Raw genomic sequence first — 288,358 nt, forward strand, 5'->3', positions numbered from 1 at the left:
GTGCCCCCCCCCCCCTTCCCTACGCCCCTATTCAGATAGCCTGGTGTGCCCCCCTTTAGATACCCAGAATATGCCCCCCCTCCCCCCAATAGATAGCCAGATGTGCTTCACTTTAGATACCCAGACATGCCCCCCTATAGATAGCCAGATGTCCTCTCCTTTAGATAGGCAGATTTGCCCCCTTTAGATAGCTAGATGTGCTTCCCTTTAGATAGCCAGATGTGCCCCCCCCCCCCTATAGATAGCCAAATGTCTTCCCCTTTAGATAGCCAGATGTGCCCACTTTAGATAGCCAGGTGTCCCCCACTTTTTCTGCTGCTGTTAACGCTTCTGCACTCCTCTGCAGAGGGAGGGAGAGAAGCAGATGTACTATGGGCAGCCAGCGAGGCCGCCTCTCACGCACATGGGGTGCAGCGACTGTGCTGAGCGAAATCACAGTGCTGCGTCTGGGGTCATACGTCACATCTTGCCCCCCACCATAGCTACTGCTCTGTCAGAAATGTCCAGTTGCCTGTAGAAGACCAACATTTTGAAAGCTTGCAATAAACCATGTACAGTTTGTCATAATAGGTATTACCTGAATCCCCATTTGTTGGTTTGATTTCTGAATATCTGCTCCATGATTGACCCCAGACCATACTTCACTTGCTTTACACGTGCTTCTTTCTGTCTCAAGCAATGCATTGATGGATCAATAAATAAGACTTTATGTTACCATGAGTACAGTGCAGCAGGTTGTAGCAGCTACAATACATTTTCATAGACTTTCAAGTCTATGCTTAGGAACTATCAAAGAAACTGTCCTTCTGTAAACCCCATATACATATAGAGATTTTAGCCAGCAAAAGTAGAAAGCTTTCAGAGGTCTCTGATGAGTGCCTGTCTGAAAAAAAATGCTTTATTTATAAGCTTTTGTAACAATTGATGTCGGTGTCGGGGATAGAGCTGTACCATGTACATAGGTTCCACTTCTCTGTCACTATTCACAGAGGAATGATTTACCTATTGTTTCTGCCCTGCATACAAACACACTGCATTTTCACAGATCATATGAGAACAGCTGAGGGATTTTTTTTAGATACAGAGAAGGATCTGAAGAGAATAACCTGAACTTTTTCTTTACTGGGATGCTTCCCGACCCCCATTGTAACGATTGGGTGCTGCAACTCATACGTCTGATTATTGGATGATCTGCAGTATCACCAATAATGCAGACACTATACCTGATTATGTGGTGATCTGCAGAATCACCAATAATGCAAGTATAGCTCACAAGGTACTGTGTGATAGTGATTAGTGCCACAGTAAACAAATAGGAGATAGAGCCTCCCAGAGGAGCTGGGAGGCCTAGCAGCACTGTACTTAATAGTTTGACGGAACCTTACCAGAGGAGCTGGCTAGGTATTGTCAGAAGATGTGCCTGTATAATTAACCAGACCTTTCCAGTGGGGCTGGTCATGGACTACAGTGCACGTAGCTATGAAGAAGTACAAGGACTTTACCAAAGGAGCTGGTAAAGTACTATTAGTGATAAGTGACTGTATAGTTTGACAAGACCTTACCAGAGGAGCTGGCAAGGTACTATCAGACACGGTAACTGTATAGTTTGACAAGACCTTACCAGAGGAGCTGGCAAGGTACTATCAGATACGGTAACTGTATAGTTTGGCAAGACCTTACCAGAGGAGCTGGCAAGGTACTATCAGTAACAAGTGTCACCTCACCAGTGGAGCTGGTGGGTAATACTACAAACACCTCACCAGTGGCAAGGGCCCACTGGTGAGAGGAGTGGTCGGACAGGCAAGGTTCGGCAACAGAGAGGCAGTATCAGTACAGAAACGACAGGCAGGAGAATAGTAGGTAATCAGGCAGAGGTTCAGCAACAAAGGTCAGATAGGCAGAAGTACAGAATCAGTAAGCAAATGCGAGGTCAGAGAATAGCCAGAATCATACACAGGTAATCAAATAATAACAATATACAATAGTCCTAGTCTTGTGTGAAATCCCTGGTTTCCTCCCAGATCAAAGCACACCGGATACTAGTCTAAGGTCTGAGTGCTAACACGAAGTATTCACGACAGCAGACAGTTAGCTAATGGAGAGCGGAGGCTTAAGAAGCAGAGGAAGGCTCTCAGCCGCGCCCAACTCGGAAACAGCCAATCTGAGTCACCTCTGACGTCAGCCGACCGGCAGGTCAGCTGACGCGTCCTCTCCCAGCATAAAAGTCCTGTCTCCGCGCGCGCACGCGCGAGACAGCGACCCCATGAGCAGATGACAGTACCGTTCCCGGCGTGCTAAACGCCGACGGAACAGATAACACCAGGGAACAGGGAACACAGGCGGCTGCAGCCATACTCCGCACCTCCGCAGCCGCCATATTATTGATTGTTACACCCATTCAGAATGAGCTCTTCCTGGCTGTAATCTCTGTTTACACTGCATGAGGCAGAGAGAGTGAGAGAGAGACTGAGGAACTCACAGAGCTGATGATTATTTACACACATTTAAAGCTATATTTCTGCTTTATATCATTCTGAACAGATTCAGTCACAGTATTACAGCCAGTAAAAATTGTTTCTGTGTGCTGGATGTGTTGGACACAGTCCTCCAACTGTTCTCTGTAAATGTCATATTTTCTTCACATAAAAAATGAAAAGATGAGAAAAAAAAGGCCTTTGTATTGCTATTTGCTAATAATTACTGGAAAAATATGTGGCATTTAGAATTTTAGTTAACTTTGATAGTTGTCCTTTAGCAGAAACTCCACTGTATAACTGTAATGCTGGGTCTAATGTACACACAGAAAATACAATAAATCAAGGTCAGGTCGAAGCTCGTGCCATACGCGAAAAGTCAGAAATGAGTGATACAGAAGGACTAATGTAGAGCTAGGTCAAAAACGGGCTAAGATCATTAAACAGGTAATCAGATGACAACAGTACAAGGGCTAGAGACAGGTACTAGGTCAATATTCAAGCAGACGTCATACACATAGGATCAGATATACGAGGCACAGACAAGGATGAGACAGTGACAAAGTCGTTAAGCTAGCCGAGGTCTATAACGGGTATCAGATGACTGAGGCACAAAGGGATGAGACTTTAATCAGAGTGGTGGACTTGCCAGATCATACACAGAAATAAAATAATTACTATAATTACAATATATATATATATATATATATATATATATATATATATATATATATATATATATATATATTTTACACAGTTCTAAACTGACTGGAGTACATATATATCGGGCTGATGCGCAATATATGAAATGTAGCTCTCAAACAACTTTCTCACTAGGATGAGGACCTAGAAACAGCATACTGATTGGTATCAAGGCCAACAAGCAAGTGAATACTCTGGAGGCAGAGCAAAAGCCCAGCCCCCAGAATTGACAGCACCTACTGCAATAAGGTGTCTGATGAAATCACAGCTGACACCCCATCAGACACGCCTCCTCAGTCTATAAAGGCAGCTCTGAGCTGCGCGCGTCCTGCCAGAAACAACATGCCGACCCACATCTACAGCCGGGGATGTGAACATGCTGATTCACATCTACAGGGGAGCCAGGGATGCCATTGACCTCGGAGGAAGAGGAAGCTTCCTCCAGTTTGTTACAATAACATTGGCATACAATAACCTTCAAACTAACTTGTTCTTTGAGGGTCTTGTCACATATGAGTTAACTCATAGTTAACTCATTTGTGCTTTTTTTTATCTAGAAAAGTGATCAAACGTCCATTTTTTTATATGTTTCAATTGAAAATGTTTATTAATTTTTCTGGTATATGATTGTAAATTTCTTGATTTATAGGCCCAAGTAATTTTTTTTATCAGAGTTTTCATTTTTTTCATTAGTGAAAACATTGTGTGACACAGTTGTCATATTTTTTTTAAATTACAATTAATCAGAAAAATCAATTCTGAGTCACAAATTGAAAAAAAAGGTGTCACCACCTTTAGTCTTGTCAGGTCTTTTTGCCACATTATATTTCGGATCTTTCAAGATACTCTAGTCAGCGCTGATAAAACAATAATGGGCTCATTCAATTCACTTTTCTCCTACGTTTCTCCTAGGAGATAATTTTTCATCTTCTGTTTAAAATAACTTTTCATAACTCTGCAAGTGAAAAAGTACCAAAAAATAGGTGGAAAAGTACTAGGAGTATGTAGATGTAATATAAGCGCAGTGTATTGATATAATCAATCAGTAGCCAGAGGTTTTCCAATCCACCATGGAACAGTATGTCAAAAATAAACAATAATCCTCAGCGCTCTCTGTTGCACTCCCGCACACTGTGACGCCTGCAGAAACCTCGTGCTCAATATTAGAGAGAGTGACCATCGCGTACGTACAAAAAGGGCGTCGGGAAAAAAGCCAGCGGGGTGTAAATGATAATATTGTTTTGTATTTCGTGTACAAATAATGTTTTACAAATCATTAAATAATGTGTATGAAATCGGCAATAGTGAAAACTTAAAGGGACTCCGAGCTCACCCAAAAAAAGAAAGTTGTACTCACCAGGGGGTTTCTCCAGCCCAGTGCTGGTCGGGAGGTCCCACGCCGGCGTCCTGGCTCCTCTCCTTCTCCCCGCTCCGGAATGGCTGACAGGCCGCAGCCCGGGCGACACTCGGTAGAGTGTCGGGCTGTAGCTTCCGCGTATGACGCGGCTGACGTCACACGCCGGCCGCCTCGCGGCATCACGGCGGCCGGCGTGAAGGTACTGCGCATGCGCGATTAAAGCGCGCATGCGCAGTACTTCCACGCCGGCCGCCGTGATGACGCGAGGCGGCCGGCGTGTGACGTAATCCGCGTCATACGCGGAAGGAGCAGCCCGACACTCGGGCGAGTGTCGCCCGGGCTGCGGCCTGTCAGCCATTCCGGAGCGGGGAGAAGGAGAGGAGCCAGGACGCCGGCGTGGGACCTCCCGACCAGCACTGGGCTGGAGAAAGCCCCTGGTGAGTACAACTTTCTTTTTTTGGGTGAGCTCGGAGTCACTTTAATCTTCTCTGTTTCAAAAGTGAAACTTATAATTACGTTTGTTAAAAATACGATAATATATGTTTAATCGTTATAATTGTATATTATTGTGATTAACCTTCATTTATCGTTTCTTCTTATAATAAAATATGAAAATATTGTTTATAACGATGATATAAAAATAACTACGTTCGTAATAAGTGCTGTAAAACATTAGTAAGTATTACTAAAATTTTACTAAAACTATACCTAACCCTACTCTCACACAGAACCCTCCCTGTACCTATCCCTAACCCCTAGACCCCCTGGTGGTGCCTAAACCTAAGACTCCGCTGGTGGTGCCTAAACCTATGACTCACCTGGTGGTGCCTAAACCTAAGACCCCCCTGGTGGTGCCTAAACCTAAGACCCCCCTGGTGGTGCCTAAACCTAAGACCCCCTTGGTGGTGCCTAACCCTAAGACCCCCCTGGTGGTGCCTAACCCTAACCACCCCCCTTAGTGATCTCTTTATTATGTGGATAATAATGTTTTACAAATAGTGACTGTAAAAAATATATTGCACTTTAAAGTTACGTACTGAGCACTTTATTTTGTGAATAATAATGTTTTACAAACAGTAAGGGATAAAATGTTAAATAATGGTTTAGTTAAATATGTTTAGTATTTTTATAAACGTTATTCGTTACGGGTGCATTTTCTAAATGTAAATCATCACAAGCACAGTTATAAAACATTAAAAATCTCCAGGCGCCGTTTGTAAAACGTTATTTATCTCCGGTGCCCTTTTTTCCTGTTCGGCGCCTATTAAACAATATTTATTATGGGAGTGAATGGCGGCGCCCTTTTTGTCCACTAGCTGCCTGCGCCCTTTTTCCCAGTCCTGTGACCATCAATCAAAAAAAAACCCATATACATATATACAAAAATATATAAAACCAAAACTATAACAATAATATTTTTATAGCCCTTTTCTCCCTGGGGACTCATAACGCTGTGACCCTGCATTATACAGTCTCAAAGGCTCGTGAAAAGAGGTGAGTTTTTAGCCTTTTTTTTAAAGCTGTCCAGAGAAGGAGCCTCCCGTACTGATTGTGGAAGTGAGTTCCACAGAGTAGGGGCTGCATAGGAAAAGGCCCGAGCATACATCTATAAATGATGCAGGAGTACACTTTATTGCAACAACTCAGAATCAATAAAATAAAACGCAAACTTCACATGGGGGGTCCATGCACACTGAATCCTTTTGCTTTAAAACGCATCAATGCACTATTGCACAATAACCAGTAAAGTGGCAAGTGCTGAGAAAGTCATCAGACTGTAGTTCAGAGAATGCCCGTTCTCCTTCCCGATGCCGGAAGGCCAAAACCTGGTCAGGGAGGAGGAGAACGGGCATTCTCTGAATTACAGTCTGGTGACTTTCTCAGCACTGGCCACTTTACTGGTTATTGTGCAAAGGATTCAGTGTGCATGGACCCACCATGTGAAGTTTGCGTTTTATTTTATTGATTCTGAGTTGTTGCAATAAAGTGTACTCCTGCACATATGTTTTTTTGTATGACGGTCACTGTCTCCAATATTGAGCACAAGGTGCAGGGCAGAGGCGAGAGAGGCTCAAGCCTCAGGGCGCAGTGTAGGAGGGGGCGCACAACTCACTCAGCTATCATTCCCCGGTTGTGTTTGCAGCAGAGAGAAATAAGAAAAAGGGATACATGGCAGCCAGATAACTAGAGATTAAGGTGTTGGGGGCCCTGTGAGCCTCCAAGTCTAATAGCAATCAGTGCGTGATGACTGGGGTGGGAGGGATGGAGGGGTGCCCTTTGGTTACTCAGCCTTGGGTGCTGGAGGACCTTGTCCTGGCTCTCGAAAGGTGTGTGCAGGCTTCACAGTGGGCGGGAGTGCAATAGAGAGCGCTGAGGTGGAAAAGCACTGTCAAAATTATTCTGAGTATTTTCTTGCTTGCTGGTGGCTTAAAGGAGTACTGTAGGGGGTAGGGGGAAAAAGAGTTGAGCTTACCCGGGGCTTCTACTGGTCCCCGCAGACATCCTGTGCCCTTGCAGCCACTCACCAGTGCTTCGGTCCCCGCCTCTAGTTCACTTCTGGAATTTCCGACTTTAAAGTCTGAAAACCACTGCGCCTGCGCGGCCGTGTCCTTGCTCCCGCTGACGTCACCAGGAGTGTATTGCGCAGGCCCGGTACAGTCTGCGCCTGCGCAGTACACTGCTGGTGATGTCAGCGGGCGCAAAAGTCGAAAATTCCAGAAGTGAACCGGAGGCGGGCCCTGGAGCACCGGTGAGAGGCTGCATGGGCACAGGATGTCTGCGGGGGACCATTAGAAGCCCCTGGTAAGTTCAACTTTGTTTCCCCCTACCCCCCTGCAGTAGTCCTTTAACCACTTGCCGACCGCCCACAGCCGATGGGCGGCGGCAAAGTGGACGCTGAAAGGACCGCAATACGCCCATCGGCGTTGCGTCCTTTCGGCATGCCCGGGGAGCGATCGCGTCACTGGTGACGCACGCTTCCCCCGGCAACTGGCTCCGCCCACTCGATACGACAAGCCGCCGGCCGTTCGGAAGCGCTGGCGGGTTGTTAACCCCACGATCGCCGCATACAAAGTGTATAATGCACTTTGTAATGTGTACAAAGTGTATTATACAGGCTGCCTCCTGCCCTGGTGGTCCCAGTGTCCGAGGGACCACCAGGGCAGGCTGCAGCCACCCTAGTCTGCACCTGATCCTGCCCCCCCTTCCCTCTGATCTCCCACAGCACCCCTCAGACCCCTGTTTAGACCCAATCACTCACCTAATCACCCATCAATCACTCCCTGTCACTATCTGTCAACGCTATTTCTTTAGTCTAGGTCCTAACTGCCCCCTGGGGGCTCCTGATCACCCCCCCACCCCTCAGATTCTCCCCAGACCCCCCCCCCCCGTGTACTGTATGTATCTATCCCCCCTGTAATAACCCACTGATTACCTGTCAATCACCCATCAATCACCCCCTGTCACTGCCACCCATCAATCAGCCCCTAACCTGCCCCTTGCGGGCAATCTGATCACCCACCCACACCATCAGATTGCCCGCAGACCCGACGTCAGATCACCTCCCAAGTGCATTGTTTACATCTGTTCTCTCCTCTAAACACCCACTAATTACCCATCAATCACCCCCTATCACCACCTGTCACTGTTACCCATAAGATTAGACCCTAATCTGCCCCTTGCAGGCACCCAATCAACCGCCCACACGCTCAGATTGCCCTCAGACCCCCCCTTATCAATTCGCCAGTGCATTATTTAAATCTGTTCTTCCCTGTAATAACCCACTGATCACCTGTCAATCACCCATCAATCACCCCCTGTCACCCCCTGTCACTGCTACCCATCAATCAGCCCCTAACCTGCCCCTTGCGGGCAATCTGATCACCCACACCATCAGATCGCCCGCAGACCCGACGTCAGATCACCTCCCAAGTGCATTGTTTACATCTGTTCTCTCCTCTAAACACCCACTAATTACCCATCAGTCACCCATCAATCACCCCCTATCACCACCTGTCACTGTTACCCATAAGATTAGACACTAATCTGCCCCTTGCGGGCACCCAATCAACCGCCCACACGCTCAGATTGCCCTCAGACCCCCCCTTATCAATTCGCCAGTGCATTATTTACATCTGTTCTTCCCTGTAATAACCCACTGATCACCTGTCAATCACCTGTCAATCACCTATCAATCACACATCAATTACCCCCTGTCACTGCCACCCATCAATCAGCCCCTAACCTGCCCCTTGCGGGCAATCTGATCACCCACCCACACCCTCAGAACACCCTCAGACCCCAGCCCTGATCACCTCGCCAGTGCATTTCTTGCATCTATTCCCCCCTCTAATCACACCTTGAGACACCCATCAATCACCTCCTGTCACCCCTAGCACACCTACCCATCAGATCAGGCCCTAATTTGCCCCGAGTGGGATCCTGATCACTTGGCCAAACCCTCAGATCCCCCTCAGACCCCCTTCCGAACACCTCCCCAGTGCATTGATTGCATCTATTTTCCCCTCTAATCTCCTCCTGAGACACCCATCAATCACCTCCTGTCACCCCCCTAGCACTCCTATCCATCAGATCAGGCCCAATACAACCTGTCATCTAAGAGGCCACCCTGCTTATGACCGGTTCCACAAAATGCGCCCCCTCATAGACCACCTGTCATCAAAATTTGCAGATGCTTATACCCTTGAACAGTCATTTTGAGGCATTTGGTTTCCAGACTACTCACGGTTTTGGGCCCTTAAAGCGGTATCGTCACCATAAAAATCAAATTTCAACAGCAACTGGTCTGAGTGTATTAAGTGATAAAGATGCTAATCCTGCATTCAAAACTTTCAAAACTTTTTCTGCTGTTATGATTTGGAGTTATCACATACTTAAGGAGCACTGGCCCTTTAGTAGTCGTGCCAAAGAATTGCATGCTGGGGCTTCTTTTTATCTATAATCTATTCCTCCTCTTCCCTTTATTTCCCTGTCAGATGCTTATCTGAAACCTAATCCCCTACTCACTTGTGTTTACAAGCAAGGCTGAGGTGACTCAGCGATTGGAGGAGACAAGAAAAAAAGTAAAGGGCAGAAATTACATCACGAGTTAGCCTTAACTGTGGGCAAAAGACATAGCCGCCACCAGGAACAGAATTCTCATAATTTACTATATAACATTCACTGAAATCAAAACGTGGACAGTATAATAGATGTGTTATATAAGTAGATCATGTATTTATCTACTTATATATGTGTTTTTTTCCCTGGCATAGTATGGCTGATCCTACTGCTTTAAAATGCCAGGGCAGTATAGGAACCCCACAAGTGACCCCATTTTAGAAAAAAAGACACCCCAAGGTTTTCCGTTAGGTGTATGACGAGTTCATAGAAGATTTTATTTTTTGTCAAAAGTTAGCGGAAATTGATTTTTTTTTTCACAAAGTGTCATTTTCCACTAACTTGTGACAAAAAATAAAACCTTCTGTGAACTCACCATACACCTAACGGAATACCTTGGGGTGTCTTCTTTCTAAAATGGGGTCACTTGCGGGGTTCCTATACTGCCCTGGCATTTTAGGGGCCCTAAACCGTGAGTAGTCTAGAAACCAAATGCCTCAAAATGACCCGTGAATAGAATGTTACATAGTTATTTTGGTTGAAAAAAGACATACGTCCATCGAGTTCAACCAGTATAAAGTACGTTGGGCCCCTTAGCGCCAGAGGCGTAGCTAGGGTTTTCAGCGCCCGGGGACAAAGACTATTAATGCGCCCCCCAAAGTCAAGGTTGCGGCGCGCGTAGCGCGCCGCGCCAAAATAGGGCGTGGTCACATAATAAATGTGGGCGTGGTTATGGGTGGAGCCAAATGTATATGGAGGTTAGCAGGCTCACGCTCACCCACCCTCCCTCAGTATGTACCTTCCAGCATGTTCCAAGACAAATTCAGCAATCATGAGCCCCCCCCATCAAGACAAATTCAGCAATCATGAGACCCCCAACATAACCAACTCAGCAATCATGAGGCCCCCAACAAGACAAATTTAGCAATCATGAGGCCCCCAACAAGACAAATTCAGCAATCATGAGGCCCCCAACAAGACAAATTCAGCGATCTTGAGGCCCCCAACAAATCATGAGGCCCCCAACAAGACAAATTCAGTAACCATGAGGCCCCCAACAAGACAAATTCAGCAGTCATGAGTCACATAAATAGACAGCATTTCACATAAATAGGTAGAATGCCCCCTTAATATGGTAGACACCTCTCACCTGGCAGCAGTTCTCCAAAATACACTCAATCTGACGTGGTTCCCCAAAAATAGGTAGCCCCAGGTCTATAGTTGTCTACAGAATAGGTGGCCAGCAGTATAGATGTCCCCAGAATAGGTGGCCAGCGGTATAGATGTCCCCAGAATAGGTGGCCAGCGGTATAGATGTCCCCAGAACAGGTAGCCAGGGGTAGAGATGTCCACAGAACAGGTAGCCAGGGGTATATGTGCCCAGTATATGTAGGCAGGGATATGTGTGCCCAGTATATGTAGCCAGAGGTATATGTGCCCAGTATATGTAGCCAGGGGTATATATGCCCAGTATATGTAGCCAGGAGAATAATATGTGCCCAGTATATATAGTCAGGCGTATATGTGCCCAGTATATGTAGCCAGGGGTATATATGCCCAGTCCATGTAGCCAGGGGGTATATATGCCCAGTATATGTAGCCAGGGGGTATATATGCCCAGTATATGTAGCCAGGGGGTATATATGCCCAGTATATGTAGCCAGGGGGTATATATGCCCAGTCCATGTAGCCAGGGGGTATATATGCCCAGTATATGTAGCCAGGGGTATATATGCCCAGTATATGTAGCCAGGGGGTATATATGCCCAGTATATGTAGCCAGGGGGTATATATGCCCAGTATATGTAGCCAGGGGTATATATGCCCAGTATATGTAGCCAGGGGGTATATATGCCCAGTATATGTAGCCAGGGGTATATATGCCCAGTATATGTAGCCAGGGGGTATATATGCCCAGTCCATGTAGCCAGGGGGTATATATGCCCAGTATATGTAGCCAGGGGTATATATGCCCAGTATATGTAGCCAGGGGTATATATGCCCAGAGTAGGTAGCCAGGGGTATATATGCCCAGTATATGTAGCCAGGGGGTATATATGCCCAGTCCATGTAGCCAGGGGGTATATATGCCCAGTCCATGTAGCCAGGGGGTATATATGCCCAGTATATGTAGCCAGGGGTATATATGCCCAGTATATGTAGCCAGGGGGTATATATGCCCAGTCCATGTAGCCAGGGGGTATATATGCCCAGTATATGTAGCCAGGGGGTATATATGCCCAGTATATGTAGCCAGGGGGTATATATGCCCAGTATATGTAGCCAGGGGGTATATATGCCCAGTATATGTAGCCAGGGGGTATATATGCCCAGTAGATGTAGCCAGGGGGTATGTATGCCCAGTAGATGTAGCCAGGGGTATATATGCCCAGTAGATGTAGCCAGGGGTATATATGCCCAGTAGATGTAGCCAGGGGGTATATATGCCCAGTATATGTAGCCAGGGGGTATATATGCCCAGTATATGTAGCCAGGGGTATATATGCCCAGTATATGTAGCCAGGGGGTATATATGCCCAGTATATGTAGCCAGGGGGTATATATGCCCAGTAGATGTAGCCAGGGGTATATATGCCCAGTAGATGTAGCCAGGGGGTATATATGCCCAGTAGATGTAGCCAGGGGTATATATGCCCAGTAGATGTAGCCAGGGGTATATATGCCCAGTATATGTAGCCAGGGGTATATATGCCCAGTAGATGTAGCCAGGGGTATATATGCCCAGTAGATGTAGCCAGGGGTATATATGCCCAGTAGATGTAGCCAGGGGTATATATGCCCAGTAGATGTAGCCAGGGGTATATATGCCCAGTAGATGTAGCCAGGGGTATATATGCCCAGTAGATGTAGCCAGGGGTATATATGCCCAGTATATGTAGCCAGGGGTATATATGCCCAGTAGATGTAGCCAGGGGTATATATGCCCAGTAGATGTAGCCAGGGGTATATATGCCCAGTAGATGTAGCCAGGGGTATATATGCCCAGTAGATGTAGCCAGGGGTATATGTGCCCAGTAGATGTAGCCAGGGGTATATGTGCCCAGTAGATGTAGCCAGGGGTATATATGCCCAGTAGATGTAGCCAGGGGTATATATGCCCAGTAGATGTAGCCAGGGGGTATATATGCCCAGTAGATGTAGCCAGGGGTATATATGCCCAGAGTAGGTAGCCAGGTGTCCCCCTCCCTGCCTCCCCAGCAGGAGGGGAGCAGCGCAGAGAAGAGGGAGAGCTGCTCTCTCTCCCTCGCTGTCCCCTCCATTAATGTCCGGGTGCTGGCAGCGGCGGGCGGAACTTACCTCCGTCTCGTCGCAGCGCGGATGGATCTGCCGCTACTCTGGTCTAGTCCAGACCAGAGCAGCTGCTGCGGGATCCGAACTTCCGGCCGGCGCTGGAGCGAGACGGAGGTGAGTCCCGCCCGCTGCGCCAGCACCCGGACAATAACGGAGGGGACAGCGATGGAGGGAGAGCCCTAAGGTGAGAGAAGGGGGGGAGATGGCCCCCTTCTCCACCGTCCGCATAGCTCTCCCTCTTCTCTTCTCTGCGCTGCTCCCCTCCGCAGAAAAAAAAAAATCAGCTCAGCTGGGCGCCCTTAGGGACCCGGCGCCCGGGGGCACTTGACCTACCCCGACCCCCCCTAGCTCCGCGCCTGCTTAGCGCACCTAGGCTGCAAAAAAGTGTCACACATGTGGTATCGCCGTACTCAGGAGAAGTAGTATAATGTGTTTTGGGGTGTATTTTTACACATACCCATGCTGGGTTGGAGAAATATCTCTGTAAATAGACAATTGTGTGTACAAAAATCAAAAAAATGTCATTTACAGAGATATTTCTCCCACCCAGCATGGGTATATGTAAAAATACACCACAAAACACATTATACTACTTCTCCTAAGTACGGCGGTACCAAATGTGTGGCACTTATTTGCACTCTAACTGCGCTAAGGGGCCCAAAGTCCAATGAGTACCTTTAGGCTTTCACAGGTCATTTTGAGAAATTTGGTTTCAAGACTACTCCTCATGGTTTAGGGCCCCTAAAATGCCAGGGCAGTATAGGAACCCGACAAGTGACCCCATTTTAGAAAGAAGACACCCCAAGGTATTCCGTTAGGGGTATGGTGAATTCATAGAAGATTTTATTTTTTGTCACAAGTTAGCGGACATTGATTTTTATTGGTTTTTTTTTTTCACAAAGTGTCAATTTCCGCTAACTTGTGACAAAAAAAAAAATCTTCTATGAACGCACCGTGCTCCTAACAGAATACCTTGTGGTGTTGTCTGTATAAAATGGGGTCACTTGTGGGGTTACTAAACTGCCCTGGCATTTTAGGGGCCCTACACCGTGAGGCGTAGTCTTGAAACCAAATGTCTCAAAACGACCTGTGAAATCCTAAAGGTACTCATTGGACTTTGGGCCCCTTAGCGCAGTTAGGGTGCAAAAAAGTGCCACACGTGGTATCGCTGTACTCAGGAGAAGTAGTATAATGTGTTTTGGGGTGTATTTTTACACATACCCATGCTGGGTCTAAGAAATCTCTCTGTAAATGGACAATTGGGTGTAAAAAAAATCAAAACATTGTCATTTACAGAGATATTTCTCCCACCCAGCATGGGTATGTGTAAAAATACACCCCAAAACACATTATGCTACTTCTCCTGAGTACAGCAATACCACATGTGTGGCACTTTTTTTGCAGCCTAACTGCGCTAAGGGGCCCAAAGTCCAATGAGCACCTTTAGGCTTTACTGGGGTGCTTACAAATTAGCACCCCCAAAATGCCAGGATAGTAAACACACCCCACAAATGACCCCATTTTGGAAAGTAGACACTTCAAAGTATTCAGAGAGGAGCATAGTGAGTCCGTGGCAGATTTCATGTTTTTTTTGTCACAAGTTAGCAGAAATGGAAATTTATTTTTTGTCTCAAAGTGTCATTTTCCGCTAACTTGTGACAGAAAATAAAATCTTCTATGAACTCACCATGCCTCTCAGTGAATACTTTGGGATGTCTTCTTTTTAAAATGGGGTCATTTGGGGGGTATTTATACTATTATGGAATGTTAGCACCGCATGAAACATGACAGGTGCTCAGAAAAGTCGGAGATGCTTCAAAATGGGAAAATTCACTTTTTGCACCATAGTTTGTAAACGCTATAACTTTTACCCAATCCAATAAATATACGCTGAATGTTTTTTTTTTTTTAATCAAAGACATGTAGCACAATAAATTTGGACAAAAATGTATATAGAAATTTTACTTTATTTGACAAATTTTATCACAGAAAGTTAAAAAAATCATTTTTTTGACAAAATTCATGTCTTTTTTGATGAATATAATAAAAACTAAAAATCGCAGCAGCAATCAAATAGCACCAAAAGGAAGCTGTATTAGTGACAAGAAAAGGAGGGAAAATTCATTCAGATAGTAGGTTGTATAACCGAGCAATAAACCGTTAAATCTGCAGTGGTCTGAATGGAAAAAAAGGCTCTGGTCCTTAAAGGGAAGGTTCAGGGAGGGTGGCTAAAAAATAAAAATCAATTTCCACTTACCTGGGGCTTCCTCCAGCCCGTGGCAGGCAGGAGGTGCCCTCGCCGCCGCTCCGGTACAGCCTGGAGGACGTCCGATGATGTCAGCGCGCCGGCGTGGGACGCAGAAGTGCCGGGCCTTGGAGCGCAGAAGAGCCCGACCTGGCAGCCGGCCTGGCCAGGTCGGGTCGGCCACCGGAGACCACCGGGAGCCTGCGGAGCGGCGGCGAGGGCACCTCCTGCCTGCCACGGGCTGGAGGAAGCCCCAGGTAAGTGGAAATTGATTTTTATTTTTTAACCACCCTCCCTGAACCTTCCCTTTAAGGGGTAGAAAGACTGTGGCCCTCAAGTGGTTAAAAGGCATTTTATTGATAAGGTGTGAAAATCTCAACTAAGAGAAAACTTAGGAGAAAAAGTGAATTGGATCAGGACCAATGTGTTTTCTAATTATAGTGCGTATGTTGTTTGTATATGATTGCTGAACTGTTTTTTGATCATTAGCTCTCCGTATTTTGCAAGTGGGTTTGTGACATTGTCAATTTTTTCACAGCCAGTCTTGTTTGACAATTTAAAGTGACACTGAAGCAAAAAAAAAAAAAAAACAACTTATGATATATTGAATTGTATGTGTAGTACGGATAATTAATAGAACATTAGTGACAAAGAAAAGAGTCACATATTTTTATTTTCAGTTATATAGATTTTCGTATAACATTGCATTATTCTATTATATTTGCAATTACAAACCACACACTGTATTTTAAAGTATGAAACAGAGCTGAGCTAATGCCCCTTTTAACCTCCCTGTAGTAAAACTTTATCTGAAGCTGCCTCTCTCTGTTTCTTTGATGTTTAATTGCTTCAGAAAACAGCACTGTCTCCAACCCAAGTTGGGTTGGAGAGCTCAGGGAAGCTCTTTTGCATAGACAACAACTGAAGTTTCAAAACTCTTCCTGTACTGAAAAACCATATGAGACTTATTTTCTTTGCTACTGATGTTCTATTTCTTAGCTGTACTATACATACAATTCATGCTATCATAAGTTTATTTTCACTTCAGATTCTCTTTAACTCTTGTTCTAAAAACTTTCAATAAAAATGATTGATTCCAAAAGCTGAAATAATAAATTGTAGGTAGGCTGACCCTCAGTGTGAGTCATTAGTGATTGGCCTTTAGAAATCTGAATTTTACAGGGAGCTGGGCCTGCGGGAGCCACGCTGAACTGAATATATTTAGTTAATATGTTTTTGCGGTAATGCTGTAATGCAGATTTTCGATGACACATTTTCATATACAAAGCAGCGACATGCGGAGAAGAAATGGTACCCAGGAAGCGCGAAACGCATTAGGCCGTGTTTGTTGGCAGGCCTGTAGTGCAGAAAAGAACTATTATTGCTTCTGTGACTCAGGAGATTATGGTTATTTGAACAGTTTTCTGCGGAACTGCCTGAAATATGCAGTTTGTTCACTCGTCATAAGAACAAATGGTTCCTGGCACTTTTTCTCCCTAAATCAGCTCCATACCCCGGGGACTCCTAAGGTAAAACCATGGCTGCTGAGGTAACACGGCTACTGGTTTTACTAAATAAGCGCACCAACAGAAGCTTCTCCTGAAACTTCCTGTCTGCCATGTGGTCCTCGTGTGAGGCTGCAGAGTGGAAGCACTCTACAGGAACTAGTGGTAAGTAAAAGTGGGCAGTTTAACTTACTTGAGGCTTTTTTCAGCCCCCTGAAGTCCTCCTGGTCCCTCGCCATCATTCTGTGCTGCTTCATTAATCTATAGTCCCCCTCTGACTGCTACATGTGTGGCCCGCGATGCGCGCCTCCTCCATCGCACTCCTTTGGCCGGAAGTGTTAAGCGCTTGCACAGTAAGTAAAAATTGCTATAGTGCATGCACAGAATGCTCCAAGTCAGGGGGGCATGATCGAGGAGGCACGCATGGGAAGGTGAGTACTAATGGGGCAAAAAAGGAAAGGGGAGGGACCCTGCACGCAAAAAGTAAAGAAAAATTATTTAATATTTTCATTTTTATTTACTTCAGCTGTCATTTAAATAGAAATAGAGATGGCCCGAATGGTTCGATCGCGAACCGATTCACACGAACTTCGGTGGTTCGCGTTCGCGGTGAACTGCGAACTATATGCGAGTTCGACCCACCCCCTATACTACATCATTAGGCTCAACTTTGACCCTCTACATCACAGTCAACAGACCCATAGTAGCCAATCAGGCTACACTCCCTCCTGGAGCCCCCCCCCCCCTTATATAAGGCAGGTAGCGTCGGCCATTTCCCTAACTCGTGTGGCTGCAGTAATTAGAGAAGGTAGAGGCACCTGCTGTAGACATAGGGAAAGCTTAGTTAGGCTCTTGTTAGGCTTGTTAGCTTGCTCCTTGTTGATACTTATTGCTAAAAAGCACCCCTCAACAGCTCTTTTGAGAGGTAATGTTTTTTTGTGTGTCCCACTGACACTTGCACATACAGCCCTGTCAGTCAGTCGCAGCTGGCCCTTGGCCCCTTGCTAATTCCTACTGTGCCACTGCCAGGCCCAGCACATTCAGTGCCTACGTTTTCACTGCACGTGTGTGACAGGCTGCTGCACATTTGTAATACCAATCACTGCATACCTGTTCAAGTTTATTGCACCTGCGTGACAGAAGCACGCAGTGTTATATACCAGTCACTGCACCTGTTCACAGTACCTGTGTGTGTGACAGCTGCACATTGTATTGATACCAGTCACTGCATACCTGTTCAGTGCACCTACGTGACCGCAAGCAGTGTTATATTATATACCAGTCACAGCATACCTGTTCACGGTATCTATGTGTATGACAGCTGCACATTTGTAATACTAGTCACTGCATACCTGTTCAGGGTACCTGTGTTTGTGACAGCTGCACATTTGTAATACCAGTCAGGGCATACCTGTTTACTGCACCTGTGTGACCGCACACTGTTTTATATACCAGTCCATGCATACCTGTTACCTGCACCTGTGTAACCACACATTGTTGTACTAGCAGTCACTGCAACCTGTTCACTGCACCTGTGTAACCGCACATTGTTGTACCAACAGTCACTGCAACCTTTTCACTGCACCTGTGTAACCGCACATTGTATTAGTCAAGTCAGTGCATACCTTTCACTTCATCCCCCCCCAATATGGACAAAACAAGAGGCAAAGCCAGAGGCAGGCCACCTGGCAGGTCTGTTCGAGGTTGTGCTGTCATGATTTTGTGCGGCCCTCGACCAAAGTACAGTGTTTAGAAGAAGGCACGTGCCATCAACCCCCAATATTGTCAGGACATAGTTGACTATTGAACACAGAACACCTCAACTTCCTCAGCTTCCGCACGGAAGCATGACATATCTTCTTCCTCCTGCTGTGATTCTGGCACCCCACTTAACACTCCGTCGGCAGCCATAACCAAAGTGCCATCATCCCAGGGCTCAGCGGTTTGGAATTTTTTTGTGTGTGTCTGCCTCAGATGAGAGCAATGCCATCTGTACTCTCTGCCACTGAAAATTGAGCCGTGGAAAGACCAAGACCCATGTAAGGACAACTACCTTAAGAAGGTACATCATTACAAAGCACAAACTGCAATGGGATGACCACCTGAGGAAAAGCAGCACACAAAAGCAAAGCCAGTGTTAGATTCCATCATGCAATTATTTCTCAAAAAAGGCGATACCCAAACTGTACCATGATGTTGAAAGGCAAGTGGTCATCTCTGGCACACAGCGTTGGGTCAAGGGTCCATCTGACCACGGATGCCTGGTCTGCAAAGCACGGTCAGGCCTGCCCAAAGACTAAGTCAGTCCCCACACACGGTCATTGCTTCATTGTGATACGCAAGCTCCTTCACCGCGGCAAAGTAACGATTACGAAGGGGAATTGACACATGTACATGCCTTTTGTTTTGTTGTTGCAGCTGCAGTGCAGCCAGAAAAATTAGGCAGGCATGTACACGCACCAGAAAAATTATTATAGCGGCCTTAAAAATGCAGGAATAGCAGCAGCCTTAAAAATTCAGGAGTCCTGGACCCTGTTGGTGGTGGCGGAGAAGGCAGTGAAGTGGCCTGCAGGCAGAGATGGTGTGTGGGAACCGACTTCATCTTGGGGCACGCAGTCACACGGTGTGCAGACAGAGGTCTATCGCATATCAAGCGTCTCACCGGCAAGTTATTTCTCCGCTGAATGTCCGCAAACCGTGCCATGGCCGTGTAAGACCGCCTGAAATGCCCACACAACTTCCTGGCCTGCTTCAGGATGTCCTCTAAGCCTGGGTACTGACACAAATCTTTGAATGACTAGATTCAGCACGTGCAATGCAGGGTACATGTGTCAGCTTTCCCAAATTCAAAGCGGAAAGGAGATTGCTGCCATTGTCACACACCACGTTGCCGTGCTCCAGCTGGTGTGACTCTCCGCTTTGAGGTAAGACATGTCTAAGATGGCGTGACACTGTCGTACATGGCAGGCAGCATAGGCCCTGGGGAGCTGGGTCTGTGTAGCTGGAGAGGAGATCGCAGCACCAGTAGAGTTAAATTGCCACTCAGCCAAGGAGGAGGAGGAGGAAGACAGCGAAGAGGATGTAGCAGGAGGAGAGTAGGTGGCAGGAGGCCTGCCTGCAAGCCGTGGAGATGTCACAAGTTGGTCCGCTGCACAGCCACGTACTCCCTGCTTGCCAATGGTCGCCAGGTTGACCCAATGGGCTGTGTAAGTAATGTAGCGGCCCTGACCGTGCTTGGCAGACCAGGCATCCATGGTCAGGTGGACCCTTGACCCAACGCTGTGTGCCAGAGATGACACCACTTGCCTCTCAACTTCATGGTACAGTTTGGGTATCACCTTTTTAGAGAAATAATTGCGGCCTGGTATTTTCCACTGCGGTGTCCAAATGGCCACAAATTTACGGAAGGCTTCAGAGTCCACCAGCTTGTATGGTAACAGCTGGCGAGCTAACAGTTCTGCCATGCCAGCTGTCAGATGCTGGGCAAGGGGGAGACTGGCAGAAATTTGCTTCTTCCACTCAAAGATTTCCTTCACGGACACCTGGCTGCTGTGGGCAGAGGAGCAGGAACCGCTCAAGGTCAGAGCGGAGTGGAGGAGGGTGGCTGTGAAGGTGCAAGGGAGAAAGCGGCTGAAGATGCTGCACCTAAAGGAGGAGAAGGAGGGTGGCTTTTCTTTTGTGTGCTGCTTTTGCTCAGGTGCTCTTCCCATTGCAGTTTGCGCCTTTTCTCCATGTGCCTTCGTAAGGCACTTGTCCCTAAGTGAGTGTTGGCCTTTCCACGGCTCAATTTTTGGAGGCAGAGACAACAGATGGCATTGCTCTGATCTGAGGCAGACACATTAAAAATTTTCCAAACCGCTGAGCCCCCCTGGGGTGATGGCACTATGGTGGCATCAGCAGCTGACGTTGAAGGGCATGTTGGCTGGCTGTACATAGGTGGCGATACATGGCGCTGGACACTGCCACCAGCTGTTTCTGATGACGAGCTCCCCCTGCTTCTTTCAGCAACTCGTCTCCTCCTACTCTTCTCTGACTCCCCCTCTGAACTGTCCCCCTGTTCATCTCCTCTATTGGGAACATACGCGGGATCCATATCATCGTCATCATCATAATCATCCTGCCCAGCTTCGCTTGCCTCAGACACCTCCAAAACTGCACCAACAGCAGGCACTTCATCATCTTCACACGTTATGTCCATAGTGTTGCCGCCTAACTCAGACATATGGGGTGGTGTAACTTGCTTAGCGCCTTCATCTGGTTGTAACAATAATGGCTGTGAATCAGTTAATTCTCCACCAATTAACTTCTGCGAAGTGCCAAATGCAACGGATGTGGTGCTTGTAGTAGCACTGGTGGCTGCGGAAGATGAGGTGTTCTGTGTTAAATAGTCAACCACGTCCTGACAATCTTGGGAGTTGATGGGACGTGCCTTCTTCTCAGCACTGTACTTTGGTCGAGGGCCACACAAAATCACATTACCACGACCTTGCACAGACCTGCCGGGTGGCCTTCCTCTGGGTCTGCCTCTACCTTCGCCTGTTTTGTCCGTTGTGTCCATATCGGGGAGGATGAAGTGAAAGGTATGCACTGACTTGACTAATACAATGTGCAGGTGCAGTTAACAGGTATGCACGGAGTGGTATATCACACTGTGTGCACTCACGTAGGTAGGTGGGTGCACTGAACACAACAGGTAGGTATATGCAGTGATGGGTATTACAATGTGCACCTGTCACACACAGACAGGTAGTGGACAGGCAAAGTGACACTGCGTGCACTCAACTCACGTAGGTAAGTGGGTTCACTGTGAACAGGTAGGTAGGTATATGCAGTGATGGATATTACACTGTGCACCTATCACACACAGACAGGTAGCGGACAGGCACAGTGACACTGCGTGCGCTCAACTCACGTAGGTAGGTGGGTGCACTGTGAACAACAGGTAGGTAGGTATATGCAGTGATGGGTATTACTATGTGCACCTGTCACACACACACACACAAGTAGCGGACAGGCACAGTGACACTGCATGCGCTCAACTCACGTAGGTAGGTGGGTGCACTGTGAACAACAGGTAGGTAGGTATATGCAGTAATGGGTATTACAATGTTCACCTGTCACACACACAGGTAGTCACTTAATGTGCTCGGCCTGGCAGTGGCACACACAGTATGAGTTATCAAGGCTGTCTATGCAACACAAGTGTCAGTGGGACACAGAAAAAAAATAGATCACAAGAACAGGATTAGCTCTCAAAAGAGCTGTTGAGGGGTGCTATTTTAGCAATAAGAATCAGCAAGGAGCAAGCTAAGAAGCCTACAAGAGACTAACTAATCTTTCCCTATGAGAGAGTCTGCAGCAGCTGTCCCTTCTCTATTCACTGCAGGCACATGGGTGAGTATAATGGCCGGCGGTGCCTGCCTTTTATAAGGGGGGAGTGGCTCCAGGAGGGAGTGTAGCCTGATTGGCTACAATGTGCCTGCTGACTGTGATGTAGAGGGTCAAAGTTAACCCTAATGGTGCATTATGGGGGCAAACCGAACTTTCGGAAAAGTTTGCGCTTCTCCGCGATGTAGAGGGTCAAAGTTGACCCTAATGGTGCATTATGGGGGCAAACCGAACTTTTGGAAAAGTTTGCGCTTCTCCGCGATCGCGAACCACCGGAAGTTTGCCGGCGAACCATTGGGGCCATCTCTACTCCCCATTGAAGTCTATTGCGGTTCACAAAGTTTGTGCGAATCCGAACTGCGGAAGTTTGCGTTTGAGGTACGCGGACCTAAAATCGGAGGTTCGAGCCATCTCTAAATAGGAATTCCAGGCTCCTATCAAATCCTAAATATCCATTTTAAACCTACCCTTACTAGGTTTGCATCTGTAATAAGAAAAAAAAACAGCCCTTATGGGGAACTTACCTCGGGAGGGGGAAACCTCAGGATCCTAATGATGCTTCCCCCATCCTCTGTAGCCTCGGGGATCCAGCACTGGCTCCCCCCGTAAATCCCCCCTACAAGCACTGCTCAGTCGCTGCAATATTTACCTTTAGGGAGCCAGCACAGACGCAGTACCGACTTGCTGATGGGAAAGCCAAGCCCAATCAGGTCTGCTCTACTGCACAGGTGCAAGTCACCCGTGCCTGAACAGTACAGAGGACCCAATCGTGCTCGGCTATTTACGCCTGAGACCGAACGGAAAGCCACTACTGCATCTGTGCTGGATCACGGTAGGTAAATATTTACCTCCCCGCTGTTCAGGGGCTTCAAGGTCTGTAACGGAGGGACGGAGGAGGATGGGGGAAGCCTTGTTAGGATCCAGAGGCTTCCCTCTCCCGAGGTAAGTACCCCCCAGGGACTGTTTATGTCATTACAGGTTTACTTTAAAACTTTCAATAAAGAAGTAAGCAGATACCTTAAAACACTTCTAAATACAGTATCCAGATGAAATCATCACTCTAGTCTTACTGCACTATGCAGGCAGTGGGGCTCAGCTCTTGCAATGTGTACCCAACCATCGGATACAAGCTTCACAGGTACCCTCTTAGGTTGGGTTATTATTTTGCATCATTGTTGGTTTATCAAATCAAATATTATATCCTAACTTTATTCATAACTGCTAATTACAACAGAGAGAAAATGTGTGCATCAACCAAGTGAACCTGACAAATCTGGCTTTGCAAATTTGGCCTATTGGCTAATCACGAGACATTGCTCATGCAAATATGCATTTGCTTTCGCATGCCTAAATATGCAGGGTCAAAAACCAAAAACCGCAAAACAATCGCCCTGCGGGAATTAGTTCATGCTACATAGCACTATCCAGGGGTGCCACGAGGAGGCTTCCCATTGCCCCCATACAACCGGGGGGCCGTGGGGGTCCCAGGCTCTCTCACCGCCTGGAACCCACACAGCGGCACCTCGGAGGTGGAGGCTGGGGGGTGCAGGCGATCTCCCCAGCGTGGCCAGCGCCGGGAAGAGCCGCCCGCACAAACCTCCCAAGATTAAAAACAGGCACTTACCTTAACGTCCATTGCGTTCTGCTACATGCGCATGACCTGGGCGCGACACATAAGGGGAGGACAGGCGCAAATAGCCTGCTCCAGGGCTCTCACCTCCTAAAACAAGCCATTCACCACTTGCCTCCAAAGAAAAGAAAATGCAATGCTAATTACAACAGAGAGAAAATGTGTGCATCAACCAAGTGAACCTGACAAATCTGGCTTTGCAAATTTGGCCTATTGGCTAATCACGAGACATTGCTCATGCAAATATGCATTTGCTTTCGCATGCCTAAATATGCAGGGTCAAAAACCAAAAACCGCAAAACAATTGCCCTGTGGGAATTAGTTCATGCTACATAGCACTATCCAGGGGCGCCACGAGGAGGCTTCCCATTGCCCCCATACAACCGGGGGGCCGTGGGGGTCCCAGGCATAACTGCAATAACATCTGTGCAAAAGAGAAACAATGAGACAAAAATAAAGAAAGGCAAGAAAAAAAAAGAAGAGAGAAAAAAAAAGAAGAAACGCAAAGAAGAGGATACAACAAACTAGACAATACAGTGCATACAATTAATTACCACCTTCATGGTACTTCTTATTTTAAAATCATTCTTGCCCTTAATCATGTGTTTGCTGTGCTTAATTCGTTAAATGCAAGAACCTGAGTTAAAATCAGAAATAAACATAATACTCCCATACCTACATTCATACGTCCATTCTTCCCAATTTCCCCTACTCATACCACACCGTATGCAACCGTTCGCGACCCCACTATAGACTCACCAACTCCCATTTCATGCCACCCATTAAGATCCTCCAGATCACTCTCCTGTATTTAAGTCATATCTCTGTTTTATTGACAGGTCCTCCCAGGAAGCTCTTAAGTTTATTTTCATCCTTGAGGGTTCATCTTCTCCTTTTCCACCCCATTCCTCAATGGTGTATGACATAGCTGTCATCCATTCCTCTATAGATGGAATGGTAGACTCACGCCATTTTAGTAAGTTCATTTTCTTGGTGACTAGAACCCCGATATCTGTCAAAGAGCATGTAGCACCCTCCGACTTTAGACCCAGAATTACGAATTTTGCATCCAGATCCTTAAATGGCATACAATTACCACTACCAAAGGATTGTATTTTTTAAACAAAACTTTTATATCTCAGGGCAATCCCATAATGCATGCGACAAATTGGCATCAACCTCCCCACATTTCCAACATTTACCCCCTTGTCGATTTTCTATTTTTTGCTAACCGTTCAGGGGAGAGGTACCATCTACTCAGCAACTTATATTGGATCAATTGTAATTGATTCTTGGGAATTCTCCAAATGTTTTCAAAAGTTTTTTTCACTTCTAAATACAGTATCCAGGTGAAATCATCACTCCTGTCTCACTGCACTATGCAGGCAGTGGGGCTACTGGAAGGGGAGACACTGCCTCCTGCAGTGATTGCTTGTTGGATTTAGAACTACAATTCCATAGCTCCCAATTGTCCCTTTTTGGAGGGATAGCCCTTCTTTGGGAACCAAATCCCTGTTCCTCATTTGTCCCTCTTTCGGGACTGATGTACAGATCTATGTAAATATCTGTGTTTGTTTCCTGAAACATGTTTTAAATTGACTCTAAACTTTATTCTCATGCTTTAAATTCATATATTTCTTACTTTTAAATGTTATTATGAAATAGAACCATGGGGCGTAGCAATCACCCCTGCGACTTTGGGGGCCCCTCCTCCTCAGTGGCCTAACTACCAGGGGAGCAACCCATGCAACTGCAGGGGGGGCCCAGAGGTGTGGAGGGGCCCCAACTACTAACCTTCACACCCTCTGATACTTCAGATCAGGTGTTTCTGTGGCTACACTTGTAATGGGTGTGAAGAGCTTGATGGCCACACTTGTTTTAAGACGCTTATAAGATGGGCCTCCAGGCTGTGTGGGTCACCAAAGGGAGGAAAGGGAGGGTTAGTTAACATTAAAGGCAGGGCCGGCGCTACCATAGGAAAAAATGGGCAATTGCCCCAGGGCCCCAGAGCCTTTGGGGGCCCCCAAGGTGTCCCTCCCCCATCTTAACTGTTGCTCCCCAGGGACTCTGCAGAGTCTTTGGCAGAGTAGCATCTCATTTGTGCTGGCGGGCAGGTGAGACACTATACTGACATAGACACTGCAGAGGCCCCGGGAAGCACAGTTAAGCTGGGAGGTGATTGGGGGTGGGTCAGCAGCCAGCTCAGGGGGCCCAGGAGGGAAATTTGGCAGCAACAAAGGGCCACTAATGACTCTTTTTTTGTCGGGGGGGGGGGGGGTGTCTGTTGGGGGGCCTCCAGGCTAATTTTGCAGGGGGGGGGGGGCCCATGATTTGTAGTTACACCCCTGCTCCTCCTCCCTCTCCCCAACTGCAAGTGCAGCCAATTAGCAAGAAATCCTCCCGTTTGCTCACAAAAACCGTCCCTGCCTCCTCTTCCCGCCATACAGAGTAGCGAGTAGCGGGGGGTCTGTAATTTTCTCCTGCTTCTAGATGTGGCTTCACAGCAGAACACTCTCTGCTGCTATTTGCCAGCCCTCAATCACATGACCCTCATGAGGTTCGGGGACCAAGGCAGCCCGAAGCTATCATTTCTGCATGGGGGCCCTATTAAGTCTAGTTACGCCCCTGAATAGAACTAATGATGAAAGGGCATGTGGCAAAGGCGTATCTTAAAGTGTCCCTCTTTCTTAAAGAGTACCTGAGCCGAAGCTCTTGTACACAGCATCAGATACCTACCTAAAGAGAAGGAAGCCTCAGCATCCTATTGAGGCTTCCCTCCCTGCTGTGTTGTCCCCCATAGCTGTGCATGGCACCCCAGACGAATAGCGACAATGCACTGTAGCTAATCCTTACGAGGCTGCACACCACTTCTTCCTGATGTGAGGTTGATGTGAGGCTGCACAATAGCAGACCCAGCCTCAGGCTGTCCTTTTTTTTACATTTTCCCAGAGTTTCCCTTTAACGTTCTATTAAAGGAAAACTTTACAATTAACACATACTAGGATTTTGATAATAGGATGAGTATTACAGGATTTTAGGATTTCCATGACAGGATGTGTACAATGGAAGGTACTGTAATAGGATGTGTAGCATCTTTAAAACTACCAGCTGGACTGAGTTCCATTTGTGAAGAAATCCTAGGGCTGTAGTGAGTGTAGCTTGCGGCAGTCTTGTGATCAAACCAGAGACCTTATGAGAGAAGGAAATGCGTGTGTGTAGCAGAGATGCATGAGTTTAGCAGAACTCTCAGGGAAGCAAATGATCTGTAGATTTGTATGGTTCTGCTTTACTGTGATTACCGTATATACTCGCATATAGGCCGAATTTTTCAGCACAAAAAATGTGCTGAAAAGTCACCCTCTCGGCCTATATGCGGGTGATATGCCTGTGCCTGTGGTGGGGGTGTGTAGACTGACCTGATGCGGAGTCAGGAGGACCGTAGACAGTGCCTACAGCAATGTTTGGTCGGAGTGGAAAGGGAGCGCACGGAGAACAGCTAATGAGCAGACGCGATCGTATACCCAGGGAGATCCTAGCAGCAACGGCTGGATACCCGGGAGGAGATCCACGTAGCAGCGGCTGGATGCCCGGAAGGAGATCCACGTAGCAGCGGCTGGTAATAGCCAATGGGCTCACAAGCTGCAGAGACAACAGGAAGCGCAATATTATGAACACGGAAGAGCGCTCCTGCTTTGTTTCTGGGTGGCTGTTTATCGCTTCTGCACTGATCTCCGGGGCATCCAGCCGCTGCTATGTGGATCTCCTCCGGGGCATCCAGCCGCTGCTACGTGGATCTCCTCCCGGGCATCCAGCTGCTGCTGCTGGGATCTCCCTGGGGATGCAATCACTTCTTCTCATTAGCTATTCTCCGTGGGCTCCCCTTCCGCCCCGATCAGCTGGAAAACATCGCTGCAGGCTCTGTAAGCCTGCTCAGCATCAACGCTGCACTCTCCAGTCCTCTTCACTCCGTTTTTTTCGGTCAGTTTACACACCCCCACCATGGCACTTGAAGAATCTTTAAAAGTGATAAGTAGTAGTACACTACAAAACTCCCTCACATTCTTCTACTTATACTGGTGTGCACGTACATAAATACATTGTTTCTTACATTGTTCCAAAAGTTTTAGTTCTTCTAGTTCTCATTTCATGGCTGATCTCTCATAAAGGTATCTGCAATGTTTTCATAAACATGAAGAATTCTATCCTAGAGAACATCTCTAGGTTTCTTCTAATGCATACAAACCTCAGGAGCTGCTGCATTTCCTACCCTCGGCCTATATGCGAGTCAGTCATTTTTTCCTGGTTTCTGGGGTAAATGTTGGGGGGTCGGCTTATATGCGAGTCAGCTTATATGTGAGTATATACGTTTCTTACTTTAACTTTCAACCTACACAGAAAACAAAAGCATCACATGATTGTCACCTGCACTTAAAGAATTGCAAACCTAGTTTAAGTTATTAGCTAGAATGAGTGAACTACTAATATCCTGTTTCATGTGACTAGGTAAGTATAAATGTTCTGTGCCTTGTCTTGCATCAGTACAGGGGGATTGTGCTTGTGACATCCTCCTGATGCTTGGTCTATCTCTGGCTTGTGCTTCTCGGGGCCCCTGTCAGCATATCAACTCACCATGGGCAGCACGGTGGCATAGTGGTTAGCACTCTTGTTTTGCAGCGCTGGGCCCCTGGTCCAAATCACAGCCAGGTCAACATCTGCAAGGAGTTTGTATGTTCTCCTTGTGTCTGTGTGGGTTTCCTTTGGGCACTCCGGGTTCCTCCAACAATCCAAAAACATACAGTACATAAGATAATTGGCTTCCCCCTAAATTGGCCCTAGACTACGACACATACACTACACAATACATACATAGACTATGGTAGGGACTAGATTGTGAGCCCCTCGGAGGGACAATTAGTGACAAGAGAATAGACTTTGTACAGCGCTGCGTAATACGGCAGCCCTATGTAAATACTTAAATAAATAAATAGGTGGTGGTGGTGGTGGTGGTGGGAGGATGTGAAGCCCTGGGGTGTTTGCTGGCTAGTTTTGTATCTGCCTAAATATGCACCCTAGTGTGAATACACTTATTGTTTGTGTAAGATATATTCATATGCAGTGTGGGGATTTCGGAATGTGATTGGCCTTGCCGTGGCTTCTGGTATATGAGGAGCCAACAATCCTGTTTCTGGAGGTGTTGTCGGTATTCACTGGCTGCATGTGAGATAGAGATACGGTCCTTTAAATTATGCTGTATATTTTTCATGCCCTGCCTCCAGTGCTCCTCCTCACATGCTAGATATATTTCATTTATCTGCTTCCTTGCAGCCACCATTTCCCCCCATAACATGTGTGGCCACCATTCCCTCCAGAACATGTGTGGCATAATTTACCCTCTTTAACATGCAGCCACCATTCCCTCTAGAACATGAGTGGCCACCATCTCTCCCCCCCCCCCCCCATAACATTCAGCTTCCATTCACCCCATAATGTGCAGCCACCAGTCCCTCCATGTATATGCATACTAGGGAGTCTGACTTCTTTCATAAAACAGGAATGGTGGTTCTAGCTGCATTCACTAAGTGGGCCAGGATAGATTTCTTGTAGGACTTACAGAGGAACTTCAGTGAAAATAATGTAATAAAAAAGTGCTTAATTTTTACAATAATTATGTATAAATGATTTAGTCAGTGTTTACCCATTGTAAAATCTTTCCTCTCCCGGATTTACATTCTGACATTTATCACATGGTGACATTTTTACTGCTGGCAGGTGATGACACTGGAAGGAGATGCTGCTTGCTTTTTTGGCAGTTGGAAACGGCTGTTATTTCCCACAATGCAACAAGGCTCCAACAGTGTGATGTCAGTACCTTAGTGCTGTGAGGCGCTGACATCACACGGTGGGAGGGGTTTCACCACAAAATCAGCCATAGAGAACCCCTTGATGATCCGTTTGAGAACAGGAATAGAGTTCTCATAGGAAAGGGAGTATCAGCTACTGATTGGGATGAAGTTCAATTCTTGGTTACGGTTTCTCTTTAAGGGAGATCAGACAGCAATGAAGGAGAAAAAACTGATGGGTGAAGGGGTCCCTGGATGGGGAGATTACTTCCACCCAACTATGCACAGTCCTCCAAAAATGTTGTATCTTCTAGCATGCCAAAAAATTTGTAGTAGATCTGCTCCCGAAGAGCCACATCGCCAACAGACATCTGTCATCCCCACAACAATGTACTTTTGGTACATTTGTACCAAAAGGTAAGCTCTTACATGGATACGTTAAAGTGAATGTGTACCACTTTAAAAATAAAAAAGTCAGATACTCACCTAAGGAGAGGGAAGGCTCGGTCTTAATGAGCCTTCCCTCTCCTCTCCCGGTGCCCGGTCCTGCGCAGGATCCCCCGTAGCAGTATTCGACCAGTTCGGTCAAATACTGCCACTTCCGCCACCGAAGGGAGGTTTCGGGAGCATTCAGGCTCCCAAAGACGGGCCGCTCCATACTACGCATGCGCGAGCACCCTCTATGACGCACTCGCGCGTGCGTAGTATGGAGCGGCCCGTCTTCGGAAGCCCAAGTGCCCCCGAAGACCTCCGAAGTCCCTGCGGCGGCGGACGCAAACGGGGGAGTCAGCGCAGCACCGAGGGCACCGGGAGAGGAGAGGGAAGGCTCATTAGGACCGAGCCTTCCCTCTCCTTAGGTGAGTATCTGACTTTTTTTATTTTTAAAGTGGTACCCATTGGCTTTAAGGGAACCTTTGTGGGTGAGAGTCTAGATGGCCTGCCATTTCTCCTTAGAAAGGGATTTACCCAAAGCTTGTTCCCATGTAGTTTGGGGGCCCCCAATGTGATAAGGAGGACGTACAGTAGATAAACTGTGTGCCTGTGTGGTCCTTGTGCCAGGAAACCAGAGACGCTGGAAAGTAAAGATTTGATACTTACCCGGGGCTTCCTCCCGCCCCATAAACATAAGTGAGTCCCACGCTGTCCTCCCGGTAATATGCTCAGTTGTGTTAGTCCGGGTCTACTGCGCATGTGCAGGAGGTCCGCGCATGGGCAGAAGACCCAGACTGAACGTGACTAAGCATATTACCGGGGCTGATCGTGGCTGAACGAATCCAAAGGTATCAAGTACTTGGAGAATCATGCTTTGTGTGGGGAGTTGTGAAAGGAAACTATTGAAGCCTAACATAAGCCCAATATGGGATTTTTTCAGATAATACACATTGCTGCAATGTAGTCGGGGGTAGGGGGGGGTGTAGCAATAGGGGGTGCAGAGGTTGCGACCACATCGGGGCCCTTGGGCTAGAGGGGCCCCGAGGGGCCCTCCCTCAACCACAGTATTAACTGCCTATTGGTCCTGTGCTCATAGTAATCACTTCTATAGATACTTTGAATAGTGGTAATCATTAACAACCTGTTCCCCATCCCCTTCTTACACCTCTGACACTGTAGTTGCCATTGGAATGTTTTTGTGCGCCGTGTTAATCGTTATGTATAGAGTGCTAGGGGGGCCCCAATTTAAAACTTGCATCGGGGCCCTCAGCTCCTTAGCTACGCCACTGAATGTAGTTCTACTCTTGACCAGGTCTCCTGAAACAAAATTTCTTGTTCTCGGGAGAGAGGGCGTTTTCCACTCATAAGCAAATGAGGAAAAGTGCCCAGGAGGAATTGGGGGTTTCCTTGCACTTGAGCTAAGGGTCCTAACAGAGTTAGTAAGAAACAATCTGAATGAGTAGTCAAGTTTACTTTAGTAGGTTCAGTTGTGTGAAAGCTGGATCTACTACATGGACTTTCGTACCTTCTCCCAGCCCATTTTCATCCCAAGAAGAGAATTTGCTGGCACCTACTACTATCAGATGGCCCGAACGGTTCGACCGCGAACAGATTTGCGTGAACTTTGTTGGTTCGCATTCACGGAGCACCTCAAACGATATGCGAGTTCAACCCGCCCCCTATACTACATCACAGTCAGCAGACAAAGGGTAGCCAATCAGGCTACACTCCCTCCTGAAGCCCCCCCCCCTTATAAAACGCAGGCAGCGTCAGCCATTTCACTCACTCGTGTGGCTGCATAAATTAGAGAAGGGAGAGAACCTGCTGACATAGGGAAAGCTTAGTTTGGCTCTTGTGTTAGGCTTGTTAGCTTGCTTCTTTTTGCTGATACTTATTGCTAAAAAGCACTCCTCATCCTCAACAGCTCTTTTGAGAGCTAATGTGTGTGTGTGTGTGTGTGTGTGTGTGTGTGTGTGTGTGTGTGTGTGTGTGTGTGTGTGTGTGTCCCACAGACACTTAAGTTTCGCTTATACAGCCTTGTCAGTCAGTCGCAGCTGCTGGACCTTGGCCCCTTAGTCATTCCTACTGTGCCACTGCTAGGCCCAGCACATTCAGTGACTACCTGTGTGTGACAGCTGCACATTTGTAATACCAATCCCTGCATACCTGTTCAGTAGTACACCTACCTACGTGAGCGCACGCAGTGTTATATACCACCAGTCACTGCACCTGTTCACGGTACCTGTGTGTGTGTGTGTGACAGCTGCACATTTGTAATACCAATCACTGCATACCTACCTGTTCAGTGCACCTACCCACGTGAGCGCACGCAGTGTTATATACCAGTCACTGCACCTGTTCACGTTACCTGTGTCTGTGACGGCTGCACATTTGTAATACCAATCACTGCATACCTACCTGTTCAGTGCACCTACCTACAAGAGCGCACGCAGTATTATAATATATACCAGTCACTGCACCTGTTCACGGTACCTGTGTGTTTGACAGCTGCACATTGTATTGATACCAGTCACTGCATACCTGTTCACTGCACCTATGTGACTGCACATTGTATTAGTCAAGTCAGTGCATACCTTTCACTTCATCCCCCCCAATATTGGCAAAACAGGCAGAGGCAGGCCACCCGGCAGGTCTGTTTGAGGTCGTGCTGTCGTGATTTCGTGCGGCCCTGGACAAAAGTACAGTGTTCAGAAGGCACGTGCCATCAACCCCCAATATTGTCAGGACATAGCTGACTAACACAGAACATCTCATCTTCCTCAGCTTCCGCACGGAAGCGTGAGATATCTTCCTCCTCCTGCTCTGATTCTGGCACCCCACTTAACACTCATTCGGCCGCCACCACCAAAGTGCCATCACCCCAGGACTCAGCGGTGTGGAAATTTTTTGTGTGTGTCTGCCTCAGGTGAGAGCAATGCCATCTGTAGTCTCTGCCACCAAAATTAGCCTTACGAAGGCACATGATGACAAAGCACAAACTGCAATGGGATGATCACGCTTGTCATGGTGCGCACCAGTCCAGCACGGCCGTCACTACACAAACAGCTGTTTGCGGTGCGTTACACAGTGAGTTTGGTCTGTCAGTGTGAACCAGTACACTAATTACACTCCCTGATTGATGTATACACATGCAAGATGTTTTAAAGCACTTTAGGCCTCCAATTTAGCATGCAATGTGATTTCTGCCCTTAAAACGCTGCTGTTTTCCATCACTTTTGTGGCCAGCATAAATGTTTCTAGTTTTCAAAGTTTGCCTCCCTATTGAAGTCTATTGCGGTTCGAAAAGTTTGCACGAATCAAACTTTTTGCGGAGGTTCGCGTTCGAGGTTCCCGAACCGAAAATCGGAGGTTCGAGCCATCTCTACCTACTACTTGTTTCATTTGAAATAATAAGGTTCATAATGTTAAAGTGAATTATATTGCTAGGTTTACAGGACAACTTAAGTGAGAGGATTATGGAGGCTGCCATATTTATTTCCTTTTAAACAATACCAGTTGTATGGCTGTCCTGCTGATCTTCTGCCTCTAAAGCCTCATCTACACGCGTGGATGAGGCTCCGATCCGGCGGCTCGATTAGCCGTCGGATGGCCTCTTCCGCGTACCCGCGTGTACCCGCTCGCCGCGCGTGCGCCGGATTCGATACCCCGCTCGTCACCGCCGGCGCCGCTTATCTTCCGCTCGATTTCCTGCCATTGTCCCCTCACAGGGAACAAGCAGGGAATCGGCGGTGGGGAGATCCGTCCTGTCGGATCTTATCAATCGAGCCGCATTAGCGGCTCGATTGATAAGCCACATCGCCGCCTCATCTACCCGTGTAGATGAGGCTTAATTCCTGGTACACACCATGCAATTTCCCATCAGATAGATGGGTCAAATAGATAATTTCCGACAGGTCCAATCTGATTTCCCCAATTTTTTTTCGATCTACAGAGTTTGACTTCTTAACCTGAGTGGGGTCAGGTCTAATCTCCCCACTTGCCACTACAGTGGTTACAGTCAGTATAATTATTGATATTACTCTTATCTTGATATTACGACTTACTACACTATATTGGGCTCTCTGTGTCCCTATTTTTCTTTTGTCTGCAAGTTACTGAGTTTCTCGGCCAGCTCAGGTGGGGAGGGGGGTGGGGTGGGGGGCATTGTGTGTGTTTTATAGTTGGTGGCGGCCTTGAGCCCCTTCCAGACATCCTGTGGATCATTCGAGCAGAGGTTGTGTCTCATCCTTTCAGCATAGCGTTCTCCATTTTTGCGGATTTTTGAACTCCACTGATATTACTTGAAGGCACGCTCTACAGGAAGGAGGTACATAGAGAAGATAAAGGGATATTGTACATGGAATGGAGGTATACTTGGAAGATGGAGGGACCCTGTACATGGGAGGTGGGTACATATGGAGAGTACAGTAGAAGGATTGAGGGATGCTGTACATGAAGTGTGGGATACACATGGAAGATGGTTGGGAGGTTGTGTGCTGTACATGAAAGGGGGGATGCTGTATATATAAGGGGTAGTACACATGGAGGATGCTGTACATGATGGCAGGTAGATAAAATGTTTGTGGATGGGGTGTTTACTCATAAAAGATTGAGGGATGCTGTGCATTCAGAGAGGTAGGGTGCACACTGAAAGTGGGTGGATGCTGCTGTACTTTGGAGAGGGTACCTCATGGAAGATAGGAGATGCTGCCCAAGATAGGAAAAGCTAAACATAAAAGGTGGAGAGGGGTACACACTGGTGACAGAGGATGTCACACACAGAAGATGGTAGGTGCTGTACATGGAGGGTGAGGGTTATACACGGCAGATGGGGAGATGATGTACAATAATGGGAGGCTTGCACATGGCAGGGATTGTGAGAAGCCAGACATGAAAATGGGGAGGTGCTGCATATGGAAGATTGGGGGATCCTGTGTATGAATGTAACGATTGTGGAATTATTCCCATGGTCAGCGCACAGGATGCGCGCTGACACTGCGGAAATCCTCCACAGGCGTATAATCTGAGAGAACCCAGCAATGGTGCAACGCACCTGTAGAGGGGAATTCCTGCCGGCAGATGGAGCTGTGGAGTGCAGAGGAACAGATCCTCTGCACAGCCACAGATGCCAGATAGGAATTGTACGAGGGGAAGCAATGCAAGGCAAGATAGCCCTTAAAGAGAGAGAGCACAGAGACAGGGTGTATGTGTGTCCACCAATCTAGTCGCCATCCAGCGACGATGAACACACAACCGTGAAGACCAGGTGGGAAAGCAATCGCAAGAGATGGCGATTGCTAACAGCGACAGAAGACTTAATAAGCACAGAGAAGGAATGTATGTATGTCCACCAATCTCGTCGCCAACCAGCGACGGTGAACATACAACAGTGGAAACCAAGTGAGAACGCAATCGCAAGAGATGTGATTGCCAAGGAGAATGAGCACAGGGACAGAATGTATGTGTGTGCACCAATCTAGTCGCCAACCAGCGACGGAGAACACACCACAGCAGAAACAAAGTAGGAACGCAATCGCAAGAGGGGCGATTGCCAATTGTGACACAAGACAGAGTACAGGATTAAACACAGGAGCAGAGAGAAAGGCACAGCATACAATGAGAATGTCAATGAAAATAACAAACGCTAGCTAAACGCGAACACCGCACTCATTCGCAACAGCGAACGCGTTTCATCACGATCACCGCGCGTTAAGCAACCAGTGATAAGCATGCCACCCTAACTAACCACAAGTAATATAAATGAACACAAATAAAAAAATTACAGGAACGCTTGCTAAACGGTTGTCTTACCGCAGACAACCGCAAGCATTTGCTCCAGACAGACAGACGAACGGACAACAAGAATAGGTCAGATAAGATCCACCGCTCTTCCGCCAGAGCGAGTGCGATCCGGGTTCAGGGATAGGACAGGAAGGATCCACTGCTCTTTCCGCCAGAGCGAGTGTGATCCAAGTACAGAAACAGAGCTAGCAGGATCCACTGCTCTTTTCCACCAGAGCAAGTGTGATCCAAGTACAGAAACAGAGCTAGCAGGATCTACTGCTCTTTTCCACCAGAGCAAGTGTGATCCAAGTACAGAAACAAAGCTAGCAGGATCCACTGCTCTTTTCCACCAGAGCAAGTGTGATCCACACGGCAAGACAGACAGAAGGAGTAACCAGTAGCAACCACAGCTACAGTAAAACTCCAAGACATCGACTAGAGAGATCCACTGCCACTACCGCTAGAGCAAGTGCGATCCAGGTACTGGACCAAATGATTCACCATCGCCAACCGCTGGCGACAGTGCAATCGCAAGGACAAGACAAGACAGGCAATACAGATAATACAACCTGACTGCACTAGAAGGATTGCCTAGTGCAGTCCCCAGGAATTACTCTAAGATAATCTTTAGCAAACAATAGCAAGGCTGACACTCAAGGAGTGTTTTAGTAGTAACAAACCACCATGACCAGCAAAGGACTCTGGGAGAGCAAGGTATTTATACTGCAAGCCTTCAAAGGAGGCAGGTAGGCAATTTGCATGACAAGTGTATGCAAATTCCTCAGCAGAGCAACTCTGGAACTTGCAAAGCGAAGACAGGTCTCTTATCCAGAGACCTGCAGCCCACAGACTTAAGGAATGGTCAAACAGCTGTCTGTCTGTGCAGACAGCTGAGCGGATCCTTACAATGAAGTATGGAGTTGGGCATGCTAAGGTGCCCATTAACTACAGTATGCAATTTTAGCATATAATTGACCTTCTGAATTATGATCAGAAAAAAAACAATCGATTGGGCCCATAAATGGGACTACAAACATAACCAATATGATCATTTCAAATAGAACCGATCCCCAAAGTGAGTCAATGAAACTATCGATAAATCAATTGTTTCATGTCGATTGGCACTTTCAACACTATCCAATCTGATTGATTGTTCGCTGAATTGTATCATTAATGGGCACCTTATACAATATCAATCGTACAATCTTACCACTAGTGTTGCTCATCACGACCTCATGATCACGGAATAGCCGTGATTCACAAGCATTTTTTTACTATCCGCCGCCGTGATCGATCACGGAATTCAATCACAGATTTGGCCGTGGTTACTAGTATTCGGAACGTGATCATGGCCGTAAAAATATCCGTGATTAAACCCAGCCAACTTTAGCGGTCAATAGCAAAGCCCCCTTACATGATATAAACACCAAATTTGCAGGATATGTTAAATAGAACAGTGGGAACGAGGGAACATTTTTTTTCCCCAAAAAGACCTTATACTTTTTGAGAAAATCGATTTTAAAGATTCAAAGGAAATTTCAAAGGAAAAAGGATACATGTAAATGTGGTAAATACAGTACATTAACTGTCATTACCGCATTTAAATGTATACTATTTTCCTTTGAACCTTTAAATTCGATTATCTCAAAAACTATAATGTCTTTTTTCCCTTGTTCCCATTGTTCTACTTAACATATCCTGCAAATTTGGTATTTCTAGCATTTAAGGGGGCTTTGCTATTAACCGCTAAAGTCGCCGGGTTTTGGCGGGATTTAATCACCAATACTTTTTCATTGGAAACTTTAAATTCGATTTTCTCAAAAACGATTAAGTCTTTTTGAAAATTCTTTTTAAGTTGTAGCTACTGATCACCTTTATAATCCGAGTCAAATCCGGAAGTCCGTTATAAATCCAGATCAAAAGCACGACTTATTCGGATTTTGATTCAGCCACGGCTGAATTCGGCCGAATCAGTGATCGGGGGTATCCGAGCATCACTGCTTACCACTTCTGTGTAACCAGTAATCCCCTGAGTCTCTAAAGAATCTGTCACCACGCGCCTGCCCACCTCAGAGCTCCCGCTGCTCGTGTGCATGCGGACCTCCTTTCTTCTCCTCCGCAAAGCTAGCGCAGTTTTTGGCAGTTGTAATATGTGCGCAGCTCTGCGTCCTTGCCGTGCACACTACAACCAGCTTTTAGTTATATAAATATAAAAGACTACCTAAACCAACTCAAATGTCCCTTTTTCAGAGGGAGAGTCCCTCTTTGGAAACCAAATCCCTCTGCCCCTCTTTCTCCCTCATTTGTCCCTCTTTCAGGACTGATGTTCAGATATGTGAAAATATATCTATTTTTCTACTAAAAAATGCCATTGATTGACACTAAACTTTATTTTCATCCTTCAGGCTACATTCACAGTGGGACGTTGCGGAGCTGCGTTATAAACTCTTATAATGCAGCTTACCGCACTGCAATGCTAATACTATGTGTCATTCACTCTGAGACGTTAGCGTTGCATTGTAACGTGTATCGTTATGGGAATGCACTGCTGCAATGCGTTACCTCTAAACACACACATTACCAGGTACAGGAAAGCATACTTTTCATTGCCTGTATGCTTTACTGTGCCTACTGTATGCGACGGTAACACAACGTTAATGTGCGTTACCACCTTTTTTTTGTGTTGCGTTGTAATGCTGCATTGTGACTTTAAAGTCATATTACAAGGCAATGTCCCATTGTAAATATGTCCTTAAAGGAAACATCCAAGGAAATGTAAAAAAAAAAAACCCGACCTGTGCAGTACCGTCCTGATGATGTCGACCGGACCACGTGACCCGCAAAGTGGAACGCAGAAGAGGCCGACCTGGTGAGGTTGGGTTCTGCAGCGGAGAAGACCGGGAGCCTCCGGAGCTGTGGCGAGGGCACAGGACAGCTGCCACGGGCTGGAGGAAGCCCCAGGTAAGTGGATCTTATTTTTTTTTTATTTCCTTGGACACTTACTTTAACTGATATAATTCTTATTTGTAAATGTTATAATCAAGGAAAATAATGATGATAGAAGGGACCAGTGTGGTTTTAATGATAAAACTTGGTCCTTGGTTTCTAAATTCTTTGTGATATGCATGGCAAGGGGTGTGGTGAGAGGTGTGGCAGGGGCTTATCTTAAATTGTTCCTCTTTCTTAACTCAAAAGTTGGGAGGTATGCCTAAACTAGTCTAAGGCTGCTTACACACTAAGACGTTACAGGCGCACGTTAGTGCAGCCTGTAACGCTCCCCCAACGCACAGCAATGTAACACAAGTGGGCTGTTCACACAGCCCACGTTGCGTTACATGTAACGCTGCACGTTCTCCCGAAAGTGCAGCATGCTACGGCGTTACAGCGGCTTAAGCCGCGTTAGACTGTTTGCACATGCTCAGTCAGGTTGGGGAGGAGCGGAGAGCGGCCAGGCACATGGCTAATTAATATTCACTGCACGTTGTGACGTACAGTGTTTACTTCCTGGTGCGGCCACTCTGTGCGGCGATTGGCCGGCGGGACCACGTGATGCCGCATACGTCCAAGAGTACGCATCACGGACGCCAGAGTGAGCTGCACAACGTGGCTCACTCTGACGTCCACATCGAAGTGCACCAGGCCCAGGGACGGATCTAGGGGGGGGGGGGGGGGCAAGCGGGTATCTTGCCCCAGGCGCAGTTTGTTGAATTCTTAAAAAGGCGGCAAAATGAATGGCAGTTTAGGCGCCAAAACCTGACCTTGCCCCAGGCGCAACTTGGTCTTGATCCGTCCCTGACCAGGCCTTGCGTTAGGTGCACGTTATGCGACCCAGTGGCGGACATACGGCCGTGCAGGCCGTACCGCCGCACGAGGGCCCCTGAAGTTCCGTTTTCTTCAGGGGCCCATTAAGTATTTTTTTTTTTTTAATTTTTTTTTATTATTTTATTCCCCGGGGGGGCCCCCGAATCCTATCCTCCCTCCCTCCCTCACCTCGGGGGGCCCCCCTCCCGATATGCGCGGCGGGAGAGCGAGCGAGCGAGCGGCAAATGCAGGAAGTCTTCAGGGCTCTCCAGGCATCCGCTAGAGGCCCAGCCGCTTAGTCTCCAATATGTCTCCAGTTGGAGACATATTGGAGACTCAGCGGCTGGGCCTCTAGCGGATGCCTGGAGAGCCCTGAAGACTTCCTGCATTTGCCGCTCGCTCTCCCGCCGCGCATATCGGGAGGGGGCCCCCCGAGGTGAGGAAGGAAGGGAGGGAGGGAGGATAGGAGTCGGGCCCCCCACCCGGATAGCTACCCACCCGGCTACCTACCTACCCACCCACCAGGCTTCCTACCTACCCACCCGACTACCTAACCACCCACCAGGCTTCCTACCTACCTACCCACCCGGCTACCTACCCACCCACCAGGCTTCCTACCTAACCACCCACCCAACTACCTAACCACCCACCCGGCTACCTACCCACCCGGCTACCTACCCACCCACCAGGCTTCCTACCTAACCACCCACCCAACTACCTAACCACCCACCCGGCTACCTACCCACCCGGCTACCTACCCACCCGGCTACCTACCTACCTACCCACCCGGCTACCTACCTACCTAACCACCCACCCGGCTACCTACCTAACCACCCACCCGGCTACCTACCGGGCTAGTTACCAACCCACCCACCAGGCTACCTACCCACCCACCCGGCTACCCACCCACCCACCAGGCTACCTACCTACCTACCCACCCGGCTACCTACCTAACCACCCACCCGGCTACCTACCTAACCACCCACCCGGCTACCTACCGGGCTAGTTACCAACCCACCCACCAGGCTACCTACCCACCCACCAGGCTACCTAAACCAGGCTACCTACCTACCCACCCGGCTACCTACCTACCCACCCGGCTACCTACCCACCCACCCGGCTTCCTACCTACCCACCCGGCTACCTACCTAACCACCCACCCGGCTACCTACCTACCCACCCACCCGGCTACCCACCCACCAGGCTTCCTACCTACCTACCCACCCGGCTACCTACCTAACCACCCACCCGGCTACCTACCTAACCACCCACCCGGCTACCTACCGGGCTAGTTACCAACCCACCCACCAGGCTACCTACCCACCCACCAGGCTACCCACCCACCCACCCACCAGGCTACCTACCGGGCTAGTTACCAACCCACCCACCAGGCTACCTACCCACCCACCAGGCTACCCACCCACCCACCCACCCACCAGGCTACCTACCTAACCACCCACCCGGCTACCTACCTAACCACCCACCCGGCTACCTACCTAACCACCCACCCGGCTACCTACCAGGCTAGTTACCAACCCACCCACCAGGCTACCTACCTACCCACCCACCAGGCTACCTACCTAACCACCCACCCGGCTACCTACCAGGCTAGTTACCAACCCACCCACCAGGCTACCTACCTACCCACCCACCGGGCTACCTACCTACCTACCGGGCTAGTTACCCACCCACCCACCAGGCTACCTACCCACCCACCCACTCACCCACCCACTAGGCTACCTATCCACCCAACCACCCATGGGAGCTGCGCGCCGGATGGAGGCTGGGACAGGAGGTCTGCTGCTGCAGGTGAGTAAATGTTTTTGTTTTATTTATATTAGCAGGTGTATGTTCTGGGCAGGTCTGCCACATGATTGCATGTATTTTCTGGGCATATCTGCCGACATGATTGCACGTATTTTCTGGGCATATCTGCCGACTTGTTTGCACGTATTTTCTGGGCATATCTGCCGACTTGATTGCATGTATTTTCTGGGCATATCTGCCGACTTGTTTGCACGTATTTTCTGGGCATATCTGCCGACTTGATTGCATGTATTTTCTGGGCATATCTGCCGACTTGATTGCACGTATTTTCTGGGCATATCTGCCGACATGATTGCACGTATTTTCTGGGCATATCTGCCGACATGATTGCACGTATTTTCTGGGCATATATGTGTATTTTCTTGAGAAAACCTGCACAATTATGTGAATTTTCTGGGGAAAGGGTCACCAAAACTTGGGCCCACTGTCTTTGCGTTGCACTTTTCAAGGGAACCTGAGGTGAGAATAATATTGAGGCTGACATATTTCTCTCCTTTTAAGCAATACCAGTTGCCTGGCTGCCGTGCTGGTCCTCTGCCTCTTATTATTTCAACCATAGACCCTGAACAATCATGCAGCAGGTCAGGGGTTTCTGACAATATTGTCAGAACTGAGAAGATTAGCTGCATGCTTGTTGCTGGTGTAATTCAGTTTATTACTGCAGCCAAATAGATCAGCAGGGCCGCCAGGCAACTAGTATTGTTTAAAAGGAAATAAACCCTCACCCCGGGTTCGCTTTAAGTTACAGTTAGCTCCGCCCTCATCCGGTCATTGCCACACCCATTTTTTGCCGCCGCGCTACGCGCCGCAGGCTCTATCCACTATTTTTTGCCGCGGCGCGCTTAGCGCGCCGCAGGTTGTAGCCACGCCCATGTTTTGCCACGGCGCGCTACGCGCGCCGCAGGTCATAGGGGGCCCACAATTACAATTTTGCACAGGGGCCCACTGCTGGCTGTGTCCGCCACTGATGCGACCTTAACGTAGCACCTAACGCAACGTCTTGGTGTGTAACTAGCCTTAAAGTAATATTCCCCTCTTCAGTGGAATCAATGTTCCATTGCCCGCTCGCTGGAATGAGGGCTCAGTCCTTGCTAGGGATGCTCACTCGGATTCCGCAGAATTGACATTTCCGTATTTCTGATTGGAAATCCGCAATTCCGATCGGAATTCAGAAAACAGAATTCCGCAGTTTACCGCAACTCGTTAATTTTAGCCCAAGCACAGAACTCGGAACCATTGGACCAATCAGAGGATGCACAATTTTAATTTTGAAACCAATCACAAGACTGATTTTATGTTTTTCCAATTCCCATTTTTCTGATTTTCTGTTTTTTTTTTCCTGATTTTTTGCATTTGCTGATACAAAAAAATTACTAATATAATACAGTACTCCTTGAAAATCAGTAAAAGGAAAATCAGAAAAACAGAAATCGGAATTTACGCGGAATCGGAAATGGGCATTTCGCACCATCCCTAGTTCTTGCTTTGCTCAGACACATTTTTATTCTAACACTATGTATACACCTGCTGGCATTGCACACCAGGAGCTAGAAAAACTCAGGTTGCCAGATTAGTGCTGTTGGTGGGTATCACAGGGTTAAGTTATGGCTGCATGAATTTGCACATGCTCAGTAGCATTTATTTTGTATGCTATTTCGATGGGTGTGCTGAAATGTTGGAACACCGGAATGGGCGTGGCTAGCAGCAGCTAGGTGAGGGGGGCGGAGACCGAGATGCATTAGCTAAGGCTGGTCGGAGCTACAGTGTGGCTCACTGGCTCACTGGGAGTAGGGCGGGCTATTGGATGCTCCCTGATGAAGTAATTGTGGGCGGAGTAAGGGGAGAGGCTTTGGGGAAGGCTGTTACTTTGCACGAGGCGAACCTGAAGCAGGTTTATGGGCGGTGCAGCAGCATATGGGCGGGTTGAGGCTGGCCTAGTTCCTTCAGCATTCCGTCACTGTGGTGGGCGTGAGGAGGCGGTCCGAGTGCTCCTTACAACCGCAGGAGGGGAGTTGGGGGTGTGTGTGGGTGGTGTGAAGCCGGGGTTATCTCCCCTCACACTGAGCAGGATGAGAAAAGGTGGGCGGGTGTAGGCGGTGTGGAGGCGGGGCGAGGTCGCCTCACACAGCCGCAGGAGGGGAGTAGGTGGGCGGGTCTAGGCGGTGTGGAGGCGGGACTAGCTCCCCTCACACAGCCGCAGGAGGGGTGTACGGACTAGAGCAGAACGAGTCTCAGGGAACAAAGAGCCGGTGGTGCTGGGGAGCCTCTGCAGCGAGAAGCTTGGACTGGTCTGCAGAGGAATCCCCCGGGCACACGGACGATGAGCAGGGGACATGCGGGGAGCCGTAGCTGCCTCAGGGCTCCATAAAATGGATCAGCGCGGCACAGCCTGAGCAAGCCGTGTCCCCCGCACATCTCCCCGGACCCCAATGAGAGAGCAGCCGGCAAACATGGCTGCTGTCATCACTTACAGCCCACCATGGTGGGTGACCCTTCTCCACCGACTCCCCCATCTCAACCTGCAATGGGAGACCCTCAATGGGGACTTCAAACCTGAGGATCCTGATTATCAGCAGGTGAGACACCTGTGACACTGACAAATATCATGAGACATACATACATATGAGCATGTAAACACACATATTATATATATATATATATATATATATTTCTGCAATGTGAAATGTGCAGCAGCAGGGTGTTCTGGTGCCCATTAACGCTACCACCTTCAGCGAAGAATCGCCCGGGCGATCAGGTAATGCAATCTGCAATAAAATGTCGCAATATATCGGTTATGTTACTGTCAAGAAACCTGTGCTTCCTATCCTTCACATCTGATTATAAGAACGTTTTTTCCGATTTGACTAAATTGTCGTTGAACAATTACAATCAGAATTCTAAAACAGTCGATTTCGGATATCAAAGAAGACTTATTTTCTGCAAAACCGATCTCCTGTATCTGATCGCTTATATGCTGAAAAATGTACCGTCAGTGGGCACCTTTAGAGGCACTGGTATGATGCTGACACCTCTGTTATGCTGACATGATCTCATTCTTTTGTTCTGCTAGTATATCTTTTCATGCTGTGATTTGTTTTTGTTTTTTTTCCCCTTATCCTGGAAAAGTCTGGGTTTGGTCATATTCAGCCAGGGAAGATCATGCAGGGATTTCTGGCTTCATATTCCAAATAATCACAACCCTGGCAGGCTGGCTGCTGTGTCTGATGGGTAGATAGTGTTAAATTAGGATACAATCACAGTAAGTGCCTCCTAGTGTGACAGCATTTGTAAAGGTTGTCCCTTCAAGCAGGGGGGGAGTGTACCCTCTCTACCTGGCTGGGAATCTGCTTAGTGAATAAAAGCCTCCAAATTAAACTGTGGTCTGGAATGTATTTAATATTAAATGTAATTGATTTGATGAGAATTCAGCTCCGTAGACTTATCAGAAGAATTTTGTAATTTAGCACCCTTTTGATATTATTGCGGTTTATTATTTACGCAATAGGTTGCTGTAATATCGTAACGCTTTTATTCGATCTATGATCCAGTTCATAGTTTGCATTTGTAAGAAAATGACTGTCAGTTCAATATTTGTGAATTCTTGTAAAAATGGCCGACATAGCTGTGAGTGTGTGTGTGTGTGTGAGCTGCATTCGAGAGACCTACATAAGATCATAGAAATTCTTCCATATGAGTCTATGCATGGTTTTATGTATGTTTACATGTGCATTATTATTAATTATTCTCTGACTTGCTTAGATGTATTGATAATAGACTGATGGTTTCTGTACTGGTTTGATATATTTTTGTTTTATTTGTCATGTTTGTGTACCGTGCATCTTTGACTAGTGCCATCAGGATTGTACATTTAAACAGACTGATTTGTGACAGTTGGGACTGGCAGTAATGCAAAAATTCATACATTCTGCTTTCTCTATTAGCTTTGGTTCAGTAACAGGTAATGGGAAGCTGTGACCGCTCAGGGAGGAACATTGTCACTTACTTACTTTTTCTCAGGTTGGCATAGATCAGACCAACCATTCATACATTTTAGGCTGGACATTGACATTGACTGATTATTTGGAGTATTTTCACCAGACCAGTGCACAGGCATATATGTTTGGTTTTGCACGTGTGTCATTTTTCTGTACTAGTTAGGTTTTGGCGCCTCAAAATTTCCACACTGCGTTATTTAAAGGGTACCCGAGGTGACATGATGAGATAGACATGTTTATGTACAGTTCCTAGCACACAAATAACTAAGCTGTGTTCCTTTTTTTTCTTTCTCTGCCTGAAAGAGTTAAATATCAGGTGTGTAAGTGGCTGACTCAGTCCTGACTCAGACAGGAAGAGACTACAGTGTGACCCTCAATGATAAGAAATTCAGACTATAAAACACTTTCCTAGCAGAAAATGGCTTCTGAGAGCTGGACAGAGATAAAAAAAGGATCAATAGTTCATAAATTTTAGCTCTGGCATACTTCAATGAATGTGTCATTGAGCAAAAACAATAAAACAGTCACAACTTAAAAAGTAGATGTAAACATAAAATAAAACTGTGGAATATCTTAAAAAGTAATTTTTAGGAGAAGGAAGATAGATACAATTGTTTATTTCATTAGTTTATTTTCGCCTCGGGTGTCCTTTTAATATCCAGTTCGGTGTGAGTGGATTAAGCTTTGTAAATAAACTAGTTAGTAGTATTTTCTTTCCACTCTCAGCAAATAACCAGTGGCTCAGATGTCTTCTCTGGGGAAACAGTTTCTTGCTGAGAAGTCCATAAAGTCTTCATGAGTGGATGACCGTTATCTGATGCCTCTGGGAACCTCTGGCTCTTTATTCTGCAGACATACAGTAGTGAGCCAGTGGCAGGATGACAGTTCTTTTGGCTGTCCTTCCATTGAACAAGCTTGGCCACAAACTTTGCTGACTGTTGTCTGCTGAAGCGGTGCCTAGTTGCAGTTTTTCAGCACACTTTTGCAGGGTTGGGATTTGAGTGAATGGGTATCCATAGATACATAAAGTATACCAGTGTTTATATGATTAAGTGCATCCTAGTGGTCCAGTTATTTGCAGATGGTGTTCTTTTGACCGAGGTAAAGCTTATTTCTTTGGTTGTTTGCTTGGTTAGTTGATTTGGCTGACCCAAGTTTCATGCCTGCTGCTGGGCTGTTGAACTTAAAACACACACACACACACACACACACACACACACACACACACACACACACACACACACACACACACACACACACACACACACACACACACACACACACACACACACACACACACACACACACACACACACACACACACACACACACACACACACACACACACACACACACCCCCCCCCCCCCCCCCCTGACTATCGTCTAAACTTAGTCTGTTGGATGATAGTTGGCAAACGACTAGATAAGTGACTGATAACAAGCGATTTGCCCGATACAACAGGTGGCTCTACTCACATGACTGTTGGTTGGGCTGTTATCGGGCAGTTGGCCACGTGAGTACAAGTCGCTTGTACTTGTTTTAAATATGGCCATATCATGCAGTCCATCGTTTCGCTTACATGCGCAGTTTGAAAATTAGTTGGTCGTTTAGTTTGTATGGCCGTATGGAAAAACAGGTTGTGTCAATGGGTTGTCATTCAGTTGGTTGTGCACTTTGTTGTGTGTATATGAGCTTTAAAGTGGATCTGAGATGAACTTTTACTCATTGCATAATTGTGTTCCTTTCCAATTGTTTATAGGGCATTCTTCAAGCCAAATACTTTTTTGTTTTTGTTTTAATGCTCTAATTCCCTATAAATGAAAGAAGCCACGCCCACAGGTTTTCAGAGAGCCAAGGCACTTTCAGACAGTAGCAAGGGCTCATGGGAGCTCAGTCTGGGCAGGATGAGGGGGAGGTATTACTAGCCAGAAATTTCAGAGGCAGAGGGGAGGAGGGATTAGGTTTTTTTGCTCAAGATGCAGATGAGCCTGCTTCTGTGTAATGTTTACAAACAACATGGCTGCTGTCATTGTATCACAGGAATAATCAATCATATTCTATTAAAGCTGTTTGCAGCTAGATTTGCTGTGTAAATTATCTAAAGGTGGCCATACACTGGGTCGATTTGCCATCAGATCCGACCAACAGATAGATCCCTCTCTGATCGAATCTGATCAGACAGGGATCGTATGGCCACCTTTACTGCAAACAGATTGTGAATCGATTTCAGCCTGAAACCGATCACAATCTGTGGAGCTGCTGCCGCCCGCCTGCATACATTACCTGCTCCAGCCGGCGCGAGTCTCCTGTCACCGCTGTCTTCTTCCCTGCTCCGGCTACTGAACTTCCTGTCCAGGGGAAGTTTAAACAGTAGAGGGCGCTCTACTTCCTGCCAGGACAGGAAGTTCTGTGTAGCTCTGGATCCCGTAGCGGAGAAGAAGACCAGGGGACTCGCGCCGGCTGGAGCAGGTAATGTATTACCCGCTGTATTGCGTCGGTCGTCGGGCATTTCGAACGCCGCTAACGACGCACTCCCGACCCGCCGGCAACCGAGAAAAATCTTCCGCGCGGATGGGTCGACTGGAATCGACGGGAACGATTTCGGACGGAAATCGATCGTTCTGACAGCGGGGTGTGCGCGGTGATTTCATAGCCGTTTCGATCACTGTGATCGAAACGGCTGTATATCGGCGGAAAAATCGTTAGGTGAATGGGCCCCTTAAGCTTTAGATAAGATATATAAAGTTACTTGTTAGTTTTTCATCTCGGATCCGCTTTAAATTGGGCTATGAGGTTGGGTAGATCCCGGCACAGATCTAATTTGATAAGAGATTCTTATAGAGTTTTTGGATTGTAGCCACATATTAAATTGCAAGACAGGTCAACCATTTAAAGGACACCTGACGTGAAAGGGACATGAAGGCTGTCATAATTTATTTACTTTTAAGGCGCGTACACATGCCTGTTTTATTCAAACAACGGGTCGCCAGACCAGCCCGCGGGGCCGTCGTCCTAGCGACAGTTTCCATGTGTGTACAGTCTGTCGGTAGGCTGATAAGGCTGGTTTTGACGGGTCCGCTCGCCAACAGACTGTACACACACGGAAACTGTCGCTAGTATGGCCGCCCCGTGGGTGGGTCTGACGTCCTGTCCTTTGATTGCATGTGTACGCGCCTTTAAACACCAGTGGCCTGGCAGACTGAGAACTATTTGGCTGCAGTAATGTCTGAATTACACACCTGAAAAAAGGCATGCAGGTAATTCAGTCAGAAACATCTGATCTGCTGCATGCTTGGTCAGTGTCTATGGCTAAACGTATTCGAGGCAGAGGATCAGTAGGGTAGCTAGGCACTGTGCATTGTTTGAAGTGTAATACTGTCTTTGTAGTAACAAGTCCCCTAGTTAAAGGTGGCCATACACTGGTCGATTTACCATCAGATTCGACCAACAGACAGATCCCTATCTGATCGAATCTGATCAGAGAGGGATCGTATGGCTACCTTTACTGCAAACAGATTGTGAACCGATTTCAGCCTGAAACCGTTCACAATCTGTGGTGGTGGTGCTGCTGCTGCCGCCGCTCCCCCCCCCCGCCGCATACATTACCTGTTCTGCCGGCGCGAGTCCCGGGTCTCTCTCCGCTCCTCTCCGTCTCCGCTCTGGTCTCCGGCTCCAGCATGCTTCACTTCTTCCTGCCCGGCAGGAAGTTTAAACAGTAGAGCGCCCTCTACTGTTTAAACTTCCTGCCGGGCAGGAATAAGTGAAGGCATGCCGGAGACCAGAGCGGAGACGAGCGGGGGCAGTCGCGCCGGCGGAGCAGGTAATGTATGCAGGCTCTATTGCGTCGGTCGTCGGGCACTCGAACGCCGCTAGCGATGCGCTCTTCACCCGCGGGCGATCGACGGTAATTTTCCGCATGGCGCGATCGACGGGATCGGACGAAATGAATCGAAATTCGGCATGTAACGCGAACGATTGGCAGCAGATTCGATCCCAGTGATCGAATCTGCTGTTGAAACGGCGGTAAATCGGGCCAGTGTATGGCCAGCTTAATATCGGCAAGACGTATGTACAGTACTGTTCAACTGTCTATTACCGCCTCAAGCTGTTAAAATGTTGGAAAATGTTGTAAAGTGTTGTAAAACTTCTGCACAATCGTCTCAATAAAAAGTTTATTGTTAAAAAAAAAAAAAAAGTGTAACTGTCGGGCATAAAATCAAAAATCAATTCTTTATTTTTATCTGGTAAACAAGTAATAAGGATGCTAACCAGGCAATTCCAAAAGTTAAAATCTCTATTACTTTTCTTGTTTATAAATGATCATTCCCCCAGTTTACCTGACTCTTATTAAAATTTGGTCTGACATGTCCAGACGCAACTTGATTACTATAACAAGGTCAGGTAGGTCCTATGTAGTAATGTTTGAATAGAGGCTACCTTTCATGAGAGACAGCAGTGGCTTCATCTCTTTGTGAAAATCGTTAAAGTCATTGGGAATCGTTTATATATAAAAAAAAAAAAAAAAAAAAAAACCTATGGAGAGGGAAGGCTCTGGGTCCTATATAGCCTTCTCCTCTCCCGGTGCCCTTGTTGCAGCTGCTGCTTATCTGTTTGAATCCCCCGTCATGGGGGACTTCGGGAGCCGAGTCCTGAAGATGGGCCACTCCATACTGCAAGTACAGGAGAAAGGGCGCTCGCACGTGCGCAGTATGGAGCGGCTCATCTTTGGGAGGACTCTGCTCCCCAAGACTTCTAATGCCTCCCTTCACAGTGGAAACAGCAGTATTTGACCAAATTGGTTGAATACTGCTACGGGGCAGCCAGTGCTGCAACGGGGACTGGGAGAGGAGCCGGAAGGCTCTATAGGACCCAAAGCCTTCCTTCCCCTTAGGTAATTATCTGGCTTTTTTTTTTTTTTAAACTATTCCTATTCACTTTAAGCCCCTATTCCTCTCCCAGGCAGCCAGCGTAGAAGACCTATTATGTTTACAGATCTTAAATTATCTTTCCGCTAAAATCTATTTAACTTCCTCCTGCATCCACCTTCGTTGGTAATAGTTTACAGTGGCTTGATAGTGTACTTCCTCTGACCAGGGCTGTGGAGTCGGAGTCAAGGAGTCAGAGCAATTTTGGGTACCTGGAGTTGGAGTCGTCGTGATTTTATAAACTGAGGAGTTGGATGATTTTTGTACAAAATCCCCAGTCCTGGTAAATATTAGACTAAGGAGTCGGAACCATTTTGGGTATCCGGAGTTGGAGTGGGTGGTTTCATAAACTGAGGAGTCTGAATTGGAGCCAGAACATTTTTGTACTGACTCCACAGCCCTGCCTCTGATACAGGAGAACAGGGTTAAAATCTCTGCTCTTCCTGTTAAGTAAGCCTGCACCTATTGAGTAGGGATACCTTGGGCAAGACTCCCTAACACTGCTACTGCCTATATAGCGCGTCCTAGTTGCTCCAGCTCTGATGCTTTGATTGCCAAGAGAAAGGTGTGATAAAAATGTTCTGTGTCTCTTGCTCCACATCCTACCGGTAAAGATATTTAGTGTAAAAACAAAAAAAAAAGTGGTAACTTCGTTCATGGGCAGTGTCCAGGCAACTGATTTTGCTTAAAAGGAAATAAATATGGCAGCCTCTATATCCCTCTGGTTACAGTTGTGTCCTTTAAGGGCTTGTTCACAGTACAGTACAGGGAGATTCTGGCATTTGATTTAGTAACATTTCACAGCGCTATGACACTGTAAGGCATGGGACCCACTACCAGTGCTTTTCTAAGTGCTTGTGATTTGTAAATCTCTTGCTAATGTAATGCTGTGGGGGATTTCTTTTTTTTAAATTGCATCCCTCAAGTGGGATCACAAACAGAGCATTATATTAGCAAGAGCTTTTTAATTCACAAGAGCTTAGGAAAGCATTGCTAGTGGGGTTCAGGCCTAAATGGCATTGTTCTCAAATAGGCCAGGTCACACCACAACCATGGTTCTGATAGTGATTTGACCTCTGTAGAAGTCAATACAAAATGCCTGCCAGTGAGATTAGTACCAAGAACTGGTCACACTTGTCAATTAAAGGGGCCCATACACTCAGCCGATTTTCTGGCCGATCGATCCCTATCAATCGATTGCAAATCGGTTGGCCAATCAACCGATCGATGGTCGATTTCGATCGATTTCCATCGAACTGGCAGGGTGGAAAATTTAGGTCGATCTGATGAGATTGCTTATCATTTTGCATTGGCCTTAGTGGAAATCTGATGGCAATAAAATGCCATCAGATCGAATTTCAATAGATTTCAAACTGAAATCTTTCGGAATTCTATCCTGGTAAAAAAAAATGTTCTAAAAACGCATCAGATAGATCATCAGATGCATTTCAGAATCAGAATCAGAAACTTTATTTCGCCAAGCACGACTGGGTCGTGCCCGGAATTGGGCTTGGCACGTACAGGGTACTGATACACGGTATACAGTAGTTACAGATAGAGGGCATGCAGTAGTAACAGAACATTTACAGAAAAAAACAGAACATTATAGAACATGTATGCAGAGGGAGACAATGGCATAAGTTACAGTACAATAAAAGAAACAACCAAGAAGTACGCTTGAGCTATGTGCAAAGTGCCCCAGTGCGTCTAGGTATTGTGGGGTGGGGATAGGCATTTCCATGGTGAGAGTTCAGAAGGTTGACAGCAGAGGGGAAGAAACTGTTCTTATGTCTTGAGGTCCTGGTGTAGATGGATCGGAACCGGAGTTTCCGGCTCGAGGGGAGCTGGTTAAAGAAACGGTAGCCTGGATGTGAGGGGTCGTTGGCGATCTTTAATGCTCTGGTGTTCAGCCTGGAGTGGTAGAGGAGGTCCAGAGTGGGAAGGGATCTCCCGATGATCCTCTCTGCAGATTTGATGACCCTCTGCAGTTTGAGCTTGTCGCTGGCGGAGGAGCTGGAGTACCAGACCAGGATGGAAGAGCATAGGACGGATTCGATCGTGGCTGAGTAGAAATTTGTCAGCAGTTTTTGGGCCATACCAAACTTTTTCAGTTGGCGGAGAAAGAAAAGTCTCTGTTGGGCTTTCCTCTGTGTTGAGGCGGTGTTGGTGTTCCACCTCAGGTCATTGGAGATAGTTGTGCCCAGAAGGCGGACACTGGGGACTCTTTCCACTTCCATACCATCCATGTGGATTGGAGGCGGGGTAGAGGCGCGCCTCCTGAAATCAACAATCATCTCCACCGTTTTTGCTGTGTTTAGGACCAAACCGTTCTCTCTGCACCAGCTGCATATGCTTTCGACCTGGAGGCGGTACGCCTTCTCATCGTTTTTGGTGATGAGACCCACAATGGTCGTGTCATCGGCAAATTTGATTACTTTTACCGAGTCCGAAGTGGATTTGCAATTGTTCGTATACAGAGAGAACAGGAACGGCGACAAGACGCAGCCTTGTGGGGCCCCTGTGTTGGTGATCCTAGGTTGTGAGGAGATGGTGCCTAGCCTAACGACCTGGGACCTGTTGGTGAGGAAGTCCGTGATCCACAGGCGTAGGGTGGGGTGGACTCCTAGCGCAGCGAGATTGTCCTGAAGTATTTTAGGGCTGATAGTATTGAATGCTGAGCTGAAGTCCAGTAGGAGGATCCTGGCGTAGGAGTCCGGTCTATCCAGGTGATCATATACGTGCTCCAAGCAGATGTTGATGGCGTCGTCTGTGGACCTGTTCGCCCGGTACGCGAACTGGTGTGGGTCCAGCAGTCCCTCAGTAGAGTGCTTAAGGAGAGGTAGCACCATGCTTTCAAAAGCTTTCATGATCACGGATGTAAGCGCCACGGGCCTGAAATTGTTGAGGTCGAGGATGCCCTGCTTTTTGGGGACAGGGATAATGGCAGACCTCTTGAAGCACGCGGGAACTTTGCCTTCCTGGAGGGACCTCGTGAAGATGGAAGAGAGGGTGGGAGCGAGCTGACGAGCACAGGTTTTCAGGCAGGCTGGCGACACACCGTCCGGACCTGAGGCTTTCCTAGCATTTAGCCTTAGCAAGTGTTTCAGTACATCCGCCTCCCTCACTGATGGTGGGTGTGAGTAAGGGCCTAGGGCTACAGTGGCAGATTGTGCAGGTGGCTGTGGGAGACCTGCAGGTGCTGGCTGACTCTCGAATCTGCAGTAGAATTCACTGAGACTCTCGGCAAGCTCAGAGCTCGGTGTGGCATGCTGAGGGGGGGGCTTGTAGTTGGTGGCAGCCTTCAACCCTTTCCACACGGCTCGTGAGTCGTTTGAGGAGAGGTTTTGTTCCAGCTTTTCCGCGTAGACCCTCTTAGCGGACCTCAGTTCTCTGTTTAGGTTGTTTCTTGCCTTCTTGTATTCCACCTGGTTGCCGGACTTATGTGCGGCTTCTTTGCTGTGACGTAGTTGTCGTAGTCTTTTTGAGAACCACGGTTTATCATTTGGATACAGTTTGAAGGTTTTTGTTGGGATACAGGAGTCCTCACAGAAGCTGATGTACGAGGATACATTGTCTGCCCACTCGTCCAGGTTAGGCGATTCCAGAGCCTTCCAGTCTGTGCAGTCAGGGCAGGCCTGAAGTTGAAGTTTAGCCTCACTTGACCACACTTTGGATGACTTAATGACAGGTTTTGAGGTTTCCAGGCGCCTTTTATAAGTAGGTACCAGGTGGATGATGCAGTGGTCAGATGAGCCTAGGGCTGCCCACGGTGTCGCTTTGTATGCATCCTTCAGGGCCGTGTAGCAATGGTCGAGGGTGTTGGCACTCCTGGTGGGGCAGGTGATGTGCTGATGGAGGCGGGGCAGCTCTTTGCGGAGGTTTGCCTTGTTAAAATCCCCCAAGATAATGAACAGCGAGTCCGGGAGGGCCGTCTCCCACTGCATGATGGTATCACTGAGATCCCGCAGGGCAGCGTTTACCTCTGCATCAGGAGGGATATACACGCCCGCGAGGACGTAGGAGGAGAACTCCCTGGGCGAGTAGGTTGGCCTGCAATTGATGAGGAAGAGTTCAAGTTCTGGTGTGCATTTCTTGGCCAGTACAGAGGTGGTTGAGCACCAGGCGGAGCTAATGTAGAAGCAGATGCCGCCACCTTTCTTTTTCCCAGAGAGGGTGCTGTCCCGGTCTGCACGGATGAGGCTGAAGCCTGGGAGCTGGAGGGCGCTCTCAGGGATGTCGTCATGGAGCCACGTTTCAGTAAAGCAAAAGACTGGGGTGTTGTTACCGAGTTCCCTTTTGTCGCTGAGGAGTCTCAGCTCATCTAGCTTGTTGGGGAGGGAGCGGACGTTCGCTAGGAGGACCGCAGGGATGGCTGACCGCAGGCCTCTCCTCTTCAGCCTTGCCCGGACGCCTGACCGACATCCCCTGCGGCGCTGGCTACACGGAGGCCAGGGCGCAGAAGCAGTGATTTCCTGGACGTGGCTCCAAACAGAGTTGTACAGGAGCCCATCCTCCGGGTGTGCGGCTGTGATATGTTCCCATTTGAGGAGCTGTGCTCTGGAGCGGGTGGTACGAGGGGGGAGGGGTGGCATTTGGGGCATGGATGGTAAGCAAACTTGTGCAGGCGAGTGCAATAACAGTCTATCAGCCGTGTTGCAATAACAGTCTATCAGCAGTGTGACACAGATGTAAGAGGCATGTGCAATAACAGTCCATCAGCAGTGTAACACAGATGTAAGAGGCATGTGCAAATAACAGTCCATCAGAAGCGGTGTGACACAGATGTAAGAGGCATGTGCAATAACAGTCCATCAGCAGTGTGACACAGATGTAAGAGGCATGTGCAATAACAGTCCATCCGCAGTGTGACACAGATGTAAGGGGCATGTGCAATAACAGTCCATCAGCAGTGTGACACAGATGTAAGTGGCATGTGCAATAACAGACCATCCGCAGTGCGACACAGATGTAAGAGGCATGTGCAATAACAGACCATCAGCAGTGTGACGGAGATGTAAGAGGCATGTGCAAATAACAGTCCATCAGAAGCGGTGTGACACAGATGTAAGGGCATGCGCAATAACAGACCATCAGCAGTGTGACACAGATGTAAGAGGCATACGCAAATAACAGTCCATCAGAGGCGGTGTGACACAGATGTAAGGGGCGAGTGCAATAACAGACCATCCGCAGTGTTACACATATGTAAGAGGCAAGTGCACTAACAAGTCCAACCGCCGTGCGACGCAGATGTGGAGGCGAGTGCAATAACATAACAGTCTATTTAGCAGCGGCGTGACCCAGATGTAGGAGGCATGTGCAACAGCAGCCCAACCGCAGAGTGCCCCGGGTGCAAGGAATACACACTAGATACATGTGCAAAACAAAACAACAGCCCATTCAGCAATGCAGCACAATCCATAAAACTGGCAGCAGTGTACCTTAGATGCCCACAGCACCCAACAGAGGCCCCCGGATATGCCCGGGCCAGTCCGGGAGGGTGGAGGGTGGAACACGGATTCCGGCAGCAAGGGGGGGAGCGGGTCAGCTGATTCCTTCGGCGTGCTCCGCAACAGGCTGTGGCGTGAGGCAGGCTGACATTTACCACGTGGGAGGCCGCAGGGAGCTCCGACGTTTGCCAAGTGGGAGGCTGCAGGGAGCCACGATCTCCTCCCTGAGTGGCGCTGTTGGTGGTCTGCTGGTGCGCTGACAGGGTCAGCTCATCTGCGGTGGCCCCATCTTGCTGCAGGTCGCGGGGGGCTCCGATCCCTTCGCCGAGCGCTGTTGGTTTGCCAGCTGGAGCGGCTCCTCTGTGGTGCAGCAGTGCTGGCAGGGCCAGCGAACACTCCCGGCTGTAGGCGCCCCTCGCTGGGGTCGCATGCAGCAGCTACCCGGGACTCCGCTGTGCGGACTCTTTGGGACCCTGAGCCGCGGTAGAGGCTGGCCACGCGGTTTGCTGTGTCGGCCTCCCACGTGGTCCGCTCCGCGTCTCTCGTGCAGGACTTGGGTGGAGGCAGGCAGCCGCGTCCCAGCTAGTTTCCTGGTGGGGAGGAGAGGGATGCAGCAGGCGAGAGTTGCGGGCAGCGGAAGGTGAGCTCGCCTGCAGGTAAGCACAGCCCCACGTGTGCTGGATGCAGCCGCTGTCTGGGCAGAGAGGCCGTAGTTGCAGAAGCTTCCGAGCTGCTGTAAAACTTATATCTGGCTGGCCTAAGCTAAACTGCTGTACTAACCTAAAAACTAACCTAACTAGACTGGAAAACGAAATAAAAAAGAGATAAAAGAGAAAAAACAGGAGAGCCCTGTGTGCCGAGGCAGCCTTCCAGCGCCATCTTAGAGTTCACTTTCTTATCTATCTGCTGCCAATCTGACGAGTGTATGGGCATCTCAAGGGTAGAACAGTTTAAAAGATCAAAATCTTCCAGATATTGCTCTTTTTTCTGATATACCACTTTGTATCACTTGGTATTTCACAGATTGCCCAGGTAGCTCATGGTGAACCAGAACTCCTAGCAGTGTGTAAGGGGCTAAATGAGACCAAAAAGCCTCTGCAGAGAGTGATGCAAAGAAAGTTGCAACCAAAAATGGAGTTGTTGCTCACACAAAACTGGAAGAATAGTGATGTGAAAAACTATTTGCCCCCTTCCTGATTTCTTATTCTTTTGCATGTTTTTCACACTTAAATGTTTCTGCTTATCAAAAACGTTAACTATTAGTCAAAGATAACATAATTAAACACAAAATGTAGTTTTTAATGATGGTTTTTATTATTTAGTGAGAAAAAAAACTCAAAACCTACATGACCCTGTGTGAAAAAGAAATTGCCCCCTGAACCTAATAACTGGTTGGGCCACCCTTAGCAGCAATAACTGCAATCAAGCGTTAGCGATAACTTGCAACAAGTCTTTTACAGCGCTCTGGAGGAATTTTGGCCCACTCATCTTTGCAGAATTGTTGTAATTCAGCTTTATTTGAGGGTTTTCTAGCATGAACCGCATTTTTAAGGTCATGCCACAACATCTCAATAGGATTCAGGTTAGGACTTTGACTAGGCCACTCCAAAGTCTTCATTTTGTTTTTCTTCAGCCATTCAGAGGCGGATTTGCTGGTGTGTTTTGGGTCGTTGTCCTGCTGCAGCACCCAAGATCGCTTTAGCTTGAGTTGACGAACAAATGGCCGGACATTCTCCTTCAGGATTTTTTGGTAGACAGTAGAATTCATGGTTCCATCTATCACAGCAAGCCTTCCAGGTCCTGAAGCAGCAAAACGACCCCAGACCATCACACTACCACCACCATTTTTTTACTGTTAGTATGATGTTCTTTTGCTGAAATGCTGTGTTACTTCTACGCCAGATGTAACGGGACACGCACCTTCCAAAAAGTTCAACTTTTGTCTCGTCGGTCCACAAGGTATTTTCCCCAAAGTTTTGGCAATCATTGAGATGTTTTTTTAGCAAAATTGAGACGAGCCTTATTGTTCTTTTTGCTTAAAAGTGGTTTGCGCCTTGGATATCTGCCATGCAGGCCGTTTTTGCCCAGTCTCTTTCTTATGGTGGAGTCGTGAACACTGACCTTAATTGAGGCAAGTGAGGCCTGCAGTTCTTTTTAGATGTTGTCCTGGGGTCTTTTGTGGCCTCTCGGATGAGTTTTCTCTGCGCTCTTGGGGTAATTTTGGTCGGCCGGCCACTCCTGGGAAGGTTCATCACTGTTCCATGTCTTTGCCATTTGTGGATAATGGCTCTCACTGTGGTTCGCTGGAGTCCCAAAGCGTTAGAAAAAGCTTTATAACCTTTACCAGACTGATAGATCTCCATTACTTTTGTTCTCATTTGTTCCTGAATTTCTTTGGATCGTGGCATGATGTCCAGCTTTTGAGGTGCCTTTGGTCTACTTATCTGTGTCAGATAGCTCCTATTTAAGTGATTTCTTGATTGAAACAGATGTGGCAGTAATCAGGCCCGGTGTTGACTACAGAAATTGAACTCCGGTGTGATAAACCAGTTAAGTTCTTTTTTTTAACAAGGGGAAATCACTTTTTCACACAGGGCCATGTAGATTTGGAGTTTTTTTTTCTTACTAAATAATAAAAACCATCAGTTAAAACTGCATTTCGTGTTCAATTATGTTATCTTTGACTAATAGTTAACTGTTTTTGATGAGCAGAACATTTAAGTGTGACAAACATGCAAAAGAATAAGAAATCGGAAAGGGGGCAAATAGTTTTTCTCATCACTGTATATATTTAATGTAAAAGATGACATTGCATTCAAATCCTTAACAACTGTCTTTCTGTTGCTACAGTTTTCTATGCACTTGATCTACCCTAGTTGGTGGGATCAATCACTTTATCAGCGATAGAAGAAACTCGTGATCAGATGTAGGATCTTCTCATTTTATAGACATTTCACATCATCATAAGTGGCAGTGAGTTGACTGAGGTAGAGCGACTGCTATGCTGAAGTCTGGATGCTCGGTGATGTGACCTGGAATAGGTAGGCTTTCTTACAGCTACTCTCACAACATGAACCCTCTGCTGTGTGCCCAAACCTAGACTCTGTTCCATTATGCAGTGGTGCTGAAGCTAATGGTCCACAGCTGTTCTCTGTGACACATCTGCGTGTCTATGGCCAGCCTTCCAGAGGAGTCGCATTCTCTTGTCTGTATGCTGCACATCTGTTTTCTGGGTTAGATTTGTCTGAAACACAGAGAGATGAACTGCAGGCAGTGTGACGACAGGGAGTGGGGGATGAGGATGTGATGCTGCTCGGCAGCCAGAGGCACCCATAGAGAAAGCTTCCTTCTGCAAGCTTCATATACAGGCCAAATAACTGGACCCAAACCTCTGCTAGCCTCGTCCTCTATGAAATGGCATGCTGCAGCTCTTGTATTTCTATAGTGTATCTGAACATGAAAACCATTACTGCTGCAAAGGAACACTTCAGCTTTGTGTGATTGCTGTGAAGCTGAATCACGTAAACATTTTTTCATTCATGGTTAGTGGTTGACTGAAGCCATTTATTGCCAATCAAATGTGTTTATACATGAGCAGATGTCATTGGCAGATTTTGTTTTCGAGCAAGAGATCTGATTGATATTCAGACTGGACATTGTTTGGATGTAGAAGTAAGCTAGCGTACACATTTAATTTTTTTTATTTTTCTGATTTGGTTGTCAATCAGGAATTTAGAAAATAAATGCTACCTGAAAAGTCAAGGCGATTGGACATGCACATGGAATGATGGCCGGTAATTTTTATCCTTTTAGAGATCATTGCACAGATATTTTGCTCAGCTTTCTGCTAGGAAACCTGTATCATTCTATGGAAAGTAAAGGGAGAGGATGAACAGCTGTTTGGCAACTGCAGTAGCGGTCCGCAAACTAAAACCTAAGATTGAACTTCATTCCACTCAGTAGCCGATGCCCCCTTTCCCATGATAAATATTTACCTTTTTCCAACTACCAAGCAAGCCATATCTCCCTCTCTGCATAGAACTTTCATTAACAAACATTCCACAGAGATCACCTGGCAGAACTAAAGATGGTGCCACCTGTCATAAATTTGAGAATGTAAATCAATGTCACGTTTGTATCTAGGATAGCGTTTGGGTATTCTGTGGTGCATGATTTGTTCAAATCTGTGCCTGACCTGCATGGAGAAGTGGCCTTGGAACAGTTGGACTTATTAAGGGGCCGATTAGCGGCCGATTTGAAATCGATCGGCTGCAAATCGATTGACCAATTTGCAGCCGATTTCAATCGATCTGACATGCTGGAAAATCTAGGTCGATATGTTGAGATTGCTTATCATTTTGCATTGGACCTAATGGAGATCTGATGGCAAAAAAAATGCCATCAGATCGATTTTTCAATAGATTTCATACTGAAATCTATTGGAAATCTGTTCCTAGTAAAAAATGTTCCTAAACACATCAGATCAGAAATCTATCTGATGATCTATCTGCTGCTAATGTAACGAGTGTATGGCCACCTTTAGTGTGTGGTTGTATGTTGTGGCAATGACCCCCCCCCTTCTAGATTGTAAGCCTTTGGCAGGGCCAACTCTCCCTGTGTATCATACTTGATTGTGCACTCTACCCATAATAATATGAACTTGTTTTATTAGGACTACCACTCCAGTGTATGATCTGGCATTGCATTACTGTGCTGCCAGCATTGTATTGTGTTATGTATCTTATTGCTTATTATCTGTACTGTGTTGTCGGCCACCCCTATTATAATTGTCTGTAATCTTATATATTGTATAGCGCTGCGTAATGTGTTGGCGGTATATACATCCAGTTATTATTTTTATTAATGATAATGGTTATTTATGATTCTAGGGAGAGATGGTGTGGCCTAGTGGTGTCTGCACTGTCAGGCTAGCCTGGGGAATGCTGTTGCGCTTGTAGGTCCTTGAAATGTCTTTTCAGACTCCTTTCCTGCCTTGGAGTGGTCCAGATGTCTCAGAATCCTAGTCAGAATGCTTCTTCTTTTCTTTTTTTTTTTTTTTTTTTTTTTTTTTTTTTTTTTTAATGAAGGTTTACATGGGAACCTCTAATATTTCTGTTCTAACATAGATCCTTATCTCGTGGATGGAATTCCACTGATGAGCGATGTGGGGGCATCAGACAAGCCAGGGCATTTACTCTTTTTGTTTGCAGACCAGAAAATTGTTATGTTGACAAAATGTGGTGAATAGAGGAGGTTGTGACAGGCCAGGCCTGCAATTTGCACAGCCACTAACAAGGTAAACCTTGTCCTCTTAGGGGCTGAGCATGTGGTTTCATGCTTCAAAAACAATCCACACGCTCTGATCTGCTGTCAGGAGGCCGGACTGAGATTCGCTTGAAGTTTTGTCATCATTTAGAAATTGCAAGTGATCAGCGTGTGCTGAACTGTGAAGTCAGGCCAGGGTCCTGTAGTACAAAGTGTAGAGGCTGACTCTGATTACTAACCAGCTGTTCTTTCTTGATAAGCGTCCGTGGATGCAAACAAGCTACATCTTCTTGCTTGGAGCGTTCTATTTAATTTAAAGAAAAAAAATTTGGCAGTTATTCTGGGGAGCCTTCAGTAAAAAGGAAAAGATTGAAAATAAAAAAATATACATATGTATTCTGACTTATTGTTCTATGAGAGCTTCTGTTACTGCTATTGAGAGGGTGTATATGTTGCTGACATGTATAGGATGGATTTATTACTATTAATAATTTTAAAAATTAAGCCAATAAATGTCACAGTATTAATGTTTTATTTGTCATTGGTACTACACATGAAATTAATTGGCTCATAAGTTTGTCACTTCAGGTTCACTTTAAGGAATTACCAGTTGTAAACTGGGAGATTAAAGTGGCAGAACTAAAATAAATAATAATAATAATAATAAAAAAAAAAAAGACTGTTGCAAATGTCTTGGTGCCAGATACCGCACCTTCAGAAATCCATGCTTCCACCTATCAGAACTGTGTTGGCTGTATAAGGTAGACTTGCCTATCAGGCGGATGATTTTCAATGTGTTCTTGTCTTGATCAGTGAATGTATGTGTTTTTCATAGAGGAGGCCTCCCATACATTCCTTGCAGGCTTTGCTATGTGACTGCTTTTGTCTGGCAAGTAATTAGGATGGGAGTCTTCTGTGGGAAAGTAGAGACTTGTCTTGTCAGTTCACATTATTTATTTATCCTTGTGGGACTAGCATGCAGCCTTTGTGTTTGGATGCTTCTGTTCTGCTGTAGATAAGGCACTTCAGCTGCATGGCTAATGTATACTTATGTTTGCAGCCAATGTTTTGGTTGCTACCCGTTAACTTGTACACAAGGCAAATCAATATTGCCCTATTTGATAGTTAGGGTGACAGTTTGCATATTATGTGCGATACAGACCTATGTATCGTATGTATATACATTCATAGCTACAGGGCTGTGGAGTCTGAGTCGGAGCAATATTTGGGTACCTGGAATCGGAGTCACTGGTTTCATAAACTAAGGCGTCGGAGTTGGATGATTTTTGTACCGGGTTCACAGCCCTGCATATAGAGGTAACTGCCCCCATCCTATATGGTGGCGTAGTGGTTAGCACAGTTGCCCTTCTGTGTTGGGTTCCCAGTTTGAATCCCAGGCAGAGTACCATCTGCATACTGTTTGTATGTTCTCCCCATGTCTGTGCAGGTTTTCTCCCAGCACTCCGGTTTCCTCCCACCTCCTAAAAACATACAGATAAGTTAGTTGCCTCCCCCCTAAAATTTACCCTAGAGTATGATACATACAGTACACTACACGATACATACCGGTACATGGACATATGACTATGGTAGGGACTAGATTGTGAGCTCTTAGTGGCAAGACAATATACTCTGCACAGCACTGTGGAAGATGTCAGCGCTATATAAATACTAAATTATAATAATGTGTTGCTTATGGATAGTGCACATCGTGATTAAAAATGGGGCAAATCCCAAATTTTCTTGCATCCAAAAAAAAAAGATCTTGAATATCCCAAACCTTTTGAATCTAAAGCCCAATTTACATGATACGATCCTTTGTGCGATTCGATTACGATTCTATTTACGTTCCGATTAAATCCGACATGTCTGATCAGGGTTCGATTCAATTCGATTTGCCATTGCAAATCGAATTGAATCGAATCCCGATCGGACATGTCGGATTTAATCGGATCGTAAATGGAATCGTAATCGAATCGCACAAAGAATCTTATAGTGTAGATTGGGCTTTACGAATCCTATAACTTTATTTGTAGCTGGCATTTCTGAGGATGATCCTTTGTGCTACATGCAACCTTTGCTGTGCTGCTATAAATCTCTTCCCCTCTGTATGGGAGTGGGAAGTGCAGCTGAGGTTGTCTGCAGATTTATGATGGTGATATATAACAGAGTTGGCTGCAGTGATGCTGGCAGAAGGCTTGCAGGGATGGAGGCAGGCTGCAGAGGGAATGTTCTGCATGAAGGGATACTGAATGAAGAGAGTGAATGAGGTCATACAGTCAGGATGTGCTCAGCCAAGGCTGAGAATTCCAAGGGGCGTGCGGCTGATAATAGAATACACTATAACTGAATAGACGTTCTACTTCTATTCCTGCCATTGAACACTCATCATTTTACTGCTATTTATATGTGATACATTTAAGTAGAATGGTATCTGGGTGAATAGCTAGCTTTCTGTGGAATAAAGACAGCATCTGCTAATAAGAGCTTTACAGTGTGAGTAGAATGTAAAGCACACACCGACATCAGTTATGTCATTACAAAGAAGTCTGCCAGGATTCATTATGACTCTACTTTATTTCTATCTGGCAGGACTGTGGGAGGGGCCATGTAGGGCCATGGCGTTTTCCGTGGGGTTCCATATGCCCACCAGAGGCATGGCCAAGTGTCTAGTAGGCATACATATTAATTTGCCGCCGAGAGACTTGGGCGCAGTATACAGCCGGTATATGGCTTATCCTGCTGCTGCACAAGTTCCTGGTGGTGTTGAATGCTATTCCCCCTCTAGGTCCACATGGGTGGGGCATAATGTAATTTGGCTTCTAGCTATTGCTGGATGCTGTATTACAGTGTTTTAAGAGCAACTTTAGCTCTGTCTTCTGACCGCGCGGAAGTTACTGACTGTGTGCTGTTATAGCCGTAATTCCTATTCCGGCCTGTGGTGGCGCCAGCTGCTAGTAGTCCTAATAAAAGAACAGTGTCCTGCTTGCATACCTCTAATGCTACACTGTCTCTGCTGCATTTCCATGGGGGAGTCGGACAGCGCACAATTGAGTGTTTTCTGGTGGGCAAGGAGAGTGGAAGAACAATGCGCCTGGGGGTCTCTCGGGCGTCAGCCATTGCTAAAGACCTTGGATGTGGCTGAATCAGTGTGAACTCTCTTGCATGGAACTAGCGCCATAAGGAATGAGTCCTGATCCCTATGGTGTCTGTCATTGCTTATGTGTTCCATGCACGCATCTAGATTTACTGGCAGGTTCGATCGCCAGGATGGAATCTGCATGATATCTGCGATGCAATGAGACGCATTGATTGCAATTTCAATCCTGGCATAAAGAAAAAAGAAAAAAAATGGAGATCGCACCAGATGGTAAGCTTCGGTCAATCAGATGCGGCGGTAGAACAATGACCCAAAGCGTTGCGCTGAATTAAATGTATTGCACTGTATCAGACAGTGCAACGCTGCAGTTCAAATTTTTTTTCAATCGTTTTCATGGTAAGCATGTCATCTGTGTGCGATGAATGGGGGTAATCCTTCCCTCTCTGATTTATTAAGATCAGAGTGGAATCAACCTGTTTGCCACATTGGGTAAAAAACTGTATGTGTGGTCACATACGATACAATAAAATGATCCAATTTTATGGAAATTTGATAAATGTGATCGGATCTCCCGAAATTTTTTTTTTTTTTTTTTTTTTTTTTCATTCGACTGAAAAATCCAACTGGATTTCCTGTGTTATTTTTTTTTTTTCCAGCTTTATCGATCTATCAAAGTGTTTCTGATGCAGAAACCAGGATAATTAGTGTAATTATTGCATTCTAGTATGTTACTACAGTGCCTCCTAATATCTTGTGGCTTGAATTTGTTTTATAATTATTTTTAACACAAACTAAAGAAACAAATCTGCTGTTTGCAGCTTCACTCGGTTTCCTCCCCTTTCCTGTTCCTCTTGAGTAGAACGCGAGTGGGTTTGCTGTGATTACCACGCCTGAGTTTTATTAAAGTTTATATCATTTCCTACAGACTCTTAAAGATCTCTCCCCTTTGCTCCGGACTTGATTGCGTTTTCAATTGAATTTTCAATCAAATCCCTTTAGGGCTCACTGCAGATGAAAACCTCTCTTAATCCATTCGTGTTTGCAATCCTTAATATTTTACAATGCAGTGGGGCTCATTTTATCAAGGCAGTTGCAAAGAAAGCTGGAGCAAGAGCTAGTGCACACCAAGAGTACTTCTGAACGTTTTTGAAAAGCACTAGTGATTCAAAAAGTGTTTTACTAATGTGGTTGTATGGGCTAGTGCACACCAGACCAATGGGATTTTTATTTTTTTTCCCAATTGCAAACTCAGGTCTTGCAGCATTTTGGGGGTTGATTGTGCTGCAATATGTATAGGAAAACTGAAAAATTGCTGCACATTTTTTTTTTTTTAATTTTTTTTTTTTGCCAAAACCTTTCAGGTCAAAGTGTGCTTCCTGCTAAATGCAATAATTCCAGACATTGCTTGACACTAAATTGCAAGGCAAACGCTAGCGACAATTGCTACTGAAAGTTCTAAGGGCTCTTTCACACTAGAGCCAGTTTCCTGCTTTTTGAAACAAAGTCAAAACTTTGCGTTAACCAAGGTAAAATGAAAGGCCATAGACTTTCATTGTACGTTTTCACACCCGACGCTGCGTTTTGGTACGTTGCGGTACGACGCACCCGGGAGCTTTTAATCGTCTGGAGCCAGTGTTTTCCCGTTGGGTGCATTAATAGCTACCGCCGCTGATTGTGCCCTGAACACCTGCAGGGAACGGCTCCTGCACGTGTTGTTAGATGTGAAAGAGCCCTAAGTGATTGCGCTGACGTTAGCATTTTTTTTTTCTTTTGGTGTGCACTAGGCCTAAGGGCCCGTCACACTTGAGGGTTTTGCCAGCGAGTTCGGCAAAAAGCTCAAATAGTGTAATAAAAGTCTATGGGCCCATTCTTACTTAGGCGCTAATAGACGCAAATCTCCCAAAAAACGCAAAACGCAAACGTGTCACCTGCACCATTTTCAGGTGATTTTCCCGGCACATTTCAGTGCTAAACGCGATCGCGCAAAAATCGCTGCAGGGCTCCGTAATCCCCCCCCCCCCCCCCCGCTGAAAAATCACTCCTGCAAAACGCCAGCAGTAATTGCCGGCGTTTTGCAAACGCAAGTGTGAATTGGCCATTAGGGTGGAGTCGTTTCTTAGTAACCAGCTGGATTTAAGTAGTTTTAATAAACAAAGAATTTCATTGGTTGATTCAAGGTTCTGCTACTCTACCACCTCCAGCTTTCTTAAAGTAGTAAGAAACTTCATATTGACTGAAAAAAAATCATCCAATAAAAAAAAAAAAAATGAAAAGTGTGTGTGTGTGTGTGTGTGTGTGTGTGTATATATGTATATATTATTTTGGGGCACTAATTTATTTTTAGACAATTTATTTGATTTCTGGATGTTACTACCCCCTACCTCCTGAACAAATGACTGAAGCCCATGGTGGTCTACGTGACCTTTTTAGAAGTGCCCTGGCACTGCTTGTTGTCCACGGGGATCCCCCGTTCCAGCTCCCTGGTCGTCTTCATATTCAATAGAATCCTCAAGTAAACTATGAAAATGAGAAATGTCTCCCACAATTCCACCAAGTCCCCCCCCCCCCCCCCCCCCCCGCCCGCCCCAAGTGGCATTGTGTGGCTCAGAACTGCAAGTTGTACCAGCGCAAGTTCCAAACCACACAAGCATCGAGAAAGCAAGGAGCTTCTTCATGAGCGCCTTATTTCACTGCACAGGCCCATTTCGAAACTTGCACCTGTTCACCGCAGAATATCTCAGCACCGCTTGGAGGAAAGTCAGGCAGGCACGAGGGAAAGGAAACATGGGGGGGGGAAGGGGGACACAGCGGACAACGAACAGTGCAAGAACACTTCTAAAATGGTAATCAAGACTTCCATGGGCTTCATTTTAATGATTAGTTTACTAGGACACCTGAAGTGAGAGGGATATGAAAGCTGCCATATTTATTTCCTTTTAAGCAATACCAGTTGCCCGGCTATCCTGCTGGTCCTCTGCTTCTAATAATTTTAGCTGTAGACCCTGGATAAGCATGCAAATCGGGCATTTCTGACATGCTTGTTTCAGGTGTGTGATTCAGATACTACTGCAGCCAAATAGATCAGCAGGGCTGCCAGGCAACCGGTATTGTTTAAAAGGAAATACATATGTTAGCCTCCATATTCTTTTCACTTCAGTTGTCCTTTAACTAAACTGGTGTTCCACGCCCATTTCCCCTCCTAAAAACGCTTCCTTTTTTTATACAGTAGTCATTGCTGATGAGCTGCAATGGTCCAAACTCTGGGGTCTGTCAACCTGGATTCTCAGATTATAAACATCTTGTTGACCATATCTAGTTTAGAGCCATTTGACAGGTAATGCAATAATGCCCTGTCCTACCGAAATCTTTCAAATGTAGCTCTTAGGAGTACCCTTTGTGCCCATCAGACTGTATAATTAGGTTCTGGCCTAGAATTGGGCTTTACAATTCAAGATCAAAAGCTGCTGTGCCACAAAATATGAGGCAAAATGGATACATATATTAACTAATTTAGCAACTATTCAGTTTCAAATGTTGATTACATTAGAGTTCTTGTTGACCCAGCAAAATGTTCATTTTTCAAGAGGTTGCTCAGTTTTTTTCCCCTCTTAATTTAGAGGAAACAAAACTGCTGAATTAAGTTTTTTTCACTTCTTAAAATTGTCAGACACTGTATTTTTATTGGAATTTCCTAGCAAAGTGGAATTCTTTTTAAAACCTGCTGACTTGTTTTGCAACAAAAGAATCACGTCTATGCTGCATGAACTATTATAGAGGTCCTGTAGGACCATCACCCCTTGTACCACCGCTGTCATGATGCTTTAGTTAAAGCAGACCGATGATCTTAAACTGGATCCGAGATAAACTTTTACTCAATGCATAATTGTTTTCCTTACATATAGTTTATAGGGAATTTCTCAAGCCAAATACTTTTTTTTTTTTTTTATGGGTTTTAATACCCTAATTCCCTATAAACTAAACAAGCCTCACCCACAGCTTCTCCAGTGCCTTGGCACTCTGGGACCCATGTAGCAAGGGCTTATGGGAGCTTAATCTGGGCAGGAGGAGGAAGAGTTTACTAGCCGGAGAGGGGAGTGAAATTTTCACAGGCTGAGGGCTGGAGATGCAGAGCAGCTTGCCTGTCTAATGATCGCAAGCAGAACATGGCTGCTGTCATTGTATCACAGGTTTGAAGCTATCTAAACTTTACACACACACACACACACACACACACACACACACACACACACACACACACACACACACACACACACACACACACACACACACACACACACACACACACACACACACACACACACACACACACACACACACACACACACACACACACACACACACACACACACACACACGTTACTTGTTTTAGTTAGTTTTTCATCTCGGAACTGCTTTAAATAGCAATGTTTAGGCTCCCTGCACACTGCAAATCCGTATTCCGATTCCGTTTCCGATTTTCCCTGAATACATTCAACAGAAAAACGGATCAAAAAACGCAGCATGCAGTTAAGATTAAAAATCTGAATCGGAATCGGATGTAAAAACAGATTAAAAAGCGGAATCGGAATCTGAAATGCATGCAGTGTGCAAGAGGCCTTATAGAGGTAGAGTAGAAAGATAACAAAATCACACTTCACTTTAGTCATTGGGATACAATCATTTAGATTGTAATCTCACGAGGGCAGGGGTCTCACGCTTTTGTGTCTAGAAATGTGTTATTCTTTTTGTAGTTTGCAATCTGTTGTGCATTTTAGTCATCACTAGTGCAAAGGACTGCCCATTGAAAAGTGGGCGCTAGGCCTTGGCTGCGATCACCCTGTCCCCCGTTGCCCAAAAAGGGGTGTGTTCTGAACATCTACAGAAATTCTCTTTTGCATGGAAATCTGGTCCTGAAGGAAGTGGACTCTTCAGATAATCTGACTATTTTTTTTAGTCCCAATTGACAAAAAAAATGTTTTGCAGTCACAAAAATGTTGAACGGTTTGCAATTCTGCTTTGACATTTTGTGTTTATTGAATTATAATAATATTAAAATACCTTTTTAGTAGCTGCATGTTGCTGTCTCCTGTGTCATGTGACTTCCCCTGTTTCCCAGGAACTGTGCAGTAAGACCCTCGTTGCTTGGTCTGCACAGCCTCATGTGGTCTTCCTGTTTCCCCTTTTGGTTTGAAGAGATTGTGGGGAATGTTTTGGTGCATCACAGACACAGATGATTGCATTTTTTTCTTCATTTCGCCCAGCTGGAAAGCGAAGAATGTAAATCTGTTTTCATTCAAAATGGCAGAGGGGGAGTAAAAGAGGTGGGGGTTCAATGTGGCGCATAGAGGGTCTGGAAACAATATACAGAACTGTACCCAGGGGAGAATTCCACAGCTCTGTCCGCAGTACAGTATCTACGTTACACTTACATCTGCAGAGTGGCTTGGGAAGTAGACATAGCAGGAGCTGCAGCTGTGCATTAGCTTAAAAACTCTGGTCTCATTAATATGCTATATTTTTCCACAGTTATGGTCTTCAGGAATGTTAAGTATCAAATAGTCAACCTAACCCCCCCGCCCCCCCCCCCCCCCCCAACGTACAGTTTGTATAGTTTGTATAACACTGTATATTTTCTGTCCTATCAAAATAATTCACCACAAAGCCATTAATGAAGAATGCCAATTGTGCCCAAAGTGGCCGTATTTTGTGTGCTCACCATTATTTCCCAGCACTGCCTGAACTCTCTTGGGCATGGAGTTCACTAGAGCTGCATAAGTTGCCACTGGAATCCTCTTCCACTCCTCCATGACAAAGCAGGTGGATTTTAGAGACTCCACCTTTTCTTTGAGGATGCCCAACAGATTCTCACAGGGTTTAGGTCTGTAGCCATGCCTGGCTAATTCTGGGAATACACGGTTCGTTTTTGAGCCATTCAGATGGCTCGATAGATAATTTTCGACTTGTCCGATATCCCGCTCGATTTGTGATAGCAGTGAATGGAAAAAGATAAGGAAAACGAGCGGAAGATCAGAGAATCGACTGCAGAATCGAGCAGCGAAATGATCGAACGGGAGAATCGAGCGGCAAAAACGAGCCGTGTATGCCCAGCATTAGCTAGCACCATAACCCTTTAGTTTTTTTTTTTTTTTTTCTTTTTGCAAGGCAGTGGTTATCTTGGAGGTGTGTCTGGGGTTGTTATCATGTTGGAATACTACCCTGCTGCCCTGTTTCCAAAGAGAGGAGTTCATGCACTGCTTTAGTATGTCAGTCGAGCTGTGGAGTTGGACAAAAGTCGCAACAATTCGAACAGACGACAATAGATTATCGTCCATGTAGACCGATTCATTCTGGCAGATACGTTTTGGACGATTTACACTGGTCGATTTGCCATCCGATCGACCAACAACAGATAGATCCCTCTCTGATCGAATCTGATCAGAGAGGGATCGTATAGCTGCCTTTACTGCAAACAGATTGTGATCGGTTTCATGCTGAAATCGATTTACAATCTGTGGAGCTGCCGCCGCTGCCCGCCCGCATACATTACCTGATCCGGCTGTCACGAGTCCCCCGCTCTCCGATGTCGTCTTCTCTGCGCTCGGCTCCAGCTTCACTGTACTTCCTGCTGGGGAAGTTTAAACAGTAGTGTGAAGCCTGCTGGAGCCCAGCAGAGAAGGAGCAGCGGTGACAGCGGGGATACGCGCCGGCGGAGCAGGTAATGTATTGCCGCTAGCGTCGGTCGTTGGGCATTCGAACGCCGCTATCGACACACTCCCGACCCGCCGGCGATTTAAGGAAATCTTCAGCGCGGACGGATCGACGGACGCAAATCGATCGTTCTGTCAGCGTTTGCGCAATGATTTCACAGCAGATTCGATCACTGATCGAATCTGCTGTATATCGGCGGGAAAATCGTTAGGTGTATGGGCCTCTTTAGTCGGTTTAAAACATATCAGACTATGATAAAAGGACCTCTCGTGTGGTGAGCTGCATACTTCCGGATCCTCAGTTTTGAGCTTACACCAAACGATCAGATTGGTAGACTGTCTGTCGTTGTTTATAACTATATACTGTCCTCCATCTCTTCCTGAGAGACCGACCAGCAAGTTGCCAGAGCTTTAATTTTGTAAAGGGGTGTCACGCACCCCCGGCCACCGCAATGCATGCCTGGAGAGAAGTCCTTATAGTAAGCATAGCAAATTGCCCTTCCAACTAAGTTTTTTGGAGCAGTAAAGTGTTGTACCGTGTTAGCCATGAGTAAAAGCAAGAAGTTTTGAATCAGGATGATACCATTTATTGGCTAACTTTAGAGATGGATAAACAGTGAGCTTTCGACTTATAAAAAGCCTTCGTCGGACTGCTTTTTATAAGTCGAAAGCTCGCTGTTTATCCATCTCTAAGTTAGCCAATAAATGGTATCATCCTGATTCAAAACTAAGTTTTGGAGGAGACGGTAACAGCCTCTTAGGAAATGTTAGGCATTTAAAGGATACAAATACATGAACAACGCCAGTGTGTTTAAAATGTCATGTTACCTTCCTCCTCTGAACTTGAAAATATCAGCAGAAGAATCCCAGGTGCAGCTTGCCAGGAGAGTTCAGCCCAGTCAGCCATGAGGTGAGCGTACACACTGCTCATCTATCATTATGTGGGCTTCTTCCTCTGTGCAGTAGGTCTTTACACTCATCTGTGTTTTTGTATTTCTCTGCAGTCAGTATCTTTCAAAGGCTCCCTCTATGGTCTGTGAAACCAGCACCATTAGCTTAGACCAGTGTTTGAATATTCCTCACTTCAGTGGTTTGGTTGCCCCTCGATCCCTTATTGATCTTGCCACTAAGTTGTTTTGAAGTAGACTGAGATTTTTCCATGTCTTTTCAGTCGATGTAGACAAATGTGGCGACTGATGCAAACAAATGTTAGCTAGGCAGACCTTGGCGTGACAATCTGCATGCTTTTATCATGGCAGTGGGGTTGCACTTCAGTCCCATTGGGAGTAAGGTGACTGCCCTGGAACTGGGATATAGCTTTTGAGTTAGGTTGTTCCAGGCGGTTTACCTTGAGGATGGATTACCTTTCAAACAATATTAACATTTTCATAGACTGTTTGTTTTTTGTATGCAATTTTTGTGTGCGTGCCAGGCACATGAACGTTAGAGAGACTGCTAAGAATGGGTATTTATAAGAACCTTCCCCATCAATCCCCAGATTATCCTAGGATAGCTTTATCGGTGAGGCATGACAGTTTTCCCTGTTAATGTCCTCTTTCCTTTCAGAGGAGCTTATTTTGTGGGAACTTTAACCAAGTGGACCCAATAGAAAGCATGAATTGCTACTGCTAAGCACTTTTTATAGCATTTTTCTGAGGGATTTACAGCATCTTTTTGAATTCTATGCAAGCAATTTGTACAGTGATTGTGATTTCTGTAGCTATTTTGAAAAGCGATTTTTTTTTTTTTTTTTTTTTTTTTTTTTTTTTTTTTTTTTTTTTTTTTTTAAGAGATCCCATACTTTGCATTAGGGTGGGGGTGATTAAGAATTGACATGGCTGCCTTCTGTGCTGTTGCTAAATCTCCTACCACATCCCACATGCTTGTGGGAGGGATGCCAAGTGGCAGCTGTAGAACCACCCACCTCCCTCCCATAGGAGACAGCAAGGTGGGTTTGTGGCAGTTGTAGCCACACCCCTGTTGGCAAACAGCAAAAGGTAGAGTGGTTGGTAGTATGAACATATGTTCTCTCTGACATTTTTCCTTAGTTTGACCTTTGAATTGAAGTACGTTAGAAATTGAGTAATCGCACACTGTTTGGCCCCCACGATTGGTGGGCCACTGAATGCTGAACTTGTCTAGATGAGGTCTATGCTGTTTATTGCCTGTAACTGTGAATCTTTCCTGTATATTTAGGCCCCCTGTATAGCCACACAGGACTCCTGGACTGACAGATTTCCTGGCAGCACCGTAGCAAGTTGCTAAACATTGGCTGGCTTGCGGTCTGAGCAGCCTCCTTGTCGCTTCATCACATATTGGAATTCAGCTGCTGTCCTCATGCTCTTACTACTTAATTTATTGCCTTCTTCCATGTGGTCAGATCTGAAGGTTTTTCACCAAGATCAATATGGAATTAACTGGGTGATATGATTCTTTAGCGGCCAGTTTGATTTAGGAGCAGGCCAGTAAGGATGATGAAGGCTGCTGCGTGTCAGCATTTGTCTGTGTGTGACTGTTCAGTCGTGTCGTCTGCCTGACTCCTCAATTATCTTGTGCCTGCTGGACTCGTATGAATGGGAACAGAGCGTGTCCGTGTACAGAGCTCCAGCTAGAAGCTATGGGGCAACTGGTACTATGCATAAGGCCTGCTGTAATCTGTACCTAATGGTATGTTATGGTGTGGCGAACTCACACTAACCTGCAGGAGAGCAATCAGAATCAGCAACCTATGTGTATGGAGTCTTCAGTGATTATGGTGCAGCTCTGTAGTTCACCACAGGTGACAGGGTGGCTCTAGAGCGGCGCACACAAGGGGGAGGTTGTGTTAAATGGCCAATGGCCGCTGGAATGGTGTTGCCTGATATAGTGGCCGGTAACCTGTACAGGGTTACCAGCCACCATATCAGGTGAGTCCTTTCCAGCGCAGGACTGTGGAGTTGGAGTCTGAGTAATTAAGTGTTCCTGATGCTGAAACCAGGATAATGAATGTAAAAGTGGCTATCCTGAATAACTTACAGAGTTGGGCAAAAACAGCCCTGGAAATTTGGCATGCACCGCCATAGGATATAGCAGCGCTCTGTCTGTAATTTGGGAGCCGTCAAAAAGACGGTGCCCAAATTACAGTAAAAACTGCTAATTTGGCAGCCAGCAATAACTGGAAGCTGAATTGTGTCTTACCCCCACTCTCTATGGAGACCTGGAAAGGGAAGAGTAATTGACGCCGCCTGGACTTTTGCAGGAGCAGGGTGAGATGTTTTTTGGCTTTACCCTGCGCCCAAATTTCCCAGTGCCTTAATTAAATGAACACTAACTTACTGCTTTCTACTATGTTACTACAGTGCCACTTTAAAGGACAACTGAAGCGAAAAGAATATGGAGGCTGCCTTATTTTTTTTTTCCTTTTAAACAATACCAGTTGGCTTGCAGACCTGCTGATTAATTTGGCTTCAGTGTATAATAAACACCAGAAACAAGCATGCAGCTAATCTTAGCAGATCCAACAATAATGTCATCCACACCTGATCTGTAGATGCTTGTTTAAGGTCTATGGCTAAAAGTATTAGAGGCAGAGGATAAGCGAGATAGCCAGGCAACTGGTATTCCTTAAAAGGAAATAAATATGGCAGCCTCCATATCACTCTCACTTCGGATGTTATAGAAGTTCTGAAGAGTTTTCCACTGTTCTGTAAATCTCTTTATCTGTGTGCTGGAGTGCTCCACCCCCTGTGGCCTGAGTGGCCTCTTCAGCTATTTGCTGTAATGCTTCTTGTAGCAGGCTTCCTTCTGATTGCCCTTTCCCATCCCTTATAATTAGCATCCAGGTAGGCAGTCAGCAGCATATCTGTACAGTGAACTGTTGACTGAAAAAAAAATGCTGAATGATTGTTTCCGGTGATAAACAAACATTCACCCCCATATGTTCCACAGAACGGCCGACTGACACACATTCACTCCCACGTGTTCCTCAGAACGGCCGACTGACACACATTCACCCCCCTGTGTTCCTCAGAACGGCCGACTGACACACATTCACCCCCCCCCCCCGTGTTCCTCATAACGGCGACTGACACACATTCACCCCCATGTGTTCCTCAGAACGGCCGACTGACACGCATGCACCTCCATGTGTTCCTCAAAACTGCTGACTGACACACATTCACCTCCAGGTGTTCCTCAAAACGTCTGACTGACATATACTCACACCCATTTATTCCTCAGAACGGCTGACTGACACACATTTACCACCATGTATTCCTTGGAACAGCTGACTGATACACATTCACCCCCATGTGTTCCTCAAAATGGCTGACTGACACACACTCACACCCATGTATCCCTCAGAACGACCCAGGCACTGCCAGTAGGTAGAGTCTGGTGGCGCTGCTTGCAGATTGGAAGACTCACTAAGGAATAATGGTCTGGCCTTTTTATATATAGTCATGCTGATCGGGCAAGTTCATCAAGCACTTATTTTCTGTCTAGTCCTTTTGTCTTTTTAATGCCTTTGCCTTGGTTGTGCTATCGAGCAGCCGCGTATGTCTGTAGAAAAGTTAATTATTTAATGATTCAGACATATCTTTGGGAAGTAATCTCAGATCCTACAAATCCTGCTCTAGCTAAGCACAGGCAGCTTATTGATTGCATAATTGAGTTTGTGTTTATGGTTTCCCATTTAGTAGATAAACATTTACAGGCGGTATAATGAATATGATTGATTAGCATCTACCTGTTTTATGAGTAATGCTATTTCAGATCTGGCTAAATATATACCTGTGTCAATACAGTGATTGGAGTGGCTATAATTAGATTGGCTATCAGGTGTGTGTCTATTTGTACAGGACCAATACTGCCCAAGAAACAAGTCAGTGGAACCATAAGGTGCCCATACATTGCTCTATTTTACATAGAGATTAAGCAACCGACTTTATTGGCTAATCGAAAACTGTGTGGTCAATCGAAAATGATTTGACTAGTGGCCCACACGCTGCAAGAGATCCTGGCAATTGTTTCACTAATGGAGTTGAAGAATGTTGTACCTCCATGCACTGAAACCAAAAAATGGATTCTTTGTTGAATAAAATGATTTGAAAATTAGCTGATTACTTTAACCCTTTAGCAGCCAACTTAGAGGCTTGCGAGTGCTGCAGACTAATTTTATTTTAGCACATTATTTTTTATTTCTGATTTGTCACACATTTCCTTGCTAGTAATTAGTACTGCAGTAATGTGTATTTATGGCCACTTGTCACTAGGGGGCAGTGTGACGTAATAATAGAGGACTTCTGCTTTCAGATTCTATATCCTCTGCTATCAGAGAGACATCAAAGCATTCCAAGATTTACAGCACAAGTTCTGCCGGCTGATGTCAAAAGCCGAGCACTTATATGAAATTAGATCATTCCTTTGAAGCTGCTAATGAGATAAGATCGGCCGGTCTCTTCCATCCTGCTCGATTGATGAAGTTGATTGATTCAACTGGACATTGGCCAGTTGTCAAAGATAAGCAACAGCGTAATATTTAAAGAAAACCATTTCTTTGTTACAGCTGAGACAACTCCTGCTATAAATCTGCAGTGTCTACTTTCTGCTTCCATGGAAGCAGACATAGGGTTAACGTCAATTCAGATGCTCTGCTGAGACAGCCAGCTGACACAGATGAGAGTTCAAATTACAGTTGTGATTTTTCTCCGATGAAGGGGAATGAGACAGGCTAAACCAGCGCTGGGCAAACTACGGCCTGCGGGCTATGTCTGGCCCGGTTGCGCTGTCGGTGGACCAGATTCCTCTCCTTCCTCCCCGCAGAGCCGTGAGCGGGCGGAAACAGGAACTTAAAACTCACCTGATCGCCGAATCCAGCATAATGTCCAGTTTGCCCAGCCCTGGGCTAAACTCTCTAAATACAGGGTGAATTTCTCTCTCTCGGGGTGGCCTTTTGTCCTGTGCAAGAGCTCAGGTCCTCTTTAATGGTGACAGCACATGCACTGACATCATCCACTTTACAAGTTCTAACCTAGTCTATGCAGTATTAGTCAAAAAGCTGATCAGCAAGGTTGGACGTATTCTCATGTCTTTGGTTAGGTGGAGGAGGGGGAAAGCAGGGTTTGGGCCATGGAGTTTAGGACACAACAGCCATTTGGAATAAATGTTTTTGGTGCCCATGATGTTTGATCAGGAACTGCACAGCACTGCTTCAATAACTCGCCATGACCATAGAAGGATTCAGACAGGACCCTAATGCTAAAAGTTACCTTTCACATTTTATTTTCGCTCAGTTGAATCTGCTAGTGAACTATTGACCTCCGGCTTTGGTTTCAGACAGTTTATTGATCGAAAGAGTCATTGGATGAGTGGTGGCGAATGTCCCTTGGATGAAGGAGCATCGACGGCTGCCTGTAAATCTTCCAGGGCAATGACCTCTTTCATTTTGCGATCAGGTTTACTGATCTATCCGATTTTTGCTGAAATTAGATTGAGAATGAGCACTACTAGATGATATATCAATCTGATTGGGGGGTAATAAGTCGTGTGTTGATGGGAGTATTGGTGATGTGTATGGGAAGCATGAAGCCAATTTCATGCACAAAGCTTGCAGTCAAGTGTATATCAAATTTTGCCCTGTACAACATAAATCCTATATACCAGTAAACAAAACTGATAGAGTATATCAGTTAATTAAAAGCACTAGAAAATGTGTGGAATTTTATATATGACTAGGGAATAGGATAAATAACTGTATGTAAAGGGATACTAGGGGTACTTGAGATAACCTAGCCTACGAGGTGGAGGGGGCACTTTGTACACTTTTCATAAGGAAGTATATACCTATATAATATTGAGAAACACTGCATTCACAACTGAAGGGAGAGGGATAGGAAAGCTGCCATATGTATTTCCTTTTAAACAATACCAGTTGCCCGGCAGCCCTGCTGATCTATTTGGCTGCAGTAGTGTCTGAAGTAGACCAGAAACAACCATGCTGGTAATTTTATCGAATCTGACAATAATGTCAAACACCTGATCTGCATATCCTTGTTCAGGGTCTATGGCTAAACGTAAAAGGCAGAGAATCAGCAGGACAGCCAGGGAATTGGTACTGCTGAAAAGGAAATAAATCTGGCAGCCTCCATATCCATCTCTTCAGTTGTCGTTTAGGAGATCTTGTAGTGGGTCATGGCTTCCCTGTTATCAGGTAGTAAAGCTACCTCAATAGCACTGGCTGCTGTTACAAACTGGGCTCTATTTTGCCTCCTGAAATCGCCAAAGTCAGATTAGAGACCAACCATGGCGTGACTGATAATTGCCTGACCAAATACGCGGTCCTGCAGGCTACAGTGATAGAGCGTGTATAGTGTAGGAGCACCAGAGTTGTTCAGGGTAGTCCACCTCCCCTGTACTTCAACACAATAGAAGGGATGACTCAAGCAACTGTTAAGGATTTTTCCTTTATTTAGTAGAGCGCAGAGTGAGAACCAACATCGCATTTTGGGTGGGCACCCTTCCTTGCCTCTGCTAAGAATCCAACATGAACAGCAGCCCCGACCCCTCTCGGGTGCTTGGCAAGAGATCCGCCTGGCGAATTGCTTCATCTGACTGATGGCCGAGAGCATTTTTCCCTCTACTTACTCCACAAGCCATGTGATGTCACAGCCTCCCCACCCCCCTGCATAGGATCATAACACCTTGCTAGGCTGCAGGCTGACAACACATCTGTCAGCACCAGCCAAGCCATATCGCCCAAGGAATCCTGTGCCGATCCCCAATGGATTACATGCGGTGTACGGTTGTACAAGGCTTAGCCTATGATGGAGATATGACTAGGGATTATATTAGGAATCCCCCTTAGGGACAGCTGGTGACAAGACTATATTCTCTGCAAACTGCAGTGGAACATGTTTTGACCTTTAATACAGTAAATGCTTTAGATGTGTTGCAAGTACGCAATTTGGAACTGATGCAAAACTGGGTTTGTGAACATTTTGCATTAACAGATCACACAGCAGTGTACTTTCAAGTAGACCTAGCAGTAGACTGTAAGGAGCTCTCAGAAAAATCACATGATCAGCCATGTAGCCATTGGAATAACTAAGGGGGCAGAATGTTTACTTCAGAAGGCAGAAATGGATTGAGCAGTCAGTCATTTTCAGAAATTACATGATGGACAAATTACTGCTCTTCAAATGTCTGAGCACCGGCTGCTGATGTTGAAGCAAGGCGTTCATCTATAGTGTACTGTATCCTAAGTACACTCTACACTCTAAACATGATTTACCAAAGCATCTCTGGTAAAAAGTCCTTCCCCAGTGAGGATACCTTTTTACTGAGGCAGAAAACCTGGACATTACTAAATCTCTTCTGCAGCCAGCCTTTTTTTTTTTTTTTTTTTTTGCAGTGTACAAAGTCTTTCATTCACTTGCACATCTGTACGTTTTTGAAGTAAATACATTGAAAATACCTGGTTGGTTGGCTCCTGTAGCTCCATTTCCTTTTGAAACCGTACACATTTACTACACAGTTTGCTGTCCACACAGGTGGTCAGTAGTAGCAACTAGTGGATGGAGAGTATGGCCGTAGCAAGCAATTTGGTTGCCAGAGAAGTTTGTGTTGCCATAGGCATATGTTGATAGCAGCAGTTAGCAGCAATAACAGGAAATGTGGGCACTGGAGGTGCTAATCACAGTTATTATAAGGGCACTTATAGTGGTACCCAAACCTTCCCTGGTTCCTCTGGCACCAGCTATTTGTAGCTGCAGTTTGGTGCAGTTAGAGCATCAATTGAGGGGGGGGGGGGGGGGGTCTGTTAGGGCTAAGCATTGAGTGAGGGGGTGGGGTAGGCCTGAACGATTTTAGGAAAAAATTGAATTGAGCGACTTCTGTCCGAAATTTCGATTCACGCTTTTCTTCAAATCAAGCTTTGTGCCCCGTCTATGACTGTTTGTTGCCCCTCTGTCTCTCTTTCAACACGAGTCCAGCGATGCCCGTCTAACCACTTCGCCTCCTGCAGGCTCTAATGCACGGAATACTTCCTGTATGTCATGTGACATACAGGAACCCGGAGCTTTGACAAGCAAGAGAGCTGGAGGACGGACAGCGTTGGACTCGTGCGGAAGGTATGTCCAATGCTGCGGGCCGCAAGCTCCAGGACTTTGGGTAAGTTTGAAGCCGCTTCTTCAAACTTCCTCATGTGGAAATGACGTGACCGCGATAATCGCCACTTTGACGATTCCGAAATTGTGATCTTGGTGATCATGATTTTGGGTTTAAATTCGATTTATCTTTCAGGCCTAGGGTGGGGGGCTGTTTAGGGGTATACATGTAATTGAGGTGCCTGGAAATTTGGGCGCAGGGTAAAGCCAAAAAGTGGATCGCCCTTCTCCTGCAAATGTCCAGGCGGCATTAACTACTATCCCCCTTCCAGGCCGACATGGACCCTGGGCTAACGCCTAATTCCGCTGCCGGCTATTGCTGGTGGCTGAATTACGCTGTATTTATCTTAATTTTGGCTCTGTCTATTGACCGCAACCAAATTACTGACTGAGCACTGCTATAGCCGGAAATTCACATTACGGCTCATGAAAGCGCCGGCTGCGCCCAAATTTCCAGCAGCGTTTGTGCCTGATTTGCAATTAGGGTTAGGCATTTAGTAGTGGGGGAGGGGATGTTGAGAAATATTTCATTCAAATCCACCTCCTGCCAAGATTAACATCTCTGTACATCTATCATTACGTCATGCCCGTATCCCTCTCTGCTTAGCATTACAAGTACCGATGAACACCACATTGCTACTTAAAAACTTCTTTTAATACACTGCTTTTACTACAACCGCTCATTGAGTTCTGATTATGCATAAACAAAGTACAAAATAGTTACATTTTATTATAATTCTACCTAACAATCTATCATCTATATGTATGTGTGTATGTATGTATGTATATGTATATGTATATGTATGTATATATGTATATATATATATATATATATATATATATATATATATATATATATATATATATATATATATATATATATATATATATTTATTTATTTATATATACACACACACACACACACACACACACACACACACACACACACACACACACACACACACACACACACACACACACACACACACACACACACACACACACACACACACACACACACACACACACACACACACACACACACACACACACACACACACACACACACACACACACAATTTCCTTTTTGTTGTTTGAAACGGCTGTTGGGCCATCTATCACTACCTGTTTTGCCTTTGTCTGTATGTACCGACTGGATTAAAATTAGCTGAATTATCACTCTGGTGCCCAGCTCTTTGTTGTTTGTTACTGCTATACTGAACTGACTGTATAGCTGTAAGCAGAGTGGCTTCAAGCATCCAGTGTGTAGTTTACCACCTTGTGTGCAGGTCACTCTTTTGTTCTCTGAAAGCAATTCTTGGTAATGTTGTTCTGAATTTTCCAACTTCCACCAAAAAATAAGCAAAACAAAAATGGGACATATGATCAGATTTCTTGGTCAAACTAATAGAAATATTTCTAAAAAGTCCGCGCTCACAATCTGAATTTAAGATACAAAATAGAGTCTCACTGTCCCCTTTCGGGTCGTCCACAGACCATCCCGGTCAAGGTTCACACTACGAGTGCCCTGGATCCTCCAAAGATGTATCAGCCAAGATTCACGTTATATGCAAAATAAAAATAAAACAAACATAGTGTGGCACTGTATGCACTAGGGAATTTTCCAACACCTCTCCAAAGTGTAGACCTCCGTCACCTAACACACCACACCAACTGTGCCTGGACACCCCCCAATGTGCCCGCACTCACCCTGTTACCCTCCTAAATATCCGGAGGTAGGAATGATAGCTTTTGGGGGTAGAGGTTATCCGCACTTTCCGAGGCTCAGTAATCCACCTGTTCCATACACAGCACTATGACTGAAAAACACTCTGATAGTGTAAAACCATAAAACTTTTAATCGCTAAAAAAGTAATGCACTTACAAGCGGTAGAGGTATCAAGCGCATATAGGATACAAGGTACAGTCCCCGGGCAGCTGTCTCAATCCGCGCTGAATCAGATCCACGCTCCTCCGCTCATATCCCCGTGCACTTCCGGATATGTTGTCTACTGGTCACGTGTGCCGAAGCTCCGCCCAATGCATTTCGTCATTAGATGACTCATCAGGGGCTGTCGGCACACGCTAGACCTGCGTTTAAAAAGTACCCGCCCCTCCCTCTGCGTCTAGGAGGATACGATAAAAGAAAGAAAAATGAAACTAATCAAATATTAATGAAAAGGAGATCCTCAGCAACTGTAGAATGAGACAGTTGCTTGACAATTGAAAAAACCTACTCTAATACAAAAAACCACCTATGCTATACGCACACCCCAATCCCCCTCCCATACACATACAATCTTCCGCATATCTATACTTACAAAGTCAGCTCAAAATTCAAAATACTGCATGATTATACGATTCAAAGTGCTGCATGATTATACATTTTCAACTAATAGACTCTGTCCCTATACACAGTATAGCAGCAAATTTCTACCCCTAAGGTATACAATTTTTTGTGAATTCAAACAATAGGAAACACCTACACTATAAATACCTTACAAAATTATGAATTATTAATAAAGCAGTTGATATCAAGATCCACATTTAATCCTTTAGGACTTAAAGTTTCCATCTCGAATATCCAGCGCGTTTCTTTTTTGGAAATTTCACGTAGTTTATTGGATCCTCTCCAGGCTGGCTGGAGTTTCTCCACCCCACAGAAAAACATCTGACTAGGGTCACACTGATGTACTTTTTTAAAATGTAATGAAACACTGTGCAACTCAAACCCCTTGCGGATATTAGAGATATGTTCTCCAATCCGTTCTTTTAGAGGTCTGGTTGTGCGGCCAACATATTGGAGGCCGCATTTGCACCAGATGATATACACAACATAGGATGTGGCACAAGTAATGAAACTTTTTATTTCAAAGGGACGGCCATTAGCACTAGAGACAACTTTTTGTATTTTAACCCCTTTAGCCTCCCTACAGCACTTGCACCCTCTACAGGGAACAAATCCCTTTGATTGCCAACCTTCCAATCTTAATAGTTTCGGAGGAAGTACACAGCTAGGGGCCAATTGTTCCTTTAAATTCACAGCCTTCCTATAAACAAAAGAGGGTCTAGGGGGTAAAACATCTTTCAATACATGACCCCCCTGCAAAACGTCCCAATGTCTCTGAAAAATATGTTCTATTTGTCTGTATTGTGCAGAAAAACCTGAGAAAAAGGTGAAGGGACAGATATCATTCGTGCTTGCCTTTTTTTTCAATGACGAAATGCATTGGGCGGAGCTTCGGCACACGTGACCAGTAGACAACATATCCGGAAGTGCACGGGGATATGAGCGGAGGAGCGTGGATCTGATTCAGCGCGGATTGAGACAGCTGCCCGGGGACTGTACCTTGTATCCTATATGCGCTTGATACCTCTACCGCTTGTAAGTGCATTACTTTTTTAGCGATTAAAAGTTTTATGGTTTTACACTATCAGAGTGTTTTTCAGTCATAGTGCTGTGTATGGAACAGGTGGATTACTGAGCCTCGGAAAGTGCGGATAACCTCTACCCCCAAAAGCTATCATTCCTACCTCTGGATATTTAGGAGGGTAACAGGGTGAGTGCGGGCACATTGGGGGGTGTCCAGGCACAGTTGGTGTGGTGTGTTAGGTGACGGAGGTCTACACTTTGGAGAGGTGTTGGAAAATTCCCTAGTGCATACAGTGCCACACTATGTTTGTTTTATTTTTATTTTGCATATAACGTGAATCTTGGCTGATACATCTTTGGAGGATCCAGGGCACTCGTAGTGTGAACCTTGACCGGGATGGTCTGTGGACGACCCGAAAGGGGACAGTGAGACTCTATTTTGTATCTTAAATTCAGATTGTGAGCGCGGACTTTTTAGAAATATTTTGAATTCATTGCAACCACAGCAATATTGAGACGCGAACCACGTTTGCAATTTTATTGTTTTTTATCCTAAGCGCATAAGATTTGTTTTATTCGTTAAACTAATAGAAATAAAAACTTTTTACAGGTTTCATTGAATTGCCATAAAATTGAACAGAACAATTGTTATGTGTCACCACCTTTTACACTGCATGTTAAATGTTTTTTTTTTTGTAGGCGTTAGTCCATAGTTGATAGTCTAGCCCCCTCATTAGGGCAACCTGTGTTGCAGGCATTAGTTTTGAAGGACGTTCCCAAGTTAGGGCTGGTTCTCACGGGCATTAAATGATGGTCGTGGGGTTCGATGCTCAAGTGCTATCCATTCAAATGACTGGACAGCGCTTTTTAATCATCGATAATGTAATTTCCCGTCTGTATAAACGCCACACTCTGTCCCGTTGTCTCATATTGTCCTGAATGCTACATGTAGTATCCAGGACCGGTTACACTTGACGCTCCCGTGTTCCCCTGCACGATAAAAATGCGACACAATTACTGGCAACGGGGAGCTCTGCTGATGGTTGCCAAATGCTTTATTGCTCCATAGCAAAAAAGCATCCGATAGTGTCTAAATAAGACGGCCATCTGAACCAGCCCTCAGTGTAGTATTCTAGCAGAGGTACTAGCATGAGCCTTTTTCACAGACCTGCTAAATTGTGTCTTCTCTGACTCTAATTTATCATGTGAGTGGATTCTCTATAGATATAATTTTACTGCATCGCCTTTGGACTGTTCCCACCGTATCTCGAGTAGTCAGAGGTGCCCCTAAATTGCACAAACCATAACCTATACCACATGTTCCTTTGAACACTTCCAAGCATAAATCCATAACATCCTTCTCCTGTGTTTTGAGTTAGCATAGATTGCGGAGTAATCTGTTGTGTACAGTGTCTCTGCACTTGATTGATATGCCTTGGGCTCGTTACTTTGTTGCTTACATTTCATCCGATTTGATGGAGACAGGCTGCTAGCTTTCTCTACTGTAAGCCGTATATGGAAGTTTACACAAACAGGATATCCTGCTTATCAGACTGAGGAAGGAATGCGCCTTGTTTTCCTCCATGTGTTCTTTCCATTACTGAGCTCTGCGGGCAACAGCAAAATCAATTAGTAAACTTAATCCAGGAAGCTCTGTGACTGTGATAAAGGCAGAAATATCATTTTATTCATCCACAAACCTGCCAAGCATGCTATAGAGGCTGCATAGCCCCCAAGGGACCCAATTTTAACAAGATTGTTAGTGTTCAGGTTTCACATAGAGTGGAGCTTGTCTTCAAGCTATTCCGAATTGTAACCTCTCTTTTGTGATAAAAATTAAAAACCATCCCCTCCAGGCCATCTGTAGACTGCTGCTACATTTTCAATAAAGTTGTATAAAGTAGTTTGTTTTGCCTTTATAGTTCAGGAAAGTTGTCGTATCTGGGTGTGGCCATACTTGGGCTGTAAACAGACATTTGGGGTCCTTTTAATTTCAAATTTAAAGGAGGCAAAATCTAAACGAGTTGCTAGTCATATTATTAAAGAGAATCTGTATTGTTAAAATCGCACAAAAGTAAACATACCAGTGCGTTAGGGGACATCTCCTATTACCCTCTGTCACAATTTTGCAGCTCCCCGCCGCATTAAAAGTGGTTAAAAACAGTTTTAAAAAGTTTGTTTATAAACAAACAAAATGGCCACCAAAACAGGAAGTAGGTTGATGTACAGCATGTCCACACATAGAAAATACATCCATACACAAGCAGGCTGTATACACCCTTCCTTTTGTATCTCAAGAGATCATTGTGTGTTTATTTCCCCCATCTGCTCTCATGCACTGAAGTTTCAGGCTGGTCTTTTCTTCTTGCAAACAGCTTTGCCCTTGTCTGTAATCCTCAGTATGTGAAAGCCCAGCCAGCTCAGAGGACAATTTATCCAGCTTGTAAAAGATAAGAGAGAAGAGAGAATCTGCCATAATCTAAATAACACACAGGCAGTGTGCAGAGAGGGGCCTGGAGGGGGGAGTTCATAGCAGAACCACAACACTGAAGAACTTGGCAGCCTTCCAGACACAGGCCGACAAGTATGACAGGGGAAATATACATTGATTTATTACAGAGACTGTTATAGTAGAAAGTGCTGCAGTGAGCCAGAACACATTAGAATAGCTTTTGGGACTTGTAGGATGATAAAAAACAGGATGCAATTTTTGTTACGGAGTCTCTTTAAGATTTAATGGGGGGTTTCTGGTGGGCACCCTAAAATGTCAGGTGCAATATGAGAATGTAGCCACTGTAACTGGTGTGCTTGTTTGGATAGGAAGGTGGCATGCTGTCATCTGCAGTAAAAAGAACAAAATTGAGAGCACCTACCTGTACTGTATACTTAAAGGACAACTGTATTGAGGAGAATATGGAGGCTACCATATATATTTACCTTAAACAATAGCAGTTGCCTGGCAGCTCTGCTAATCTATTTGGCTGCAGTAGTGTCTGAATAACGCCAGAAACATGCAGCTAATCTTGTCAGAGGTGACAATAATGTCAGAAACACTTGATCTACATATGCTTGTTCAGGGTCTATGGCTAAAGGTATTAGAGGCAGAGAATCAGCAGGATAGCCAGGCAACTGGTATTGTTTAAAAGTAAATAAATATGGCAGCCTCCATATCCCTCTTGTTACAGTTGTTCTTTAAGTACCACTGGTTTAAACACACTCAGTTTTTCCCCTGAAGAAGACTTCAATCCATGCAACACGTAGTTAATCTGATAATATCTGACCAGCCATCAGTGGTCTCTCTCCTGAGTATCGTACCATGGCAGCCATCAGTAAAAGCAAGACGTTTTGAATCTGGGTCCTGCTGAAGTTGTTTGACCAGCTTGGTTGAATACCTCTTTGGCCTTCCTTAAGCCGCATCTACACACGTAGATGCGGCCGCGATGCTCCTTATCAATCGAGCCGCTAATGCGGCTCGATTGATAAGATCCGACAGGACGGATCTTAGCATCGCCGATTCCCTGCTCGCTCCCCGCGAGGGGACAATGGCAGGGAATCGAGCGGCAGATAAGCGGCGCGGCGACGAGCGGGAATCGAGCGGGTATTGATTCCCGCGCACGCGCGCCGAGCGGGGAAGCGGCGGGCACGCGGAAGAGGCGATCCGGCGGCTAATCGAGCCGCGGGATCGCCACAATCTCTCCCCGTGTAGACGGGGCTTAAGGTAGCTTTTGAAAGTATTTGTGACCCCGAGTACTTCCAAACACTAGCGGAGCCACACTGCACATGAGTCCGCGCTCACGCTTGCACAGTATGGATGCGCCTGCCTTTGGAAGTCACCGGCCACACAAGTACTTCCAAAGTCTGCCGAGGAGTCCCAAAAACAGAGCTAAGCATGAATTTTGAACGGGGGTCAGTATTGGAACACCAGGAAGGCTCCAGGCTCTATGGGATCCAGAGCCATCTCTCTCCATAGTTTAGTACCTATTTTCTTTTCACTACAAATATGCTTTAAAAAGAATTCTTGTTCACTTTCAGAGGTATGGACCAGAAGAGCGAGGACGCCATGCTTTTCAATGCATGTAGTGAATGTGCGCTAACTGTCGCTCTGCCTCCATCCCAATATGTTCATTCACAATGGACGATAGGGAGGTTGTATGTACACAGGCGAATGAGTTGACAAAAATAGTTTTTTTTTTTTTTTTTTCCTTTGGTGATTCTTGTTGGGGCCAAGAATACCTAGGTGAGAAGTAGGGAGAGACCGGGAGCCCAATGGTGCAGTATCGTCAGGTACAGGGAGGATAAAATTATATAGATAAATACTCACAAAGGCGGATTGCAGTTCCTGCATCCACTGTATAGGCCTGCAGGGAATTAACCATCCCAGCTCGGTACTCAAGGTCCTGCTGGATCCTGGATGGTCGCTCTCCTGTAGTACGATAGACTTTCCAGAAAAACTGCAAAGCTATTACCTCCAAAGGAGGTCTAACTGGTAGTGGGTAGGATGGAGGCGCCAATATGTGTTTTATTTTAGTATTTTAAAATCTAAATTGAACTGGTGTCTCTATCTTCTGGAGAGGTAAGCAATTACCTCTCTTTTTATTATATTTTTTTATTTATATTTTAAAATTCTAAAATAGAACACACTTTGGGCGCCTCCATCCTACACATTACGTTGAAAAAAAAAAGACATGCTGGACACCACCTGTACAAACACAAGTACACAGCACAGGTGGGTGCTGTCAGTTTCCTTCCTTTACTGTTTTACAAACCATTGTGTTTGACACTCTCTCTTGAAGGTCTCATAAAATGGCAAAGCGGGCCAGATATAGCCTGCAGGCTTTGAGTTTGACATCTGTGCTGTAGGTGCTAACAGTCCTACCTGCATGAATTACACACACTGCAGAGGAAAATGGAGAAGTTATAACTGGTTTTGTTCGCCAACCTGTAGACTGTTGCCATAGCTACAAGGGAGCATAATTCAGCATGTCTACCAAATCATATTTGGCTGCTGACTGAGCCGAAAAGATAATTTTATTGACATTACATCAGGGCTCTACAAATCTCAAGCACTTGAGGCTTATTAAAAACTACACTAGCACCTATTTTTATTTTTTCTTTGTTTTTCGTCAATAAAGCCTTGGACTTCTGATTTCTGTATTTCCTCACTAATGTTTTTTTAAAACCTCTCCAGAAAATGTTGGAACCCATTCCACTAGAGCGTTCTCATCCTCCTGGACAAGACAGCATCAGGTTTAGAGGAACATACCGGTATTTGTAAAGCACCATATGGTCAAACATGCATACATTCATCAAGCATTCTCTATTGGATATTCTGGCCAATAAAGAATTGTTTCAGTCAAGAAGTCTTGTTAGCAGTAATTGTCATGTGTATCTGACAGATCTCAGTTATCTCTGATGTGGAGGATGATAGAGAAGTGTGAAATTATATAAATACTAAATAATAATATTAATGACTGTAGCCGGTTATGGGATTCCTGTGTGTCCTCTAGGACCTAGGTTCTCAACGTGTGGTACGCGTACCCCAGGGGGTACTCCTGATGGTTCCTGGGGGTACTCGGGCTTAATATACTTAACCAAGAATAACAAATTTAGAGTTTCATAAAATTATAAATCTTATTTAAATGCCAATTTGTTTTTTTAGCTAATTAAAAGCAATAGTACATGCTTGGAAATTGTTTAGAACCAATTATCATGTACTATGATTAATAATATATTTGTCAAGGGGTACTTGTGATAATGTTTACTATGCTAGGGGGTACTTGGTGAGTACAGGGTTTTAAAAGGGGTACATACCAATAAAATGTTGAGAAACACTGCTCTAGGACAGAGTCAGAAGATTCGCAGCCATCGACTACATTTATTGAGAAAGCAGATGTAAATGACAATCGCACCCGATATCTCTGCAGTTACACCTCCTACTCACCCCAATGTAGCTTTGTACGCACTATCTCTGGTACCAGTGGGACTGGCGGCTGCAATTTGGCACAGAGGTCTAAAATTTGGTGTGTGTAGGAGGGATGCGTGCTGAGCTATCAGGCCACAGCATATTCGATTAGGAAATCTGGCCGTAAAGGGATCATACTTTACCCAAACTGAGGGCAACTATGTGGACCGAGTCGTGTTTTTTTTTTTTTTTTCTTTTCTTTTCTTTTTTCTTTTCTTTTAGTCTTCGCATAGTCATTTTAATTACAGTTCAAAGTCATACAGTTCAATAATTCTATCATTTTATAAAGGAAAAAAAAACCCCGGACCGAATTGCTGGCTGGGTTGTTACAAACCCTTCTGTGCTTTCTGTCCGTATTAGAAAAGGCGCTCTCTCATTAACCTCTGTAATGGAGGACTCCTAGAGATCACATTGCTGGTGAGAGTTATTTCACATTTCTTTTCTGACCGAGGCAACAATGATCTCTATGAAATAATTAAAAACTGCTTTAAAGGAGGAAAGCAATAATTCCTGAGAGGAAGAGCGCGCAAGAAATTTTGAATCACAGTGATACCATTAATTGGCTAACTTAGAAGTTTCTAAAGTAAACTATAGATGGTAGATTTTATCAGAACTGCTTGACTACGTGTTGCATGGGTTGCTGCCTTCTTCTTGAGGTGAAAAATTGTGTGTTAATTAAATCAGAGCGAGGTGCTTTAATTCTTATGTGAAACATGTTGTATGTATTCTAATAGCATTTGACCAACCATTGTAAGTCTCTTAAAAGCTTTCATTCATTTAAAGTGGTTTTAATTCCTCTATGAAAATCACTTGCTTCTCCTATTAAAATATTTTTCAGTTTCCCACCTCTTGGTGTAAGGTTGGGTTTTTGACCCCAATCGTTGTCTTTTTGGAGTGTGGTTTCCCTAGGGTGCGGTTTCAGAGTGGGAACAGGCTCATTTCCTCACTAGTCTGTGTAGTTGGTTTGGTATCTGGTGATCTCTGTCTGTGTGTACCTAGTTTATGTTGTTAGAAATACTAATTACCTTACTACTAGGGAGCTTGAAAATGGACCAGATGAATACTGTCAAAGTGGAATTTGATTGATGTAATTTCAAGCTGCATGAATTTATAGTCCCATATCTCGCTGTTCGTCTTACCTGCTACGCCAGCAATGACTCTGCGTTATGAAATGCCCCAGCACTGATAGATTTCTTGTCTAACAAGACTGCATCAACTACAGTGGGGTTACTACTGTGGTCACTACTGTGACCTCTAGCAGGTTCTTGAAGATTGCTGGTGAGGAAGTCCAGGCAGTACCAATGCTCCACAATAGTGTGTGTGTGTGTGTGTTTTTTTCTTCTTCTTCCTCAAAATTGCATAACAAAGGAGCATTTTTTGGTTCTTTCGTATTTGAAAGTGGAAGCTGGAAACCCTTTTCTGCCCCTTCCAATGAGTGTTTATTCACAGGGTAAGCACTGTGCCTTTCCTGATTCAGGATGTGATGTCATGCACTGTGACACTGCGGTCGCTCCAGGTAGTGCACATGAAGATAGTGAGGATAGCACTGTTCCTTTCCTGATCCAGGATGTGATGTCATACTCTGTGACACGCTGTGGTCACTCCAGGGAGTGCACATGAAGATAGTGAGGGAAGCCTCTACCCCCCTTTCCTTTCTCATGCATTATATACAGCAGCAATTCTACAGAAAAACCCATAACCACATTCTTATCATTCTTTCACCAGAGTGTAATATGTGCCGCACTAGTATCGTGGTTGCTTCAGAATTAGCAAGTCATAAATGTCACGCAGGAAAGTGTTTAATGTTTAGCTTTCTGTTTTGTGTTTCTATCTTATGAGCGCTCCAAGTGCAGCTTCAGTGATATTGTGTTTGTCCTGATTTCTGCCTTTTTGTATGTGTATAAAGTGAGACTGAAGGTTCCCATACATTACTCGGTTTGCGGCAGCAATACCCTTCACATTCGATCATAATGGAATCTGGCAGAGATAGATGCTGCAACGTGGCTGCCCGATTGTTGTTTCAATCAATTTTAGATGTAAATCGATTGAAGCAATTGATCAAGAAAGCTGGAAAGAGCTTTTTCGGGGTACATAGCAGCAACATTCGATTTTCCTGATGACCGATGGACTATCTATCCATCTAATGTACACTCGGCAATCTCTGTGCAGTGTTTGAGCAGCTTATAGAGGCCTCTTTGGTCAGATTCGAGCAGAGGGGGAGCTATCCACCTTAATAATAATCTACTTTTAATATATAAACTTACAGGAAAAAGGCATGGGAACAATATGACAAATGTAAGCTTAAGGGTCAGCCTTCGATCGATTTGCGGCCGATTTCAAACGATTTTTTTTCCAGCCGGGTGGCATGAAAAAGTAGACGGGTGGCATGGAATAGTAGCCGGGTGGGGCCTTATGAGGAAATGCAGGGCAGGTGCTTCTCTGCACAATTCTGCTTACAGCAGAGGAGGTGGTGAGCCGATAACAGCCAGGTGCTCACAAAAACTGATGGAGCACCCGGCTAAAAGAGCCTGGGGAGAACACTGGATTTGATCTGGCAGGATGGAAAATCTAGGTTGATCTGCTGCTGGCAGCAGAATGATTTCCCATAGAGTTGCATTGGATCGAATGGTCCAATAATGCATTTAGATCAATTTGCAATAGATTTCCAATAGATTTCATTCTGAAATCTGTTCCTAGTGTGTGGCACACATCAGATTCATGTCAGATTCGACTTGACAGGCATCTGACAGAAATCTATCTGATGGTTGAATCTGCTGTAAATCTATAACTGTATGGCCACCATAACTTTTTTTCAACATGTACTGCTGATGATTCATCCAGTTTTCTGCTAAGTTAACTCATACATCTGACACTTCTGACTTCAACAAATGTATAGAAAAAACTGTACATATTTTTAAGTGGTGACAGTTTTATGTCCATTTTGTACTTTATACCTTCTTAAAAATATTAGGCCTTTAAAAATTATTTGCTGCAAAAGTTATTAATGCTTCCTATGATGTTTAGTTAGCTCTCCAACTAGGGCTGTTGTAATACTGTAGATAGTTCAATTGCTTGATCTGTGGCTCTGTCATACTCACCGATCCCTGGGTCCAGCAAAGGACTCCCCATACGCCGTTTGGTAGACTTCCTGGAACGGCGGGGATGCCCTCCCCCCACTTGCTGCAGCGGGCCTTTTCACTAGGGAGCGTGTGCACTCCCGAGAGGTAATTGTAGGGGCGGGGCTGCGGCATGGTGTGAAGGCCTGGGTATTTAAACCCTGGCCAAACAGCGCTGAGTGCTGTTTCATCTATTGAGCAGCTGTGTGTTCTACGCCGTTTGTTACACAGGTGACCCCTGCTCTGTCAGTTATCTGCTCTGTTATATTAGCCCTGTCGATCCTCAGTCTGTCCTGGCACGCTTGTCATTTCCTGTCATGTCCTTCCAGTCCACTCTTCTTCCCTTACTGCAGGGTTCACCCTCCTGTTCTCATCACTGGTGGGGCAGCCCTGGGGTTTGTGACCTGGTGGACACCAGGCAGCAAAGTAGGCCATCACCCATTAGTAGTTACAGCCCATCATCTATTGAGAGGTGCACTGATCACCCATGCCTACTTAGATCCACGCGCTAGGGGTGCCCACACCAATCACTGGTGCTGAGATCAGCAGGACCTTGACACTCAGGTTGCAATTGGCATAGCTAGGAATAGTGTAGATGAGACCTGTATGATAAAAAAAAAACCCCATTATTGCTAAAGCTTTTTTTTTCCCTTGCAGTCACAAGTGGCTACATTGCTATGATATATTGCTAACACCTCTCAAACAGCAACTAACACATTTGTGCCTCAACTGTCTGCCATTTTCTATGAATAGGGGCAGAAGTCATCAGTGCAATTCTGCAGTAAGATGTGGCACTAGTTATATGCCCATTGCTTCTTTGTCACTTCTCATCTGTAATGCAAAATTATCCCTGATGACCTCTGCCCTCCCTCTCCCTTGCCAGCCTGTCTGTGCTGATGAGAGGAAAATGGGCAGAGAGCGACATAATGATGGAGGCAGAGAAGTGCACTGCATCCAGATTAAGCTTCAGGCAACCAAGCTGCTGGCTGGATTTACACAGATTGCATCAGGGATTACTGCAGACTATCAAGGGTCAAATAACGGACAAGCTACTGATAGTACCTAATAGGAAGTGTAGGTTTAGTCAGAGCCCTATGGGGCTGTTTACTTCCTCCCTTATTACAGGGTCCATTTTAAATTCTATATCAGTCCCTTAAGTGTCACATGACCTTCAGATACTGACCTTTTTTTTTTCTTTTAAATCGCCCCTTGAGTTTACACAGCCACTTATTGTGATTTTGGTAATAATGCAAAAATGGACAGAACGTTGAGGTGAAAGCACAAAATGTGTTGAAGGTCAGAAAGGAGGGTTTGTGTTATAAACAGGGCTGTGATCGGTACAAAAATCATCCGACTCCTCAGTTTATGAAACCAAGACTCTGACTCCGGGTACCCAAAATTGCTCCGACTACACAGCCCTGGTTATAAACACCCATTAGGTATCCAGTTATGCAACAAGTCCACTCTGGTGGCAGTCTTAATAAAACAACCCCAGATGAGTGTCATTACAGACTTGGGAGTACCCTGTTAGGTCATGGTGACCCAGAATCACCAGGAAAGTATAAGGGGCTAAAAAAGACTGTAAAGCCCTCTTACTAGAAAGCAATGCTAAATATAACATGAGAAGGTTGAGAGATGAGGATCAGATGACCCAACGGGAACAACCAAGGCACAAAAGAAAAACACCAGGAGCTAATCTTGTGGTATTGTTATGTACCGGGATAGGTATTCAAGTAAGTGATACTGAAAACATTGTTTGCATAGCAATGCAACCACTAATTCAAGCCGTGGGGGAACCAGTCCCCACTTTCGTTTGAAACGCTAGGAGCTTCAGTGACCCTAATGGTCGCTCTCCCTGTGGTGCATTCGTTTTAAAATAAACCCCCCCCCAAAAAAAAGCATGAACCTCCTAACAGAGGTTTAAGGATAATTATATATGGTGAAGTGCCCAAAAGTAAATAATAAAATTTAAAAGCAGTTTAAAAAAGTTATTGTTGGCTCACCTCTCTTGTAGAATACACCAGTCTCTTTACTGGACACATGTCAGTGTTATTTACACAAAGACAACGCATTTCTAAGGTCACTAATGGTCATGTGCCTAATGGCTCTAATGGTGGTCATGATCGCAAATCCCAGCCATTAGACACAGTCATTACTGACCTGAGGAAGCAGGACAAACCTGTGAAACGCATTGTATTTTGTGGTCAAATAACACTGAAGTGTGCAGTAAAAATTGGGGGTATTCTACAAGACAGGTGAGCCAGCAATACCTGTGTGGGTTTTTTTTTTTTGCGGTTTTATATACTTTGGGCACCTCCACCATATTGCTGTAGTTGTAAAGCATAAGGTATTTCCAGTAATTCAACATTAGGTAAAGTACGATTAGAGTGAATGAGGTGGTTCTCTTGTATTCTGCCTTTGCTGGAACTCTGGGAAATGGTTTGTGCACGCAGTAGAATGCGGCTTTGCGTTTCATTTGTCCTTTAATTGTGGCTGTCCTGACTGTTCTGTAAATCTCCATTTTTACAACCGATTGCTAAATGAAGCTTGCTGTGTGTACTCCTCACATCCTCGCTGTTCATAATTGAATGTACAGTTGACATTTTTCTTCTTTATATTCATCGTACTGAAAGCCTGACCTTTTCTTAGCTAATTACAATTCATCATATTGTGTGTGGTTAGGTTTTATGGTTACATGGGGAAACACAATTTGCTAATTTGCTGTGTGTATTTACACAGATCTGCTAGGAGGTGATACGAGGCTTGATGCATGAACTTGCGGTAATATTGCTGTGCACAGACATCACGCAGAAATATTACCCTTACTGCCGGCATTGTGTATCGTGAGTTGGCTATTAGCCCGACCCCCAGTACTCGACTAGTGTGACAGCTGTTAAGGTAACGCACCCTACTAACGGTAAAACTCGTTAGCATCACTTGTTACTATAGCAACGGTCAGTCACGCTAGTAGAGTACCGCGGTTATCGCTAATAGCGCAACCGCAACTCTCGGTACACAGTGCCGGTAGGAATGGTAATATTGCCATGTGATGTCTGTGCACAGCAATATTACTGCAGATTCATGCAACAACATCAGGGTTCACTATTATAATTTGTGCCAGGTTACGTATTCATGGCATGCTAGGCCATTGTATGTAAGGCACGATTCAGTACCCAATTTCAAAAAGTAGGTGGTGCTGCAAGTTGAGCCTGTAATTGATGCTCCTTCTAAAGCAGGGATGTCAAACTCTCAAATACAAAGTGGGCTGAAATTGTACACTGGGACATAGTTGTGGGCCAAGCTCAATGTCTACTGGCCACCTTCCTCCCATATAAAGCACCCTGGTGTCTAATGGCCCCTCTCAAACCCCTGTACAGTTCCCAGGTGTATAGAGGCCCCCACCCTCCCCTATACAGTTCCTTAGTGTTTAGTGCTTTCCCCCTACCTCCCCCATATGGCTTCCCTGGTGTTCTAGGGCTTCATTTCCAATATAGCTTCCCTGGTGGTCTAAAGTGTGCCAAACATAATGCAAAGAGGGGAAACCACTTGAGCCAAATGTAATGGCTTTGAGGGCCACAATTGGCCTGTGGGCTGGAAATTGACATGTATGTTCTAAAGTAAACACAAGCTCTGAGGATATGCACACTGTGGAGGTTTGTGGCGGAAGGTGGGCGCCCTGTGGAGGCTTCAGGTGGGTGGTTGCCCTGTGGAGGTTTGCGGAGGGTGACATCAAATTTGGCCAATCCTGATCTGAAATGTGACTTGTGTTGGCAAACACGGTTGAGTCAGTGTAAGCCAGTCTCCTCATTAACTTGCACTTGGAGCTTAATAATAGACATTTCCCTGATTGGGTATTTACTGTTTAAATTATGCAGATTTATATTGAATGCTTGTGTTTAGAACACAAGCTTAAATTGAGGACTCCGTAGTTATAACTGTTGAAAACTTAATTTATTTTTTTTCCCCTCTGACCTTACGCTACATTCACAGTGGGATGTTGCGAAGCTGCATTATAAAGTCTTATAATGCAGCTTACCGCAGTGCAATGATAAGCCTATGAGACGTTCACAGTGCAACGTTGGCGTCGCATTGTAATGTGTAGCGTTATGGTAACGCACTGCTGCAGTGTGTTACCTCTACACGCACACATTACCGGGTACAGGAAATCATACTTTTCATTGCCTGTATGCTTTACTGTATCTACTGTATGCAACGGTAACACAGCATTAATGTGCGTTACCACCTTTTTTTTGCACTATAATGCTGCGTTGCGACTTTAACTTTGCATCACAATGCAATGTCCCACTGTGAATGCAGCCTCAAAAGGATAAGAGTTGGGCAGATCAGGTAGCTGCAATTCCCGCCGCTCCTGTAGCCTGCAATTGCCCCTGGAGTCACGAAGCTTAAAGAGCTGCGCTTGTGCGTCTGATACATAGAGGAGCAGCAGGGGGAGTGGCACGGGAGAGGCACGGCTGCCCTATGGCAGCTGGGGAAGGTCTGCAGGAACGCCCCCAGTGGGCATTTGAACAGGCAATACCTCCCCTTCTTTCCTTTGAGATTGGCGATGATTGCATGTTGTCAAATTTTTTTTTTTTTTGGGGGGGGGGGGGGGTTATAGCGCGGCGGTGGGGGACACTGCCTCTGTGTCCCATCTGCGCTACCCCCCCCCCCCCCCTCGGCCAACTGCCTCGGGTACACTTAAAAGGCACAAATACACTGTAAGCTGGTATCCCATGGATTCAAAAGTAGATCTCATATTTGTATGTGTCTTGTTTATATTGCAAGCTCCCAAATGTCAAAGTCTTCACAACTGGAAGCAAGGAGCGTGTTACTTGTATGTGGATTGCATGTCGGGGAAAACCAGCAATTCTGCCTGAACAGTTGTCTGGTAGAGCCACGTGGAATGGAGGCTTCAGCATGTGTCTCCTGAACAGAACACATTGCTAGCCTGGAGGCTAGTAGTTCGTCTGTACAACATCGGGCCCTACAATGCTGCCCAACAGTTTGATAGTTCTTGTATGAGGCTTTAGTCATAGAGTGAAAATGAGCAAACTAGTCATAGCTGAAGAGTTCTGACATAAGAGGTTTGTGCTGCCTCTATACAGACACTTCTAGATTTCTAGGGGGCCTCGGAACATCATCTCTGGCTGTTCTGTAACCCATGTTCAGGAGATTATCAGTGTTTGCTGACACAGGCTGGAGTGCGCAGCATAGAGGCAAGGACACAGGCAAACAGTGACTCACTCTGTAAACAAGCACTGACTTTCACTGACCTGCATATCATTGCTGCTTGCTTCAAGGCAAACCAGAGTGAGTTTTGTGGCTGCGCAGGCCAACATTCTGTAATGTTACCGTCATTTCATGTGACTGTCACATGTGCTGCTTCATGCTCTCATCAATGCATTTCATGCACAGGTTTGTAATCGATGGATGGGTATGGAGAATTGCTTTGGAAAGGTTCACATTTTAAGTCATTGCAAACCTTATCTTTACATGAAACCAGATAAAACGCCAGATAGAGCAACAACCTCACTTTCCGATAAAACATCTTATTCTGTAACTTTGCAAATGTCTTGGGCTACGTTCACACATCAGACCATAGTCTTTGGAAAATGAAAGATCACAGACCAATTTTACCCCCTTCCATGTAGTATGAGAGCCATACCTACACAGTCTATTCTATGGAGCTGAACTCCCCATCAGATAAAAATCTTTGCAAGATGCTGCACACAAAGATGCTGTAGACGTTCAAAAGATCAGTTCCTGCAAAATATCTGTTCCTGCAAAATGCATTCATAGTCTGATATCTGCAGATCATCATACACACCTTGTTTAACAGACATTCATCTGCAGATCAGATCCACCAGGATGGATTTTCAGATCTGCAGATGATTGTCTGATCTGCAGATGAATGTCAGTTAACCAAGGTGTGTATGATGATCTGCAGATCTCATAGACTAGGAATGCAATTTGCAGGAACTGATCTTTTGCAGGAACAGATCTTTTGCACATACTGATCTTTTGTGTCTGTACAGCATCTGTGTGTGCAGCATCTTGCAAAGATTTTTTTTCTGATGGGGAGTTCAGCTCCATAGAAAAGACTGTAGGTGTGTCTCTCATACTACATGAAGGGTGGTAAGATTGGTCTGTGATCTTTCATTTTCCAAAGACTATAGTCTGATGTGTGTATGAGCCTTTAGTGACAAAACGGTCAGATAACGTGCTGTGCAACTTTCCCGTTCTGTTGCATTCATGCTTTTTAGGGAACGCAACATCCCACTGTGAACTTAATGTAATTGCATTTAGCTGGAAAAGCAATTGCAATTATGCTAACAAGGAAATGCATAACATTTGATTGGACACAATCAAATGTGCTTGGAATCAATGGTTTTAAAGTGCACCTGAACTCAGAACGTCCTCTCTGCTCTGATACGCAACAGCATAATAACATTTAAAGAAAAAAACATGTCTTTGTTACAGCTGATACGGATCCTGCAATAAATTTGCAGTGTCTACTTTCTGCTTTCATGGAAGCAGCCATGGGGTTAACATCCTGTGTTTACAAATTAGCTGCTCTGCCAAGCCAGCCAGCTGAGGGATAAAATTACAGTTGTGATCAGACACAGAAGAGGGGGAATGAGACAGACTAAACTCTCTACATACATACAGGGTGCATTTCTCTATGCTATGCTTCTGTCCTGTGCAGGCGTGCAGGTCCACTATATAAAGGGAAAGGCCACCTCACAGATAAGTTTTCAATCAAAAAACATTTGATTGTCTACCTTGTTTCCCTGTGGATATAAAACGATTTATAAATCATTCTAGGTGTAGATTACATTTTTACATCTGCAGAAACATTGAGCAGTTCCCAAATCTGAAAAAAAGAATATGAACATTGAAAAATCGATGGCCCATAGAACTGCACTGTATAAAGTACTACAACCTTTGCTGTTCGATCGATGCTTGATAGATTTTGGATGAAATCTACTGAAATTCAAGTTGTCATGTAGGGTGAAAATCCATCGTTATCGGATCGAATTCCAATTAGATGGGGAATGATTGACTTGGCATATCTGGTTTTAAAGGAGAACTGTAGTGAGAGGTATATGGAGGCTGCCATATTTATTTCCATTTAAGCTATACCAGTTACCTGGCTAGGTAACTGGTATAGCATGCAGCAGATCAGGTTTTCTGACAATTTTGACAGATATGACAAGATTAGCTGCATGCTTGTTTCTGGTGTGATTCAGACACTTCTTCAGCCAAATAGATCAGCAGGGCTGCCAGGTAACTGGTATTGCTTAAAAGGAAATACATATGGCAACCTCCATATACCTCTCACTACAGTTCTCCTTTAATCACAGGGCTGTGGAGTTGTCGTCTGAGTCAAGGAGTTGGAGCAATTTTGGGTACCTGGAGTCGGTGGTTTAATAAAACTGAGGAGTTGGAGTCGGATGATTTTTGTACCAACTCTACAGCCCTGATTAATCAAGCCATTTATGGCTAGCTTCAAAAAAGATAATTTGTCAGGGCGGTGTCATTGAGGAGAATATTAACGGGCATGTGTATGAGACAGCGAGTTTGTGCACATAAACAGACGGTTTCGTAATTAGTGACTTTATTGCACAATATGAGAAAAAGTCAAAACAGCTAATGAATACAATCCATTACAGAGAGACTGGTCTTTCCAGATTATACAATGAAGATATTTGTAAAGTCTAAGCTACAAATATTTATAAGAAAATAAACATAAACCATTACAAAAAGACTAGTCCCAACAGCAGTATTAAAAGGGATGAATACTAGGCCTGAAAGATAAATCAAATTTAAACCGAAATCGCAATTACCAAGATCACAATTTTGGAATCGTCAAAGCGGCAATTATAGCGATCACATAATTTTTCTTTTTTTAAGAAGTGGCTTCAAACTTCCCCAAAGTCCCGGCGCGTGCGGCCCGCAGCGTTGGAGATTCCTTCCGCACGAGTCCAACGCTGTATGTCCTCTAGAGAGACACTGGACACAGAGTGGGCACAGAGAAGGTGCACACCAAAACCCGCTAGCAGATCCGCAAAATGCTAGCAGATTTTGAAACGCTTTTTTCTTATTTTTCTGCAGCGTTTCAGCTAGCGTTTTGCGGTTTTGGTGTAGTAGATTTCATGTATTGTTACAGTAAAGCTGTTACTGAACAGCTACTGTAACAAAAAACGCCTGGCAAACCGCTCTGAAGTGCCGTTTTTCAGAGCGGTTTGCGTTTTTCCTATACTTAACATTGAGGCAGAAACCCCTTCGCAATCCAAAATCTGCAGCAGCCCGGGAGTATGCGTTTCTGCAAAACGCCTCCCGCTCTGGTGTGCACCAGCCCATTGAAATACATTACCCAAGCGTATCCGCAGCCGCAAGCGGATCGCAAAATGCAGCCGAACCGCTCTGGTGTGCACTAGGCCAGAGAGATACATACATACATACATACATACATACATACACATATCGCATATTAGCAACCAGACTGAATAGACCAAAAGGCTGCAAATAAATGTGTTTGAATGTATGTACCGTATGCATATTTGCACTTTACCACTTGGCACTAGGCACTTTATACCAGGGCTGTGGAGTCAAAGTCGAGGAGTCAGAGTAGGAGCAATTTTTGAGTACCTGGAGTCAGGAAAAATGCAGACTCCCGACTCCTAATTCATTTAAACTAATTTAAAATAGAAAATATGATAAAATGTTCTATTTCTCAAATAGTCATCATAAATAATGTATATACAATAATAGCTCTGCTTAGTCCACAAAAATGAAATAAACCAATCAAAAAATAGTTACTTGTGCTGCTTCAATAAAGCAGTCTCCGTATTTTTAAAGTCAGATATTCATATCTGATTGTGACTGTATATATGATGTGTACCCAGGAATCTTTTATATATACTAAATAACATCTATGCTGTAAGAATAAAGCCTGATGTGTAGCTGTGCCACTAATAGAGATGGTCAATGAGATAGAAATAATTCTGCATTGATGCTGGTTTATGCAAATGTATGCACTCCCTTTGCTCATGAAATCAAATAATTTGATATGTTAAAATATTGGTTTGGTGACTATGAATTAAAGGGGAACTGAAGAGAGAGGTATATGGAGGCTGTCATGTTTATTTCCTTTTAGACAATACCAGTTGCCTGGCAGCCCTGCTAATCCTCTGCCTCTAATACTATTAGCCATAGCCCCTGAGCAAGCATGCAGCAGATCAGGTGTTTCAGTGGTTCAGACTTATAAGTCTGATCTGACAAGACTAGCTGCATGCTTGTTTCTGGTTTTAATCAGATACTACTGCAGAGAAATAGACCAGCAGGGCTGCCAGGCAACTGGTATTGATTAAAAGGAAATAAACATGACAGCCTCCATTAACCTCTCTCTTCAGTTCCCCTTTAAAGGGTACCTGAGACGGATGAAAAGAGAAGTTTTATACATACCTGGGGCTTCCTCCAGCCCCCTTCAGGCCAATCAGTCCCTCACTGTCGTCCTCCACCACCTGGATCTTCTGCTATGAGTCCCGGTAATTTAGTCAGCGCAGTCCGGCCACATGCTGCTCCCACAGCCAGGAGCATTCTGCACCTGTGCAATAGTACTGCGCAGGTGTAGTACGCTCCCGGCGGTGGAGTGTGTGCATGCGCACTACGCCAGACTGGCTGAAGTATCTGGACCCATAGCAGAAGATCCAGGTGGCGGAGAAGGACAGCGAGGCACTGATTAGCCTGAAGGGGGCTGGAGGAAGCCCCAGGTATGTATACAACTTTATTTTCATCTCTCAGGTTTACTTTGTTACACAGTAGTACTATACATACTGTATGCACTCCCCACAGAGCTGCAGGGAATCCAAATCCAAAAAGCTTTATTGGCAGGACCAAATAGATTTAGCATTGCCAAAGCAAAACAAAGCATTAACATGGGGAGGGGGTTGTGGGAATAAGGGAAGGGTATAGGGGTTTGAGGTATGTAGTCCTTAGGGTGTGGAGGATGTAAGGGACAATATGGGGGGCTGGGATATATAGTCCATAGGGTGGTATTTGGGGTATACAGTCCATGTGAATCCACTGAGAATGTTGTGCACATTGAGCACATAAGTGTTGTCTATCACCCATAAACCTGGTTTAGATTGTACATGAAGAATGTGTAATAGAGGAAGAATCCCCTTATTCCCCTGCAGAATACCTGCACATCACTCTTACATGTACCCACAGTTACATTGCCTAGGGCCTGATAGAGATGTTCTTTGTTCCGGTCTGTACCTTCTACAAGTACTCTTACCAAGATCAGCTGGATAGCCAGGTAACTGGTGTTGTTTAAAAGGGAAGAAATATGGCAGCCTCCATATCACACTCACTTCAGTTGTCTTTTAAAATTCCTAAGCGTTGGCAGTTCAGGGATGCATTTCATGTTACATACATTCAATTAACAAGATTGTAATATACAAATTAGAGGAGTCAAGGTCGAGGAGTCGGAGTGGGTGGATTTTTTTTCCCGACTCCACAGCCCTGCTTTATTCCCCAGACGAAGCCCCCCCGTTTGAGGGGGTGAAATGTAGGGTTTTGTGTGTGGTGGTTGATTTACATGGCAGTGTGAGTTCAAGGTTGCTTGCTTAGACCAATCCTTCAACCCACTGCAGATTTGAGTCACCGCATTTTTTAGCAATCAGCACCATTATTGTTTTTAATCTGATATTTAATAAGAGTCAAGTTTTAGCTTCCGTCTCCTCTATATGCGGTTATATCTGTGTATTCGTTTCATTCAGGTTTGTGTTTTGAAGCAAGAGGCCACCAAGCTGTGGTTTGTCTTGGCTGTGTTGTGGATTCCTAATCCCTGAGCTTCATGTGCAGAGCGAGATGGGAAAGTCTCTGTCCTCCAATCACAAAATCCTCATTTGTGTTGTTTGGGAGCATTTCTATAGAATGACATCATCCCAGTATTGCCCGCTCTCAGGTCATTACACCCATTAGCTCTTCATCTGTTTGTTTCACTTGATCCAGAGAAGCTTTAGCTCAGTTTGTTCATCCCTAGACTGGCTTGTAAAGGTTTATGTAATTGTCTATCAGCACTTCATTGCTATCTGCTGTTAAAATTAATTTCTAATGATATAGGTCCATAACAAGACAGCAGAATGCAAAAGGGGTATTTTCCGGGGTGCAGTATTATGAACGTCTGCTGGGCTGGGGAGCATTGGAGAACATAAATGGGCCTGCAGGCCTGGCCTGGATGTGTTAGTGATTTCTATTGTGGAGCTTAACATGCCTAACAAGTTGTGACATGCTTACTATGCAGTCCTATCGCTCCCACCCAGGAGGCTCTTTGAGAAGATCGCAGCCCACAGCAGTGACAGTCTATGGGACTAAGTGGTCAGTGTCTGGGCTATTGGCCAAGCAAAAAGTTATTAAACCTCAGCTCATAGTTGCAGATCTTGTTTCTGTCTTTGAGTGCATACACAGATCAAAGGACCATTTGTGCCTGTAGCCAATCTCTAAAGCCCTATTGGGTCCGTGCTACTGCGCAGGCGGCTCTTTATTTCGGTGGTTCCAGCGCCAGAACGGGCCTACGGAGGATTGCGGGGGAAGATGTTTTCCCCCTTCTGCAGGTATCCCTTTACGATGCACTCCATGTATGTATTGCCTATTCCTTTGAGCCATGTAGCTGTATTGCACAGTGCATGCCGCGTACTATTAGACAAGTAAAAATAAAGAGTTAATTGCAGATATTCTGGAAGCGATCAGGAAAGAGGTCTGTTGCTTTATATACTGAACAGGAAGAATAGAACATCTCTTGTATTTCCTGTGCCGGTGGAAGGCTGGGATGGTACTGACAGAGCAGCGTACTGAAATAGCTGGATCCTTATAGTGCGTTTTACGCTGCATCGGCAGGATTTTCAATAGTGTCTAATTTACTGAAGCTGACTCGCTCTCTGCCAGTGGCTGCGCTTAAAAATACTTCTGACATCCCGGCTGGTAATTGCAGCCATTGTCTGCATTTGGCAAACTGTCTTCCAAGACAGTGGAAATTCTATTTCCTATTAATGGAATTTTTCTTTTTATCTCCTATATATTCTGTATTGTTTTCTGCAATAGGCTTAGAGGGTTTTCATCACAGTCAGTTCTATTTAAAGGGAACCTCAAGTGAGAGGGTTATGGAGGCTGACATTTTTATTTAATTTGAAGTAACATTGCCTTGCCGTCCTGATGAGCCTCTGCCTCTAATACTTTTAGCCATAGACCCTGAACAAGCATGGATGAGCTGCATGCTTGTTTCAGGTGGGTGGTTCAGACACCGCTGATGCCAGAAAGATCAGCAGGACAGCCTGGCAACAGGAATTGTTTAACCACTTCAGGGCCAAACGAATTTTCACATATCTGCTCTCATTCATTCGCCAATAACGTTAAAAACACACAAATGTTATTTGCATATTCATCCTGGTTATAACGATGTTTAGATTATGTCCCCTAGCACAATGTATGGTAACAATATTTTATTTGGAAATAAAGGTGTCTCTTTTTTTCTGTTTTCCGGTTTTTGCTTTCCCATTGTACACGATTGATGATTATAAAACCTTATTTGCAAAAATAATAGTAATATACCCTCATGGCATACATCAGGGCTGTGGAGTCGGAGTTGGAGTCGGGGCAATTTTGGGTACCCGGAGTCGTGGTTTCAGAAATTGAGGAGTCTGAGTTGGAGTCGGAAGATTTTTGTACCGAGTTCACAGCCCTGGCATACATATTGAAAAAGCCAGGTTCCTGCGGTTGTTTGTTTCATGTTCTGTCACTTTGTTTTCATTTTACAAGTCTTTTATTTTGGTACAGAATATGCAAAAATTTATTGCCTTTGATTCAGTTTGTGACTAAAAAGAATACACAAGATGCGGGCCTCAACCCTAAAACTTTCTAAACTCTATTCTACTCCTTATCGCGTTTAAAATGTTGCCACATACTGTATGTATCTTTTAGTTTTGCTAAAACTTTCCCAAATGTAATCATAATTTTTAAAAATTACTTTTACTTTATGTTGGATTGAGTTTATCCGTACCTATTTTTTTTATGAGGTGCTCCAGTGAAAATAATGTAATAAAAAAAGTGCTTCATTTTTACAATAATTTTGTATAAATTATTTAGTCAGTGTTGGCCCATTGTAAAATATTTTAAATCCCTGATTTATATTCTGACATTTATTACATGGTGACATTTTTACTGCTGGCAAGTGATGTAGCTGCTGCTTGCTGTTTTGGCAGTTGGAAACAGCTTTAAACAGCTATTTCCTACAATGCAACAGGGTTCCCAGACAGGAAACTGCCAGGAGTACCTCGGTACTCAGAGCTTCTTGTGGGAGGGGTTTCACCACAATATCAGTCATACAGCGCCCCCTGATGGTCTGTTTGCGAAAAGGAATAGATTTCTCACGTAAAAAGGGGGTATCAGCTACTGATTGGGATAAAGTTCAATTCTTGGTTGGAGTGTCTCTTTAAGACCCACCAAAATGTATACTACAACTCGTCACTGTTAAAATGATACCACATGTGCCTTGCTTACTAACAAACTGGTGGTGCACTTTCCACAAGTACTGAAGCGAGCTGGGGAAAAAAATGTCAGATACTCGCCTATAGAGAGGAAAGGCTCTGGATGCTTTAAAGCCTTCTGATCCTCTATCGGTGTCCCCATTCCAGCACTGTCACGGGTTACAATGTGCTGCTTTTGGGAGCCTTCAGAAGACATGGAAACACTTGTGTCTCTGAGTGCTTCTGAAGCTGGCTGGCGCCATACTGTGCACGTGCAGGCATGGAGAGGCAACTCAGAGCTGTGCTGATCTGCCACCGCTGCCCCCCGGACCATCGGCGACCATCTGTGACACCACCCAGGCCCCCCCTAGCCTACCGTGGAGGATGTAGGGACACAGGAGAGCTTCCCCACTCAATCATCAGCTGCGTGATGGCGGCGGCATGCCAGCTGATCGGGCGGCCAGCTGATCAGGACCCACGTGCCCTGATCTGTACTCCACCACCGCTGCCCAGACTGCTCTTCGCTGCTGAGGGGAACTGTGTAGCCTGCCACTGCTGGTGCTTGCTGCAGATCGGTTTCTCCCTGGTCTCCAATGTCTCACTGCCTGGGCCATCGGTTCTCCACATGGGGAAGTGACGCTGGCCCTGACGCTATCCACATCGGCTTAGGATGGACGGACCTACCCGCTGCTCCAGCCTCATGCTGCTTCTCCTGCACCTCCTGCTCCTCACGCACCTAGAGCTCGCTCCAGCTACCCAGGGCGACCAGGACGCCACCAGCACTGCAGGAGAACCCTTCCTCCGCAGCCCAGGATTGTTGAGGCTGCAGGATCCCCCTCCACCACGTGGGCCGCTGCGACAGTTGCCTAGGAGTCTAGGACGCCAGCCAGGAGCATGGGGAACACTCCATGTGCACAGGAGGCCTTACCACCGCCACTTTGTGCTGGGCCTCCCACGTGGAGGAGATCCTAAGCTGAGCTCCAGAGAGGGTCTCCACCAGCCGCAGCCCCCAGCCTGCTCGGCCACCCAGTGTCTTCCTCTGCCACTGCTGTGGACCGGGTCAGACTGCACCACCACCCAGTCCTGAAGCTGCCCACCTTCCTACATTGGGGAACTGGACCACAGGGATGGACTCTTGAACTGGTTGTCGGACCCAGGGGTGTCTTTAATCTGCAGCCCTAAAAGGTCTCTGCCTCTGTCTCTCTCCTCTTGCCTTGGTTCTTTCTCAGTCTCTCTTTAGCTATCCCTTCTCTCTATCTCTCTCTCTATCCACTCTTTTTTTTCCAGGACACACTGCGGGGCATCTGGAACTGCTGTGGAGCGAGCGAGCGCCGCCGATAGTTGGCAGGCTGCTCCCCTCACATAGCACTCCAGACTTCCCCACGCGCCCTTCACTATGGTTATGTGCGTTATGTATATATAGGTAGATGCTTACTTTGTATACTGTACCTGATTGTATGTGTTGGATTGCATGTATGTGTTTGTACCATCTCCGACCCTGTATGTGCCAAAAATAATTCCGGGTACAACCCCCGTTGTACTTGGCGAAATAAATATGATTCTGATTCTGATGAGTGGTTGCGCTCGCCTGTTTTCAGAAGCACTCTGAGACATGAGCGCTTTCGATGCCTTCACAGTGAATTCAACCAGTTGCTTGAATACCTGCAGCGGTAGTGACTGCACTGGAACGAGGACACTGCTGCCTACACTGGATCTATAGGATCCAAAGTCTGCCCTCTCTAGTGGCTGGATCGTGTAATGGTTAAGGGCTCTGCCTCTGACACAGGAGACCAGGGTTCGAATCTTGGCTCTGCCTGTTCAGTAAGCCAGCACCTATTCAGTAGAAGACCTTAGGCAAGTCTCCCTAACACTGCTACTGCCTATAGAGCGCGTCCTAGTGGCTGCAGTTGTGGCGCTTTGAGTCCGCCAGGAGAAAAGCGCGATATAAATGTTATTTGTCTTGTCTCTCTATAGGTTAGCATCTGCCTTTTTTTTTTCCACACTTCACTTAAAGCGGGCCTAAACCCAGGACTTCGTCTCTGCTCGAAGCAACAGCATAACCTTTACGGAAAAAATATCTTTGTTACAGCTTACAGAGCTCCTCCTCAGAGATACTGCAGTGTAGTTACTTCCTGGTTTCATGGAAGCACATACAGGGTTAACCTCCTGTGCTTACATATAGTCTGTCTGAGCAGTACAGATCAGACAGCTGACAGATCAAATTACAGTGATGTATTACTAGCAGGTAAGGGAGAATTAGGCTGTGTTCCCACTCTTCTCATCGAGTGACCGGCTCCCATTTTATCAGAAGGAGCTGTTCACACATTTTTACGCTGCAACGGATCCGCTCCAGTTTGACCATCGGAGCAGTAGATCACTACACTGTACGCTCCCACTGGCTGCACACGGTCCAGCACAAGTGGGAATACAGCCTTAAGCCGCATCTACACACGTAGATGCGGCCGCGATGCTCCTTATCAATCGAGCCGCTGATGCGGCTCGATTGATAAGATCCGACAGGACGAATCTTAGCACCGCCGATTCCCTGCTCGCTCCCCGCGAGGGGACAATGGCAGGGAATCAAGCGGCAGATAAGCGGCGCGGCAACGAGCGGGTATTGATTCCCGCGCGCCGAGCGGGGACGCGGCGGGCACGCGGAAGAGGCGATCCGGCGGCTAATCAAGCCGCCGGATCGCCACAATCTCTCCCCGTGTAGACGGGGCTTTAGACAGCCTGTTATTTCTCAAAACAAACAGGGTGGGTATCTCTCGGTTTACCTTCTCTGCTCTGGAAGAGTTTAGGTCCTCTTTAAAGAGAACCCGAGGTGGGTTTGAAGAATATTATCTGCATACAGAGGCTGGATCTGCCTATACAGCCCAGCCTCTGTTACTATCCCAAACCCCCCTAAGTTCCCCCTGCACTCTGCAATCCCTCATAAATCACAGCCACGCTGCTGACAAACAGCTTGTCAGAGCTGGCTGTGTTTATCTCTATAGTGTCAGTCTGCTGCTCTCCCCGCCTCCTGCAGAACTCCAGCCCCCGCCTGCATCCCTTCCCTCCCTGCTGATTGGAGGGAAGGGACGGGGGCAGGGACTGGAGCTATGCAGGAGGCGGGGGAGCAGCTGAGACTGACACTACAGAGGTAAACAGAGCCTCACAGCACGGCTGTGATTTATGAGGGATTGCAGAGTGCAGGGGGACCTTAGTGGGGTTTGGGATAGCAACAGAGGCTGGGCTGTATAGGCAGATCCAGCCTCTGTATGCAGATAACATTCTTTAAACACACCTCGGGTTCTCTTTAACCACTTAATCTGCTCTGGTCTAAAATATCTGGACCGCGTATAGGTCTAGGACCTCTAACACTGCGGACAGCCACAGATCTGAGGGAAGCTGTTGGAAGGCAGTATGAGTTTCCTTGGTGACAGGTCACATGCCTACCAGAGTAGTGTGTACTGATCAGTGGTGAAGGAATGAGTGACAGCGAGCGACACACAAGTTAGCAGCCTGTGGTAGGGCTGGTAAGTGAGGAAAGTCATGCTGGTTGATTGCTTGCTTAGCGATCTAGCATTCTGGATTGTTACACGACATTGTTGGGCAACTGAACATGTGCCAGAAGATTCTAAGCCAAGACAAAGATCCTCAGCCAAGTTTTCTTTATTGTGTGTATTAGGTTTTAAGGTTCTGTAATAGGCATGGCACAGGAAGATAAGGGATATAAAAGGCTTCTGAGTCGATTCTGCTGAGTGCTGTGGTAGAGGCTGGGTACAACATAGATCCTGTGTGAAGAATCTGCCTATACCTTGGCCCTTATTCAATTCACTTTTCATCCTAGGAGATAATTTGTCATCTTCTGTTTAAAATAACTTCAGAATTTTGCAACTGAGAAAGTCCTGTCACAATTATTATGAATGCATTCTTGATTGCTGGTGCCTTGAAAGGCGTTTTATTGATAAGTTGCGAAAATATCACCGAGGACAGGCATGTCCAAAGACTGGCCCAGGGGCCATATACAACTTATAGAAGCATTTCTGGTGGCCCCCAAAGCACTCCACAGTCCATAGCTGCAGTGCAGCATGCAGGGGCCAGCAGCAGTAACAGGCACTGATTAGCAGCTGCCACTTTGCCAACAGCTGTAACAGCCACTGATTAGCAGCTGCCACGGTGCCAACAGCAGTAACAGCCACTGATAAGCAGCTGCCACTGTGCCAGCATCAGTAACGGGCATTGATTAGCAGCTGCCACTGTGCCAGCATCAGTAACGGGCATTGATTAGCAGCCGCCATTGTGTCAGCCGCAGTAACAGCCACTGATTATCAGCCGCCATTGTGTCAGCCTCAGTAACAGCCACTGATTATCAGTCACCACTGTGGCAGCAGCAGAAACAGCCACTGATTAGCAGCTGCCACTTTGGTAACTGCACACAGTAGTTCAACACCCTAGCACTCTCAAGAATAGCGATATGGCCCTTGGCATGAAAAGTTTGGCCACCCCTGAGAAAACTTAGGAGTAAAAATTTAGTTGACTAAGGCTGGTTTCACAGTGGGACGTTACAGGCGCACGTTAGAGCAGCCTGTAACACAGCCCACCGCACAGTAATGAAAAATCAATGGGCTGTTCACAGTGCCCACGTTGCGTTACATTGTAACGCTGCGTCACAAGACAACGTACTGCATGCAGTACTTTAGACGCGGCTGAGCCGCGTTAGACTGCTTGCACATGCTCAGTAATCTTGTGGAGGAGCGGAGAGCGGCCAGGCACATGGCTAATTAATATGCACTGCACGTTGTGACGTGCAGTGTTTACTTCCTGGAGCGGCCGCTCTGTGCGGCGATTGGCCGGCGGGACCACGTGATGCCGCATGCGCACGAGTGCGCATCACGGCATCACTGACGCCAGAGTGAGCTGCACAACGCGGCTCACTCTGACGTCCAGATCCAGCACCACCAGGCGTTCCGTTAGGGGGACGTTATGCGACCTTAACGCCCCCTCTAACGCAACGTCCTGGTGTGAAATTAGCCTAAGGGCCTGGTGTAGGCGCTATATTTGACCATAATTATTTTTGGTTCTTAGCATCTCTTAGCCTGTTTGTAGTACTGCAGGTGGGCAATGAAGCAGGAAAAGTCTGCTCAGAGATGTTACATTACAAGTTGAGAAGAAAAATTAATTTTGCCAAAAAAATCTATATTTACAGGTGAAACTCAAAAAATTTGAATGATGTGCAAAAGTCCATTGATTTCAGTAATTCAAGTTAAAAGGTTAAACTAATGTATGAAATAGGAACCCTTTGCAGGTGTTTTGGATTAATTAGCTGATTAGAGTCTGATGCATTGAGGTACAATATTGAACCTTTTCACAATATTCTAATGGTCTGAGATTTGGGGGTTCTCATAAGCTATAGGCCATAATCCTCAAAATTATAACAAAGGCTTGAAATATCTATCTTTGCATATAATGAGTATATTTCATATATCCGTTTCACCTTTTTAGTTAAATTATTGAAATAAATTGACTTTTGCACAATATTCAAATTTTTTGAGTATCCCCTACAGAAACGAACATGCAAGGGGAGGCTTAAAGTGTAGTTTTCTGTGGATTCTTCTAGCTTCCTGTAGTCAGTCAGCTCCCTCGCTCCTATCTGTTGTGCCATTGTCAGCCCTCTAATGTCTGTGACTTGGCTAAGCCATGGACTGCTGCTCATGCGCAGCCCCTGATTGTGCTCCCATATCTGGTAGAATTGTGTATGCATGCGCAGTTCACTAAGATGGTAACTGCTTACGCAGAATGATTCTGGCCGACTGAGGGGTGTGCGCGGCCGGGACCACGCATGTGCAAAGGCCCACAATCCGGCTGTATCGCAGACTACAACAGAGGGAACCAGAAGCACACTGAGGGAGCAGATTGGCCTACAGGCAGCCCCAGGTAAGTATCAGTCCTTTTGCTACAATTGTCTCAAGTTTACTCTTATGCTGGGGATACACGGTACGTTTCTGTACTGATATTCGTATTGATAATATTCAGCTGGCCCGATCATGCCGCTCGACCCGCACACGCTCGATTCCCGCCGGCGGACAATGGCAGGGAATCGAGCGGCTGATAAGGACCGCCGGCGGGGACGAGCGCGAATCGATCCGCACGCGGCGGGGGTCAATCCGGCAGCTAATCGGCCGCTGGATCGACCCATGTATGCCCAGCATAAAGTGCCCACTAATAATAGAATCTTGATTGTACAATCTTACCACATCTTGTAGTGGAAGGGTGAATATACTTTATATGGATCCATTAGGAAGTCCCTTTATATTACATAGCTCTCTTAGGTAGTCCCTCATTTTGCGTAAAAGTGGTAAGATCGTACAATCAAGATTTTATCATTAGTATGCACCTTTGTCCTAGCCAGTTCAACAAAAATTGGTCCAGCAGCAGAGCAGTTAGGCCTGAGGCACACCAGAGAAGTTTTTATGAGCGTTTTGAGTTTTTGAAACCTCCTGCTAATATTATCCTATGTGTCTATGCACACTGGAGCGACGAGGTTTTGTAAAAAAAAAAAAAAAAAAAACCATAGCATTACATTGGGAAGAGCTTTTCAAACCTCTAGTGTTTGGGGAGCTTTTCTGGTGTGTCTCAGCCCTCACTCAGAATCCTTGATCTAGGCATCCTCTTTACTTTACTCCAAGTTTTCTTGCTTTTGTTCTAAAGCTGACCTGAACTCAGAACATCCTCTCTGCTCTAGGATACACAACAACATAATAACCTCTAAACAAAAACATTTCTTTGTTATAGCTGATAAAAATCCTAAAATGGATCTGCACTGTTTCTACTTCCTGATTCGTGGAGGCAGACATATTGTTAACAACCTGTACTTTCAAATTAGCTCATCTGTCATCTCTGTCGTGGCAGTCAGCTGACACAGGGGAGAGATCAAATTACAACTTGTGATTAGACACAAATGAAGGGGGATTAGACAGGCCAAGCTTTCTAAATACATACATGGTGCATTCCTCTCTGTTTTTTCCTTTTTGCCCTGTGCAAGAGTACAGGTCCACTTTAATGAACCTCCCCCCCCCCCCCCCTTTATTTTTCTCTGGTAAGGTTATTTCACTCACTGTTACTTGTCTGCAATTCCCCCATACTTACAGATTAAATTTTATATAAAGAGCTGCTGCGGGAAGGAACGGTTTTAAAGAGGAAAGGCATTTTTTTTGTCCACCACAAAGCTGGCTGGAGGATGGCCAAGGCCTGTCTATGGAATGAAAGGCACCATGCTATGAGGGTTTCCTGGCCATGCCTGAGATGGAGCTGGGAACACATTGATGAAATTTGTTTGAATGATGTAAGGCTCGGTTTCCCTGGCCGGTTATTCTGTCCGAGCCTGATGAGCACCATCCATACAGCTCTGAAAAGGCTGACTAATGCCAAGTTCTGCAACACTAGAAGCTATTCAAGTGTCAATTGACATGGCCAGAAGCAGCTAACCCCCTGGCCAGAGGGTCAGCGGATCCTTCAACACCTCATTGTGACAGCTTGGCAACCCCTAGCCTTGAACTTGGATGTAGGGAGGAAGTGGTGTTGGTGGTTAAAGATTTAAAGAGGAAGTCCTTTTTTTAAAAAACAAAAAACAGATTTTTATCCTAAAATGAACAGCAGATAAAATTGCTTAAAGTGGACCTGAACTCTTGCACAGGACAAAAGGAAAACAAATATACCCTGTAGGTATTTAGAGAGTTTAGCCTGTCTAATTCCCCCTCATCTGTGAATGATCACAAGTGTAATTTGATCTCTCAGCTGGCTGCCGCAGCAGAACAGCAAATTTATAAACACAGGATGTTAACACTGTCTGCTTCTATGAAAGCAGGAAATGGACACACTGCAGATTTATTGCAGGATGTGTATCAGCTGTAACAAATGTTTTCTTTAAAGGTTAGTATGCTGATGCTTATCTTTTAGAGAAGAGTCAGTATATATATGCTATGCTATTGTGGTAAATCGTCAATCAATATGTATCAGGTGTCAACCATTTACCAACTTTCCCCACTCATTATTAGATCTGGTCCCAGCAGATGCAGTACAAAGCAAATGTATTGGATTTGGAGCTTTTGTATGGTATCTCTTCCCCCGCACTGATCAGTGTGTGTTTGTCAATTGAATACTAATGGCACTGGGTGCCATCTTTATTGATCTGTTTAAAAGATTGGCTTGTGTTTGTCTGCCTTAAGCAGCCCATACACTCAGCCGATTTTCTGGCCGACCGATCGATCCCGATCGATCGATCAATCGATTGCAAATCGGTTGGCCAATCGACCGATCGACGGCCGATTTCGATCGATTTTGATGGATTTCCATCGAACTTGCAGGGTGGAAAATTTAGGTCGATCTGATGAGATTGCTTATCAGTTTGCATTGGCCTTAATGGAAATCTGATGGCAAAAAAATGCCATCAGATCGAATTTCAATAGATTTCAAACTGAAATCTGTTGGAATTCTATCCTGGTAAAAAATGTTCTAAAAACGCATCAGATAGACCATCAGATGCATTTCTTATCTATCTGCTGCCAATCTGACGAGTGTATGGGCACCTTTACAGAGTTGCAGTCACCGGCAGTCTTCCGCAGTGCTGCAGAACGCCAAGAATACAACGGGGAAACCCAGGAGTCTGTGACATACTTCCTGTCCCGGAGAAAGTACGTCACTGGGCGCAGGGCAACCAGGGGGTGAGCAGCGATATGCATATGACCCTGTTGGGGCACTCCGCCGCAGGGTCATATCTTGGGGCATTTTGTGTGATGGGGAATCGCACTGCTAATGCACACCTCATATGTAAAACTGACCTTAACCCCAGTCTGCAGCAGCTGTATGTTTTTGTGTTTTTTTTGGGGCTAAACTTGCAAGTGACCTTGGCAACAGGAATTCTGTATATACTGTATGTAGCATAAAGCCTTGTACTTTGTTCATCTCAATGTGACCAAAGCCTGCACAAAGTAGGAAGTAACATGCATTGCTTCCTGCACACTCCCTATTGCTTTGTTGATTTATTGCATTGATAATATTAACCCTTAGGATGGAGAGGTCCTTGCATCCAAAAGGACTTGTGCATGAGTACAAATCACTGTAATGATATAAGCACAGAGGTTTGGCTTTTGTATAGCCGGTAGCACCATTCTAAGGCTCTGAGTAGTGTGTAGCTGAGTTTAGGTAACCTGCTGGGCCTTTCCCTTACTATAGGGCCTTGGGTGGCACCTTAGGTAACTTACACCCCTTCCTATGGAGAACTGTGACTATTGTCACTGCCTTGCATCTACTAGGGGGGGAACAAGGAACAGCACACAGTCATGTGACTACAGTCTGTGACACAAATTGAAGCAGACCTTAACTCAGAACTCTCACTCTCTGCTCTTAAAGGAATACTATCGATGTATGCATTTATTTTTAAATTCTGTATGTCAGTGGTTCCCAACCCATGTGCCGCGACACATACATGTGTCGCGGCAGCTTCGGGTATGTGTCGCGGCTCTGTTGGAGGGGAACAGCGCAGTGGAGGGAGAGCTGTGGGCAGCGGCGGAGAAGGGGGCCATCTCCCCCCCCCCCCCTTCTCTCACCTTAGAGTGCTCTGCCTCCCTCGCTCTCCCCTCCGATACTAAGTGTGGTGGTGCTTGGCAGCAGGCGGGACTTACCTTCCGTGTCGCTCCAAGCGCCGGCCGGAAGTTCTGGTTCTGCAGCCGCTGCTCTGGTCTGGATCAGGCCAGAGTAGTGGCAAACCATCCCGCGCCGGCGACGAGACCAGACGGGGCAGAGACACGGAAGGTAAGTTCCGCCCCTCTGCCAGCCACCGCACTTCGTTCCGGAGGAGAGAGCGAGGGAGGGAGAGCACCATGAGGTGCCGCTCTCCTTCCCTCGCTCTCTCCTCCTGGGGGGGGGGGGGGCACCTGGCTACATATACTGGGCACATATACCGGGGACATATACACCTACTTACATATACTGGGGACCTATACACCTGCCTACATATACTGGGGACATATACCCCTGCCTACATATACTGGGGACATATACCTCTGGCTACATATACTGGGGACATATACCCCTGGCTACATATACTGGGGACATATACCTCTGGCTACATATACTGGGGACATATACCGGGGACATATACACCTGCCTACATATACTGGGGACATATACACCTGCCTACATATACTGGGGACATGTACACCTGCCTACGTATACTGGGGACATATACACCTGCCTACATATACTGGGGACATATACCCCTGCCTACATATACTGGGGACATATACTCCTGACTACATATACTGGGGACATATACCCCTGCCTACATATACTGGGCACATATACCCCTGGCTACATATACTGGGGACATATACTCCTGCCTACATATACTGGGGGCATATACCCCTGCCTACATATACTGGGGTCATATACCCCTGCCTACATCTACTGGGGTCATATACCCCTGCCTACATATACTGGGCACATATACCCCTGCCTACATATACTGGGCACATATACCCCTGCCTACATATACTGGGGACATATACCCCTGACTACATATACTGGGGACATATACCCCTGACTACATATACTGGGGACATATACCCCTGACTACATATACTGGGGACATATACCCCTGGCTACATATACTGGGGACATATACACCTGCCTACATATACTGGGGACATATACACCTGCCTACATATACTGGGGACATATACCCCTGCCTACATATACTGGGCACATATACCCCTGCCTACATATACTGGGCACATATACCCCTGCCTACATATACTGGGGACATATACCCCTGCCTACATATACTGGGGACATATACCCCTGGCTACATATACTGGGGACATATACCCCTGGCTACATATCCTGGGCACATATACCCCTGGCTACATATCCTGGGCACATATACCCCTGCCTACATATACTGGGCACATATACCCCTGCCTACATATACTGGGCACATATACCCCTGCCTACATATACTGGGCACATATATCCCTGGCTACATATACTGGGCACATATATCCCTGGCTACATATACTGGGCACATATATCCCTGGCTACATATACTGGGCACATATATCCCTGGCTACATATACTGGGCACATATATCCCTGGCTACATATACTGGGCACATATATCCCTGGCTACATATACTGGGCACATATATCCCTGGCTACATATACTGGGGACAACTAGCTGTTTGTCATTATGTGCATTTACTGGTGAAAAGCTGTCTCTTATGTGCAATTACTGGTGAAAAGCTGTCTCTTATGTGCAATTACTGGTGAAAAGCTGTCTCTTATTATGTGCATTTACTGGTGAAAAGCTGTCTCTTATTATGTGCATTTACTGGGGAAACGCTGTCTCTCATTACGTGCATTTACTGGTGAAACGCTGTCTCTTATGTGCATTTAGTGGGGAAACGCTGTCTCTTATGTGCATTTAGTGGGGAAACGCTGTCTCTTATGTGCATTTAGTGGGGAAACGCTGTCTCTCATTGCATGCATTTAGTCTACGTGTAACGGAGATCTGAACGTTTGGTTTGATGTGTCACGACTCCAAAAAGGTTGGGAACCACTGCTGTATGTTGTAGCACACATTAGGACAAGTACTAGGAGCAATTTGATTCCTCACACAGCTGTTCCTCTCAGCTGTAAAATCCTCCCTCAGTTTTGGCGTCAGTGTTGGATACAAATGTATACTGAGCTCCCAGAGGGCTAAGACCATGTCTGCACAGGGGAGTTGCTATCAACTCCTCAGTTTATAGTTTAATTATCACCTTGCTGAAAGAATCTTATTGATATGGTGGTAAGGGGTTAAAGATTCTAGCAATGTGTGTTTATTATCTTTGCTTCTCTTGACTGATAAAGATACTAATAATGCTAATTGTAGACAGTGGTCTGCCCCTCTCAGCAGCTTGTAAAGTGGATGCAGCCTGGAGTGAATCGCCTTAAGCAGGCAGCCAGTCTGAGTGTAAACACAGACTCCTGGTATAGCTTGTTATATTCCAGCAATATTCCAGCTCATTTAGTTACCTGTTACCACCTCAGATCAGCCTATTTCTCCTCATGTCTCCTGCATGCTGTGAGTGACACAGTGAAATATATTTGTGAGCTGTGTGACAGAGTAACCAAGCAGCTCAGGGTGACCCAAACTACTATGAGCTGTGTGAGAAATGAATTTTTAAGCAGAAATAGAGGGAGAGAGACCTGGGTGAATAAATAAAGTGCCCTTAGCACTAGTGGTAATGTGTACACTAATATAGAGTATTAAAATAAAAAGTAGTTTCAATCGATAGTACTCCTTTAAAGATAAGAAACCGCATAATAACATTTAAAACCATTTCTTACAGCGAATACAAATCCTGCTATAAATCTTCAGTGTGTCTACTTCCAGTTTTCATGGAAGCAGACCTAGCGTTAACATCCTGTGTTTACAAATCAGCTGCTCTGTCGAGGCTGCCAGCTGACACAACTGAGAGATCAAATTACACTCATGATTAGTCACAGATGAGGGGGAATTAGACAGGGTAAACTCTAAATGCATACAGGGTGCATTTCTCACTGTTTTCCTTCGGTCATGTGCCAGAGTTCAGGTCCACTTTAAAGTATTGAGCTTTTACTTTTGCGCCCAGTGGTTTGGGTTATGGCTGGGGGAGCACAGCTGCAGTTCGAGAGAGAATTCCTGCTGGGTGGCTTTCATGCTGGAAGTAAAGGCTTCTGGCCTAGCTGTATATAACATTTCTGTTATGAGCCTTTTTTTTCTTCTCTTCCTATCCCACACTCTGAGCTCAATGTAAGTAAATGTAACATCATTCATTACTGGTTTATTGCCGGTACCCATTGATATGAAGACTCATAGTGTAAATATTTACCTACTTGTCCATTTTTTAAAAAAACATTTTTTATTATCCTACAGATTTTCTTGGCTGGGAAAATGATTGATTGCATTCTGTTCTCATTTTCTTTTGTTTTGTTTTGCGGTATTCAAAATGTTTTGCGTTCTCCTTCCTTAAGCTGGGTTAATGCAAACAATGAAGTAGATCTATATTGCAGTTGTAAATGATGTCACTTTTCGCTATGGAGCGGGAGATGGACAATGTGCTACGGGTGATGGAATGGTTTCTGGTGGGCGGAGTGAGGGGGGGGGGGGGGGGGGTCAGTCGAGCATCATGGCTAAGAATTCATCAGACTGATCTTTAGGCGAATCGGGATTCCTGAACACATACTGGATTATTGGCCAAGACTATTCTTAAAGACCGACCCGGCCAAGTATAGTGCTCAATAGCGTGTGTCCCATTACCAAACAAATCAGATGGCACCTTAGCAATAAAATTACATTGTGCATACTATATTCTACCCCACCCTTTCTTCTCTTAGTTTGCTACCTAGCTTATGACACATGTGCTGTCTATAGCAAGCATTCATTGTTTGCCAGTCAGTTGTAGACCTTGTTCACAGGGGATCGGGTAAGGGGAAATGGTAGGGACATAAGTGAATAGGATAAGCATCACCTTTACCACATTCGGCAGTGGTCCTGAACCTTATTGTGGGTACAATTCAAATTGACAAAGGGCTCCTTAGGACTCAACGGTGTATGCAAATTGGAAAAAACTTTATTGACCTATAAATTATACATATTGCAGAACTAACTGGAAAAAAAGCACACAGAGCTATAAAAGCAACAGCGCTGTTGTCAATTAAAACCTTGCCAATATCCACACCATGCTGACATACATCACACCATACACAACCAGATATTAACGGGGTACCCCATGAGTGGCAATAGAATTGGCAGTAGGATGAGTCCGCCTGCGGAGAAGAAAGACAAAAAGCAGCCTAGGTTTTTAGACACACACGGGTGTCTGTTGCAAATGTCCGCTATCCTCCAAATAGACGTGCATATGTCTCATTTAGGTGGACTGGCACATGAAAAGACACATATTTGCTGCGTGTGTATACTCACAACCACCAAATGTTCGTCGCTGGTAGCAGTAGAAGTGATACTTCACCTGGCTATTCTGAATCAGCCGCGCAGGCAGGCCAATTGTATTCCACAAAGAGGGGCCCCTCTGGTTGTGATCCGGTCCGGCGTGTGATCGACCTCCGACAACTGGGAGAAACCAACAGAGCGTATCAGCCGCAGTACGCGTTCACCTCCACTCAGCTAGCCCGCTCATCACAGTCCATCCGCGGGCATGAACACCGCTCACCGGTCTCAAGTTGAGCAGCCAGCTTGTTTGGGAGGACGCCGCGCTCCACGCGCCGAAACAAATTCCCCAGTGCGTCACCGCCTGGTGAGTCCGCAGTCAGTAGGCTGGATGAAGGCGACCAATCGCCGACTAGTTTCGCTTGACGTCACCAAGCTTCATCAGGGCGGGGCTTGGAGACGTGAGCCGTCCTCTTATACAGAATCCTCGACTCCTCCTCTCCTAACGCAGCAATGCTGTATTTAAAAAAAATGGAAGTAACAGCCATCCAATCAAGGAAAAAAGGTAATGGGAAGTAAACATGTCTCCTCTCATCTGCTCTTATAAAAACTCTCTACTCAAATCACATTTTTAATCTAGCAAATCGAGATAGGAGTTAACCTCCTGAGCGGTCTGGACGAGCTCAGCTCGTCCATCACCGCCGGAGGCTGCCGCTCAGGCCCTGCTGGGCCGATTTTTATCAAATAAAGTGCAGCACACGCAGCCGGCACTTTGCCAGCCACGTGTGCTGCCTGATCGCCGCCGCTCTGCGGCGATTCGCCGCGAGCAGCGGCGAAAGAGGGCCCCCCTAGCCGCCTGAGCCCTGCGCAGCCGGAACAAAAAGTTCCGGCCAGCGCTAAGGGCTGGATCGGAGGCGGCTGACGTCAGGACGTCGGCTGACGTCGATGACGTCACTCCGCTCGTCGCTATGGCGACGATATAAGCAAAACAAGGAAGGCCGCTCATTGCGGCCTTCCTTGTTTATTCTGGGCGCCGGAAGCGATCGGAAGATCGCCTCCGGAGCGCCCTCTAGTGGGCTTTCATGCAGCCAACTTTCAGTTGGCTGCATGAAATAGTTTTTTTTTTATTTAAAAAAAACCCTCCCGCAGCCACCCTGGCGATTTAATCAGAACGCCAGGGTGGTTAAAAAGCATGATTACAACACATGTTCACATACAAACCCATGTAAACCCGTCATTAACCTACCGTGGGCACCTCGACACGCAGTTGTAGACCTTGTCTCTGATTTGTCGATAGCCATAGATATTGCAATCTGAAGGTAGACAATTTCAGGTGTACAAGGTAGTGCATTCACAGAACGAGGGTATCGGCCATTGCTTGGCCAAGTTGATCTGCCTGGCGGATCGCTTGCCAGGCGGCGGTCGGGGGCTGCTGTATGCATGCCAAATTATCATCCGCCTCAGCTGACTTTAATCTCTGTGCACGGACCTTAACATGAGGGCCAAGACATTCTGAATACAATGAACAGATTGTGTTGGTAATATCTCTCATACTACATGGAAGTGGTTAAATGGGCCAATGGAAATTGAATGTGTGTACACACCCTAAAGCTGCAAGGTGAGTGTGCGACACAGTGAGCCACCTTCTACCCCCAGCTGTCACACTTTTATTTGCAGATTTTAGGCCATCTGCAGAACAACCCATACAAGAGCAGGCAATTGCCAAGATGCCCTTTCCAGGCAAGAATTCAGCAAGGCAGTTTTAAGTGGAGAAACTTCATAACATGTTTAGCATAGGGTTTTATTAGCTTACTTCCGAGGCCTTCCTGGCCACAAAGGTTTCAGGCAGATAAATAAATCTGAAAATCCGAACATTTATATAGTGCTTTTCTCCTGTCAGGCTCAAAGCACTCAAGAGCTGCAGCCACTGGGACGCGCTCAAGGGGCCACCCTGCAGTGTTAGGGAGTCTTGCCTTGATCTCCTTACAGGATTAGAACCCTTGTCTCCCATGTCAAGGGCAGTGCCTCTATTCAGCAATTATTGTACTGCACACATTGGGGGGGCCGAGGTAGAGTGAACACTGTGCTTCAAAGAGTTTACAGATTCTATCTTCACACCTTCCCCTGAATATATAATGGGCAGCTAGAAGGGTAGGGGGGAACATGGCAGCTCCTATAGCTATTAGAACCCAGGAAAACAAATGTGGCGCTTGTCTCCCTTTAAGATCTCACCGTATGCTCTGTCCTTTCCATGGCTTGGTGAAATTGTATAAGCCAGACACATGTAGGAGGGATTGAAAACCTTGTATTTATTTTCTGAGCGTACGACTGTTAGTGTTGTGCATTCTCCTTGTAAACTTTGTGGCCTTGTTTGTGGATTCCAGGGACTGTCCTTGAACATGGTTGTAAGGAGTGGGTAGAATGGATATTTTTTTTATGGTTCTGTAATAGCATAACGGTGGGAATGACAGCAAGAAACCTGATAATGGCCCATGAGTCAGTGTATTTGGCATGTGCTAATCTCGTCGTGTTACAGTGTGTCTATACGTAGGAGTTCCCAGCACTGCCTACAGCAGCATTGAAGGTGCTATCATGCTTGCATTTAGTAAGAAGCTGAATGTAGTTGGATAATAAATTCCACCCACTCTTCTCGATACCCCACTCAGCAGAGCTTAACACTTTCCAAGCTGTACAGGGTATTGTGCATACGGATGTGGTTCTATTAGTTTAAAGAGGAACTTTACCAAAAGAATAGTAGGAGTAAAAAAAAATAAAAAAATTTGATACATTGCTAAGAGAAGTTAAAAAAAATAGAAGATGGATCAAGAAATGATTGATACTCACCGTGTAATTTGTTCATGTTTGATCCACAGCGAGCCTACGGTTCATCATCTTTACTACTGACAGACATGAAAAAGAAAACCTGACACTAACCACCATTCTTTATAAAACCATCCACTAACAATGTGATCGCTTGCCTGGCAGTTGGAAACAGCCATTCTTTCCCACAGTGCAATGAGGTTCACAGACAGGAATCTGTTAGGGCCATGGCCCAGACATCACACTATAGGAGGGGTTTCACCACAATATCAGCCTCAAAGACCCCCTATTCAAGAACAGGTAAAGATTTCTTGAGGGAAGGGGGGGTATCAGCTACTGAGTAGGACGAAGTTCAATTCTGAAATGATAGGGCATAGATTTCACTCAAATTTCATCAATGTGGTTGAATATGCCAGGAATCGAACAAATCGAGGAGTGTGTGGCTACTTTTTAGTTTTCAACCGTCTAAGCCACATTACTGTGATGGACAACCCCATTGATGTAGTCATTGCTGAAGTAGGATAGAGCATGGCCACAAGTTAATATTTTCAGATCGGGGTGCGGTGGTTTCTCAAAGCTTCTATAGAGCAGTGTAAATTGTGGATAGAGAACACAGCTGAAAAGCACACCTGAACTGAGAGGGATATGAAGGCTGCCATACTCCTTTCCTTTTAAACAGTGTAAATGACCTGGTTGTCCTGATGATCTTCTGCCTCTAATACCATTAGCCATAGACCCTGAACAAGCATGCAGATCAGATGTTTCTGATGGAAGACTGACTGGATTAGTCACATGCTTGTTTCTGGTGTGTAATTCAGACACTACTGATCCCAAAGAGCTCAGCAGGATGCCAGGCAACTGGTATTGTTTAAAAATAAATAAATATGGCAGCCTCCATATCCCTCTCAGTCCAGGTGTACTTTAAGGTAGCCACCCACTAGTAGATCTCAGAGGGATCCATTCTTCCTACTCACTGTACATGGATTGGCTGAAAACTATTACAAATCAGTCGAAGGCCAGCATTGCACTGCTCGAATCAGCTACCCTTATGGGCCGTCACCTAATCGATAATTTCAAATTGGTTAAAATTCCATGGTCTTGGGGTATGGGGTGACAGGGTTCTAAAGAGGGTGTCTTACCTGTTTTGTGCCTCTTTCTCTTCCCCTTTTTTTCAGTTTTTTTTCTTTTTGCTTCCTGTCTTTTCTGCTTCCCTCTATATGACCAGAGGAAGCTGCAGTATTAGGAGGTTTGGGATGGTAACATATTGGCCTATACCGATGCTGAATTCAGGTTGTTATATGGGTCCAACCAGATAGACAGTTAAATCTATGGGTAGTGGCCCTATATCCTGTTCCTTTTTATCTCATGCACCCTCGAAAGCACTCTTAGATGCACTAATTGTCTATGTACTGATAAGGCCCATACACACGTCGGATTTTTTTAAACGACGTGTCGTTTAGACGCCAAATCGGGCGTGTACAGTCCGTCGTTCATCTGATACTAGTTGGCGGATCGCTCAATACCAGTCTTATCAGCTGAACGATGGACTGTACACATGCCCGATTTGGCGTCTGAACGACGGGACGTCCAAACAACCCGTCGTTTAAAAAAAATCCGACGTGTGTATGGGCCTTTATGGTGTTTGTCGTGGTTTTCTGCAAAGACACCGGTATCTGTCTATTGTTGCTGTCCTATACTTTGCTCTAACAGTTAAAAGACCAATCCAGCGGAAAAAAAGTAAACCGTTAAAATCTGACAGGCCGACAGGTTTTTGGGCTAGTCCATAACTCATGGGTGGTTTACAAGGTTTTCTTTTTTTTTTCAAAAGCATTTCTTGAAGGGCAGTTTGGCTGCCAAAATAAGAGTAAAAAGTAAGATACCAGCCAGCCTCCCTGCTTACACTTGCACACTATTTTGCCAGTTAGACTTAGCAACTGCCTTTGAGGAAATACTTTTGAAAACTAAGAACCTGATAATCCTCCATGAGGAGATGGACTAGTTGAAAACCCATCAGTTCTGTCAGATTTTAACTGCCTACTTTTTTCGCTGGAGTGGTCCTTTAATGTTCCTTGATAAAGTGTGTGTGTGTGTGTGTGTGTGTGTGTGTGTGTGTGTCTACCTTTGGTTTACAAGCTGTGTTGGTAATGTGCTGCTATAATGGGATCTTCCCTATCTCTCTTGCAGTCTCTGATGCTCCTGAGCTGTATTGCACTGGCCTGCCTCGCTTTAGATCTCCTGTTCCTGCTCTTCTATTCCTTTTGGTTCTGCTGCCGCCATCGCAAGACAGAAGAGAACACGAATGCGGATTGCTGCTGCACTGCGTGGTGTGTGATCGTCGCAACTCTGGTCTGCAGGTGAGATGCGCAGCTGGCTTTGTAGATACTACACGTCTGATCTTAGTCACGTTTACATCGATATGGAACATGTTATTATCAAAACGCTGTTACTGCAGCGGTTCAGGTCACTCAGTAGCATGTTCTAGATAAAGAGCTCACACAGTGAAATAAGTGAGGCCTGTTGAATCGTGCTTTCAGCACACGGCAGTTCCTATGTACTGTGTGCCCCCTTATAAGTTCACAAGTGCAAAAAAAACCCCCAAAAAACCCTTTGCGTTCAATATTTACGGCAAATGCCGATAGAGGGGTTCTCACTGGTTTACAAAGGGCTGTTAATTTTATATGCGATAACGCACGCAATGGTACCCCCAGGCGCTGTCCCCTGAAATGTGAATGTGCCTTACACCCACCCACACCCTGTGACCCATGCGTTCAAATCTCACCTTTTCTGTTTATGGGGAAGCAGCAGGTGAGACCCGGAGCAGCTGAAATGTCACTGCAGATGGAGCAGGTGAGATTTGAATGCAGAGGCATCGGGGGACACATTTACATTTGGAGGGGCGGCGGAGGCAGCATCACAAGGCTGATTCCTGAGGGAATTCATGCTGAGATGATCGTAAATCGGTCTGCTGGTGTATGGGCAGCCAACAGATCTCTTTGATCAGAATCGGTCAGAGAGAGACCTGTCTCTTGGTAGATCTTGCCCATATATCACTAGATGCATGGGGCACCTTTAGTCTTCAGATCGAAATGATAAATATAAACAAGTCTAAGTATTTATACTAAATGCATCAAGGATATTTTTAAAGCACTTCTAAACCGTAATGGATTACTCCTAAATGAAATGCATCAGTGGGTGCTTGAGATGTTATGCATAGTAAGGGATACTTGGCCAAAACCGTCATTTAATAAAGGGGTGCATGCTAAAATCATGTTGGAAACCCTTTTAGAGGATGTTCCGCTAAGGGTACTCACAAACTCTTATGTGGACATGCTTACACTTATGCGGGTGTAACCTCTTCTATGAGATAAGGATTGGGACATCTCAGATTGATGTCCAACCTGAAGCGAAAGGTATATGAAGGCTGCCATATTTATTTCCTTTTAAACACCAGTTGCCTGGCAGCCCTGCTGATCCTCTGCCTCTAATATTTTTAGCTGCAGACCCTGAACAAGCATATACAGATCAGATGTTTCTAATACAAATCTGACAAGATAATTTGTATGCACGTTTCAGGTGTGTGTTTCAGACACTACTACAGCCAGAATAATCAATGTCTGCCAGGCAACTGATGATGTTGAGGCGACTTTCGTACATAGTGCAGTGCACATTGCACTGCATCATTTTGTTTTTCATACGCCAACAGGGTAATTTGGCTAGCTCCACCCCCGCTCAGTGATTTGCTCCGTGCTAGACAGGAAGTACTTTACTGGATTTTTGTCAATCTGCTTATGCGCGCCACTATCGCAACATGCCCTTGACTCTAGTGCAGTCGTGCGTTAAGCAGTATCGCTTGGCAACACACTGCAGACTGTGTCGTCCAAAGTACTTCTGGGTACTGTGGCCAATCTTATTGATATTAATGGCCATTGTGGCGGGGGATCGGAAGGGGAGAGTACCGCAAGGTGACAAGATAGTGTGCATGGGGCCTTAACCCTCTGGGGGATAATCCCGAGCTGAGCTCGGGGTAAGCCGCCACAGAGGTTTTCTCAGGCCCTGGTGGGCCGATTCGCATAATTTTTTTTTTGTTGCACGCAGCTAGCCCTTTGCTAGCTGCGTGTATATACCGATCGCCGCCGCTCCGCGCTGATTCGCCGCTACTCGCCGTGCCGTGCCGCTCCCCCCCCCCCCCCCCCAAGACCCCCTGCGCAGCCTGGCCAATCAGTGCCAGGCAGCGCTGAGGGGTGGATCGAGACTCCCTCTGACGTCACGACGTCGTTGACGTCGATGACGTCATCCCGATCGTCGCCATGGCGATGGGGGAAGCCAAACAGGAAATCCCGTTCTGAACGGGATTTCCTGTTTGCTTTGTATGCCGGAGGCGATCGGAGGGGGTGGGGGGATGCCGCTGCACAGCGGCTATCATGTAGCGAGCCCTGGGCTCGCTACATGATTTAAAAAATAAAAATTTTTTAAAAATAGTGCTGCGCCACCTCCTGGGCGATATAATTGTATCCCCCAGGAGGTTAAAAGAAAACATATGGCGGCCTCCATATCCCTCTTACTGACAGGGAACCTAAACTGAGAATATGGGTTTTTCCTTTTACAATAATACCAGTTGCCCGACTCTCCTGCTGATCCTGTGTCTCTAATACTTCTAGCCACAGCCCCTAAACAAGCATGCAGCACAGGTGCTCTGACTGAAGTCAGACTGGATTAGCTGCATGCTTGTTTCAGGTGTGTGATTCAGCCACTACTGCAGCCAAAGAGATCAGCAGGACTGACAAGCAACTGGTATTGCTTAAAAGGAAACCTCCATATCCCTCTCAGTTTAGGTTCCCTTTAAGGTCAGCAGCCTAATGGCCCATACTCATGGGCGAGAAATGTGGCCTGTCGCCAGTACACGTGAGCGTGTGGGCGACAGGCCGGCGACAGCTTCTCGCCAGGTCCCTCCGCGTACACACGCGGAAGAGGGACCAGCGGCAAGGCGGAAGCTGTCGCTGACGTTCCTCCTCCCCCCGCCGGAAGCTCCATGTACCTACATGGAGGTTGCTGTCGCTAGTCCGCGTACTCACGCGGACTAGCGACAGTTGCGGCGGGGGGGGCAGCGGCGACTGTCGCCATGCGATAGAAAGTTTCATGGCCCATACTCACGAGGGACTTTTGTCGCCTCAACACGCGGCGCGTGCGTGTTGCGGCGACAGGTCGCCCGTGAGTATGGGCCGTCGCACACGCACGCACCCCGAACTGTCGCCCGCCGCTCATGTCGCCATGCGATTGAAACTTTCAATCGCATGGCGACAGTCGCCGCTGCCCCCCCCGCCGCAACTGTCGCTAGTCCGCGTGAGTACGCGGACTAGCGACAGCAACCTCCATGTAGGTACATGGAGCTTCCGGCGGGGGGAAGAGGAACGTCAGCGACAGCTTCCGCCTTGCCGCTGGTCCCTCTTCCGCGTGTGTACGCGGAGGGACCTGGCGAGAAGCTGTCGCCGGCCTGTCGCCCACACGCTCACGTGTGCTGGCGACAGGCCACATTTCTCGCCCGTGAGTATGGGCCTTCAATCGCATGGCGACATGAGCGGCGGGCGACAGTTCGGGGTGCGCGCGTGTGCGACGGCCCATACTCACGGGCGACCTGTCGCCGCAACACGCGCGCGTCGCGTGTTGAGGCGACAAAAGTCCCTCGTGAGTATGGGCCATAGGAGAGCATCTAGCAGAAAGAAGGCTGTGGTGGAGAAATAGAATCCCCACTCAATTTCTCCACCACAGCCTTCTTTCTGCTAGATGCTCTCCTATGGCCCATACTCACGAGGGACTTTTGTCGCCTCAACACGCGGCGCGCGCGTGTTGCGGCGACAGGTCGCCCGTGAGTATGGGCCGTCGCACACGCGCGCACCTCGAACTGTCGCCCGCCGCTCATGTCGCCATGCGATTGAAGGCCCATACTCACGGGCGAGAAATGTGGCCTGTCGCCAGCACACGTGAGCGTGTGGGCGACAGGCCGGGGACAGCTTCTCGCCAGGTCCCTCCGCGTACACACGCGGAAGAGGGACCAGCGGCAAGGCGGAAGCTGTCGCTGACGTTCCTCCTCCCCCCGCCGGAAGCTCCATGTACCTACATGGAGGTTGCTGTCGCTAGTCCGCGTACTCACGCGGACTAGCGACAGTTGCGGCGGGGGGGGCAGCGGCGACTGTCGCCATGCGATTGAAAGTTTCAATCGCATGGCGACATGAGCGGCGGGCGACAGTTCGGGGTGCGTGCGTGTGCGACGGCCCATACTCACAGGCGACCTGTCGCCGCAACACGCACGCGCCGCGTGTTGAGGCGACAAAAGTCCCTCGTGAGTATGGGCCATAGGAGAGCATCTAGCAGAAAGAAGGCTGTAGTGGAGAAATTGAGTGGGGATTCTAACGTTTAGCAGACACTGTGTTTCCTGGATAGAATAAGCAGATCACTGGCTGATTTCAATTGTTGCCAGCAATTGCTTTTTAATCTGGCCTATTTTCCATGGTTGTGGAAAACTGATACAGCTGGCTCCAGTATCGCGCTTCTCAGACTGTACTATACAGAACTGTTTTCATGAGTCATGCAGAACCTCTTGGCGGGTCTACTACTGTTGATCAGCTGTTACTCATTACTGTGTGTGAGGGGCCTTTTGTTTTCCCTTGCATGGTTTCAGGTTTTTATGAATATCCAGACAGGGAAGTCAGTCAGTGACCTACGCAAGGGATTCCGGTTTACCGTCACGAGTGTTCTGTATGCACCTTACTGGAACTTCTTAGATAGACTGCAGATGATTCTTCTGTTGGATCCATGTTTGTGGTAAAGGGTGCGGTGGGTCAGGTTACAGAACCAGAAGTTGTCTTTCATTTAGCAGAAGGAAACACCTCATCCTATAAATGGCTCCCATTCTCATCCTATTGGGTGAAGTAGTAACAGCAGTCACATCTTTCAAGGCTCAAAACTGTTCATTGATCGGATGCTATGCTTTGCAGATTGTGCCTTCTTAAAAAGGAACTGTAACCCAGGATTGAACTTCATCCCAATCAGTAGCAGATACCCCCTTTCCAATGAGAGAACTAAACTTTTTTTTCGAATAGGTCATCGGGGGAAGGGGGGGTTGTCTGTATGCCTGATATTGTAGCGAAACCCCTCCCACAGTGTCCTGACAGTTTCCTGTCTGTGAGCCTTGTTGTATTGTGGGAAATGACAGTGGTTTCCAATAGCCAAGCAACCAGTATCTCCCTCTGTGCATATGTATTGTATTTTCTTGTTTGCCAGTAAAGATGATGTGACATGCAGGCTGACTGTAGAACAAAAAAACATGAACAAATTACATGGCACATATCAATCATTTCTTGTAAGAGAGACTATTTTTTTTAACTTTTTACTTTACAATGTATTGATTTATTTTTTTCCTCCTTTTGGCTAAAGTTCCTCTTAATGAGAAAATGCAAGGCAACAACATTCATTTTTTGCATGCAGCCTGTTTATGGAGAACACTCTGGCCTATGTTATCTCCTTCATTAGAATTAAAGGATTTGGATATGAATATATGGGAAGGATCACTTTTCAGGCCTGAGACATGCTAGCGGCTCCATTCAAGCAAATAACCTTGTTGATCAGTTTTCCAAATTGAAATCAGAGGGTCAAATGCTAAAACACTGCGTACAATGGTGCTTTTCACCTTTTTTTTTTTCCCACACAACTTCCTGCAGGTCCCTGAAAAGATTGCTCAGTCATTACGACGACATGCACATGGTGCAACGTGATTCCATGTTTTGGTTGTCCATCTGCGTGGACAGTGGGATCATGTGACTTCCAGAAGTCATCGATCTCTGGGGGGTGGTACTCCATCCTGGAATTGTTCTTTAATATTTCTTATTGGAAATTGGGTCTATGGGCGTTTTGGGGGTGAGTCAGATATACCATACCAATCACAAGAAAGTCACGTCATTAATAAGCATTAAAACTAGAAATGTTATTAGTTATATTAAAATAGAGTAACATTTTTTACAAGGGAACCATCACTGTCTGTTCCTGGATCAATGTAGTATACATATAAAGAGCGCATAACTATTGTAACACAACCAAGCTAGACAAACTTTGGTAGTAAATCTATATGGTATGAGGGTATTCAGATCCTCCGTTCCACCATTAGAACTTATATGTTAGATTACTGACAAAGTATTTTTAACAAGGCCAAGCTCTCAGCCCTACGCTTTTCGTGAAGATGTAACTTCACTTCCTCAGGTGGTGTTCGGCTCTTGAGTACAATGTATATACCACTTGGATTCCTCACATTTCTTTGGGGTTATCCCCTAAGCATAGCTCCAATGAACAGTCATATACTGTAAATGGTGCATACATGCACTACTCTATATATACATACATAGACATATGACTATGATAGGGATTAGATTGTGAGCCCCTCTGAGGGACAGTTAGTGACAAGACAATATACTCTGTACAGCGCTGCGTAATATGTTAGTGCTGTATAAATAAATAATACAATGGTGAGAAACATTAATGTAGTATAATTCTTATAAGCCCAGCTTAGTAATAAGATGGGAAACGAGGAGTGTATTCCGAAACCCTAAGGCTGCTTCCACACAGGGACGTTACAGGCGCATGTTAGTGCAGCCTGTAACGCTCCCCCAACGCACAGCAATGTAACACAAGTGGGCTGTTCACACAGCCCACCTTGCGTTACATGTAACGCTGCACATTCTTAAGACAGTGCAGCATGCTACGGCGTTAGAGCGGCTTAAGCCGTGTTAGACTGTCTGCACATGCGCAGTCATGTTTGGGAGGAGTGGAGAGCGGCCAGGCACATGGCTAATTAATATTCACTGCACGTTGTGATGTGCAGTGTTTACTTCCTGGAGCGGCCGCTCTGTGAGGTGATTGGCCGGCGGGACCACGTGATGCCGCATGCGCACAAGAGTACGCATCATGGCATCACAGACGCCAGAGTGAGCTGCACAACGCGGCTCACTCTGACGTCCACAATGAAGAGCACCAGGCGTCGCGTTAGGTGCACGTTATGCGACCTTAACGTGGCACCTAACACAACGTCTTAGTGTGCAAGTAGCCTTAGTATAGGGTAATATCCAATTTTTATGAGGCAACAGATACTTCATCCAAGTTTCAAATGGAATGAGTATAGTCAGTGAAGCATGGTGTCCTAGATGGAGCAGAGGGGGCTGCCATAATGGTCCTGGGATGGGTCTATTACTTTGGGAACCCCAAGGGGTATTTACACTGTCTTCAAGAACCGAACACCTGAGGAAGTGTTTATCTTCACGAAATGCGTAGAGCTGATTGCTTGGCCTCCCATAGACCCAATCTCTAAAAAATGATTGTTACCAGGATGAGGCAAGGGTAACTGAGGCTAACTCGCTCAACTCTTATGTACCACTCTGCAGGTCCATGATTGTCCAGGAAAACCTAATAACCAATCAGATTATAGACTCTAGTCAGGTCAATGAAAGTAAAATTCTTCTTGGCTGCTGTAGGTCTCTGCACATCTCTGTGCCTTTCTTACTAAGTGAAAGCATGCTTGGCTGTGACTCTGCAGAAGCGTCCCGTTTGAATAGCTGAGCCCAGAAGAGGGTGTTCCCTCCACTGAAAATAGGTTTCCTCATTCTGAGTCAGCCAGCTATTAGATAACCAAATTAATTAACGCTTCTCCTGAGAATGGAACAAAGTGCGGTAACACTCCAATAACTTGCTATCATCTTGTTGCTGTTATAGCTTCTTTCCTGTTACTGTGCAGAGCAGCATTTCTTAGGCTTCCCCAGTGGAGCCTCACACTTCCAAATTCTGAACCATGAATACACTGTATTGTAAATGTTAAAGGACACCTGAAGTCAGTGGGATATGGGGGCTGCTATATTTACTTATACCAGTTGCCTGGCAGTCCTTGTGATTTTTCATGCATCTGTCCTGCCTGAATCACGCGCACATGAAACAAGCATGCAGCAAATCCAATCAGACTTCTGATCTGTATGCTTGTTCAGGGTCTATTGCTAAAAGTATTAGAGGCAGAGAATTGACAGAACAGCCAGGCAATGTGTATTGTTTAAAAGTAGATAAATATTGCAGCCTCCATATCACTCTCCCTTCAGTTGTCCTTCAATGCCGCAACGGTAAATGACTTGGGATGACTTTCTTTTTTGCTGATCTGCTCAGTTTATTAAGAACAAGCGACACCCATGCTAACCTAGAAATAAAAAACACATAAGTAGATAAATACTACTTCTACTTACATAACAGATGTATTGTGCTATCCACGTAATGATTCCTGTGAATTTTATAAAGGAAAAGCAGAAAATCCTATTGCAGGCAGTGGCCATCTTGCCAAGCTAATGCTGACATCATATCCTCCCTGACTCTTGTTTTCCCCCTCCCTTCTCTTGCTTATTGTGTATTCATTAGCTGCCCTCCTCCCAGAGTATTCAGACACTCCCACTGAGGTGTATACTAACAACTGCACTGTCTTTTTTTTATTTACACATCCAATCACTGAGTCACCTCAGCCTTGCTTGTAAACACAAGTGATCAGAGGGTGTTTCTGATAAGCAGGTATGACAGGGAAATAAATGGAAGAGGAGGAATATATTATAGATAAAAAGAACTCCCAGCATTCAACTCTGTTTGGCACTAGGGCCAGTGCTCCTAAAGTATGTGATAACTACAAACCATAACAGCAGAAAAAGTTTTGCAAGTTTTGAATGCAGGATTAGTATCTTTATCACTTAATACACTCAGACCAGTTGCTGTTGAAATTTGATTTTTATGGTGACAATACAGCTTTAAGGTGGGGAATGCATTATCAGTAAAGATAGATTTGATATAAATATTACATTTTGATGAGATTGCATGGGAGGGTTCCAGACAGGAAGTGTTATGAGAGCGAGAATCCATAGCACTGTACTGCAGCAAGCGATACACAGCTGGTGTCTGTGGCATGGAGAGGGCACTATGGCAAGGTGGTAAATGATTGATACCAGATAGAAATCCATTATCTAAACATTGTATGCCTAGCCCTAGACAGACACTCTTAACAGTTGGTCCTATTTAGGAGGATCTGCATATTCTTGTTCAGTGTCTATGGCTGAAATTATTAGAGGCAGAGGATCAGCAGGACAGCCAGGCGACTGGTATTGTTGAAAAGAAAATATGCCAACCTCCATTTCACTCACACCTTGGGTTCACTTTAAAGGGGTTAAAAAAACCAAAAACTGACCCTTACCTGGGGCTTCTATCCTCTGTTCCCCGCCGCCGGTCCCAGTCTAATTTATTTGTCTAACTAGACGAATAATGCTCGCTCCCGCGCATGTCATTGGGAGCTTACTGCGCGCGCTTCTTGTGCAGCGCCTGCACAGTAAGCTACCGAAGCCGCAGTCTAGTTACAGCAGGAATTGGACCGCCGGCGGGGAACAGAGGATCGTAGGAGGACGGCGCGAGACATGACAGCTGCAGGGGGCCGATAGACGCCCCAGGTAAGTGGCAGTTTTTGTTTTTTAAAACCCCACAGAACCTCTTTAAGCAGTACCAGTTGCCTGGCTATCCTGCTAAACATCTGCAAAACTTTTAGCCATAGACCCTGAACAAGCATGCAGCGGATCAGGTGTTTCTGACATTGTTGTTAGATCTGACAAGTTTATCTGTATGCTTGTTTCTGGTGTGATTCAGACACTACTGCAGCCAGATAGACCAGCAGGGCTGCCAGGCAACTGGTATTGCTTAAAAGGAAATAAATATGGCAGCCTCCATATCCTTCTCATCACAGCTGTCCTTTACATTGTACATGTTAGAGTGGAATGCATTTTAACCTCCCTGGCGGTCTATTAAAACCGCCAGCGGGCAGCGCAACACCTTTTTTTTTTTTTTTTTTTTTTTTTTTAATCATGTAGCTAGCCTAGTGCATCTCCCCTCCCCTTCAGATTGCTTCCGGCGATCAGAGCAAACAGGAACGGGATTTCCTGTTTGGCTTCCCCCGTCGGCATGGCGACGATCGGGATGACGTCATGGCACACGGGGGAGTCCCGATCCACCCCTTAGCGCTGCCTGGCGCTGATAGGCCAGGCTACGCAACGGGTCTGGGGGAGGGAGGGGGGCACGGCGGGTAGCGGCAAATTGGCGCGGAGCGGCGGCGATCGTAATGTACACACCGCAAAGTGCTAGCTGCGTGTAATAAAAATAATTATGCAAATCGGCCCACCAGGGCCTGAGAAGGCCTCCGCAGCGGCATAGCCCAATCTCAGTTCAGGCTTACCGCCAGGGAGGTTAATTGCTTTGTTTTATGAATGCCATCTCCATAAAGGGCACTTTTTGTTTGTTTGTTTTTCTCCTGCAATATGCTGGTGAATGGGGTCCAGACCAGTGGTGGGTCGAAATTTGAATCGAAATTCACAATTCCGCATCGTAATTGTAATTTCCAGAGAGAATTGTAATTAATTGTATGTAATAGTAATATTTAATTTAACATAATTTTTCACTTAATTTTAGCACAATTTTGCGTAATTTCCTGCCGACTTTAGCGGTTAATAGCAAAGCCCCCATACATGCTAGTGCTACCAAAATTAGTACATATGTTAAGGAGAATAGTGGGTACAAGTCAAAAAAGATTTTCACAAAGACCTTATAGTTTTTGAGAAAATAGTTTTTAAAAATGCAAATTTTAAGTTTAAAACATTTTTTCTTTGCACTTTTAAAGTCGATCCTCCTTAATATATGTAGCTATTTTGGTAGCAATAGCAGGTTAGGTGGGCTTTGCTATTCACTGCTAAAGTTGACATGAAATTCCGCAATATTTTACGTGAAATTCCGAATGACTATACAAAATCAATTGAATTTAGAAATCGTAATTACGTATATTCATAATTGCGTCCAGACTACAACATAGCTGGGTTTGTGCTGAGCCAGTTGCATTGCTTAGTGTGATTGGGCCCTTAGACAGGATTTGTAATGGCAGAAGCTTAATTTCCCATGATAAGAGTAGCATTTGAACACTCTGATTACTAAACTGTTTATACTTTTAGCTCTTTGCCTTGAGACTGGATCTTATGTTGATCGGATTCCTCAGTATCGTGTTTTTCAGGTTTTGTATTATTAATTCTCCACCTGTGTTATGCAGATATTTCCTCCTTCCTGTGGTGGGGAGGACACCCTACAATGGTTCTGTAGAGTAAAACTAGTGCAGCGCTCTGTGGAAACTGCCTGGGGCAGGCCATGAATATGCCAGTAAATTAAAATTGAAATTCCCTTTCTAGGCCTCACTGGAAATGTGAGCGGGTAGTTGGTATGGAAGCTTAGCAGGCTTGTGCTGAACATCCTGTAGCAACTATTCTTGTGAATACAAAGCTTCCCCCCATATAGTGCTCTGCATACTGAAGGTGAGGGGGCAGCCTCCAGCATTGTAGGTCAGCCTTGTACAGGACTGGTCATGCCCATGTCACACAGGCAGCACAGATCATTGTGGCTGGACACAGTACAAGTCTATACAGAGACACATTGCTGCTATAGTGTGACATGGCTCTCAGCAGCTGCATGAGGTAACCACAAATAAAATGTGATAAATATTTACCTAATACCATTCATTTACCAGCCCTAGTCCCACCCTACATTGGATCAGATCTTTGATATTTCATCTAATATCCATCTCACAGCGGCAGCTGCAATATGGAACCATACTCGCGTGCCACTGACCACAGCCGCAATATTGAGACACTCTTGTACCACATTATCACAGGTGGAATGTGGAGCCATGCTCTCAAGCCACGTGTGACCACAGTGGCAATACAGAGCGATGCTTTCATGCTGCTCATAATTGCTACTGCATTAGGGAGTCACATTCTTGTACCACAAGTTATCACAGCTGCAGTACAGAGTCATGCTCTTATGCCACATGTAACTGCAGCTGCAAGACAGAGCCCCACGCTCTCGTGCCACATGTGACTACACTGCACCTGCAATACAGAGTCACACTATAATTCCACATGTGACTGCAGCTGCAATGCAGAGCCACGCTCTCATGCCACGTGTGACTGCAGCTGCAATACAGAGCCACGCTCTCATGCCACGTGTGACTGCAGCTGCAATACAGAGTCAATCTCTCATGCCACATGTAACTGCAGCTGCAACACAGAGCCACACTCTCATGCCACATGTGACTGCAGCTGCAATACAGAGCCGCGCTCTCATGCCACATGTGACTGCAGCTGCAATACAGAGCCGCGCTCTCATGCCACATGTGACTGCAGCTGCAATACAGAGCCGCGCTCTCATGCCACATGTGACTGCAGCTGCAATACAGAGCCGCGCTCTCATGCCACATGTGACTGCAGCTGCAATACAGAGCCACGCTCTCATGCCACATGTGACTGCAGCTGCAATACAGTCACACACTCATGCCACATGTAACTGCAGCTGCAATACAGAGTCATGCTCTCATGCCACATGTGACTGCAGCTGCAATACAGAGCCACACTCTCATGCCAAATGTGACTGCAGCTGCAATAAAGTCATGCTCTCATGCCACATGTGACTGCAGCTGCAATACAGTCACGCCCTCATGCCACATGTAACTGCAGCTGCAATACAGAGCCACACTCTCATGCCAAATGTGACGGCAGCTGCAATACAGAGTCATGCTCTCATGCCACATGTGACTGCAGCTGCAATACAGAGCCACGCTCTCATGCCACATGTGACGGCAGCTGCAATACAGAGTCATGCTCTCATGCCACATGTGACTGCAGCTTCAATACAGAGCCACACTCTCATGCCACATGTAACTGCAGCTGCAATACAGAGTCATGCTCTCATGCCACATTTGACTGCAGCTGCAATACAGGGTCACGCTCTCATGCCACATGTGACTGCAGCTGCAATACAGAGCCATACTCTCATGCCACAGGTGGAATGTGGAGCCATGCTCTCAAGCCACGTGTGACCACAGTGGCAATACAGAGCGATGCTTTCATGCTGCTCATAATTGCTACTGCATTAGGGAGTCACATTCTTGTACCACAAGTTATCACAGCTGCAGTACAGAGTCATGCTCTTATGCCACATGTAACTGCAGCTGCAAGACAGAGCCCCACGCTCTCGTGCCACATCTGACTACACTGCACCTGCAATACAGAGTCGCACTATAATTCCACATGTGACTGCAGCTGCAATGCAGAGCCACGCTCTCATGCCACGTGTGACTGCAGCTGCAATACAGAGCCACGCTCTCATGCCACGTGTGACTGCAGCTGCAATACAGAGCCACGCTCTCATGCCACGTGTGACTGCAGCTGCAATACAGAGCCACGCTCTCATGCCACGTGTGACTGCAGCTGCAATACAGAGCCGCGCTCTCATGCCACATGTGACTGCAGCTGCAATACAGAGTCATGCTCTCATGCCACATGTGACTGCAGCTGCAATACAGAGCCGCGCTCTCATGCCACGTGTGACTGCAGCTGCAATACAGAGCCACGCTCTCATGCCACATGTGACTGCAGCTGCAATACAGAGTCATGCTCTCATGCCACGTGTGACTGCAGCTGCAATACAGAGCCACGCTCTCATGCCACGTGTGACTGCAGCTGCAATACAGAGCCGCGCTCTCATGCCACATGTGACTGCAGCTGCAATACAGAGTCATGCTCTCATGCCACATGTGACTGCAGCTGCAATACAGAGCCGCGCTCTCATGCCACATGTGACTGCAGCTGCAATACAGAGCCACGCTCTCATGCCACATGTGACTGCAGCTGCAATACAGTCATGCCACATGTGACTGCAGCTGCAATACAGAGTCATGCTCTCATGCCACATGTGACTGCAGCTGCAATACAGAGCCACGCTCTCATGCCACATGTGACTGCAGCTGCAATACAGTCATGCCAAATGTGAATGCAGCTGCAATAGAGTCATGCTCTCATGCCACATGTGACTGCAGCTGCAATACAGTCACGCTCTCATGCCACATGTAACTGCAGCTGCAATACAGAGTCATGCTCTCATGCCACATGTGACTGCAGCTGCAATACAGAGCTACACTCTCATGCCAAATGTGACTGCAGCTGCAATAGAGTCATGCTCTCATGCCACATGTGACTGCAGCTGCAATACAGAGCCACGCTCTCATGCCACATGTGACGGCAGCTGTAATACAGAGTCATGCTCTCATGCCACATGTGACTGCAGCTTCAATACAGAGCCACACTCTCATGCCAAATGTGAATGCAGCTGCAATAGAGTCATGCTCTCATGCCACATGTGACTGCAGCTGCAATACAGTCACGCTCTCATGCCACATGTAACTGCAGCTGCAATACAGAGTCATGCTCTCATGCCACATGTGACTGCAGCTGCAATACAGAGCTACACTCTCATGCCAAATGTGACTGCAGCTGCAATAGAGTCATGCTCTCATGCCACATGTGACTGCAGCTGCAATACAGAGCCACGCTCTCATGCCACATGTGACGGCAGCTGTAATACAGAGTCATGCTCTCATGCCACATGTAACTGCAGCTGCAATACAGAGTCATGCTCTCATGCCAAATGTGACTGCAGCTGCAATACAGAGTCATGCTCTCATGCCACATGTAACTGCAGCTGCAATACAGAGCCACACTCTCATGCCAAATGTGACTGCAGCTGCAATAGTCATGCTCTCATGCCACATGTGACTGCAGCTGCAATACAGTCACGCTCTCATGCCACATGTAACTGCAGCTGCAATACAGAGTCATGCTCTCATGCCACATGTGACTGCAGCTGCAATACAGAGTCATGCTCTCATGCCACATTTGACTGCAGCTGCAATACAGGGTCACGCTCGCATGCCACATGTGACTGCAGCTGCAATACAGAGTCATGCTCTCATGCCACATTTGACTGCAGCTGCAATACAGGGTCACGCTCTCATGCCACATGTGACATGACAAACGTTGTTGTGTTGAGCTGCCTTTTAGATTAAACACAAGTTTTATTATTGCCATTAGAGTGCCTCCTTCATTCATATCTTGGTTTGCTGTTTGTGTAAAGGTGCGTACACACATGCGACTATAGTCGTTTGTAACGATCGTTCCCCGATCTTTACCAACGACGATCGTTACAAAAAACGAACCACCGACTATTAAGGCAAACGACGAACGAGCCAAATCGCTACAAAAGAAAGTTCTGTCTCGGCGGATTTTAACCAACGACGATTGTTTGCAAAAGTAGTACATCGTTGGAAACGGTCGTTCGTACTAGGCTTGACATGCACATTTCACAATTTCTCCGTGAAACTTCTCATTTTTATGCGCAGGCGCAATAGTTGCTTTACGTGATGTAACGTTCGTTCTAACGATCAGATCTTTACACACCTTTTAAAACTAACTTTAGTTAGTTCGTTCTTTCATCAATTAAAAGTTCGTTCGTCGTTCTCAACGAGCGATCGTTGTCGCATGTGTGTACGTAGCATTAGTGGTGACCCTCTGGAGGATTGAGCACGGGCAGACCAGGCTGGTAGACCTGGGTGAGTGGCTGCTTTGGGGCATCACTGTGTCTGCAATTTAGATATTGGAGCCTAGGATCATGATACTTGGATGGGAAATTGCCATGCAGTCTGAGTATGCTGTGCATGGCTTGTCTGTATTTTACAGGCTGTACCCAGCTGCTGCCTCCTCATAAGAGGAATCTTTCTCTTTTAAGACGCAGTATACATTTCAGCCTGCTGCCATTTTATAGTGTTCATTGCACAGTGCCTGAAGACTGAAACAGCCTGCGACTCTTTACACAGCTAACGTTTGTCAAAATATTTCACCCTTCACACACTGCTTTTATTTAGGAAATGGTTTTTGAATGCTTTCATGGGCAGGTTAAGCCTTCCTTTCCTGTCTTGCATTCATACTTGTGCCTATTATTTAATAACACGCTGGTTATAGAGTTAATGACATAATGAATACAATTGCTTAAAATATTAGTTTGTATTAGTCAGTGTTTGCCCATTGTATAATCTTTCCTCTCCCTGATTTACATTCTGAAATGTATCACTGGTGGGGACAGCTTTAGTTCTGCCAGGTGATCTGTACAGAATGTATATTTCTGAGAGTTCTATGTGCAGAGGGCACTACAGTGGCTTGCAAAAGTATTCGTCCCCTTGAAGTTTTCCACATTTTGTCATATTACTGCCACAAACCTGAATTAATTGTATTGGGATTCCACATGAAAGACCAATACAAAGTGGTATACACATGAGAAGTGGAACGAAAATCATACATGATTCCAAACATTTTTTTTACAAATAACTGCAAAGTGGGGTGTGCGTAATTATTCAGCCCCCTTTGGTCTGAGTGCAGTCAGTTGCCCATAGACATTGCCTGATGAGTGCTAATGACTAGAGTGCACCTGTCTGTAATCTAATGTCTGTGCAAATACAGCTGCTCTGTGACGGCCTCAGAGGTTGTCTTTGGCCTGGGGCACACCAGAGGAGTTTTTCTGAGCGTTTTGAGTTTTTAAATCTGCTGCTAATGTTATCCTATGTGTCTGTGCACACTGGAACAATGAGGTTTTGTAAAATACCCCCATAGCATTACATTGGGAAGAGCTTTTGAAACCTCTAAAAGCTCTTCCCGATGTAATGCTATGGGTTTTTTTTACAAAACCTCATTGCTCCAGTGTGCACAGACACATAGGATAACATTAGCAGCAGATTTAAAAACTCAAAACGCTCAGAAAAACTCCTCTGGTGTGCCCCAGGCCTAAGAGAATATTGGGAGCAACAACACCATGAAGTCCAAAGTACACACCAGACAGGTCAGGGATAAAGTTATTGAGAAATTTAAAGCAGGCTTAGGCTACAAAAAGATTTCCAAAGCCTTGAACATCCCATGGAGCACTGTTCAAGCGATCATTCAAAAATGGAAGGCGTATGGGCCAACTGTAAACCTACCAAGACAAGGCCGTCCACCTAAACTCACAGGCCGAACAAGGAGAGCGCTGATCAGAAATGCAGTCAAGAGGCCCATGGTGACTCTGGACGAGCTGCAGAGATCTACAGCTCAGGTGGGGGAATCTGTCCAAAGGACAACTATTAGTCATGCACTGCACAAAGTTGACCTTTATGGAAGAGTAGCAAGAAAAAAGCCATTGTTAACAGAAAAACATAAGAAGTCCCGTTTGCAGTTTGCCACAAGCCATGTGGGGACACAGCAAACATGTGGAAGAAGGTGCTCTGGTCAGATGAGACCAAAATGGAACTTTTTGGACAAAATGCAAAACGCTATGTGTGGCAGAAAACTAACACTGCACATCACTCTGAACACACCATCCCCACTGTCCAATATGGTGGTGGCAGCATCATGCTCTGGGGGTGCTTCTCTTCAGCAGGGACCGGGAAGCTGGTCAGAGTTGATGGGGAGATGGATGGAGCCAAATACAGGGCAATCTTTGAAGAAAACCTCTTGGAGTCTGCAAAAGACGTGAGACTGGGGCGGAGGTTCACCTTCCAGCAGGACAATGACCCTAAACATAAAGCCAGGGAAACAATGGAATGGTTTAAAACAAAACATATCTATGTGTTGGAATGGCCCAGTCAAAGTCCAGATCTAAATCCAATCGAGAATCTGCGGCAAAATCTGAAAACTGCTGTTCACAAACGCTGTCCATCTAATCTGACTGAGCTGGAGCTGTTTTGCAAAGAAGAATGGGCAAGGATTTCAGTCTCTAGATGTGCAAAGCTGGTAGAGACATACCCTAAAAGACTGGCAGCTGTAATTGCAGCAAAAGGTGGTTCTACAAAGTATTGACTCGGGGCTGAATAATTACGCACAACCCACTTTGCAGTTATTAAAAAAAAAAAATGTTTGGAATCGTGCATGATTTTCGTTCCACTTCTCACATGTACACCACTTTGTATTGGTGTTTCACGTGGAATTCCAATAAAATTGATGCATGTTTGTGGCAGTAATGTGACAAAACGTGGAAAACTTTAAGGGGGCCGAATACTTTTGCAAACCACTGTATTGCTTGCTTGGCAGTTGGAAAAAAGCGGTTACTTCCCACAATGCAATGAGGTTCACAGACAGCAAACTGTCAGGACCATAGTCATGGCATCACACTGTGGGAGGGGTTTCACAACAATATCAGTCATACAGACTGATCTATTTGAGAAAAGGTAAAGATTTCTTGTGGGAAATGGGGGTATCAGATACTGATTGGAAAGAAGTTCAATCCTTGGTTATATATCCTCCTCAGTTGTTTAGACTTCCAGGATACTCAGCACAGTATCTAAAGATGCATGCATTCTGACAGCTAGACATTGTAAAATGAACACCTCTTCACTTTAATAGACTTCTTCTAGAGGAAAAAAAAAAACACTACGTAGTCTAAAATCTTGGACACGGCTGAACAAAGTACTTGCAGCATTTTTCTTGGCTGAGAGCTTGTTATTTTTTTTTTTTTTAAATCGATCCTGAAATTTCACGTATATGTGTAGCGTTCTCTTTCACCATTACTGTGAGTTTCCATTACTCATAGGCTTTCTGTTGTATATAAATCTTTAATGTTGGCAGAGATCATTTTCAGTGGGGGGAATAGCTACAATTTTGTTCTGCTAAGCAGAGGTTTAGCGGATTTCTCCATCAAGATCCGCCTTGGGCTTTTGAAACAAAACTTTGCTTGAGAGTGCCTAGCAGGAGTCTAATGCTGTAAATACACGGTACGTTTTTTATTATCAATCGAGCCGCTGATGGCCCGATTGATAATATCAGATGTGTCCGATACCTTGCAGGATCGATTCCGTGCTCGATACCGGCGGGCAGGACAAAAGAATAAACAAAGCGGAAGTTAAGAAGCCGCCCACGGGTACGAGCCGGAATCGATCCGAGCGCGCATGGATGCGCCGTAATCGAGCCAGCGGCTCGATACACCGCACTAAAACGTACGGTGTATTTACAGCATAACAAACCATAGTCACAAAGTAGCATGGTTCTTTTGGAGAGAAAGGGTCACAGCTGTGTTGTAAGGGGGTCACATTTGCCTGGCTAAGATGTCAATTTACTCAGGCTCCATTTTAGTTGTTAATGTGCCTGAAAAGTTGAAGGGACATTTTACCCATTGAAGATGTTTGGATGGTTGGAAGGTTGTGGTGTATGTCACACTTCCCTACACATTGGCCTCAATTCACTAAGCTTTATCAAACACTTTATCAAACGTTTAATAACTTACCTCCTGAGTAAAATCTAATTTTGAATTCACTAAGGTGTTATAGATGTACACTGCTGGTCTGTGTGCACTGTAACCTCCAGCAGACCCCCTCTTAGTCCGTTGCTGGAATATGTCCCTATATTAGCTGGTGATGGGTAGGCTTTTTCCATATTTTGAATCCCCCAAGTCTGTAAATCTGTGTTGTTGGCGATGCCCCTTTCCTTTCGTTATGCTTGTGTTCCCCTTACAAGAAATGCAGGAGTGACACAATTTCTGGAGCCTGGCCCACTTTGACTTGCCTGTAATACGAGGGCTTCAGCTGTGTTTTCCTGAGGTGATTGGTCTCCTGCCACGTAGAACAGGGAAGATAATGCGCCGTGGCAACAGCTAAGCATTCCAGCCTGACTGGGCATCATTCCCAGCTGTATAGGAAGACAGAGGATGCAGCTGCTGGCGTCCTCCATCATTAGCTTTAACTCACAATGAATTTACTATGTGTTTGTGGACGTTTTCTTCAAATTGTGTTTGCAATAAAAATGACTTTGTTATATTATCAATAGTACTTTCTCAGTTTTGTAAAGTAAGGGAATTCCCCTTCATGCTGGTTATTGCACCTTGGCAAGTCTCTATGCTGATCAGTTGAAGGAGAAGTTTTTCCAACAAACTTGCACTGCTTCTACCTCTTTCAGTGTCGCTGTACTTGCAGTGTAAAGCTGAAGGCAGGGGACACACTTGTCTTTCAGTTTTCTGCGCGCGTTTTTCTGCGTATGTTTTCTGCACACCAAGTGTGTGTTTAAGCAGGAAAATGCGCACGTTTTTCATTGCAGCTAATGTAATTGATACAAAAAACTGACAAAATGTGCAGAATCATGATGCAGAATGTCAGTTTTTTTTCTGCACAGAAAACCAAGCTAAGTGTGCACTAGCCCATTGATTAACATGTGTTCTCAGTTTTTCTGTTCAGAAAACGTGTCTGAAAACAGTCAAGTGTGTTCCCTGCCGAATACTCACCTAAAAGATGGATCAGGGAATCTCACTGCGAAGCCTCCAGATGAACTTCCCCCGAACCATCTTCCTCCCAACGGGAACACGTGACAGCACATGACGGGCAAAAACGAGGGTTCAAACTATCATGGCACTTTGGGTGGAGGTCGTCGGGGATCTGATCTGCAGTGACTGTCGTTATCACCACGTGTGGCAGAGCGTCCAACTAATCGCGTGCCAGTACCCATGTCGCAAGATCACGGAAACGATCGCCCGCCACTTATAAAATGCCAGTCTGAAGAATCATGAGCTGTTCACAAGACTTAAAACCTTCAGTAGTGCTTATTGTCTCTGCTGTTCTTGTTAGCCATGCCTGGAAAGGACATGAGGAGGGACTGTGGGAGACACTTGTAGTACTAGGCCTGAGACCTAATGGCGGTGGTTTGCGATGCATCTTATGCAGAATTCTACGATTTTACTGTGCTTCCCGAAGTGGTCACAATTTGGCCTTGCATCCCTTCCATGCAATCGCTCCGGGACAGGTCCAAGAAGGCTGCAGCTCGGTCACCAAGTGCAAGCCCTGCAGTAGAACCACAGTCACAGAGTTCCACTGCCGCAGTGCTTTACGATCACCGGCTATCGGCAAATGCTACTAGGCTCAAGACCTCATGGTCATCTTGTACAAGAGAATTTGCCATTGTGCTAAAAGGGTGTTTCTCAACATTATTACAGCATGTACCCCTTTATTAATGACTCTGTTGGCCAAGTACCCTTATTAGTGAGTAACATAATCTGAGTACCCCTAGTAGTGGGTAACATAATTTTAAAGGACTACAATAGGGGCGTAGGGGGAAAAACCATTTATGGCTTATCTTTTTTTCATCTCAAAACTTAATTTAAAAGATTGACTATGACAAGTTCAAATACCACCTGGGGTATGCGTACCATGTGTTGAGAACCTAGGTGCTAGAGGTCTGCATGGGGATGGTGGGCTTATGGTACAGCCATAATGCAGGGAACACGCTCCCCATCGTGATATTGTGGCTGGTTTTAGTTTTTTTTCTGTCGGGCTGCGATAGTGTTCTCGTTTGCATCTTATGTGCTTGACTTTTTTGTTTTCCTTTGCAGTAGAATATTGTAACAAGTGTAATGGCAGTAATGCAGCCAATCTAATGTAGTATACAGGGCCGGATTTATACTTTGTGTGCCCCTAGGCCAAGTATGTTGTGACTTCCCTTTCATGTGCAGCAGTGCCCCTCCCATTCCATGTGCAACCCCCTCCTCTGTGTATCATCCATGTACTGTAGTCCCTCTACTTCATGAACACCTCCATTGGGCATCAGTTTCCCCCTTTTTTTGTGTTCCTCCCCATTTTCAGCATCCTGTAACGATCGGTGTAACACAGAGAGGGTCTGATTACCGGTGAACTGCAGTATATCCGAGAATACAGAATATACCCGATTATTGGTGATCTGCAGTATCACCGATAATCATATATATCTACTAACCTCTGGACACCTGAGATAACAAGTGAGTGTTTAGATGCAACAGTATACTTTGAGTACTTATACAGAAGTATGTTCCTTCCGATGGCCTAGACTCTCCCGGGGGAGGAGCTAGGCTGAGTGTAGGAAGGACAGAGCGTGAGTGACACCAGAGAGAGAGGGTGTCACTAACCGATCTGGGAACTGCCTCTAACAGGAAGGCCAGTTCTCGAGGTCGACAAGCCAGGTCGTTAACACACAGACAGATAAGGTACAGATTCAGGAGACAGATACGGAATCCAATAAACAGGCAGGGTTTGGCAACGGAGAGTCAGAATAGCAGAGTACAGAATCAGGAGGCAAATACAGAGTCCAGGAACGAGCAGAGATTGGCAACAGGATATCAGAAATAGCAAGGTACAGGATCAGAGTTCAGAGGAGTAGTCAGGCAGGTAGAAGGCCATAACAAATAATACAGATCAATATTCCTAGTGCTAAGGTGTGAGTTTCTTGATCATCAACACCTTTGGAAACTATGCTAGAACACAGATACAGACAAGGTCTGAGTGCTATCACGTAGTGATCGCAACGGCAGACACCAGAGAAATGACCAGCATCCAGTATAAATACTACAGCGCTCATCAGCGCCACCCTTAATTGCTTGACCAATAGATTACGGGAAAAATGTCAGCTGACCCGCTTGGTCAGCTGACTTTTCTCTGGCTGTCATATAAGCTCTGCCTCTCAGCGCGCGCGCGTCCTTCTGAACCTGTGTGGACTAGCAGTCCCAGCCACACCAGATATGTCTTGCAATGTATCCGCTGCTTCAGGCGCGGGGGCCGCCGCCCCGCTCTCCAAGCAAGCGGCGGTCTCCCCGCGTCCAACCATATTGTCAGCAGCATTGCCATGCGCGCAGTCTGCTGCATCCAACGCGGACTCCACCGCTCTGCCCATGCGGCATGCGGCTGTTTCTTCGCGTTGTGCCGCCATGTTAGACGCGGAAACAACCGCCTCACTCTGAGCCCTTGCGGCGGCTTTTCCGCGTTTCCTCACACATCCTCTTTCATATGTAGCAACCCCTCTTTCATGTTCAGATGCCCCCTTGGACTGCAGCTGCCCAAGGCACGGGCCTTTGTGGCCTTTTCAGAAATTTGGCCCTGGTACTATACTTGTTACCATGGTTACTTTCCACAGCTTTATTACTGTCCTTATTCCTATTCACACTTATAAATTTGGTACCCATTGTTCTGAATGGAAGCACCCTGCAGCACATTTTCCATATGGCTTTCTCATTCGGATTCAGCTTCTGTGCAGAGTTGTAGATCAGACCAGGGGAGTTGCACTCGACCATTGCTGGTCAGCACAGCTGTGAACAAGTGTCTTGGGATGAGAAGAAACTGGTAGCTGCTCTGTTTTTTGCTGGGCACCCACCTCCTTAATCACACCCCACTGTTCATGTCATTGTCTTGGAATAAGACTCTGGTCTTGAGACCTGCAGTGCCTCCTGTTTCTTCAGTACCACAACTTTTGGGACCTTTTTCTGCCTTCAGTATCTCATTAGGATGTTACTTAACAGTTACTTTGAGATGCTACGCATTTTTGTAATTCAAAATTTTTTATATTTAATTTTATTTATGCCGCTTGCAATTGTCTAGTCAAAATCATTAGCTTCTGCATTTGATTGATCCAGTTTCAAGCTACTTTGGAGTGGCTGGCTAGTGTACTGGTTTAGTGTTAGTGTCCTGGTAAAAGCTCTGTCTCTGACACAGGAGACCAAGGTTTGAATCTCAGCTCTTCCTGTTCAGTAAGCCAGCACCTATTCAGTAGGAGACCTTGGGCTAGGCTCCCTAACACTGCTACTGCCTATAGAGCGCCTCCTAGTGGCTGCAGCTCTGGCAGTTTGAGTCCGCTAGGAGAAAAGCATGATCTATTCTAAATGTTCTGTGTCTTGTCTACTTAAAATTTGATCAAAACCAACACGGAAGTAGCATTAACCCCTACTTCTTATGGCCCATACTCACGGGCTACTTTTGTGGCCTGTCGCTTGCACACGGGAGCGTGTGCGCAACAGGCTGGTGACAGCTCGTCGCCAAGTCCCTCCGCGTACACACGCGGAAGAGGGATTAGTGCAGCGACGGAAGCTGTCGCCGACGTTCCTCCCCCTCACCGGAAGCGCCGTGGATTGTCCATTGGTTGTTGTCGCTAGTCCGCATACACGCGGACTAGCAACAGTTGCGGCGGCAACTGTCGCCATGCGATTGGCCGCCGCCAATCGCCTGGCGACAGCAGCGACGGTTCGACGTGCGCGCCTCATACTCACGGGCGACCTGTTGCCGCAACACGTGCGTGCCACGTGGTTGCGGCGACAATTGTAGCCCATGAGTATGGGCCATAAGCCTCTCATTGTACATTACTGTAAATAAAGAGCAGGCTGTTTTGTGGGGTTTTTAGTGTACAGAATGGTTAGCACATGCTTGTGGGTCTAACGGGAAAGTGCCACAGCTGAGGAATGTCTGGGTAGTGTGTGGCACTTGAGGAATGTTGCCGTGTGGTCTTGGGAATTGTTGTTCTCTTGCAAATACAGCAAATGTGTGAGCAGTCTTTCCATAGGTAGAGTTTGATGAATGCACACTGGTGGGCTTGCTGCAGGGGGTTTGTCATAACACTCAACTTAGAATAGGAACATAATAAATTTTTTGGAATTTGGACACCATGCATTCACATTGGTGGTTTGCTTGATGTTTGCTATGTAGGTAGAAAAAACAATGTTTTGTAGAAGTAATACCTTTTAATGGCTAACTGATAGTTAAAGGAATACTGTAGGGGGGTCGGGGGAAAATGAGTTGAACTTACCCGTGGCTTGTAATGGTCCCCCGCAGACATCCTGTGCCCGCGCAGCCACTCACCGATGCTCCGGCCCCGCCTCTGGCTCACTTCTGGAATTTCCGACTTTAAAGTCAGAAAACCCCTGCGCCTGCGTTGCCGTGTCCTCGTTCCCGCTGATGTCACCAGTAGTGTATAGCAAAAGCCCAGTATGGTCTGTGCCTGCGCAGTACGCTCCTGGTGACATCAGGGGAAGCGAGGACACGGCAACGCAGGCGCAGTGGTTTTCTGACTTTAAAGTCAGAAATTACAGAAGTGAACCGGAGGCGGGGCCGGAGCATCAGTGAGCGTCTGCGCGGGCACAGGATGCCTGCGGGGGACCATTAGAAGCCCTGGGTAAGTTCAACTCATTTTCCCCCGACCCCCCTACAGTATCCCTTTAAATCATGCCATTTGTTTGCTGTCACAGCTGAATAGCAATGTGTACGCTCACTCAATTCATGTCGCTCTGAGGGATTGGGGTTCTATCCGTTTGGTGACAGTTGGGGGGGGTGGGGCAAGCATTGTACATCTGTTGCTATGGAGAGAGGAGGAGGGATCATAGTGGGGCCATTTGGGGGTGGCCCTATTAAAGTGTTCAAAACCCCCGAGGTGAAAATGAACTGATGAGAGAAACAATTGTATTTGTCCTCCTACTCCAAAAATTGACTTTTTTTGTAGATATCCTATGGTCTCATTTTATATTTAAACATTTACAAAGTAGATTGAATGTTTTGTCTTTGCTCAATGGCAGCCTATTAAGTCCCACTAAGTGCGAATTCACAATGTGGTTATTTGCACTGAAACTGAAACCAATGCATTTAAAGTCATTGATTCATTTATATGGACATCCATTTCCCATGCAGTGATTGATTATTATTATTGATAGCCACATATAGATTTCTGCATTAACATTCGCGGGAAAACCACAATCTGCATACAAAAGCACAACATGCTAGTGGGAATGGACCCCAAGTGTCCCAGAGTTAAAATACATGGACTATTGACCTTTTTCTATCTCTCCCCTGCCCTCAGAAGTTGTATTCTGCCAGGAAAACTTTAATGGCTGTAATTTGCTTATAAGTGATGATTACTATATTCCGGACAAGGTAGGACAAGACAGAAGCTGTCATTTCCATGCTTAGAAAGTAACTCTTTCAGGCAGCAAAATAGAACACGTAAAACAGCCTGGTAATTAGGTTTTGCACGGTACATGCACATGTTTATCTCATCATGTCTCTTGTCACCTCAGGTACACTTTAAGGTACGGTTCACACAGGCTTGTGGCGGCTGCTCGCTCAACTGTTTTTCTGCTAGCGAGCAGGAACGCTTTTGGCAGCTTTTGGAGGCGCTTCCTGACGATCATAGTTTTCCACCCCCTGCAGATGGACACAGGAGAGCGGCAGTTAAAGCTCTTTCACATTAGGGCAGATTTTGTGCGTTAACGCAAACGGCAGCCGTTTGCGTTAACCAAGGTAAGATGAAAGTCCATAGACTTTCATTTTACCTTTCACACCCGACGCTGCGTTTCGATGCGTTGCGGTTCCGACGCACCTGGGCGCAGTTTCTCATCCAACGCACCCACGAGCCGGCGTTTTCCGTCAGGTTTAATTACCAGCTACCGCCGCTCCGCAGATACCCGACGACACGCCGCAGGCAGACAACCCGTGCAGGAGAACGGCTCCTGCACGCGTTGTCTAATGTGAAAGAGCCCTAAATGATCCTGGAAGCAACCTGTTGCATCCAGGATCGCCTCAGATGCCGAAAAATCGGGATTGAAACACGGCATTTGCGTAAACATTGGTAAATGATGGTATGAGTGCTACCGGCAAATGTCTGTGTGAACCACTCCTAACAGTACAAATGTTCACTTACTGCAAAGTTCAATGAAATTTCCCTCGTTACAGATTCTAAGCCTATTTTGTGACGTGTGTCTGTGTTTGCACATCTGTATATCTGGCCAGAATAGGATGTTTGAGCGGATGACATTAGGACTGCTGGGAATAGTAGGCCACGCTGGTCCATCCCTCCCATGTATGTGACTGTTTCTGTGTTCCCATGTCTCTGCATCCATTGGTCATTCCCACCATCACTAGGCAGCTGTAAGGACAGTGCATTAATCTCCCTCCTATCTAGACACTGCAGCTGCATGCTTAAAACCTGGCCATTAATAGAATATAAAGTGAGCCACTTGTAACTCTATCATGGCCATTGTGTGTCTATGGGAAGCTCTTTATCCCTTGGCTCTGCTATAGCATGCTGCACATATTCTGGTGAGTCTGGATCTGGGTCAACTGCTGCTTTATGCTCTCTCTTCCCTTCTAGACTGCCTAATTTATAGCAGTAATAATGGATTGAGAGCACCAGGATATTAGCCAGGGCTGTGCAGCTGCTGTGTATCAAGAGCACTTGTTTTATAGCCTCCAGACATCTATAAGGGCCGTCCCCAGAATGGGCTCAGAGCGCAGCGCTGGAAACCAGCATAACGCACACTAGAACATCATGCAGTGGGATATGTTGCTGCTGAGCTGGTATTTCTTAGCTTTTTGGCCACAATGCTGCCTCAGTGAGCCATGGAGGACTATATATACAGCTCAAACATCTCTATAAAATATTTATTTCACTCTTTTTTTAGAGCACCAATCCTTGCAGCATCATTTCACAGAGAATCTTCATCTCTTCTCACTGCTTATTGCTATGCAGTGCCATGCTGATCATGTTAGTGGCTCTAGTATCCCATCCTCCCATCCTACACTACATGGGTAGAAATAATCACTCTCTCCTCAAACAATCCCCCCCCCCTCCCCCTTTGGATGTCTTTTTAAAATAAAAGCTGCTTGCATGTTCGTACACTGCCTGCCAGAAGCTATGTGTGCTATGCCATGTTTGCCCCTTCTTTCCCTCCATAGCAACAGAACATGTTGTGAGGCTATAGCCTTGCAACGCATCTGTACAGCGCTCAGCCCTGAATAGTTGACTTAAAGAGTAACTGTCAGGCTGCAGAAGCTAATTTAAACCTCTATTCTCCTGTGTTAAACAGTTTAGAAGGAAGCCCAAAAGCAATTAGTGAAGATAAAAATCTCAGTTACCTTTGATGTGTGCTTATCAGCAAGTCTGTTATTCTTAAGAAGACGCAAGCCGCATATTACTGCAAAGCATTCTGGGGCTCTCCCCTCGGCTGCTAATGAGACCTTACAGAAGCTTGTAATCGCGTAGCACTGATAAATCTCGGGCAGACTACACTGCAGGAGTCAGCTATTGTTCCTAGCCACATGGCTCATTAATATTCACTGCACACTGTGTTATTTAGTACAAGCTTATCTGTGATCAGGAAGCAGGCAGGACATGATTGACAGAAAAACATGGAGCCTGCCATGAGCTGTCAGGAGCATCTATCTCTGCATATACTATATACAAATTCTGTGAAATCCAAACATGGACGGTGAAATGCTTATGTAATGTAAGTACAGCCAATCTTTAGCTACTGATATATGTGTTTATTTTCTCTGAGACCTTATACATAACAGCTCCTCTTTAAGGCCCATACCCATGAGAAGAGAAATTTAAGTACACTTAACGTGTAATTTAAACTCCGAACTGCTCTAAAAGATTAGCCACAGCATTTATTACCTTTTATGAAAAAAAAAATGTTCATTGCAATTTATGAAATCCTAAAAAAAACCCTGAAACTTAAAGCGGATCCGAGATGAAAAACTAACTATAACAAGTAACTTTTCTATATCTTATCTAAAGTTTAGATAGTTTACACAGTAAATCTAGCTGCAAACAGATTTAATAGAATATGATTATGTCTTCCTGTGATACAATGACAGCAGCCATGTTTGTAAACATTACACAGAGGAAGGCTTATCTGCATTTTGAGCACTCAGCCTGTGAAAAAAACCTAATCCCCCCCTCCTCCCCTCTGCCTCTGAAATCTCTGGCTAGTAACACCTCCCCCTCCTCCTGCCCATACTGAGCTCCCATGAGCCCTTGCTACTGTCTGAAAGTGCCTTGGCTCTCTGAAAACTTGTGGGCGTGGCTTGTTTAGTTTATGTTGAATTAGAGTATTAAAACAAAAAAAAGTATTTGGCTTGAGGAATGCCCTACAAACAATAGGAAAGGCACACAATTTTGCAATGAGTAAAAGTTCACCTTGGATCCACTTTAACTTGGTTTCACCTTTTCAGAAGGCACTGAAAGGGTTATTCCTCATTGCTTACTATATGGAGAGCTGCAGTCTATTCACAGTTGCTGATGAGAACTAATGAGACACATTAATCTTCCTGGACAAACACAGAACAGAGAGCTGAATTTCTTCAGCAACTAAAGACTTTTCATGGTGTACTGTGCTAATATGTACTGTGAAGAGTTCGGGTCCACTTTTTTTAAGTAAATCTAAGACCTTATTTACAATTACCATTTTGAGGGTGGAAGGTTGTAGTAAACCTTAGGACAGTACATATTAGCGGTTGGGGGTCCATGCTTAAGGGCAGATAAACTGCTGGCTGAGCCTTTTGAGTTGCACCAACTGTGCATAAGTGTTGGAGGGAGCCGTCTATAGAGTGGCTAAATGGCTGATTTAGGCCTCGCTCACACTGGGGACTTTGCTGTATTCTTTTCACAGCACATTGCCTTACAATTCCATTGATTGTAATGTAGCAAGTTCACATCTTGATGCTTTGTTACTGTCCATTTGATAAACCTAATCTTTGACAACTGCTGCATCAAATAAGCAAAACCTGCTGAACAAAAATGTGTTTAAGCGCATGTAAAAAGCATGGGTCCGCTTAAACAGCACACCACAATGCACTGAAGTGTGTTTTGAAACGCACATCAACACATGCATTTTTTTCATGCACTTAAATAAGTTTCTGAACACCTCCAATGTGAACGAGGCCTTAATCGCTTCATAATTACAGCCAACAGCATGTCCATGGAAAGCAGCTATGTGTGGTTCTCCTGAAGTCTGCTAGTACCTCAAGTGTAAACAAGGTCTGTCACTTTAAATACTCAAAGCTGCTCCATTGTCAGTTTCTATTGAGGACACTGGACTATACCTACCTTATAGGAGAGTGCAGGGAGATCTTGTCGCCAGACTGCGATGCTTGTTCAGGCAGCAGACTCTTAGGGCTCGTTTCCACTATTGCGGTGCGGAATCGCCTGGATTCCACCGCTGATGAAATCGCATGTGGATGCGATTCCGCATGCGTTTTTTGCCGCGATTTCACATAGGTAAGGGTATATGCGAATTTAACCATGTCACTGCCTGTGTGGATTTACATTGGTACCTATGCGAATTCGCGGCAAAAAACGCATAGGGAAAACGCAAGCAATTTCCCTATTAAATACATTGCCTGCGATTCGCCTGCATTCCACACGCAGGCGAATTCTGCGGGGTCTACCGTGCAGAAAAATCCTGCACAGAAAAACACAAGTGGAAACAGTCCCATCCACTTATATAGCCTATGCGAATCTGCATGCGGACTCGCGCTAGTGGAAACGGGCCCTTAAGCATTGATTCAGTCATTTGATGAATGGGATTAGAAGTGTTTCAGTCAGATGTAAGGATTATAAGCGCCTCTGTCTTTTTATTTATTTATTTTATATAATGCTAAGTCCTTTCTGCTTCATTTCTCTCTCTTTCTCGCAGTGCTGGCATTGCTGTGGGTTTCTATGGCAACGGGGAGACCAGCGATGGCATCCACAGAGTGACATATTCGCTGAGACATGTCAACCACACCGTGGCAGGGATCCAGGAGCGGGTAAGTAGCAATAAATAGACTAATCCCTTGGCCTGTGATGTCAGCTCAGCATTATGTGTAATATGCAATGCCTGGCTGCTTGTAACAAAAATATACATGTCTGTGTGCATATATACTCCTGGGTGGGCCAATATAGGGCCGACTCCTAATATTTCACTGGCCTGGATGATCAGCATATGTCGTTCTATTCCTGTATGTATAAATATACCAGATTTTTGGCTCCTTCAGCCTGTGGAATTCTCTGCCATTTTCGATGACTCTTAAAAAGGCATGTGTGTTGTTTGTGCGGAACCGTGTATAGCTGGCTTCCAACACAATGACATTCTCCAAATTCTCCTCTCCTTTTACACTGTTGTACATTTGTACAGTGCTGGCACATTTTCTACTATTCATGTCACTTACTGTCCCTTTGTCAGCCTCCCACCACAGTCTAGGCCATTTTGTAGGAAGAATCCTCTTAACAAGTTGGTATAGATGTCTATCTTTGGGTTGTTGGAGAAAGTTTTAAAGCATTTAGGAAACCCATGCAAGCATAGGGAGAACATACAAACTCCCGGTAATGAATTGATAATTATTTTAACAAAATGCTTTTGTGTAGTAAATGGGGGTTTCATGTTTCTGGAGGTGTGAAGAATACACTAAATTAGCACATACATTTTGGTTTCTATTTACCACTTCCTAGCCAAAGCGAGTTTGGTTCATGGGTACAACGTATAGCAGACTGGTAGAATAACTGCTACGCTGAGATCAGAAGTCAGGATCATATGGCTATTAGGACTCCCAACAAAGTAACTAAAAACGATTGTTAACAAGTTTAGTAGCGCTCATAAACAGTTCATCACACTTCAATATCGCTGGTGGCTTCCCCCCCCCCCCCCCCATATCACTTCAGGGGTATATAGCCACCCCACTACCTCCACCGGCAAACCTCCAACTGCTCACTGACGTCTGAAAGAAGGAGGAGGAGAAGCTTCCATAGCGTAAAAGTGTTTATGGAAAAAATGGTGCTTTGCACCTTTAAAATTAATTGTCAATAATTGATATACAGTTTAAAGACAGAGTGACAAGACCCTTAGGTATTCTCATAGAGATCGCGGTATGTGGCCAAGCTATGGCAGACTTCCGTTCAGCCAATGTTGTGACGTAGTTACGGAGCGACTACGTCACATGCAACACTGGCTGGACGGGGCCAGCGTTGTAATAGATCAGAGCGGAGTGTTTTTTTTTTGTTTTTTGTTTTTTTTAACCGAGCGGTGAGTGGCGGTGCATATAGTACATATACATGCACCCCCCAAAGTCCTGCCATAGCTTGGCCACATACCACAATCTCTATGAGAATACCTTAGGCCCGGTTCACATTAGCGTTGTTTTCCCGGAACCGGACATACGGATCAGGCCATCTGGATCCGGTGAATATGGTCCGTTTTGCAGCCAGTGTGTTGTAAAACGTCCGTTTTCACTGGTTCCTATATGCTGAAAAACCTTCCGGTTCCGTTCCGCTGAGCGAAATGGTCTGGAAAATTGGTCAATTGGACTTGTCTTTGTACACTATTAGTGGTTAAATTGTGTATTATATACAGTGAGTGCTGCTATAATTTTTGTAGTGAAAGTAACTAGAAAGACCACTCTAGTTTACTCTTCTACCAAGATTTGATTTTCTTGTTAACAAAATCTAGCATGCTTCCAGATGGTGGTTCACATATCGGGGAGAAGTTGCTAAAAGTGCTTATAAATACACTAACTGAAATCACCCACTCATTACTTGTGGTTAATTTATTTTTAGACATACTCATCCACACCTGTATGCATCGGTGTAGTAGCAGCACTCTCCGATCCCTGGACCGTGTGCTTCCCGTTCCAGGAAATTTGTGCACCCGCAGTTGGTGAATGTTTGGGTGTCCCATAGCCAGCCATTCAAATTTCAATTTTTATGGGAAACTTGCACCCATAATTACCGGGGTGGCTTTATTTTTTTATTTTTATTTTTTGTGGATGGGTAGGGAGTGGTTAAGGTTAGGTGGGGGGGATTTAAAAGACACCTGAAGCGAGAGGGATATGGAGGCTGCCATATTTATTTCCTTTTAGGCAATACCAGTTGCCTGGCTGTCTCGCTGATCCTCTGCCTCTAATCCTTTTAGCCCTAAGCCCTGAACAAGCATGCAGCAGATCAGGTGTTTCTGACATTGTCAGATCTGAAAAGATTAGCTTCATGATTGTTTCTGGTGTTATTCAGACAGTACTGCAGCCAAATAGATCAGCAGGGCTGTCAGGTAACTGGTATTGTTTATAAGGAAATAAATGTCAGCCTTCATTTTCTTCCCAGTTCAGTTGTCCTTTAAGTGCAATGTTTCCCTTAACCACTTAAGGACCAGGGGTGGTTTGCCTGATCTGTGCTGCGTGGACTCTCCAGCCCGTAGCACAGATCAGGATAAAGCCAGGGCGATCAGACTTGCCCCCTTTTTTCCCCATTATGGGGGATGTCCTCCTGGGGGGGGGTCTGATCGCCGCCGGCTTGCTGCGCTTTGCGGGGGGCTCTTCAAAGCCCCCCTCCGCAGCGTTTTCGGCGCATTGTAGGATAGGCTTCAGCCTATCCTATGCCGGCGATCCCCGGCCAATCAGAGGCGGGGGATCGCCGATCTGCCGTACGGCGCGCCGTATGATGCAAACAGCGGGGAGTTCTTCCCCACGTGTTTACATTTTGCCGGCGAGCCGCGATCGGCGGCTCTCCGGCTGTTCACGGAGACACCCTCCGTGAACTGACCTGGAAAGGCCGCTCGATCGCGGCCGTTTCCATGGTAACCCACTGAAGACCTGCTGACGCCTATGGGTGTTAGCTGGTCGTTAAGTGGTTAAGCAGGTTGTTGTCTCTCTTCTCTTTATCTCAGCTCATTCATTCCTAATAAACTCCCAATTCATTCCCAGATCCCTTTTTTTTCTTGTCTAGAAATAATGGGGCCTAACCATCATAAAGGAATGTTTAGCAGGTTTTCTTTTCATGTCTCCTTCCAGGTCTCAGAAACCACCATAAATCTCAACCAAACTGTGGAACCAGATCTGCTACAACTGGAAGCCATGTTTACAGAACAGACAGATTACCTTCATATCGTCCAGAAACTTCAGGGTCTTCTGTACACACTGGTCCAACAAACCTCTGAAATCCCTTTCTGGAAGAACAGTGACATCTCCATGGAGGACCTGGCAAGACAAGCGGATCTGTACGACTGGTACAGGTGAGTCCCGCTGTCCATACATTGTGCGTGTGTGTTTTGTAGGACAAAATAATTGTTCATGTTGGCTTTATGACACCGTTAACTAATGGCAATTGTACAGGCTCTCCCTTCTGAACAGCATTGTCTTGGTAAGATGGACATGGGTCGCTGATGTTGGGGCACACCTGTTCACACGGTAGATGATCATCCAATAAGTTGTGAATGATCACTTTGGGCAATGGAAGTCTACTTACTGTAGGTGCTTTAGGCTTTCTGTGCCGGGCACGTGTACAACCACAGTAGTGAAGCAAAATTGTGGAAACTAACCTGTTTCTCAAAAAAATAGGCCCCATCATGACTCTTTAGGTTTTGTGAGGATGCTTGAATTAAGCACTATTACCAGTTCATAAAAAAATGATTTATTTAGTGTTCAGCCAGCATGGCACGGTAAAAAGTAAATTCGATTGGCAATAAAATGCAGTAGGACAAATAGTCACCAAGGAAAGCAACAACCCCCCAAAAGAATCGCACTCAGAATGCCCAAAACAATAAGGGTGTGCAAGTGCCGGACTCTCTGCAAATGTCGATTGTTATACATGGAAAATAGTTACAAGAATTTCATGATGGAATCAGAGACACTGAAGCGGAAACAAAAATTATGATATAATGAATTGGTTGTGTAGTACAGATAATTACTAGAACATTGGTAGCAAAAAATATTCTCATATTTTTATTTTCAGTTTTACAGCTTTTTTTTAAATAACATTGCATCATTCTGTAATAGTTGCAATTTACACACTACTCAGCATTCTAAATGTTTTTACAGAACCGGAAGTAAACTTTTGACCTGTCCTGACCTGTTCTCTGCAAAAGAAAAAAACAGAGCTCTCTGCCACTTTGAAAGTTGGAGAGCTCAATGGCTATTTGCATAGATAACTGAAGTTTCTTAACTCTTCCTGTACTGGAAACAAATATTTGACTTATGTTTCTGCTTCTAATGCTTTATTTCTTAGCTGTACTACACAACCAATTCAATGTCATATCTTTTTTTTTTTTTTCGCTTCAGGGTCTCTTTAAGGGTTTGGAGATTTATGATGTTCCAGAATGGGATGTCAAAAGTATATTTGAATAAATGCAAATATTTACAGTATATAAGACTCATATGCAATTAACTATTTCTACTGATTTCTCTCCTAAGTGATATTTTCAAACTTGTCAATAAAATGCCCTTTAAACCACCATCAAGCAAGAAAATAATTAAAATAGTTTTGATTGTAGTTTTCCCACATACTTTTTGTTACTTTTTCAAGTTAATTGCATATAAGTTAAGGAAAGGTGGGGGGAAAGGCTGCACATCCCTATACACATGCTGCAATTGAATGGTTAATTGCACAGGCATACACCGCCTCTGCCAGACTGAAAAATGCATGCCCTGCATCCAAGACAAGTGCTAACATTTATTAAACTAGGAGGAACTTTAGCTTCCAATATGGTTTGCATGCAAAGTATATTATACTAGAGTAAACGTGGAGCAAGTAAAGTTCCAGCACTCGACTAGGATTACAACAGGAGGCCAGGCTGGGCTATACTGTATAATACGCTGTAAGGATGTAGGTCCCTCTTAGCTGCGTGCTCCGGCAGGGATAAACAGTAAATGCGTAGATATAGAGAGAGGAGGCTTGAGCCAGCACTACAGTTAGGGTACTTTATTGTAAAAAAGGACACTTACAGTTAGGTAGCAGCCAGATGTCAGAGCAGGTTAAGTGGGCGCCAGGTCTGTGTCCCCCTGCGGACGTCCGTTTCGCGCTAACAGCGCTTGTTCCCCATTGCGGTGAACTGCAGTGCTGGCTCAAGCCTCCTCTCTCTAGATCTATATATTATACTAGACACTTGCGCCACGGTGAGGCAGACCTCCGAGCAAGTGACCTAACCTAAATTTAAAACCTTGGGAGCAGCTAAGCAAAAAAAAATGTGTAACTTACATTTGGTAGAACAGCGAGGAGAACGTCAGCGCATACCACTAAGGCTGCATCTGAAATGACCACCAGCTCAGTGCGTAGCACCTAAATAGATTTTCTGCACACTTCGCATTCAATTCAGATGCAAATCATATGCAAATCTGCTACTACTTATCATGCCAAATGTAAGTTGCACATTTTTTTTGCTTAGCTGCTCCCAAGGTTTTAAATTTAGGTTAGGTCACTTGCCTGCCATACATCGACTTGGCGGCCGATCGACCATCCAATTTAATTAATATAATCCAACCAGATGAAAATCTGTGCCGCCAAGTGCATGCCCGACTGGCAATATGGCCAATGTCTGTCCCAAAATTGGTCACCTAGACTATCGTGCATGCGGCAAGATGTTGGGCCAACTTACTCGGGTGCGCGGCAGCCTGAATAATTGACTGTATTCTACTACAGTATATGTCACTACAGTGCCTCTTTAACAACTATAGAATAGTGTGGCCCTGATGCCCTTGCCTATGGCCATGGTACAGTGCTGTGTCTATCACATGAAGTCACCAGGTATGCTGGCATTTGGTTACCTCTTCTGCACTTTGTCTCTGCAGGTGGCTGGGTTACCTTGGTCTGCTCCTTTTCCATGTTTTCATTTGCCTCTTGGTGCTATTTGGTCTTATCCGGAACTCAAAGGGAATTCTAGTGAGGTAAGTAGTGAATACTAGCATGTTCCATAATCGTCTGTATGCTGTAATAATTTTGTGTGTGTGTGTGTCAGGCTGAGTAATAGATACAGATTCCTTGTTATCCTTGTGTGTGCAAGCTCCCCCATATGTTTCCTCTGGACAACAGTAACCGTGCCATAGCAGCTGTCATACCTAAAGGCAGCACGATGGCATAGTGGTTAGCACTCTCGCCTTGCAGCGCTAGATCCTGGTTCAAATCCCAGCCAGGGCAACATCTGCAGGCTGTTTATATGTTCTTCCTGTGTCTGCGTGGGTTTCCTCCAGGAACTCTGGCTTCCCCCTAATTTGGCCCTAGACTATGACACTACACGATACATACATATACATATGACTATGGTAGGGATTAGATTGCGAACCCCTCTAAGGGACAGTTGAGTGAGAAAGACAAGAGCGTCCTGCGCTTCCTCTGTGCTTAACCTCCTACTGCACCTGCGCAGGACGTGCTTGCTGACGTGAGCGCATACTAGGATGCGCGTGGCAAGGGCCGCGCAGGCACAATGATCAGTTGGCAGAAAGCAAACTAAACCATGGCAGGGGACTGGAGGATCGGTTTTGCGCACCCCGGGCCCAGGACTGCTGCAGGGGGCTGGTCGAAGCTCCAGCTAAGTGAAACTCATTCCTGTGTTCAGTTAAGATTCACTTTAAGTTACAGTACCAGTGACAGATAAGTGCAAGCTTTTTCACTGTAGGTGATGCCAGCCTCTTTGGACTTGTACTTTTTCTAAACAAGCTAGTGTATATGCTGGTCTCTTTTTTTTTTTTTTTTTTTTTTTTTGTAATCCATCTCAAATGCCCCTGCAGGGTTATGCTACATACACACTATAAGATTTTCTGGCAGATCTACTGGCAGATCGATTATTTTCCAACATGTCCGATCTAATTTCTGACCAACCAACTCAGTACACTCACACTTGGTTACCTGCACATTGGCTTTAGACTATTGTAGGGATCCGATCGTAAGACTATATACTGTGTGGGGTGCTGCAGAAAGATGGCTTTAAATGCTAAAATACATTTGAAATGTAAATAAATTGCTACAGAAGCAAGGAGCTATGTGTATGTTGGAGTAGAAGCAAAATTATTAATGAAATTGTACGGCATAATATATATGTATTTTTTTTCTAAGCACAATTGGTTATAAATACACCACCTCTTTAATAATGGTCACAAATGAAAATGTGATATTTGTTTAGAGCGCCACCTGTTGGTCCAACTGGGAAGCTCAGGCTAAAGAAAGGCTTGAATGAAATGATGTAATCCCCTATAGAGACCAGTAGGATCTAGTTGCACATTTGGAACGGGCGGAAGGGGGCTTATGCTACCCATGGGGACGCCGCTGCACATGAATGTTGGTTGGGGGTGCAAAAAGTATAATTCAAGCTCAGTCCTTACCCTAAAGAGACACTGCAGCGTAAAAAAAAAAAGTGATATGATTTGTATGTGTAGTACAGCTAAGAAATAAAACATTAGGAGCTGAGACATAAGTCTAATATGGTTTCCAGTACAGGAAGAATTAAGAAACTCCAGTTGAGCTCCATGATTTTCAAAGTTGCAGAGAGCTCTGTCTTCTGAAGCTTAGTATCTCAAGTGGCTGTCACTGTATTTTCTTTTTCTCTGAACAGAATGGTTCAAAAGACTGCTCTGTAGAATCATTTAGAATGCGGAGTAGTGTGTAAACTGCAAATATTAGGGCCTGTTTCCACTTGCGCGGTTTCTGCTCTAAATCCACTGAGTTTCCCCACAGGCAAATCATGCGGGGAAACGCTGACATAGGGATCAACAGCGTCGCCGGCCGAATCGCTTGCGATATCGATTCAGCCGGCATCTCCATCCGAAATGGTGTGGGAGGCTGCAAATCCCATAGCCGTGCATGGTACGGCTGATTGGATTCGTCTGCATCCCCGCAGACCTGAAAGTGCCGCCGTGCGTCTTGCAGACGCGTGCAGCTCAAATGGAAACGGGCCCTTAGAGAATTATGCAATATTATATAAAACACTATATAACTGAAAATAAAAATATGAGAATATTTTCTTTTGTTACTAATGTTCTAGTAATTAACTGTACTACACATACACTCATAATTTTTTTCCCCGCCTCATTGTCCCTTTAAGTAGCCTTGCTCTGGTCGAGTAGCCATTAGCTGGCCGTAGACTTTGGTGAGAAAGAAAAATCCTCTGAACTTGCTAACTAGCTTCACACAGGAGGCAGAAGCTCTAGCTAGCAAATCACTGAATAATTAACTCTGCTGGCTAAATGAAGAAACTTTAATTTGCTAGTCTGAATTTTTGCCACTTGGGTGGAGCTAATTATTGAACCTGCACGGAACAGAAATTTGACATAATGTATGTGTAGCGATAAAGGTAAATCTACCTTTCCTGCAGTCTTACCTTCTTATGTTCAGTTTAAAGCCCCGTCTACACGGGGAGATGTTAAGGAGATGTTGTGGCGATCCGGCGGCTCGATTAGCCGCCGGATCGCCTCTTCCGCGTCCCCCGCATTCGATTCCTCGCTCGTCCCCGCCGGCGCCCCTTATCTTCCGCTCGATTCCCTGCCATTGTCCCCTCGCGGGGAGCGAGCAGGGAATCGGCGGAAGCAAGATCCGACCTGTCGGATCTTATCAATCGAGCTGCATCAGCGTCTCGATTGATAAGGAGCATCGCGGCCGCATCTAGTTGCAGTTGTAATGTGGTGTGTAAACAGCAGCCATGACAGTCTGGATCATTCAAGCGGACCTGAACTCAGAACATCCTCTCTGTTCTAAAAGATAAGCAACAGCATAATAACCTTTAAACAAAAAAGATTTTTGTTACACCTGATACAAATCCTAAAATAAATCTACACTGTTTCTACCTCCTGATTCATGGTAGCAGAGATATTGTTAACAGCCTGTGCTTTCAAATAGGCTTATCTGCCATCTCCAGTGTTCTCCCCAGGCTCTTTTAGCTGAGTGCTCCACCCGGCTATATTTGGTGACCACCCGGCTGTCATCGGCTCACCTCCTCCTTTGCTGTAAGCAGTGTCGCCCTGCATTTTCAACTCGTCCCATCCGGCTACTTTTTCATGCCACACGGCTGGAAAAAAATTCTGGGGAGAACACTGATTTCTGCCATGGCAGTCAGGTGACACAGGGGAGAGATCTAATTTGTGATTAGAAACAGATGAGGGGGAATTAGACTGGCTAAACGCTCTAAGTACATACAGGGTACATTTATCTTATGTATTTCTTCAGTCCTGTGCAAGCGTTCAGGTCCACTGAGGGCCCTTTTCCACTATGAAATGCGATTGCGATCGCGTTTCAATTTCCACCATGCGATTGCGATTGAGCGACTATACTCATTATAGTACAGCTCAATCACATACAAAACGCGGCAGGATGACGATTTCGCTTTGACCAAAATCGGATCGCACTAATGGAAATTGCTGCTGCAGTTTCCATTAGTTTAATGCACCTTGCGATTTGCGATCAGAATCAAATCGAAAATCACAGGCTAGTGGAAAAAGGCCCTTACAGCTACTTGAGGACAAACTACATTAATTACCATTGAAGTTTTCAGGAGAGCCAGGGCTGCATTTCACTGCTTTTTAACTGCCTCATTTGCATAGATAATAGCACTGCTCTATTATGTTGGGAATACACTGGTCGATTCTGCGCCCGATCGTTTTTGCCACTAGATTCTGTGGGCGATTCTATTTTCCGCTCGTTTTTTAAAATCTTTTTCCATTGTTCTCGATGCAGAATCGAGTGCAGAATTGATCAGGCGGGAGATCGGACCTGTCGGAAATTATCTATCAAGCCATCTAAATGACTCAGAATTTTAATTCTGTATTCCCAGCATTACAAAGTAAATCCAGCGAAGCTCTAAAGGGGGCCCATACACTGGTCAATTTCAACCATTGATCGATAGATTCTATAGAATCTAGCGGAAATCGATTCTATCAAATCTATTGATCGATTTGCGGCCGAATTCAATGGATTTGATCTATCTGACAGGATGGAAAATCTAGGCAGCAGATCAATGGCCCATAGAGTTGCATTGGATCTAATGGTCCAAAAATGCATTTAGATTTCCAATTGATTTCATTCTGAAATCTACTGGAAATCTGTTCCTAGTGTGTGGCACACATCAGATAGGTTCCTGTCAGATTCGACTTGACAGGCATCTGACAGAAATCTATCAGATGGTCGAATCTGCTGCAAATCTATAAGTGTATGGCCACCTTAAGTAGTGATAGGTACTACAAGTACCCATATTTAGCTCATCACCTCACATGCCGTTCTTTAAAATCATTTTTTTTTGCCCAACCCTAGTGGGGGCATCAGTCTGATCCTCTGTGGGAGACAGTTTCTAACGTAAGATGTTTGTTTTTCATGTCATCAGCATAGTAATAAGTGTGTAATAATAATGTACAATCCTAATGATTGGGCATATTTTGATAAACAAGTGAGTGTTTTTGAAGTGGTCCTTTATAATCGCATAATAACTAACAGAAATAAAATCGCACTGGAGCCATTCACTGGCAGGCAAAGCGGAGCAGGGGTGATGGCAGAGCACTTCGCCATTGTAACAGCATGGCTCTTTATAATCCCCGCATATAGGAAAAGTACATTTCCATTTTTGCTAAGTGGCTCATTATGAGGCATTTTTAGAAAATGATGTGGGACTGCCATTAACATTCAAGCTTGGACTTTATGCACTCCATGCTCTTTTACTTTTCTTTCACTCGCCTATTTAGGAGCATTGGGGAAAGCTAGTGCCTGTGATTGGGTACATGCGCCGCCACAGACACAGGTGTGCACTGGGTGAACTTAGAGTGTACCCGAGGCTAAATATATAACAAAAATCATATATTTACCTAAGGAGAGGGAAGCCTCTGAATCAGGCTTTCTCAACCAGGGCTCTCTGGAACCTCAGGGTTCCTTGACTACTCTGCAGGGGTTCCTTGGCATTTTTCCCCATTGTAGGGGCTAGGGTAAGTATGATTGCACACTATAAAAGGGGGATCATGTAAAAAAGAAGCATTAAAGTGTACCAGAGCTGAGATAATATACAAGTTTTGTACATACCTGGGGCTCCCACCAGCCCCCCACACACATGGATCGCTCCCCCGCTGCCGTCCTCAGTTTTTCTCTCTTCGATACCGGGTCCCGTAACTTCAGCCAGTCCTATTATCTCAGCTCTGGTTTCCTTTAAAGCACCAGAATAAGGAGACAGGATAATGAAGGGCACTGTAATAGGGGGTAGTGCAAAATAAATTCAGGGGTTCCTCGAGATCCACAAATTACTTGCAGGGGTTCCTTGAGACACAAAATGTATTTACAGGGTTTCTCCAGGTTAAAAGGGTTGAGAAAGGCTACTCTGGATGCTAGTGAGACTTCCCTCTGCTTCCTGTGCCTCATGTTGCGTCTCACGGGCCTGACAATGGCTTACAGGTAATCTAAATGGGGCCGCTCTCCCCTTCTGGCATGTGCACATGAGTACTGCGCCTGTGTGGTGGCACCTGTGCAGCACAGCCACTCTCGTATCAGGAGAGGGAAGCCACTGGATCCTAATGAGACTTCTCTTGGCATCCTATGGTCCTCTGTTGCCTCTCACGGCCCTCCTAAGTTTACAGACAATGGCTAATAAGTAATCCGTTCAGAGCCGTGCTCCTCTTCTGGCATGTGTGCGGGTGTACTGCCTGAGTATGGCGGAACCTGTGCAGTAAGCTGGAGCCACTCGTTTGGCTGCAGTACAGCCACTCTAGTGGAGCGCGGCCACGAGCAGCAACAGGGGACATGAGGACACAGACGGAAGCCTCGTTAGGATCCAGAGGCTTCCCTCTCCTTAGGTAAAAGCCTGTTTTTAAATTATTTTTGGTGTTTGCTTCTCTTTAAACTCCTAATGGAACAGGAATCCAGATGACCGATAAACCCAGTAGCTGAGTTTTAACAGGGGCCATCACTCAGTGTTACTTGTTGGTTTTATTGGGTACATAGTGTACAGACATTGGGACAGTGCTTGTGCTTGACTTATTTCTTGAATGGCTGCTTTGTGTACAGTATCCTTATGGTGTGCACTTCACTGAGAGACTTCCCCATCACCTTCACTTTATTTTTAAAAAATGGTTTCTTCCATATATTTATTTGGAAGCCCCATAAATTGTGATTGATCAGAGCAGGGCACTGAACAGATCCCCTATAATAGGCCAAATGAACAATGCTCATGGCCGGTGATTGGCCGAATCAATCTGCCAGGCTGATCACTAGCCAAGGTTTTGGGAGGCATCTGGGGCTGCTGTTCACACACTAGATCTTTGGCAAAGACTGTAGTTATCGGCAACAGAACAGCCTTGTCCCTGCAATGTTGCCAGCTCCTGATCCCTGCTGGAAGACACGCCTCATACGTGTGTTTAGCAATGATTAGCAGCTTCTGCCTGCCCAGCAGCACCCATTTTATTGTGTTTAAAGTTAGCACTGTTATCTTTGTCTCCCAGTCCGCCTACTCACCTCTCTGAGCCAATCAGATGACATGGGCCAGGCAAGTGACTGGAGAGTGGAGCTGAAACATTTTCTTTATGTGCAAATTTATATTAGCCACTCTGAATGGAGAGTGTAGACATCGGTATGGTCTCTGCTGACTAAGGTGCCCATACATGGTACAATTTCTTTTTTTTTTTTTTATTAGATAATTTAGATTTTTCCAACATGTCCAATCAGATTTTTATTGAAAAAATGGGATAATCGTTGCTTTTTCTTTATCGAAAAAAGATTATTTTCAACTTTCATTCAGTTCGATCGTTTTGGTCGAATAAACAGGAAAATCGACCGTTTTTATTGTACCGTATTTGGGCACCATAAGACCCAATTCACACTTGCACGGATAAAAAACTGATTGCTGCAGACCAAACTTGTGGTCTGTTCGGCGGAACGGGGTCAAACAGATCCGTTCAAACGAAGTAGTGTGAACAGGGCCTATATTGGGGTCCATTAAGTTACGATCGGCTAAACTGACCGTTTTTTAGTCCAACGTGAACTGTGCCTTAGGCCTGTTTTCCATGGACGGCTGAACTGCTCATTCAGCAACCAGTTCAGCCGCCAGGCTGCTAACCATAAGCGCCATTCGGCTGCATTCGGTAATACCATGTAGTAGTATTATTTTTTATTTATATTATTATTATTATTATTTATTGTATTTATAAAGCGCCAACATATTACGTATATATATCGCCAACATCTTCTGTAGCGCTGTACATAGTGCAAAACAAATATTAGGGAGCATATATACTTGACAAATTCAAGACTTTGTACAGTCAAGACAATCAATAGTACAAATACATACATAGTGTATAGATATCTCTAGAGCTGATACATACTGAATGCATATGGTAAATTACAGCAATATAAGAAACACTAGGAGGATGTCCCTGCCCCTGCTTGTGAACCTATTGTTTTATTAAGTGCATATAAACACTGTCCGCCATGGCTCAAGTAACTACTTCAGCATTTCCTCCTGGACGTCCTAGTGATGGAGCATCTATGTGGAAGTCTGGGGCATATTTTCACACCTCTCTAAATGGTCAGGCGGAAGAGGAGGAGAAAGTGGCCTGAGCAATTAGGAAAACTGCAATTTACAATAGTTAGTTTTACAATGGACCGAAAGACAGTACAGCACAAAACGGAGGCCGCATTGAAGATTTGGATGTGGTCACCATGGTTACACAATTTAGCGGACAGCTGCATTCAAGCCAGACATTTACTTCAATTTTTGTTGAATTGTTCTGTTACTGGTCTTTTTGTTCTGTAAGCTTTTTCAAAAAATGTGTCCCCTAGAGTTTCCCTCTGAAGTTCCCTTCCGGGGGACACATTTTATGAGAAAAGTTACAGAACAAAACGACATTTTATGAGAAACTTCACACATCCCCCATGAGGAACCACTGGCATAATGCTTTGCCATTCGCCAGCTATCAACAGGCGCTGCCAAAGCACGCCTAGTGGGTCCCAGCCCTAAAGATCCGTACACACGCACAGTTTACTTACAACTTGTGTCTCCTGCCAGTATAGAACCTGATCATGAGGATGACATTGGGGACCCAGTGCTGTACAGATGCGTTGCTGGGCAACAGGCAAGCTTGAGTGACCTGCAGCATTTTCATATGGCTGGATAAGCCTGGAAAATTAATGTTCAGGGTAACGAACACAATCTTTTCTTTACTGAGCACCTTTTTTTTTTTTTCAGGTCATAACAGTGGATTTATTGTGCATAGAATCCGCTATTGGGTCACTTTAAAGTGGGCCTGAACTCTTGCACAGGACAGAAGGAAAACCTAGAGAAATGCACCTTGTATGTAGTTAGAGAGTTTTAGCATGTCTAATACTCCCTCATCTGTGACTAATCTAACTGTAATTTGATCTCTGAACTGTCAGCTCAGGAATCTCCTCTGCCACAGCAGAGCAGCTAATTTGTAAACACAGGATATAAATCTGATGTCTGCTTCAATGAAAGCAGGAAGTAGATGCACTGGAAATTTATTGCAGGATTTGTATCAATTGTAGCAAAATGTATTGTATTTCTTTAAAGGTTATTATGCTGTTGCTGCTCTTTTAGAGCATAAAGTTCTGAGTTCAGGTCCACTTTAAAACAGCTGGCTCAAATTAGAGCTAAACTTGCAAATGAAGGTAAACATTCTCAGGCTTTGTTTTCCATAACCACCGAATGACGTGATTGTGCTCTATATTATTTCCCTTTCTAAAGTGAGCTTTTTTCTCAGTGGGATGTCCCTGTAGCCCTAGTTTACCTTTGCCCCGAAGCTTTGAGGATTCTCTGCAACTTGGCTTTGAGCTTAAAGCTCTTGAAAGTGTCTAATCCTCATTATGGATTCAGTGAGTGCCTAGCAGTACTTTGAAGTGTCTTCTGTCTTTAGTTCCATCCGGGGGGCGCCTGCGTGGCAACATGTACTGCATGCAGGTTACTCCAGGCAAAGAGCAGGGGGAGGCTCAGACTTTCCCACCAACTCACATAAAGGCAGTAAAAGGAAAATAAACTTTTATCCCACTTTTGGCTCAAGAAGGACTTCCTTTTAAGGAGGAACTCCAAGCTGTTCTACCATTACATCTAGTAACAGCCTGAGCATCACAATGTGTAATAGGCACATACCTTGCAGTTTTTTTCTGGAACAAATAGCATTTCAACTAAATGCATAGAAGTTCAGATTAAAATTACTCTATCTTGGTAGGCAAATAGTTACTGTATTCTTTGGCCTATAATACTCATTTTTTTCTTCCCCAAAAGTGTGTATGCGGCGGGAGTCACTACGTCTTATAGTCTAAATGCAGGGAGTTCCTGACTTGTGAACGCCTGTGAATACGAACCTCCAACCCGCTGCAATGTCGGGGGACTCCCTGTACTGTGCCCATGTAGAGGACACAGGGGGACAAACGGAGGACACGGGAGGTGGGCACAAAGGGGCATAGAGGAGGACACAAGGGCATAGAGGACGCAAGGGGACACAAATCGGAATAAAGGAGGACACATGGGGACAGAGGATGTACAAGGGGGCATGAGGTACAAAAGGGGCAAATTCCAAAAGATGTCCCTTCACAATGGATGCACCAGGTTTGGTATATACAGTGGGTTGCAAAAGTATTCGGCCCCCTTGAAGTTTTCCACATTTTGTCACATTACTACCACAAACGTGCATCAATTTTATTGGAATTCCACGTGAAAGACCAATACAAAGTGGTGTACACATGAGAAGTGGATCGAAAATCATACATCATTCCAAACATTTTTTACAAATAAATAACTGCAAAGTGGGGTGTGCGTAATTATTCAGCCCCCCGAGTTAATACTTTGTAGAACCACCTTTTGCTGCAATTACAGCTGCCAGTCTTTTAGGGTATGTTTCTACCAGCTTTGCACATCTAGAGACTGAAATCCTTGCCCATTCTTCTTTGCAAAACAGCTCCAGCTCAGTCAGCTTAGATGGACAGCGTTTGTGAACAGCAGTTTTCAGATCTTGCCACAGATTCTGGATTGGATTTAGATCTGGACTTTGACTGGTCCATTCTAACACATAGATATGTTTTGTTTTAAACCATTCCATTGTTTCCCTGGCTTTATGTTTAGGGTCGGTGTCCTGTTGAAAGGTGAACCTCCGCCTCAGTCTCAAGTCTTTTGCAGACTCCTAGAGGTTTTCTTCCAATTTTGCCCTGTATTTGGCTCCATCCATCTTCCCATCAACTCTGACCAGCTTCCCTGTCCCTGCTGAAGAGATGCACCCCCCCGAGCATGATGCTGCCACCACCATATTTGACAGTGGGGATGGTGTGTTCAGAGTGATGTGCAGTGTTAGTTTTCTGCCACACATAGCGTTTTGCATTTTGGCCAAAAAGTTCCATTTTGGTCTCATCTGACCAGAGCACCTTCTTCCACATAGTTGCTGTGCCCCCCACATGGCTTGTGGCAAACAGGACTTCTTATGCTTTCTGTTAACCATGCCTTTCTTCTTGTCACTCTTCCATAAAGGCCAACTTTGTACAGTGCGTGACTAATAGTTGTCCTATGGACAGAGTCTCCCACATGAGCTGTAGATCTCTGCAGCTCGTCCAGAGTCACCATGGGCCTCTTGACTGCATTTCTGATCAGCACTCTCCTTGTTCGGCCTGTGAGTTTAAGTGGATGGCCTTGTCTTGGTAGGTTTACAGTTGTGCCATACTCCTTCTATTTCTGAATGATCGCTTGAACAGTGCTCCGTGGGATGTTCAAGGCTTTGGAAATCTTTTTGTAGCCTAAGCCTGCTTTAAATTTCTCAATAACTTGATCCCTGACCTGTCTAGTGTGTTCTTTGGACTTCACGGTGTTGTTGCTCCCAATATTCTCTTAGACAACCTCTGAGGCCCTCACAGAGCAGCTGTATTTGTACTGACATTAGATTACACACAGGTGCACTCTATTTAGTCATTAGCACTCATCAGGCAATGTCTATAGGCAACTGACTGCACTCAGATCAAAGGGGGCCGAATAATTATGCACACACCACTTTGCAGTTATTTATTTGTAAAAAAATTTGGAATCATGTATGATTTTCGTTCCACTTCTCATGTGTACACCACTTTGTGTTGGTCTTTCACATGGAATTCCAATAAAATTGATTCATGTTTGTGGCAGTAATGTGACAAAATGTGGAAAACTTCAATGCGGCCAAATACTTTTGCAACCCACTGTATTTTTTTACCCCTGGTTTTTGTCCTCTAAAGGTGCATCTTATGGTCAGGAGCGTCTTATAGTCCAAAAAATACAGTATTTAGGATTTATTGTGCTGGCTGGGCGCTTGACTATAGCAGGCAGACTGGCATCTTTCAGCCCCTCACAAATGCATGTAGTTCAAACTGAACTTGTACATAATAGTGGAGCTTACATTTCCCTAGCATTTTGCTAGAGCAGTGAAGAGACTGCCAAATGCTAGCAGTCGCTTGCTGTGTAAAATATATATTCTTGCCTTTGTATTTCTTATTTTAAGCACATTTAAGTATATGTACACTACACTTTAGATTTTCTCTCCCTATATTGGCATGGTTTGTGAGGGTGACGGTGGGGTTAGTTATATGAATTGATCTTGCACAGAAATTAAAGTAAAGGTGATTTACTATTTGCATTAGGGATAAGGGTAAAAATTCACCTGATCTTCACTGACTAGGCAGCAGAAACAATGTTGCTAGTATATGAATTCTCCTGCTCTCTAATTGTAATAATAGAAGCATCTAATTCTAGATTTGTTTATGCACTGAGTAGAACTCTGTACCAGTATGCACTCATATAGCATCTTCAGTACTGTGCTATTATCTCGCTATGACAAACCTCTTGTCTGTGAGATGTATGAGGCCTTACTCTTGGACTCGCACACACCTGAAGTATTTTGACTTTGCCTTTGCGTTGTACAAATGTACATCAGGCTCTTAATTATTTCTGTTTCCAGTGTATGTTTCCTTGGAGTCCTCGCACTGATCGTAAGCTGGGCAACCATGGGGGTGGAGCTTGCAGTGGCTGTGGTAAGTACACTTCTTCTACTTCATAACTCTTACAAAGTCTTAAGAAAACTAAACCCTTTTTCCAATTGAAAGCATTCAACAAAAAGTGAATATGCAGTTACTTGGGTTATTTTTTTATTTTTTTTTGTTATTGCTAAATCTTTTTTTCTGCATCTTTATTCTGCAGGGTAATCTTTGCAGAGTATAATATAGGTGGAAATAGACTACTAATAAACCAAGAATACAAAAAAAGGCAGATCTGAGAGCACACATTGCTGTAGACACTGCTGTCCCCTCCATACATTACCCATACTACATGATCCAACCTCTCTATAAAACTCTCCTGTCCTATTGTAGCATTTTTTTTTCTATTTGTATAAAAAGAAACTTTGCAAAGTGCATGGCCAGTGATATCTAAATTTTTCCAGTAACCTCCAGGACAGGTCCACCATGAGACGACATAGGCTCCTCCCAGGAACAGGAAACGCCCCACTTGAGCACTCTATAAATTTTAAACTGACCCCACTAACCTCAGTTGACGTTTCCTGTTCCAGGAAAGAGTACTCTATGTCGCTCGCCGGTCCGTCTAGCCAGGTGTGCTGGGGACCTTTGGTTGGCGACGCATGGTGGACCGGCCTGGAGAGGAGTGGAGTCCGATGGGAGAAGAATATAGTGCACCACCTGGTATCACTGGCCACGCACTTTGCAAAGTCTAGAGGTGCATTTTGAGTAAGTGATTTTATTATAGAACAGGGGCGTCAAACTCAAATACAAAGTGGGACGAAAATTAATCACCGGGGCCAAGTTGTGGGTCAACCTCCAATGTATAGTGGCTACCTCCCTCACTTGTAAAGTTCCCTGGTGTGTAGTGGCCCCTCTCCCTCCCCTATGCAGTTGCCTGGTGTCTGATGTACCCCCTCCCTTCCCTATACAGTTCAGTGGTGTCTAGTGGCCCTCCTCCCTCCCCTATATAGTTCCCTGGTGTCTAGTGGTCCGACCTCCCTCCCCTATATAGTTCCCTGGTGTCTAGTGGTCCGACCTCCCTCCCCTATATAGTTCCCTGGTGTCTAGTGCTTTCCCCCTCCCTCCCACATGGCTTTCCTGGTGATCTAGGGCTTTACACCTGGCCTAGAGTGGGCCTAAGATAATGAAAAGTAGGGAAACCACTTGGGGGGCCAAATTTGATGACTCTACGGGCCAGATTTGGCACACAGGCCAGAGTTTGACATGTATGTTATAGGGTAACGTGTGTACCTAGATGGGGTAGTATTTTGCCCTGTTTGAATTAGCTTGACCAATAAAATTGTGGGAGAGTGGCCCTAACGATATTTCACTCCAGTTCCCAATCGTGTCCTCTCATTTACGTACCTGGCATTGATTGGACCATTTGGGATTTGTGTGAACTATATATCGGTAAGTAGATTATGATGCCTTACACATTGTGCTGCGTGGTGTGAACAAGAGCCACGAGGCTCGAAACGGCGGTCTATAGCCACTTTGCAGCATTTTAATCTTTGTATGTATTTTGCACGTTGATCAAAAAAAGTGATCTCTTAAAAGAGCTGAAGCTGGATTGTATTTGATCCTGTATAAGTCTTTTTGGTACACAGTTGAATCCTGGCTTGCTCTTACCCCGGTCATTTGTGTTGCTCCTCCCTTTCATTTGGAGTTCTATTATTTTTTTAAAGATTTTTACTAAGCAGAAACGGCCACGTTTTCCAGCCTGTGAGAGAATATCTGTGAGGTAGCAGTGACCCCGTTATTGTGTCTTATCCAGCTCATGTGCACAGTGTGAGACATGGGGCATCATTCTTCTGGGCTGTAATCACACAAAGCCTGCTCACCACATACCAGTGACCTGCAATGCAAAATGTTGGCCTTTTCTAATCCATTTTCCTCTCTCCTTCAGGGGAGCAGTGATTTCTGTATGGATCCTGACACCTTCGTCGCCAAGATAGCTGAAGAAAAATCTGTCTTGAACGCAGGTGAGGACTTTTCCTCCGCTAGCTAAAATCTTTATATTCGATGCTCTTTGTGGGAGGGTCCTCTGAGGGGAATCTCCGGATATATATTGCATTGGATCTGTGGAGTTTTTCTACAGGTCTTTATGGGAGCTCAGTTTAAAGGTGCCCATCAGCCATACAATAATTTCCTCAGATGCGATCAATAGATCGGTTTTGCGGGGTTGTAAGTTGTTAGAAGGTAATTATCGATTATTCGCATAAATTGGCCAGTTAGGGCACATTCTCACCTCAGATGCGATCATAACATTCAACATTCTGGTCAAATTCTGTATTCCAGTCGACCATAGTATCGTTTCATGTTGAGTTTCTCCACATACTATGTGGTATTTGTACAATTTGATCGTAAAAATCTGATCAATAGCATTTGAGGAAAATATTAAAGCATCAAGGGGCACCTTAAAGTATACCTAAAGCAGTAAAAAAAAAAAAAAAGAGAGATGGGACACTGTGCTTCAAAGAGTTTAGAGAAGTCACAGATGTTCTCTTCACACCTTCACCTGGATAAATGAGCAGCTGGGAGGGGAGGGGGGAAATAGGGCAGCTCCTATAGCTTTTAGAAACCAGGAAAAAGAAGTGGTGCTTGGTTGCCTTTGAGGTGAGTAAGGCCTTCTTCACACCCACAATTTTGACTGGCCAGTTTTACCACCTCCCTGAAATATGATACAGATTTTAAATTCTAAAAACAAAATGTTTAGGTAAGCTCTCACACTACATGGAAGTGGTAAAACTGGCCAATCAAAATTTGAGTCGCACACCTAAAACAAGCATGTGGCAAATGCAGTCGACCTTGAGTCAAACGTGATCTGCGTGCTTGTTCATGGTCTATGGCTAAAAGTATTAGAGGCATAGGATCAGCAGAACAGCCAGACAACGGACATTGTTTAAAGGGAAACATACACTTGCCTCCATAATCCCTTCAGGTGGCAGTTGAGGTGGTAGTGGTGGGAGGGCAAGCGAGAGGTATACCACTGTGGGAACTAATATTGAAGAAAGCCGTAGAAGTCAGACATTAGTGGTCTAGCATGATGGCTCATGAATGACATTGTAAATTGTCTCGGGGTCAACTGTACTTTGCGCAAATTCTCTACAGACCCTCATTCTTCTTAACAATCAGCAGTGTGTGTAGCTTTTAATGGGGACACTTACAAATGATTATTAGGTGAAATGTAATTACGTGAATAACGTGTGTGACTGAAAATGTAACAGCAACAGGCAGCCAGTCCCTGCAGGATATTGCTACAATAAATAATAATTCCTAATTCTAGTCATTCCTGTATTTGTATAGTGCTTTTCTCCTGGCAGACTCAAAGCACTTGCGAGGCAGCCACTAGAGGCATGCTCAATAGGCAGTAGCAGTGTTAAGGAGTCTTGCCCAATAACTCCTTACTGAATAGGTGCTGGCTTACTGAACAGAACCCTGGTCTCCTGTTTTTAGAGGCAGAGCCCTTAACCACTATCCAGCCACTGGGTGTGGAGTCGGAGTCGAGGAGTCGGAGTAATTTTTGGGTACCTGGAGTCGGAGGTTTCATAAACTGAGGAGTTGGATGATTTGTGTGCCGACTCCACAGCCCTGCTATAAATAACAGATCTCTGTCCGTCTAGTTTATCCAGGTGGTACTTCTATCTAATGCCTTCTGTCATTCTACTTTAAACAGCAGAATACAGCTCCATTCACTTGTGCCCGTGCATGCGTTTGTACAGCCCGTTATCCCATCAGCTGAAGTACCTAAGCTTGGCTCCTTATCAAAGGAAGAGCTAGCTGCACATTCATATAAACAGAGCCCTGATTCATATGGTGACCAGACTCTTGTGATATAATTATACCGCTCCAGCAGTTCTGTTTATGAACTGAGCTATGTTATTGCATTGTGGACTTTAGAAGCTGCTCTGTATTAATTGTATGAAGACGGATGGAATCATTGTGCTAATGTACATATTTGTATTAACCCTTTGTACACACGAGTGTATGCATAGTGACTTTTCAGCCAGCAATAAAATCACTGCTAGAATTGCTAAAAACCGCTAGTACTGGTTCTCACACTGCAGTAGTTTCATTGTGCTGATCAACCCCATCATGGATCTTTTGGTCAGATCAGTTCTTGCCCTAACTCTGTACCATGCATAGTGCTACAAACAGACGTGCATCATACCTCACTGAGAGCACACCGGGGCTGGTTTAAGAGTAACAATCACATGAGGTGCTTAGGGAGGAGTTGGGAAGGTGCACCAGCTTTCTCTCTGAACATAGAGCAGATCATCTGACCCCAAATTTAGACTGCTGAGCTGTAGGGACAATGCTGGCCACAAAGAGTTAATCTCTGCACAGCAGGCCAGTGATTGGCTGAAGGACATGCGGGATTAGCATTTGGCTTGTCTATGGCTGCATTAGCTTTTATGCAATCTTAGAGTAAATATACACTTTGTAACCAGTGACGTATCCATTACATCTTCATTATTAGCATGATTTGCAATTTTCTGCATCCACATTTTGAACTGACAGAATACAGGGTTTATTTATGAAACTGCATTAAAATGCCAACCAACCATTCACATTTTTCATGCAGTTTATTAAGCAGGCCCCTTATTTATGTGTTCAGGTCCTTTCGCAAACCAGTTACACTGCGCTGACCACCAGCATGGCTATTTAATAAGAAACCTGACAAGCTTTCAAAGCCTCACAAATCTAAAAGCATCATATGGTCCATCGCTGCAGTGATAGATGTGTAAGACCGCCTGGAGAGTCTCCAGATATATATAGATCGATGAGACGCAGGTGGTCTGAATAATGTTGTGACACATGTAGGGGAGATGGCACCTTTATCTGACCTGGAGATGTGAGAGAATTATGGCTGACTGTGGGATGTTTCTCCCTCCACCCCCACCCTTTACCACTGACTGCTGGTCTGCCTGCATTAGCTTGGATTAGAGCCTGATGCTTGGGTTCAGCCGGGTCAAAGGGATGCTTCCATTACTGGGCTAAGAGGATCATACTTCAATTTCAACCTATAAATCTGTATTAACCCTTTTATATTTTGAAAGCGCGATATACTGATGAGCAGAAAGTTCTCAGAATGTGCAAATACCCTCTCACCCAGCAAGCAGAAGCTACAAGCTACACTAGTAAATGAAGGCCACTAGCAGCTGATGACTTAGGTGGCAGCTGACTGATCAACTTATATTAAAGCTTATTGGTAGGTGACAGTTTTCATTTGTTAGCCTGGATTCCACTTCCTGGATTGGTGGAGATTTACCCATTAGGAGAGTATCTTGATGATTGTATTGCTGACCTCAAGGGCTTCCTTATTTTAAACTTAAATTCTATACTCTGATTACTTGGTTTATCAATACTCTATCTAATAGTACAACTTCAGGCAGATCATTCATGAGTCATCATAAAGAGCCTTAACCACTTCACAACTGAGGGGTTTTACACCTTCAGCATCCAAGCAATTTTCACCTTTCAACTCCTTCCATTCATTTGCCAATAACTTTATCTCTACTTATCAGAATGAAATGTGTTAAATGTGTTTTTTTTTATCACTAATTAGGCTTACTTTGGGTGGTAAATTATGCCAAGAATTATTTAATTCTAAATGTTTAATGGAAAAATAAGAACAAAATTGGAAAAAATCCTTATTTTTCAGTTTTCGGCCATTATAATTTTTAAATAATGCATGCTACCATAATTAAAATCCACGTAATTTATGTGCCCATTTGTACCGGTTATTACACCATTCAAATGATGTCCCTATCACAATGTCTGGCGCCAATATTTTATTAGGAAATAAAGATGCATTTTTTTTTCAGTTTTGCATCCATCATTAATAAAAAGCCCATAATTTATAAAGTAACAGTATTATACCATCTTGACATACATATTAAAAAAGTTCAGTCCCTAAGAAAACTATTTATGCATTTTTTATAATTGTACATTTATTTCATTGTATTTAAAAAAAAAAAAAAAATGTTGGTAACTATTGGGGTGTGTGGGAGGTAAGGGGTTAATTTAAAATGTAAAAACAGGTCTTTGCATTTAAAAAAAATACTTTTAGTTGTAGTTTTACTATTTGGCCACAAGATGGCCTCAGTCTTTTTTTTTTTTATACGTCCTGTAAGCAAAATATGTATGCTTACAGGAAGTGTACTGAAGATGGGAAACTTTTATTTATTAGAATGATCGTGCAGCTTCTCATAAAAGGCGCCGATAATTGCTACGGGGACTTAGATCAATGATTAGGAATTGCTTTCCCATTCATTGATCTCCTGGCGGGCAGATGGCAACATGAACGAGCGCACAAATAAGCAGGAGCGCTTACAGCAGTGGTAGCAGCGGGAGTACGTATATTTACTCCCCTGGGCGGTTAGATGAAGTCTGCAGGGGAGTAGATATACTGTACTGGAGCTGTGAAGTGGTTAATAAAGAGATAAATTCATGCTCTGCAAAAATAATCGTTGGGGGATGAATGTTTGCATGTTTGTCTGCTGATAATCTTCTTGCTAGTGCAGAAGATCCTCTCCCACTATCCCCTTCCTAGTGGTGATAGCCTGTCCCACTCCCCCTAGCCCTGCTCTTTGTATTTGTGCCCCACAGTGGCAGTTCCCCTGTGTGCTATGTACTATGAATAGTCTGTACAAGAGAAAGACCAGAGTGAGACCCCAAGATTGATGGGAGGCACACAGCCAACTACTCCATTGCCACTTTTCTATTACTTAACATTTTGGAAGGTGATTCAATAGCACATTAATGCAGTCTTCTGTAAGACTTGTTTTTGGCAAAATATGTTGGCAGCCCATGAAATCAGAATCAAGTTTAATGGACAATTACAGGGGTTGGTACCTGGAATTATTTTTGGCACAGACAAACTCTAGTACACCAGACAAGATATACAGTAATGTAGACGAACAGGTATTCAATAGTAGTACAGAAGAACAGTACAGTAACTCAGTCAAGACCATTCAAGGTGATGTAACATGGGTGGGCGACTACCCGGGTGTGAACGCTTGAGCCAGGGAGTGTGATTTGGAGGGAAGGTTGAAGAGATCAATGGCTTGGGGGACTCTTTGTAATCTGTACAGGTCGTTCGTGGAAGCCCCTGCATACCATACGATGATGGAAGAGCAAAGTATTGACTCAATGGCAGCAGAGTAGAAGCAGGTCATAAGATCTTGCAACATACCAAACTTTTTCAGCTGACGTAGGAAAAACGGCCATTGTTGGCCTGTTCTTCTGGATCATTGTGGCATTTGCCTCCCACCTTAGGTCGGTGGATATGGTGGTGCCTAGGAAACGTGTGTGCGGCACCCTGGCAACCTCCGTGCCTTTGAGTACCGGGGGGAGTTCCGGATGGCCTTTTCTGAAATCGATGATCAATTCTGCGGTTTTAGCTGTGTTCAGAACAAGCTTGTTTGCCTTGCACCAGTTGTCTGCAAGCTTGATAAATTGGACAGAGTTGTTTGTTGAGGTGCAGAAGTTTGTGTACAGCGAGAACAGCATTGGGGACAGGACACAACCCTGGGGGGCACCCGTATTGGTGACCCGCATCTGCGAGGAGAATGGTGCCTAGTTTGACTGCCTGAATCCTGTTTTTTTTATTTTTTTATAGTCCTTCAGCCAGCCTCAGAGGTTGGGATGCACTTTGAGGAGAGCTAGCCTGTCATAGAGGGATAATGATCAGGGATAATGGTATTAAAGGCGGAGCTGAGATCCAAGAGGAGGATCCTGACATAGGTGTTTTGTTTGGCCTGTCTAGGTGGCTCAGAATGTGTTCCAGTTCTTTGGGATGGTGATGATGGTGGAGATCTTTAGGCAAGAGGGAACCCTGTGTTCTTTTAGGGATTGTGAGAACAGGGAGGTGAGGACTGGGGCCAGTTGGTCTGCACAGGTTTTTAGGCAGAGGTTTGACACTCCATCTGAGCCCGGTGCTTTCCTGGGGTTGAGTATCTTAAGGTGTCTCAGTACCTCTGTTTCTGCCACACTGTGCGGCTGGGAGACCTGGGCTAGTGTGAACAGGGGAGGTCTCGGCAGGTGGCACCTGGTCTTGGGGTGCATTTACTTGGTTGTCTTCAAACCTACAGTAGAACCTGTTCAGGGTTTCCGCTAGCTTAGCCTGGGAGTCGTGTGTTGAGGTGGGCTCTTAATGTTTGTGCCCACCTTGAGACCTTTCCCGACTTTACGCAAATTGTTTGAGCTGAGGCTCAGCCTCAGTTTATCAGAGAACCTTCTTTTTTCCGCTCTCAGTTCTTGGTTGAGGGTATTTTGGCCTTCCTGAACTATTCTAGGTTGCTGCTCTTGTGGGCTGCCTCCTTGGCTCTACATAGCAGGCGTAGCTTGTTGCTGACCCAGGGTTTATTGTTGGGATACACTTTAATAGGATGCACATATTCTCGCAGAAATTGATGTAGGAAGTGACGTTGTCTGCCCATTCATCAAGATCGCCATTCGGTGGTGCAAGGGCTGGCCAGTCAGTCCAGTCAAAGCAGGCAAGCAGGCCTGTAGTGTTAGCTTTGCTTCAGTCATCCGTTTCTTGGTTGTCTTAAGGATTGGCTTGGAGTTCTGAAGTTGCCTTCTGTAGGTAGGCATCAGTTGGATGAGGCAATGGTCTGAGTTGCCGAGAGCTGCTCGAGGGACAGCCTTGTAGGCGCCCTTGAGGATGGTGTAGCAATGGTCCAGAGTGTTCAGGTTCCTGATTGGGCATGTGATGTGCTGTACGTAGCATCTCTGAGTGAAGGTTGGCTTGGTTGAACTCACTCATGATGATGAATAGGGAGTCTGGCAGGGCTATTTCCCATTTCGAGATGGTATCGCTTAGGGTGCGTGTGGCATTCTTGACATCTCCATGGGGGGGGGGGAGGGGGTGTATGGGTGTTTGGGGGATGATGTAGACCCCTGCGAGTACGAAGGAGGCAAATTCTCTAGGTGAGTAGTATGGTCTGCAGTTGATTAGGAGGACTTCGAGATCTGGGGAGCAGCTTTTGGTCAGGATGGTCAACTCGCCACACCACTTGGAGCTGATGTAGAAACGGACCCCTCCTCCCCTCTTATTACCAGATGAGGTGGAGTCCCTGTCCGCGTGAAGGAGGTTGAAGCCTGGTAGGTGCAGAGGGTCATCTGGGATATTGTTGTTGAGCATGTCTCTGTGAAGCACAGAGCAGGGGCAGGGGTGCTGTATTCGATTGAGGGCTTGTGGCTCAGTAACTGTATTTTGTCTAGCTTGTTGGGAAGGGAGTGGACGTTGGCTAGGAGAATGGATGGAATGGGAGTCCGCATCCCTTTCTTTTTCAGTTTCACCAGTGCTCCTGCTAGCTTCCCTCTATGGCGCTTAATTCTGTGACCTTGCGTGCAGTTTCTCATGAGGTGGTCAACATGATCACACATTACCTCATTTAGGTTAATAGCCTCTGGGAGTGCATTGTTCGATGCATGCTCCCGGTGTACTAGTTTGGCTCTGCTGAGGATTGTGCAATGGGTGATGAGGTGGATTTGGGCCTGCATCGTGAGGGGCCTGCAGGTGAAGGGGAGGGGACGCAGTGCAGTAGTAGTAATAATTGGCAGGCAGTATAAAACATACAGGACAAGTATTACAAACAATATTACAAGCAATACAATAAGATGGCAGTATCAGACAGTGTAAGGTAAAGCAGTTCTCAAGCAGATTGGCTTGGCTTCTAGCACACAGTAAACCAACCATAGAAGCAGTAGAAACAATCCGACCCACAAAGGTAGCATGGGGCAAAAAGTCAGTTTACAGGCTAGTACGCAGCATATAAAACAAGGTGTCAGAGATGGACCATGCTGCAGTCACAGGGCAACAGACCCACAGAATATAGCCAAAGTGCAAGCAAGTAACGTTTTAGTTTGCGGGCAGCACATGGAAGGCAAGCCTGGAGCAGTGCAAAATTGCAGGGGCTCTTGTGCCGAGGCAGCAGTGCAGTAGAGGGAGACAGTGGCTCTGGAAAAAAAGGCAGCGTTAGCAGCACAACTTACATGTGCGGCTCACCAGGCAGCTGGGTGGGCTGGGTGCCTACCTCGAATGGGTTCGAATCTTGTGGGTTCGACAGTGGCAGTGGCTAGGTAGTCCGGCGCCAGGGGTCCCTTGAGGGGTGGCTTAATGCTGGCGTGGAGCCCTGAGATTGATGCAACTGGGCTCTACTTGGTAGCTCAGTTGCTGGCAGTTCAGCGATCATTTAGTCACTTGTTTCTATGCTGAGCTTTTATCTGAGAGCCATGAGGGAGCCTACATTGGGCAGGTTTGAGAACCTTAATACAGCTACTTTTGTTCTTGAAACAACCCTGATCCACATAGAAATTTCAGCGAAGTTGAAGCCGTTTACCATTTTGTCCAAATTGGTTATCATAATTGTGATGCATTTTAACAACCAGGTAGAGTAACTATATTTCTAGGTGTTGTAGAGCCATGGATGGAAAGGAGAAACAAAGAGCAGTCATCCAGTTCTTGACCAAAGAAGGTTGAAGGTCCACTGACCTCCACAAAAGGCGCAAATAGTCTTCAACATTGGTTTTATTGTCTTTAAATGTTATCCACCTATCGTTATGTATTACTGTTATCAGTTGTTGCCACACGCTATCCTTTGAGCCTTCTGTGTTTTCTCCTTGGGCCAAGAACTTGATAACCGCCAGCAGGGAGCCCTGGGTGGGCAGGGGCAACTAACTATCCCTGAGAGAGAGCCTTGGTGTACGTAGACTGTGCTCTGTATACCTCAGCTATGATGCTTTCAAAGGTGTGGTTACCAGCTGAGCGGCACACAAGGCATACCGTCTGCTCGCTTTAATGGAATTGACAAATGTTGCCTAAGCATAAACCTTCACGTACAGATGATGTAAGGTAGAGCAGGGCCTATATTTTACTGCCAGAAAAGCACTTGACCACTCTCAGCACATGATTAGCTGAACGGCACACTCAGGCTGGGCTGCAGAGTCTACGTCTCTGGTTCAGGCTAATTACAGCTTAATGGCTCAGTTGAGCAGTAGACAAGTGGTAGAGGAAAGGTTCTGCTGGGAAGATGAACAGCTGGTGGGAGCAATGAATTATAGAGAACATCTGTCAGCTTCCATTGGCTGTGTAAAGAAGCTGCGTGCATGCTTGGCTCTGCTGCCCATACACAGGCCTACATGCGGCAGGTCTCCAGAGAGAGACATGAAATATTCAGAGGTGTCTTCATTCAGAATCTAACAAGAAGGCTGTGGTGGAAGGATTAAAGGAATACTACCAGCGAACTGTAATAAATAGTAGGATGTGTTACTTTTATCGCTAGCAGTCTTCTGCTGAATTCAATTAAACTTTGTATTGGCCAGCTGATTAGATTAAAATCATCTTCTCAGTTGGGAGATTTAATCTTCTGCGGTCTGCCAGATGTCTAGGAAAATGACGTGTGTGAAACTGCAGGCCTGAGAATTGTTTTTATTTTATTATTATCAGTATATGCATTTAAAGTGAATCTGAAGTGAGAATAAAGTTGATATGATTTGTATGTGTAGTACAGCACAGATATGAGTCTCCTATTCTTTCCAGTATAGGAAGAGGTTAAACTTCAGTTGTTATCTATGTGAAAGAGCTTCTCTGCGCAATAGTTTGTCTTTGAACATCTTGGGGGGGGGGGGGGGGGTTGTTAGGAGGGACAAAAAACATTTCAGGGAGAATAAAATATATGTAAAGAAGCCATTAGTAAGGACCTCATATTATATCTCATCCACTTAGAAGATTTACAAATGGTTATTGATAATTTGCTGTATTTGGAGCTGCTTTGTTTGTAGGGCTTTAATATAGACTGTAAATTACCATACATAATTCAGAAGTGGACTTTAAGCAGATTTAGGGCCCACAGGATACAGACGTCTGTTCTGGACAGCATATGAACAAGCTGAGTTTTGACATCCCTATAAAAATGTTATGTCTGTTGATATCCATGGTCTTTTAAGAAATCCTGTAAGTAGCATTTCAGGACTTGTTAGGTCTTCTCACACAGTTTATGATCTTGTCATTTCACTTTACATTTATGTATTCAGACCTCCATTTACAGCCGCTGCTGCTGTTGGGCCCACTTGCGTGTCTAGCAGTGACACATGTAAACACGCAATGCACATTTTATATTAAAGCTTTTTTCATCCATATTCCCTAAAGGGCTCAAATTCTGCCTTCCTGCTCAGTATTGTATTGTTCCTAAACTGGAATTGTAGAAGACCTGCAGAAATGATAACCAATCTTATGCCTTCTTTTGTTACAGATATTTTACACTACTATCTCTCCTGTAATCCTGGGTCTACAAATCCTTTTCAGCAGGTACGTCACACACTTTACTTTTACGGTAAGCGTAAAATACTGATTTTTGTATTGTATTTGTAATGTGGTTTTTTTTTTTTGTAACTGGGCAAATATGAAACCTGGCAGATACATTTATGAAATGTTTGGAACCAGAAGGTGGCGCTCCTGAGCAAGCAGGGCGGCAATCTTGTCTTGCTGCACTGGAGTGTGATTGCCTAGACTGCTGCATGACTTGTACAAAATTAAAGATGGCCGTGCATCAGGCGACTTGGAGGTTGAACAACCATCCAATTTGATTATTATAATCGAATTGGATGAGTCTGTGCCACCAAGTGCATGCCTGACCGACAAAGCGACCAATTTCGTGACGGAAATTGGTCACATTGTTGAAAGCGCATGCTGCAAGATGTCAGGCCAAAGCTGGTTGGTCGGGTGCGCGGCGGGAACCTGGAGGTCGGCCTGATGTTATCGTCGGGGAAGGGCAGCGAGCTGTGGCGAACGTCTGCGGGGAGAGCTGCGCCAAGGGACATGCTGGGAGCTTGGGGCTGGAGGAAGCCCCGGGTAAGTAGCGCTTATTTTCTTTGAATATGCCTGATAACTCCTTTGAGTGGACTTTTGGCATCCATATCTGCCGACATGGCCCCTCAGTTTCTGGCCAAAGTCAGGTGAAGGGATCGATCAGGCATGCTGGAAAATCTTGGTTGCAGGGGTTGATTGACTTTCGGACATGACATACCCCCGGCCGTGGTGCTCCCCCCCCCTTTCCCCACCCAAATAGTATGTGTACCCCTGGGCCCGTGGTGAGTGTTGCAGGGTCACCTGTCCACTGACACTACTTCTCGCCTCCTCCCGTGCCAGCATCTTTCTCTGTTGTCTTTCTCCATTGCCACTGATTGCCTGTATCACATGACACTGCATTTACTGACCTCGCTGCATGCGGTGGTGTCGCACGGTACAGTTGCCCTCAGCTGTTCAAAAACGTGCTGGATACAGGCGGTGAAGAGTTGTGACAGGTGAGCCTGCAAAACTCGTCATGGGGGTGGGGCTCTGCGGTGTGTGGCCAGGCAATAAATCCCTCGCAGATCAGATTCGATGAGAGAAGGGTGGCAGATCGAGAGGTGTATGGGTATCAGAGCCCCTGAGGATTTCCATAGGGCAACATTATCTGTTTTTGCATCAGAAAACCGTGATTCTTGGCATGTGTGGCCCCCTGCCTAACAAACTCTCTGCTTGGTAGTTCAGTGGTTTTCCCTTGGGCAGTCTGCTGCCTGGAAGCTCTCCTTGACCTGAGTCTCTCTCTATCTCTTGAATATTTGAACAGGCGAAGGACTTGTGTACATGCTATTTGTGTTTTGCTTCTGATGTGCTTTTCTGAAGGACCTTGAGTGGAGTGCTTCAGTTTTGAATGGGATTTAAAGTAGTGCTGACTCTCTTGCTTGTCATGCATTGTATGTTTCTGTAAATTCAAGGTGTCTTTCTGCTACATACTAGCTGCTCTTTTCATAGTGTTGGAAATCGAAAGGTATTTTAAGGTGGAACTGCAACCAAAGGATTGAACTTTATCCCAACAGTAGCTGATGCCCCTTTTCCCATGACAAATCTTTACCTTTTTCTCGAATAGATCATGAGGGGGGTCTGTGTGGCTGATATTGTGGTGATACCCCTCCCACAGTGTGATGGCTTGACCATGGTTCTGACCGTTTGCGATCTGTGAACCTCATTGCATTGTGGGAAATAACCAGGGTTGTGGAGTTGGAGCAATTTTGGGTACCAGTAGTTTGAGTTGGAGGTTTCATAAACGGAGGAGTCCGAATCGTGAGTCGGATGATTTTTGTACAAGCTCCACAGCCCTGGTAAGTATTAGACTAAGGAGTACAACAATTTTGGTTACCTGGAGTTGGAGTCAGTCTGTGGATTCATAAACTGAGGAGTTGGAGGATTTTTGTACCGACTCGCGTGTCACTTCCTGCTTGGCCGGATGCCTGGCAGGGAATACAGTGTAGTAACGCGGTATTCCCTGAAGGCTTGTTTTATGCGGTGCAACGCTAACGCCAATTTGTAGTGTAAAACCAGCCTCAAGCATCGGTCGGAACAACACTTTAAGTCATGCTTTGTGTAAGCTTGATTTTAGATTTTTTTTTTATTCACTCACAACCGCCACCTATCATTCTGCAATGACCCAATTATAAGCAGAGGATTGCTATGTGGCTATTTACGTTGGCATAAAATCTCAGTTTGTGTTGCGGTGGATGTCTGAATCGCACACCTGAAACAAGCATGTGGCTATTCCAATCAGACATCAGTCAGAAACACCTGATCTGCATGCTTGTTCAGGGTACATAACGTGCACACTGCTTACCTGTTACGGTCCTGCTGTTACAGGGAACGCAACTATGAACCCGAGCCCACAAAGCTCTCCACAATCTACCTCCCCTGTGCAACTCCTCACTTGTTTCCAGATACCAACCCAATCACAATCTCAGATCTGCACATGACCTGCAGTGTTGTCCTCCTCTAGAATTACCTCATTGCATTTATATACACAAGATTTTGCATGTGCTTCACCTCCCCTCTGGAATGCCCTCTCAAAACACATCCGTCACTCTCCAACCTTTGTTACCTTTAAACGCTCGCTCAAAACGAACTTTTTCCGACAAGCATATGCTCTACCTTAGGCCACTTCCCCTTTGTCCTAAGGCCAAGATGCACTCCTAAATATCCTAAAACACAATGCTTCTAGGTATGTTTATTGTATACTATCCCACCTTTTGTTCCCCCCCCCCCCCCCTATCAGTTTATATAAGCTCCCAAGGGTAGGGTACTCTCTCCCTTTTGTGTCTTGGAATTCATTATACATTTTATTCATCATGTTACTTATGTCAATGTAATTACCAGTTCTGTATTTTGTATCAATTCTGTATTTTTCACTAATTATGTATTTTTGCATATTGGTGTATTCCATTTGTATTATTATGTACCCCATGTTCATTTCTTACTTTGTACAGCACCACAGAATATGTTGGCACTTTATAAATCAATAATAATTATATGAACCAGCCCTAAAAGTATTGGAGGCAAAGGATCAGCAGGACAGTTAGGCAAATTGCATTGTTTGAAAGGGAAATAAACATGGCCGCCTCCATATTCCTCTCAGTTCAGGGGTACTTTAGCCCCTCTGAGGGACAGTGCTGCTGAAAATGCACATTTTCACCTCTCTGGGTCCTCAGTCAATACTGTGTTGTATTATATAAAATTTATCAAATTTGTATTCTTCAGAGCTGGACAGCTGCTGGATTACTACTGATACACATAGATGGAGTAAAACTTCAGCAGTCTACTATTACTACAGTTTATGATTATGAGTTACTGGAAATATGTCTTACGTTATCCATTTAGAAAACATTGGTTATGTATAGTGCAGATGTTACATAAAGAGCTGTATCCTTTGGAACACATAGGATTTCATGTACATTTTTATTCAATGCCTTACAGATGTTGTCAAGCGGCCACAAAGCTCTAGTGGACATGCAGGATGATGTTCTGGAGCTCCTGCGGTCAGCTGTGAAGGCCTATCCCAAGTCTATGGTGAGAATACAAACTGGTAACAGACACTTCTTCAGTGGTGGTTTATCACTGCAGTCTAGCCTAGGTTATCATTGTAGTTAGGCTTGAAACGTGTGTGGTGGTTCTACAGGTTGGCCACTTTTTAAGTGTCAAAGCTGGCCTGTAAGGGCGGAGTCACCTGGGCAACTTCCAAGCAGAAGAGTTTTTGTCGTCCCTTCCCTCTGGTTTATCGCAATGTTGTGTTTTGAGTCCCCAGGTGGATGTGTAAACACAAATGCAGCCGAGGCTAGAAGCTTCATGCAGCATCTTGGAAAATTCAATCGGTCGGCAAAGCGGTGCCTGTACCCTTTTTGAGGCGATTCCGCCTCAATGGAAGGTATAGGAAGAGCGCTAAACGCTCACAAAATCGCTTTGTGGGGTGATTGCGTTCACGGTTTAAATAAAAAATACATTGTATTTATTCTTTTCCGGCTCAACGAGTTTACTTACTGACTTGTCAGGGAGTGAATTAAAAAAATCGCTCGGGAAAAGCACTTAGAAAAGCGCTTTTCACAAAAACTGAACACCCACCCAAGCGCCGGGAATCGGGAAAAAAAAGTGACAAAAAAACCCCAATGTTGTGAACGCGAATGGAACGCAATGTGAACGAGCCCTAAGAGAAGATAATAGTAGGTTTTATTCCACTATTGGAGGTGCAGCGACCAATTATGGTCATCCTTCAGCTCCTACACAAATGTTGAGGGGGTGTGGGAGGCGCTTGAGAAAAAGGTGTCCAAGCACTATGAAGAATGCCTGCCAGTTCAGTGTTTCAAGGTAGCCTCACAAGATAAGGTAAAAAGATTATATTTTACTGTTTTTGGATAAAAATCAGATGCACTGAAAAAATGTAGTGTTTTGGGTTTTTTTCCCCCTGAGAGTGATAAAGGTCTCATTTTTTTTTTTTTTTACTATAAATCGTCCAGAAGACGTGGAAATAGTCTGATCAAATTTACCGAAATTTGAGTGCGGTAGAACAGATTGTCAGTTTCTTGATTGGTTTTCCCAAGCAAGTTTTTCAGAATTTTGATTTTTTTCTATAATTAAGAAAGAATTCAACACATGTGATACATTGGTTAGATGCTTCAAAAGTTGCAATCAATTGGGAAAAACGTATCCTAATGAATAAAATAAAATAATTTTGGTGTGTGGCCACCTGCAGACTGAGTGTGAACAGGCAGTACTCACTTTTATATAGTCTGTCAAGTTTTGACATAATTTATACATTAGTGATTGTTTTATAGGAACCACTTGTGAAAATTCAAGGAGTTCTGAACTCCACTGAAGTGAACCTGCAGCACCTCACGGCTCTGGTGGATTGCCGGAGCTTACATTTGGTAAGTGGCGATGAACCCTTCTGTCATTTCCTGAAGCAACTGCTCAAGGCTCCGATTCTTTCTTCTGATGCAGCTGACCAGCGTATCGCTAGCGGTAAATTATTTATTTTGGGGTTAACAAAGGAGAAGTAGTAATCTCTTCTGGAGACGGAAGTCCTCTGTGCTTGATGCAAAGAATTCCAGGCATATTTGACAATCTTTGTACGATTTGTTCAGCCAATAGCGTTCAGAGCTGCTCATGTGGTGTGAGGTGATGGTGTCGCTACGCCCTGAATGCTTTCTGATTCGGAAGCCATTAGTCATCAGTCATTTGTTGAATGAGGTCACTACTGAGTAGTGTACAGTTAGGGTGCCCATACATCAAAGCAGGTGCTCACGGCACCGGCCTCATAGCGCCTGAGTTGGGCGTCGCTATAGCCGGACCCCAAATTACTTCTCCTTCCAAGTTGTCACTGAGGGGAATAGTGTTTTACACTGCCAGGAATTTGAGCGGTAGCAGGGGGAGCCGTCATTCGACTTTTATACATCGATTTTTGACCAATTCGATCATAATGATCCAATCAAGCAAAGATCAATGCTGCAACATGGCCCCCTGATAGATTGTTTTGATCCATTTCCAGCCAAAATTGATCAAAGGTGGAATGCTGGAAAATCTTGGTCGCAAGTGCTTGATCAGGTGCACGGCTGTAACAGTGTTTGATTTCCCAACAAACCTCTGGTCTCCCAGTGTATGTGTACCCAGGGATGGGCTTTCGAGTAGTAAACTACTTAAATTTGAAATTGTAATGAAGTCAGTGTAACAGCGGGCTGGGGGGTTAACTTAACCAGAAGTCTTCGGGCCGCCTGCATTTCATTACGCATCATAGGCGTAATTAAAACATTAGTGAGCATTACTCACTACCACGCTTCCTCTTTCAAGCTGGAAGGAGGAAGCGTGGAAGTGAGTGGTGGAACACGGCTTTCATTACACCTATCACTCGTAATGGAACGCAGACTACCCGAAGACTTTTGGGTAAGTTAAACACCCCCCCCCCCCCTGTACCGTCGTCGCAGGTGAAGTCATTTGGCTTCATTTGAATTTCAAATTCGAGTAGTTTACTACTCTAAAGCACATCCCTGTGTGTACTCTCCAGGCCCGTGGTTAGTGTTGCAGGCCCACCTGTGCATTGGCACGACTCCTCGCCGCCTCCTGTGTCTGATATCTTTCTCCATTGTTGCCAAGTGCCTTTAACCACATGACCCCACCACACCTACTGACGTTACTGTGCAGTGGTGTCACGTGGTACAGGCATCCCCGGTGGCAGTTCAGAAAGACGCGGGACTGGGGAAGATCTTTGCCAGCATTACAGGTGAGCATGCGACTCTCGCCATGGTCCCAGGGGAACACACATGGGTGAGGCAACCAGCAGAGGTGGCGGCACTAGGACGATTTCTAATAATTTCATGCTAAAAATCTCTGTAGTGTGTGGGCAGGCAATAGATCCCTCTCGGGATCTCAGTTTAATATCTGATGGTCAATCTGGTGGCAGATGGGAGGTGTATGGGCACCTTTAGCTTAACATTCGTTTGCATCATCACCCTATTTTACCACAAGGGGCTGCAAAAGCAATGAAAGTCTATGGAGACTTTCACACTTATTGTGGTTCCTTGCGGTGCACCGTATCCGTGGCGACGCAAGGGCAACAGCGCATTACGCATGGTGCTTGGCATAATGGAATTCTTTGGGCGACACACTGTGTGAATGACGGAGCGCGGTGGTGACGGCACGCATGCGCGGACTGACAGGAATCCCAGTGATGTACTTCCTGTCCTGCAGAAAGTACATCCCTGAGCGGGGGCAGCGCTATGCATAGGACGCTGTTGGCGCACTCTGCTACAAGGTCTTGTGGTTTTTCATTTTTTTCGCTGCGGTGGGATGCGGCAGGAGCATGGTATCCCCACCGTAAACGCTAAAAATAATTGTAAAACCGGCCTTAGGCTTTCTACATGAAGCTGATAACATTCCTGAGGAAAAATGTATCTTAAGAATTGTTGCATTTGAAATCTGAGAACAGGGAGGAGCCTCTGGTTGCAGGTTCTGTGATGCAGTTTTGTCTTCCATTTCCTGTCAGGATTATGTCCAATCTCTAACTGGTTTCTGCTATGATGGAGTGGAGGGGCTCATATACTTGGTTCTCTTCTCCTTCGTCACCGCCTTGATGTTCAGCTCCATTGTTTGCAGTGTTCCCCATACCTGGCAGCAGAGGAGGTATGTGAGTAGCAGCTTATTATTTATCTGTGTTCTCATGTGAGCCTGCAGGGGGAGTGTGTGAGTTAATGCCTGGGTGCAAAGAAGCAGGATACTAATGACCACACTAGATTCATTATTTGCAAAATCTATACAGCACTGACATATTAAGGTGTAGCTGCAGTCGGAGAAGGAATGAAGAAAACTGTTAATACTAGCCTTTAATGTATAGGGAACAGCTAGAACAGTGGTGGAAATCCGTATACAGACCTCTGGGGATATATTAGGATACCTTATTTGAGTACACGTTGTGGCAACACTGCTTAACCCTTTAGCAGCCAATTTATTTAGAGGCTTGCAAGTATTTCAGGCCAATTTACTTTAGCACATTTTTTACTTATTATATTTCCTTGCTTCTAATTAGTACTGCTGTAATGTGTATTTATGGCCACTTGTCACTAGGGGCAGTGTGAGGTAATAAGAGAGAACTTCTGCATTCAATTTCTATATTTTCTGCTAGCAGAGAGACATCAAAGCATTCCAAGAATTCTTAACACGAGTTCCGCCGGCTGAGGTCAAAAGCAGCGCACTTATCTTGAGACCACTCTATTGATGCTGCTAATGGGTTAAATTGGGTGCCGGGTGGTGCACTAGTAGTAAAATATTGTTAAAGTACCAATATTGCATAATGCACTACAGGGTTCCCATTCTCACTTGAACCCCTCCTACTAAGTGCCTAAACTGAAGCATCCCCCCCTCCCCCCCCCCCCCCCCATGCTTAACCCCCCCTCTTCCCTTCTAATGCTTTGAGAAAGCAAACGATATGTGATTTTCTGAAATCGCCATCGCTACACTTCTGATATATTTCAATGACTACAATTTTTATGCGCTTATGTGCTATCATTCTGCGCTTTAATTTTGGGCTGCAAGTCTGCATTATTTCATCTGTGTAAGAATCACGCTTCAGTGCAAGTCGATGGCAATCCATACATTTTTTGTTTTTGCTAAAAAATCCTTTTTAAAGTTTTAGACACATTTTTCAAATGTGAACTAACCTAATTGTTATGCACGGAAATATTGCAAACTGAAACATCACATACAGACACCTACAAAAGTTCCTACAGAAAAGACCTGAAAAATTGCAAATGCAAAATTGTGCATGTGGGAAATCACATGCAGAATGTGTAGCAAGTGGGAATGTCCCCCAAAACTGCAGCAGCTGCTGAGAGCATCTTTGAAAGGGTTCTGTAACGTAAGTAACATAAATATTTTTATATTTCTAAAGTGATTTTCACAAAAGCACAATGGTAGCACTGTTACTGCCGTTTTACATAACATTGCAGTTTACTGTTGCTTAGTACACCCATTGGCAACATTAACATCTGCCGCAAGCTTCCCACAGTCATAAGCATACACTCAGAGGCTATTTAGTGAAACGCTGAGAGTCTGATCTGCTAAAGCTCCAGTAAGCTCGGCTGCAGGAAACCATTCCATTTGTACCATTTGTGTAAACGGTGACCATGTGATCACACTCTGCATGCTTACCAACCAGCCATTGCTGTGACCTGATGTGACCCAGGCAGCAGTGTTGACCAGCAAATAGCAGGTGATTGCTACGCTATCACCATGTAGTGAGGTCTTTATACAATGCTTCAGCCTCTATCTATTTCATTATTAATTTGGAAGCCTCTTAACTCTCTCTATTAAGGAGGCCACTAATGATACAATCGATTACGAGCGATTCTTGTTATGAACAATTGCAAATTATCATTTGGGACCACTAATGGACAAAAATCTTCTATCCGATCAGATTAATGAAATCGATCCGAATTTCGGTTTGATCCTATCAATCTGATCGGATTGGTTAGGAGGTTTTTGTCCATTAGTGGTCCCAAACGATCATTTACAATCGTTCATAGGAATAGTTTGCAATCGATCATTAAGAAAATTGTATCATTCCTGGCCACCTATATGCTGTGATAATGTGATTTAACTATCCGGTTTTCTGCTTAATAGCCTGGCTAAATCCCAATATTTTTAGATTCCCTGGTATCTGGCACCGGCAGGGATCGCTGTATATGTGCTTGCTGGTTCCTTGAGCAACCTGCAGAGAAAGCACAACCCCTCCCCCCATGCAGGATAGTACACTCCCCCGTGCAGGATAGTACACTCACCGAGCCTCCAGCGATGTCCTGTAGCTCCCAGTGGGCTCCTGGAGGTTTACCGACGTCCTCCATGCACGTCTCCCGGCGTGTCTGCTGGAAGCTGCCGGTTAGTTGAGACTTCCAATTGCCTGAGTTCCAGAGAATGGCGACTTTAGATAGCCGTATATAGAATGGAAAAGAGCCAGCACCGCTGTGATTTTTGTCCTGAATAGAGAGAATCTCTCAGTTTTTCTCCTTTGTGACACCCATGACTGGGCTGCGGCAGAAGGCTAAAGCTTGAGGCAGGGAACACACTTGACTGTTTTCGTACGCGTTTTCTGCACAGAAAAACTGAGAACTCATGTTAATCAATGGGCTAGTACACACTTAATATTTTGTTCGCGCGCAGAAAAAAAACTGACATTCTGCATCATGACTCTGCACATTTTGTCAGTTTTTTGTATTAATTACATTAGCTGCTGTGAAAAAACGCACGCGTTTTCCGGCATAGAGACACACTTGTTGTGCAGAAAAAGTATGCAGGAAAACGCGCGCGGAAAACTGAAAGACAAGTGTGTTCCCTGCCTCATACATGCGCTAGATGAAATTTGGCCGAAGGGTCTGATAATGTCCACCTCTGCTGAGAATCTAGCGTGTGTACTGTGGACCCCGACACATACACCAGCGCTCAACCTGTCAGATTCAGCTGATCACTGGCCAAGAGCATTGTTCTTGCCACTTCAGCCGCAGGGTGACGTCATTCTGGTGTCACTCCATTTACCCTCCTCCTCTTTAGCAACAGTACACGTCTAGCCTGCAGGCCACCGACGCATCTGTATAGCCCCGGCAGCACAAAGTTACCCGGAGATTGGGTTTAGCGATGTTGAAACATCTGTAAAAATTACCAATATTCTACTCTTGTATTGGCAGATATCAATAATGTTACCGATACTGTACTAACGGCTATCCCGGGCAACCAAATTACCACGGCACCCTTTGTACATGTGTACTGAAGAAACGCATAAACATTATTTTCTACTGTATATGGTGTCCCAAAGCGTAAAGACTACAGCGCTACTGCCACCTAGTGAATGTGTTCTGAACTACATTTTTCTCCCGAACAAATTTCCAAAGCAGTTAGCGTGTCAGACATAGGAAGACGTCTTATGTCGGGCCAGAATTCCTACCTTTTTCTATATGGCAATCCTGCTAATATTTTCTCTGGGTAAAGCATTGAAAGTATGCATTGATTGTAAGCAAGAGGTAACTACACATCCTAGTTTTACCCCTACCCCTGCCAAATTTAAACAGGCTTTGCAAAAATTGAGTAGGTCCTGTTATCCAGCATTTGATTTTTTTTTTTTTATGATTTTTTTTTTTTTTTTATGATTTTTTTTTTATTATTATTATGTTGTACTAAATCTGGCACTTTGGTCAAATGCTGTTAAAATGCAACAAAATGCTGACTTATATGTAAATAAAACCCTATTTAGCCACAAAACAAATACTACCCAAGTATACAAACCCATAAGCTAGATACACTCATCTGAGAATCTTTAAGGTGTCACCCGACCTCGCATTTGCATCTGGCATTCTAGATATTAAGTAATAGTGACACTGGAGCCTGTTGCTCCCCTCTGATCCCCTTCCTGCTCGAAGCCGCCCCTTGTTGCCATCCCATCGTCTCACCTCCCCCTCTCCATAGCTGCAGAAGGCGATGCTAGTCTGCGGGCTAGTGATGTAGCTGTACAGCATTCTGCCCAAGAGATTGAATTCCAATCCCTACGTCAGACAATAATTGTGCATATGTAAGATTTAGCTTTGCATTAGTATGATAGGAGTAAGAAAAAGTGAATATTGACATATTATGTGGGTTTTCTGTTTATACATCAGACCAGGGCAGTGTGTGAAGACGTGAGGTGTATGGAGTGTTTGCGCATTAACATTGTACTATTCACCTGTCTGTATTGCTAAGTCCTAGTACACACAGGCAGACCTGTGACCAACCTTTCAAGCAATTCACCATTCTGTATTATTTCCCATTTGATAATAAGTCAGGCGTTCTATTTGAGGGCTCTTCTGTCAATCATTTGTTCTTTCCGTGGTTTCCGTACTCTATCACATGGCATCAGATATTTGCCTATGTACACAGCACAATGGATCAGTCGATATTTCCCCCGACATCTGATCACTCAACAACCGATAAAGCATTTGTTTATTAGTTGTTTCCAATCCTGCCTGCAGAAGAATTGCCTTTGTTAGTTCTGCTTGATCATTTAATCAGCAAGTTAATTGAAATGGAGAAGAATATCTGCTTGTGTGTGCTAGGCATTGGTCTGTCACTAATAATAGCCATGTACCAGTATACAGTATAAAAGGTTATTCTGAATAATGCAGTTAATAGAAATGGCACAAACTGAATTTAGCAATGTGGCCATTTTGACATTTAACAGAATATTTTTTGGAGTAGGAACACTGTTTTTAATGAAGGGGCCATAGCAAAAGTAATGTGTTCAACCTCTGATATCTATTACATGGAATCTGAGTGAGGGGGCTATGGAGGCTGACATATGTATTTCCTTTTACATAATGCACATTGCCTGGCTGCCCTGCTGATCCTCTATACCCTGAACAAGCATGCAGCCCAGATGTTTCTGACAGAAGTCTGACTGGATGAGTTACATGCTTGTTTCAGGCGGGTGAGTCAGACCCTACTGATGCCTGAAAGATCAGCAGGGCTGCCAGGCAACTGGTATTGTTTAAAAGGAAATAAATATTGCAGCCTCCATATCCCTCTCACTTAAGGTTCCCTTTAATTGATGTAATACATTTCTGCTGTTCATTTGATTTGTGATGGCCTGATTTATTTAATTGTTTGGCGCTAGTTTAGTTTTAGCAGGAAACCTCATAGCGGACAGTTCTCCAATCAGCACTGTCTACAGTATGAAGCATTGTGATTGGCCGAATTGTGTGGGCGTAGTTTACTACGACCTATCTGAAACCTAGCAGTTCAAGAGGGTGCCACCCACCCAATCATGTTAGTGGAATTTCCCTATGAGGTTTTCTGCTGGGTCCCCTAAACTAGATTAGTGCCAATTATTTTGCTTTGTTTTAATTTGGTATTTTTGTGTGATCTTGACTGATCATTTCCTTCATAAGCTGTTTTTCATATAACTTCTGTCTGCCCCCTAGGGGTAGCTATGAAGAGGGGGACGAGGAGGCCACCACTCCGGGGACTCGACAGACTCATGACAACCTGTACCGGGTGCATATGCCCAGTTTATACAGCTGTGGGAGCAGCTATGGCAGTGAGACCAGCATCCCAGCCGCTGCACACACAGTCAGCAATGCCCCTGTAACAGAGTACATGTAAGTATGCCAGCCATACACTGCTTCATGCACATAATACAGAATTAAACAGCTCAACTTGTAAATTGTAATAGAGGTTATATAAAGTGATATTCAAGAAAACCGTGTTTCTCGCTGTGTAATACAAGATGAGATTATGGCAGACCAATAAATGCTTAAAGTATCCCCACATCATGTCATAGCCTTATGTGAAAGGGTAGGTTTTCAAGTTTTTGAAGAGGTCGGCAGCCAGTGAGTGCCACGCAGGTTGTAGGAAGGAGATTCGGATGAGTGGAGAGACATGTGAGAAATCCTGTATGTGGGAGGGAGGACAGATGACTAGCATGAATGAGAGAAAAATGTCATCAGTAGAGCAGAGGTTGCATTTAGGTTGGAGTGAGAGCCAGACTGGGACTGATCAAGGTTAATTCAGCATGAAAATGGTGTTCAAGTAATTAGCATGCAAATGTGAGAAGTGACAAAAGGTGGTAGCTGGTGAGTGAAGTGGGATCTAGTGTGTTTTTTTTATGTTTTTTTAATTTTTTTAAGTAGAGGTGTCCCAACAGCCTTTTTGAGTGAGCACTGGAAGATGCCATTGGAAAGGGATAGGTTAAATAGTGAGGTTAGTACAGGGATGAAGCATGAGGACAGCTGCAGAATGAGATGGAAGGGGATAGTAGATTTGGGATTTGAGAGGAGAGGGAATGTTTAGAGAGTGGAAAGAAGGAAGAAAGAGCAGTCGTGAAGAGGTGTGTAGATGGAACTTGAGGGCTGCATGGAAAAAAACAATTTAGATTTTGTAATTTTATCAGTAAAGGATGTTGCGAATTAAAAAGGCCATTCAATGATGTTATTAGGAAGCCAGAGGTGATCAAACCAGGAGTCCGTAGGGATGGGGTGCACAAAGTGTGAAAGTGACGCCTGAGTAGTTTGGAGTAAAAGGGCACATATTGTTGTTACAGTATAATCTCGTTATAGTAAACTTCAAGGGACCAGAAAAAGTTGTTTACTATATCAGAAATTGTCCTAGAAATGCCCCAGCATGCCCTGGTACATTTTATCCTCCCATTGAAAGTACAGTATAAGCACTTGCACCTTTGGTGGACAACAAGGTTAAGTATACCTTTCTGCTCACACTTTAGCCAACTATGAAGCCGCTCTTCAAAATGCAGCCAATCATAAGCCACTCCCATCTGTAATGCAAGTGGCTCCGATACCTCTGTAGGCGGGACTTGGCACTCTCCTCTCCACTCTCCTTAGTTTTGAGTAGGCCCACTCTGGCCTGTACTACAAGTAAAAGTAGCCTGTACTGCACTCCACACACTACCAGGAGCATCATCTCTAGTAAGGGAAGAGATGCATGGGAGTGCATTCAATCCCGTGGGAAAACTGTGATGAATGATCCTTTCATCGGTGACTGCAAAGAAATAACACTGCATCCTCTTTTTGTTTATGTTCACATTATTCCCCATTTTCCCCAGGCTGCTTATTTGTACATTACTGTATATCCAGCACTGGTGCCATTCTTCTTGTCTTACAAATGTTATCAGGCATTAACTCTCATGCAACCAGCCTGAAGAGAGCAGCTGACCATGGGTTGCACACTGACATATGACACATGCACTGCCCACTGTTTACTATATCCAGAGTCAGCATCATGTAGGGGGCAAAAAACAGGTTTACTATAACAGAAGTTTTATTATGTCAGAGTGTTATACACTCTGATATAATAAAACCAAGTGTTGCTCCTGTAGACTTGGCAATGAGATGTGCATAACAGCAATAGACTACAACAGGGGTCAGGAACCTTTTTGGCTGAGAGAGCCATAAACGCCACATATTTTAATATGTATTTCCCTCAGAGCCATATAATATGTTTCAAACTGGGACAGTGCGCATGCGCAGCAGAGGGCTCACGTCCCTGTTGCCATGGTGATGTGTTTACAGTTGATCCGCCAGGCAGCAGAAGTGTCAGACACGTCTTCAGCTTGGGTTTCAGCAACGTCGGCAATTTCACTGAGAGCCAGACAGGAGAAATACCGACTAACAGCTTGTACAATTAGCTAGCTGACTTGGGGGTTGATTAACTTTGTAGGACGAGATCTCTGCACTTTGGCCCAATAGGCTGCCTGTAAAGTGACAGGCAGCCTATTGGGCCAATCAGTGTTCGGGGATCTCGTCCTACAAAATCACTGGACCTGACAGGATTAAGGGTGGGACAGTTGTAGCATCTTGTTCGTTTTGGGGGGAGCGCAAGTAAGTTAATAGTGCACGCTACAGCAGAAGCGTGCCTACTTTGAAATTTTACCTGTGCTGCTTGAGCAGTGTAGCTTAGTGAATCAATCCCTACTGATTTGTCTGTGAGCCAGATGCAGCCATCAAGAGCCACATCGGGCTCCCGAGCCATAGGTTCCCTATCCCTGGACTACAAAAAGATTATAGGTGATAGACTTAAACCAAGAAGGATTCAGGGGGAAGGTTCCACAGACTTTAGTGGAGAGATAGTTAAAAAATCTGCACACAGAGGAGACGTTTAACAAAGTGATTTGATCCATCACAGCAGTGTTTCATAATGCTCGAGCATTCTCATACATTTGCTGTCTGTACCCGTTGTTTATCGCTTTTCCTTAAAGGATACCTGAGAAGAGAAAAAAAAAATTCTGCATACCTGGGGCTTCCTCTAGCCCCCTTCAGGCCGATCACTACCTCGCCGTCTTCCCTGGCTGCCTGGATCTTCCGCTAGGCGGCCGGGTAATTCCCCCAGTCAAGAGAAACTGCGCATGCCCGGCCGCAACACTCTCACACCACTGCGCTCCCCTCACGGAAGTGCGAAAGTGGAGTGTGCACGGCTGGACTGTACCGACTGGCGGATTTACTGGGCTGCCTAGCGGAGGATCCAGGCAGCCTGGGAAGACGGCGTGGGAGCGATCATCCTGAAGGGGGCTGGAGGAAGCCCTAGGTATGCAGACTTTTTTTTTTTATATCATGGTCTCAGGTACACTTTAAAAGATGGTTACACGATGTCGGTTGTAACGATCATTCATCTGTCATTTTGACAGATGGAATCTTGCTGTGGGTATGGAACTTATCATAAGAGAGGCTGAGAGAGCCTGGATATCATTGTAGAAAATCATACCTGCTTGTGTGAGCCTGCAAGGAAAAAGAGTGAATATGAGAAGGTTGTGGTCGGGTGTGAAAGAGCATTGTGAGCTTTCAGTAGGAAACAGAAGCAAGTGCAGCCCAGGTGTGTAACTGGCGGGGTGTGTCAGGCGAGGACTCTTGGGTGAGGTCACATGTGACAAGTGTGCGAGTCGCAGAGTTGTTGTTTGTGTCAGTGGGGATGTTTGAATCTCCTATGATGTCATTAGACAGGAAAAGCCAGGCAGGAATCTTATGTCTGTACATGGCTTTCCTCTGCATCAGCATCTCTGCTGCTTTCTCCTTCCCCCTCTCCATAGAGATGTACACACTACTCAGCAGAGCCACACTTTTCATATGCTTATCAGGCTCGATGGGAGTTTGCTTTGCAGGGGTGACAGATATCTGATGTCTGTCAGTTTATAGAGATGCGGTATGAATGGCGTCAGGAGGAGAGTTTGTCACCAGCGTCTGGTTCAGGAATCGTAATTGACTGTCACATTTGGGACTTGGAGACTGAGGCAACTGAAATAAGCAAAGGCAGATGATTGAAGTAGAGCCATAGGCAAGTGCTATGGAAATAGGGGAGAGGAAGAACTTGTCAGTCTGATAGCTCACATGTCTCCAGGTGATGTGTTGTGACTACAGTCATCACTGTCAGTATTACAGCCTGTTCTCACATAAACCCTCTGGCTCTGTTGTTATCTGTGGCCTGATTTGGCTGCAGCTAAAGATGTACATAAATCCCACGCCATGCCTCCCACTGCTCACGGGTTACACCTCCTGCTGCTGAGAGGCACAGAGTCCAGCACTGTATTACCAATGGAAAATGACAGCTGCAGCTCACATTAATGACATTGAACAGAGCCCAGCCTGCTGAATTTGGGACGGTTGGGGGGGGGGGGGGGGGGGTCTGCCCTATGGCTACCCCATGGCTACCCCATCTCCCTTGTGTCCTGGCTGGGCAGGCAGAGAAGGAAAAGAAAATGATCGAGCCACCAGTCACGTGCCAATGATTATTGTGGGAATGCAGGGAGGGAGGCCAACATCATTCCTCCGTCCTTCTCCATGGGCCCCCCTCCAGTGTCCCATTGCAGAGTATTGGCACAGCGGTGCATGCGTCTATCTCAACTGTCCATGTCTTTGGCAACCAGCTTCTCTCTATTTCCTGTTTCCCATGACGCATCATGCTGAAAAACAGGAAGAAGAGATAAGCCAGCCACCAGAACGCATAGACAGGTGAGATAAATGTTCAATACTCTGCAGGGGAACACTGGAGGGGGGCCCATGGGGAGGGAGGAATGATGTTGCCCCCCCCCCCCCCCCCCGCATCCCCACATTACTCACCGCCGGAACTGCAACCCAGTGGCACCTTCTTCCACACCCACAGACACCCTCCTCCTACCCACTTGCACCTTCCTCCCCACCCCGATTGGCCCCTCCTCCTCCCCACCCACCTATCCACCAAGTGTCACCCTCTCCCACTCACTGGCACCCTCCTCCCCACCCAGTGTCACCCTCTCCCACCCACTGGCACCCTCTTGCAAAAGTAGGGGTGTGGCTTAAGGCAGCACAGGTAGCGTGGCTTAAGTATCCCTCTTTCTCATGTTCAAAAGTTGGGAGGTATGAGAGCCGTGTCTGTACATGACGAGCTTTAGGGAAATTCCCCTGTGCCAGTGACAGGTGTTATTGGGACAAGAACGGTGAAATCTTGTCAGTATAGACAACACTCACTAATCCTTTTTTTAGTAGTATGCAGAAGTATGTGAACCTCTATTTGGTGTCAGTAATTGGTCACATTAGTGGCACTGGCATTTTTCCTCCCCTAGGTGATATAATCCACATCTGCTGCTTCATACCACTTTGTCTTAGCAAAGTATTTGTGTTTCTTTCCAGGAGTCAGAATGCCAACTTCCAGAATCCCCGCTGTGAGAACACCCCTCTGATTGGACGTGAGTCACCTCCTCCTTCAGTAAGTTTAATTACAGCGTTACCCTGTACAGTTTGGCCATTGCTGGAGACCATTAACCCCGACAGTGCCACAGCATAGGAACAGCAGACTCTGATATTAGCAGATATATATAATTTCTCTCTTGTTCCTGCAGTCATCACTGGTAGGAACAAAGCAGCCAATTAAATAGTTGATCTTGCTTACTGAAACATGAATTTTGCAATTGACTGCTTACAATGGATAATTTGTCACTGCAGATCCCTGTGGCAATTAAATAAAGCTATAAATAGGGAAACAACAAAATAACTTGTCTTCTAGCTTATCTAAATAAGGTGAATTAGACTTTATTTTTTTTTTTTTTATACTGTTTCAGTGTTTTGTTTTGTTTTTTTTGTTTTTTTTTTAGCAGTAGCCCTCTTAACCCGACTTCCATTCACTGCACAGCATTGGGAATATTTTTGCCCACCTCCTCCAGCCACAAGAATGTGCCATGGCATAAAATTGGCCTAAAATGATTACTCCATACTTGTAGTACATTGAGGCTAAATGGCCTTGTGACTACTCCGCCCTTTATTGATTCCTTAGAGGCAGCTGGAACAGGAAGTACAAGTACTGATGCTAGGACTTGGGCTGCAAAGCAAGTGATGGTGGGTAGGGATGGTCAATGAGATGCAAATAATTCTGAGTTTTATGCAGTTTGATCATGGACCAATCGAACTGCTCCTTGGCATGATTTGATGGGTCTATTTTTAAGATGCATACATTTGCATACTAAATTTGCATAATCCTGCTAATAATATAAACCGATGATCCTGAACAAGGAAGCAGGTCAGGTGCTGTGACTAAAGTTTCACCATACTAACTGCATGTTTGTTTCATCTTTGTGGTTCACACACTTCTAAAGCCAAAGCCTTCCACAGGGCAACCAGGTAACTGGCATTGTTCACAGGAAAAGAAATATGCCACCTTCCACGTATGTCTGACTACAGGGTCACTTTAAAGTAAACTGAACAGTATAATGCTCAAATATATAAAATTAACCCCCCCCCCCTACCCCCCCTAAAGTGAATCTGACGTGAAAATAAACTTATGAGATAATGAACTGTATGTGTAGTACAGCTCAGAAATAGAACATTAATAGCATAGAAACAAGTCATATACCAGTACAGGAAGAGTTAAGAAACTTCAGCTGTTATCTATGCAAAAGAGCCTCTCTGAGCTCTGTTACCAAGCTCTGTGGCTACAATGCTTTTTTTCTGGAGTAGATAGATAGATAGATAGATAGATAGATAGATAGATAGATAGATAGATAGATAGATAGATAGATAGATAGATAGTAGAAACTGAAACAGACAGCTTCAGATAAGGTTTTTACTGCTTAATTTAAAGTTTAAAGGGTCATTAGCTCTGCATACCACACTCTGGGAACCCAATCGCTCACTAGTCTTGGAAACCATGACTAAAAAGAAATATACTCCCAAAGGTGGGTTGCAACAAGGGGCAACCAACCACATGAAGCAGGTGGAGAACAATAACCTGTCTCCACTCTGCAGGTGTAGCTGGGGGAGGATTGGTCGCACTCTTGAAAAGATCACTGGTACTGCAGATGGCTGAGCCACTGTAGCACCCCCTAGCAGGGGCAGGTAGAACTGACACAAGGGTGAAGTGCCCAGGATAAATAAAACTTTGTTAAAAGGAAAAGAACAGCTGGTGCAAATAAAATTGAGCTTAAGTCGTTTCAATAGTGTCGTGTGAGGTAAGTCACCTCTACTTTTTCTGTTTTTATTTTGCTTTTAACAGTTTTATCCATCCTGGGCACCTCTTCACCCTTGTTGCACACTGAGGATCACAGCCTGCATTAGTGGAAATCTGGGCTACAGGGAGTTCCTGAAAGTAATCCTGACCAGACCCTTTAATATTAACAATAGTCAATCAACGAGTTTCTGCATCCATAAAAACAAGCTGAGCCCCTGAGTGCTACACACGCCTGGGTGGAGGTTTCTTCTTGGACTTTTTGCACTGACAGATATGTTAAATCTCCTCTTCCTGTTTGGGTTTTGTCAGTAGCTGAACCGCCTGTCTTTGGCTTCTCTGGCAGTCAGCTTCCTGTTTTGGAGAATTTTTCCAGATGAAGAAGTTTATTATGGAAGAAAAAGACTATTGGCTAGAACAGATTTTTTTTTCTGGGGTAGGGATAGGTGGCGGTGTAATGGAGAATGTATGCTGCAGGATGTATAGCTCAGCTATACAGCAAGCTCAGTACAGCTCTTATATGTCCATATCCCGGCCCTGCTTGCAGTTCACAGCCACGATTTACACTGGCAAGCTTAGTCTGCAAGACAGAGAGCAAAATACTAAGTGTAAATATCCATGGCAGCCAATCAGAATTGAAGCCAAGCTTATAGGTAAGCAAACAGCATGAGTGGTTATATATTCACTAAAAATGCAATTCTATTATCTCAGCTAGCACCCAAACCACATAGTCTGGTGCCCGAATATCTATAATGTTAGGAAGAGGGGAGCATGTCTGTAGCCAGTACTACACTGCAAGCTTTCCTAGAAACCAAAGTCTGTGATGACTCATCAGAGTACTCCTGCTCGTACCAGTCCAATCAGCTTTAAACCAAAGACTGTGATGACTCATCAGAGTACTCCTGCTCTTACCAGTCCAATCGGCTTTCTCTGGAATTATTGCCTTTTCAGGAGTATATTTTTGAAAAGTTTAGATTTGCTGGCTGTGCAGTCTGGCTCTGCTGACTAGAAGTGGCCACATCAAAGGGCTGGCTGGGCAAGACAACACATCTTTTGGTAGGGAAGCCCATTGCATATAGTGCCTGATGCACGAAGCAGGGATAACATTTCCATCCACTGGGAGCGCACAGCAATTATACTGGTAGTAGTAGTAGCAGCAGGGTGGCAGCACGGGTTACCCGATTAGCACAGCACGGATACTGTGCTTTACCACATGCGCATAACCCCAGTATTGCGATAAAAGGGTAATGCGCGCCGCACTCCTTGCAGTTAGTACTGGTAAAATTGCCTTGCCTGTGCACCACAATTTTACTGCTGCATTGTGCATCAAGCCCATAGTGTATTCAAGCTGTAGAATTACATTTGCCTGCAGTTCGGTTTTAATATTTCACCAATCTGGTGAAATCCAGCTGTCTGCTATAGGTTTATTGCTCTCTGCACTGCTTTAGTTTAAATAACGATGTACTCAGGCAGCTGGTGGGTACAGCTTGTGCCTGGCTGATCGGTTGCCCAGCTATCCGTCTACAAATTAGCATTGTCCATGTGCTCATATATGTCCTCATATAATAGGTCTGTTTTGTGGTGATGTGCGAATTGTGTATTTATCACCTGAATATCTCCCAACCTTGTGTTATCCATCTGTTGAAACTCCATTTCTCCTTGGCTGTTGTGGGTTTATTTACCATACATTTGTGGTACCATTTTCACGAAACCTGTAGAGTTGCTGGATGCGAGCATTGAAGCAAGGTTCCATCCATAAAAGAAGCATTGTGTGTTATGTACAGTCATGTGAAAAACGAAGTACAGCTCATGGAATGGTTGTAACTGTAAAACACAATAGGTGTTTTTATTTAACAAAACTAGATAAACGTGACAGTTAATAGACATGGCATAGCATCATGTGGATAATATAATGGTCACCAGGCTCAACCATCAGCTAGATACCTCTCAGGATCCAATCCGAACTGAGAGGGATTGAATCCTTCCATACACTAGGCACATATTTTCAATAAGGCCATAGAGAGCATAGGCAACAGAGCTTACACTCGCCTATCGGCTGGTGTCTTGTCTATACCGCCAGTCACCCCTCCCTGTGTCTTTTCTCCTGAAGTGCCTGTGTCATGATTAACGCAAGGGGCACCGTGGCATGTACCTTGCGTGACTACAAAAGGCTACTAGTGTTCTGCCTCTAGTGTTTGTCACGTGACAAAGGCGCCCTGGGAGAAAAGAGACATTCAGGAGCACCTGGCAGGAATGGAGAAGACGTGTCAGTGGATAGGGGAATGTGAGCTCTGCTGGCAACACATGGTGGAACTCCACTACCTCCACGCTCCTGACTCACCATTGATTGTGCAACATCTTCTGACCAGCACAATCAATCTATTTGATTTTGGTTGGAAGTCGATCGTTCGGGCATTTTCTGTCAATTGTCAATCAGTGATCAAATCTGACGGATATCAATGGGGAACATTGAAAGTGTATGGGCCCCCTTGCATAAACCACTGGCTCTAACTGCTAAAATTTCCCCCCTTGGTGGAAACAACCACAGGGAAGCAATTCCTGATGGTTTTTTTCTGCACATAACCTAGGATCCTTCAACATGTCCTTTGGTCTGTTGTGATCCACTCCAAAAACAGATGGTTTTGAACCTAGCCTACAAAATGGTTTTTAGGAATGGTAGCTGTATACAAGGCAGGCCATTTCGAGCGATGTTCAAACAGCGCAGGAGATTTAGGCGCAGACAGCACCACCATAGACCGTAACCGGAATTCCAACTATAGCAGCGCACAGTGAGTAACTTCAGCGCTGTCAGAAAACTAAGCTTAAGTTACTTTCAAAACCCTGTAATTTGGCGCCAGCAATAGTTGGAAGCCGAATTACATCATTCCCCACTATCCACAGTGACCTGGTGGGGGAATAGAAATTAACGCTGCCAGGACTTGTGCAGGAGCAGGGTAAGCCGTATATATCGGCTTTATCCTGCACCCAAGTCTCCCAGGGGCCGATTCATAGGTATGTGGCCATTTCGGAGCACGCTCTTCCCCACACTGCACCTGACCTGGGCGCTGCCATAGGCAATGTTATGTCTATAGCTGGACGCCGAATTACATCTCCCTCTAAGTTGCTACGACTTTGAGGGGGAATAGTAATTAAAGCAGGGCTTTGGAGTCGGGGCAATTTTGGGCACCCGGAGTTGGAGTCTGAGTCGTGGTTTCAGAAACTGAGGAGTCGGAGTCGCATGATTTTTGTACAAAATCCACAGCCCTGTTAAGTATTAGACTAAGGAGTCAGCGTTGAGGAGTCGGAGTCTGAGCAATTTTGGGTACCCGGAGTCGGAGTTGGAGTCGTGGTTTCAGAAACTGAGGAGTCTGAGTTGGAGTCGGAAGATTTTTGTACCGACTCCACAGCCCTGAATTAAAGCTGCACAGAATTTGAGGTTTACACTGCACCAAAGTGACCAGGTGTCAAAATGTCATGTACGCAGCTGTACATACTGCTCAGCTAAAAGTGAGCAGCTCCTTGTGGTCTCTAGAAAGACATTTATATTGCGTTTTTCTCCTGACAGACTTAAAGTGCCAGAGCTGCAGCCACTAGGATGCGCTCCATAGGAAGTAGCAGTGTTAGAGAGTCTTGCCCAAGGTCTCCTACTGAATAGGTGCTGGCCTATTGAACAGGAAGGATTCTAACCCTATTCGCCTGTGTTGGAGGCAGAACCCTTAAAGGGGAACTGAAGAGAGAGGTATATGGAGGCTGTCATGTTTATTTCCTTTTAGACAATACCAGTTGCCTGGCAGCCCTGCTGATCCTCTGCCTCTAATACTATTAGCCATAGCCCCTGAACAAGCATGCAGCAGATCAGGTGTTTCAGTGGTTCAGACTTATAAGTCTGATCTGACAAGACTAGCTGCATGCTTGTTTCTGGTTTTAATCAGATACTACTGCAGAGAAATAGACCAGCAGGGCTGCCAGGCAACTGGTATTGATTAAAAGGAAAGGAAACATGACAGCCTCCATATACCTCTCTCTTCAGTTCCCCTTTAACCAGTACAAAATCCAGCCAAAGCGAGAGCAGCTCTGCACAATAGTGGCCGTTCATGTTGGATGTCCCTAAATGACTTCAGAAAACACCTGTACTGATGCTCGTTTTTCATCATCCAAGGGATCCTCTTAGGTGGTGAAAGTCTTGTGCCTGTATGTAGCTTTAGCTGCACGTTCTGAAATGGTTCTACAAAGTATCTTTTTGTTATAATCCAAACCCTTCCCTGTAGGCCCACGTTTGGTGAATACAGGCCTCCATGCCCGATTTGGAACTGTGCCCTCTTTCCCATTAGCTGGAGACCTCTGATGGTTGAGCCCCAATGCACAGGCCAGGAGGGCTCCGTTCTGTGCAGGCCATAGATTGTGTGGCCTCCTGAGCTGGCAGGAAAAGATGTGAACTACAAAAGAAAAACTTGCAGATACTTTGTTGTATCTCCATCTATGTAGAAGAAGTGTTCATTTTATGTCTGTTGATGTGTTGCAGGTCATTGTGTTATTACGACAGTGTGCAGTCATAAAAGCTTAGTGACGACTCATATTAGAAAAGTCTTACTGTGATTCTGTAGAATAAAAAAATGACTTTTCCATGTTTGGAAGTGACAGATGACCCCTCGGCAGCCTCTGTAAGCCTCTCTGCCTGCCTTCTCCCTGGGGCTGCTCATTAACAGGAAAATTAACAAGGAAATTGAATGGTCATGCTAGACTTGACTAATTAAACCTCATTATATTGACATCCCCCATTGCATATGTTCATTAAAGCTCTGTTAATAGGGAGGACGACTGGCTCTGGAACTGTGTTCCACAGAGTTTGTATTAAGTCATTCAGGCTTTTTAAAGGAGATAAAAGCATCAAGGCATGGCCACCTATGCAATCTACCTACTCCTTCAATGCAGAGAAGTACAAACCGCAAACAGTGATTTCTTATTGGCTGGAGTTATCACACTTCCAGAAGTAGCCGCTTTATTTAAAAAACAAAAAGCCGGAGTATAAATATCTGCGCTCTTGCAAACACTAGGCTTCAGTTTGCCCTCCACAGGACAAGGATCTCAACGTGCAACAAAACCTGTTTCCATTGCGCGTTGTGGAGAGAGACATACTCGACAACTGCTGTGTTGAGCTAGATCAGCTGATTAAGCACCTGAACAGATGGTGGTAACTGGGGTTCGTGTCTGCAAAATATTTGCTCAGGTGTGACAATGGAGTTTTGACTGCACCATTCACCAAGTGATACAATGCTGCCTTGATTGTAAAGAAACACATTTTCAATCATCGTTTTCCATTTCTGGAATTTCCTAGCTGTGTGGAAACTAAAATGCAAGGGTGTTTATCAATATTAAATTTAAACAGAAAATGATTTGTGTTGCTTTGATGCACTTTGTTTCAGTTAAGCTTTCAGTTAAAAAGGCGATGCACTTATAAATATATTGCATCACCCCCAAATTGCTCCTGTTGTTACTGATCTAGCCCCACCTCTGAGTAGATCTGTTTTACTCTTCTAGTGGTCCATGGTTTACAAATACGTTTTCTCCACAGCAACCTCTATATACTGAACACCATCACTACTGTTTCTGACTCAACAGTGCCATAGCTTTCTGTGGTACTTGCAAACTCCAGTGCTGTCCATTTCTGTGGATGCTTCACTCATCTCTGTGTTCTGTAGTCAAGTCTGACCATTGCTGTGTGTGTGTGTCGCTTCCTGTTCCTGTCTGTACCCAGAAGCAGGATGGGCATTCACAGGAAGTAATCAAAAGAGTTTTCACACAGTTATTATAGGTGGTGCACTGTACACCATATACAGACTGCTGGTAGGGGGGAGTTCACCAATCTAGTCATAGGAGAAGAATCAGGAGCAATTTGGGGCTAATATACAAAACTTTATAAGAACTTCATCTGTCAGGAGGATGACTGCTGTAATATGCCAAGAACTGTAATGCTGTGAGTACACGATGAGATTTTTCAGCAGATTTACTGTCCAATTGATTTTCCGATCGATTTCCATTCACTTCTATGAGAAATTGATCAGAAAAACAATCGACAATCAGATCGGACATCTTGGAAATGATCTATCGAACCATCTATCTGCCCAAAAATCTCATGATAATCGTCTGTTTGTATTGATCTCAACAGAGCAGATTGCTACTGTAAGTTAAAGTTTTATTTGTTGAAAATGTGACTCCAGCCCAAAAATACTTTTGATTAGAAACTTTTGAAACTCTCAGGTTTTTATCGCTATCTCTCCTCTTCCTGTATCTAAGAGCCGTACTGTGAGATGACTTCCCCTTTCACAATTCAAGCCGTGTAAATTCATATGGAGAATTAGTCCCTGCCCTCTTTAATGGATTATCTATAGCTGTGTGGAAAATGCACTCAAAAAAAGGGAAGCCACATTTTTCTCACAGGAGCTCTAGTTACTTTTACAAAAAGCACAGACAGCCATAAAAGCCTTACAGATTGTAAACTCTCAATGTCCTGTTCAAGATTAGTGTTCCTGTTGAATGTTTTTACCTGCGGTTTTACAATAGCTTGTTCTTTTTTTTTAAAAGTGTTTTTTCATGTGAATTTGCCCCAATATAATCAGAACATGTAATAATAAGTACGTTCAGAGGTTGCCTTCTATGGAAGCCTACGTGACAAAACCATCTTTTCTAGAGCTAGACCGTAGAGCTGGGGGCATGCAGCCAGTAGAGCCGGTACTGAATGAAGAGAGTCAAGTAATGCAAAAAATAAATATTTAAAGCACTCCTGAACAGTGACGAAAAGGACTTTTGCTTATTTTGGGCTTCTTCTAGCCCTCCAACCCGCACCCTCCTCACCCGTAGTCTGAAGCCCCTCAGTGTCTTCGGGTCCCCTCTGTTGGGCCGCTGTCCCCCTCAGAATACTCTCCATCCTGGCTTGGTCTCAGGCTGTTGTGGATGTGAGGTCAACATTCGTGTCCTCCATCAGTTGCATTCCCATTGCCAGAAGCATTCTGCGCATGTGCGGTACATTCTTTAGGAAACTTCCCAATCACTCTTCCTTCACAGTTCGGTAGTGCTTTAATAGTGATACAATATAAATATATACAATGGTAAGCAGTGATACAGCAACGTCAATATTCAGCATGTATCAAAGGTCAGCGCAGGTTTGGAAAGTCATTGTATGTAGGGAATGATAAATTCTTCACCACAATATATCAAATGCTCAGAGGTAGGTATCCGCCAAACATCAAAACTAGAAAAGGCTTACCAGTTCCCAACAACCCACATTATAAGGTTGTAAAATGGCTCAGGTCACAGATAACGTCCAGGGAACATCAGATGTCGTGAAGATCCAGTGGACATCCGTATGGAGGTAAAGTTTCAGGAAGTTATATAGGAAAACAAAAACGGCAATATCTAAGCGTAACCCGTTTATTTAGATAAAATTTATTTAAAAGGCAGTAGATATAAAAACAATAACTCACACACGGGGCCCATAAACGGGGAACCCCGGAAGATTAGGGCGCATGTAATGGTCAATTCCAGGGAAGGGAAGGTAACAGGCGGCAACATTGTCTATTAATCTACGATTGACCATTACATGCGCGCTAATCTTCCGGGGGTTCCCTGTTTATGGGCCCCGTATGTGAGTTATTATTTTTATATCTACTGCCTTATATCTGATCCTGAAACTTTACCTCCATACGGATGTCCACTGGATCTTCACGACGTCTGATGTTCCCTGGACGTTATCTGTGACCTGAGCCATTTTACAACCTTATAATGTGGGTTGTTGGGAGCTGGTAAGCTTTTTCTAGTTTTGATGTTTGGCGGATACCTACCTCTGAGCATTTGATATATTGTGGTGAAGAATTTATCATTCCCTACATACAATGACTTTCTTAACCTGCTCTGACCTTTGATGTATGCCTGACTTCTGAACTTTTGGACATTGTTCTTCTCAGCGGCGTTCCATTGTCCCTTGGCGCCGATATATTTGCTATTAAATATTCAGCATGTAGTTCATTGAAACAACCCAAAAGACCAAAATGGCAATAACTAAACAACTGTGTACACTAAGTACAGTATTTAAAGCAACTTGACAAAGCAGGGTAAGGAGGAAATGTTGAACATGATAGAAATGGAACAAGCTTCAAATCAGGAGACCAGAAGGACGGCACTTCAGGTAGCAGTGGCCCAAAGCGAGATCATCGTCTGGCGAAATTTTTGGAGCGGTGGAGCCTTGTTTTTTTGGTAACAAAAAAGGATTTTTTTTTAAGCCCAATATTTCAAAAGAACATTTCAAAATTCTCCATATATAATAACAGATGAGGTGGAGCCTATAAAGGGAACCTTAACGGAGTCATAACAAAGTTTAACTTATCTGGGGCTTCCCCCAGCCCCCTGATGTTTTATGCCCATGTGATCACGTGTGCAGCATGCGTACTACATACGTACGCATAGTGCACAGGTGTAGGATGGTCACAGGGGCGACAGTGCAACCGAGGATGCAGGGGGGTTGGGGGCAGAGGTAAGTGAAACTTTTTTTTTTTTTTATTATGACTCAGTTAAGGTTCACTTTAAATGGGTAAACAGCAGGTGTTGGAAATTAATGGAGAGGAGCTGCAGGAAGCCCGCTGCTGGTGATCACACGGGACCTGTACTGCGGTATAGTGCCCCTGGCAGGAGAAATAGCAAACCTGCAGTTTTTCAAAGAGTGTTATGAGGAAGTCCAGCCTCTGTCCTTTCAAGCCTTTCAACTGGTCCCTTAATGCAATGGATTGGTCCACTGACCAAGAGGAAAGCTCAAAAGCACATACAGGTAGTCCCCGGTTAACAAACAAGATAGGGACTGTAGGTTTGTTCTTAACCTGAATCTGTTCTTAAGTTGGAACAATGTGCTACTTCTGTCCCCTGTACCTCCTCTGTGCCTCCAGTGTCCGCCTCTGTGTCACCTCTGCCCTCTGTGCCTGCTTATACACGTTTAAAAGTCATTTTTTCTTTGAATTTTTTAAAATCCATTTTCTCAAAAGTCCAATTTAAAAAAAAATAAAAATTTTTTTGACTTGTTCCTATAGAAACACTGAATCCATGCGGTTCGTATCGGCGGGTCGTTCATAAGTCTGGGACTACCTGTATTGCTTTATTCTGGGTTCCACATACACAAGCTGCAATATTAAGACCTATGCTTTTCACTGACTGTAACCTCTGATTATGTAGTTTATTATCATATGCTCAGTTTATATTGCTCAAGTTTACTCACTACAGGGCTTCTTTATCTAGGAAGATAAAGCAAATTTAAAAGTGTGACCTTTTTCTGTTCCTTTTCCGTTCCTATCTTTTGATAGCTGGACATCTTCCCCCAACCCTGCCATATTTCCCATTTCTGCCTGTGTGCCTTCAGCCTTGTGTAACTACATGCAGGATAGTCTCTGGATTATAAATGCCATGAAAAGAAAGTACCCCTGAGTTCTCAATCCTAATACAACTGCCTTACAGGAAGAATTCAGCTGGGATAGGCTGAACAAGAATGGCCAGGGGTGCCTTCTTTCTGTCCATTTGCTTTCCTCTATGTGCCCACTATGTATAGATGTCACAGCAAGAAGCATGTGCTGTACAGAAGTCATTCATTATGGCCGTGCACTAGCAAAATCTCTCTCATTCTTAACAGTAGATTTATAGTGAAACAAAAAATTGGGAAATCTTTTTTTTTTTTTTTTTTTCTTTTTTCTTTTTCTTTTTGTCTTCCTTGTTTAGAACAGAGTCCTAGTTTCTTTCTCGCTTCTCATTCATGGACTTTATTTACTAAAGGCATCTTCAGAGATCCCCAAGCAAACTTGAACAGGATTTCTCTTTGTCTGCTATTTCATGAGCAATTACTTAAGTCTGGTGCACGCATCCAATTTTAATTAGCCAATGATTGGCCAATTTTGCCACTTCTGTGTAGCATGGGATCTTACCTACACAATCGGTTGACCCTCATACTACATGGAGGTAGTCAAATTCGTCAGTGATTGGTTAATCAAAATTGGATGTGTATGCACCTGTAGATACACTGGGGCCTGCTGTAAAGTTGGCATTTGTGTGTTAGCAGCTGCATGCAGGCATCCTGACCAACAGATGCACTCCTAGTTTGCTGGATCATTTATGATATGAGATGCTTGGAGATCTTTGGAGCTGCCTTCCTAAATTGGGCCGAACAACTCATATTGTGGCGAGTGGGCTTTGGCCTGTCCCAGATTTATCACTGGTTTACATTAAGCCAAGCTTTGCTTGTCACGATCGTGTAAAGGCTTTGTCTGAGATTTTATGCCATTGAAGGCACATTGTTGCTTGGTTTGTGCCTGCAAGCTAACCATTGGGCTTTTATTACTTCTCTAATCCATCTCTTGTCTTTCCTCCATGGCTGGTCACTAGTATTTTACAGGAAGTCAGTATTGTACGGCTGTAAATTACTGGTAATCAGTGCAGAGGGCAGGCTGGTAAGGTGATCTACAGCGTCTCCTAACATAGCTGCTCAAGTAGGGCTGAGCTGTGCGGGCTCTCTATGCCACAACTATACAGACATGCTGAGGTGTGTGTTAGTATGTTTCCCAGTCTTCCCTTCCCCTGTGTTCTCCCACATTGTTCCAGGGCTGTTCCCGTAGACCAATAAAGCCCCCTCCCTCTTGGACACACATGGTTGGACAGCCCACCATGCCGTGTCGGCTGCACTGTATCTTATTTCATGCACGTTGAGGCTCCACTCTTTTTGTTTTTTTTGTTTTCTCTTTCTTTCCTGCAACATCGCAGTTGTATTTGGCTGCCTTGGACAATGACAGCCATATGAGTTGGCAGTTTAAGCCCTCGGACAGTGCAAGGACGTACTGGTAACAACACCCGCTATTGGAACAGGTACTGAAATGAAAGGTCCTCCTTACCCTCACTGATCCTGTTCTCCTGCCCGCCATCCCTGCACTGTGTCTTTCCTTCCCTATTCCTCCTCCCCAACCAGCGGCCCTCAGTTCTGCACCTCTCTGCACCAATTCCCACAAACACTTCCACCAAGTGCTCAAATGGCACAAGAGTGTTTCCCAACAGCTTAGTTGCCAGTCTGACTGGACAACGTCTGTGTAATGCTGTGTTGTGATGCCGTGTATGATGTCTGAGGGTTTCACTGTTTGTACAGTAGAATTTTTAAGCAATGATTTTGGACTGTATTTGATATATAAGTTCAATGGAAACAAAAATCAGTCCACTAATCTGGCCAGTGTGATTACATTGAAATTCTCACGTGGTACAATAAAGCATAAAACTCTGGAAAGTAAAGCATGGAACAGCATTGCAAACCCGAAGCAAAAATAAACGCATGATATAATGAATTGTTTGTGTAGTACAGGTAAGAAATAGAACATTACAAGCAAAGCAAAGAGTATCACGTTTTTCAGTACAGGTATAGTTAAAAATCTTCAGTTATTATGTATGCAAATGAGCTTCTCTGAGCAATTCCACCCACTGGGTCAAATACAGTCCTGTTTTCTGAAGCACTTAAACAGCCAAGAAACGGTGAGACACAGCTGGAGAAGGTTTTATTGCAGGAAAGTTTAAAGGGTCAATATTTCTGCTTTGTTTTAGGGACTCAAAGCTGAATGTAATAAAAAGATTTATACATACCTGGGGCTTCCTTCAGCCCCATCCTCTCGCATCACTCCCGCGCCACAGTCCTCCGCTGCCCGCACCAACGAGAACCGGGTCCCCGCACTTCCCTCAGTCGGCTCCAGTCTGACGTAAGAGAAGTGCCATCTTTGAGATACGTAGAGGGCGCACTTCTTCTGCGTAAACTGGAGCCAACTGACAGAAGTGCGGGGACCCGGTTCTCATAGCGGAGGACATCGGCGTGGGAGCTTTCCGAGCGAATGGGCTGGAGGAAGCACCAGGTATGTATAAATCTTATTGCATTCAGCTCTGGTACAGTTTAAAATAGAGTGTGGTTTGTAAACTGCATGATGCAATGTTATAAAAAGTTACATACTTGAAAATAAAATACTCTCTTCTTTGCTACTAACGTTCTATTCATTTTCTGTACTGCACAGAACAATTCATTATATCACACAGGGTTTTTTGGGGGGGTTTTTTTGCTTCAGGTTTTCTATAAGTAAATAGTCATAGTAGAGGTAGACTGGGTCAGCTGATGTTCTCCTAGTGAAAAGAAACACAAGGTGAATGTAATATAAAGGCTTCCAAAGTTATTTTATTTTAAACCATGAAAGTTGCCTGGTGGTTCCCCTGATCCTGTGTCTCTAATACTTTTTTTCAAGCACATAGACCCTGTGCAAGCCTGTAGATCAGGTGCTCTGACGCAAGTCTGACTGGATTAGCCACATGCTTGTTTCAGGGTTGTGACTCAGTCACTACTGATGGCAGATGATCAACAGCATTGCCAGTCAACTGGTATTGTTTAAAAGGAAAAAAATATAGCAGCCTCCATATCTTTCTCACCTTGACTCCCTTATCCCTGTGGATTAAATGTCGTGGCAGTTTTCTCTGAAAAGCTGTAATGGTGAAAAGAGTTGCAAGGAACGTTATGTCCACCTTTATGCAGACTTGTGAGACAGAGGAGTAGTAAGAGTTGGAGCTCTTCATTGAGTGCCTAGAGGTATCCATACTCCCAAAAGGAAAAGCCCTTACCAGAGTGTGCTCTAGATTTCTACAGACTTGGCTTTTGACCTTATTTTGCCTTGATAAAGAGATCCTGAGTGATCTTGAAATGTTAGCTTTGCAGTGTTTGTCTAATAAACACTACATCGTCCAACAAGGAGGTGCAGGTTGTATTTACTTGGTTTCAGCTTAGGACCCCCACAGAGCCTTTTCTTGGAGATGTACCCAAGGTCTTTACCTACCCCTTAGCATAGCCATGGTTACAACTGCTGCATACATCTCTGTGTCGCCCAGATTACATCTGATCCAGTGGCTCTGAATATCTTAAAATGTAGGCGCAATAGGTTGTGCGTGGCTTAGGTCTACTACCGGAAGTTTTTTCAGACAGTGATGGACTGATTTTAGAATACAGATCCATATCTGTTACAGAACAAGAGTTTATATTTATTAACAACAGCAATGGATTAATAGCCAACATTTAATTAAATTCCTTATTATTATGCCACTGGGCATAGCACAGATAGGAGTGAGGCAAAGGGTAGAGCATTGGAGGACAGGTAGGCTGGCAAAGAATGTGGGTGATGTTTGGAGGGGGGGCGGACTCTGTGGAGTACAGGACCGGTTGGGGTGGCATAGACTGTGAGTGGGTAAAGGTGGCCATGCACAGTGGGTATTTTTTTTTATGTTTTTTTTGTGATTGGTTGTTTAGTAGAGTGCTTTGTTCTCCTTCTTCATCCACCAGAAATCGTTCCTCCATGAGCCGCTCCAGACACTTTCTCTGCTCCCCTCTCCATCGAAACAGTACATGCCACACAACTACAGCCAAGTGACCTGTACTGTTTCTGTTTAGGGGAGGAGGGGCAATGAAGCAGCTTCTGATGGGCCGTTAAAGGACCTCTGTCATTAAAATCTTAAAATTTTAAATATATGTAAACCTATACAATTAAAGGAATTATCAGGCAAAAAAAAAAAAGTTTCACTTACACTTGGGCTTCTACCAGCCCCATGCAGCCATCCTGTGCCTCTGTAGTCACTCACTGCTGCTCCAGTCCCCCGCCGCCAGCTAGTTTAGTTGCTTACATTTTTTAGCATTCCCGCTGGTGCAGGAACATTAACGCATACATTTTTAGCGTTAGTGATGCAACGTTAACAAATTTTCGTGTTGCAACGCTAACACTAAAATGTGTTAGTGTTACACCGCTAACGCAAAAAAAATGTATGCGTTAATGTTCCTGCACCAATGGAAATGCTAAAAAATGTAAGCAATGCGGCCTGCGGGCAGTGGGGGGCTGGAGCAGTAGTGAGTGACTACGAGGGCACAGGATGGCAGCATGGGGCTGGTAGAAGCCCCAGGTACCGGGTAAGTGAAACTTTTTTTTTTTTTTTTTGTTTTTTGCCTGACAATTCCTTTAAGAAGTACATTTCTTCCAGAGTAAAATAAGCCATAAATTACTTTTCTCCCAAGCTGCTTGTAGTATGTAGTAATATCATATGTACAGACAACTTGGCATAACAGTTTAAAGTTATTGCAATTAATAATTGTGTGCCAGTGGGTCATCTGTGCTCATATCTTGTTCCATCAACATACAGATCCTCCATGACTTCCTATTTGTCATCTATCTGAGCTCCAACTTTTGCTAGAGGAAAAAGGGGCAGCTTCCATATCCATCGCAGTAGGGTTTTATTTTGTCCGTTTAGTTTGTTTGTTTTACCTAGTGAGGCCCTTATTCATTTAATTTTTCTCCTAGGAGATAATTTTCACCTTCTCTTTAAAATAACCTTTTAGCGTTTTGCAATTGAAAAAGTACCAAGAAGTAGGTGACAAAATATTATCAGAATTTTACATATTTTCTTGCTTCCTGGTAGCAGAAAAGGCATTTTCATTACATTGTGAAAATATCTCCTTGGGGAAAACTCAGTAGAAAAGGTAATTGAGTAGGGGCCTGTGTTTTTACCAGCAGGTAAATTTAATGGGGACACTCCTCTTCTCCTGCAGCAGTCTTACTATTTTGGGTCTTCAGATATGGCACCTATTATTGATGGCAATATCTGTTGCGGACTTTGTAGAGCCCATAGCTTAGAGAAGGGGTATGCAAACTTTTTAGGCCAAGGGCCGTATCGCCAGTCTTGAGTGTGCTAGGGGGCCCAAACTAGCGAAATTAAACACAGTTTTTGTTAATTGCATTTAGGTGCAGTATGCCTAGTTTATGTGATGCTTTGTCAAATCAAACCTTTTCACAGGAAGTACCGTAACCCATATACTGTGTGCAGTTAGCATGACTCTTTCAGTATGCAGGCATAGTACTACTGGCACAGTGGAAGTTGCTAATCAGTAGACTTTACTGCTGCTGACAGTGGTGGCTGCTATTGCTACAGTGGTGGCTGATAAGCTATAGGCAATTAAAAGAGGAGGCAGAACGGTGACATAAGGTGGCCCCAGCATGTGGCACCACAGCTACAGCCTGTGGGTCACATGGAATTAACAAATATAGAGCGCTTTGGGAGCGCAGAAAAGGCTCGGTGGGCAGCATTTGGCCCCCAGGACTGATTTTGGACATGCCATACTACTTAGAGGAAGTACTGGATGGCTTGTTGTGCTACTAGGGATGGTCAGTGAGATGGTAACAGTTCTGACTTTCATGCAAATTTTCAATTCTGCCTCCCTGTGTATCCTCTTTAACTGTATTGCATTACAAACCTCAGCTCTGCATCAGACTGGAGAGACATACACAAGCTGTCCGTCTGTCTGACCCCTGTGCCAATTAGGAATGTTCTTTTTCCTGTTTAAACTGTTGGGCAACAAAGCCTTTACTTTCCTTTCCTTTCTTGTGTTCCTGAGCGCATGTTGCAGGTGTCAGGTGCTAACAGTCAGGAACAATTCTGTATCCTCCATGTACTCCCAACACCCCATTTCTGCTTGACCGTTTTGTTGTCGTTTATTCCCAGAAGTGTCTGTTGTCTCCAGTAAGATGGATCCAACATTTATAGGTTAGGTAGGTATATTTTTTTTTATCCCTCTCCGCGAGTTTAAATGCACAGCAACTCACTGTTGTAGTGTGAATGTTAAAATGAAAGTCTATGGACTTTCATGTCACCATGTTTAATGCACACTATGTGCAGTGCGTCAAAACTCACCGCAACTCACATAGTATGAATGAGCTCTAATGCCTGTTCATTGATTGATGGAACAACCCCATTGAGTGATATGGGGCGCCATGCAATCTTTATCTGCACAGCTTTGTACTGCATCGAGTGGTACAGATCTCGCTGTGGCAGCAATCCAGTCTCTGGTCTGATTTTTGTTGAAATCCTGCATTAAAACATCCAATACTTCCTGTTTGGTTTTTGGACAGGGAAGTATTGGCCAAGCCTAACGTTGGATGTACATATAATAGTATATGTCCAGCTTTACGCTCAGTTTAACGCCCAGCAGTATTGAGGCAAGTCAAAAGCCTTTTCCTGATGGGTAAAACTTCAGCTTAGTCAGCTGACAATGTCCAGAGGAACTGCCCTTGACTGTGAAGCATGAGGTTGTGAGTTTGACTCCCGGGTTCAAGGGGGAAAAAAGACTTCAGCTTTCCAGCAGTTTCAGTGTCAAATACTCTCTGTAGGGGGTGATTTTTGTTCTGGGCTGGTGGATTTTGGTGACCAGCTCTTGGTGTGCACTCATTTTTCCAGCTCAGTATTAGCAGTAGAGTTATTCCTCCATGTAAACATTTCAGTGCCCTGACACTCACACATCAAACGCACTCTCCTCCACAGTACATGACTGCTTAATTCCTTGCCTGCTCCCTCTGCTGGAGTAACTGTGTATGTGCTTGTGCTCTGTCTTGTTGCATACTGCGTTTCCCTTGCTCTTACCTGAACTTTGCTGCCACCTGCTGGAGATGGCAAGCTGACCCGAACTGCACTGCATGCAGGAGGATGAACCCGGCATGGCAATTTCTCCCCTTCACTGTTGTCCTGTTGATGTCATCTTGGATACTCTGGGGTCTTCTAAACCTTTCTGTGCTGTTTTCTGTTTCCTTCCACTCCACAGGTGTTAATCCATTGACCTCCATTTCTCCAGAAAACAATGACCATTGCGTGGATATCCTGTCATTTCCCTCTCATTGTTATCATACTTCTCTATTGTGTTCTTTTTATATTATTTTAGGTTGTGTCAGAAATTTAGGATTCTGGAGCTTGGGGAATCATTAACTCCTTTCCATTGTTTGTCTTGCCAATAACATTCTGTGTATGTAACAATGAAGTGAAATAAAACTAAGTTGCAATCAAGTAAGAATGGACAAAATGTGAGGTGTGACAAACAGATCTGCCAGTGGAGGATACAAAGTAGAAACACCCTGACAGTATGCATTAAGGTGCCCATACATCTAGGGATGTATGGACAGATTGACCATGAGACAGATCTCTCTCTGATCAGATACGATCAGAGAGAGATCTGTTGCTTGCCCATACACAGCAGACCGATTCCCGATAAATTTCAGCTTAAAATCTATCCAGAATGGCCTAGCGATGCCACCTGCTTGGCCAACCCCCAATTGTAAAATGTTACCCCTCTCCCCGGTTCTCATGCAGTGTAAACCTGCCCCGCTGCTGGGTCTCCTGGTGTCCTCTGCTGTCACCCCTGTGTCCATAGTTACTGCCACCACACATCACACACGCCTGGTGCCACACGGGTGACAGAGGAGGAAGCCGAGAGTCATATCAGCAGGACAAGTTAAAGTGGATCCGAGATGAACTTTTACACATTGCATAATTGTGTTCCTTTCCTATTGTTTATAGGGCATTCCTCAAGCCAAATACTTTTTTTTTTTTTTTTTAATACTGTAATTCCCTATAAACTAAACAAGCCACACCCACAAGTTTTCAGAGAGCCAAGGCACTTTCAGACAGTAGCAAGGGCTCATGGGAGCTCAGTCTGGGCAGGAGGAGGGGGAGGTATTACTAGCCAGAGATTTCAGAGGCAGAGGGGGGGGGGGAATTAGGTTTTTTTTACTCAAGATGCAGCTAAGCCTGCCTCTGTGTAATGTTTACAAACAACATGGCTGCTGTCATTGTGTCACAAGAAGAAAGAATCATATTCTATTAAAGCTGTTTGCAGCTAGATTTGCTGTGTAAACTATCTACACTTTAGATAAGATATATAGACAAGTTACTTATTATAGTTAGTTTTTCATCTCGGATCCGCTTTAAATTTGAGAATTTGCACTGCACATGGGGGGAGGGCGGGGTGCAGAGTCCAAGGGGGTCCATCACATGCTTCTGTCTTTGTCACAATATTGTGCAGTGTAAATTCTCCCTTGTCCCGCTGATAGAATTGCCGGCCCGCTCACTGTCACTACTGTGTGGCACTAGGCTCAGCTGCCACTCACCCCTCTGCAAATCCTTAATGGAGGGGACCCAACAAAGTCTTATGGGAGGGAGTATGCCTAGCCACCTAAGCTACTCTAGGCTAGGGATCCATTAGCAGTGCTTTTCTAAGTGCCAGTGGTTTAAAAAGCACTTGTTAATATAATGCTATGGGGGGGATCCCACTTGAGGGATGTGAGTTAAAAAAAAAAAAATACCCAAAGCATTACATTAACAAGAGCTTTTCAAATCATAAGCGCTAAGGGAAGAACTGCTAGTGGGTCCCAAGCCTCAGAGGGAACAGAAATGCAAGGGATATGGAGGCTGTCATATTTATTGCACATTGCCTGGCTGTCCTGCTTATCCTCTGCCTGTAATACTTATAGCTATAGACCCTGAACAATCATGCAGATCAGATGTTTCTGACTGAAGTCGAACTGGGTTAGCCACATGCTTGTCTCAGGTGAGTGATTCAGACACTACTGTAAGCCATAAAGATCATCAGGACTGCCAGGCAACTGGTATTGTTTAAAAGGAAATAAATATGGCAGCCTCCATATCCCTCTTAGTTCAGGTATACTTATTAATATACTTTAATAAGACCGGGGGGGGGGGGGGGGGGCTCACTAAAGCTACTTGGGCCGTTCTGCACAGCCATTCAACTGCACAGCCATTCAGATTTCATTGAAATAGCATTGGATTATTTAATTTAATGCTTACGATGGAAAAAAGGTAGGATTGCATCCAATCAGATTCTGTATAGGATTGATACTATATCTTCATGTTTATCTTATCATGCTACATATATTTCTGGTACTTTATAATATTCATTGCGTGTTCTCTGCACTAGTACTGTGATTTTAGGGTTTGTGTTAAAATGCCTTTTAGAAGTATTAACGCACACCTGACCAGCGCATGGCTACCTAAGTTAAGCACAGAGGAATGTTTATGCTTTATCCACATACCTCTGTGCATTATATGTGCCTCTTTATATCATCCCCTTAAAGTGAACCAGAGACGAAGCACCCTCATGTATTTTACCATATATATCAGTGGGAACATTAGAGAAAACGCCTACCCTGCTCTGTTTCTTTCTTCACTAATCAGCCTGCTTCTTATCAGCCATAATTAAATCTCTGACTGAGCATTCAGTCTGGCTTTGCTCAGGAATCATTATAGCTGAGCCACGTCATTATAGCAGAGCCAGGAGAGGGCAGGCTTGGGCTTAAAAAAATGTCGTCAGAGAAGACAGACTCGGCTATAATGATTCCTGAGCAAAGCCAGACTGAATGCTCAGTCTGGGATTTTATCAGGGCTGATTAGAAGCAGGCTGAGCAGTGAAGGGATGAAGCAGAGAGCAAGGTAGGTTTTTTCTGTAATGTTCCCACTGATACATGAGGGTGCTTTGTCTCTGGTTCACTTTAAAGGACAACTGAAGCCAGTGGGATATGGAGGCTGCTATATTTATTTATTTCTTTTCTAAGCAATACCAGTTGCCTGGCTGTCCTGTTGATCCTCTAACCAGGGCCGGAGCTACCATAGGAAAAAATGGGCAATTGCCCCAGGGCCCCAGAGCCTGTAGGGGCCCCCAAGGTGTCCCTCCCCATCTTAACTGTTGCTCCCCATGGACTCTGCAAAGTCTGTTAAGTTGGCAGGTGATTGGGGGAAGGTCAGCAGCCAGCTCAGGGGCCCAGGAGGGAAATTTTGCTGCAACAAAGGACCTCTAATGATGCTTTTTGGTCGAGGATGTCTGTTGGGGGCCCCCAGGCTAATTTTGCCCTAGGGCCCAATTGTTACTTGAACCGACCCTGCCTCTTACGCTAATAGTTTTATCCATAAACCCTGAATAAGCATGCAGCAGATCAAGTGTTTCTGACAATCTTGTTAGCTACATGCTTGTTTCTGGTGTTATTTAGACACTACTGCAGCCAAATAGATCAGCAGGGCTGTCAGGCAACTGGTATTGCTTAAAAGGAAATATGGCAGCCTCCATATTCTTTTCACTTCAGTTGTCCTTTTAACGTGTACCTGAGACGGGGTTGTAATAAAAAAAAATCACACATACCTGGGGCTTCCTCCAGCCCCCTTCAGTCTGATCGCTCCCCCGCCAACCTCCACAATTTGGCCTGTGAAGTCCTCCAGTCAGGGCCAGTCGGAGCATGCGGATTCTGGTTGTGTGCTCCCTCCCCCCGCACTCCCCTCACTGGGAGCATTCAGCGCCTACATGGTACGCACTCCGTGATGGGGTAGCTTTGCCTTGGGTCAAAGCCGACTATTTGAGTCTGTTTAGAGACATTGAAAGAGGCATTCTAGCGATTTGGAAAACAACTCCACAAGATATACTTCTTATATTTTAATACAAAGGCAATCTTTATATCAATACTATTTTTCATTATCCTTTGTTTATGACGCAGTAACATGTTCTACATTCAGCTAGTAATATTCACAGGTCCCCCTACATCAGGTAATCCTGGATGAAGTCAGCACACTATCAGTTGCTTTGGGTGCTTGACAAAGCGGCATAGGCAGTGCCGCAGCATAAATGGAGTTCACAAGGATTGTCAGCACACCAATGGTTACAGCACACACTTTATTGTGCCAGTTTCCACAATGAAGTCCAACAATTGTTTTGGGGGCCGCACAGGCTCCCTCTTTATCAAGGCATGTGGAAACCGTTGGTATGCTGACAATCCTTCTGAACTACATCAGGTTATGTCTTCCTGATAAGCTGGTGCCTTGCCTTCAAGGGTCTCCCACCCTGGCAACCCTACAGGAGCAGACGAGGTGACACGACACTGGTCTCCAGACCTGCAGGTCCATAACAAGTAGTGTGCACCATACTGCTACAAACATCTTAGTCTGCAGGCAGTGGTGTGTCGCCTCATTTGTTTAGGAGACACTGCTCTATCTTACTTAAAATGTGAGAGCTGGGGAGACACAGTTCATGGTAAGAGAAGTACTAGCATTTGGAGCAGTTGAGCATTAGTTGTTAGAGACGTAATAGGCTAGGGAGATATGCAATGTTGAGGAGGTCAATTTTGAGTGGATTTTTAAAGATGGGACTAGACAATCCAATGCTGAGGACTACCTGACTGGCCTGAGGCCCACCGAGTTTGAGTACCTTGGTGTCTTGTATGAAAGTTTTAGTATGGCAAACTATCAAGCCAATGAATAACCAAGCTGGAACTTGTGGTTCTTGCAAGCTTACAGTAGTTAGGTAGATTTTCTAATTCAGTCTCCTCTGTTCATTTCTCACTGTACAGTGAGTGGACAAGCTATTCTGCTTTTAAATTGTGCCAATTTGTGGCATAACAGCTTGTACATTAAATTGAAGTGACTTCTATAGTTGTGTGGTCCTAACTAAATCGAGAGAAGATTAATGTTGCCTGTTTCTTGCCTGAATACTAGCCAATGGCTGAGTGCCCTATGTTGCATTAGCCAGTGGCTGAGTGCCCTCTGTTGCATTAGCCAGTGGCTGAGTGTCCTCTGTTGCATTAGCCAGTGGCTGAGTGTCCTCTGTTGCATTAGCCAGTGGCTGAGTGTCCTCTGTTGCATTAGCCAGTGGCTGAGTGTCCTCTGTTGCATTAGCCAGTGGCTGAGTGTCCTCTGTTGCATTAGCCAGTGGCTGAGTGTCCTCTATTGTATTAGCCAGTGGCTGAGTGTCCTCTATTGTATTAGCCAGTGGCTGAGTGTCCTCTATTGTATTAGCCAGTGGCTGAGTGCCCTCTGTTGCATTAGCCAGTGGCTGAGTGTCCTCTGTTGTATTAGCCAGTGGCTGAGTGTCCTCTATTGTATTAGCCAGTGGCTGAGTGTCCTCTATTGTATTAGCCAGTGGCTGAGTGTCCTCTATTGTATTAGCCAGTGGCTGAGTGTCCTCTGTTGTGTCAGCCAGTGGCTGAGTGTCCTCTGTTGTGTCAGCCAGTGGCTGAGTGTCCTTTGCAGTATTAGCCAGTGGTTTAGTGTCCTTTGCAGTATTAGCCAGTGGTTGAGTGCCCTCTGCAGTATTAGCCAGTTGCTGAGTGCCCTCTGCTGTATTAGCCAGTGGCTGAGTGCCCTCTGCTGTATTAGCCAGTAGTTGAGTGCCCTCTGCTGTATTAGCCAGTGGTTGAGTGCCCTCTGCTGTATTAGCCAGTGGTTGAGTGTCCTCTGCTGTATTAGCCAGTGGTTGAGTGCCCTCTGCTGTATTAGCCAGTGGTTGAGTGCCCTCTGCTGTATAAGCCAGTGGTTGAGTGCCCTCTGCTGTATTAGCCAGTGGTTGAGTGCCCTCTGCTGTATTAGCCAGTGGTTGAGTGCCCTCTGCTGTATTAGCCAGTGGTTGAGTGCCCTTTGGTGTATTAGCCAGTGGTTGAGTGCCCTCTGCTCTATTAGCCAGTGGTTGAGTGCCCTCTGCTGTATTAGCCAGTGGTTGAGTGCCCCCTGCTGTATTAGACAGTGGTTGAGTGCCCCCTGCTGTATTAGACAGTGGTTGAGTGCCCCCTGCTGTATTAGACAGTGGTTGAGTGCCCCCTGCTGTATTAGACAGTGGTTGAGTGCCCTCTGCTGTATTAGACAGTGGTTGAGTGCCCTCTGCTGTATTAGACAGTGGTTGAGTGCCCTTTGCTGTATTAGACAGTGGTTGAGTGCCCCCTGCTGTATTAGACAGTGATTGAGTGCCCCCTGCTGTATTAGACAGTGGTTGAGTGCCCCCTGCTGTATTAGACAGAGGTTGAGTGCCCTCTGTTGATTTTGCCAAGTTAAAACACCTGTTACTATCACCAGCTTTTCCTCGTACGTTCACCTTGTTAGTATATGTGTCTGTGACTGAATGTTTGAAAAGTTTTATCTCTGTTAATCCTGCTACCTGCTTATACTCCCTTCCTCTTCTCTGAGAGAATTCTATTGTCCAGCAAGGCTAAACAAATGTTTCTATTTGTAGTTCAGCCCAAAGTCTTTAAGCCATGAGCACAGTTAGATGGTGCCTGTGTTTTGACCTTTGTTGTTGTTGCCCTCTGTTGTATTGCGAAATTCTAACATTTTGCATAAATGACACGGAAAACCATCTGTGTTAAGGAGCTCTGGAATTTGGAGCTAGCAAGATTTACTTGCGGACTACATAGACGGTGAACTGTCAAATTATGGGTTCACACTACTGGTCCCTACCCATGGGCTCCTTATTCTAGGACAGTATGCATTAATAAAGTCAAGGCAATGATTGCCCCCCCCCCCCCCCCCCAGGCAGTATCAAAGATGTTTATAAAAGTTATTACAACACACTTGTTGAGGGAAAAATGGTGGGGGTTTGATAACACTTCTGCCGCTAATGTATTTGTTTCTCTCATTCTTTTATTCCAGTACACCTCCAGCATGCGAGCAAAGTATTTGGCCACTAACCGCCCGGGAACAGAACCTGTGCACTAAGTGCAGGATCCAAGACTCTTCAGAGAGATGTCAACCTGCTGTGTTGCTAATGTGTGGGTCAGTGCGTCCCTAAATAAGTGTCACCATTCCCGGACACCCACCACCTTTAAACCTTGCCTTCAAGCCCGCCTCCTTTGTGCAGATAACTTGGAATAGTCAAACACAAGTGTGTTGGGAAATGGCTCACCAAATCATTGACCTAGACATGGAATACTACCACAATCTTACCTGCGACAGTCTCACTTCAACTTTTTTATCACCAGAATTTGACATCAGACCCTTCAGATGCCTGTGGTTCATTGCCATAAAGTCACTTTATTATTATTTTTTTATTTTACTTCTGCTTCTAATGATATAAAAGGAAGTCAGATTTTTTTTTTATGTTTTTGCCTACAATGTGCAATTGATTGTTTTAATAATGCAGTAAGAATACATAACTTTTTATACTATTCTTTTATTTTATGTTTGCTTTGTTTGTAGCAATTCAGTGTTGTACAATTCAGATATTTTGATGTTATTGTTATTTGTACCTTTATAAAAACCACTGACCTGTTATCCTGGGAAATAAGTGAACGGATGCCCTCGTTACATAATGGTTTATGTAAAAGAGCAAGTTGGATAAAGCTCAGACCACATTTCCTTTGGTTGAATAGATGGGTTGGATTCACCACTGGGTCTTCATGGTTGTTTGTGGCCCCACGGGTAGTGTTGTCATTGCTGATAGGGCCCAGGTTTCCAGCTACTGCTGTAAGAGGCCCAAATATGTTCCTGTATATTTTTTGAACACTGGTGGGCACTTGATATACTTTTTTATGGTTTGTAGGACTATATTGGTAGCATGGGCTTTGGCCCGTTCAGCTGAATAGCCAAGATCAGCCTCTTTCAGGGTTGGCAGAAGAACTTTCTTCTGATGTTCTTGACTACCATAAAGACCTGGCTAGAAATCAGACCATATATACTCCACCTAAAATGAATTACAAATGTGTTCATGCAAACAGACAATACTGGAGTTAAAATAATAGTCTTGAAGAGGTTTTTTCCCCCTAACCACTAGCCACCCGGGAGAGCCTGCTGAAGGACACTGCAGGCAGCTTCTGTTGGACCTTCCTTAGCCTAAAATGTTTGTAACATGAAGGCACCAGGCATGCTTGGCATTGGCTGCATAGCCAACGTATCTTAAGTGCCAAAAATGTGAAATATGCTATGGACATGGGAACTTTTTACATATATATTTGTGAATGGCTCTTTTACATAAATCTAATGTATGTTTTATGTTTGCTTTTCTTTTAAATTATCCCTTAAAAAATGACAGAAATAGAAAACTGCCGTTATTTATAAACCTGTGAAGATTCTCGTTTATCTCGGTCAACATATATCTTTTGGAAGGAAGTCAAATTTGGCTGGGCTTTCTGAGTAATCTGGAAGGGGTTTCACTACAAATCCAAGTGGCTTTCTCAAGCTACTAAAGTGAAGAGCAGTATTACCAGCATGCTTGTCCTTTAGGGTCATTTAGTCAATTTCCTTCAGGAACCACGGCAACTGTCTGGCTATAAACTGGATTATGGAGACCTTTTTTCACCTTGACAGTTGACTCTATTAAGAGAATTGAATTGCTCAAACCGTTGTGAATACTGCGTCGGTTTAAGTTGAGGGAGTGACTTGGATTAAAGCCAATGTAAATGGAAAAACAAACAGATACTTGCCTAAGGAGAGGGAAGGCTCTGTGTCCTATAGAGCCTTTCCATTCCTCACACAGTCCCCTCATTACACTGCCATCACAGCCATTCCAATCTGCCGCCGTGGGAGGCTTTGGAAGCCTTCAGGACCCCGAGTGCGCCGGAAGACGGTCAGCTCCGCGCTGCGCATGTGTGAGCGTGCCAGAGCAGGCTCAGTTCAGAGCCACTTGTCTTCACTTCTGAAGCCTCTCATGGTGGCACAGAACAGTATTCGACTGAACGTTCGCTTCAATGGGGGGACCATGAGAGGAGCGGAAGGCTTTATAGGACCCGGAGCCTTCCCTCTTCTTCGGTAAGTATCTGTTTTGGTTTTTTTTTTTCAGTTTACATTCACCATACTTTAATGGTTAAATTATATTTTGGTGTACTAAAGAAATCTGTCTGAATATGACTTCCACTAGTTAATCTGTAAGCTTTGTTACTAGTGAATACAACTTCTGTCGACATTCCAAAATGTGCAGTGTAAACCTTATTTAACACGTTCCATGTTATTATATTGTTTAGTTCCTTTGGTTTAAGACCTGTAGTGACAGCTTTATTCCTTTATAATTGCCGGATGCCACAATTATTTGATGTGCTTAACTCTACGCTGTGGGATAAAGACTCCCAGGTCAGGATCCTGGCCAGATGCCTCCCTTGGCTTTGCAGTGTGAAAGTGAAGAATTACATTTATTTTTTTTTCAATGACCACATGAATTTTTTTCTTTTGGAGTTAAAAATGACCGGTTAGCTGAACCATTGAGTATTTAGGCAGTTTAAATAGCCTATACGTTTCCTCTTCCATAATGAATTCATGCAAATGAGTGTTTTATTTAACATAACTGGAATTCTGACGTCAATATAATCAGCTGTTGCTTAGACATACGGATTACCTGGTAAGCGGTTATAGATGTTAGCGATATTCACACATCGGCTGTTTCTCACAAAGCAAAACAGACTTTTTTTTAAAATCTGTTCATTTTGCCTGATCCCAACTGAGTGCAATAGCTGACAGTCGGCGGATATAGATTTCTATACATGCTGAGACTGGAGGAAGGGGGATCTGTTTGCAGAGAAGTTTTCAGGTTGCTACTGGTACTGATCTGGTCCATTACTTATCAGGAAGTGCCCACTTCTAGGAAACAGCTAATGATTTGACATAGATATGAACTATATCCCAGCTTCTTTACTTATTGTGTTTGCTTGTCAGTAAGTCCCTTTGTCAAACTCTGGCCCGCGGGCTAAATCTTGGCCTGCGAGCCATTACATTTGGCCCCCAAGTGGTTTCCCCACTTTGCATTATGTTTGGCCCACACTAGACCACCAGGAAAGCTATATTGGATGTAAAGCCCTAGAACAGGGAAGCCATATGGGGGAGGTAGGGAGAAAGCACTAAACACTAGGGAACTGTATAAGGGTAGGTGGGGGTTACTAGACACCAGGGAACTCTATAGGGGAGGGAGGAACACTAGACACCGGGGAACTGTATAGGCATTGGAGGAGAGCCATTAGACACCAAGAACTTTATAAAGAAAGGTGGCCACTAATCACTGAGGTTGGCCCACAACTTGGTCCCAGTGTTCAATTTCAGCCCACTTTGTATTTGAGTTTGACAGCCCTGCTCTAGACAATGGCTGAATGTTTTAACTTGAGAACTGCAGACATGCAAAGCGAGAGCCTGTTGCGTTTGTAGCCTCTGTTAAATGTGTTTATGTAGGAAGTGGCAGGTTCGCTTTAAAGACCACATGAATGGAACAAAAATAGCTGAGTGGATCACAGTTTGTTAAATATCAACTCATTTTCTGGCTTTGGGCTTATCCACATAAACACAACAATGGGCATTTGACTAACCCTCGGACACTGCACAGTGCTTCGCAGCTAGCGCTCACCCTCAGGCGGCACTGAGTGAATGCTGCTGCAAAACCGAAAGTAACTGGTCCAGTTTCAGCATAATCAGGAAATTAGATTTAGTGGCTTGGATTCAATAAATACAATCTTTTCTTTCTATCTAAATTACTCTATGGAAAACCTGTGGCAAAGATGATCGTTTGCTAAAAATCACACTATTAATGGTCACCTTTAAAGGGGACCTGAAGTCAGAACTTCCCCTCTGCTCTAAAACATAAGCGACAGCATAATAACCTTTAAAGAAAAACCTTTATTTTTGCTACAACTTATAGACCTACTGCAATAAATATGCAGCGTGTCTACTTCCTGCTTTCATGGATCAGACAAAGGGTTAACCTGCTGTGTTTACATATTAGCGGTCTGCAGAGGACTGCCGAATTCCTGTGCTGACACAACTGAGAGATCATATTATACTTGTGATTACTTACAGATGAGGGGTAATTAGACAGGCTCTTCTCTCTTTAGACACGCAGGGCGCATTTCTCTGTTTTTCTTGTGTGTTGTGCAAGAGTTTAGGTCCATATTAAGGCTGACTGGGACAAAGATGGGTATTAGTAGCTTAACAAAGGCTACATGTAGCTACGTCATTGTACCTGGTTGGAAGAGCGCTTTTAAAAGTCCGTGTCCACACATTTCTGATTTTTTTTTTTTTTTTTTTTTTTTTTTTCATTTTGCCAAATGCTAAGGCTACAGCATAAGGGCCCATATGCAATTAACTTTTTCTCCTCAGTTTTCTCCTAGGAGATAATTTTTCAACTTCTACTCGCCCTTTTCAATTGCAAATTGTACGTGATTGCCAAGTGCTGAAAATATGGGCCAAGGTTATATATAAAGGACATATGGGCCAAGATTATACAGTATACAAAGGGCATAGCTGACTGTGTTCTTCACTGTGATATACACAGCACTTCACTTTGGCAGTAACTTCAGCCTTTGAAGTAGAAGGAGCCCATCTATGTATTGTGGGAACTAAATGCCTGTTTTCCATAATTGTGGAGTACTGCACAACGCACTTAAAACTGCGGGCCCTTTTCCAAACCCCTTGCAAAAAGAATTGTAACAGCCAATTGCAAGTTATGTTTGGGAGGACTCCTGCAATCAGAAGTATAAAAGACTAATGTGCAGTCAGTCAATCTTGTCTGTATTTGGTTAAAGGAGAACATTGAGGAAAAATGTTATTTTACCTTTTAGTTTTGGCCATCAAATTTCAATAACCTTACCTCCTAAATCACGGAAGCTTAGTAAACTGGAAGAAAGCAGTGCTTGAATACAGTGCGTGCATTATCCTGGTGACTGCTGTTTGCTGTAATGTCTTTCAGCTCAAGTCTCAGCCAGCCCTTATATGCACTGATTCAGCTGCACTGTGTCAGTGGAGGCTTCACCCTATAGTAGGGAGTTCTCAAGTCAACAAATGTATTCAAAACTTTAAACAGGGTTTATTTTAACATTCAGACCTGGCATTCTGCTTCAAACCAAGAAGGACAAGAGGTGCAGTATCTTGGGTCAATGAGAGGATAAAGATTCCCGGTTCATTCAGGAATATGCAAATTGTTTATGCAAATAGATGCAACTTGGAAATAGACCAATCAAATTTCAACTTGGTAGGATTTCGATTTTCTTGCTGTCACATTAGGCTTATTATGAGGCTTGTTTTCATTTGTTACTCTTTGCTTAATGTTAACTCTGTGATTGATTTAAAGTGGATCCGAGATGAACTTTTACTCATTGCATAATTGTGTTCCTTTCCAGCTCCTTCTGGCTGCTGTCATTGCAGCTCTAACAGTAGGTGGAGTAGTAAACCCTTAATCTGCGCTGTCATTGGACAATTTTTCCCGGTTTCAGTTGAAGGGAACATGTCTTCAGCTGTCTCTCTTGGGGTACTAGTTAACCGTATCCCACTTGGCAGCAGAGGAGGCTTGGGTACTGCCTGTACCTGCTCTGCATAGCCTTGGGTTGCTTAACTCTTCGACCTCTCTACTAAGGACTGAAATCTTGCATTTGGGTGATTTGACTCTTTAGTTCCCGAAAAGCCTTTCTTACACACATCTGACCTCCTGTCTCTATAAAAACCTCTTTTAGCTTATAATGGTTTGTTACTCAGACTTGGCCACACTTGGTTTCATAGCAAATGTAAATACTCATGCCAAATGTATCAAATTGTGTACAGAGAAGTATTCTTTTTACAAACCTATTTGTATATGTTATTATTAGCTTTTTACATACATATAATTTGAAGTTATCCTAAGCTATAACTTGGAAAAGTGAGAGCAAAAGTAGGGCTGTTTTACCAGTCTACACCACTGCTGTGTTGTACACCTCTAGCCAGAACCATGCCAAGTTGCCCCCAGTAAATGGGGTTGGGGGATGACCCCATGTAACCATGTGCTGACTTCAGAGTTTAAAATGAATTGAGGGGGATGTTGCATATTTTCACTACCTAGAAGAACAGGGTATAAAAAAAGACCCTGAATGGGTGGGGCTCAGAGAAGAAAGGGTTAGCATAGCAATGGAATTGACTGGTAAGTAAAAGCAGAATTTAATTCACCCATGCTCTTGTGTTTTTTTCCATAGTTCAGTATGCCTTTTTAAAGTTTGTTGTACACGTTAATACATAAAGGAGACCCCCATAAAGTGGAGGAATTATGCTGATTGGTGGGACTTCTAAAGTTTGAGGTACGGTACGTTGACATGACAAAAGCCAAGGAGGCTGAGGTCCTCCATCTGCCTTAGAACAGCTTTAAAAAAAAAAAACACCTGAAATAAACTGATTTTGCCAAAAAATATTGCATAAGCAATTGCTGCTCAAGCTGATCATGTGACTCAGTTCTCCCACTTGGCCCTTAGTTCATCAGCATAACGGTTCAGCATAATCTTCTGTATCATGGAGGTTCCTGTTGTCTTGATTGAAGTGTAACACTCTTCTCCTGAAGCATACTGGTACCTTTGCTATGTGCCTCTATGCACTAACATCTTTGTAAGATTTTTAATACCGGAACTGAACTTGTTTCAATTTTTTTTTTTATTCAAAAGTTTGCCACTTATTAGTATCATTATGTATTTATTTTCTTCCTGAACATATGGGCATAACGGTCATGAACCACAAGCCAGGAGGGCACATTGTTAAATCTGGAATGCACTGAAGCCACACAAACTACAACCCATCTATAACTGGAGAATTCTGACTTAAATCAGTGGTGCTACAGTTAAGTCTGACAGTGTTGCCAGCTGTCAGGTCCTGGAAGACTTTATGGAATAGCGGTGGGATTTTTCTACAGAGACTGTCTTATTTCCTGGGAGATAAATGTCATCAACGTATCTCACTTCACTTTCTCATGTTGGTGAAAATACTTATGACTCCCTTTTAATAATAAAAGCAGGACGAAAAACTCAGCTTCATAACTCAGCTTTTCTTTCTTTCTCTTTTTTTTTTAATCTTCACTGGTTTGAACCACAGAAAGCAAAACTGAGCCATGTTGGCCAGCCAAGGCCACCATAGACCAATAGTTGTTTAATCCTACATGACATCCTTTTTGGAAGCACAATACTGTTGTTTGCACCTTGATTTTGGCTTCAATAATTTTTATTTGTATATGTATTCATAATGAGAACAGTTGGGATGGATCGGAAACCGCAAAAAAAAAAAAAAGTTTCAGAACTTCTCCAAAATGTGAACTGTAAATAGCATGTTGGACTCTGTCCAGTCTCAAAGACTGCCTTGTTACTGTAAAAGGAATCCAACTCAAGATGCAACAGTCTTGAGAATTACTGTTGTGTTTGTATCATGTGTGTGATATTAATAGGTTCAACTTGCTTACCATCAATAGGAGCTTTCACTCAAGTCTTGTGTTTTTTTTTTTTTTTTTTTCTTCCCCCCCTTAGATTAAACTCATGAAATATTAAGGTGCATCAGAACAATGTTGGTCGATCCTTTGATTATTGATCAGGCTATATTAGGGCTGGTTCACACGGGCGTCTGCTCAGCTTTCACTTGGTGCTGCGTTCAAACGCCAGCGTTTAAAAGCTAGCTTTTGAAGGCTTTTGGGAAGCATTTAAGGCTAGCAGTTCTGGTCTCTGCTATTGTTTCCTGGCGCTTACCGCCTCTGAAAGCAACATGTTGCTTTCGAGACTAGACGCAACGCCGGGATCTATCTCCAGGCTTTCCTGAAAGCCTGCAAAAGCCAGCTCTAAAAGCTCCCATTCACTTGAATGGGACGGCGGTAGATCTCAAAAAACGCCTCGTCTGAAACGCTGCATAAACGGCCCATGTGAACCAGCCCTTAGCTAAACACAAGACCTATTTGGGCAATGGTTATGGTTATGTAGAGAGGTTGTGTCTCTTCTGTAGTAGACTGTGCTGCAAAGGAAGAGCTTGAGGAAACCTAGTCACTGTGCCTTTTTTTTACAATGAAGGCAGTACTTTTACTTTTGTTTAGTATAAAGTTTAATTTCCACCATTGTCATGCGTAACTGTTATCTTCACAGTGCTTAGAAGGCTAATGATGGGCGCATATGAAATCCAAATTCTTTCCTGTTTGGTGGCCTGATGAGCAAAACATTTGACCACAAGTAGGTATGGGTAGCTCTGAAAGATAAGGTCGTACATCAGCTGCACAAGAGACATAGAAGAATATTCTGGTCCCATGCATACACTTCTTGTATCACAGCATTCATCTTTCCTGTCTGTACATTGTCAGTGGTGATGCTGGTTATCAGAAGATACAAGGATCGACCCCATATACAGGCCACGAGTTGGTCTAAAAACTACCTTTTTTTTTTTGCAGACCTTTAGCTTATATGTAAGTATGTTATGTTGGTATGATCAATGAGATATGCAAATAATTCCGAGTTGATGCAGAATTATGTACATTTTGGATGCAAATTTATGCATCTTGAAAATGGACTGATCAAGACTTATCAAGGTTTCATTTGATTGGTCCATATTCAAATTGCATATATAACTGCATAGATAATTTGCATATTTCCTGCTTCAACTTGAAATTATTTGCATCTCATTGACCGTCCCTAATGTTAAGTTTAGAGCAAGTTGAGAAGTAACAACCCCACCCCCAAAAATTGAATGAAGATGAAATCTAGAGAATAATTTTTTATCTTTCATAACATTTCAGGTTTCCGATCTTCAGCTTCACCTACATATCCTCCATGTTTGCTTTCACGTATGTTGGTGAAAATGCTAATGACTCCCTTTAAATAATAAAAACAGAACAAACAAGTCACTATCAGAATTTTTTTTTCTTGTCTCTTTACGTCCATTCCTTAGGGTTAAGCCACAGATAGCAAAACTTGAGCCATGTTGGCCAAATAAGACCACCATAGATCAACATTTGTTTCACCCTACAGAAGAGTACTGATAACATATTTGAGCACTGCTAATGTGATTTATATCTTTCACATTCTGAAAGTAGAGCATACGTTTTGCATTGAAGTTAAAACAATAGTGTCTACCCTTCCCGTTTCTTCTTTTGCAGCATTATGATGTATGTGATGATGGCAGGTCCAATTTATAGGTAAGTACTAGAGAAGTGTGGAATACCGATACAGGATCTCCTGCAGTTTCTTCTTCCTGTGTTCAGTTTAGAATTTAGTTAGAAAGTTACAGGACCTGAAAACAAGAACCTTTCATTGCACATGGCATTGAGGGGTCAAAAACCATTGAGATATAGTCTCTCTCTCCCTCCCCTCTATCCATTCATATGAGCATTCAGTTAAAGCGGTCGAACACCCAGCATTACAACTGTGCTTTAAAAGATTGCTTACAGCTTAGAAACTATTATGATAGATTTTTTTAAGCAGACATTCACTGAATGGGTTAAACATGACATTTTAGTTTTGCATTTAGCTAGAAATCCGCATCGGTGCTGAGGTTTAGTTACAAATGTATCTTTGTTTGGAATGCAAATAGACCTCTGAAAAGCCTGTCTGGGAAGCCCTCTGTGCTCTCTGAGAGGTGTTTGTTTATTTACATTGTAAATAGATACATTTGTATCTAAGCCTCAGCAGAGAGGAGCATTTCTAGCTAAATGCAACACTAAAATGTCATGTTTAATCCATTCAGTGAATTTCTGCTAAAAAACAAATCTGGCATAATAGTTTCTAAGCTGTAAGCAATCTTTTAAAGCAAAGTTGAAATGCTGGGTGTTAGACCACTTTAATATCCGATTTGTTTTCCACCTTGGCAGATGGACCTATACCACTAACTGCTCTCGACATTCACCCCTAACTACTATCAGTTGTATTTATCCTACATGTATAAATTGTTCAGTCTGAGTAATCCACCTATGCATGTTTTTACATCTCTTGTTTACATTTGTAGCAAATGGCTAGACTTTTATATCCCTGGCTAATAATAATGTATAAATCGGCAAACTTTACCAAATAGGCCTGCTCATACTTCGTGTGTTTACCAGGGATTGTATTGCATGTCCTGGCCCATTGCCTAAAATTCCAATTCCAGCAATGTGTCTATACAGATAAGCTACTCTACTTAGATGTACAGTAAGACGAAAGTGGAGAAAAAAGAGCGCTCCATAGTGTAATACCACTTTAATAAAACAAATTGCGCAAATTAAAATACACTTACTAAATGTAAGATGAGTACAAACATGTAGTTAGGCTAAAATCCTTAAAATCCTTCCTAGGTGGGAACACCCTCAGACTGCCGTGGCCATCGGAGTAGAGTGGATCTGGTGGAAACTGACCCTGGATTCCCCACCAAGGAGTATACGTGTGCTGGTCTACTTAGATGTGTGCTGGTTGCTGTATATTACTCTATGGCACCCAGATTGACCATCAGATAGATCCCTCTCTGATCTAATCTGATTAGAGAGGGATTTATTAGCTGCATATATTGCACACACATTTTCCTATAAAGGTCAGCATGACATTTATTGGAAATCTACCATACTAGCTCCTCTGCCTGGCATGCCCCCTCATGTATTGTGGACTCCCCGGGCCCGTGGTCAGTGTGGATGCGGTGCAGCTATTTGCTGGTGCCTCCAGTGTCCTGTGTGTTCTCTCATCACTGCCGGGGGCACCTGTACCCCATGACCTGACTGCTTGGGTTTGGCCTCGTACATGCTGTTGGGTCACGTGATACAGTGGCAAATGGCGGTGATAAAGAAAAAAAAACACGGGACACAAAGTCTAACAGAGTTGCAGGAAAGTTTTATAGGACTTATTTTACTGTTTTGCCTCTGGTAATGCTGATATAATTAAACATTTCACGTCCGCACTTGGCCTCAGAGAGGTGTGCAATCTAAAAGCCTCATCCATGGATTCATTTAATCAGTCATACATTCTACCTAAATATTTTGTCCTTTGAGAATAGATCAAATGATGTGAGAACATCTGCTGGTTCCATTTGTGTGTTAACTTAATTAGCACTGCAGAGCGCAATACAAGACAATAGTTCTGAATTACAGCAGCTCTTACCACCACAGCCTAATGCTGGGTACACACGTTGCAATTTCCCGCTCGATCCGCGGGATCGATCGTTCACTTCCGACATGTTCGATCGATACAGCCGTCAATTTTGCATGTTAAGTATGGAGAATCGACGGCTGCATCGATCGAAACCCGATCGAACATGTTGGAAATGATCGATCCTGTAGATAGAGCGGGAAATTGCAACGTGTGTACCAGGGCTGTGGAGTCGGTCCAAAAATCCTCCGACTCCTCAGTTTAGGATTCCTCCGACTCCACGACTCCGACTCCTCTAATTTGCATATTACTATTTTGTTGATTAAAAGTATGTAACATGAAATTCGTCTCTTAACTGCCAACGCTTAGGAATTTTACAAGACAACTGAAGTGAGAAGGATATGTAGACTACTATATTTATTCCCTTTAGACTAAAACTAGTCCTTGGTAAGAGTACTTGTAAAAGGTACAAACCGGAACAAAAAACATCTATCAGGCCCTAGGCAATGTAAGTGTGGGTACATGTAAGAATGATGTGCAGGTACTCTGCAGGGGAATGAGGAGATTGTAAACAGACAACACCTCTGTGTTCAATGTGCACAGCATTCTCAGTGGATTCCCTGCAGCTCTGTGGGGAGTGCATATGTAGAGTATAGTACTACTGTGTAACAAAGTAAACCTGAGACAGATGAAAGTTTTATACATACCTGGGGCTTCCTCTAGCCGCCTTCAGGATAATCAGTCCCTCGTTGTCCTCCTCCACCACCTGGATCTTCTGCTATGAGTCCAGGTACTTGAGCCAGTCAGGCGTAGTGCGCATGCACACACTCCGCCGTCAGGAGCATACTACACCTGTGCAGCACTATTGTGCAGGTGCAGAATGTTCCTGGCTGTGGGAGCAGCATGCGGCCGGACAGCGCTGACTGGCTGAATTACCAGGACTCATAGCAGAAGATCCGGTTGGTGGAGGACAGTAAGGGACTGATTAGCCTGAAGGGGGCTGGAGGAAGCCCCAGGTATGTATAAAACTTTACTTTTCATCCGTCTCAGTTACCCTTTAATTTGTAGTCACCAAACCAAATTATTTGATTTCATCAGCAAAGGGAGTGCATACATTTGCATAAATCAGCATCAATGCAGAATTATTTCCATCTCGTTGACCATCTCTATTAGTGACATGGCTACACATCAGGCTTTATACTTACAGCATGGATGTTATTAAGTATATATAAGAGATTCCTGTGTACACATCATATATACAGTCACAATCAGATATGTATATCTGACTTTAAAAATATGGGGACTGCTTTATTGAAGCAGCACAAGTAACTCATTTTGATTTATTTCATTTTTGTGGACTAAACACAGCTATTACTGTATATATACATTATTTTTAATGACTATTATCTGAGAAATAGAACATTTTATCATATTTTCTATTTTAATTACAGTTACAAATTCATTAGGAGTCTGAGTCGGTGCATTTTTTCCCGACTCCGACTCCAGGCACCCAAAATTGCCCGACTCCACGACTCCGACTCCGACTCCACAGCCCTGGTGTGTACCCAGCATTAGAAGTCCAAACCCTAGCTGTTTGATTTGTCTTTTATTCCTTGGAAATCATTGGTTGACGTACCAAGGGATCTAGAAGGCTCGTCCAACCAGTCTTCATCCAGTCATTCAGATGCATCTGTACAAGGGCCATGTCAGTCTGTAATGCTAGGAATGCACAGCTCGATTCTGAGCCATTTAGATGGGTCGATAGATAATTTCCCGACACGTCCGATCTCCCGCCCGATTGTTTCGCCGCTCAATTCTGCATTGAGGACAATGAAAAAAGATAAGAAGAACGAGCGGAAGATAAGAGAATTGCCTGCAGAATCGAGCGGCAAAATCTAGTCGTGTATGCCCAGCATTAGAGCTCAGCCTGGGTTTTGCACAAGCTCTAGCAGGTATTTGAATACATTTCTAATTTATTCTTAGTTTTTAGCTATCCTCTGATGGAATCTGGTGCTAAATGGTCCTCAGAAGAAGTGTCTAACGTGAAACTGTACTGCTAAAAAACAATTCTGGAACCAATCACCACCCAGTGATGGTAATGCAGTGTGTGTGTGTCAAGCACTTCTCAAGTAAATGGACACATTGATACAATTTATCACTGTGAGCATTATTTTAAAATATATTGGTTAAAAGCTTATGTAGCGCCTTGCCCACCTTTCCAGAAAGAGAATAGGGAGATTGGAGGTGCAGCTTTTAGGGCACAGCTGTACATTTTCCCTGCAGTCGGGGGCACATGTAATTAAAGATATTGGCCTCAATTCTGGTAGCTATGCGAGGTAAATATTTTTTGTAAGTAAAATACCTCATACGGTATTTTCTCCCAAACCCCCTCCCCCCCCCCCCTTTTTTTTTTTTTCAATACTGATTTTCCTGCATTCCCAAACATATGCAGTAAAACGGGCGGTATTTTAGCAGTAAATAAATAATAGTAGTCTTTAATTGTCTTCCATAAGTAAAGCTGCATAATCGCCGCTTGACGGGTCCTGCAACGTCCTCTTGATGACAGTCGCTAGCGACGCCTCTTCCTGCCGGCGGGTTAAGCGCGAGGTCACGCGACATACACGGTGGCGCGAACTAGACTTCCAGTGATCGCTGTACTTTGCGCAGTGTCGGGGATCTTAAAGATCCGATCCGCACTGTCAGTCTTTAGTCATCGTGCGACTCTATGTGACGTTGGCAATCGTGCTTCAGTACCCCCCCCCCCCCCCCCCCCGCAACATCGTGTAAAAATGGCTGGTTGACATAACTTTAGGATAGTATATGGAAGAGGGTTGTTTTTAGGGTAGGAAGGTGTATTTGATTATGTAGGAAACTATGAAAAGTATATTTATAGGCATCCCCTATGAAAAAAAATCCAGTAAATATTTGAAGTTTTATTTTTACCATTCTTCTCTATTACACAGACTGAATAGGAACTCCACTAAAACAGCAATAGGAACTCCACTAAAAACTGCAAAATGCACACAAATTGACTACCGCCAGGTACAGGCAGGTCTTAAACTGATTGGTAAATTATGTGCTAACATGCCCCCAAATTCCATGAGAATGGCAATTTTCGGTAAAATGAATGCAATTGACCGCACGAATTACCGCATAATTTACCGCATGCGGTAAAACATGACTAAAACCTACCAGAATTGCTAAATGGCATTACCTCATGAGGTAAATTACCGTACATGAGGTTTTTTTTTTTTAATCTGAAAACCCTACCAGAATTGAGGCCATTTATTCCCACTTCAAGTAGTCTGGTTGCCGTTACTTTAGGCTGTAAAACCCTTTATAAATAGATACAAACTATGAAATGTTACCATCAGGATTCCATAAGATTAATGTGGCTCTGATCAATAATGCAGTATGTGTCCATTACTAATTTTAGCTGTTTTAAGATCCTGGCATACCATTGTTTCCTAAAGCTATGTACACCGTTTAGATTTTTTTTTTGGGGGGGTTGAAACAATTGTTCTCCGCTATATTGGCCAAAATTCTAAAGCTTCACTGTATTGGTAATGCATCCTCTAATTGAAGATACAGACTAAAGGTGGCCATACATCTGGTGATTGTGCCGCATATCGACCATCCAATTTGATAATTCTTATTGAATCAAATGAAAATCTGCCTGCAACAAGCATGTCCTATTGACAAATCGACTCATTTTGAGCCAAAATCGGTTGTGTATCTCAATCAAGCACGCTGTAAAATCTTTGCCCAACGTGGCCATTCAGGTATGTGGCGATAACCGTGTGCGATATTGCCATCAACAAACTCGATGGAACCATCAGCCGTGGTCCCCCCGAATGTCAGTGTGACATCATACACGTGCTGTGAGACTAGAATGCTGAAGGGTCTGTGCAGCCTTGGCCATGAACTGTCTCCTGAGGCATCGTGCCACAACCTCTGTTAAGTGGCAGGAATCCAGTCTGTGTGGGGCTTTAAGGTAGCCATACACTGGTCGATTTGCCATCAGATTCGACCAACAGATAGATCCCTATCTGATCAGAGAGGGATCGTATGGCTGCCTTTACTGCAAACAGATTGTGAATCGATTTCAGCCTGAAACCGTTCACAATCTGTAATGGTGGTGCTGCCGCTGGTTTCGAAATTTAGTGTTAATGATTTGACAGCAGATTCGATCCCAGTGATCGAATCTGCTGTCGATCGGCGGGGAATCGGCCTAGTGTATGGCCAGCTTTAGAGTTGCTCAACACTTACTTTCTGTGAACTACAAGACCACACCCTGGTCACAGGAACCTATTTAGACTCTAGAGGCCATCTGCAATTCACTTTAACCCCTGAGTTTTCTCCTAGGAGATAATTTTTCATCTTTGATTTAAAATAACTTTCCAGGACTTTTCAATTAAAAATGTACCAAAAAGTAAGTGAAAAGATACTATCAAAACTATTTTGAGTATTTTCTTGCTTTCTGTTGGTTCGAAAGGCATTTTATTGACAAGTTTAAAACTCAGGAGAAAAAGTTAATTGCATATGGGCCCAGGGGCCATATGCAATTCACTTTTTCTCCTGAGATTTCTCCTAGGAGATAATTTTTAATCTTAGATTTAAAATCACTTTTTAGCACTTTGCAATGGAAAAAGTACCAAAAATTAGATGAAAAAGTACTGCCAAAATTATTTGGAGTATTTGTTTGCTTGCTGATGGTGTAAAAGGCATTTTATTTACAAGTTGTAAAAATATCACCTGGTAGAAAACTCAGGTGAAAAAGTGAATTCCATATGGCCCAGCAGGTGGGGTGAGGAGAGGAACAATGCGCTTAGGGGTCGCTGTCATTTTAACCACTTAAAGACTGCAGTGTTAAACCCCCCCTAGTGACCAGACCTCTTTTTATTTTTTTTATTTATTTATTTATTTTTTTACTAAATAGGCCACCGCAGGTTTAATGCATCGCTGCAGGGCTGTACAACTCAGCACACAAGTGATTTCCCCCCCCCCCCTTTCTGCCCACCAACAGTGCTCTCTGTTGGTGGGTTAAGATTACTGCCGGGATGTTGTTTTTTTTTTTTATATATAAATCTTTATCTTAATATTTTTTAAATAAATTCTTCTATTTTTTTATTATTTCCATAATCCTCCCTCCCCCTGCCAGCCAATCAGTGCGATCCGCTGTCATAGGCTTCAGCCTATGACAGCGGATCGCCTTTGTGCCTCTGGAGGGGACAGTCTCCAATCAGCGATCTGCTGGGAGACTGAAGGCGGAGCTCTGTCATTCCAGCGGGGATGCGTGCGTGATCCCCTGCAATCTCCGCCCAGAGCCATTCACGCCAATCGGTGTGGAGTGGTCTTGGGGCTGCCGCCTCATTCACGCCAATTGGTGTGGAGCGGTCAGTAAGAAGTTAATCACTCTGTATGACTAATCTTCAAGCGACTTCTGGAGATATCTGTACACACACTAGATTCCCAACCAAGTCTGCCATAAACGACCATCTCAGCCGAAATAAGTCTAGAGTGTGTATGTAGCATTGGGCAATCTAGCCAGTTCTCTAGAAGAGGAAGTATTGCAGAAATATGGCAAGCACAGTATTCCTTGTGAAACTGTTCTACAGAGCTGATCATTACAAGATGAAAGAAATAGAACTGTGGTATGAAGCTGACCATAGATGATTGAGGCCTGGTGCACACCAGAGGAGTTTTTCTGAGCGTTTTGCGTTTTTAAATCTGCTGCTAATGTTATCCTATGTGTCTGTGCACACTGGAGCAATGAGGTTTTGTAAAAAAACCCATAGCATTACATTGGGAAAGAGCTTTTGAAACCTCTAAAAGCTCTTCCCAATGTAATGCTATGGTTTTTTTTTACAAAACCTCATCGCTCCAGTGTGCACAGACACATAGGCCTCAATTCACTAAGCTTATCTCCTGTCTTTAATAACTCTTCTAGAGTTGTTACCATGGTGATAAGGCATGTAGTATTCAGGAAACCTTTTACTTCAGGCAAACCTAAAGTTAACTCTTCTGTCTTTAAGTTAACTCTTCAATCCTTAAAATAACTCCACAGTTAAAGACAGGCTGTTTATTAACTGCACGTGAAAATAACTACAGAGGTAAAATAACTACAGAGGAGGTAACTTAACTACAGAGGAGGTAACTTAACTACAGAGGAGGTAACTTAAGGAATGAGGAGATAAGATAACTCTCTCTTATGTGGAGGTAAGTTTTCTCTTGCCTTATTATCTCCAGCATGATCTTAGTGAATTGAGGCCATTGGATAACATTAGCAGCAGATTTAAAAACGCAAAACGCTCAGAAAAACTCCTGGTGTGCACCAGGCCTAACTCCAGTGATTAATTGCTGGTGAAATCTTGTCTAGTGTGCAAGTTGGTAAGAAGATATTGATAGTTTACCTGTCATACAGTGTCACGGCGCCAGGATTTATGCTGTATCAGGCAGTCAAACAATACACTTTACTCCACCTCCAGAGGTATACTCAAATCTGCATGCTTCCTGTGAGACTCGTTTTACCGGAAAGCAGAAAAGCAGAGAAAAGTCTCTCTCAGTGGGTAACAGTAACACTTTAATTTTCCATACAAGGCACAATAAAACGGAATAAAAATCACTTACATCAAGAGGGTCCTATGCCAATATAGGACCCCCTCTGGACATATCGCTTCCCACCCTTGTGGTACTAAGGACATGAACAATCGATCACTGGTGCCCAGCCCGCTCTCGTCCCTGGATTTTTATTCCGTTTTTATTCCACTGTATGACTGGCTATTTGAAAGGTGAAAAGGATCTATCCTGGTCACGGCAGCGGAGGTGGCTGTCAAGAAGAGCTTTGCCAGCAATCTTGTGGAGCGCCTTTTCGCCTATTTTCTTTGTCTATTGATAGTTTACCTGATATGTCTCGCACTCTATAATGTAGACTCAGTTTTACAATGGATAATATAGATTATACAGTGTAAACGTAGAGAATAGAGCAGTTGGTACTATGGCTAGGAGGAGGAAGTATCAGCTGCTGCATAATCTGCGCTGTAAGAAAAATGACGTGCCCTGGCCAAGAAGTAAAGCAAATGGGTATCAAAGAGGGAAAAGAAGATAGTTGGAACTACTATTCAGCTTCTTTATTTATAGTACATAGATGCAAACTCTGTGCATTACAGTTATGTGCACAAGTCAATCAATGGCATGCCTGGCACAGGAAGCCTGACAGCTGTTTCAAACTGGGCGCTTCATTTGTCTTAGCCTCTGATGAAGCACTCAGGGTGAAACAGCTGTCAGACTTCCTGTAGCCAGCACCCACCATATGATACCTGCACCGCTATGTGTTTGTCATTGATTGGACTTATATTACATTACTGTAATGCACAGTGTGTTTGCATCTGTGCGCTATCAATAAAGAAGTTGAATATCAGTGCCAACCATCCTCTCCTTCCTCTTTAAAAATATAATTATATGAATATATTCATTGGGTAGCTTTTGAAAAAAGTCGGGCTGCCCTGTCTGCCACCAAAGTGTCCAGAAAAAAGCTATTTGCTATCTGAGGACCAGCTGACCAGTCTATCATGACCGCTGAGAAGGTACTTTATAGGACTACTTTCCTATAAGTTCAGCTGTCTTTCAAGTATTGTCACATAAATAAGGTATGCCATCAACACAGTCCCAGACTTACATTTGGAGTGTGTGTGTTCTCCCCATGTTTCCAAGTGTTTCTGGGTACTCTGGTTTCCTCTCCCATCATAAAAACCTAACAAGTTTCCCAAAATGGCCCTTGACTGTGGTAGGGACATTAGACTGTGAGGTCCTTCAAGGGCCAGTTAGTGGCATGAGCTGTTATAAATTATATAGTGCTGAGAGCTTCTGCAGCATTTTACAGAGTGGGCTCTTGTGAAATATCTGAGAGGTAGACAGAACTAGGAACAGATTTCACGCCCTGAACATAAACAGAAAGTTTTTGGCTCACTGACATCAACTAACTTCCTATGCAGAAAGATAAGGTAGCACAATTCACACACAGGTTTCTAAGGTTGTGTAGATAGACTGTTCTCTGACCTATAGCATAAGAATCCAAATCTATATTTCTAAAAGGTTTTTACTTTGCCAATACCTTCATGCACTAACCTTTTATGTGTACGTGGTTCTGCATACTATGAAAACTGCACACCCCCCTCCCCCCCCCCTCCTCACATCCTATGTGTCTTGATAGCATCCTTGGTTATGATATAATTAATTCTATGCCAAGTGCAAGGATTCATAGCTATTTTTACCGTGCATTATTTTTCAAGCAAAAAAAGATAAAAACAAAAAGACAGATAATGAATCATAAAGTGTAATTTCTGTGGTCTCCATTCAACTTGGGTATTATGTTTTAAAATAAAAGGTTTGGAAAAACCTGGTTGTAAAAAAGCCTGTTTATTATGTTTGGATTATTTTAGTTTCAAAAGTATACAAATAAAATTACCTGCGCCTCCAGTAATATAGTACTGTATCTCTTGAACCACCCTGGCGTTCTGTTAAGATCGCCAGGGCGGCTGCGGGAGGGTTTTTTTTAAATAAAAAAAAAAACTATTCCATGCAGCTAACTGAAAGTTGGCTGCATGAAAGCCCACTAGATGGCGCTCCGGATGCGTTCTTCTGATCGCCTCCGGCGGCCAGAAGTAACACGGAAGGCCGCAAAGAGCGGCCTTCCGTGTTTCGCTTACCTCGTCACCATGGCGACGAGCGGAGTGACGTCATGGACGTCAGCCGACGTCCTGACGTCAGCCGCCTCCGATCCAGCCCTTAGCGCTGGCTGGAACTGTTTGTCCCGGCTACGCTGGGCTCGGGCGGCTGGGGGGACCCTCTTTCGCCGCTGCACACGGCGGATCGCCGCGCTGCGGCGGCGATCAGGTAGCACACGCGGCTGGCAAAGTGCCGGCTGCGTGTGCTGCTTTTTATTTCATTAAAATCGGCCCAGCAGGGCCTGAGCGGCAGCCTCCGGTGGTGTTGGACGAGCTGAGCTCATCCAGACCGCTCAGGTGGTTTAATAAACCGTTTCATACAAGCAACAATAAATGATGGTGATGAGCTTCAAATACACATACATACAGATCGTCTGACCGTCCAGCAGGCTACCAGTTTTCTTACTGACTCCCCCAAAACTGTATCTAAACTATCTCCCAATAGTGCACTATTGAGCCCACCATCACCACATATCTAATTTCTTTCTAATGGATACTTCAGAAAATAAAATAAAAATAAAATAAGTCTTTTAACTCATAAAACTCCAATGGTGTTTCCAAATTGCACTCCTATATGTCTGTGATGACGGACAAAAACCGTTGAGTAACGCCAACAAAACGCTCTCCTCACTGAGATATAGATTCCGTATTCTGTGAAGGCGGAGATAAATAGTAACAATGAGCTTAAAAATCCGCTTTGCGGGTATAGTTCCTGTCACTGAAATGCAAATTCCGTATCTTTCAAAGGCGGACTTGATTACAATCATAAAATAAGCTGTTTAAAAATCCGCCTAGCAGGTAAAGTTCATATCACTCTCCTCATTGAGGTCAACTGCCGTACTCCATTGCAGTGGAATACAATCTTAATAGCAGCAATGCTGCTATTAAGATTGTATTCCGCTGCAAAGGAGTACGGAAGCTGACTTCAATGAGGAGAGTGATATGAACTTTACCTGCTAGGCGGATTTTTAAACCGCTTATTTTATGATTGTAATCAAGTCCGCCTTTGAAAGATACGGAATTTGCATTTCAGTGACAGGAACTATACCCGCAAAGCGGATTTTTAAGCTCATTGTTACTATTTATCTCCGCCTTCACAGAATACGGAAATTTATATCTCAGTGAGGAGAGCGTTTTGTTGGCGTTACTCAGCGGTTTTTGTCCGTCATCACAGACATATAGGAGTGCAATTTGGAAACACCATTGGAGTTTTATGAGTTAAAAGACTTATTTTATTTTATTTTCTGAAGGATCCATTAGAAAGAAATTAGATATGTGGTGATGGTGGGCTCAATAGTGCACTATTGGGAGATAGTTTAGATACAGTTTTGGGGGAGTCAGTAAGAAAACTGGTAGCCTGCTGGACGGTCAGACGATCTGTATGTATGTGTATTTGAAGCTCATCACCATCATTTATTGTTGCTTGTATGAAACGGTTTATTAAAGAGATACAGTACTATATTACTGGAGGCGCAGGTAATTTTATTTGTATACTTTTCCTGAAGTGGGGATGAGAGTTTAACCCCTTTTTTACCTTTGCAGCCCGAGTGAATTAATTGAATATTTCTAGCGCCACAATTGAAAGTTTTGTTAGTTTCAAAAGTATTTTTATTGTCAATAGCGCAACAATCAAGACAATGTGCTACATGGGTACAGTAGACAAAAAAATAACATACAGAACAAAAATAACCCAGCATAAAAAACTAGTATCATTGGTCTGTTATCTGCAATTATGACCGTAAGGAGTGCCATATATACTCGACAGTAAGTCTAGAAAATTAGATCTGACTCACTAAATAAAAGTATAGGGGTCGACTTGTACATGAGTCAGACCTAACTTTTTGTTGCATAGCCAAGGGGCTGTGGGCACACCTCTGTCTAAACCTTTGCAGAACGAGATGTAGTGGCCAGCATGCTTTATAACTCCCCACTTACTGTCAGTCTTTGATTGGAAAAGGACTACTTTGTATAGCTTACTTTTGATATGAGAAGGTTTTAGAGGCACCTATCGCATGTGAAACACTGTCATTTTTGCCAACCACTGGCTGTAGCACTGTGTACTATTAGCAACATTCTCATTTGCACCAATTTATCCAGTGGTAAGGGACACTTTATAAAGGAAATACCATGAAGACACAGGTCTGAATGTCCTGGCTACAACAATTAACAAGGAAAGGGCTGGGGTAAAGATACTGACCTGCAGCTCTTACTAAGGAGGGGAGTGGATAATAACTTGGGGACTTGGAGGAGTTACTGGTCCCCAAGTGCAGCCATTAACTTTACTGTGTAGACTTGTACTTGAGACAATAAAAAAAATCCAGCTTAAGAGGGTCAAATATTGGAGTCGACTTATACATGAGGTCGACTTATATTTGAGGATATACGGGTAATCCAAAGATGAGTTTCAAATACCCTCATTGTGACATTCAAGGTAAAACAGCAGGGTAACTTATGATTTGTTTCTTTCTCTTCATTCTATCTAAGGCTGCCATATCCTCTCAAATAATGGCATCAGATTTATCTTAATGATGCTTTAATGTTTTTCACTTATATTATTGATTTTCTGTAACAATAGAGTATATGATAACACGGGAGAGCGTCAACTAGATGCTATCAAGATTTTGGTAGGTAAACCCGTGAATTGGATGAGCTTATATTGTGGATTTTTTATCCCACTAGGTTTGCAGCCTAAAAGGTAGATAAGGAGATCCAGGGCCAGTTCTAGACTTCCTGCCGCCTGAAGCAAACTTTGGAGGATCAGTCATTGGGCCAATCACTCGATCAGTAGCAATGACATCTGATAGGTCACTGCTACTGATCGAGTGCAGTGATTGGCCCAATGGCGGTGCAGTGGTCCCAACCGTAAGACCATCTCCACCAGTTGGCAAACGGAGTAGCAGGTTGGTTGTGACTGGCCGGTCTGGTGTCGGCACCCCTGCCTGATTGATCGCTTGCCAAAGCTTCCAATCTGACTGGCTATGGTGATCTCTCGCCAGGGATGGGGTTTTAATGAAGATTGCCCTATGTTGTCATAGAGAAGAGCGGTAGGTGCCACCGGTCGATTTAAGACAGGGATTCAGCGATGTGTGGATGAGGAGGGGTAGTGTCTGTGCCGAGAAGGTGGGAGGGAGAGCGGAGAAGAGGCAAGCACCAGGTGGCTCAAACTATTTGTCCAAACTTCACCCCCTAGATTTTGCCACCTGAATCACATGGCTCAGGTGGCTTCATGGTAGGTACGTTCCTGAGGGGATCTTTAAAAGGGGACATTTAGAATTTACAGTAGGGATCTATGGCCAATATGCAAATAACTTCTTCTCCAATGTTTTTTAACTTCTTTTTAAAATAACTTTTCAACACTTTGCAATTAAAAAGTAGGTGGAAAAGTACTGTCAATATTCTTTTGAGTATTTTCCAGCTTGCTGATGGCTTAAAAGGCATTTTTATTGACAAGGTCCCCTAGGCCCATATGCAATGTACTTTTTCTCCTAAGTTTTCTCCTAGGTGATCTTTTCACAGCTTGTGAATAATATGTCTTTTAAAGAGGAAATATTAGCCATACTATGTCAGGAAAGAAAAACACATATATACAGTGGTGTGAAAAACTATTTGCCCCCTTCCTGATTTCTTATTCTTTTGCATGTTTGTCACACTTAAATGTTTCTGCACATCAAAAACCGTTAACTATTAGTCAAAGATAACAACATAATTGAACACAAAATGCAGTTTTAAATGATGGTTTTTATTATTTAGTGAGAAAAAAAAACTCCAAATCTACATGGCCCTGTGTGAAAAAGTGATTGCCCCCCTTGTTAAAAAATAACTTAACTGTGGTTTATCACACCTGAGTTCAATTTCTGTAGTCACCCCCTGGCCTGATTACTGCCACACCTGTTTCAATCAAGAAATCACTTAAATAGGAGCTATCTGACACAGAGAAGTAGACCAAAAGCACCTCAAAAGCTAGACATCATGCCAAGATCCAAAGAAATTCAGAAACAAGTGAGAACAAAGTACTGTAATTGAGATCTATCAGTCTGGTAAAGGTTATAAAGCCATTTCTAAAGCTTTGGGACTCCAGCGAACCACAGTGAGAGCCATTATCCACAAATGGCAAAAACATGGAACAGTGATGAACCTTCCCAGGAGTGGCTCGCCGACCACAATTACCCCAAGAGCACAGAGAAAACTCATCCGAGAGGCCACAAAAGACCCCAGGACAACATCTAAAGAACTGCAGGCCTCAATTGCCTCAATTAAGGTCATTGTTCACGACTCCACCATAAGAAAGAGACTAGGCAAAAACGGTCTGCATGGCAGATATCCAAGGCGCAAACCACTTTTAAGCAAAAAGAACATTAAGGTTCGTCTCAATTTTGCTAAAAAAACATCTCAATGATTGGCAAGACTTTTGGGAAAATACCTTGTGGACCGACGAGACAAAAGTTGAACTTTTTGGAAGGTGCGTGTCCCGTTACATCTGGCGTAGAAGTAACACAGCATTTCAGCAAAAGAACATCATACCAACAGTAAAATATGGTGGTGGTAGTGTGATGGTCTGGGGTTGTTTTGCTGCTTCAGGACCTGGAAGGCTTGCTGTGATAGATGGAACCATGAATTCTACTGTCTACCAAAAATTCCTGAAGGAGAATGTCCGGCCGTCTGTTCGTCAACTCAAGCTGAAGCGATCTTGGGTGCAGCAGCAGGACAATGACCCAAAACACACCAGCAAATCCACCTCTGAATGGCTGAAGAAAAACAAAATGAAGACTTTGTAATGGCCTAGTCAAAGTCCTGACCTGAATCCTATTGAGATGTTGTGGCATGACCTTAAAAAGGCAGTTCATGCTAGAAAACCCTCAAATAAAGCTGAATTACAACAATTCTGCAAAGATGAGTGGGCCAAAATTCCTCCAGAGCGCTGTAAAAGACTTGTTGCAAGTTATCGCAAACGCTTGATTGCAGTTATTGCTGCTAAGGGTGGCCCAACCAGTTATTAGGTTCAGGGGGCAATTTCTTTTTCACACAGGGCCATGTAGGTTTTGAGTTATTTTTCTCACTAAATAATAAAAACCATCATTTAAAACTGCATTTTGTGTTCAATTATGTTATCTTTGACTATTAGTTAATGGTTTTTGATGAGCATAAACATTTAAGTGGGACAAACATGCAAAAGAATAAGAAATCAGGAAGGGGGCAAATAGTTTTTCACACCAGTCCTTCTCAAAGGACTAGAGGACATGATCTGCGCATGGAGGAAAAACGTTTTAACCATTTATTTAGGAAAGGGTTCTTTACAGTAAGAGTGATTAAGATGTGGAATGCATTGCCACAGGAAGTCGTTATGGCAAACTCTATACCTGCATTTAAAGGGGGCTTAGATGCTTTCCTTGCATTGAAAGACATCCATGGCTACAATTACTAGGTAATGCCTAATGATGTTGATCCAGGGATTTTATCTGATTGCCATCTGGAGTCGGGAAGTAATTTTTCCCTTTAGGGGCTAATTGGACCATGCCTTGTAAGGGTTTTTTCGCCTTCCTCTGGATCAACAGGGATATGTGAGGGAGCAGGCTGGTGTTGTACTTTATACTGGTTGAACTCGATGGACGTATGTCTTTTTTCAACCAAAATAACTATGTAACTATGTAACCACTGTAGGTAGATAAATATTTGCTCTACCTACATAACAGATGTATTGCACCGTCCACATTTTTATTTCATTGCATTTTATATAGTAACGTGAGGATTCTGTTCCCAGGCAGGGGCCATCTTTAGTCCTTCTGCCTGAAGCCAATCAGTCATTTCCTCCCCAGGAAATACAGGAAATGAAGACCAAGAAAACCCTGAGAATCCCCCATGAGGAGATGGCCTGGCCCAAAACCAGTCGGTTCTGTCAGATTTTTTTTTTTTTTTAAATCGGCCTTTATTAAACAGTTTAAACCAAACATAATGTCATAATTTTTTTGACAAACAGACAGAGCAGCAGTACAGTTTTGACTCGTAACGGATCAAACATCAAATCTCCAGATACTTTGGCAGTACTTCAGTGCGAACAAACAACAATTGTTAATTTAAACATCCCTATCAGTACAAAACATACATATCCCCTACAGAGATGGTGTACATAGAAGGTTTTTTATTGGACTGGGTTTAAGACCTTAATTCCCACCCTTATTTTTAGTTCTTAGCTAGATCCAGAGAACAATCTATCCTGTATTAAGGAGAACTCAGGGAGACCCGGGGTATCCAACCAGCCTGCCCAAATCATATCAAATTTCTGCGGAGCCTTTCTATGTAGATAAATTACCTTTTCCATTTTTAGATATGCATTGACTTGTTTAATCCAAGTGTCAACAGTTGGTGCATTTGGGTCCTTCCATATCGTTAAAATTAGTTTCCTAGCTTGAAACAGTAAGCGAATAATCATGATTTGTATATGATCCTGGGCCTTTAATCCAACCGTTGAACCCAGAATACACAGTTGTATGTTTCTGTTTAACTGTTGATTGGAAACCGAATCTATAATGTCTAGAACTTCCTTCCAATACCTATGTAATTTGGGGCATCTCCACAGCATGTGTAACAGGTCCCCATGGTCCCTGTTGCACCTGGGGCAAGTTGGGTCACTTCTACAATTAATGGAGAAGAGTCTTTTTAGGGGTCAACAGGTTTCTATACAGAATATTAAGCTGTGATAGTTTTTGGGAGGCGTTAGTGGAGACCAAAGGGACATTTTGAAGAATATTTACCCACTCCTCTTCTGCCAACTCTCCCAGCTCCTGTACCCATTTATCATAGCAGGTGAGCGGGAATTTTTTCAAAAATAGTCCAAGAATCATAGAATAACATATTGAGATAAATCCGCTCCGCCCTCTATATTGACTGATAAGATTAAAAACTGGTGACGGTTGTATTTGCAAGGAGTGAGTAGTACGTTGTTTATTAATTGCATGTTTCAATTGCATATATTGAAACTTTACCAGTAGAGAATGTCCTTTAAGGAAAACATGAATAATCCAGTGATAAATATCTGATTTATGTTTAATGAGATTCAAATTAAACTGAGACATTTCAAAATAACACTATCAATAAAGAAAAATTTAAAGTGAACCTGAAGTGAAAATAAACTTATGAAGTAAGGGATTGTATGTGTAGTATAGTTGATAAATAAAACACTAGTAGCATAATTTTATTTTAATTTTCTACAGCTTTATTTTTAAAATTGCATCAGACTGTCACAGCTGCTTTTTAGAACCCACACGCCTAGTGCATGAGCTGTGCTTGTACATGAATAGGAGCGCAAGTCATGATGTGCAGGAGAGTCCCAGGCAGCGGCGGAGGTCCGGAGGATGGTGTGGGAAATCTCTTTACGATCCAGAGGCTTCCCTCCACTTAGGTATGTATTTTATTTTTGACCCAAGGTTCTCCTCAAGTTCTCTTTAACCTCTCTGCACCTTGGGGTTATAGGGAGGGAGAACTAAAAAAAAAAAAATCACTGATTGGCTACAAGTGGGATTGTATTGGATACAGGTGGGTTTGTATCCAATGCTATGTTGCCATTTGCTCCCTGGCTGCAACTGAGCTGAGCTGTGCTGTGATTCTAGTGATCTGTGAGTTGCTGATCTGCTGATTTTTCTGGATACCGGTTACCGATTTTTGCCTGGACTTTGACTATTCTCTCTGCCTTCTCCCTGCACTGATTTTTGACTGGACTTTGATTATCTGATGGCGATTTTTGCCTGGACTTGGACTACTCTTTGCCTGCTGCCTGTACCGACCTCTGCCTGGATTAGACAACTCTCTGCCTGCCGTTTGCACCGACCTTTGCCTGCTTGTCATTTGGTATTGCATCATCCTCCAGAAGGCGTCTAACTTTGGAATTGCTGGTGGAGTTGGAGGACAGCGATCTGCAGTCATTGGCGGACTCAAGTGACAGTGACGCACCTGGGGATCTGTCATCTGACCCAGGTAGCGACAGTGGCTCCATCACCACCGAGGTCAGAGATGCTTTGGTGTCCCATCGACCTTTCTCAGGCTCCGCCACCGCCCAATGTTTCCCTTTTACTGGGGAGCCTGGCCTGAAGAAAGAGTGTGACCCCCTGGCCTACCTGCAGCTCTTCTTCACAAGGGCAGTTATTGACAAGATAGTGGAGGAGACTAATCAATATGCCACCCAACAACTGGCTGTTCCACAAGGGCTCTTTTCAAAGAGCAGGACATGGGAGCCGGTCACCAGAGAGGACATCTGGTTGTTCTTGGGCCTAATTATTCTGCAGGTAGAGGTGAGGAAGCCCCTGCAGAAATGGTGTTGGACCACCAACAAAATAATTGTGACCCCTTTCTTCGGAACGGTGATGTCAGAGTACCGGTTTTCCCTCATAATGAAGTTCCTAAACTTTGCCAACAATGACACCTTTTGAGGAGTCCACCCACCCTGCATTAAAACAAAAATCTGTGAGGTGTATGAGATGGTGGTGGACAACTTCCGGACCACTTACGTTCCAGAGAGGTACATAAGCGTGGACGAGAGCCTGATGGCCTACAAGGGGAGATTGAGCTAGATCCAATATAATGCATCCAAGCGGGCCCACTGGTGTAAAGTCATACATGCTGTGTGAGGCGGCAACCAGGTACATTTGGAAAGGGAACCAAGTTCCACCCCCGGTTCAGCGATCATGGAGTAGCGACATCTTCAGTACTGTCCCTTGTTGAACCATTACTGGACAAAGGCTATTGTGTCACTATGGACATTTTCTATAGCTCTGGCAGTTCGCTGCTTTAAAATCCTATCATACATGGGAGATGTACTAGGTATACACGTACATAGTGTATAATAATCTGCTGCCTTATTTGTACAGTTTTCCTATTTTTTTTATTTATAAATTTCATTATTTTAACACATTTGTGTTCTAGTCTTTTATTTATATGCAGAATTTCTACCAGGCCTTTATTCTGATATATTTTGGTGAGTTAAGACTTAAGAATTGGAGGCCTAAAATTCTTGAAAAAAAATGTACTGCGTTTGACTCATAATTCCAGGCAGAAATGCACCGCCAGGGAGGTTAATTAAAAATTAACTAAAAATAGCAGCAGAAATCAAATCACACCAAATGAAAGCTCTATTTGTGAGAAGAAAAGGAGGTAAAATTCATTTGGGTGCTAAGTTGTATGACTGAGCAATAAACCGTTAAAGTTGTGAAGTGTCGAACGGTAAAAAAAAATGGCCTGGTCACTGGGGGGGGGGGGGGGGGGGGGGGGTAGGGGGAGTGGGGGTGTAAACCTCTGGGGCTCAAGTGGTTAAGGTGAGCAACAGGGGAAGAGAAGGGCAGGAGAAAGGTCATACAGGGGCTGCAGGAATTCAGATTACTGGGCTTTCACTATCAACTCCAGTATCTCACAGGGAGCTTAGCAATGCTAGAAAACTGGTGCTGAAAACCAATATGTGAGACGGACTGCGTAGGGCTTACCCTATTTGTGCATGTGACCTTGCTAGGGGTAAAGGTAGTTGGCCAAAACATATTAATTTTTTTTTTTTTTTTTCTATTACTTTTTAAATATAGCCTTCGTTTTAGTTTAATTCCTGTACAGCGAGACGCATCCTGGTCAGTTCCCAGCTTTAGGGAGTTAATAGAGAGTCCACATACACCACACTGTCATCTGTACTCACATATACTAGTCTTTTTGTAGTTTTGATTCTTGAGCAGCAGATGGCGCTGTGTGATAATTGGTGAGCTGTGTTCTTTCACTGTAATAAGATGTTATCCAAGCTTTATATGACAGCAGACAGAATTATGCCTGCATTGTATCTGCAAGTACATAATTGCTATCCTTTTAAGTCTTAAAAGCTATTTAATTGAAAAAGCATAAAGTCAAACATTGGCTCAGTTGCATAACAATTCAAAATAAACAAGACGTTTTGAATTGGGATGATAACATTTACTGGCAAACGTAAAAAAAAAAAAAAAAGAATAAGCTTTCGACTAATAAGCCTGCTTCAGATTCATAGTGGGCCATATGCAGTTCACTTTTTCTTTTTTTAATCTTGTCAATAAAATGCCTTTTAAGCCAACAGAAAGCAAGAAAATGCGCAAAATAATTTTGATAGTACTTTTTCACCTACTTTTTGGTACATTTTTAGTTGAAAAGTGCCAGAAAGTTATTTAAAATTGAAGATGAAAAACTATCTCCTAGGAGAAAACTCAGGAGAACAAGAGAATTGCATATGGCTCAGTATGTCTTAATTACAACAGGATATCGGGAGGGTCTTGCAAAAATGTTGGCCGCTTGGTTTGCCTGGACCCAGCTGCACCCCTGCTAGTTTATGGCAAATAGATAACCTCCCATACCTCACATTCAGGCTGAGGTATATGAGTCTCCATCTGATCAGGACCCTTCTGATGTCATGAAATTAAAGTGGATCCGAGATAAATTTTTACTCATTGCATAATTGTGTTCCTTTCATATAGTTTATAGGGCATTCCTCAAGCCAAATACTTTTTTGTTTAGTTTATAGGGAATTAGAGTATTAAAACAAAACAAGCCTCGCCCACAGCTTTTCACAGTGCCTTGGCACTGTAGCAAGGGCTTATGGGAGCTCAGTCTGGGCAGGAGGAGGTTACCAGACAGATATTTCAGAGGAGGAGGAGAGGGGACTGAATTTACACACAGGCAAGCTGATAGCTTCTCCAGCTTGTGACAATGTGACAAACAGAACATGGCTGCCCTCGTATCACAGGAATAAATAATCATAAACTGTTGAAGTTGTTTGAAGCTAGATATGCTGTGTAAACTTTAGATAAGATATATAGACAAGTTACTTGTTATAGTTTTTCATATTGGATCCGCTTTAAGGCATCTGAATGACATGTATTAATATTTGTAATCACTAACAAACTGTTCCCCATCCCTGTCTTGCACCTTGGATACTGTGATTGTCCTTGGCAGGTTTTGGTGCGCCATATACATTTTAGAGAGCTGGGGGGGGGGGGGGGTAAAACTTGTACGGGCCCCATTGCTCCTTAGCTACGCTGCTGCAATAAATGGTATTATCCTGATTAAAAACATCTTGCTCCTTCTGATGGCTAACCTGGTACAGTACTCAATTGCTACTATTCAATGCAAAGAATACAGTAATGCGCATTAGAGCTAGTATATAGAAATATAAGTTTAGAGCGTGTCACAAAAATGGCAGGTGCCTAATAATTGCTGTAATATTAATTACTATCCCATCGCTGCAATTGGATATTCATAATCCTATGGCTTTGCTGCTTGCAGCTTGAGACCTCTGACTTCATAGGGGGAAACAGCATTGCATGTCCATTGCACCCCACGGGTCCTATAAACACTATTACTTGACTGATGCATTCCTAATAGTCCTAAAAAGAATAAATGAGGCCTAAAGAGTAACTGATACTGTTCACAATAAGCCATTCAATCCACTTATATTTAAAGAATCACTGTTAGCATTTACAGATATGTGAAATGACATTTGAGGCAGATTTGGCCTACTGGCAGTTTTAATCTATCGCTTGTTTCTTCATCGGAACAAAAGTGCAGTTTTAACATATGAGAGGAATTTGGCTGAGGGGTTTGACAAAAGCTAAATACACGTTATTGATGGTGACATTTTAATACACAGCCTAATGGACCTGCTGTAGGATAGACCTCAAGACAGTGCATACCATCACACACCAGGAACAGGGTGTTGTTAAATCAATTAACAATGGAGACAAAATGTAAATAAAATTTGTCAAGCACGACTTGGTCGTGCCCCCGGAATTGTATTTGGCACATACAAGTCTCAGAGTAGATGTAGCAAGTAGATAATAAAACAAAAACAAAAGCGTAAGGGCAGCAATGACTAGATGCATTTAAGTTGTGTTCCACTAGCCAGTCTTGACAGTCCTGCAATAACCACAGCCGGCAGACACATCTAAAGGGGGGCATGAAGAGAATTCATGAGGTTGACAGCAGAGGGGTAGAAGGAGTTCACGGCACATATGCAATTAACTTTTTCACCTGAGTTATCGACTAGGAGATAATTTTATTCTTCTCTAAAAAATAACTTTTCAGCATTTTACAATTAAAAACCTACCCAAAAGTTGGTGAAAAAGTACTATCAAATTTATTTTGAGCATTTTCTTGCTTGCTGATGGTTTAAAAGGCGTTTTATGGCGAGGTGTGAAAATATCGCCCAGGAGAAAACTCAGGTGCAAAAATGAATTGCACATGGGCCCCTGTGTCTAGATGTGTTGGTGGAGATGGCTCGAAACATTCGGCCTGAAGGGAGTCGACTGAAGAAGCAGTGTGAGAGGTCATTGGCAATTCTCAACACTCTGGAGCGCAGTCTGGATGAGAAGGCATTCAGATACATGATTCAGACCATCCCAGGCAACCAAAGGTGGCCATGCATTACTCGATTTTGCTGTACGATCGATCAATCAATTTGATAATTTTTTGGGATCAAGGGAAAATTGATTATGTTCCATTCTGTTCGATCGATGGAAATTGGCCAATGTATGGTCAAATCAACCAACTTCCTGGATCAGACATGGTGAAAGATATCAGTCGATTGTAAAGGAATCGGCTACTGGTCAGATGATTTCAATCGACACAGAATACATTTTTTGGTTTCAGAGCATGAAGGCACAACATTGTTCAGATTGATAGTGAAGGAGAATCCCATCGCATCTCGCTTGTAGTGCATGGGCCACTAGTTGATCGCTTAGTCGCTCAATGAAAAATCGAGTAATGTATAGTTACCTAAGGTAATATACTGGCACTAATATGGCCACATTCCTAGCCGTTTATACAATAGGTGTGGGCCTTCAGAGGTAAACCAAACTTTTACTGGCTGCACCTAAGCTTTAAATTTTGATTGGTCAATTTTACCACTTTTACATAGTACAAGACCCTACGTAATATTCCCCATAGGCCTGTATATGTTTCACTATTAAGGGCAGCAAATTCCTGTGAGTAGAAACCAACTGAAACTCTTAAAATGTATGTAGTATACTATGCTTAGCGGCTGTCATGGTTTTGTCCTCTATTTTTTCACAAAGCCAGAGAAGGTACCTACTCATGTCTATAACAAATGTGGCCTTCATGATCCTCCACCCATAAAAAGTGTGGCTTCATGATCCTTCACCCATAACAAGTGTGGCCTTTACGATCCTACACCCATAACAAGTGTGGCTTCATGATCCTTCACCCATAACAAGTGTGGCTTCATGATCCTTCACCCATAACAAGTGTGGCTTCATGATCCTTCACCCATAACAAGTGTGGCCTTTACGATCCCACACCCATAACAAGTGTGGCTTCATGATCCTTCACCCATAACAAGTGTGGCTTCATGATCCTTCACCCATAACAAGTGTGGCTTCATGATCCTTCACCCATAACAAGTGTGGCCTTTACGATCTGTTATGATCGCTTCTGCAGCGTTTACTGCTGACTGCAGTGGTATTGCAAACCAAGCAGTTCTAATGTCATTACATGCATTTGCTTGCATAGTTTGGTTTGCACTTAAACTAGTTGCTGATTCCATCTGCAGTCGCTCTGAAGTTAATGACAGTTTAATATGCTTTTGTGTAAACAAACATTGTCTGCTGCAATGGAGGGGCAATCCCTTTCCTGCAGGCTGCATATCATTGTCTGCCTTTTCCTGCTATCAGCCTGTGATTAATTACCATTCACTTGTGTGGGAATCTGCAGGTCTGCTCCCATTGGATGACCTCAGTATAAAGAACTGCTTCCTGCAATGCCTCATGGGCTACCATAGTCTCAGATTCTGTTTGTTACTCTGCTCCTGCCCCACCTCGTTCCTAGACCGTGTGGACTGCGCTGACTCCTGCGAAGGGGTCAGCGAGTCCTCCTAGTTCTGCTCTTGTTTCTAGAAGTTGTTACTTTGCTTGTCTTGTGTCATATATTGGTTCATCGCCAATATATACGCATACTTGCACGTTTATTATTTTCCTTGTATTCGTGTTACGTTGATACATCAGTGTCGCTGATATATACGTACACGAACTGTTTATATCCTGTGTTCCGTTAGTCAGCGTTCCAGCACGCTGAGCTAGTTATCCTGTTCCTGTTTGTGGATTGCGTTCATCTCTGCGAAGAGATAGCTAATCCTTCTGAGCCCTGTTCCCTGTATTGCTCCAGTGCTAGTCAGTGTTCCTGCTTATGTCATATATCGGTTCATTGCCGATATATACATATGTTAGTCAGACGTTACAAATAGTTTCATTGATAGCTGTAATTGTAATACGCTAGGAAAACATACTTATTGTATATTTGTCTGTGTTACGTTCATCTATCTTGATCCTGCTATTTCCTGACTATCTTGTCCTGTCTTTGTGAGGCACGCCATCGCTGCAAACGCATTGGCTGCCTCATTCCAGTCTGTCTTATTGTGGACGCTTGCTGTCACTAAGTAGTGGCTAGTTAAGCAAGCGTTCATTCTGTCTACCTGTCCTGATCTCCTCAGTCCTGGTTTATGCGCTCAGCGCTACTTTGCGCTGAGACGTTATTACGAAAGTGTTGTTTGTGACTGTTCGGATCTGCACCGGCTCTGTACACCACAATCTCCTATTGGAGTCAGTCCTCTCCTCCACTAAACTGGGGATATCCTGATCCCTTGTGCTGGTGTGTGTACCTCCTTCACGTCAGCTTATGTGTTGCATGCTGACTGTGGAGATTACACCTCCAAGCTTAACACGATCCTACACCCATAACAAGTGTGACCTTCACGATCCTTAACCCATAACAAGTGTGGCCTTCACGATCCTTCACCCATAACAAGTGTGGCCTTCACGATCCTACACCCATAACAAGTGTGGCCTTCACGATCCTACACCCATAACAAGTGTGGCAAGCCCCAACTGATGCCCGGCACCCCCACCTCCCACTCACCACCACCATATTGACCACTAGCTGAACACACCTGTGGTATGCTACCCGAATGGATGTAAAATTTTGGCAATAAAACAAAAGACGGAAGGTGCCCGGATGTCCTCTCTTTTTTCTTCCTGATTTCAACAGTAACCGTTTCTTTCTTCAAGTTATTGATCCGATGTGCACACGTCTGAGCCCGCAAAACATCAGAGGGATACCGGAGGAAGGGTGAGAGAAACGTTTATTTGCCTGCCTTTTTCCACGCATTTTCTCTGCATGATAGGGAGTGCCACTCTATATTCACTATATCTACATATGCAAACTTTACGATCCTACACCCATAACAAGTGTGGCCTTTACGATCCTACACCCATAACAAGTGTGGCCTTTACGATCCTACACCCATAACAAGTGTGGCCTTTACGATCCTACACCCATAACAAGTGTGGCCTTTACGATCCTACACCCATAACAAGTGTGGCCTTTACGATCCTACACCCATAACAAGTGTGGCCTTTACGATCCTACACCCATAACAAGTGTGGCCTTTACGATCCTACACCCATAACAAGTGTGGCCTTTACGATCCTACACCCATAACAAGTGTGGCCTTTACGATCCTACACCCATAACAATTGTGGCCTTTACGATCCTACACCCATAACAAGTGTGGCCTTTACGATCCTACACCCATAACAAGTGTGGCCTTTACGATCCTACACCCATAACAAGTGTGGCCTTTACGATCCTACACCCATAACAAGTGTGGCCTTTACGATCCTACACCCATAACAAGTGTGGCCTTTACGATCCTACACCCATAACAAGTGTGGCCTTTACGATCCTACACCCATAACAAGTGTGGCCTTTACGATCCTACACCCATAACAAGTGTGGCCTTTACGATCCTACACCCATAACAAGTGTGGCCTTTACGATCCTACACCCATAACAAGTGTGGCCTTTACGATCCTACACCCATAACAAGTGTGGCCTTTACGATCCTACACCCATAACAAGTGTGGCCTTTACGATCCTACACCCATAACAAGTGTGGCCTTTACGATCCCTCACCCATAACAAGTGTGGCCTTTACGATCCCACACCCATAACAAGTGTGGCCTTTACGATCCCACACCCATAACAAGTGTGGCCTTTACGATCCCACACCCATAACAAGTGTGGCCTTTACGATCCTACACCCATAACAAGTGTGGCCTTCACGATCCTTCACCCATAGCAAGTGTGGCCCCAACAGCACTGGATCTGGAGGATTGACTCTTGTACTGGAAGAAGGGGAGGGTTTATAATTGGGGCCTCCACAGCTCTGGGACCCCCCTACAGTTGCAGAAGCTGCATCCTCTACACATGAAGGATACCACTCTCATAGCATGGATATTTCTGTATAGACACATAAGACACAGATGTGCAGACTCCGTACCCTGCGGATGTCTAGCAGCACTGACTTGAGACTGATGAACCATTTAATATAATATCCTTTCTGTGGTTTAATCATTATTACGCCCCCTCTGACATAGGATACTGCCTGCCAGCACACACTTATAATTACACTCTGTTAATACATGCCTTGCATTAACATACAATGGAAACAGAGGCCTCCATTTCACACCCACTACAATTATCTTTAACGGAATCACGTCTACAAAAATGACTACATTCCTGAGCCATAGACTTTTTATAGACTCAACAATAAAAGACAATATGAACCTTCATGACTAATAGGGCATGAAAGCTGGGTTGATTAGAGCCAGCAAGGTCTCCCTTATATTAAATTGGAACTCTACCCAAATCTTATTTATTTGGAATAAACTAAGTAGGGCTTCAAATCTGTCATGATATTATTGCTGGCTGTGTCACAGTTTGCAATATTTTACCAACTCTTCTCTCTGTGTTGACACGATTCTTCAGGACAGGCAGAAATAAATATGGCAGCCTCCATACCCCTCACACTTTGGTTGTTTAAGAATATAGTCATATGACAGCTGAAGAAGAAATTCTCATTATACTTTGAGTAGTGCTGTTTTGTTGGGTTAGCATCATTGTTTTGACTGTAAGGAGGCAGGGCATGGAACAAGTTGTATCAGTAGATTGGAGCCTATTGCTTATGGCTGTGCTATTGATAATGTCTATGGAAAGGCTACTGAGCAGGTACTTTTAAAGTTTACATGCTAGTGCCACTTGAAATGATTGTTTATCAGTGTCTCCGGTGCCCATTATTGTAATTTCCTCTGCAGCTCACAATAGAATGCCTCCTGCTCTTTCACCCACCTCTCTTCTCTATATGAAAGGACAGGTTATTCTGCAGAGAACTGAGCAGCGTAACTGTATAGTGATCATTCGAAAATGGTTTCACGGAAATATCCTGAAAGATTTGGGGCACTAAAATGTACGAATCAGGCCTACATTCTCCTCACAGAAGCCTGTAGGCATGGATGTTCTGGCACCCTAGACTTTGCCCTCCATGAACCCACAACCTCCCACCCGAACCACACCACAAGTCATGATGGACCTCCCAGCTCCAATGTGAACTAGGCAGAAATGATACTGATTGCTGTGTACAGTCCTGGCCAAAAGTTTTGAGACCGTCAAATATTGGAAATTGGAAAAGTTGGTGCTTAAGGGCTCTTTCACAGTGCGACGTTAAAGTCGCACGTTATAACAACATGTAACGCACTTACAGCAATGAAAAATCATTGGGCTGTTCACAGTGCAGATGTTGCGTTGGCGTCTAACGCTGCACGTTACATGAAAGTGCTGCATGCTATGCGTTATACACGTTTTTAGCTGCATTAGACTGTTTGCACATGCTCAGTAATGTTTTCTCTTTTTTTTTTTCTTTTAACGCATGCGCTGTTTTTGTTCTATCACTGTGCGACGAAAACGGCGCACCAAACGCAGGGCTACATAGGGTCCAAGTTATAGTCTTTCAATGTGTTGCATCAGGGGCACGTTATGCGACCTTAACGTCGCAGCATCAAACGCAACGTCTTACTGTGTAAGAGGCCTAAAGGGACTCTGAGCTCTAATTAAAATCAAAATCTGAACTTACCTGGGGTTTTCTCCAGCCCACCGTAGGTCGGGAGGTCCCTCGACGTCCATCTGGCTCTTCTCCCAGGACCTGGTCAGAAATGGCTCCCGGCGACACTGGGCCAGAGTGTCGGGCTCCTCTTCCTGAAAGGCGACGTCAGTCGTCACCACGCCGGCCTCCTCGCTTCGTCATGGTGGCCGGCGTGACTGTACTGTGCATGTGCGCTGTACTGTCACGCCGGCTGCCGTGATGACGCGAGGCGGCCGGCGTGACGACTGACGTCGCCTTTCAGGAAGAGGAGCCCGACACTCGGGCCCAGTGTTGCCGGGAGCTGCCGGGGAGCCATTTCTGACCAGGCCCTGGGAGAAGAGCATGATGGACGTCGAGGGACCTCCCGACCTACGGTGGGCTGGAGAAAGCCCCAGGTAAGTTCAGATTTTGCTTTTAATTAGCGCTCGGGGTCCCTTTAAGTTTTTATAATAGCAATTTGCATATACTCCAGAATATTATGAAGAGTGTTCAGATGAATTGCATAGTCCTTCTTTGCCATGAAAATTAACTGAATCCCCCAAAAAACCTTTCCACTGCATTTCATTGCTGTCATTAAAGGACCTGCTGAGATCATTTCAGTAATCGTCTTGTTAACTCAGGTGAGAATGTTGACGAGCGCAAGGCTGGAGATCATTATGTCAGTCTGATTGCGTTAGAATGGCAGACTTGACATGTTAAAAGGAGGGTGATGCTTGAAATCATTGATCTTCCATTGTTAACCATGGTGACCAACAAAGAAACGCATGCAGCCATCATTGCGTTGCATAAAAATGGCTTCACAGGCAATGATATTGTGGCTACTAAGATTGCACCTAAATCAACAATTTATACGATCATCAAGAACTTCAAGGAAAGAGGTTCAATTCTTGTTAAGAAGGCTTCAGGGTGTCCAAGAAAGTCCAGCAAGCGCTAGTATTTTCTCCTAAAGAGTATTCAGCTGCGGGATCGGAGTGCAACCAGTGCAGAGGTTGCTCAGGAATGGCAGCAGGCAGGTGTGAGTGCATCTGCACGCCAGTGAGGCGAAGACTTTTGGAAGATGGCCTGGTGTCAAGAAGGGCAGCAAAGAAGCCACTTCTCTCCCAAAAAAAACCCATCAGGGACAGATTGATCTTCTGCAGAAAGTATGTTGATTGGACTGCTGAGGACTGGGGCAAAGTCATATTCTACGATGAAGCCCCTTTCCGATTGTTTGGGGCATCTGGAAAAAGGCTTGTCAGGAGAAGAAAAGGTGAGCGCTACCATCAGTCCTGTGTTATGCCAACAGTAAAGCATCCTGAGACCATTTATGTGTGGGGTTGCTTCTCATCCAAGGGAGTGGGCTCACTCACAATTTTGCCAAAAAACACAGCCATGAATAAAGAATGGTACCAAAACACCCACCAACAGCAACTTCTTCCAGCAATCCAACAGTTTGGTGATGAACAATGCATTTTCCAGCACGATGGAGAACCGTGTCATAAAGCAAAAGTGATAACGAAGTGGCTCAGGGACCAAAACATTGAAATTTTAGGTCCATGGCCTGGAAACCAGATCCTAATCCCATTGAGAACTTGTGGTCATTCCTCAAGAGGCGGGTGGACAAACAAAAAACAATTAATTCTGAGAAACTCGAAGAAGTGATTATGAAAGAATGGGTTGCTATCAGTCAAGATTTGGTCCAGAAGTTGAGTGCATGCCCAGTCGAATTGCAGAGGTCCTGAAAAAGAAGGGCCAACACTGCAAATACTGACACTTTGCATAAATCTCATGTAATTGTCAGTAAAAGCCTTTGAAACGTATGAAGTGCTTATAATTATATTTCAGTACATCACATAAACAACTGAAACAAAGAGGGATGGCCTTAGGTTTCACAGCGCCCTGAGCGAAACCTGATTTTTGTGCCCCCCCTTCATCCTCTTCCCACGTGCGTGCGCACACACGTACGCACAGACACAGGCCCATATGCAATTCACCTTTTCTCCTGAGATATCTCCTAGGACAGTGGTTCCCAACCTTTTTTGACTTTATGACACATCACGCCAATTGCTCAGATCTCAGTGACACGTCACATATTTATAATAGATAAAATACTATTAATAACCACAAATGAAGGCTAGAACCTTTCAGGAATATTAATAAAAACAGTCAGTGGGACAGTTAGCCACCACCCATTTAGATAGGTAGCCAGGTATAGGTGCCCCCAGTATAGGATCTCATGTGTAGGTGCCCTTAGTATAGGAAGTCAGTTGAAGGTCTCCATCCCCCCATAGGTAGCCAGGTGTAGGTGCCTCCAGTATAGGTAGCCAGGTGTTGGTGCCCTCAGTAAAGGTAGCCTGCTATATGTGCCTCCAGTATAGGAAATCAGGTGTAGGTGCCCTCAGCATAGTTGACCAGCTATTGGCGCCCCCTTGGAAGCTGGGCCCTGAGCGACCGATCCAGTCGCTCGGGTCAAAGGCCGGCTATGCAAAGATCTAAAAGCAGTTTAGCAGCAAACTTTGTGAAAACTCATATTTTTGACAGTCTCTCAGAACTTTTGGCCAGGACTGTAGTCTTAGCACTTGCTTTTATGGGGAGGGGATCAGTCCAGTGCTGACACATCACACATGCTTCCAGGGACAGTTCCCTTCACAGGAAACTTGATATAGGAGGAAGTTATGTTAAAATATCGGTATTGTTTCAAGTCCTCATGAGAATCAACTAATCCGAAACAGTCTGTATGCATGTTGGATTATTGTGGCTCTGTGCAATTAACAAATTAACACATCATTGCATTCCAGCAGTTTTGGAGGTGTGTATAGCTTAGGACAACAAGGGATAATTTGCATATTCAGCAGTGATGCATTGTGGGAGACATATGCTCACTCCAACCTGAATTATCGCAAACTTCTTCTGTTTTAAAGGATACCCGAAATGACATGATGAGATAGACATGTGTATGTGCAGTGCCTAGCACACCAATAACTATGCTGTGGTATGTAAGTGGCTGACTCGGTTCTGACTCAGACAGGAAGTGACTACAGTGTGACCCTCACTGATAAGAAATTCCCCTTTTTTCATCTCTTTCTTGTTTTCAGAAGCCATTTTCTGCTAGGAAAGTGTTTTATAGTTGGAATTTCTTATCAGTGAGGGTCACACTGTAGTCACTTCCTGTCTGAGTCAGGACTGAGACAGCCACTTGTATACCTGATATTTAGCTCTTTCAGACAGCGAAAGAAAGAAAGGAGCACAGTATAGTTATTTGTGTGCTAGGCACTGTACATACCCATGTCTATCTCGTCCATGTCACATGTCACTAGGGGTAATCTTTAAGAAGGCAAACTTTTGATTTGCTTAATATTATAGTAAGAGGGATTTTTGGTCCTTTGTAGACCCTTACACACTCCAATGAGTTCTGTTTCACCATAAGCTTGCTGGGTACTCTGTAACTGAAAATGTTAAGGATGGGCTTCAGGAAGGGGTAAGGCCACGTTCACAATGGCCTTGTAACATGGCTTACCACACAACAATGCACCACCTATGTGACATTCACAGTGCGGTGGGTGCATTGTGGTGTAATGGGTTGCAGTACGGTAACACACTGTATGCAGTGCATTACCACTGAACGCATACGTTAACAAAAGAGGTGAAGCATACTTTTTGACTGCATGCTTCACTGTACCCATGGCACCCAAGTCAGAATGTGTAATTCCACAGAATCTGTGCACTCAGCCTTTTGAATGGATCTTTGTTATTAAAGGGAACTTCCAGATTTCACCATATTTTCCCATACAATTCAGGAACATATGGAAATAGGCAAGATTCCTTTGTTTGCTCCTTTGGGACAAGGTCTTTAATGTGGTGGAATAGAACAGGGCTTTTCAACCTTTCCACTAATTGTACCAATTGTATTGCTTGACAACTTTCAAGTACCACCAGTGTGCCTGCACAGTAGATTGGATGCAATCGGGCTTGGCTGTTTCTGCTGGAGCCTGAATGGAGAGCAGCTACTGCGCATGTGCACACACCGATGAGAACTATGGGGCTCCCAGCCCTGGATCCCATCTACTGAGGAGGAAGGGGGAAACCTCTTTAGGATACAAAGGCCTCCCTTCCCTGAGGTAAGTACCCCCCGGGGCACCTTTTTCTTACAAGGTACACTGTAAGAAAAAAAATGGCATTTGGGAGGGGAAAAGTAAGAGGCATTGGTGGGAAAAAAAACTACAATTAGATTGTTAGCCTCCATATTGTCAGTATTGGCAATCTAGAGGTAGTTTGCCAATATAGGTAGCCATACAAGTCGTCCCCCCGCTTAATTATAGGTAGCCTAGTCCCACCATCAGAGAGCTGGGCAGTGACTCACCACAAAGTTCGGCTCCCCCCTTGCTCACTCCTTGCTGTGCTGCTCTGCGGAATAATTCACACCTCAGATCATTGGTAAGCCAGCCGCAGTGAAGAGACAGCCAGGCAAGAGGGGCACGGTGACGGCGCGTATACTTCAAATGAGCAGTGATGTCTCTTTCTGTATCTGCGCCATCACTGTGCACCGTTGGCCTGGCTGTCTCCTCTACACTAATCTGAGGTCTGAAGTATGACACAGAGAAGCACAGCAAGGAGCGAGGGAGGTGGAGCCAAACTTTGTGGAGGCAGGACAGGACTAGGACAAGTGGCAGGTGGACAAAAAAGTGGCAGGCAAATCTGGTGTGTACCACCTGGCCAACAGCAAAGTACCACCGGTGGCAAGCGTATCACAGGTGCAAAGCCCTGGTCTAGAGAGATTATCCTAACTTATTAGGCCTTATCAACAAGTAAACAGCAAGTGTAAATTAGGGCTGTCGCCGGGCGGATCGCTTAAGACCAGTCTTATCACCCGAACGACAGTCTGTACACACGCCCGATTTGGCGTGCGGAAGACTGAACGACGGGACGTTCAAACGACCCGTCGTTCTGAAAAATCCGACGTGTGTATAGGCCTTATTCCATAGTTTGGGCTAATATGTAAACCCTTTTGTGTTTCTAGGACACCACAAAGTAAACACTGCAGGGTTTTTGTAAGATTTCTGTAAGTTGTAACAAAGAAATGTTTTTCTTTAAAGTTATGATGCTGTTGCTTCTCTCCTTAGAGCAGAGAGGAAGCTCTCAGTTTAGGTCCGCTTCAAAAGCTGACAGAACCAACAGGTTTTGGACTAGTCCATCTCCTCACGATGGAGTCTCAGGGTTTCCCTTTGTTTTCAAAAGCATTTGCTGAACGGCCATTGTTAAGTCTGACTGCCAAAATAGTGTGCGAATACGGACACTGGCTGGTCCTATTTTGGCAGTTAGACTTAGCAACTACCGTTTAGGAAATTATTTAAAAAAAAAACAAAGAAAACCCTTTGTATCCCCAATGAGGAACTCCACTAGTCCAAAACATGTTGGTTCTGAAAGATTTTAACTGCTTTAACTGCTCTGTGCCAACACAGCGCTGTCTCATTTCAATTAATACTGCCATGCAGAGCAACACACGTGCCATACATTTTTGTAAAGAGAAGTAAATGGTTGGCACTCTAAAAAAAAAATTGGTACAGACAGATCTGTAATTCAAAGGTGGCTAACAGTGCTGCTAGCCTGGAAAGAGAGCCACTATGAAAGTTGAAGCCAATAAATGGGTCATTAGACTGGGAGCAAGATAGGAAGATAAAACACCAACATCAGCTTTTTCCTCCACTCCCTCTCTACAGTTATCCATATAATAATTCCTTTTTTTTGTATAGTGCTTTTCTCCTGATGGACTCAAAGCGCTTGTGAGGCAGCCACTAGAGCGCCCCCAGTAGGTAGTAGCAGTGTTAGTGTCTTGCCCAAAGAACTCCTTATGGAATAGGTGCTGGCTTACTGAATAGCAAGAGCCAAGATTTGAACCCAGGTCTCCTACGTCAGATGCAGAGCCCTTAACCACTGCACTATCCAGCCACCATATCTGACACCTGTCACTGTAGAGATAGCCAGTTTTAAATTGTGCAAATCGTGATGCAAAGCTAGCCCACAAAACACAAAATGAGTTGGCAAATCAACATTCAACATTGAGGATCTCAAGGCTTGTGTTTGCGAAATAAATAAAATGGGAAAGGAAGAAGAAAACAATTGGAAAAGGATAGTCGAAAAATGAAAGTTGGAAAATAATGGCAGTCGAAAAACAGTTGAAATTGGCTGTTGGAAAATGACAGTTAAGAAATGGCAGTTTAAAAATGACAGTTGAAAAACAACAGTTAAAATGTGGCAGTTGTAAAATGACAGTTGGAAAATGACAGGTGGAAAGTGGCAGATGGAAAATGATAGTTGGCAAATGGCAGTTAAAATTTGACAGTTGGAAAATGGCAGTTGAAAAATGACAGTTGGAAATGGCAGTTAAAATTTGACAGTTGAAAAATGGCAGTTAGAAAATGGCAGTTGAAAAATGACAGTTGGAAAATGGCAGTTGGAAATGGCAGTTAAAATTTGACAGTTGAAAAAAATGGCAGTTAGAAAATGGCAGTTGAAAAATGACAGTTGGAAAATGGCAGTTAAAATTTGAAAGTTGAAAAATGGCAGTTAAAATTTGACAGTTGGAAAATAACAGTTAAAAAATGACAGTTGGAAAATGGCAGTTAAAATTTGACAGTTGAAAAATGGCAGTTGGAAAATGGCAATTGGATAATGGCAGTTAACATTTGACAGTTGGAAAATGATAGTTAGAAAATGGCAGTTGGAAAATGACAGATCAACTTTTAACTGCCATTTTCCAACTGCCATTTTTCAACTGCCAAATTTCAACTGCCCTTTTCTAACTGTCTTATTTAAACTGTCATTTTCCAACTGTCAAATTTCAACTGTTTAAAAGACCACTACAGTAAGAAAAGTGAGCAGTTGAAGGAGAAATTAAGTGAGAGGCATATTGAGGCTGCCATATTTATTTCCTTTTAAGCAATGCCAGTTACCTGGCTATCATGCTGATCCTCTGCCTCTAATACTTTTAGCCAAAGCCCCTGAACAAGCATATGCAGATCAGGTGTTTCTGACATTGTCAGATCTGACAAGGTTAACTGCATGCTTGTTTCTGGTGTTATTCAGACACTTCTGCAGAGACATAGATCAGCAGGGCTGCCAGTCAACTCATAGGGCCTGTTCAGACTATCTGCGTATGAAGAATGCGTTTAAAATCAAAGAAACGCAAGTTGAAAAACGCATGCGTTTTTCTTGCGCTCTAATGCGTTTTCTATTGCGTTTTGCACACACACGTGACCCAGGGGAAAAAAAAGAATTATGGGAACTGCAGAGGAAAACGGACGCTAAAAACGCAATAGTACGCGTTTTTGATACGCGTCCATAGACTTTCATTGCGTCCGTTTCTATGCGTGACGCACAGAACTGCGTGCAGCAATGCGGATGAGAAACGTATGCGTCTCATACGCATACATGTGAACTAGCCCATTCAAAAGCATTAGGAGCCATTTCTATGCGTTTTTGGTACCCAGACACGTTCCCTGAAAACGTCTAGGAACGCGCATAGTCTGAACAGGCCCATATAGTTTAAAAGGAAATTAATATAGCAGCCACCGTATTCTTCAATCAAACAAGCTGACACGACACTTACCTGGGGCTTCTATCGGCCTCCTGCAGCGGTAATGTCCCACGCCGTCCTCTTCCGATGCTCCGTTCCCTGCTGCCGGTCCCGGTGTAATCACACGAGTTATTACACTGCGGCTGTGCAGTAAGCTCCTGATGATGCGAGCAGGTGCTTACATTATTCGTCTGTTTAGACGAATATTAAACCGGGACCGGCGGCGGGAAACGGAGCATCGTAGGAGGACGGCACGGGACATTACAGCTGCAGGGGGCCGATAGAAGCCCCAGATAAGTATCAGCTTGTTTGATTGATTTGTAGAATCCCACAGAACCTCTTTAAAAAAGACCTAAACTCAAGCACTGCAGTCAAGGAAAACAAATACTACTGCGCATGCGCACACACTGACAAGGAGAACTTTGGGGCTCCCAGAGCTGGATCCCTTCTACTGTGGAGGAAGGGGGAAACCTCTTTAGGATACAAAGGTCTTCCCTTCCCTGAGGTAAGTATCCCCCGGGGCACTTTTTTCTTACAGGTACACTTTAGGAAAAGAAGAGGGCATATAGGAGGAGAAAAGTAGGAGGCATTGGTGGGGAAAACGACTACAATTAGATTGCAAGCCTACATATTGTCAGTATTGGTAATCTGTAGGTAGATTGCCAATATAGGTAGCCTTGCAAGTTCCTCTCTTTCCCCTCCCCCGCATACATATGAACTGCCCGCCGGGAGACTTGGGCGCAGGATACAGCTGGTATACGACTATTGCTGGAAGCCAAATTGCAGTGTTTTAAAAGTAACTTCAGCACTGTCTTCTGGTGGCGCTGAAGTTACTGACTGTGCGCCGCTATAGCTGTAATTCCTATTTCAGCCTATGATGGCGCCAGCTGCGCCCAAATCTCCTGCACTGTTATTACAGTGCTCGCCCCCCCGTGCATAATTATTGGTAGCCTAGTCCCACCATCAGAGAGCTGAGAGCTAGGAAGTGACTCATCACAAAGTTCAGCTCCCCCCTTGCTCACTCCTTGCTGTGCTGCTCTGCGAAATAGTTCACACCTCAGATCATCGGTAAGCCAGCCGCAGAGAAGTGACAGTCAGGCAAATGGTGCATGGTGACGGCGTGTATGCTTCAAACACAGGAAGTGAGCAATGATGTCCCTTTCTGTATCTGCGCCATTACTGTGCACTATTTGCCTGGCTGTCTCTTCCCCACTGATCTGAGGTCTGAAGTATGCTGCAGAGCAGCACAGCAAGGAGCGAGGGAGGAGGAGCCAAACTTTGTGGAGGCAGGACAGGACCAGGACAAGTGGCATGCGGGCAATAAAGTGGCAGGCAAACCTGGTGTGTACCACCTGGCCAACAGCAAAGTACCACCGGTGGTACGCGTACTACAGGTTGAAAAGCCTTGGAATAGAAGGCCAGATATCAGGAAAAATGGTAAGATTTGATATACATACATATAAAATGTAGATTTCTCCCAGATTAAAATGCACTATAAATTACTTTTTCCCTGCACTGCTGTCATGGACAATAGGCAGTGGAAAACTGACAGATCTGACAGGTTTTGGATTAGTCCATCACCTCATGGGGGATTATCAGTCATTTCTTTATTTACAAAAGCTTTTACTAAACAGATGTTGCTTAGTCCAACTGCCAGAATAGTGTGCAAATGGGTAGGGAGGCTGGTTAGCATTTTTGTATAGATACATTCACGGAGTACTTTTATAAAGCCTGGTACACTTTCAATCATGATTGGCCAATCACTGTCACTGACTAATGTTGTCACCTTTATGTAGTATGAGAGTTTACCTACAAAATCGGCTCATAGTATTCAATATCTGTAGACCCTCACAGTACATGGAGGTGGAAAAATTGGTCAGTGGTTGGTCAATCATAATTGAAAGTGTATACCAGGCTTAGAGGAAGTGCTGAGAATTCCCCCATGAGGAGATGGACTGTCCAAAATCTGTTAGAATTTTACTGCCTACTGTAAGTGACAGCAAAATAGGACAAGGGTAATTTATGGTGCTTTTTAACCTGGAAGAAATGTACATTTTATCCGTATGTATTTTACGTTTTACTATTTTTCTTGCAATGGTGGTCCTTTAACCAGCCCCCAATGGAGGAAGACATGTAAGCCTGGTCTGTCTACACCAGTGATCTGCAAACTTGGCTCTCCAGCTGTTAAGGAACTACAAGTCCCACAATGCATTGCAGGAGTCTGAAAGCCACAGTCATGATTCATAGAGGCAAATGCATTGTAGTTCTTTAAGAGCTGGAGAGCCACGTTTGCAAACCACTGGTCTACAGGAAAGGGGAGGGCACACACTTGCTGTTATTAGCTACCTAAACTGCTTGGTTGATCATGGCTATAGACAAGGGGGTGCAGGACTTAACTTGAGTTTTCATTTTCATGAGTTTTATTTCTATGCCCAGGGAGCGCCTGGTATTTCCTGTGTCCCGTGATATTTAATAAAGTTTCACCTAACCTGTATGTAAAGAACAAAAAAAAAAAAAAAAAAAAGCTTTTACAATGACAACTGGGAACATTTCATTGGCTGGAAGACACAGCAATGGCACCTGTGAACATTCAATTGGTTGGTAGTCAAAGCAATGGCACTTGGGAGCATTTAGTTGGTTGGAAGACACAGCAACGGCACCTGGGAACATTCAATTGGCTGATTGAATACCAGGAAGTGAAAATAGGTGCACTGGCGGCTAGTCTTCCATGGCATTGCCAAACAGCAGAATTAAAGGGGGTTTCTGCACGTGGGGGAGGCACACATTCCACAGCGGAATCAATACCATGGAAAAGGGCCACTCATTCCTAATTCTGACTTTATTGCCTCGCATAGACTTTATACGCGGGCCCAAACCTTTTTTGCAGGAGTTTCATCTTGCTTTCAGGCTAGAATTTCAGCTCTTTTATAGCATTGTAAAAGAAAGCTGGTAACTGTAATGGTGACAGACTTATTATGCTGCACCATGACAGGATGTGTCTGCACTGCCAACTGGCGCCAACTTCTGCAATCTTACAAGCAGATGTATTCCTCACTCTGTGGTTAACCTCATTAGCCAGGATCACAACTAGTTAATGCAGGCGGCACGCAATGTGCTGGGTCCTGTGTCTGTTTCCTGAAAGCCCAAGGAATTCCATGATATTAGTCGGCACCTTTTCTTGAGATCAAGTTCCTGCATGTGGAGGAAGATAAACTCCCTCTATTAATGGAGACTTGAGGTGAGAGTTAAATAGGCGACATTCCTGGCTACCCTTTCCAAAAATGCTCAACATGCTGCTGCTTTGCAATTTATTATCCGTTTGGCTTCATATAGTACCAGCATCTTGTATGCAAGGCCAGATTTACACTTTTTGTGCCCCTAGGCCAAGTATGTTGTGTCTTCCCTCTCTTGGTCAGCAGCGCTCCTCCCATTCCATCCCATTCCCTCTCCCATGTTTATCAACCATGTACAGCAGCCCCTTTGCTTCATGAAGCTCCCTTGAGCATCAGTTTCCCTTTTTTATAGGTAGCTCCCCATTTTCAGCCTCTCTTTCATATGTAGCAACCCCTCTTTCATGTTCAGGTGCCCCCCTGGGCTGCAGCCACCCAAGGCCCGGGCCTTTGAAGACGTTCCAGAAATCCGGGCCTGCTTCTATGGCGCTGTACGATAGTTAATACAGACTACACAGTTAATAGTGTAATAGTACATAGTTAATACAGACTAGAGAGTCACAGAACAATGGGTTACAGATAATATGTCAAATATTTAATATTTTTCGAATAACTGACCGAGACCCAACAGGCAAATAAGGTTATCTTTCCTCACCCCTGTTTACATTCTTAAATTTATCTTGTTGCCAGTAGGCATGCTTTCACAAGTGATTACTCGTGATTTAAATGAAGCTTAATTGCCGCAGCTAAGCGGCTGGTTGATAAGGGGTTAACTACCCATAATGCCGCCCCCCCCCATTTCAAAGAGCTTGCACACGTCCTATTGGTCGCGTTGCAAGCCTCACCATGGCGCACTTCCTCCTTCAAGCCGGAAGGAGGAAGTGTGCCGTGGTGAGCTTTGCAACGTTACCATTAGGACGCGTGCAAGCTCTTTGAAATGCAGGGCGGATGGCGGCATTATGGGTAATTAACCCCTTATCAACCAGCCGCTGAGCTGCTTTACTGATTACTTGTGAGAGCATGCCTGGTTGCCAGCATCTTTATTGCTGGCAAGGGGAATCACTGTGGGATTTTTTTTCCGCCTCTGAGAACATCTGGCAACTGGCATTGTTTAAAATGCTGGGAATACACAATGTGTTTTTTCAGTCGGTTTTCCGTCCGATCAATTTTTTTTATTCGATTTTACGGTTGATTTCCCACTCGATTCTGTTATCTTTTCTTACCTATTTCCATTCACTTCTATGAGAAATCAATTAGAAAAACGATCGAAAATAAGATCGGACATGTCGGAAATTATCTATCGAACCATCTATCTGCTGAAAAAAACTTATGGTGTATTCCTAGCATTAGGGAATGAAGATGGCAGTCTTTTTTTTTTTCTTCCCACTTCAGGCTCCTTTAAAGCGGTTCTGGGGGGGGGAGGAGGGGGGGTTGTTGAAGATAAAAACAGACACTTACCTGGGGCTTCTATCAGCCCCCTGAAGCAGTAATGTCCTACGCTGTTCTCCTCCAATCTGCCACCGGCCCCGGTCTAGCGTGGCATGCCATCCAACTGCGACTGCGCGGCCTGCTCGCTGCAACGCGCGTCATCGGAAGCTCACTGCGCAGGCGCACTACAAGAAAACTTCGTACTGTGTCTGCGCAGTAAGCTTCCGATGACACGAGCAGGAACGCGCATTATTCGTCTTGTTAGATGAATAATTGCCCGGTCCCGGCGGTGGGGAGCTGCTACAGGGGGCTGATAGAAGCCCCAGGTGAATGTCTGTTTTTATCTTCAACACCCCCCCACAGAACCCCTTTAACCACTTGCCGACCGCCTACTTCATATTGGCGGCGGCAAAGTGGCAGCCCCAGGGCCACGTAACGCAGAATGGCGTCAGGTCCTGGGGCACTCTTTGGCCGGGGATCGCGCGCTGGGATGCGCGCGCATCCGCCGTCAATAGGCTCCGCCCACCCGCGACGTCAACCCGCCGGCCAATCGGAAGCGCCGGCGGGTTGTTAACCCGACGATCGCCGGATAGGAAGCGTATAATACGCTTTGTAATGTTTACAAAGTGTATTATACAGGCTGCCTCCTGCCCTGGTGGTCCCAGTGTCCAAGGGACCACCAGGGCAGGCTGCAGCCACCCTAGTCTGCACCCAAACACACTGATCTGCCCCCCCCCTGCCCCCTGATCGCCCAAAGTACCCCTCAGACCCCCCCCCCCCCTGCCCACCCCCCAGACCACCGTTTGCACACAATCACCCCTCTAATCACCCATCAATCACTCCCTGTAACTATCTGTCAACGCTATTTTTTTTTTTAGTCCCTAAACTGCCCCCTGCTCCCTCCTGATCACCCCCCCACCCCTCGGATTCTCCCCAGACCCCCCCAGACCCTCCCCCCCCTGTGTACTGTATGCATCTATCCCCCCTGATCACCTGTCAATCACCTGTCAATCACCCCCTGTCACTGCCACCCATCAATCAGCCCCTAACCTGCCCCTTGCGGGCAATCTGATCACCCACCCACACCAATAGATCGCCCGCAGATCCGACATCAGATCACCTCCCAAATCCATTGTTTACATCTATTCTCTCCTCTAAACACCCACTAATTACCCATCAATCACCCCCTATCACCACCTGTCACTGTTACCCATCAGATTAGACCCTTGCGGGCACCCAATCACCCGCCCACACGCTCAGATTGCCCTCAAACCCCCCCTTATCGATTCGCCAGTGCATTATTTACATCCGTTCTTCCCTGTAATAACCCACTGATCACCTGTCAATCACCCCCTGTCACTGCCACCTATCAATCACCCCCTGTCACTGCCACCCATCAATCAGCCCCTAACCTGCCCCTTGCGGGCAATCTGATCACCGACCCACACCAATAGATCGCCCGCAGATCCGACATCAGATCACCTCCCAAGTGCAGTGTTTACATCTCTTCTCTCCTCTAAACACCCACTAATTACCCATCAATCACTCCCTATCACCACCTGTCACTGTTACCCATCAGATTAGACCCTAATCTGCCCCTTGCGGGCACCCAATCACCCGCCCACACCTCAGAACGCCCTCAGACCCCAGCCCTGATCACCTCACTAGTGCATTGCTTGCATCTATTTCCCCCCTCTAATCACACCTTGAGACACCCATAAATCACATCCTGTCATCTAAGAGGCCACCCTGCTTATGACCGTTTCCACAAAATTTGCCCCCTCATAGACCACCTGTCATCAAAATTTGCAGATGCTTATACCCCTGAACAGTCATTTTGAGAAATTTGGTTTCCAGACTACTCACAGTTTTGGGCCCGTAAAATGCCAGGGCAGTATAGGAACCCCACAAGTGACCCCATTTTAGAAAGAAGACACCCCAAGGTATTCTGTTAGGTGTATGATGAGTTCATAGAAGATTTTATTTTTTGTCAAAAGTTAGCGGAAATTGGATTTTTATTGTTTTTTTCACAAAGTGTCATTTTTCACTAACTTGTGACAAAAAATAAAATCTTCTATGAACTCACCATACCCCTAACAGAATACCTTGGGGTGTCTTCTTTCTAAAATGGGGTCACTTGTGGGGTTCCTATACTGCCCTGGCATTTTAGGGGCCCTAAACCGTGGGGAGTAGTCTAGAAAACAAATGCCTCAAAATGACCTGTGAATAGGACGTTGGGCCCCTTAGCGCACCTAGGCTGCAAAAAAGTGTCACACATGTAGTATCGCCATACTCAGGAGAAGTAGTATAATGTGTTTTGTGGTGTATTTTTACACATACCCATGCTGGGTGGGAGAAATCTCTCTGTAAATGGACAATTGTGTGTAAAAAAAATCAAAAATGTGTCATTTACAGAGATATTTCTCCCACCCAGCATGGTTATATGTAAAAATACACCACAAAACACATTATACTACTTCTTCTGAGTACGGCGATACCACATGTGTGACACTTTTTTGCAGCCTAACTGTGGTAGGGGCCCAAAGTCCAATGAGTACCTTTAGGATTTCACAGGTCATTTTGCGACATTTGGGTTCAAGACTACTCCTCACGGTTTAGGGCCCCTAAAATGCCAGGGCAGTATTGGAACCCCACAAATGACCCCATTCTAGAAAGAAGACACCCCAAGGTATTCCATTAGGAGTATGGTGAGTTCATAGAAGATTTTATTTTTTGTCACAAGTTAGCGGAAATTGATATGTATTGTTTTTTTTTTTTTTCACAAAGTGTCATTTTCCGCTCACTTGTGACAAAAAAAAAATCTTCTATGAACTCACCATACCCCTAACGGAATACCTTGGGGTGTCTTCTTTCTAAAATGTAGTCACTTGTGGGGTTCCTATACTGCCCTGGCATTTTAGGGGCCCTAAACCGTGAGGAGTAGTCTAGAATCCAAATGCCTCAAAATGACCTGTGAATAGGACGTTAGGCCCCTTAGCGCACCTAGGTTGCAAAAAAGTGTCACACATGTGGTATCGCCGTACTCAGGAGAAGTAGTATAATGTGTTTTGGGGTGTATTTTTATACATACCCATGCTGGGTGGGAGAAATCTCTCTGTAAATGGACAATTGTGTGTAAAAAAAATCAAATAATTGTCATTTACAGAGATATTTCTCCCACCTAGCATCTGTATGTGTAAAAATACACCCCAAAACACATTATACTACTTCTCCTGAGTACGGCGGTACCACATGTGTGGCACTTTTTTGCACCCTAAGTGCGCTAAGGGGCCCAAAGTCCAATGAGTACCTTTAGGATTTCACAGGTCATTTTGCGACATTTGGTTTCAAGACTACTCCTCACGGTTTAGGGCCCCTAAAATGCCAGGGCAGTATAGGAACCCCACAAATGACCCCATTTTAGAAAGAAGACACCCCAAGGTATTCCGTTAGGAGTATGGTGAGTTCATAGAAGATTTTATTTTTGTCACAAGTTAGCGGAAAATGACACTTTGTGAAAAAAAAACAATTAAAATCAATTTCTGCTAACTTGTGACAAAAAAAAAAAATCTTCTATGAACTCACCATACTCCTAATGGAATACCTTGGGGTGTCTTCTTTCTAAAATGGGGTAATTTGTGGGATTCCTATACTGTCCTGGCATTTTAGGGGCCCTAAACCGTGAGGAGCAGTCTTGAAACGAAATTTCTCAAAATGACCTGTGAAATCCTAAAGGTACTCTTTGGACTTTGGGCCCCTTAGCGCAGTTAGGGTACAAAAAAGTGCCACACATGTGGTATCGCCGTACTCAGGAGAAGTAGTATAATGTGTTTTGGGGTGTATTTTTCCACATACCCATGCTGAGTGGGAGAAATATCTCTATAAATTGACAATTGTGTGTAAAAAAAAATAAAAAAATTGTCATTTACGGAGATATTTCTCTCACCCAGCATGGGTATGTGTAAAAATACACCCCAAAACACATTATACTACTTCTCCTGAATACGGCAATACTACATGTGTGGCACATTTTTGAAGCCTAACTGCGCTAAGGGGCCCAAAGTCCAATGAGCATCTTTAGGCTTTACAGGGGTGCTTACAATTAGGCACCCCCCAAAATGCCAGGACAGTGAACACACCCCACAAATGACCCCATTTTGGAAAGTAGACACTTCAAGGTATTCAGAGAGGAGCATAGTGAGTCCGTGGCAGATTTCATTTTTTTTTGTCGCAAGTTAGAAGAAATGGAAACTTTTTTTTTTTTTTTTTTTGTTACAAAGTGTCATTTTCCGCTAACTTGTGACAAAAAATAAAATCTTCTATGAACTCACCATGCCTCTCACTGAATACTTTGGGATGTCTTCTTTCCAAAATGGGGTCATTTGGGGGGTATTTGTACTATCCTGGAATTTTAGCCCCTCATGAAACCTGACAGGTGCGCAGAAAAGTCAGAGATGCTTCAAAATGGGAAAATTCACTTTTGGCACCATAGTTTGTAAACGCTATAACTTTTACCCAATCCAATAAATATACACTGAATGTTTTTTTTTTTTATCAAAGACATATAGCAGAATAACTTTCGTGCTCAAATGTATAGGAAATTTTACTTTATTTGAAAAATGTCAGCACAGAATGTTAAAAAAGTCATTTTTTTGAGAAAATTCATGTCTTTTTTGATGAATATAATAAAAAGTAAAACTCGCAGCAGCAATCAAATAGCACCGAAAGAAAGCTGTATTAGTGACAAGAAAAGGAGGAAAAATTAATTTAGGTGGTAGGTTGTATGACTGAGCAATAAACCGTGAAAGCTGCAGTGGCTCGAATGGAAAAAAAGGCTCTGGTCCTTAAGGGGTTTTATGACTGCAGTCCTTAAGTGGTTAAACAATACCGATTGCTTTAAGCCACAGGCCCAGAATAAACTATATAAATTAGATGCTCTGATTTGTGTTTGACCATGTTGATTCGGACACTAATGAAGTTAAAGAGATCAGCAGAATGCCCTTTAACTAGCATTTGTAACGATTGTGGAATTCTCTCCGTGATCAGCGCACAAGACGTGCGCTGACACTGCGGAAATCCTCCACAAGCATGTAATTTGAGGGAACCCAGCAAAAGGTGCAATGCACCTGTAGAGGGAAATTCCTGTCGATAGGTGGAGCTGTGGAGTGCAGAGGAACAGCTCCTCTGCCCTGCCACAGACGCCAGACAGGAATTGTACGAAGGGAAGAAATGCAGGGCAAGATAGCCCTGAAAGAGAGAGATCAAAGCGACAGAGGGTATGTGTGTTCACCAATCCAGTCGCCACCCTGCGACGATGAACACACAGCCAGGAAGATACAGGTGAGAAGGCAATCGCCAGAGATGGCGATTGCTAACAGCGACACAAGACTGAATAAGCACAGATGAGGAATGTATGTATGTCCACCAATCTAGCCGCCACCTGCGATGGCGGACACACAACAAAGGAAACCGAGTGAGAACGCAATGAGATTGAGCAAAGGGACAGATTGTATGTGTGTGCACCAAACTAGTCGCCAACATGCGACGGTGCATACACAACAGCAGATATGAAGTAGGAACGCAATCGCGAGAAAGGCGATTGCCAGAAGTGACACAAGGCTACAGCAAGGCAGAGAACGAGAGTAGCAAAGGCACAGCAAATTATACAATGAGGAGATAAGGAAAATAACCAACTATAGCTAACTAAACGCGAACATCACACTCAATCGCAACAGTGCACGCGTTTATGCGCGGTCTCCGCATGTTAAGAACAACAGAGACAAGCATGCCTAACTAACCACCGACAGACAAACATGAAACAGAGGACGCGAGCGCTTGCTTAACGGTTACCTCACCGAGCCTCCAGCAAGCGTTCGTAGCAGACAAGACAGATACACGAAAACAGGAATAAGTGAGAGATAGGATCCACAGCACTAGCGCAAGAAGCTAGTGCGATCCAGGAAGACAGAACAGAAAGATCTACAGCACTAGCACAAGGCGAGTGCGATCCAGGCAAGACAGATCAGAAGGATCCACAGCACTAGCGCAAGGCGAGTGCGATCCAAGCTAGACAGGCAGATGAGATAGCTGGTAGCAACCGCTGCTCCAGCTATACTCCACGAACAAAGATCAGAACGATCTCCTGTCGACCACCGCTGGGACAGGACAATCGCAACAGACAATCAAAACAGATATGCAATTCTAACTGCACTAGGGAACCTGCCTAGTGCAGTCCCAGGAATTACTCTAAGCTAATCTTTAAAGGATACCACAACTGACATGTGGCAGAATGAGATAGACATGGGTATGTACAGTGCCTAGCACACAAATAACTATGCTGTGTTCCTTTTTTTCTTTCTCTGCCTGAAAGAGGTAAATATCAGGTATGTAAGTGGCTGACTCAGTCCTGACTCAGACAGGAAGTGACTACAGTGTGACCCTCCCTGATAAGAAATTCCAACTATAAAACACTTTCCTAGCAGAAAATGGCTTCTGAGAGCAAGAAAGAGATAAAAAAGGGGGAATTTCTTATCAGTGAGGGTCACACTGTAGTCACTTCCTGTCTGAGTCAGGACTGAGTCAGCCACTTACATACCTGATATTTACTTATTTCAGGCAGAGAAAGAAAAAAAGGAACACAGCATAGTTATTTGTGTGCTAGGCACTGTACATGCACATGTCTATCTCATTATGCCACATGTCAGTTGTGGTATCCTTTAAACAAAGAGCAAGGCTGACACTTCAGGAGTGTACACAGGACTAACCCTTATGACCAGCCCAGGTCTGTGATATCACATGGTATTTATAGTACAAGCCTACAAAGGATGTGGGTAGGCAATCTGCATGACAAACGTATGTAAATTCCTCAGCAGCAAGCTACAAAACTGACAAAAGGTCTCTCTTCCAGAGACCTGCAGAATGCGCAGGCAGCCGAGCGGATCCTCACAGCATTATGGCAGCCTCCATATTCATCTTAATACATCTTCTGGACGCTCACAGATGGCTTTAGATGGGTCAGCTATCCCAAACAGACATTTTTCTGAAACTCTGTGTTCTCTATTATCTCAGTTAGGCCTGGTTCACACTGCAAAAGCTTTTTAAAGAGACACTGAAGCGGAAAAAAAATTATGATATGATTTGTATGTGTAGTACAGCTAAGAAATAAAAAAATAGCAGCAGAGACATAAGACTAATATTGTTTCCAGTACAGGAAGACTTAAGAAACTCCAGTTATCTATGCAAAAGAGCCACTAAGCTCCACGACTTTCAAAGTCGCAGAGAGCTCTGTTTTCTGAAGCTCGTTATCTCAAGATTCAGTCATTGTATTTTCTTTTTCTCTGCAGAGAATAGTTCAAAAGGTCACGAGACTGCTCTGTAAAATCATTTAGAATGCTGATTAGTGTGTAAACTGCAAATATAAGAGCAGGGGCAAACATAGGATTTTTAAGGGGGGGATTCCTGAAAGGTCCAGAAGCACTTATGTCCCCGAGTGCTTCCGAATACAGGTGGCTCCATACTGCCCATGCACAAAAGTGCGCTGGCGTATTACGGAGCTGCCTATCTTTAGAAGTACTCAAGGACACGAGTGTTTCTGAGGGCTTCTGGTAGCAGCAAATTTGAACAGGGTTCAGCGCTGGAACAACTCCCTGAGAGAGGAACGGGAGATAGACTTAGTTTGGACAATTCAGTGGAATATGCCACATAGTGTCACATAGCGCAAGCGATACCCATATGATGCAGGGATATATGCATCTGCGGAAGATGGCGGCGCTATATAAATACTAGATAATAATATTTTGCCTCACCAGAATTGCACTTTTATTTAGCTTTCCTGTATGACAAGAAGACACAGCCAGCTCTAGGGGAAGAGGGAAACAAAGGTGAATGAAGGAGGCTGGTGCACACCAAGAGTGCTTCTGAGCGTTTTTCAAATCAACAGTGATTTGAAAAGCGCGTGGCTAATGTTACCCTATGACAGTGTTCTCACAGCAGCGTTGTGACTTTTTCAAAATCGCATGTATACTGCATGTAGCATGTTTGTGAGCGATTCATTCAAAAATCGCTCTGAAAATCGCTTCACAAAATCACACTCACAAATTGCTAGCGATTGCTATTGTCATTTTGGCGTTGCACTAGCCCAGAGAGAGGAGTGGAGAAATTGAGAATAGCCTGAGATGGAGCAGAGAACTTATCTTTATTGCAGCCACATCACTCAGGTTACTTGCCTGTAATCGGACTCCTGTCCCTGCCAGTCTCCCACACAAGTCAGAAAGAAGCCCTCCTGGAGTCTAGGGACTGTCAAAAACTTTTCAACTTGTTTAACACCTTATCCACACATGCAGTCATTATAACAATGGGGAGAGACAGATGTTTGCCCACGGACCCTGAGTCCAGGCAAGCTCTGCATCATGCTGAGCATATTTACCAGCTTGCCTGCCCTCTAATTGCATCATGTCTGACACTTCTGTGCTGTGGAGAGTCCAGGACTCCAGAATCAACATTTTCTCACTGCAGGCTGCATCTTCTTGTGAGGGAAGCTTGGCTGGCTCTCTCATTCTATTAGCTGGAGGGAGGCACCAGAAGTAAGAAGGGAGCGAGAATGAGGCTGTTTATATTATGCGGGCTTCCCTGGCTGAATACACAGCTCAGTGCAGGGGGGGTGTTCCAGACACCCAGAATAGCCCCCTCCGTTCGCCAGTGAAGAGAATGATGGAATGTTAGCTGAGTCTGTCTTCTCTGATGTCTTTTGAAGCCCAAGCCTGCCCCCTTCTGGCTCTGCTATAATGACTCAGCTATAATGATTCCTGAGCAAAGCCAGACTGAATGCTCAGTCTGGGATTTTATCAGGGCTGATTAGAAGCAGGCTGAGCAGTGAATAATGAAACAGAGAGCAGGGTAGGTGTTTTCTCTAATGTTCCCACTGATATATATGGTAAAATACATGATTGTGCTTCGTCTCTGGTTCACTTTAAAGGATACCACAACTGACATGTGGCATAATGAGATAGACATGGGTATGTACAGTGCCTAGCACACAAATAACTATGCTGTGTTCCTTTTTTTCTTTCTCTGCCTGAAAGAGGTAAATATCAGGTATGTAAGTGGCTGACTCAGTCCTGACTCAGACAGGAAGTGACTACAGTGTGACCTTCACTGATAAGAAATTCCAACTATAAAACACTTTCCTAGAAGAAAATGGCTTCTGAGAGCAAGAAAGAGATAAAAAAGGGGGAAATTCTTATCAGTGAGGGTCAGTTGTGGTATCCTTTAAGTGCTAGTAATTTGAAAAGTTCTTGCTAATGTAATGCTATAGGGGGGATTTTTATGAAATCGCATCGCTCAAATGAAAATACACACATAACATTACATTAGCAAGAGTTTTTTTGAAATCACATCTTATAAAAAGCTATTGCAGTGTGAACCAGGCCTTACAGAGAGTCCCCAACCAACACACTCTTGAGCTACAAATGTTTCACATATACAAATTAAGTTTTTGCCCTGTAGGAAATGTACTGTACAGTTATTGTAAATTTTTTATTCAGTGTTAGTGTTGTAGAAACTGTAGTTGATTCAAATTCACTATAAAAAACCAAAACATTTTTTTATGCAGTATGTTGAAATCCAGATAATGTACCCATACCCACATGTACCAGTATGTACAAGATAACTCGACTTACAAACAACCTCCTGTGTAACCGCCTGTATACTAATGTGACCAACGGGGCTAGCTGGTACATGTGGTGGTTGTGGGTTGATACACTGCAGCAGCCTAGACTGCAGGATTGTCAGCATCACCCAAGAAGCTGGTATAAAAAGCTGTGATTATATAGTCAGTGCAGCCGGAGGGCAGCCAGTAGGGAGAGGCTGTCGCGATTGTGGTTTTTCTTTCATCACAATGGCTGCATTAATAACAGTAATACCTATCATGGTGGGTCTCCGAGAACCCATTAGTGATGCCTACAAAAATTCCAGCTTTATTTTTTTTTATTTACAAAGCAGCAGTCAGCTGCTTTTAATGTGATGCTGGATGACAAAATCCATATGAAGGGCGCTTGATTAGGGATGGCCAATGAGATGCAAGTTGAAGGAGAATTATGTAAATTGGTATGCACATTTATGCAGCCTGAAAATAAAGCATCCATATACTGCCAAGGTTTCATTTGATTGGTCTACATTCAAGCTAAATATATATGTACTGTATATTAAATTGCATAATCGAGCACAGGGGTGTAACTAGGCCCAACCGGGCCCCCTGCAGAATTTCAGAACGGGCCCCCCCCCTCCCTGGG

General features: G+C 44.7%; 1 protein-coding gene across 4 annotated transcripts; it reads left to right on the top strand.

Moving 5' to 3' along the window:
• Positions 1-43,607: 43,607 nt before the first annotated feature.
• TTYH3 (tweety family member 3) lies at positions 43,608-235,169 on the top strand. 4 transcript variants are annotated; one of them, XM_068244469.1, is made up of 14 exons: positions 43,608-43,991; positions 124,939-125,108; positions 154,936-155,047; positions 158,057-158,277; positions 160,829-160,924; positions 172,919-172,991; positions 174,880-174,955; positions 185,237-185,292; positions 188,767-188,859; positions 190,119-190,211; positions 192,323-192,459; positions 197,775-197,951; positions 202,965-203,040; positions 215,560-215,653. In XM_068244469.1, exons 1-14 carry the CDS (start codon positions 43,845-43,847, stop codon positions 215,638-215,640), a joined length of 1,608 nt encoding a protein of 535 aa, XP_068100570.1. In that variant the 5' UTR covers positions 43,608-43,844; the 3' UTR covers positions 215,641-215,653. The 4 variants fall into 4 exon arrangements, with proteins under 4 accessions (XP_068100570.1, XP_068100573.1, XP_068100572.1 ...); XM_068244471.1 differs by lacking the exon at positions 215,560-215,653 and adding an exon at positions 228,091-235,169 and having other exon boundaries at positions 43,609-43,991; positions 202,965-203,020; XM_068244470.1 differs by lacking the exon at positions 215,560-215,653 and adding an exon at positions 228,091-235,169 and having other exon boundaries at positions 43,610-43,991.
• The last annotated feature ends 53,189 nt before the right edge of the window (positions 235,170-288,358 follow it).

This window comes from Hyperolius riggenbachi, chromosome 7 (assembly GCF_040937935.1).
Source record: "Hyperolius riggenbachi isolate aHypRig1 chromosome 7, aHypRig1.pri, whole genome shotgun sequence".
NCBI lineage: Eukaryota > Metazoa > Chordata > Amphibia > Anura > Hyperoliidae > Hyperolius > Hyperolius riggenbachi.

What these genes read in the sequence shown, in the direction of transcription:
- TTYH3 (XM_068244469.1), top strand. Translation starts at nt 43,845, where the DNA reads ATGAGAGAGCAGCCGGCAAACATGGCTGCTGTCATCACTTACAGCCCA. An exon ending in AAAATCTGTCTTGAACGCAG is followed by an intron (nt 174,956 to 185,236) that starts GTGAGGACTTTT and finishes CTTTTGTTACAG; the next exon opens with ATATTTTACACTACTATCTC. An exon ending in AGGCCTATCCCAAGTCTATG is followed by an intron (nt 188,860 to 190,118) that starts GTGAGAATACAA and finishes ATTGTTTTATAG; the next exon opens with GAACCACTTGTGAAAATTCA.